The 224,151-nt window shown below is 42.5% G+C and overlaps 1 protein-coding gene across 5 annotated transcripts; it reads left to right on the top strand.

Moving 5' to 3' along the window:
• The first annotated feature begins 59,064 nt into the window (after positions 1–59,064).
• rbl1 (retinoblastoma-like 1 (p107)) lies at positions 59,065–199,770 on the top strand. 5 transcript variants are annotated; one of them, XR_009654522.1, is made up of 23 exons: positions 59,065–59,323; positions 83,514–83,647; positions 86,285–86,485; positions 100,556–100,620; positions 104,299–104,427; positions 107,705–107,850; positions 107,928–107,992; positions 119,876–120,062; positions 122,391–122,557; positions 132,365–132,477; positions 135,790–135,893; positions 136,194–136,331; positions 137,118–137,282; positions 146,659–146,794; positions 148,495–148,731; positions 170,287–170,456; positions 195,383–195,559; positions 195,831–195,902; positions 195,967–196,051; positions 196,176–196,327; positions 196,487–196,651; positions 197,150–197,271; positions 197,449–197,535. XR_009654522.1 is itself a non-coding variant. In XM_060919180.1 (22 exons), the coding sequence occupies exons 1-22, from the start codon at positions 59,168–59,170 to the stop codon at positions 197,617–197,619; spliced, it is 3,135 nt and encodes a 1,044-aa protein (XP_060775163.1). In that variant the 5' UTR covers positions 59,065–59,167; the 3' UTR covers positions 197,620–199,770. The 5 variants fall into 5 exon arrangements, 4 of the variants coding, with proteins under 4 accessions (XP_060775163.1, XP_060775165.1, XP_060775166.1 ...); XM_060919180.1 differs by lacking the exon at positions 197,150–197,271 and having other exon boundaries at positions 197,449–199,770; XM_060919181.1 differs by lacking the exon at positions 197,150–197,271 and having other exon boundaries at positions 59,276–59,358; positions 197,449–199,770.
• The last annotated feature ends 24,381 nt before the right edge of the window (positions 199,771–224,151 follow it).

Below are 224,151 nucleotides of genomic sequence, written 5' to 3'. Positions count from 1 at the left end.
TGTTTATTTGTAAACCACATGAAAATACCTGTAACTTGAACTGTCCCAACTCTCCCCATCTGGCCACTTTGAAAAATATCCTTAAATGTTTTTCCCCAGAAAACTACATGGTAGTGTAGTGGTTAGCATTGTTGCCTCACAGTAAGAAGATTCTGGGTTTGAGCCCAGTGGCTGACGGGGGCCTTTCTGTGGGGAGTTTGCATGTTCTCCCCGTGTCTGTGTGGGTTTCCTCTGGGTGCTCCGGTTTCCCCCACAGTTCAAGGACATTCGGTAAAGTTAACATGGGGTGGCCTTCGACTGAGGTGCCCTTGAGTGAAGCACCTAACCCCCAACTGCTCCCTGGGTGCTGTTAGCATGGCTGCCCACTGCTCTGGGAATGTGTGTGTGCTCATTGCTCATGTGTGTGTTTTCACTGCTTCAGATGGGTTAAATGCAGAGAGGAATTTCACAAGTGTATGTGTGATGAATAAAGTTCTCCTTCTTAATTTTTTTAAATATGTTTTATTGAGCTTATATAAACCACATACATTGAAATATACACTCAGTGCTCTTTTTTTTACATTACAAAACAAAATTGCAGAGTGTATATGGCACAGGATTCTTTATATAAAAATAATAAATAGGGCACACTGGTAATGTCAAACAAGACACAAAGGAAAAGGAGCCAAACAAACAACAGAAGGACAATGTATAAACATAAAATGGGTTGACCAGTGTCAAGGTCCTACCCCTCCCACCCCACTCTCCATCCTAAGAGACCATCTACTCTGTTAGTACCTTGCAAACAATTTTGCTTCGACATTGAGTAATGAGATAGGATGGTAGGGACTTACTTCCAGAGGATCCTTCCCTTTTTTTATAAATTACTGTAATCACAGCCTCAATAAAAGTAGTGGGTAAGCAACCACTGGTCTGAGCATATCCAAATGTTTTTAGTAAGTAAGGAGATATAATTTTGCAAAATGCTTTGTATAATTTCCCCGGCAGACCGTCTGGACCAGGTGTTTTATTATTCTTTAGTGAGGCAACAGTGCTCAGCACTTCTGTCATTGTAAGTTCTGAAATTAAAGTATCATAATCTTCTTTGTTTAGTCTAGGAAGGTCACATTTGTCCAGGAATGTATTAATAGTTGCTGATTCTGGAGAGGTTTTTGAGGTGTTATAGATCAGTATAAAATTCAAGCTTTTGTTTATCTTTATAATTTGTGAGTATTGTATTATTACTAGCTTTTACCATATGAATTGTTCTATCATTTTTAATTTTCCTAAGCTGCCTGGCTAATAATTTGTGGGGCTTTTCACCAAATTCAAATTACTTTTATCTGACAAAAAGGAATGCTTTACTTATTTTTGCTGACATAATCTTGTTGTATTCGTATTGCAATGTTGCTATTTTTCTATGTAAGACAATGGAGGGGGATTGTGCATTTTGCTTATCAAGTGATTTGATCTGGTCCTCTAATTATTTTAATTTTGACCTGTTTTCTTTCCTCCTTGAGGCTTCAAACAAAATTACACTACCTCTTATATTGGCTTTGAATGCCTCCCAAAGGATAAATGGGGCGGTCTCCGGGATCTCATCTCATCTCATTATCTCTAGCCGCTTTATCCTGTTCTACAGGGTCACAGGCAAGCTGGAGTCTATCCCAGCTGACTACGGGCGAAAGGCGGGGTACACCCTGGACAAGTCGCCAGATCATCACAGGGCTGACACATAGACACAGACAACCATTCACAATCACATTCACACCTACGGTCAATTTAGAGTCACCAGTTAACCTAACCTGCATGTCTTTGGACTGTGGGGGAAGCCGGAGCACCCGGAGGAAACCCACGCGGACACGGGGAGAACATGCAAACTCCACATAGAAAGGCCCTCGCCGGCCACGGGGCTCGAACCCGGACCTTCTTGCTGTGAGGCGACAGCGCTAACCACTACACCACCGTGCCGCCCGGTCTCCGGGATATCGTTGGTTTCATAGTATAAAGAGATCTGAGCTCTTAAGTATTCACAAAATTTCTTTTCAATTAATAATTGTGGATTCATTCTCCAAAAAGTAGGTGGTTTATCTATATGGTCTAAACACAAAGAAAAGGTTAGAGGACTGTGGATATTTAGTATGTACTGTAAAGGGAATGAGCCTGGCATCCACTAAAAAATAATCTATCTTGCTGTAAGAATTATGGACCGATGAAAAAAAGGAGTAGTCCCTACTTGAAGGGTTCATAATTCTCCATATGTCCAAAATGTTTGTATTTTTAATGAACGTGTTTAGAAATTTGGATGGGGCATTTCTTGGGAGCTTCTTTATGGAGGACCTGTCAAGATATGTGTCCAAGACAGTGCCTAAAGAAGTGTCCATCATCAAAGTCAAAGCACACATGAGACAAAACACAGAAGAAGGAAAAGGAAATGTGCTAGCACAGGGTTTCTCAAACTTCTTTGCTCTGGGGCCTAGTAATGTTAGGCCTTGGTGCTGCAAGGCCCTGCATAGGCCTACACCTCTGTGCGCCCCCCTGAAACCCACACACACACACACACACACACACGTCGTGTGCGCCTCCATAGATAGATAGATAGATACTGTAGATACATACATACATACATACCAGGGGCGATTTCTCAGAGACAACAAGGGAAGCCGAGCTTCCCCTAAAATTCTCTCCCCAAACTGCGGCATCTACGACGTTGAATTCTCATTAAAACAATAACTTGCATAACATAATATATGCCCAAGATTGTATTTACGTTCATTACTATCCTGTAACTTATTTGAGTGAAGTCTGACGAACTTGCAGTTCGCTACGAGAATCACCTTTACTGCCAGGCTGTAACCAGCGTTGCCAGATACTGCTGACGTTTTCCAGCCAAAATATGTTCAAAACCCTCCAAAATGCACTTAAAACTGCCCAATCTGGCAACACTGGCTGTAACCTTTCTTATTTCAATGGGCTCTATGGCTGGCAGCCGGGTATCCGTTGCAGTCTATGAGAGGGCTCTGAACAGCCAATTTCGGCTAGTTGTTATTGGTTAAAATCGACAAAATCGTCACTTCCAGGGAAGCCGGGCTTCTCTGGGACTAAACGAGACAGTGGGAGGGACAAGAAGCCGAGCTGATGAAGGATTATTGGAGGTAGTGTTTGAAAGACATGAGGAGGGCGGGCTCTGTACTTCGGCATCGGCGAGGAACACGGAAGTATGATCAGTGAGTCCCCAGCGGATGTCGAGAAAGTGTAGTCATGTGCCAAAGTGCTGTCCGACTTTCTTTTCATATAAACATTTCTTCTCATTGATGTCTCTGTACATTACTCTGTAAATAAATGTAAATATTACTCGTTGTGCTCCGTTAACTTTCATCCATTCTATCAGTTTGATCATTCGTGAATTCACTCGTTTATTTCATTTGTAGTTCAATCTGGTTGTAGGCTAGCTTGAGCCTTATTGGGATCTGCAGTGCTAGCTGCTAACAGAAATTGGTGAAGTCTCTGGAAAGCACAACCAGCTAGTATGACAGGGTCACAGACCATTTTCTGGAAAAGGAGCGGAGGGCAGAATTTGTGTATAAATAGTGTGCATCATATAATGTTCATGAATCTGAAGTGTGTATATTGTTCAGTAATGTTAAGAGAATGGTGGGCTCTGTGTTATAGGTTATACCTGGGTATAGAGTGCTTCGAGATCAGCGCGAACCCGGCGGTGGCCATATTGGAAGTCAGACGTCACTGTGTCAGTGCATTGTTGTTGCTCAGCGAAGCAAAATGCCGAATACGTGTGTCATTGTTGGCTGTAGTAGCCGGGGGAAAAGGGTGGCAAAAGCTTCCACAGACTCCCTAAAGTCGTGACTAACCAGGGAATTGCAGCACAGGAGAAAAGCGAGCGGAGGAGACGACAGTGGCTGGCTGCCATTAACCGATCAAATTTAGGACAACTTGACTGTATCCGGATTTGTTCTGATCACTTTGTGACAGGTAGGTTAAATTGTCTTGAATTTCATAGTTACTAAAATAAATGTGATACAAACTTATCCTTTCTATGTACTTTCAGCAATGATTAATGGATATATTTGTCACATAGAGAATAGAATAGAATAGAAAGCCTTTATTGTCATCACACAGAGTATAATGAAATTCAGAGCTGCTCCATAAAGTGCACACACACATAGAATAAAAAGAAAAGGTATATTCAAAATACAAAAACTACTATTGAACTACTAGTTACTATATACAGACACATTTGTATAGGTCCTGCATGGAGAATACACACAAGACAAAGCACAGTAGATAAAACCTTAAGGGCAAGTAAAGTGGCTGATAGTAGCAGCATCCAGTGGTGTGCAACCATGTGTAACATAATTACAGTTCAAGTATATTGGCATTGTAATAACAGTGTATACCTACACATATACACACACACACACACACACACACATACATATATATATATATATATATATATATATATATATATATATATATATATATATATATATATATATACACATACATACACACACACACATTAGGTAGCTTATGTCTACTGCAGTGCATTGTTGCATCAAATGGCATTTAAGATCTAGGCCTAGTAATGTTTATGTACACATGCTGTTAGTACAAGTTACATACTAGGCCTACATTTTATTCACTGACTAAAATAATTGATAATTATGCGGCAACAAGCTGGGGTCAGCTTTCCATTCCTTCTCACGAACAGTGTATGGATCTATATTCCCAATGAAACGTACCTTCTCAGCATAACGCTCCCGTGCCTGCTTATCCAAACTTTCACAGTAGTGCTCCATCACTTCAGATGTCTAAATTCTTAAAAAATCCAAGCTTCTAAGCCCTCTAACGCGGAAACAAATCAGTGAATGTGTACTCTATGAGCGCTCTGGAGCGAGTGACTTCCAAGATGGCCGCGCAGACCGCAGTGTTACTATTTTTAGCATCATCTCGGAGCACTCTATAATATTCAAGGTTCTGTGTGTTGCATAGTCTACCTGGTTATGAATTTCCAGACTGTGTTGCAGAAGATGTTCAAGGATGTGTTGCACAGCTGGGTGTTGTGTTAAAGACTCTGTGTTGCATATCAGGGTATGATGTTCAAGGCTCTTCGTTGAATAGCCAGTGATTTTTGGATGTTTGATATTTTTGATTAAGGATATGAGGCACTAGCCTGGCAAGCCAGACTATAACATGAAATGTACAAGCAAAAATACTTTCTGCCACTAGGTAGGGTTGTCTAGTTCACTATGCTAATGGGGCACACCTTTCTATGCTTTGATATCCGGCCTACAGTTTTTACGATGAATGCGTAAAATGGGCTTCCCCTGTTTTAAAAACCAGCAGCCGCCACTGATACATACATACATAGTTTTTTATTATTATTATTTATTTTATTTTTTTGTTAGTAGTACTTGTTACAAGTAGCAGGCTTATACCAGCATAACAATATTTTGGCTAAATAAGACCTAACAGGAGTGCATTGGCAGAATTGTAGAAAATTGCCAAATGACCAGTAACTGTCCAAAGATATGCCATTATAATTATAATAATAATTATTATTATTATTATTATTATTATTATTATTATTATTATTATTATTATTGCTTAGGCCTGAACTATTATTAAACAAGGGAAAGTAACAGAAGTAACAGAATTAACAGAAGAAGAAGGCTTTGAGATTATTGCCAAATTACATAAATATACTGATATGTAGGCCCAATAATTTGACTATTATTATTATTATTATTATTATTATTATTATTAACCTATTATTACCATTTGCATAAGAACCATTAAACCAAGATTTTTTTTTTACTTTTGTGTTTTATATATATTTTTTTAAACTACACCTTTGAACTTGAAGCACTGCCAAACAGTGCCTCAATAACATACACACACTTATAAAAAGGTCTACCAGAAACATGGGACCTCAAACCGAGAAACCTAAAGACCCACTGTAGCCCTAAAACTGACTGATTACACAGTCCCAGTATGTTTTTTACAACAATAAAAAGGGTACACAGTGTGTACTACACACTTTATCAGCACAAAATACTGTATGTCTGGTAAATGAACAAGGTCCACAGACCTACGTTGTGTGCAAACCCTCCTAAAAGCAAACCAGTTTCCCACTGACGGACCGACCGATGGGTCGACACGCGACTAAAAATTTCACCATCCCCCCGGTTTGATTTTACAACTCGACTACTGCGGATTGGCCTTAATGAAGTTCACTATTTTGACCACTTGATTTAAAACTTCATGAAGCTCTGTGGACAGGCGTTTAGAGGCAAGTACCTCTCGATGAATAACACAGTGCGTTGCCTGCACTGATGGTGAAACGGCTTTTACCCAAGCAACAACTCCATTGTGCCTGCCGGTCATAGCCGCTGCCCCATCTGTGCAGACACCGACACAGTGCCCCCATATCAACCCATGCCCAGAGATGTACCCATCAAGCATACGGAATATTTCTCCAGCGGTTGTGGTCCCTGGAAGCACCTTACAAAACAAAAAATCCTCATGAAACCGGCCCTCATGAGCATATCTGATGTAGACCAGAAGCAAAGCCAAGTTAGAGAGATCCGTGGTCTCATCCAATTGAATGGCAAACCAGTCAGATGACTTCGCCCTTTCTAAAATTTGCATTTTGATGTCTGCCACCATATTGTCAATTCAATGACAGACCGTGTCATTTGACAGAGGAATCTCTTTTACTTTGGCTGCAGCAACTGGACCCAACACCTCACTACAAGTAGTAACAATTGAAGGCATAATTAGCTTCTCCCCAGTTGTGAAGGGTGCCTGACATTTGGAAATGTGGTGTGAAATCATGTATGATGCCTTTGTTAGCTTTTCATTCTTGGTTAAATTACTTTTCAACACTTTAGTTTGGGTGGCCAATTCATCACGTTTTCTTCTGAAAAAATCCTCTGATTTATCCTTGAGATGCGAATGTTTAGTTTCCAAATGCCGGCGTAATTTGGATGGCTTCATAGCTTCGTTGCTTAGCATGGTTTGGCAGATAACACAGATTGGTTTCGGGGGACAACTATCATTTGAAATAATGCCGAATTGTATGTACGAAGGGTCATAATTGCGAGCTTTCCAAAGAAGGAGTCAAGAGTAGCTTGCTTTGAACATGCCATGATATTGCTCTCATAAAGCATGTGTGCGCGAATAACTGGACTTGGGACAGAATGAATGAATAAGTGCAAGTCTGCAACCTCGTGCAGGTGGGAACGCTTAACATTCTAGAATGGGGGGGCGGGACTTACGCTATGTGGCACACAGTGACAAAAGCACTGAGAGCAGAGCCAGCCAATCGCTCTTCTACATAATCTGATTGACGGTGACCAGTAGTTTGAAATTATAATACTGACTACTAGTGCAGAGGCAGGCTTGCAGACCGACGGTAATCTTCTCATGGACCGGTACCGGTCCACGGCCCATAGATTGAGAAACACCGCGCTAGTAGATGGGGCCACAAAATTAGCTGCCAAGGAAGGGGTGAACAAAGCAGCAGACAATCAAACTGAAACAGCAGTTCTGTTCAAGCACGTACTCTAACATCAAAGAGCTACAAAACAATCATAGCTGAGAAGAAAAAGGGACCTGGATGGAAAATGGGGCAAAGAGACATGACAGTGGATTTTGGAAACATTGAGACAAAGTTGTTGCTACTTTGTTGTATGCTCCTACTACCATGTCTGGCCACACAGATATACTCCTTGGGTCATATGAAGGTAGTAAAAATGGTCTACAGATTCAGGACAACATGGTGGAAACCAGCATTCGGAAAAGAAGCCAAAAATGTGGCCGGATGATGTGTTATCTGTCTAAATACCAATCCAGGGCGGAAAATGAAAACACCTATGATGATAACTCCAGCCCCTCCAGGCCCATTTTAACATTTACAGGTAGAATGTCACAATACAGCCCAGAACTTCCAAATCCTGACCTGCGCCTTTGCACTCCACTCCATGTTTTCCCTGTTCTCCCCATGCTGTGCTAGCACACCTGCTACACATGTGCTGTTAGTCACTCTAATATAAACACACTGAGGACAATTACACAACGTGGATAAATACTCACCACTAAGTTTTGTCAAGTTCACGTTCATGTTCACATTCACATTTGGTTTCCTGACTTGGTGTAACGCTTTCCCTGATGTGGGTGGAGTACAGAAGCATGGCAGGTGGGAGATAATGTTTACACACACACACGTTTATTTAAGCTTTTCAGCTTCACTTGCTCACTCCAGGACACACGCACACACACACAGTCGTGTTCTGGTCCCGAGGGCCCTCTTCTCTGCTCTCCCCCCCCTTTATATTCCATCATCACTGCAACAAACACACACACATTAATTGACAACAGGTGTAATGACTTGGCCACTCACCTTCCTCCATTCACAAACTGATGCTTGGCCACGCCCCCACCACCACATTTGGATTACGTTTTTTGGATTAAGATTTTTGGTTGCTGATTTTTGGGATTTTTTTTTTTTTTGACTGAGACTTTGACTCAGGACTCTGTTTTTTTCCGGCCCTGTTTTCTCCTGGGATTATTGTGACCTGATACTCCTTGGATTTCTCTAAGAGATTTTCAGACTGCTGCTGTGCCTGCTTCCTGCCTGTTCTCCTCATGAGCCTACTTATCAGGTATGCCTCTGTCCATTTCTAGTAGTTTCTCTTAGGGTCCAATCTGTATCTGTGGCCTCTAGATTGTGACAGAATTTATCCGCCACACCATGGACCCAGCAGACTACAATGCTCTCAAACCTGTGCTGGCTAAGCAGGGCTCTGTTCTCAGATCTCATCAGCGAGAGATCATAGCTGTTTGCCAGAGCATGTCCTCCATCACCAGTACCCGACAAAGACTCTCCTCACAGATGGAGAGCCTTCAGGCTTCAATTGCATGCCAACCAGCACCAGTTCCAACCAGTCAACCAGCCACTCCAGCCTAACACACCCCCGTAGCCTCAACTACCTGCTCCACACCCATATGATGGTGCACCCGGGACCTGCCGTTTGTTCCTCTCACAGTGTTCCTTAGCCATGGAACTTCAGGCATCTGCCTTCCCATCTGAGAGCTCCCATGTATCTTATGTCATCATGCTCTTAACAGGAAAGGCATGGGAGTAGGGAACAGCTGTTTGGGATGCCAGGGCGCCCTGCTGTTTGAGTTTCAGGGAGTTCACTGAGGAGATGCAGAAAGTTTTTGACCATTCCCCCAAGGGCAGGGAGGCAGCAAGACATCTGATGGGGCTAAAGCAAGGTGCTTGTTCAGTTCATGATTACGCCATTGAATTCCAGACTCTTGATGCAGCAGTTGACTGGAACGTGAGTGCCTTGTATGATGCCTTCTTTCATGGGCTAAATCATGCCATCTTGGATGAGCTTGCATCTCATGACCTTCCTAACAGCCTGGATGGCTTGGTAGACATGACCAGTCAGGTGGATGCTCGTCTTCTGCTGCACAATCGGAGAAGGGATCAGAGGTGGAACCAAAGCATCGAACCCAGGACCATCACCTCTTCATCAGAAGGTGCCACTCCCCAATGAGTCAGAGCCCATGCAATTAAGCAGGACCCGGGTAACTCCAGAGGAAAGAAGACACCATTGAGAAACTAGTTCCTGTTTTTACTGTGAATAGTCTGGACTTTTCATCTCCCACTGCCCGGTAAAAGGGCCTGCCCACCAGTAGATGCGGGGATACAGGTGGGCATCTCTACACACACTTCCCTTGCTGCTAAGTCAATATTGGCTGTTGAGATTTCATTCCAAAACAAGGTTCAGACTGTTCAAGCCCTCATTGATTCCGGTGCAGAGCTTTATCATGACTTCCTGGGCAGAAGAACTGGGCATCTCTTTGTGTCAGCTAGATTGCCTCCTTGTGACCAGAGCTCTGAATGGGGCTGAACTCAGACTGATGAGACAATAGATCTTTCCAATGTGGCCCCCGAATATCTGGACCTTCGTTTGGTGTTCAGTAAGGCTCACACCACCTCTCTTCCTCCATATCAGCCCTACGATTACACCATAGAGCTCTTACCTGGAACCACACCTTCCAGGGATTGTATCTATTCTCTTTCCCCCCTGGAGCGGGAGGCCATGGACAAATACATCTTAGAGTCTCTAGTGGCTGGCATTATTCGTCCAGCATCCTCTCCTGCTGGAGCAGGGTTCTTTTTTGTGGAGAAGAAAGACAAGTCCCTCAGGCCCTGCATTGACTTTTGGGGACTTAATGCTATCACTGTCAAGAACTGCTATCCCCTACCACTCATGTCCACTGCCTGTGAGCAACTTGAAGGGGCTCAGTTTTTGACTAAGTTGAACCTCCGCAATGCCTACCACCTTGGTGGGAATAAGAGAAGGAGACAGGTGGAAGATGCCATTTTACACTCCCACAGGCCACTATGAATATCTAGGTCTTCTGTTTGGGTTCACTAATGCCCTCTGTCTTTCAAGCCCTGATCAACGATATCTTACAGGATTTCATTAACCAGTTTGCCTTTGTTTATCTTGATGATATCCTCATATCCCCCCCCACACACACATTGGAGGTCCATCAGTTCCATGTCAGACAGGTCCTACAACAAATCCTAGAAAACCAAATCTTCACTAAAGCAGAGAAGTGTGAGTTCCACAAGGGCACTGTGTCTTTCTTGGACTTTGTGATTTCCCCTGGGGTGGTCCAAATGGACCCCGACAAGGTCAAGGCAGTCTCTGAGTGTCCTGTTCCCTCTTCCCTCAAGGAACTGCAGTGCTTTTTGGTGTTTTCCAACTTTTATCAGAGGTTTATCAAGAACTATAGCACCATCACTGCTCCCCTGACTGAACTCACATCTTCCAAGCACCCCTTCTTGTGGACCGACCATGCTGAGAGTGCCTTCTCTTCTCTTAAGAGCAGATTCACCACGGCACCAGTTCTCATCATCCCTGACCCTGTCATTCAATTCATCCTTGAAGTGGATGCCTCAGACATGTGCATTGGGGCTGTCCTGTCCCAGAGGTCAGCCATGGATAACAAGGTGCATCCCTGCACATTTTTTTCTCATCACATGACTCCAGCAGAATGCAACTATGGCATTGGTGATCGAGAACTATTAGCTATCAAGCTGGCCCTAGAAGAGTGGAGGCATTGGTTGGAGGGGACTGAGATTCCATTCATCATATGGACAGATCATAAGAACCTTGAGTACCTCAGGCCTGCTCAATGCCTCAATGCGCATCAAGCTAGGTGGTCATTGTTTTGCTCCCACTTCAACTTTGTGCTCTCCTTTAGACCAGGCTCTAAGAACATCAAGCCAGATGCTCTTTCCGGGCAGTTTTCTCTGGACTCTCAGCAAGGTACCGCCGAGCTCATCCTCCCTGCCCATTGTCTCATGGACGCTGCCTGGCTCAATAAAAAAACTGCTGTCCAAAATGTCCTGCCCAATGATCCAGGACCAGGTAATGGCCCACCCAACTGTCTTTATGTGCCTCCTTGTGTGCACTCCCAGGTACTTCAGTGGGGGCACAGCTCCCTCCTAGCCTGTCACCCTGGGGCAGCTTGGACCTTTGCCGTCCTCAGGCAACGCTTCTGGTGGCCCACCATGCGGCAAGACATTAGGACTTTTGTGGTGGCTTGTGATGTCTGCTCCAGAAACAAGACAAGCAACCAACTTGCTGCTGGATTACTAAGACCCTTACCAGTACCTTGCCATCCTTAGTCCCACATTGCAGTGGATTTTGTCACCGGCCTCCCCAGCTCCAAGGGTGATACTTGCATCATGATGATCATTGATTGCTTCTCTAAGGCTGCTCACTTCGTTCCCCTCCCTAAGCTGCCTTCAGCCAAAGAGACAGTAGAACTGTTTATCAACCATGTGCTCCAGATTCACAATCTGCCTACAGACATTGTGTCTGACAGAGGTCCCCAGTTCTCCACTCACTTCTGGAAGGAGTTTAGCAAGCTCAATGGGGCCACTCCCAGCCTCTCCCCAGGTTACCACCCTCAGACTAATGGACAGATGGAGCATACCAGTCAGAAGCTAGAGGTCACTCTACGATGCTTAACATCCAGTGATTCTTCCTCCTGGAGCCAGGCACTTCCTTGGATTAAATACTATGCCCACAACAGCCTTCCCTCATTGTCCACTAGACTGATGCCTTTCCAGAGTTGCCTTGGTTACAGCCCCCTCTTTTCCCCGATCAGGAGTAGGAGGTGTCTGTTCCTTCAGCCCAAGTCTTTATGCAATGCTGTCACAGAGTTTTGGTGTGTACCAGATGTCACCTGTTACGTGCCAATCACGTATACAAGAGGATGGCAGATCAACATCATGACATCACCACCTGAGACAAAGGGTCATGTTGTCCATGGCCAATCTCCCTCTCAGGGTTCCCTCACATAAGCTGGCCCCCAGGTTTGTTGGCCCCTTTCCTATTTCTAAGGTCATTAATCCCACCACTGTGAGATTGGCATTACCCAGGCCTATGCAGTACCTCCACCCATCCTTTCATGTCTCCCAACTGAGACCCCTGGTCTCCAGTACCTTCTTCCCCTCTTCCAAGGCTCCTCCCCTTCCTAGGACTGTCAATGGAGGGGAGGCCTACACAGTAAGGAAACTACTAAAGGTCCATCAACGAGGTCGGGGGTTACAGTATCTGGGTGACTGGGAGGGTTATGGCCCAGAGGAGAAGTGTTGGGTGCCTGTGCGTTTCATCCTCAACCCTGCACTCATCAGGGATTTCCACCACAAGAACCCAGGAGCTCTGCCTGGGTTGCCCAGAGGCGTCACTCTGTGCGTGGGGGGATACTGTCATGATCCAGCCTGGAACTTCCAAATCCTGGCCTGCACCTTTGCGCTCCACTCCACATTTTCTCCGTTCTCCCTGCGCTGTGCTAGCACACCTGCTACACATTTGCTGTTAGCCACTCTATATAAACACACTGAGGAGAATTACACAATGCGGATAAATACTCGTCGCTAAGTTTTGTCAAGTTCACGTTCACATTTGGTTTCCTGACTTGGATTATGTTTTTTGGATTAAGATTTTTGCCTGCCGATTTTTGGGATTTTTTTGACTGGGACTTTGACTCAGGACTCTGTTTTTTCAGCTCTGTTTTCTCCTGGGATTATTGTGACCTGTTACTCTGCCTTCGCTCTGTCTTCCTTGGATTCCTCTAAGAGATTTTCAGACTGTGCTGCTGCACCTGCTTCCTGCCTGTTCTCCTCACGAGCCTACTCATCAGGTATGCCTCTGTTCATTTCTAGCAGTTGCTCATTGAGTCCAATCTGTACCCGTAGCCTCAGGGTCATGACAAAGACTACATAACACTGCCAAATTCACATGGATATTCTGAAGTTCTAGTTATGCTGGACAACTTTTACAGGTGGGTGGAAGCATTCCCCACGAAGCGGGGTACAGCCACTCACACTGCAAAAGTGTTGGTCAAAGACACCATCCTTCACTGAGGCCTCCCTGAGACCATGGACTCAGACCAAGGAATGCACTTCATGGGTGCAGTCTGTAAAGAAGTATGTTGGATGCTAGGTGTGGAATGAAAGCTGCACTGCCCATATCATCCTCAATCATCAGGAATGATGAAGAGAATGAATTGAACTATCAAAGAGAGACTGTCCAAAATGCATCAGGAATGGCTCTCATGGCCAAAGGCACTCCCTGTAGTGCTATGCAGTATAAAAGCCACCCACAACAAAGGCACCAGGTTTAGCACCTATGAAATCATTACCAGCTGACCCATGTCTTCACCTGGATTGATTACGTACTGCCAGTGTTCATTTCACAATTGATTTGCATACTGCTGATGTTCATTTGACTAGTGATGCATTGCTAAAGAACTGTTCCCAACTTACAGACTCAGTTCAGACAGCAAAAAAGCAAGTGATAGACACTTGGACCTTGCCTGGACCCGGTGGACACAGCCTGATACCAGGACAGTGGGTTCTGATTTCCAAACCACAACACTTACAAACACCACTCAAGCCAAAGTTTGAAGGACCCTATCAGATTATCATTGTCACTGTGGAAGCAATGAAAATGAAAAGAAAACCACAGTGGATCCACTCCACACATTTGAAGCTGGTAGATGATCCAGACAATGACGGAAAGAAGTACCAAGACAAGTCATTGGGTGAAGTGTTAGTAACCTCTCCCCAGTTGGCCTATGTGACGAGTTAAAAAAAGATGCTACACTAATAATCTAATATGTTTAAAAATATTGCAGTTTCATTGTCATGATAAATGATTCATAAGAGGTTTAAAATGGGTTAAAAGCAGTAATAATTCATTAGATGGTAACACAAAGGTTAAAATACTAAAATGTCTTTCTAATCAGTTCATTGTTTATGCAGTTGTTCATTATTACAAGTTAAGATGTACTAAAATCAGTGATTGACAGTGGTCTTGATCCGTTTTTCTGAGATCGATTGCTCTGGTCTTCACCCGCATACCAGGGGATTCGCGGTATTTTCCTCATTGCAGTAAATATTGCTACTGAGGAAACACCACCACTCATCACTCTCATGATTATTTCTCCCCTTATTCAGGGTATAACATTTGGAGGCACCGCTGGGTTGTTTGGCTGGAGGACCGTCCCTGACCTGTAAGAGAAATCCTCTTGTCGATCATCCCCTCAAACTACCCAGCCATCAGAAAGGAGTGCAGCAAAGCAACGGAGGTGGGTTTCTGACACGCATTGGCGACTTGTATCCTGAAGTGTGCAAAGTGACCACTAGGGAGCAGCAAAAACCAATCAAGCCAGATAAACCCTCATTTCACTGTTTATGCTAACTCCCCTGATAAAATGGAATCTGAATTAGAGAAGCTGCAGCTGGAAATTAAAGGCACATTGTATAAACTGACTGTTGAGCAGCTGACTAAAGTATGTGATGGACTTCAGATCTCAGGAGCAGAAAAAGAGCATGTAATTGCTAAAACACGCAGTCAATTAATCTCTCACATCATAAAATATCTTGAACGAGATGAATTGAAAAACCTAGAAGATGAAGGTATGTCTGAACTCCTTTGTGCTCAGGACATTATAGATGAAGCATGAATCACCAAAGAACAGAATCCATGTGAAATCCTGAATCCAACAGAGGAACAAGAGATCCTCCAGAGGGAGGTAGAGGAACTGAGACTGTCATTGCAAGAAAAAGAGAGTGCAATGCATGACCTGATGAAAGCTAGCATGAAAGTCCCTCAGAGCTCAAGCACCCCAGTGCAGACCATGACTCCAGCATCAACAAGTGGCTCTCTGTGGTGCAAGGATTTTAAGATAGCAGGCCAAATTGGGGAGCCAGGCCAAAAAGATAGACTCACCTTTTCTAGCCTGGCTAGGCAGATTGAAAATGGGCTCAACAAAGGCTACTCGGAGGTAGAGATAACAGATGCAGTAATTCGTGCCATCACACCAAGTCTGCAGTTAAGGAGTTATCTTGAAGGAAAAGGAAATCTGACGTTGCCTGCTCTACGGAGAATCCTTAGATCTCATTACCAGGACAGAAGTGCCACAGAGTTATACAAACAGCTCACTTCTGTGGTCCAGAGTATTAAAGAGACACCCCAGAATTTCCTGATAAGGGCCATGGACCTTAGACAGAAAATTCTGTTTGCTTCTCAGGAAGTGGAATCAAGCCTCAAATATGACCCAGCTTTAGTTCAGAGTCTTTTCATGCATACTGTTCTGACTGGCCTGCAGAATGACAATATTAAAAGTGACCTACAGCCTTACCTCCTGCAAACAAATACATCTGATGAACTATTGCTGGAAAAGGTGAATGTGGCATATGCAAATGAAAAGGAGAGACAGGACAAAAAGAAACACTCAGCACCATTACGAGTAACTAATGTAAACACTGTCCAGTCAAGTGAACCCCCAGTTGACAAGAAAAACACCCACCACCAAAGCACAGTCACTCTTCCACCTGATCTCCTCTCAGAAATTAAAGAACTGCGTTCTGACATGGTGCTGCTGAAAGATCTCAGAGCTGAGGTTTCACACATCAGAGAGACTATCAAAAAGTCCACACCTGCACCCCCTCAGCCTTCCTCCTGTAATGCTGAACAAAATTATGTGCAGTTTTACCACCAGCAACCATCAGCAGCAGTGCAAAAGTACCGACCAGCACGAGGACCTGCGCATGTGGGAGAAACAGCACAGTTTCAACAAAGATTTGCACCACAGCAATACTACCCTGCACCACGTCCCCACCCCAGGTGTTCTGCTTGCACTCAGACAGGTGAGGAATACTGCCAGCACTGCTTTAGGTGCGGGAGTTGTGAGCATTTCTGTGCTGGGTGTAAAGCACAGAGACTGACAAAACCAGCCAGGGAGAACCCTTTAAACCAGTAGGGGTTGCTCCCACGGGACAAGGGGCAACCACTAGTCTAGATAGGTCCCATTATTGTGCTGGCTGTGAACAAGAGACTGAAAACAAGGAGCTAAAATGTTGCTCTATTTGCAAAACTACACTGTACTGTTCAAACGAATGCCAACAGACCCACTGGCCTGCACATAAAAGTCACTGTAAACCATACACATGTTCAGCTATTAAGGAACAGGAAAAGCAGCCAGATGAGGAGTCCAAGCACAAAATTAGTGATGCGGTTAAGACATCCACTGTCAGGAATCTGGTAGGGAAGAAATGTATGATCAGGTGTCTTTTGCACAAACAGAAATTTCAGGCACTTTGGGACACAGGCTCACAAATTTGTGCTATAGATGAGGTGTGGAAACAGAGCCACTTACCTGATGTCAAGTTAAGGGATGTAGCAGAGCTTCTTGACCCACTTGATCCCTTGAAAATTGAAGCAGCGAATGGAACAGAAATGCCGTGCACTGGTTGGCTGGAGGTCAGCTTTAAACTTGCTGCTAATGATGATGAGTTGTTCATACCCATGCTAGTACTAAAAGGCAATCAACAGCCTTGTCCCATCATTGGCTTTAATGTCATTGAGCACCTAATAGTGAACAGAGTACTGCACCGTTCAAAACACAAGGACAAAGAAAAACTCTTAAAAACAGTAATGATAACTTTCCCTCACCTCAGAAAGAATAAAGCAAAAGCCTTCATTAATGCAGTGAGTGCAGGGAAGCCATGTGAACACAATGTGAGAACAGTAAATGAGAGAGCCAGTGTGCCGAAATGCAGCTCCATCCAGATTGAGTGTCGAGTACAGGCTCCACCTTTCGAAGAGGATAAGACTCTGATTTTTGAGCCTCAGGAGAACCCACAGTGGCCTGAAGGACTTGAGCTTTGTGACACTCTAGTATCAGTGAAGGCAGGCAGTACCCCAAAAATTGTTGTCAGTGTGCAAAACCCAACCAGCTGTGACATCACCTTGCCAGGAAGAACTGTTATTGGAATGGTACAGTCTGTCAGAGCTGTGTATCCTGCAAACATCTTCAAGTCAGATTGCTCACCTACTGCATCAGTCCATAAAGTCCAGACCAAGAGTTCCAGTGAGGACACACCCGCTGATGGGCGATGGGATCCACCTGTTGACTTAACTCACCTGAACGAACATCAAAGAACAGTTGTCAGTCAGATGCTAAGAGAAGAATCACAGTCCTTCTCTAGATCTGAGGATGATATAGGCTGTGTGGAAAATCTGCAATTGAACATTTCACTGAAAGACAATGAGCCAGTGTCACAGACATATCTGTCTGTCCCAAAGCCCTTGTACCAAGAGATGAAGGAATACTTACAGGATCTGATAGCGCAGGGGTGGGTAGAGAAATCCACTTCGTCCTATTCTTCCCCAGTAGTCTGTGTGAGAAAAAAAGATGGCACTCTGCGCTTATGTATTGACTACAGGGGGCTCAACAGAAAAACTCACCCCGATCGCCACCCCATCCCCAGAGTACAGGACATTATGGACAGCCTGGGTGGGAACACTCTCTTTTCACTGCTGGATCAGGGTAAGGCATACCACCAGGGGTTCATGGGTAAGGACAGTAAACATCTCACAGCCTTTGTGAGCCCTTGGGGCCTATATGAATGGGTCAGAATCCCATTTGGACTCATGAATGCACCTGCAGCATTTCAGCGCTGCATGGAGGAGTGCTTGGAGGGATTAAGAGACAAAATATGTGTGCCTTACCTCGATGATGTCTTAGTGTTTAGTAGAACATTTGAGGATCATGTTAATGACGTGAGGAAGGTACTTCAGCGGCTGAGGGAGTATGGGATAAAAATAAAACCCAGAAAGTGTGACCTGTTCAAAGAGAAAGTACGGTACCTTGGCAGGATTGTGTGTGCAGAAGGCAGCAGGATAGATCCCGCTGATACTGCCGCAGTGACAGCTCTGAAAAACAAACAACCACGTACTGTCAGTGAGGTAAGAGCGGTGTTGGGACTGTTGAGTTACTACAGGCAATATATCAAGGACTTTTCGCGAATTGCCAGTCCTCTGTATGACCTGCTTAAAGCACCCCCAGAAAATGAAATCCTACAAAATAAAAGGAGAAAATGGCAAACAAAACAAAACAGCAGAGGAGTCCCATCCAGCACGCCTGTTGAGTGGACTGACATGCATCAGTCAGTACTAGAGCAGTTGATAGACTGTCTAACTCAGCCTCCTGTTCTAGGCTTCCCAGAATTCTCACAACCGTTTATTCTCCACACTGGCGCGTCAGGCCAGGGATTAGGTGCGGTATTGTACCAAAAGCAGAATGGAAAGCTCCGGGTGATTGCTTATGGCTCCCGTACCTTGACTGCAGCGGAGAAAAATTATCACCTGCATTCAGGCAAATTAGAGTTTTTAGCTCTAAAATGGGCAATCACAGAAAGGTTTTGTGATTATCTCTACTATGCGCCATCCTTCACAGTCTTTAGTGACAATAATCCGCTTACATATGTACTTTCCTCGGCCAAATTGAATGCAACTGGGTGTAGATGGGTATCAGAAGTGGCAGATTTTCATTTCACAATTAAATACCACCCTGGTAAGGAGAATGTTGATGCGGATAGTCTCTCGAGGATGCCTATAGATATGGAGACATTCATGAACAAGTGTTCAGAGGAAATATCATATGATGTGATTGGAGCAGCTTCAGTGGCGGTTGAAAATCAGGATGAATCCAGTGTGTCATGGTCCCTGGGTGTCTCAGCCAGATGTGCAATAGCAGCTACAGACACACCTGTCATCCCGCTGACAGCAGGACAAATCAAGCAGGATCAGAGGAGTGATTCGACTATTGGACCTGTAATTCAGTATAAATTATCAGAGGAAAAGCCATCAGTTGCAGAAATAAAACAGCGAACCTCACTGGTCACTCGTCTTCTCAGAGAATGGGACAAGTTAGAAATCAGCAAGGATGGAGTCTTGTACAGAAAAACAGCCAACAGGAAACAGCTGGTTCTACCAGAAAAACACAAAAACACAGTGCTGAGAGAACTCCATGATGACATGGGCCACCAAGGTGTGGACAGGACAATGTCACTCATACGGGAACGGTTTTACTGGCCCTACATGCAAAGAGAGGTGGAGGATTGTGTCATGAGAAGGTGTATGTGTCTTAAGCAGAAGAAGCCATGCCGTGAAACAAGGGCACCTCTAACGAATATTACCACCACTCAACTGTTTGAACTGGTCTCTGTTGATTTTCTCCACCTTGACAAGTGCAAGGGTGGTTATGAATATATTCTTGTCATCATTGACCATTTTACACGCTTTGCTCAGGCGTATGCAACAACTTCAAAATCTGGAAGAACAGCTGCAGATAAAATCTTTAACAACTATGCTTTAAAATTTGGCTTCCCAAAAAGAATACACCCTGATCAGGGTGGTGAATTTGAAAACCAGCTGTTTGAGCAACTGAAAAGCTACTGTGGAGTTGCTGGCTCGAGAACTACTCCCTACCACCCTCAAGGGAACGGACAGGTAGAGCGGTTTAATCGGACATTACTCCAAATGCTAAAAACACTCACAGAGAGGCAAAAGACCAACTGGAAAGACTCACTGAACAAATTGACCTATGCGTACAACTGTACTCATAGTGAGGTGACTGGCTTTTCTCCCTTTTACTTGCTGTATGGGCATTCGCCAAGATTGCCAGTTGACATGTTGTTTAACCTGACTGCACAACAGGGAGACAGTGATCATCACAGCTACATGGAAAAATGGAAACAGGGCATGGAAGAGGCTTACAAGATCACGAGAGAGAATGCACACAAAGTAGCCTTAAGGAGCAAAAGGTATTATGACAGTAAGGTGAAAAGCACAGTACTAGAACCTGGTGATCGTGTTTTAATCAGAAACCTGACGCCTCGTGGGGGCCCAGGCAAGCTGAGAAACTACTGGAAAGAAGGAGTTCACACAGTTGTCTGTCAAGTCAATAAAGACATCCCTGTTTATGAACTCAGACCAGAGAAGGGGAAAGGGAGATCAAGGATTTTACATCGCAATCTTCTTCTACCATGTGACCATTTGCCACTTGAAAGCTCAGTTCAGCCATGAGCACAGGCAAAGAAAAGAACTGCAGAGACAACTGAGGAAGCAGAACAGTCAGAGGAAGAGGAGGAGGATGATGAATATTATCCAGTGCCTCCTCAGCAGCCATCGCAGCCATGTCAAACTCAGGACATACATTCTGAGAGAACTGAGGTACCTGCTAAAAATGTACAATTGGAGAGAAATGTGTCACCAGAGTCAGAGGGAGAACAGGAAGTGGACAACCAACCTGAGCACTTTGATGACAGTCGTGTTGAGGACCTACTTGTGGAGGAAGATATCCCCTCATCCGCCCCAAGCGAGCACCACAGCACCTGTGAGCAGGAACCTCAGCGGCCCAGACGACAGCACAGGCGACCAAAGGTATTCACATATGATCAACTTGGTTCACCAGCTTGTTACAATCTGAGGACATTGCCCCATCACACAAACTTGAAGGGACCATGGACACATTATGTGCAGCCCCACTACTACCAGCAGCCCTATGGACTTGTGTGGCAGAAGCATACACATTACACTAAACTGAACTGAACTGAGCAAATGCACATACACTACACTCGAGAGAAAAGGACTGTTCAACACAGAATTTACATTCAAATGGACTATTGAGCATTTATAGGCTGTGATTACAGCTTAAAATATACATACAGTATACAGCACATGGTTGCAGCCAGTTATATCACTTAAATGGACCTTTGTCAAAGGAGAGTGTTGGTGCTTTGGACATGCTGCAATAGCAGAACTATGTCACCAGCCATAGACTGTGTAAACTGTATAAGCCAATGGACAATGTAAGTCATACAGAAACTGATGGACTATGGGTATTTACTCAAATGAAAGAATGTATGAAAAGAGTTCCAGCCTGTTCACTTGTAGAGTATAAGTAATAGTGATAGTATATGTTGCTTGATGGTATGTGATTTAACTCCTTATTTGCACTAAAGGTCAAATGTTAAGATGTTGGGGACAACATCTATCTTGTAGGGGAGTATGTGATGAGTTAAAAAAAGATGCTACACTGGGGCGTCGTGGCTCAGGTGGTTGGGGCGCCATGCCATGAATGCGGGCGACCCGGGTTCGATTCCGGCCCGAGGTCATTTCCCGATCCCTTCCCGTCTCTCTCCCGCTCATTTCCTGTCTCTACACTGTCCTATCCAATAAAGGTGCAAAAAGCCCAAAAAAATATCTTTAAAAAAAAAAAAAAAAGATGCTACACTAATAATCTAATATGTTTAAAAATATTGCAGTTTCATTGTCATGATAAATGATTCATAAGAGGTTTAAAATGGGTTAAAAGCAGTAATAATTCATTAGATGGTCACACAAAGGTTAAAATACTAAAATGTCTTTCTAATCAGTTCATTGTTTATGCAGTTGTTCATTATTACAAGTTAAGATGTACTAAAATCAGTGATCGACAGTGGTCTTGATCCGTTTTTCTGAGATCGATTGCTCTGGTCTTCACCCACATACCAGGGGATTCGCGGTATTTTCCTCATTGCAGTAAATATTGCTACTGAGGAAACACCACCACTCATCACTCTCGTGATTATTTCTCCCCTTATTCAGGGTATAACACCTACACATACTTGTTCTACATAGTGTAAAGTTGTAAACAAGCCAGAAGAAAGAAGATTCAAGATCTTCAAGAGCTTTTAAGCAATTCAGTTATACTGTTCTAACATTTAACCAACATTTAATTAATCAAAAGAAGTTATAGAAATTCTTTGAATCACCATGTTATAATCACCATATGACCATATAATTGTTGTTTTATAGTTTGAGTTTTATTCTCTAGTTAATAGTTGTTAACTGTGAACTTTTTGAGTTTGAACAGATTCGAGAAACGGAGCATACTAACATCACTGAGTGTGGTGAGTGTTTTGGAAGAATCAGTAATGGTAAGATAAATCACACAGTGTCACATCTCCCAACTGAGACTCCTGGTCTCCAGTCCCTTCTCCCGTCACATAATAATGATGCTCATAATTATCCTATTGTTCCTCACGTGTTGTAACCAAAGCCACTCTGAGGTGTATGATGAACACACTGAATTAGCCGTAGATAATAGCTTTCTAAGAGCTGCACATGGCTTTGCACAAGCCCTGAACAAGGGCCAATGCTGGATCTGTGGCCTTCTGGCTAGAAGTGCAGAGATTTACCCCAAATAGTTGTCCCTTTCTCTTTAAGAGAGCATGTGCCCATCCTACGGAGAAGAACATGCCCATATTTTCAGCTGGGTTTCATATTCCATCTCAACCTATTAACAGCTGATAGATAATCCATTCCACTGTCCTATGTGCCCAAAGGTCTGCTTTGTTTTCTAAATACAGGTAATGGCCTATAAGTGGGTCACAGTTATTCTTCTTACTATTTGGGTAATGGCATTGAAAATGTTTAAATTCTTACAGAGGGACACGCAGACACCTTTACATTAACTGCCTCTAAAGCTGCTATCATGTGGGAACAAGACCAACCACCACATAATGGTACTCTGTTTGTGGTAGACACGGTTATCACATGCTACCTGCTAATTGGACAGGATCATGTTATTCTGGTTATACAGTGCCAGCAGTGGTGAACCATTACTATTAGAGCTGGGACTTCAGCTCAGCCAAACTTAGCCAGACATGCCAAAAAAGCAACAGGACAAAGGATTTTGTAAAGGATTAGCGGCAGGATGTCAGTTAGCTCCACTGTGTAGTTGCCGGTGTTGATTTTAAAAGTAACTAAGTCAATTACATAGGGAAATGAATACTTAAGTCTGAGTGAAAAATACTGGGGCGAGTGTGTCTAACTGACTCTAACCAGTCGGTTACTCAATAATAACTCAAAGTCTCTGTGTGGCTAATAGATGATGCAGAGGAGGTAAAGAATTGATCTGTCAGCATTTATTCTGGAAAATGATGAATGACAGGGCTATGGAGACAGGGGAAAGAATTCTGGCATCTGTACAACATAATACACCAGTTAGCACCCAGTTAAATGGCTACTCAGATAAACACTTGACTTTTCACATGGAATTTTATGATGCTAATTTATGTATTTGATCTGATACAAACAGCGGCTGTGTGTCAAAAAATTCTTACATCAAAAAATAAATATCATATCTTGGGAAAAATAAAAATATATACTGTATTAATGAATATTGTCCATGCAGGATTCACGAAGCCAGCTTACCCCTTTCCAGACATCCCAAGCATGATAATGTCCACAGGTGTGTTACACTAATTAACGCCTCATCAGAAACAATAGTGGAACCATTAATGGAACCCAACAAATTAGCATATTTTACAATAGACGGATTTGGGGAAGTTCACAAAAAAAAAAACTTTATTCATATGAAATTATGACATTGCTACATGTGCATGGAAGAAGAGTCTGGAGACAGAAATCTTGGTTTCTCAGTCATTAGCCTGTGCTACTTACTCTCCAATGCACGGTTAAGCTTGCATTGACCTTCCAGAAGGCTTGGGGAGATAAATTTTTGGTCCCTCCCACTATACATCAAAATCTGAATGGTTAATTCATCTGTCACTTCCTACATAAAAACACACTGCCATGGCCTTCTGTCCCAGCAATGAAGTCCTAACCAATAAGTGAGCCAGCTCTAAACCTTTTTCTGCCTAGAGACAACAAACAAAACAATCTCTTTGGATAACTATTTTAATGTTTTCAGGACAGTGACCCTTTCATTTCTGAAGCAAATTTGATAGAAAATGAGGCCAAATTAAAATTAGAAGAGAATAATTATAATGAAGTTATGAAAGAAATTTAAAAAATGAAAGAAATTAAATATCACATTTGAAATGCTGATATGTTTGGGCCTTTTCTGAAGGCCTAGAAGGCCCTGACGGTTCCCTTCTGAGTGCCAGCTTTAAGACATACCCTAGACCCCAGAAATTCTAGAAATAGACGTGACCTGTTTGGTAACGCTGAAGTTGTAGCCAGTCCAACACAGCGCTTCTTTGCAGCCTAAATTCCACAGTATGGTGTAACTGTAGCCGTAGATGAAATTAGAGTCATTATACATACTATGGAATGCATTGGTAATGACACAGCTAAGGACTTCACTCAAATATTTTCAGAATTGGGAGCAGTCTGTAAAATGTCTCTTCAAAATTTTGTTAGCAGAAAAGGGGGAGACTTTTGCATTTATTGGCAAGGAATGTTGCACATTAATTCCATACACTTTGGTGAACATTTCCTCTTTAGTTACAGACATTCACAGTCCCTGAAGGAAGGTGATTGGACTTTGAATTCATGGCTGTCATCTTGGGGTAGCCCATGGTTTTCCATGATAGTTCAAACTGCCATGCTGATCATTCTTCTTCTGTTGTTCTTCATAGTCATCACTGTGACCTGCATCTCTGGCTGTCTTCAAACAACCAGAGTTCAGACAATCCAAACTGCATCAACAAATCACAGTCATACAGATCATTATTATGATTTGTAGGCCTCAACATTATTATACACGAGTTGTTACGTCCTGAGCCCCCTCCTGGCATTGGCTCACCAGTGCACAGGCAAGGCTGATGTCAGGCGGGATAATTAACATCATTCGTTATTACACCTGGGTGGCGTACCTGGAATATAAGGTGGAGCTTTGCTGTCCCTCAGGAGGCACCTACTGGCTGTGTGTGTGGACGCACAGTCATTTTATCTGCGCTCTCTCTTACTTTCTTCCCCCCTTCTTTCTTTCTTTCCCTCTACATTGACCACATAACTGGCATACACCTTCACTCATCCATACAGTCCATGCCATACTTGCACCACATATGTTTACCCTAGACATTTGGAAAGCTGGTAATTATAAATAAAAGTTGGGGGCGTCGTGGCTCAGGTGGATAAGGCGCCATACCATAAATCCGGGGACCTGGGTTCGATTCCAGCCTGAGGTCATTTCCCGATCCCTCCCCATCTCTCTCTCCTGCTCACTTCCTGTCTCTACACTGTCCTATCCAATAATAAAGGTGAAAAAAGCCCCCCAAAAAATCTTTTTAAAAAAATTATAAATAAAATTTACAATTCAATCCATAACCTTTTGTGTGGTCTCCCTTTTTATGCTGCGGTGAGTTTACGAGCCATGCCATAACATAAATTGGGGGCTTGTCCGGGAGTTTTATGTGCAGGTGGTGAGACAGGACCATAGACTGAACTACATTCAGGTGAGCCTCTCTTGTTGGTTGTGGTAGCGTTGTCACTGGTGATTAGGAAGAGTGCTTCAGCTGGGTTTATCCCTTCCGTCGGAGCACTGTTTGTTCTTTTGATTTGTTATTTTAGTTTTTTGTTTTTAGGGGTGTGGCAGTGGGGGCATGGTCAAGCATGGGTCTGTGACAGGAGGGCAGAGTCAGGGAAGGTAAGTGGCAGAATCACTACACCTGTCATTAATTAATGTGTTTGTGTGTCTTCCCAGTGACCGCGCCCTATTTAAGGAGAGAGAGCGAGAGAAGAGGGAGCTCTCTCCCGAACCAGACGGCTGATGTGTGTGCGTGTGTCTGAGTGTGTGAGAGTGTTTACAAAAGCTGAAAAGCTGAATAAAAGAGAGTTTTGTGAACTCAGTTCTGTCCTGCCGTCCTTCTGTGCTCCACCCACCTACACGAACTGTCACAGTGGTGCTGAAACCCGGGACATGAGCACAGAAGAGAACAGCCCCATGGAGTCCTCCCCCTTCGCGGACCTGATCCACGCCCTCACCACGGCCCAACAGAGCCAGCACCAGGCGCTGCTCGCCCTCCAAAAGGAGCAAGAACAACGGTTCGAGGCCCTGGTGCTGGCGCAACAGGAAGATCGTCGGGCGTTCCGGCACCTCCTCATGTCGGCGGGGTCTACCAACGCTTCCACCATGGGCACATCCCCCCCCACCCTAACAAAGATGGGCCCGCAGGATGACCCCGAGGCATTCATCACGCTCTTTGAGCAAGTCGCAGAGACCTCGGGGTGGCCAATGGATCAGCGCGCGGCGCGCCTCCTCCCCCTGCTAACAGGAGAGGCGCAGCTGGCCGCACTACAGCTCCCCGCCGACCGCCGGCTGGCCTACGCGGACCTTTGCCGGGCCGTCCTCCAGCGGGTGGGGTACACTCCCGAGCAGCAGCATCAGCGCTTCCGCGCTTTGCGCTTGGAGGAAGTCGGCCGGCCGTTCGCGTTTGGCCAGCAACTCCGGGACACCTGCTGGCAGTGGTTGAGGGCCGACAGCTGCGACGCCGAGGGACTCATCGACCAGGTGGTAATGGAACAGTTCATCACCTGTTTACCAGCAGGAACCGCAGAGTGGGTCCAGTGCCACCTCCTGGCGTCGCTGGATCAGGCAATCGAGCTGGCGGAGGACCATTTGGCGGCTGTCCCGATGGCAGGACAACAGACGACCTCTTCTCTTCTCTCCTCTCTCTCTCTCCCCTCCTCCTGTGTCTCCTCCTCGCCCCATTCCCCCACCGTGGAGGCGGGGGCCGGCACCACCCCAGCCGGCCTGCCGCACCCACGGTGCCCTTCTGTTTCTCCCTTCTGTGTCTGTCTCTCCCCCCCTCAGGTGAGTGAGCCCCAGAGCACTTGTGCAGAGAGGAAGCCCGGGCCGGTTTGCTGGCGCTGCGGGGAGCCGGGCCACCTCCAACAGCAGTGCTCGGTAATGGAGGTGGGCATGGTGGTTCGGATCCCCAACGCACCAGGAGCCACCCCCGATCGGGCCGGAACGTATCGCATACCGGTGAGTATCCAAGGGGATACATATCAGGCGTTGGTGGATTCTGGCTGTAATCAGACCTCAATCCACCAAAGCCTGGTGCAAGACGAGGCATTGGGGGGAGCACAATTGGTGAAGGTGTTGTGTGTGCATGGGGATGTTCACAACTACCCTTTAGTGTCAGTCCACATTCTTTTTCGAGGGGAAAAATTTATAGTGAAGGCGGCGGTTAATCCTCGCCTTACCCACTCGATAATTTTGGGGACTGATTGGCCGGGATTTCGGGATTTAATGACACACTTAGTGAAGAGTGGGTCCTGCCATTTAACAGGGGGAGGTCCCGGTGTCGCTTTGGCGGGAGCAGCTGTCACAGAGCCATCTATGTCATCTCCGCGTCAGAGTGAGGAGCCGCCGGCCCCTCCTCTCTCTGTTGGGGAATCCCTCGCGGATTTCCCATTAGAGCAATCACGAGACGAGACTCTGCGGCATGCGTTTGACCAAGTGAGAGTAATTGATGGTCAAACGCTTCAGCCTAACGCCACCCCGTCCTTCCCCTACTTCGCGATTATGAAGGATAGATTATACCGAGTGACGCAGGACACTCAAACTAAAGAGCGAGTCACGCAGCTTTTGATTCCGAAGAGCCGCCGGGAATTGGTATTCCAGGCGGCTCACTTTAATCCCATGGCTGGACACTTAGGGCAGGATAAAACATTAGCCCGAATAATGGCCCGATTCTATTGGCTGGGGATTCACGGCGATGTCCGTAGGTGGTGTATGGCGTGCCGCGAATGCCAGTTAGTAAATCCAGCGGCCATTCCAAAAGCGCCTTTGCGCCCTCTACCGTTAATCGAGACCCCATTTGAAAGAATTGGGATGGATTTCGTCAGGCCATTAGATCGGTCAACACGAGGGTACCGCTTTATATTAGTTCTAGTGGACTATGCAACGCGATACCCGGAAGCAGTGCCTCTTCGCAATATCTCAGCACGCAGTATTGTGGAGGCGCTCTTCCACGTTATCTCCCGAGTTGGAATCCCGAAAGAGATTCTGACTGACCAAGGCACCTCGTTTATGTCACGAACACTGAACGAACTGTATGGGTTATTGAGTATTAAGCCGATCCGCACCAGCGTGTATCACCCACAAATGGATGGTTTAGTAGAACGGTTTAATCACACCCTCAAAAACATAATTAAAAAATTTGTAAGTGCGGACGCGCGTAACTGGGATAAATGGCTCGAACCCTTGTTATTTGCAGTGTGAGAGGTCCCCCAAGCCTCCACGGGGTTCTCCCCATTTGAATTATTATATGGGCGTAAGCCGCGCGGCATTTTAGATGTGCTGCGAGAAAATTGGGAGGAGGGACCTTCACCAAACAAAAATGAAATTCAATACGTTATTGACCTGCGCGCAAAACTCCACACACTCACACACCTAACCCAGGAGAATTTGCGGCAGGCCCAAGAACGGCAAACCCGCCTGTACAACAAGGGTACGCGCCTTAGAGAGTTCGCACCGGGAGATAAAGTACTCGTACTGTTGCCCACATTGAGCTCTAAATTAGTCGCCAAGTGGCAAGGACCCTTTGAGGTCACACGGCGAGTCGGGGACGTCGACTATGAGGTGAGGCGAATGGACAGGGGTGGGGCGCTACAGATTTACCACCTCAACCTACTCAAACTCTGGAACGAGGAGGTCCCTGTGGCGTTGGTGTCGGTGGTTCCGGAGAAGGCAGAGCTGGGGCCGGAGGTTCAAAAAGGAACATTAGCATCATGTACCTCTCCGGTCCCCTGTGGACCGAGTTTTCGGATGTGTTCTCGCCCCTGCCCGGCCGCACTAACCTCATAGAGCACCACATTGAGATGCCCCCGGGGGTGATAGTGCGTAGCCGCCCTTACAGGTTACCCGAGCACAAGAAAAAGGTGGTTCAGGAAGAACTCGAGGCCATGCTCGAAATGGGCATCGTCGAGGAGTCCCACAGTGACTGGAGCAGCCCAGTGGTCTTGGTACCCAAGGCCGACGGGTCGGTCCGGTTCTGTGTAGACTATAGAAAAGTCAACGTGGTGTCTAAATTCGATGCGTACCCAAAGCCTCGTATTGATGAGTTGCTCGATCGGCTAGGCACGGCTCGTTTTTACTCGACACTGGATTTAACAAAGGGTTATTGGCAGATCCCCTTGACTCCATTATCCCGGGAAAAAATGGCCTTTTCCACACCGTTCAGCTTACACCAATTCGTCACGCTTCCTTTTGGGCTGTTTGGGGTGCCCGCTACATTTCAGCGGCTGATGGACAGGGTCCTCCGCCCCCACGCCACCTATGCGGCCGCCTACCTCGACGACATCATCATCTATAGTAACAACTGGCCGAGGCACCTCGAACATCTGAGGGCTGTCCTTAGGTCGCTGAGGCGAGCGGGTCTCACAGCCAACCTGAAGAAGTGTGCGATTGGGCAGGTGGAAGTACGGTATCTGGGCTTCCACTTGGGCAATGGGCAGGTGCGTCCTCAAATTAACAAGACAGCAGCAATTGCGGCCTGCCCGAGGCCCAAGACTAAAAAGGGGGCACCAGATCCGGTCCAGTGGACGGAGCAATGCCAGCGGGCTTTTTCTAAGGTAAAAGCTGCACTGTGTGGGGGGCCACTTTTACACTCCCCTGACTTTTCTCTCCCCTTTATGTTGCAGATGGATGCGTCGGACAGAGGGCTGGGGGCTGTTTTGTCCCAGGAGGTGGAGGGGTAGGATCACCCAGTCCTATGCATCAGTCGCAAGCTGTTGGTGCGTGAGGGGCGCTACAGCACCATCGAGAAAGATTGCCTGGCGATCAAGTGGGTGGTCCTCGCCCTCCGTTACTACCTGCTGGGACGCCCTTTCACCCTCTATTCGGACCACGCGCCCCTCCAGTGGCTCCACCGCATGAAGGATGCCAACGCGCGGATCACCCGTTGGTATCTGGCACTCCAACCCTTTAATTTCAAGGTGATCCACAGGCCTGGGGCACAGATGGTCGTGGCGGACTTCCTCTCCCATCAAGGGGGGGGGAGTCGGCTGCAGGCCAGACGGCCGCCCGGCCTGAGTCGGGTGGTGGGGGTATGTGGCAGCGGGGTCGTGGTCCAGCATCAGTCTGTGACAGGAGGGCGGAGTCAGGGAAGGTAAGTGGCAGAATCACTACACCTGTCGTTAATTAATGTGTTTGTGTGTCTTCCCAGTGACCGCGCCCTATTTAAGGAGAGAGAGCGAGAGAAGAGGGAGCTCTCTCCCGAACCAGATGGCTGATGTGTGTGCGTGTGTCTGAGTGTGTGAGAGTGTTTACAAAAGCTGAAAAGCTGAATAAAAGAGAGTTTTGTGAACTCAGTTCTGTCCTGCCGTCCTTCTGTGCTCCACCCACCTACACGAACTGTCACAAGGGGTAATCCTGGTCCTGAGTTTTGTACTCCTGTTGGGGGCATGCTTCATGCAAATTCTTGCAGCGAGTTAATGCGTTAACCAGTCGCCCCGAGGCCGGCAAGCCCTGGAAGTCTTGCTAGGTTAAGTTAGTTTGTGTGGAGTGTAGGACACCAGAGGACAACACAATAGGAAGATTCCTTGACAACCAATGGAGGGCTTTACTGGATGGAAGGGAAGTATTTTGGCTCGGTCTGACGTACGGATGGGTGAGTAGATCTGTTTGTGTGGTGTAGTGTCTAGTGTAGTATTGTGGCGCGTTCGCTGTTATAACCGTTTATTGTAATGTTTGTGTGGAATGTGCTGATCTATTTTTAGATCGAGTCGCATTCCGTGTTTATTTTTGTGTAGCCTATAGTAGTATTTTTGGCTGCACAAGCGAATGCATGGGCTGGTTAAATTCAGCCTAATTAGGTGTGGAGGCTTTAGTGTTCAAACTACTCTGTGAGTTTTGTTGTGAGAGTTTGAAGGTAACTCGTATTGAATAGGTAATGTATGCTTCAAGTAAGCTGTTTTTGTATGCTGTGTTTTGGGGAAGTATAGCATTTGGTGGCCTGTTTTTGGCTTCTTTGACTGCAGTTAATTAAGTTTGAAGCATAGTAAGTATAGAGTTTGTGCTTATTGTTGAGCTTTGTTATTGTGTGCCTCATTTGTTTTGTACTGGTTAGTAATTAATTGTAGTTAAGTGTTTCAACACCTATTGGGGGGATAGGTAGAGTTGAACTTGTTTAAACTGTTGCAATATACGTAGGTTGTGGTTTGTGTTTTGTGTTGTAGTGCTTAGTTGATAATATGGCAACTCCTGAAGATTTTATAGATAACCCGTCTGAGGAATGCTTGTGGAGACTGACAAAAGACCAACTAGGTAAGTTGGTGGAGCATTTCGGGTTGACCATTACAACACAAGAGAAAAAGATTAAGGAGAGGTTTTGCCTGGTTGTGAAAGATCAGCTAATTGAGAAGGGTGTTCTTGAGGCGGTGGACTCAGATGGGGAGGAGGCGAATGCTGTTTTTGAGGTTGTAGCTGCCACTCCTGAAAAAGAGTTGCAGCCGGATACTGTGAAAGCAGAGGGAAATATAAAGGAGGGTAAGGAGGATATGGATGTTTGTAAGTTGAATTATCGGCTGGAACTCAAATGTTTAGAGCATCGACAGCAGGTAGAAATTAAACGCTTAGAACAAGAACAAGAGCGTGAACGCCAACAACATGAATTGGCTATGAAAAAACTTGTGCTGGAAATGTTAAATAAACAAGGGTTGTCTTCCTTCCCCCAATCTCCCTCAGATATGTTGTTGTCCTCTGCATTTGATGTAAGTAATAACATCCGTTTAGTGCCACCATTCTCGGAGATGGATATAGAGTGTTATTTCTCTCATTTTGAGAGGGTGGCCACTACACTGCTTTGGCCTAAAGCAATGTGGCCTTTAATGCTGCAAAGTGTGCTTAGTGGAAAAGCTCAGGAAGTTTTTTCAGCTCTGAGTAGTGATCAGGTTAAAGAGTATGATATAGTAAAAAAAAACAATCTTGCGTGCATATGAGCTTGTTCCTGAGGCTTATCGTCAGAAGTTTAGAGACCTCCGGAAAAAAGACCAGCAGATATTCGTTGAGTTTGCCCGAGATAAGGAGTGTTTATTTGATTGCTGGTGCACCGCTCAGAAAGCAGGGACAAGGGAAGAATTGAAACAGTTAGTCCTGTTGGAAGACTTTATAAACTGTCTCCCTCAACCTGTTGCAGTGCACTTAAATGAACAAGAGGTAAAGACTTTAGATGCGGCTGCCGTTCTTGCCGATAAATATGTGTTGACACATAGACGTGTTCCTGATGGCCGGCGTGCGGCCTATCATAATTGAACAAGAGATTTTGTAAGGGGTAGACCGCCTCCTACCAGTGGAAATGGCTCACAGCAGCAGCCCCCCACCTCTAATTACTTTAATATTTTTCTTGGTAACAAGGGTGAGATAAGATGCTTCTATTGTAAGAAGGTTGGGCACAAGGTGTCAGAATGTAAGAAAAGTAAAGCAGTAAAATCGGTTGGGTTAATTTCTCCTGCTACCCACTGTCCATCTAGTTGGTCTGGTATGGGGGAGAGGACAACTACTGTAGCTGCTGATGGTAAGAGTAGCAATTATACCTCATTTATTACAGATGGTTTTGTGTCTTTGCCAGGGGAACAGCCGAGTGTGCCTGTTCGCATATTGCGGGATACGGGTGCTGCCCAGTCATTTTTGTTGGCTGGGGTCTTGCCACTGTCTAATGACACAGCTACTGGGACTTGTGTCTTAGTTAGAGGTATTGAAATGTCTCCCCTTAGTGTGCCTTTGCATCACATCCACCTAGCCTCTAATCTAATATCTGATCATGTGGTTGTAGGGGTGCGACCATCTCTTCCCGTGCCAGGAGTGTCTTTTATTTTAGGTAATGATCTAGCTGGGGGAAAGGTGTGGGGTGATGTTAACGTGGTGTCATCACCTATAGTAGTGTCTGAGCCAGAACTAAAACAGACATGTGATCCATGCTATCGGAAACATCCTGATGTTTTTCCTGTATGTGCTGTTACCCGTGCCATGGCTAGGCATGGAAATCCTGACACCTACAGTGGTGCTTGAAAGTTTGTGAACCCTTTAGAATTTTCTATATTTCTGCATAAATATGACCTAAAACATCATCAGATTTTCACACAAGTCCTAAAAGTAGATAAAGAGAACCCAGTTAAACAAATGAGACAAAAATATTATACTTGGTCATTTATTTATTGAGGAAAATGATCCGATATTACATATCTGTGAGTGGCAAAAGTATGTGAACCTCTAGGATTAGCAGTTAATTTGAAGGTGAAATTAGAGTCAGGTGTTTTCAATCAATGGGATGACAATCAGGTGTGAGTGGGCACCCTGTTTTATTTAAAGAACAGGGATCTATCAAAGTCTGATCTTCACAACACATGTTTGTGGAAGTGTATCATGGCACGAACAAAGGAGATTTCTGAGGACCTCAGAAAAAGCATTGTTGATGCTCATCAGGCTGGAAAAGGTTACAAAACCATCTCTAAAGAGTTTGGACTCCACCAATCCACAGTCAGACAGATTGTGTACAAATAGAGGAAATTCAAGTCCATTGTTACCCTCCCCAGGAGTGGTCGACCAACAAAGATCACTCCAAGAGTAAGGTGTGTAATAGTTGGCGAGGTCACAAAGGACCCCGGGGTAACTTCTAAGCAACTGAAGGCCTCTCTCACATTGACTAATGTTCATGTTCATGAATCCACCACCAGGAGAACACTGAACAACAATGGTGTGCATGACAGAGTTGCAAGGAGAAAGCCACTGCTCTCCAAAAAGAACATTGCTGCTCATCTGCAGTTTGCTAAAGAGCACGTGGACAAGCCAGAAGGCTATTGGAAAAATATTTTGTGGTCGGAGGAGACCAAAATAGAACTTTTGGTTTAAATGAGAAGCGTTATGTTTGGAGAAAGGAAAACACTGCATTCCAGCATAAGAACCTTATCCCATCTGTGAAACATGGTGGTGGTAATATCATGGTTTGGGCCTGTTTTGCTGCATCTGGGCCAGGACGGCTTGCCATCATTGATGGAACAATGAATTCTGAATTATACCAGCGAATTCTAAAGGAAAATGTCAGGACATCTGTCCGTGAACTGAATCTCAAGAGAAGGTGGGTCATGCAGCAAGACAACGACCCTAAGCACACAAGTCGTTCTACCAAAGAATGGTTAAAGAAGAATAAAGTTAATGTTCTGGAATGGCCAAGTCAAAGTCCTGACCTTAATCCCATGGAAATGTTGTGGAAGGACCTGAAGCAAGCAGTTCATATGAGGAAACCCACCAACATCTCAGAGTTGAAGCTGTTCTGGATGGAGGAATGGGCTAAAATTCCTCCAAGCCGGTGTGCAGGACTGATCAACAGTTACCGCAAACGTTTAGTTGCAGTTATTGCTGCACAAGGGGGTCACACCAGATACTGAAAGCAAAGGTTCACATACTTTTGCCACTCACAGATATGTAATATCGGATCATTTTCCTCAATAAATAAATGACCAAGTATAATATTTTTGTCTCATTTGTTTAACTGGGTTCTCTTTATCTACTTTTAGGACTTGTGTGAAAATCTGATGATGTTTTAGGTCATATTTATGCAGAAATATAGAAAATTCTAAAGGGTTCACAAACTTTCAAGCACCACTGTATGTAGCATTGGAAGACACATTTTTCAGTACACCTGAGAAGGTAGACTGTAGTCCCTCAAAGCCATCAGTAGAAGAATAGCTGACATGTGATGTTGAGTCTGACAGTCTCACAGAAGGTTCAAAGGTGGCAGTTGAGCCAAAAGTAAGTCCTTCTGATAATCTAGTGGGTGGTGGCAAACTTCTAGATACAGAAGTGGACTCTGACAAGGTCACTGGTTTTCTGTCTGATTTGTTTAAAGTTTCCCGAGAAGAACTGATTGTGTAGACGTTGGGTATTTAAGTATGACACATTTACTAACCCTGGGTTACAGGTGGTAGTCCCATGTAAATTTAGGAATGCTGTTTTGGAGTTATGTCATAATGGACTGGCGGGACATACTGGGGCTAGGAAAACGTATGACCGGGTGGTGCGCCGGTTCTTCTGGCCAGGGTTAAAGCGAGATGTGGCATCTTTTGTGAAATCTTGTCATGTATGTCAGTTAATAGGAAAACCTAACCAGAAGATTCCAGTAGCCCCGTTGCGACCTATACCAGCTGTGAGTAGTCCATTTGAGCATTTAATTGTTGATTGTGTGGGACCATTGCCTCGATCCAAATCTGGTTATTGTTACCTGTTAACTGTAATGTGTCAATCTACAAGATACCCTGCAGCATACCCTCTTAGGTCTATTACGACCAAGTCTGTTTTGAAGACCCTCACTACTTTTATGTCCACGTTTGGTATCCCCAAAGTTGTTCAAAGTGACCAAGGCTCGAACTTTATGTCCAAGCAGTTTGCCCGTGCTCTGCGACAGTTAAGATCGAAACATAACATCTCTAGTGCATACCATCCTCAAAGCCAGGGTGCTCTTGAGCGTTTCCATCAAACCTTGAAATCCCTTCTAAGGTCTTATTGTGTTGAGCTTGGAGCAGATTGGGAGGAGGGGTTACCCTGGTTGTTGTTGGCTATTCGTGAGGTGGTGCAAGAGAGCACAGGCTTTAGTCCTAATGAACTTGTTTTTGGGCATACAGTGAGGGGTCCGACAGCAGTTTTGGCAGATGAGTGGTGTGCTGCTGAACCACCGGTAAATGTGTTGGATTATGTGTCTGGCTTTAGGTATCGTCTGTTTGAGGCCAGGGCTGCTGCTAGGTGCCCCTTGGGGAAATCCCAGGCTAGGATGCAGTCCCTGTTTAATCGTAAAGCAGAGTACCATCAGTTTCAACCTGGTGACCAGGTTTTGGCATTGTTGCCTTTGTTGAGTAGTCCTTTCCAGGCTAAGTTTAGTGGTCCTTATGAAATTGCTAAATGCTTACCAGACCACAACTATTTGTTGAATGCTCCTGACCGGCGTAAGAAGGTGCAGGTTTGCCATATCAATTTGTTGACGCCATATTTTTCATCTAAACCACTTGGGTTGAAGGCTATTAAGCCTGTTGAAAATTCCAGTGATTGTGCTGTTGCTGTTTCTTCTGTGGTAGGTGAGAATGGTCTGGGTTTTGGTAGTGAGGATTCTGAGGAGGGAGTTGGTGCGCCACCGGTGGAAATTGTGGTGGGGCATCTTAGAAACTCTGAGGTTCTGGCAGATTTGCCATCATTTCTTTCTCATCTCTCTAGTAAGGAGAAAAATTACATTGTTGAGTTAATACAGTGTTTTCCCCCATTATTCTCAGACATACCAACTCATACTTCCCTTGTTGAACATGACATTGACATGGCAGGGGCGACGCCCATTAAACAGCATGCTTACCGAGTCAACCCAAGGAAGAGGGAGCTGTTACAGAAAGAAGTGAGTTACTTGTTGGCTAATAATCTTGCAGAACCTAGTTTCAGTGCCCAGAGCCGGCCCGTGGCATAGGCAATATAGGCAAATGCTAAGGGCGCTGCGTCCATCCAGGGGCGCAGAAACGGGGGGAGAAAAATCATGACTTCCACTATTCTGAAAATGAGTCAGCATTATAATGTCTTAGCCTAATTTAATTGTACAGCAAAGCATGTAGTCAGGGTGCGATTTGTCAAAAAAAGCGGGGTGTGGTGTGGTGGTGGTTGTTAATCATGAAACAATAAGCGCTCAAGTGCGCATCCGCGGCTATTCTCTGTTTTGGCCATGTAATAGCCTAAGTGTTGTTGGCTAAAGAGTGTTTTTGCATAACGTAGATAACTGACATAGATCTGTTGCTTGTTTTGAATATGGCTGCACTTGGAGCAGTCTGTCGGTGTCGTTGAGCAGTCTGGGCTGAAGTAAAGGTCTTTTATGCACCGAACATGTTTCGCAGCGAGATATTCCAATGGTGCCTGGCACGTTTTTTTTTTTAAATAAAACAAAGTTGCTTTGTTGATCTGTGTTCTCATTAAAATGACAGTTTAGCAGCTCATTCAAGCAACCATGTTGCGAAGAGCTTCCTGGAGGAAAATATAATAAACGCGTTGAAAACAAGAAACAATCTCAGTGCGTCAAGACTGCAGGGAAATGAAACAAGCACTCAGATGTGTTCTCTTTACCAGCGCCGGCAATTGCCTAGAGCGCAAAGTGTGCCCAGGGGCGCCAAGGGCGACCAAAACCCCACCAAAAAGGAGGGATGGAGTTATTGAATGGAGATGTTACCAAGTGCATCAGTGGTGTACAGTGTTTTCAACCACTGTGCTGCCAAACTCTAGTACTGCGGAACACTAGTGTGCCGTGAGAGATCACCAAGTGTACCGTGGAAAATTATAGAATGACTGTATATTGTAAATATTGGCAACAGCGTTTTAGTTTCAGTCAACATTTTCTATTGGTGATGTGCCTTGAGATTTTTTCATTGAAAAAAGTGCACCCTGGCTCATGAAAGGTTGAAAACCTTTTTTACAACACCTCTGATGTGGCTGGGGATGTAGAAATATGCGCTCCTTACCTCTGCTGTTACACTACTTGTGACAGTAGCTTCTGCTGAAAGAAGCTTTTCAAAATTAAAACTGCTGAAGACATACGTAAGGTCAACAATGAGTCAAGAACGTCTGAATGGGCTTGCTCTAATGAGCATCAACCAAGAGATCTCAAGAGAAATGTCATTTGATGATATTATCAAGGAATTTGCCATTAGGAAGACCAGACGAGTCCCATTGTAATGTTACTTCAATAACAAAGTACCCATAATAGCACTTTTGTTTGAAAATACAGCCCATTGATGTCCTAACAGGGTGCTTAAGTTTGCACAATTTAGAATTGTAGAATTTTTTATTCATTTAATTTGTTAATTCTTCAGATTCAGAATTTGTTAATTCTTTTAATAGCAAAAAAGAAACTAAAAATAATTTCTTGTTTATTGTCCATGCACTACACTTTGAACAGGGTGCGGAAGAGTTTTTGCCCATTATATGGAGATATGTATTGAATTTGTGTGGTCATTTTACTTTGTGACACTTTATGTGAATAATGATAACAATAATAACAATAATGAAAAAGATAAAAATGACATCTTGTTTATTGTCCATGCATCGTACATTGTTTAATAGTAATAGAATAGAGTGATTAGATTAAAGTGTTATTTAGATGTTATTAGAGGGGTTTTTTTTCTGGGGGGGGGCGCCAAAACTCAATCTTGCCTAGGGCAGCCAAAGACCTAGAGCCGGCCCTGTCAGTGCCTGGAGTTCTCCCTGTCTGTTGGTTGATAAGCCAGATGGCACATATCGTTTCTGTACCGATTACAGGAAGCTCAACTCTGTAACAAAACTTGATTGTTTCCCCCTTCCATGGTGTGATGATTGTGTAGATCATGTGGGTGCGGCAACATTTGTTAGTAAATTTGATTTGTTAAAAGGTTATTGGCAAGTCCCTTTAACACCTAGAGCAGGGGTGTCCAAACTGATCCATAAAGGGCCGTGTGGCTGCAGGTTTTCATTCCAGCCATGCAGCAGCACACCTGATTTGGCTTATTCAATTAACTGACACACCCACCCTTTAATCAAGGGTGGGTGTGGCTGCAAGTATTTGACTGTGTGAAGACAGTTCAGTTGATTGAATGAGCCAAGTCAGGTGTGGTGCTGCATGGCTGGAATGAAAACCTGCAGCCACAAGGCCCTTTATGGATCAGTTTGGACACCCCTGACCTAGAGCAAAAGAACTGTCTGCGTTTGTTACGCCTGACAATTTCTTGCAGTATCACGTTATGCCTTTTGGTGTTAGAAATGCACCTGCTACATTTCAAAAGCTGGTCAACCGTGTTTTAGCAGGGATGCAGGGTTGTGATGCCTATCTTGATGATCTGGTTATCCATAGTGCTACCTGGACTGAACAGCTGACCCAGATAAGAGAGTTGTTTACCCGGTTGTCTGCTGCTAGCTTAAGAATAAATCTCGCAAAGTGTGAGTTCGGTAAGGCAAGAGTGACATATTTGGGTAAGGTTGTCGGGGGCGGAGAGGTTAGGCCTGTTCAGGCAAAGATCGAATCCATATGTAACTTTCCTGTACCAGGTACCCGTCGGGAGCTGAGGAGATTTTTGGGAATGGCTGGTTATTGTAGGGCATTTTGCAAGAACTTTGCCTTTGTTGTGGCACCCTTAACTCGGCTCCTCAGTCCTAAGGCCCCCTACCTGTGGTCCAGTAACTGTCAGAAAGCCTTTGACAATGAGAAGTTCCTGTTAGCTACCTCACCTGTGTTGCAAGCCCCAAACTTTAACACATCTTTTTGTCTTGCAGTCGATGCCAGTGAGGGCGGCGCTGGTGCCGTCTTACTACAGACTGACTCAGAGGGCATAGAACATCCGGTGTGTTATTTTTCAAAGAAATTTAACTAACAACAACAAGCTTATTCTACTGTGGAACGAGAGGCCCTTGCGTTGATTCTTGCCATTCAACACTTTGAAGTATATTTAGGGTCTTCCTCTGTTCCAATTGTTGTTTACACAGACCACAATCCTTTGGTTTTTATTGACCATATGAGAAACCAGAATCAACGCATTATGCGTTGGAGTTTAATCCTGCAGCGCTATCCGCTCCATATTAAACACATCAGGGGTAAGGATAATATTATAGCGGATGCCCTGTCCAGGATTTAGTTTTTGTCTCTAGGGTATAGTGTTTTGTGTTTGTTTTTTCCCCTCTAGTCCTGTTGTCTTCTCCTTGGTACCGGGATGAAGGCGGATGGGAGTGTTTTAAGGAAACACAAGACTTTATTTTTGTTTTAGATTTGTCTGGAACAAATCTCTTAGGGATGGAGGTGTTACGTCCTGAGCCCCCTCCTGGCATCGGCTCGCCAGTGCACGGGCGAGGCTGATGTCAGGCGGGATAATTAACATCATTCGTTACACCTAGGTGGCGTACCTGGAATATAAGGTGGAGCTTTGCTCTCCCTCAGGAGGCACCTACTGGCTGTGTGTGTGGATGAACAGTCATTTTATCTGCACTCTCGCTTACTTTCTTCCCCCCTTCTTTCTTTCTTTCCCTCTACATTGACCACATAACTGACATACACCTTCACTTATCCATACAGTCCACGCCGTATTTGCACCACATATGTTTACCCTAGACCAGGGGTGTCAAACCTGATCCATAAAGGGCCGTGTGGCTGCAGGTTTTCATTCCAGCCATGCAGCAGCACCCTGATTTGGCTTATTCAATCAACTGACACACCCACCCTTTAATCAAGGGTGGGTGTGGCTGCAAGTATTTGACTGTGTGAAGACAGTTCAGTTGATTGAATGAGCCAAGTCAGGTGTGCTGCTGCATGGCTGGAATGAAAACCTGCAGCCACAAGGCCCTTTATGGATCAGGTTTGACACCCCTGCCCTAGACGTTTAGAAAGCTGGTAATTATAAATAAAAGTTTACAATTCAATCCGTAACCTTTTGTGTGGTCTCCCTTTTTATGCTGCGGCGAGTTTACGAGCCATGCCATAACAGAGTACAGCATTAATTCAAACTCACCATTCATCTCAGCAATTTTGGTTGCTTATTGGTTTCATGTTAATCCATTTATGTCATATTCATAATCCTATCATATGTCATATATTTGTATTTGTCTGCATTTATGCATGCTTATTATATAATTATTACATGTATCCCATTAATTAATTTATTCATTCATTCCTCTATATAAATTCTTATACGCATTCTTTAGTTTTTACTTAATCATGCTTTATATATACAGTGTTGGGAGTAACGCGTTACAAAAGTAACGAATTACTGTAATGCATTGCTTTTTGCAGTAACATGGTAATGAAAGACATTACAGAAAAAAATTTGGTAATATTTTACTCGGTACAAATGTCAGTAATGCGCGTTACAATGCATTTTTAACCTGGAATTAAGTGGTGGGTTTTTTTTCCTTCATACAAATTCACCAAAATCACTGCGAAATCAGCAGAGGTGAAACAGCTGCGCAAAATGTTTCACTTCCTTTTCCTTTAGGCTAGTCAGACAGAAGAGAGAGATGAGTGAACCTGCAGCTGATCTAACATCGGATAGCACATTCTCCAGATGGGCATATGCCCATTACTTTAAGTTTGTAAAAAATAAGGATGTGAAGAACATCGTAGTCAAATGCACTTTGTGTGCTAAACCTAAAGAACTGTCCACTTCCCGAAATAGCACCAGTAATTTAACTAAACATTTACAGAGGTGCCATAGTAACATGAAGTTAGCAAGGAAGCAAGAGGAGGATGAGAGTGGTGATAAAATCACAAAGCAGCCAAAATTAACATTCTCCCGCTCTGAGATGCTACTTCAGCCTCAAGAGGTTAGGAGACTTGTGGCGAAGTATGTTGCTGAAGATATGCTGACAGTTTGTTTACGTTTTTGTCCTGTATAACTGAGTTTTTTTTCTGGTCGGAAGTCAGACTAAAGTGATTGAGCTGCCGTTCCTTCGAGGGCTAATAGGCCTAAGCACTTCAATATCATTAAAAGCACTTTTGATTTTGTTATTTCTAATTCCGTTTTTCAAAATGTGACTGGGTAGCCTCATATAGCTAATAGTCATTGTCTAGCCGTGATTTAAAAGGCTTGTGTGTGTGTGTGTGTGTGGGGGGGGTGTTCAGGCCAGTTTTATTGTAGGCTACGATTTGCCATAATATGTTCATTTTTGTTAAATTTCTGAAATGATGGAGTCATATCCCTTAGAGCTAATCTGTTTTTTTTTATGAAGCATAAACTATGCTTAATGCTGTAAACTTGAAAACAATAAAGGCATAGAAATACTAATTTTGTATCCTGTCATATCTTTAGACATTACAATACAATACAGTTCAATTAATGTTAATATGAATAGGCCTGGGCGGCACGGTGGTGTAGTGGTTAGCACTGTCGCCTCACAGCAAGAAGGTCCAGGTTCGAGCCCCGTGGCCTGACGAGGGCCTTTCTGTGCGGAGTTTGCATGTTCTCCCCATGTCCGTGCGGGTTTCCTCCGGGTGCTCCGGTTTCCCCCACAGTCCAAAGACACACAGGTTAGGTTAACTGGTGACTCTAAATTGACCGTAGGTGTGAATGTGAGTGTGAATGGTTGTCTGTGTCTATGTGTCAGCCCTGTGATGACCTGGCAACTTGCCAGGGTGTACCCCACCTTTCGCCCGTAGTCAGCTGGGATAGGCTCCAGCTTGCCTGCGACCCTGTAGAACAGGATAAAGCAGCTAGAGATAATGAGATGAGATGAATAGGCCTAAAGTTACAGTATTTCTATCACAATTTGCCAGACTTTGACCTTTTGTCTGTTCTTGCGATGATTGTTCCTTGTATTGTGCCATAAGCCATCACTGTGGCTATTATATTCTACTGTTTTTAACCATAAGCCTAGCTCAGTCAGATACCACATCACCTTCCACTAGATGTGTGATGAGCTAATTGAGCGTCTTGAGCTACATTTAGATTGCCAAATCCATACTTCCAGTTATTTTGGTGAGAGTAACTTAAAAGTAATGCAATAGTAGTGTAATGCCTTACATTTTAAATACAGTAATATTGTAATGTAACGAATTACTTTAAAATGACAGTAACGGGGGGGTCACATGACCAACAACCGCGATGGACGCTGAAGACTAGAGCTCCTCACAAACCTCCACTTAATTGCTAAATTATCAAGTCTTTTTGTTATATCAGTGGGTGAAAGTGTTTTTAACTACCAACACAACCAGTAAAATGCAGTGATCAGCGAAAAAAGCGGCATCTTTATCCTCTAAGCTAGCAGCAGAGAAACAAAGATCAGCTAACACAACATGGAGCTAAACATGGAAGGCATCATTGCTCAAGTTCTGCAGCAACAACAGAGTATGCTCGAATCTGTTGTCCAAAACGCAGTGAAGGGAGCATTACAAGAAATTAATACCTCCCTGCAACACATCAGAACTGAACTCGAGAGACAGGGCTCCACCGTGCAGGATCTTAAGCAACAAGTGGATACCACGAGGAAAAATCAGGAGATCATCAAAACGGTCAAAGTCTATGTTAGCAACCAGAAAGAACTCGAGCAAAAGCTAGCTGAGCTGGAAGACCGGTCTCGTCGCAATAATATTCACATCACTGGGCTCCAGGAGGGTCGCGAGGCAAATGATCCCATCGGATTCCTGCAAAGACAGCTACCCGTGTGGATACCCACTCTACAGAACAGACCCGTCATCAAACTGGAGAGGGCACATCGAATTTATGCGAAAGGGAAAGGAAAAAGTTCGGGGTCTCGCACCATGATTTTCAAATGCCTGAGATATCAAGATCACCAAGCAATCCTCAATGGGGCAAGACAAAAACAGAAAACCGGGCCAATTAAGGACACTACAACAGCAACGCTTCGCTTTAAAGCAGACTACAGTGCGTACACCATGAAGAGATGCCAACAGTTTGTAGAGGCACAAAGTAAGCTGCATGCGAAAGGGATCTCAAACTTCCTCATCTATCCTGCTACATTAAAAGTGACCCACAGAGGAAAACAGCTATTATTCGACACGGCCAAAGAAGCTGATGACTTCTGTGAAGACTTGGGCGAGGAGGATAACAACGTAAGCGACACAGACACGCAGGAACAACTTCGCCCGGATCATCAACCGAGTAGTGTAAGTGGACACCCAGGGGAAGAATTGACCACATCAGAGTTGCTGCAACAAGAGTCGGGTTCAGAACCATCTCGACCAGGCTCACCGAGTGTGGAATGAGAACTGAACTTTTTTGGTGAAGTGACTCGAGAGGATTATGTAAGTACAGACGCAATAATAACGTTCCGAGCTGAATGGACATAATCGCAAGTAAATGGCGATCAATAGGCTATGTTCTGCCACCAGACTTTTTTCACTTCAGTTACTCCTCATAGAGGGTTTAACACTGTCACTATTATTAGTAGTAGGTCTGCTTTTGAAGTTTAAATAGCCGAGATTGTTACCTAACTGCTTGTTTAACATTTGGAAACCACAAGACCTGTGTTTTTTTTCCCCCGTTACATGGTGGAGGGAGGGGCAGGCTGGGATTAGCGCAAACTGCGTTTGATGTGGCCACGTATCTTATACTTGTGTGAGGGGTTTTGCGGTCTCGGGGGGAAAGGGGGATTTTGTATTTTATGTTTTTATCACACCTTGCTTATTTTTACAGTTATACAGTCTGGCAAGAGAATCCTTTTGGTAGAGAAGTCAGGTAGAGAACATTTCAATCTACAGCAACATTTGGAAAATGGCTGAACTTTCTGTTATGTCGGTTAATATTAGAGGTCTCAATGGCCCAATCAAAGGACACAAATTTTTGGATTTTCTAAAAAGAAAGCGCATAGACATAGCGCTTATACAAGAAACACATCTGTGCCAGAAAGATATGAATCGCCTACAAAATAAACATTACAAAGTGGCGGCTTCATCTAGTGACAATACTAAAACCAAGGGCTCCATTATACTGATATCACGGAAATGCGGTCTCACCATAGATAAGTGCAATAAAGACACGACTGGAAGAACATCCTATATCTGCACCACCATAGGGGATAGGAAAGTAGCTTTTGTGTCTGTGTATGCACCAGCCATGTTTGATGAAACTTTTTTTCCAAGGTTAACTAATGAATTGTTTGCACTCTCAGTTAGTGAATATTCTTTAATTGTTGGGGGAGATATGAATGCAGTGCTGGACTTAAAACAAGACAGATCAGGTGTTAACTACACAAAAGCTCAACAACAGGTGTCAGAGATGTTTAAAACAACATTGGAAAGTCTGCACTTAACAGACATTTGGAGACTCCATAGCCCAACTAGCAGAGACTACACGTTCTTCTCCACTCGCCACCTAACTCATTCCCGCATTGATTACATGCTGTGCTCTAGTGAACTGAGACCAATGTTTCCGTCTATAGTTATGGAACCAGCCATTTTATCTGATCACAATCCAATAATATCAACATTCCACTGTGAGACTTCAGGGGGAAAATCTAGAAGATGGCAATTTAACATGTCCCTTCTTCAGAATTCTGAATTTGACACAGAATTTAGAGCCAAAATGGCAGAATTTGTAGCAATTAATACAGATTCAACTACTGACCCAGCATATGTATGGCAAGCCACAAAGGGGTTTATTAGGGATTTTACATCCTCCTTTGCAGCTCATTTAAAGAAGAAAAGACAGGAGAGGATTAAAGAGTTGGAGGAACAGTGTCAATCATTGGAGCACAAACTCAAAAACAAATTCTCTAGAACAATGCATAATCTTCTTGTAACAAACCGAGCAGAATTAAATGATTTACTGAGAAGAAGAGCTGAGTTTTTAATGCATAGAGTGAGACAAAACTATTATTCCAATGGCTGTAAACCAAATAAACTACTTGCTCTTAAGCGAAAACAAAATGAGTCCAGAGCCACAATTAATAGCATATTCACAGAGAATGGCATTTCAACAAACTACCAGGATATTAACACCACCTTCAAGTCCTTCTATTCAGAATTGTACAGGTGCCCAACCAATCCCAACACAGCACAATGCCAAGAATTTCTTAAAAATTTGGAGCTACCTTCTCTAAGTCCAGATGAGGCAGAAGAACTGGGCCAACCAATCTCACTAGAGGAACTTAAAACTGCCTTGAAGGGTGTTAAAAAGGGCAAAACCCCAGGTTTAGATGGAATCCCATCAGAACTATTATTGCAGTACTTTGATATAATCGGACCTACAATTCTACAAGCTTTAACATCAGCTATGGAGAGAGGCACTTTTCTCCAGCAAACAAATACTGCACTCTGTCATACCCAAAAAAGGCAAAGATCCAAAACATTGTGCCAATTACAGACCTATAAGCCCACTGGGGACTGATATTAAGCTGTTTTCCAAGGTGTTGGCACTGCGCTTGGAACGTGTCATTGAAAAGTTAGTTCATCCCTACCAAACTGGCTTTATACCCAAACGCCATGCAGCAGACAATATACGCAGACTGGTACACATAATCCATGAAGCCAAAAACCTCACAACCCCTTCAGCAATTTTATCTCTAGACGCGGAGAAAGCATTCGACCGTTTGTCGTGGAACTATTTGTGGCAAGTATTGGAGAAACTTGGTCTGGGGTCAAAATTTATTGACATGGTGTGCACGTTATATGCAAACCCAGCGGCTATTGTTTCAACCAATGGTCTACACTCACTGCCTTTCCCTATCGAACGTGGCTCCCGACAGGGATGCCCACTCTCACCCCTCCAATTTGCACTTTCTCTGGAACCATTGGCCCAAGCTATAAGGCAAAACAAAATCTGCAATTATCCACTCAAATCATGTGACAACTCAATATCCTTATTTCCTGACGACATCCTACTGTATATATCCGACCTCGAAGACTCCATACCCAAAATTCTTCATATCTTTAGTACGTTTGGGTCAATCTCTGGTTACAAAATCAATTGGGAGAAATCTAATATGCTGAAACTAAACAATAAACCAGTTAGTAGGCCAGTTAGTTATCAAATACCAATTCAAAGCAAAATCACTTACCTGGGTGTCACTATACATACATCGATGAAGCAAATTGTCCAAGACAACTATGAGACTGTGTTAACCAATGTGCAGAGAGATCTGAAAAATTGGGCTGCACTACCAGCATCATTCAGATCCAGGGTAGCGGTGGTTAAAATGAATATTCTGCCCCGGATGAATTTTTTGAGTGCAATGATCCCTCTAGCACCACCGGTAAAATATTGGAAGAGACTTGACTCACTAATCAGACAATACATCTGGAACAATAAACAACCCAGACTAAAATTTCTAACTTTGCAACACACCACAAATAATGGAGGATTGGCACTTCCCAATTTTAAAATATATCATCAGGCCTTTCAGCTACGTGCTCTTAAAATTTGGATGGACCCCTTAGCTACTACCCCATGGAAAGATATAGAACAACAATTTATTCACCCTGTATGAATAGAGGACTTAGCCTTTGCAGGTGTCAGCCTGAGAAAATGTTCCTTAAGCCCTATCATCACAAACACAATATCCAATCTTAGACATGCAGAGGGACTTTTAGGCTATACAAATAAATGGCATAAGCATACCCCTTTATGGCACAATTCACACTTACTGTCTGGCAATAAACCCTTTACATGCAAACAATGGAGTGAGAGGGGTGTGTACACATTGAACCATATTTTCAATGAAAAAGGTTTATTGAGCTTTGAAGAACTTAAAACCAGCTTTGATATCCCTAAAACATCCTTTTACATGTACTTATGCCTACGATCAGCTCTGAAAAGTCAGAATATATCGTGGGGAACCACACTTGATACACATCCCATTTGGAAATGTTTTTTTGACTTCCCTGTGAGGAGAGTGGCGTCTATGGTTTATAAAAAATTGATGGAGGCAACTACAGGGAAACTTCCAATAATTCAAATATGGGAACGAGATTTGAATATTGCAAACGATATGGTTGACTGGGAAGCAGTGTGGGATAACATTTTTCATTGCTCTAAAAACCCAAATCACCAACATATCCACTTTAACATTTGTTATAGGACATACTGGACTCCTCAGAAAAGGTACATTACAAAGGCCATTCCAAATCCTTACTGCACTTTCTGTAAACCAGAGCAAACTGGGACCTTCCTACACATGGTTTGGGAATGTGAAGAAGTACAGGAATTTTGGCACAAAATAGCAGCAACTATTGGTGATTTAATAGAATGCCCAATCCCTGTTGACCCCATTGTATGGTTATTGAATGATGATTCTAAACTTCAACTGTTTGAAAAACAGAGAAAAATTTGGCTCGCTGGGTCAACAGCGGCCAAGAAAATGATAGTGCAGAGATGGTTGCCTTCACATTCACTGTCCATGCAGAAATGGATGGCTTATTTCTTGGACATTGTCCTACTTGAACTTTCTACAGCAAGGATAAACAAGGCAAAACAGAGAACTATTAACCTATGGAAAGATGCAGCTGAACAGATCTCTAATATGATGAACTCTATTGAAAAGGAACCAGATAATACTTCTGTAGAGGATGATTAGACAAGGTGTGGTTTACTTTTTTATTTTATTTTGGTTTAGGTTTATTTTATATGTGTGTGTGTTTTATTTTTTTTTCTCAGCAGACCGCGGGGTGGGGGGAGGGGGTTATGGACGTATGGGAGGGTGGTAGGGAGGGGGGAGGGGGGTGGGGAAACCTTGTTTTGTTCATATCCTGTTCTATATGTATGTGATTAAGGAGAAAGTTAATACAAAAAGACATCAATACTCTACCTGTCCTTGAGGATCTTGTAAATGCAAATGTACTACAAGCAAAGGTATGTGTTGAATGCCATAATTGATGTCAATAAAAAAATTGATCACAAAAAAAATGACAGTAACAAGTAATAAATAACGCAAGACAGTTTTGAAGTAACTTGCCCAACACTGTGTATATATAAAACCACCTATATACTCATTCTTTTGTTTTGTTTTGATTATTAGTTACTTAATTAATAAAAAAAGCGGGGAGTGAAGAATGGTTGAGGGCTTCTTAAAATTGTTATTGTTTCAGAATATGTGTAATCCTCTGTCTGATGGAGAAAAACGGTGTGTGTGTGTGTGTGTGTGTGTGTGTGTGTGTGTGTGTGTGTGTGTGTGTGTGTGTGAGAGAGATTCAGTCGTTTTGCTCTCGGACTGAGGCAGAGAGAGCATCTCAGTAGCAGCACTCACGTCTGAGCAGCCCTATTAAGGATCTGCTCTGCTCACCCCACAATGGGGAAGGGGCTAGAAAAGGTGCCCTAAAAATAGCCTGCCTCTCAAACCTGGCTGGAATACCGCACCCAGTGGGTTCACCTCATAGCGGTTGAAAACAAAAAACAATAAACATTGGAGCCTGGAATGTGAGGACTCTTATGGACAGGGCCCCTAACGATCACCCTGAAAGAAGATCTGCAATAATTGCTAGGGAACTGAAAAGGTTTAACATCGACATTGCTGCCCTGTCTGAAACCCGCCTGGCCGATGAGGGGCAACTGAAGGAGGAGAAAGGTGGATATACCTTCTTCTGGAAGGGAAAGCCAGCTGTTGAAGCCAGAATCCATGGAGTGGGATTTGCCATCAAGAACCGCCTCATCTCCCAACTCTCTGAATCTCCAGTAGGCATCACTGAACGTCTCATGACACTGCACCTGAGGCTCTCAAACAACCAGATGGCCACTGCTGTTTGTGCCTACGCACCAACCTTGGACTCACAGGATGAAGACAAGGAGGCCTTCTATGCATCCCTTGACCAGGTCCTATCGAACATCCTGAAGGAAGACAAGATCCTCCTACTCAGGGATTTCAATGCCAGGGTTGGCAAGGGTCACAAGCTCTGGAAAGGCACCCTAGGCAAAGAGAGTGTTGGAAATATCAACTCCAATGGAACCCTCCTACTGTCAAAGTATGCTGAACATGAGCTGGTCATAACAAACACCCTTTTCCGCCAGAGAAACAGGTTCAAAACCTCCTGGATGCACCCTCGATCAAAGTGCTGGCATCTCATTGACTATGTGATTGTCAGGGCTAGAGATTGCAAGGATGTTAACATCACCAGGGCCATGACCTGTGCAGATGATTGTTGGACAGACCATCGCCTAATCCACTCCACAATGAACATCCAGCTACATCAGAAAAGGAGGACCCAAAGGAAGCAAACATGTCCTAAATTCAACATCGACAGCTTGGGGGATACAGAAAGAGTGCAACAACTTCAGAAGACCCTACTTGAATGACTCCCTGAAGAATATCCTGAGGACATGGAAGAACACTGGAAGACCCTTAAGACCATCTTACTCGAGACCTGCATGGACACCCTTGGCTACAAGACCAGGAAACATCAAGACTGGTTTGACGACAATGACACCGAAATAGAACAGCTAATTGATGCCAAAAGGAAAGCCTTTTGTTCTTGGCAGAATGACATCAATTGTAAGGCTAAAAGACAGGCCCACTCCAAGGCAAAGGCACTTGTCCAGTGCAGGGTGCGAGAGTTAAAGAACCAATGGTGGACAGAGAAGGCCTTGGAGATCCAGAGGCTTGCTGACTCAGGTGACACCAGGGGCTTCTTCAATGCCACCAAAGCTGTGTATGGCCCAAGTTATCGAGGCCTCAATCCCCTCTGCTCCAAAGATGGGCAACCCCTGCTGAAGGACAAGGAAGGGATCAGCTCCAGATGGGAAGAACACTTCCGGGAGCTCCTGAACCGAAACACCACAGTTGACTCAGAAACCATCAACCAAATTCCTCAGCGGCCCATCATGGAGCATTTGGATGACTCTCCCACTGAAAGTGAGGTCTTGGGTGCCATCAGGAGATTGAGTAACAACAAGGCCTCTGGACCAGATGGGATTCCAGCAGAAATCCTCAAGCAAGGAGGGCCCAAACTCCTCAGTCACATCCACAGCCTCCTTTCTAAGATCTGGGAGGAGGAGAAAATCCCTGCCGAACTCAGGGATGCCCTGATTGTCACCATATTCAAGAAGGGAGATAAAGCGGACTGTGGCAACTACAGGGGCATCTCCCTCCTATCCACCACAGGCAAAGTACTGGCCCGTATTTTGGCCAACCAACTACTGCCACTGTCAGAAGTGATCCTCCCAGAGTCACAGTGTGGCTTCTGCCCTGCCAGAGGAACCTCCGACATGATTTTCACAGCTCGCCAGCTGCAGGAGAAATGTCGAGAGCAACACTTACCCCTGTACATGGCATTCATCGATCTTACAAAGGCCTTTGATTCCGTGAACAGACCTGCCCTCTGGTGTGTTCTATCCAAGATCGGATGCCCAGACAAGTATCTGAAGATCTTGCACCTACTACATGATGACATGACCACAACCGTAGTTGGAAATGGTGGCTGTGAAACAGCCCCTTTCAAAGTGCACACCGGTGTCAAGCAGGGCTGTATCATTGCACCAACCCTCTTCTCCATCTTCATCGCCACCATCCTCCACCTCACCAGCCAAAACGTACCTGAGGGTCTCAAGTTCATATACAGGACAGACAGTGGGCTCTTCAACATCAACAGGTTCAGGGCAAAAAGCAAGGTGCTCACATCCTCCATCATGGAGCTCCAATATGCTGACGATAATGCCCTAGTGGCTCTTTCTGAAGTGGACCTCCAGAGCATCATGGACGCCTTTGCCAGAGCCTACCAACTCCTGGGACTTGATATTAACATCAGGAAAACTCAGATACTGTGCCAACCAGCCCCTGACACACCCTCCAAGGCCCCAGCAATCCATGTGAACAACAACACCCTGGAAAATGTGGACCGATTCATGTATCTTGGCAGTCTTCTAGTCACAAGAGCTGACACTGATGCAGAAATCCACCACCACATAGGGTGTGCCAGTGCAGCTTTTGCTAGGCTGAGAGACAGGGTCTTTGACAACCGCGAAATCCTGACCAAAACCAAACTCCTGGTCTATCAAGCTGTCATTCTTCCCACCCTGCTCTATGGAGCTGATAGCTGGACTACCTACAGTAGACATCTGAAAGCCCTGGAGCAGTATCACCAGTGATGCCTACGCAAGATTCTCAGGATCAGCTGGGAAGATAGACGGACTAATATCAGTGTCTTAAAGGAAGCCAACATCGCCAGCATCACCTCAACTATCGCTAGGCACCAGCTACGATGGACAGGTCATGTAGTACGCATGCCCAATTACCGCCTTCCAAAACAGGTTCTGTATGGCCAACTAAAGGAAGGAAAGCATACCCAAGGAGGGCAGAAGAAGCAGTACAAAGACATGATCAAAGTACACCTCAGAAAGTGTCACTTCAATCTCAATAACTGGGAGGAGGTTGCCCTCAAAAGAGATGAGTGGAGAAGGATGGTCCATGAGGGTACAGCACACCTAGAAGAGGACCTCCACCATGCCGCAGAAACTAAAAGGCAACTGAGGAAGGAGAGAACCACCACCAAAACGGCTCCCCAAACCCAAACCACCACCTCCAGGACAACAATCTACATATGCTCCCACTGCAATAGAGACTGTGGATTGAGGATTGGCCTCAACCGCCACCTGATGACCCACAAGTGACCAGACCCACCGTCAGGAGGACAATCATACTCGTTACAAGTGATCGCCGATGATGATGATGATGATGGTGTGTGCGCACGTGCGTACAGTAACATCCTTATCTGTGTTATGGATTAAATGTTTTGAGAAAGACCTTTTTATTGTGAGAAACCAGACAGTGAGTGAAAGGGTTTTTTTTGTTTTGTTTTGTTTTGTTTTGTGTGTGTGTGTGTGTGTGTGTGTGTGTGTGTGTGTGTGTGTGTGTGTTTTGGGGGGGCATGCAGAGAGAGTGCATCTGTGGCAGAGAGAGTGCGTCTGTGGCAGAGAGAGTGTCTTGGACAATACTGGTGTACATATATTAAAGGTTTTTTTAACTCTTTATTTATTCAGTTCTCAATTAACATTTGCATGAACAAAATAAACACCAAATCCAAAAAGAAAAGTAAAAACAGAAGAAAACACAAAAACACATACACTTGACACTAGACACAACACACAGCTGAAATTGGGGGAAACAGAAAATTTACTTCACAATCTACCATGTGATAAATGTAAGGGTGTGCTTACATTTTTTATTATATTAAAGAAAGTGAAATGTTTGCTTGTTTAAATATGTTGAGAAAAGTCGACAGTTTCCATGCGATATACTTATTTTTTCACATGACTATTTATTTATGCATGTATTTATTTATGATAATTATGTCTGCATGGTGGTGCAGTGGTTAGCCTTGTTACCTCACAGCAAGAAGATTCTAGGTTAGATCCTTGTGGCCAACTAGGGTATTTTTGTGTGGAGTTTTTCAGACTCTCCCAATGCCTGCACCTCAGGGTGCTCCAGTTTCCTCCCACAGTCCATGTAGTAGACATGTAGATTAGGTTAACTGGCTACTTTAAAGTGCATATCACAGGTAAATTCAGGAGCAAGATCAATGTAATTCTCCTATTTTATATTAAACTTTGGTCAAATATCTGTAACATTCTGCATTCTCTGCAATTTTTTTACCTTGCGCAATACCAGAAAAATTCAGTTGAAATCAAGCCATTTGAGGGGAAATGGTCCGCCTCTGAAAAAACTTGGCATTTGAATTTCCTGGCAAACATTGATTTTCGTGACATCATCCGTGGGACGCCTCCCTCTGAATCCTACGTCAGCACTGGTTTGTTTATGAGAAAACAACCTGGTGGTTTTCTGCAAATTTCTTCAACGTTATCGCGTAATTATTAAAATGGTTAACAGATGTATCGTAGGAGGGTGTAGCAACACCAATCTTGATGGGATTAGTACTCATTGTTTTACAAAAGACCGGACAATGAGAGAGAAATGGGAGCGCTTGGTCTACACAGGCTGTGCACTGAAACCTTGCAAAGCTCTCGCAGCCTGCTGGCACTTCCGCAGGTAACGTCACGAATCTGGCTCCAGACTCCCTTGGGATTTTTCCAGACGGGTTTTGTTATTTTATTTTTTTCTGCTGTAGACAGATGGCCTTGTGCAAAATTACCTTTCTGGATGAGTGTGTAAAGGGACATACTTTCATATAAAAAAAAACACGAAATTGGTCCAGAATATGCACTTTAAACTTGCCTATAAATGTGAATGGTTGTTTGTCTCTGTGTTATCTCTGTGATACATTGGTGACATGCCCAGGGTGTACCCTGCCTCTTGCCCAAAGTCAGGTGGGATTGGCTCCTGCTTCCCCTTTGACCCTGGTGGATAAGTGGTATCGTTCTCAAAGAGGATAACTTGGTGGACAACTTGTCAAGGATATTCTTATTCAAACACAATCTGTTTCATCCACAAATGTTTGATATAATGACTATCTTGTGTTTGTAGAGAACTACATCAAAAAATTAACAAGTGGCATTAAATCGAACTATTCTAACCTTCCTACCCTCCGGAAAAGAACGAGAAAAATAAATCTGAATCTGAATGAATCTGAAATAAATCAGACTCTCTTGTGCTGCAATTTCAGTCCAACCTTTTGCATAAATATTTGAAGTTCACTATCGTAGAAGAGAATGGTGGTTGATTTTTCAAAGATGATGAATTTGGCAATAGTCGATACATACTTCGAGAAGAAAGAGCAGCACAGGGTGACGTTCAAGAGTGGAAGAAGATCTAAACAGGTGAACTACATACTCTGTAGAAGGGGTAACCTGAAGGTGTTTGGAGACTGTAAAGTGATGGCAGGGGAGAATGTCGCTAGACGACATCGAGTGGTTGTGTGCAGGATAAGCTTGAAAGTGAAAAAGAGGAAGCATGAAATAGTGGAGCTGAAGATTAAGTGGTGGAAACTAAAAGAGGTTGAACATCAGAAGGAGTTTAGGGAAGAAATGAGATGAGCTTTGAATAATAATGGAAGTCTGCCAGAAGATTGGGATACTACTGCTATACTAGTAAGCGAGGCAGCAAGGAAGGTGCTAGGGTGGTTATCAGGAAGGAGGAAGGAAAACAAAGAGATATGGTGGTGGAACAAAGAAGTGCAGAAAATTATAAAAGAGAAGAGGCTAGAAAAGAAGAATTGGGATGATCAGAGAGATGAGGAAAGCAGGCAGTTATATGGAGAGATGAGACAGAAGGCAAAAAGATCAGTAGCGAAGGTGAAAGCAGATGCATACCAGGAGTTGTACAAAAGACTGGAGACCAAAGGGATGTACAGCAGGTAAGAGTGATGAAAGGTGTAAATGGAAATGTGCTGACAAACAAAGAGAGTGTATTAAGAAGGTGGAAAGAGTACTTTGAGGATTTATTAAATGAGGAGAATCCAAGAGAGAAAAGGTCAGATTCGTTGGAGACAGCAAATCAGGAAGCAGAGTTGGCTAGTAAGGATGAGGTGAGGGCAGCTATGAAAAGAATGAAGACTGGGAAAGCAGTTGGACCAGATGGTATCCCGATTGAGGCTTGGAGATGTTTGGGTGAGATGGCTGTGGAGTTCCTTACGAGATTGTTTAATAAGATCCTGGAGAATGAGAAAATGCCAAATGAATGGAGAAAGAGTGTGCTAGTCCCAATATACAAGAATAAGGGAGATGTACAGAACTGCAGTAATTACAGAGGAATAAAATTGATGAGCCACACCATGAAGTTATGGGAAAGGGTATTGGAGGTGAGATTGAGAAGAGAGGTAGCAATCTATGAACAGCAATACGGGTTTATGCCAAGGAAGAGCACGTCGGATGCAATTTTTGCTCTAAGAATGTTAATGGAGAAGTACAGGAAAGGCCAGAAAAAGCTACATTTTGTGTTTGTAGACCTGGAGAAGACATACGATAGAGTGCCGAGAGATGAGTTATGGTATTGTATGAGAAAGTGTGGAGTGAATGAGAAGTATATTAGAGTGGTGCAAGACATGTATGAGAACAGTGAAACAGCAGTGAGGTATGCAGTTGAAACGACTGAATGGTTCAAGGTGAAGATGGGGCTTCATCAAGGATCTGCTTTGAGTCTTGTTTGCCATAGTGATGGATAGCTTGACGGACAAGGTGAGGCAAGAGTCACCATGGAACATGATGTTTGCAGATGATATTGTGATATGTGGTGAAAGTAGAAAGGAGGTTGAGTTGGGTTTGGAGAGATGGAGGTATGCATTGGAATGAAGAGGAATGAAGGTGAGCAGGAGCAAAACAGAATACATGTGCATCAATGAGAATGGAGATGAGAGTGTAGTGAAGATTTAAGGAGCAGACGTAAAGAAAGTTGGTGAATTCAAGTACCTGGGGTCAACTGTGCAGGAAAATGGGGGCTGCGATCGTGAGGTGAGAAAGAGAGTGCAGGCAGGGTGGAGCAGTTGGAGAAGGATTTCGGGAGTCATTTGTGATAGGAAAGTCCCAGCAAAAGTGAAAGGTAAGATGTATAAGACAGTAGTGAGACCAGCTGTGATGTACGGATTGGAGACCGTACCCTTAACGAAGAGACAGGAGGCAAAGTTGGAGGTGGCGGAGTTGAGGATGGTAAGATTTGCGATGGGAGTGACAAGGTTGGACAGGATAAGGAACGAACACATCAGAGGGACAGCACATGTGGAGTTCTTGTGAATTAAGCTAAGAGAGATAAGACTGGGGCGGCACGGTGGTGTAGTGGTTAGCGCTGTCGCCTCACAGCAAGAAGGTCCTGGGTTCGAGCCCCGGGGCCGGCGAGGGCCTTTCTGTGTGGAGTTTGCATGTTCTCCCCGTGTCCGCGTGGGTTTCCTCCGGGTGCTCCGGTTTCCCCCACAGTCCAAAGACATGCAGGTTAGGTTAACTGGTGACTCTAAATTGACCGTAGGTGTGAATGTGAGTGTGAATGGTTGTCTGTGTCTACGTGTCAGCCCTGTGATGACCTGGCGACTTGTCCAGGGTGTACCCCGCCTTTCGCCCGTAGTCAGCTGGGATAGGCTCCAGCTTGCCTGCGACCCTGTAGAAGGATAAAGCGGCTAGAGATAATGAGATGAGATGAGATGAGATGAGATGAGATGAGATAAGACTGAGATGGTATGGGCACATTCTGAGAAGAGATGCAGAGCATGTTGGAAGGAGAATGTTGAGGCTGGAGCTGCCAGACACACGAAAATGAGGAAGGCCAAAGAGGAGATACATGGATATGATGAGAGAGGACATGAAAGTGGCAGGTGTGGTAGAGAAGGATGCGTAAGACAGGGAGCAATGGAGACGAATGATCTGCTGTGGCGACCCCGAATCGGGAGCAGCCAAAAGAAGAAGAAGACTGTTGTAGAAGAGAACCAATAGCTACTCAGGCCTGTAACTGTAAACCGGCTGTTAAAGTAGCCCTAATCTGCATGTCTTAATAAACATAGACTCTGCGACTATTGAGCCTTCATAAGCAAACTGCACCACACGATATTTTTGTATATACTGTTTTTTAAAATTATTATATTTATACATGGGTGGCGCAGTGGTGTAGTGGTTAGCACTGTCGCCTCACAGCAAGAAGGTCGTGGGTTTGAGCCCAGCGGCCGACAAGGGACTTTCTGTGTGGAGTTTGCATGTTCTCCCTGTGTCCGTGTGGGTTTCCTCCTGGTGCTCCAGTTTCCGCCACAGCCCAAAGACATGCAGGTTAGGCTAATTGGTGGGTCTAAATTGACCGTGAGTGTGAATGGTTATCTGTTACCCCTTTTACACCAAATCAGTTCCAGGGCTGGTTCGGGGCCGGTGCTGGTTCACAACTCGTTCAACTTGCGAGCCAGCTGAGAACCAGTTTGCTTTAGCATAGCTCGGGGTGCTAACGGAAGCCATGTCATTACATCGCTGTATACGTCAGTTATGTCGCTGTATACATCAGTTACGTCGCTACATTTGCATAAACCTTGGCGCGAATATTGAAGCAAAAACACAGAAGAAGCAGCAACAACAACAACAACAACAATAATAATAATGGATGACTTCACGTTTGTACAGCTGCTGCTTCTCGTCGCTTAAAAATGGCGCTCTTTCGCGGTCTTGTTATTGTTGTTGGTCTTAACAACTCCGCCCCCACGCTGACGTAAGCAGTTCTTTCCTCTGGCCCAGCAGAGAGTTGGTGCTAGCCTGGAACCGGTTTTTCTGGCCCCAGTGCCAGTTCTTTGTCAGTGGAAACAGGAAACCCAGTTCCAAACTAAGCACTGGCCCCGAAACAGCCCTGGAACTGATTTGGTGGAAAAGGGGTAAGTATCTATGTGTTAGCCCTGTAATGACCTGGCGACTTGTCCAGGGTGTACCCCGCCTCTTGCCCATAGTCAGCTGGGATAGGCTCTAGCTTGCCTGCGACCCTGTAGGACAGGATAAGCAGCTAGAGATAATGGATGTATGGATATTTATACATGGGTGGCACAGTGGTGTAGTGGTTAGCACTTTTGCCTTACAGCAAGAAGGTCCTGGGTTTGAGCCCAGTGGCTGACGAGGGCCTTTCTGTGTGGAGTTTGCATGTTCTCCCCGTGTCCGCGTGGGTTTCCTCTGGGTGCTCCGGTTTACGCCACAGTCCAAAGACATGCAGGTTAGGCTAATTGGTGACTCTAAATTGACCGTGAGTGCGAATGGTTGCCTGTGTCTATGTGTCAGCCCTGTAATGACCTGGTGACTTGTCCAGGGTGTACCCCGCCTCTCGTCCATAGTCAGCTGGGATAGGCTCCAGCTTGCCTGAAACCCTGTAGGACAGGATAAGTGGCTACAGATAATGTATGTATGTATGTATGTATGTATGTATGTATGTATGTATATTTATACATGGGTGGCACAGTGGTGTAGTGGTTAGCACTATTGCCTTACAGCATGAAGGTCCTGGGTTCGAGCCCAGTGGCCAACGAGGGCCTTTCTGTGTGGAGTTTGCATGTTGTCCGCGTGGGTTTCTTCCGGGTGCTCCAGTTTCCCCCACAGTCCAAAGACATGTAGGTTAGGTTAACTGGTGACTCTAAATTGACCGTAGGTGTGAGTGTGAATGGTTGTCTGTGTCTATGTGTCAGCCCTGTGATGACCTGGCGACTTGTCCAGGGTGTACCCTGCCTTTTGCCCGTAGTCAGCTGGGATAGGCTCCAGCTTGCCTGCAACCCTGTAGAACAGGATAAAGCGGCTAGAGATAATGAGATGAGATGAGGGTTTTTTTTTGTAATTTTTAAATTTTTTTTTAAAAATATTTATATGTTTGACTGTACTTCTTTGCGTGCCTTTGAATTGCCCCTAGGGGACAAATAAAGTGTTTTGAATTTAATTGAATTTTTTTTATTGTCTTACGCGCAGAGCAAACAAAACACACGCTTTCGATAAAGCGGCCGCGTTTTTTCGCTTCACACGTCCAACGTCTCGAAGTGGGAAATTACGTCATTACAACTTGCAAATTCCCACTTCCAAGGCAAACGCGAACGCAACATAAATCCTGTGTTTTTATTGGCTGGAAGTAAACTGATTTCGCGCCGTTCGGAATCACCGGAAGTGAGGAACAGCAACTGGCGGACGGCGGGTTTGTGTTGTTTTTCTCGCGAATAAACATTTTTAACGGCTTCAGAATGCGGGGGGATGAGACCGACTCTGACAGATCAGATGAAGGCAGTTTGATTCAGAGAAGCTTTGAAACACTTTGTCAAGAATTAAATATGGATGAAGAGACGGCGACGGAGGCGATACAGAACTTTACTTCTATTTGGAATACATATACTCTGGAGGTGAGCCAAGTCTGATACACCAGCGCTTTTAATAGGTAATTAAGGAATAAGCAATTATGTTAGAGGTGATAATTAAGCAACCAGTATACTGTTTCACCGAGGAAAATAATAAACAATAACGAAGTTAACTGCGATCAGGTTGGTTTTATATTTTGGATATTCACTGCGTTCAAGAGTCTCTCTTCCATTTCTGAAGAAACATCAACACCCAAGTGACTCAACGTGTCTTTTCTTAATCTGGTAGGGACAGTGAAGGAAGTAGCATCTATATTAAAAACAAACAAACTTCCGGTAAAGTTCGCTGAAGCTAGTCTTGAGCAAACTTCCGTCACCAGCACGAGACTGTACAGTAACAGGGTCAGTAAGGGACCGTCTGAAAACTGCATGTGGTGGATCTGAGCAACTTGGTAAGTGTCTACCAAAATATTAGCTTTCAGGATATCTGATGCACTGCAGTATGAACCTGTGTCAGAAAATCTTTGTTCCACATACTAAGTATTTTCGTAGATCACATTTTGTTAGTCATTCGTTGTTGTTTGTATTAATTTCTAGTTTTTTTTAGTTTACCAATAAATGTCAACATTGACATTGCAGGGTTCGAAATTCATATATATATTTTTTTTCACCAGCCAGCCGGACAAGTAACTCGCCAAACAGAAAATCAGCTCTCCAAAATTTGTTCATGTACACTACCGTTCAAAAGTTTGGGGTCACTTTGAAATGTCCTTATTTTTGAAAGAAAAGCACTGTTCTTTTCAATGAAGATCACTTTAAACTAATCAGAAATACACTCTATACATTGCTAATGTGGTAAATGACTATTCTAGCTGCAAATGTCTGGTTTTTGGTGCAATATCTCCATAGGTGTATAGAGGTTTTCGACCCACGTGACCGTTGCCATGTCAACAAGTAGCCGGCGCCATTTTGACGGTCACAAATATGGCGACTACCGGTAGCGATACACTGTTGATCATGACGAAGTCTCATTGTCGAGTATTTTATCCGGCCTAGATGACGCGAGTAAGAAGCGATATCACCAGAAAATCAATGATGCTGGTGTACGTGATCCGTACACGTTACCAGGCTATCTTTTTCTGGCTTTGCAGCGCGGGTGATCTTCCTGACCTGCAGTCAGGCGTGTGGGAAATACCAGGGAAAAAACATAAAAGAAAAAGGAGCGAGATGCAGAAAACACCTTCACTATCCAGCGATGTAGGGCATTTACAGGGCGAGCAGAGGGAGAGGTATTTGCAAAAATTGAGGTTAGCAGGCTTAGAGAACGACGTTTACCTGCTTCCACCAGGATTGTTCACTGACGTACGGAAGTACACCAAGCCCTCGTCTTTACTTGACTTCGGCCCACATGATCTGTATACCTATGTCGTTAAAAACCAGGCTGGGTAACATGCCTACATCAGCGGGTCGTCCCTGGAGCCGGTGGTCGCCATCTTATTACAGCTAAGGTTTGTTCACATTTTAATTTACTTTCGGTCCTCAGGATAAACAAAATGTTATTAAATGTCATTGAAATAACTTCTTCTGGGCGTCGTGGCTCAGGTGGATAAGGCGCCATACCATAAATCCGGGGACCCGGGTTCGATACCGACCCGAGGTCATTTCCCAATCCCTCCCCGTCTCTCTCCTGCTCATTTCCTGTCTCTACACTGTCCTATCCAATAAAGGTGGAAAAAGCCCCCCCCCAAAATCTTTAAAAAAGAAGTAACTTCTTAGTCTGTTGAGACATGGCCCGTTATAAATTTGCTGTTACCAGGCAATGACCAAGAACTGTATTATTAGGGTCGGTGTAGTTGTAGCAGTGCACTAGCAGCTAGCTGTTAGCACTAGCTAATGTCAACAACAGTAGCTAGTATGTTACTGTAGCAATGTTTACGTTCAGTCATTTGGATGACTGTTAAAACCTTTTCAGTCTCAAGTTTTTCCTTTACTGTATTTGCTAGTTTACTGAGCTAGCGTGCTCGGGCAGGCTGGGGGCGAGCGCGCTAGCTCGGGCAGGCTGGGGGCGAGCGCGCTAGCTCGGGCAGGCTGGGGGCGAGCGCGCTAGCTCGGGCAGGCTGGGGGCGAGCGCGCTAGCTCGGGCAGGCTGGGGGCGAGCGCGCTAGCTCGGGCAGGCTGGGGGCGAGCGCGCTAGCTCGGGCAGGCTGGGGGCGAGCGCGCTAGCTCGGGCAGGCTGGGGGCGAGCGCGCTAGCTCGGGCAGGCTGGGGGCGCTAGCTCAGTAAACTAGTAAATACAGTAAAGGAAAAACTTGAGACTGAAAGGTTTTAACAGTCATCCAAATGACTGAATGTAAACATTGCTACAGTAACATACTAGCTACTGTTGTTGACATTAGCTAGCTTGACCTTCAAAATGGTGGACACCGGGGCGTCACGTGACCTGTGACGTCACGTCGAAATCCTCTATAGAGGCCCATTTCCAGCAACTATCACTCCAGTGTTCTAATGGTACAATGTGTTTGCTCATTGCCTCAGAAGGCTAATGGATGATTAGAAAACCCTTGTACAATCATGTTACCACAGCTGAAAACAGTTTAGCTCTTTAGAGAAGCTATAAAACTGACCTTCCTTTGAGCAGATTGAGTTTCTGGAGCATCACATTTGTGGGGTCGATTAAATGCTCAAAATGGCCAGAAAAATGTCTTGACTATATTTTCTATTCATTTTACAACTTATAGTGGTAAAATAAAAGTGTGACTTTTCATGGAAAACACAAAATTGTCTGGGTAACCCCAAACTTTTGAACTGTAGTGTAAGTATTTTCGTAGATCACATTTTGTTAGTCATTCGTTGTTGTTCTTGTTCGTATTAATTTCTAGTTTTTTTTAGTTTACCAATAAATGTCAACATTGACATTGCAGGGCTCAAAATTCATATATTTTTTTCACTAGCCAGCCGGACTAGTTACCTTCCAAAGTAACTCGCCAAACAGAAAATCACCTCTCCAAAATTTGTTCATGTATGAATTTTACTTCTGTCAAAAATAACACAAAAGAGAGTAGGGTTGTTTTACAATCAGGGTACGCAAGCTAAAAATCACATTGAACACTTATTATCTTCAATATCAAAAGGCTTGACTAAATAAACTTGGCTGTTTATTGTAGCCCTGTGATAGCGATATTTACCATGGAAATAAAAAATTTGGTGATAACGTTATTTTTGGTGATTGTATGGCAATATACGGTGCTGAGCGTAAATGAGTACACCCCCTTTGAAAAGTAACATTTTAAACAATATCTCAATGAACACAAACAATTTCCAAAATGTTGAAAAGACAAAGTTTAATATAACATCTGTTTAACTTATAACGGAAAAAAGTAAGGTTAATAATATAACTTAGATTACACATTTTTCAGTTTTACTCAAATTAGGGTGGTGCAAAAATGAGTACACCCCACAACAAAAACTACTACATCTAGTACTTTGTATGGCCTCCATGATTTTAAATGACAGCACCAAGTCTTCTAGGCATGGAATGAACAAGTTGGCGACATTTTGCAACATCAATCTTTTTCCATTCTTCAACAATGACCTCTTTTAGTGACTGGATGCTGGATGGAGAGTGATGCTCAACTTGTCTCTTCAGAATTCCCCATAGGTGTTCGATTGGGTTCAGATCAGGAGACATACTTGGCCACTGAATCACTTTCACCCTGTTCTTCAAAAATCCAACAGCGGCCTTAGATGTGTGTTTAGTCATGTTGGAAAAGTGCACGACGACCAAGGGCACAGAGTGATGGTAGCATCTTCTCTTTCAGTATAGAGCAATACGTCTGTGAATTCATGATGCCATCAATGAAATGCAGCTCCCTGAAACCAGCAGCACTCATGCAGCCCCACATAAGGACACTGCCACCACCATGTTTCACTGTAGGCACCATGCAGTTTTCTTTGTATTCCTCACCTTTGCGACGCCATACAGTTTTGAAGCCATCAGTTCCAAAAACATTTATCTTGGTCTCATCACTCCAGAGTATAGAGTCCCAGTAGTCTTCATCTTTGTCAGCATGGGCCCTGGCAAACTCTAGGCGGGCTTTTTTGTGCCTGGGCTTTAGGAGAGGCTTCTTTTGTGGATGGCATCCATGCATGCCATTCCTCTACAGCGTACGCCGTATTGTGTCACGGGAAATAGTCACCCCAGTTTGGCTTTCTACTTCTTTAGGTAACTGCAGTGAACTTGCATGCCGATTTTCTTCAACTCTTCTCATCAGAAGATGCTCCTGTCGAGGTGTTAACTTCTGTGGACAACCTGGACGTCTCTGTGAGATGGTTGCAGTTCCATCTTTCTTAAATTTTTGTACCACTTTTGCTACAGTATTCTGACTGATAAGTAAAGCTTTGCTGATCTTCTTGTAGCCTTCACCTTTGTGGTGTAAAGAAATTATTTTCTTTGGGGAATTCTGAAAAGACAAGTTGAGCATCGCTCTCCATCCAGCATCCAGTCACTAAAAGAGGTCATTGTTGAAGAATGGAAAAAGATCATGGAGGCCATACAAAGTACTAGATGTAGTAGTTTTTGTTGTGGGATGTACTCATTTTTGCACCACCCTAATTTGAGTAAAACTGAAAAAATGTGTAATCTAAGCTATATTATTAGCCTTACTTTCCCGTTATAAGTTAAACAGATGTTATATTAAACTTTGTCTTGTCAACATTTTGGAAATTGTTAGTGTTCATTGAGATATTGTTTAAAATGTTACTTTTCAAAGGGGGTGTACTCATTTATGCTGAGCACTGTATGTCATCTCATTATCTCTCGTCGCTTTATCCTGTTCTACAGGGTCGCAGGCAAGCTGGAGCCTATCCCAGCTGACTACGGGTGAAAGGCGGGGTACACCCTGGACAAGTCGCCAGGTCATCACAGGGCTGACACATAGACACAGACAACCATTCACACTCACATTCACACCTACGGTCAATTTAGAGTCACCAGTTAACCTAACCTGCATGTCTTTGGACTGTGGGGGGAAACCGGAGCACCCGGAGGAAACCCACGCGGACACGGGGAGAACATGCAAACTCCGCACAGAAAGGCCCTCGCCGGCCACGGGGCTTGAACACAGACCTTCTTGCTGTGAGGCGACAGCGCTAACCACTACACCACCGTGCTGCCGCAATATATGTCATATTTAGCAAAATTACTCGTGTCATGTAGAAAAAGTGCTTTTTTTTGACCACAGGTAGCTCCAAAAGGGATGCACTTAAATCATTCTTTATAGACCCCTTTCACTGATGTCACCCGGAACCGGAAGTAAACAGACCCTGCGCCATTTTGGAAGACCAACAAACTCGTGATTAGGGGGAAATAACGGCAGCGGTATGTGAACCCACGAGAATAAAGTGGAGTGGCAAACGACTTAAACAAACAAATCTGAGCTGTTTTATTTATGATTTATTGGCCCAACAGTAGACTTGAAAGAAACCTGTGTGAGACTTGGCAAAAAACTGTGGATATAATGGATAAGTCTGTGCATGATCTGCGGACACTTTGAGGTACGCAAACGCAATAAATTCAGATTTAAAACATGCTAAATTGGCCTCAAGTTGATAACTGTAATGAGGAGCAAGCCTCCCAGACTTCTACAATTTAATAATAATAATAATAATAATAATAATAATTTAGGATGGTTTGGGGCTTGCTCTCCCTCCTATTATATAAATAAAACAGTTGTTGTGTAGGCATATATCATAAATACATATGTATAATTTGGATAAATTAACCTAAATTATGGATACCTTAATAGTAACAAAAAGTATTAATTTTTCAACTGAAAAGATATATTATTAAAAGATAAATATCAACAAGATTACCTTGGTCATAACTATGTGTAGGTTATTCTTAACAACAGCTGTAATATCACGAACCAAGCCACTAACAACATAATTGTAAGCCTGTAGCCCTTTGTAGGCTTTCAAGTCATCAGCAGTATAGGCACTGGGTGTAAACAACAAATGGTTTACAATGTCTGGGTAGCAAACAGATGGCAGAATTGGTGTCCGGTCCTCCTTATGTATCTGACATGGAGAAATAATATAAATCGTGCTGCCTACCAGATTGCAGTCGTCTGTTTTATTGTATCAGTACTAGTATCACTTACTATACTCATCAGTCATAGATTAGTCCAGTACAACATGACCAGCTTGCTTTTTTTCCATTTGACTGTCGCAAGTTTTTTCAGGCTGGTACAGTCAAAAATTGAAAAAAGTTTTGGCCTACTAAACTAGTCATCGATTCTACTAGTGTATTAATTGGAGTCGACATGAAAACGTTAGGTAAAAACTTTAAACCAGTACAATCTCTTCTTCAAAGTTTCACCAAGTAGTTTTATTTATGCAATTTAAAGCTCATAATACTGTATAACTTTGGTCGAGTAAAAACACGGAGCAAAAACATGGCTGAATCCTGAATGACTCCTATTTGTTTAAATAGGGGACTACATAGGCGGCAGAATGCAGTTTCTTTTTCCCTGCCATGGAAGCACACTTGTATACTGAGGAGGAAAGCAATTTGCATTACAGCTGTGAGGCGGCCCGGCTCGGTTTTCCCTTTCGGGCGCTCTCGTTTTCTGTTAGAATTTGGTAAAGAAAAAAAAAAAATTATTTACCAGCTTACCGGGTCCATTAACATAAATCTGACAGCTGACAAGGTCAGGATATAAACGAACTTTTGCGTTAAACTGTGTGCTTGGATTCACATAATTTTTTCTGAGTCTTATCATATGGGTCAAACCCATCAATCACAGCCAGTTTCTCCACATACCGTGCCCTTTCTGCAGCTGATAATGTACTCACATAACCAGAATTATCATCCATCGTGTCACTTTACTCTCGCTCGTACTTTGTTTTATATTGTGAGTGCATGTACTTGGTCTTCCAATATGGCGCCTAACAAAATCTCGCGGCGCGGTGACGTCATGTGAAAGGGGTCTATACCATAAAACAAATATTTGGTTCCATATCATTGGAAACATGGTTAAGTTTTAATGTTGAATGCCAGTAAGTTTTCAGACTATTTTGATCAAATTAGTATGTAATTGTGTCAAAAAAATGTTCTCTCCGAGACAGCTAATTTTTCAATATAAAATAACATATCTAAAATGATTATTTTCATCCTAAAATGTGGTCAAGATATTGGAACATAAATATTAGAGACAACTAACACAAAGCTTACAGCCTTATATTTAAAAGCACTATGGAAGTCGTGGATTCTGAATTGTCAAAAAAAATGTCCTCTCCGAGAATCACTTCATTTGTTTCTCCCAGCCCTGCTTAAAGCTACAATCTTCTTTATCTTATAGCAGATTACACAAAACTACCATACACATAAAATTACCTGAAATCTAGAGATGCACCGATACCACATTTGTGAAAACCGATACGAGTATGAGTACTATCATTTCAGTACTTGCCGATACCGAGTACTACCGATACCGATACTGTTGATGTTATTAAAATATAATTTTTCAAAAATTGCAGCATTTGAATATTTAATAGGCCTACTTTATCTATTTCCCGTGAATGTTGTTTTCTAACTGGAGTGATCATGCACACGGGTTCACATTGACAATCTCCGCTGCTCCAGAAGCGCAGAGTAGCCTTGAGTCCACGTCACACAGCCAGACAGCGCCTCTTCACGGTAGCGCTTATCTTTTGCAACATTGTTACAATAATGTTGCAAAACCTAAGCGCTGCTGCGCTAGGCCTACTAGGCCTACATAACAATGTTGCAAAAGAAGCGCTACCGTGAAATGAAGAGGCGCTGTCTGCTGGCAGTGTAACGTGGACTACAAGGCTATCTGCGCTTCCGTGTGCAACCTCTCTCGATTGTCGCGCAACATTCACTCCCAGAAAACTACACTCATTGCAAATAGCCTACACAAAGAATTAAATATTTACCTGCTGCAATTTCTGAAAAAGGCTGCTATTTATTTGGATTAGATTACAATGTCCAACTTTCGAAGTCAAGAAAGACTTGCACTCTTGCAACATGTAAGACCGATTGTTGATGAAGGGAGGAGAGAGCAGTGAGTTACCACATGCAGCGTGATCATTTCACTCCGCTGGTCACTTACCCCCTCTATCATCGGCCTTCCGCAACATTGTGGTCTTGGTTGACTTAAGGGTTGTTCTGGTGGTGCGCTTAAACTACTCCAATTACATTTAGCAACAAGACAAGGGTGTGAAAGGGAGGAGCAGTGACCATCGCAACATCACAGAGAGCGCACAAGATAACAGTGGCGGCCGGCGACGATGTATTATTTAATTTCCATCGCCAGTAATGCAGACTAAAATATGCCCCCCCCCCCCCCCCCCCCCCATGTGCATGTGCGCACATCCTGCTGTGTGCTGCAGGAGAGTTGAATGCCTCGAGCACGCTCTTGTTCAGTCGCAGAACTTGTTAGGCAGATGCTGTTGCTGTCCATTCGCAACATCGCGTCCCGTGCTCATGGAGCTCCATACCTGTAGATGGGACGTCAATTTCCTTGGTCTTAGCGTTGCCCTCAACTGAAACAAGTTGGAAAACTCAATCAGCCATTTCTTAAAGCTCTTTCTCTCACTCTTCACTCTTAAACTCTCCCGGTTGGACTCGTACTTAAAAACTCTGCCGGTTGGATTCACCTATACAAAAATCCAATTTTCATTTGTTTGTTAGTGAGTAGCCTGTCCTACAAAACCCTTACCTAGGCGAATAGCCAACATTAAAAAAGGACAACGTTGGGGATCTTAGCGTAGGCCTATCTGCGTATGGCAGCGAAAGGGAGTGGAGTGTGGAGAGATGTTTAAAATGACAGTGTTGGGGAAAGATGTTGTGACGGCACTGTTTCATGACTACGCAAACACATCTTCGTCATGGAAAAATGGGTTGTTGTCGAACAATTTTTTTTTTGTCTTCTGACGAAATTAGCCTACGCTCAATGCTTGAGATTTACAGTTTTTTTCCTGGGAGAGGCTTTTTTTCCTCGAACGGACGCTGGCAAAAGGCGCTTCACGGAACACTATCGGCGCATGGTATAGCCTATCATATTATGCTCAAGCCTGAGCTCAACAATGCTTCAGTTTTTTTTTTCTCTCTCGAATGGAACAAAAAGCGCTGCGGGGAACATTGGTATCGGCGCATGGGATTGGCACTGGTATCGGTTCATGGTATCGGCAACTGTTTGACAAGTACGAGTATGAGTATATTAGTGGAGTATCGGGGCCGATGCCAATGCCAGTATCGGTGCATGCTTACTGAAATCTGTTCTTTAACTTGTCCTTCACTTAAAAACTGGTACAAGGACCAGTTTGAATCAATTTGAATTTTGGACCCCTGTGACAAACTTTGTACCCTGATTGTAAAACAACCCAGTAGTTACCATTGTTCATGACTAATATGCATTTATTTCAAGACCCGAGTATTTTGATACTGTTTTTTTGCACACTTTACAAACTGGCATTTGCTGTTCCACGTCCTCCTCGCGATATCCAAAAAAAATTGCCAGGTGACTGACCCCTTACTAGTTCTTTTAGGAACCAATTCATCCGCTTCCATTTCTAATTTGTTGCTGAAATTGACAGCTGTGCTCACTCTAGGACCCAAATTGTTTTAGCGAAAAGTGCTAAAGACTCAATTTTCTTTAGCAATTTGCAATTTCGCTTAGCAAGAAATGCTAAAAGAACAATTTTCTTTTTAGCAAAGTAATTTTTTTAGCAAGATATGTTATACTTCTAAATGTTTCTTGCACTGACATAATATTGAAAAATGAATTATTGTAGTTTGTTGGTGTTTCAGTAGTGTTTGCAAGCTTGTTTCCTGCCTTTGTCTTTCCATGTTCTTGATTTATGTTCATAGCATGCTTATTTATTCTTGAATCCTCTTATTTTGATCATTTCATCAACTGTATATATGTAATGAAATTGTGTTTTAATTTAACCCGCTTAATCTGGTTTACGGAGTCCATATTTTTCATTATAATTATATCTAACATCTGGTGTGATGTGCTTTGCATTCTTTGCCATCTATGCACCTTTTAGCCCTTAAGGCCAATTTATGCTGACAACCCAGTCCTCGCTGATGGTGTCTGTGTAGCCCCCCCCACCTTCACAGACGCTCTGCGCGCACCTCCCAAAAATTGTGACCACCGCAGAAGCCTCGCAGACAAGAGGGCTCTGATTGGTCCACTCTACATCTGCTGTACACGCACTTCCGCTTCCCTACTTCCCGGTTTGGTTTGTTTTCACGGCCGCCATTTTTAAAAACACGAGCGAAGATGAAGCAGCACGAAGAGCGGTTGATCGAGGAAGTGAGGAAGTACATACATCTATACGACTCCAGTTCTAGTCATTATAAGTAACCGGAGGATAAACACTCCACTAACCACACCCACCAACTACTCAGCGATTTCGTGACTTCGCGCCCCCTTGCGTTGTGGCAGTGAATAACATCGCGCACGCCTATTACTCCCCGCTCAATGATAAATTACAGCTGTCTGCGAAAAGCTGTCTGCGAAAAGCTATCTGCGAAAGCCTTGTCGCAAGAGCATGTAGAGGCCTTTAGTCACCCTCTGTAGTATGCTGACTGGTGTGTGTGTGTGTGTGTTTAGGGGGAGGGGGGTGTCTTTATGGGTAGGATGAAGGGAGCTCAGGGAGTTAAAATCAATGGTTGTTTCTTATAAATTAATCTCATAACCCAATTATGATATTCACCATTAATTTCTCAAATGAAACACTTGCAGTCAAAACTTTGAACCATGTGCGTCAAAACGCTCTGAAAACAAGGTACACTTGGTCGATATATCCTGGTTCATCTGTGAGTTCTTCCAAAGTTCTGTCAGGGTTGATATTATGTAGAAAATACGTCTTTAGAATGGTTATATCGTGTTTTTATCCCTAACTGAGAAAGCTAACAGAATATTCTAATATGCAGGGATGTGATTTTTCCGCGAATTCGCGGAATTCCGCTTTTTTCACCTCAAAACTTGAAGAAAATTTTTTTTCCGATTTTTCCCTCATCCACATTCGTATCCTATTCGTTCCAACTTTGTTTGAAAGATGGCAGCCTCGGATTTGCATCTTTACGCCTCGATCACTGAGGCTGCCATCTTTCAACTCTTTGTTTGAAGCGAGCTTACGTACAGCTATCTAACAAGCGCGTTCATTGGTTGTTACAGAGCGATGAGCCAATCACGTACCTCGTTTCATCTCAATGACGTAATTGCGTAATTACGTCAATGAGATGAAACGAGGTACGTGATTGGCTCATCGCTCTGTAACAACCAATGAACGCGCTTGTTAGATAGCTGTACGTAAGCTCGCTTCAAACAAAGAGTTGAAAGATGGCAGCCTCCGTGATCGAGCGTAAAGATGCAAATCGAGTTAAAGAAATTGACAGAATAGTGAAAAAAAAGTTCCGCTGGGAATGGTTGGAGAAAAACCGCGGCTCGCCTCGGGGCAAATTACGTCACAAGGCGCGGGGCTAGCGGGCCCTGCTCGCGCTGGTTCTTTGGTGTGTGTATGAGGGTGTGAGCGAGAGTGTGTGCGAGCGAGAGTGAGTGAGTGTGTGTGTGTGTGTGTGTGAGAGAGTGAGCAAGAGTGTGTGTGTGTGTGTCAGAGTTGCATGTTGACCATTTAAATTGGCTTGAATTTGTTAATCATGACAAGTTTTTTCTTGTGTGTTTGTTTGCCATTTTAGTACAATTTTTAAGTCAGAAAACCCCAGAACCCAGGAGCTTCGGGGGGCTTCCCCCCTTGTCCCCCCACCAGGCCGCTGCCCTGGACCAGCTGGGGGCCTGCGGCCCCCAGACCCCCGGCTAAAATTTTCAGATAATTTCACCAGCCCCAAATCACATCCCTGAATATGTTATTTCACTTTTTAGATAAGTTTTTGTCATACGTAAAGTGGGATAATTTATTTTAAACAAACCTCGCTATAATCTTGTTCACTAATGAGCGAGAATTGCCGACATTATCAGCGCAACTCAGAAATTGATCATTTTATGTAAGGTCCGATGCTATTGGAAGACGTAATTTGTGGTCAACCAATAAGAAGCTTCGAAACTCGGGGGTGTTGGTTATAAATCAAAACATCGAAGATGGACACGAAAGGCAGGGCCTGAATTTCATTTTTCAGAATGGGGGGGGAATTCCCCCCTCAGTGACTCAAATGGGGGGGGATTTACACAGTTTGTGGGGAACGCTACTTGTGGGCTTAAATAGCTTAGGTCTTACCTTCTGCCACTACTCAGATTGAAGATCTCTACAGTATGTAACCTTTTGTCACCATTTGAGGTATCCTTTTCAGTAGACACTTCATTTTGATATCTCCAAATTTGGATAGCATTGTCAGACAAAGGCCGGGTGGATAAATGCAAGTATTATTCCCACCAGCCGTCTAAGATATGGACTGTTCAGTTTTGGGTGGAGGGTAGAAAACCACCACAAAATGAAAGAGATCCTTTACAGCATGACATTGCTGACTGACTGTATTATGCCATCAAACACCAATAGCCTTTTTCTAGCAGTGCGAGTAAGGCTCTAGGAAGAGTTTGGAAGGTTGTGTGCCTTTTAGTGAAGCTAATTTTACAACCTCCTTAGTGTTGCTTTACACAGCTGCTTCTTCCTCATCTTCATGCACTATTCTTTAAGTGTCACTGCTTCGTTTAATTATAAAAAAAGAAAAAATCAGTCTGTTCTTAATAGCACTCAATGAATTTATTGACACAACAAGTCTAACTTAAAATCTAACTTAAACCAGTCTGCTGACTTTTCAGGATTCTCTTAAATTTGTCTCTTCTTTTAGTGGCCATCTCTTTAATCAGTGACCTTTGCGTTTTCCTTTTATAACATTTTTATATCATCTTTTTTTATCAACTTTTATATAATTTTTCTATTCTCATGTTTGATCTGATCATCCCTGTCCTTTGTTTAATGTCTACAATTAAAATAAGAAAACACTATCAAACTGTTCTTAACACCGAATGAATTTACAAACTTTGTTTCAGTCCACATATAGAACGTTAACATGACAACGGTCTTTGTTGACTTTTCAGGATTCTCTTATACCATATAGCCCTGTCTCCTGTGTCATATGCCATCTTTAATTTTAAAAAAAATTAAATTGTTCTCAACACTGAACAATTCATCTTTGCTGAGTACAGGATTCTTGTACATATGTAGTCTTTCCTACTCTTTCTCCTAGTGGTCATCCCTTTTGTCAGCATCAGTGTCCTTTGCTTTTCCTTGTAAATACTTTTTTCTTATAGCCATGCTCTGATCTAATCCCCTTCGCAACGTTGACGTTAACGTTAGCTGTCTCGTCCTGTGTATTCTCAACGGTATCACTCGCACTGCTATTACCACCATTGGATTCAGGAGTTTCCCTCTTAGCAGGGGAAACTTCTGCCACTGCACTTGTATGTTTTAGCCAGCGGTCCAGGTTTGTTTTATAGCTAAAGTCTGAGAGAGGAAGAGTGCACGCGCTGTATCTCTGTGTGTGTGTGAACTGTCTGTGTCTGCTGTGTTTTTTTTTTTTTCTTTTCTTTTCTGAGTGGGGAGAGGGGGGTCAGTCAGTAAAAGGAGGGTTCAATTCAAGTAACCTTGAGAACAGAAGGTAGTCGCGCATTCACACTGATCCATTATTAGATTGACGTTGTCAGGCAATGCAGTAATGTGTGCGGGAATCTCTCGCATTAGAATCGTTAAAGGTGCAGGAATTTAAAAAAATATGCGCAATCCCGCGCCCAAATTCAGGCCCTGAAAGGTACTGTTTATCTTGAGAAATCGCAATTGTTTGATGGATTTTGCTTAAACTTTAAATGACTTTCGCATAAAATGCGAATACAGATTTTCTTTTCACAAATTGGAATAAAACTTCACAATTTGCGGACGTGCGAGCGGCTAGCGTGAGCCCAGGACAGAGCTTACACGGTAGCCTATGCAGCACCAGCGATTGCATGAACTGAGTCAGCGCTGTAAACCAAAACTAGAAAATCTTCCCACAAGTTCCTTTCAGTACCGAGATGTCGCCCGGGATTGGTTGGCGAGTGTGTGACATATTATGGTTTTTGGTTTTTTTTACACTTAAGCAGCCTCTCGTGTTACTGCCTGAGGGACAGGGAGAAAACCACCGGAAAAGGTTTTAAACAAACGCGAGTCGGCAGATGACCATAAAATACTCGATAGTTATGATATAATAATTATATGTATCTCACACAGAATTTTCGGAGATACATCGAGTATATTCGATATATCGAACAGCCCTAGTCCGAATCTTCGCTTCATATATATTTTTTATTTTCAACTAGCCAGCCGGGCTGGCTAGTGACAGGAATTACCCGCCAAATGACAAATTAAGTCGCCTCGGACGACCGGACCACCGCGAATTTCGAGCCCTGCGTTGTAACTGCATGGAAACCCAGGTCAAACGTCGCATGTCATTCCTCAAACCAAAATATAAAATGTCTACCGATTTATTGTAATATGTGGTAGATATTTACAACAAACTGGGAAAAAGGGGGGGTCCCTTCCGGTTGATTAATTAACCAATAATAACTGTTGTAATTGAAACTCACCTTTGTAAAATAGTTTTTTTTATTTTTTATTTTATTTTTTTTATTGGTAAGTCTGAAAAGGTGTCGATAATTGTAGCCGCCGCTCTATAGAGGATGTGCAGTCACGTGACCCGTCCGTGTTTACTCTGCCATATTGGACGGCTTCAGGATTGTTTACCTTGCGCGAGCGTAATGGATCCAGGGAGTAATCCCCAAGAAAATTCGGAAAATACCCCATCTACATCGCGCGATAACTTGTCTAAGTTTGTTCAGCATCTTGAAGGTGACGTGAGGCAGCGTTACGTGGAAAAGTGTTCCAGGTTGGGGATTGCAGATCCGTACAATTTGCCGCAATCCTTGTTCAGGGAAATTCGGAGCTGCGGTGCCGGCGATTTGCCCGATCTGGCCTACCACGTCATTTACAATTTTCTTGTTAATCATGAATCGTGTTACACTGGCAAAGCCCTCAAAGCTTACAAGAGCCTGGAAGCTTATAAATATTTTGTTGCGGGATGGGTATCCCAACTATACCTCTGGAAGGTTCCGAAGAAGAATGTCTACTTGATAACCTCACGGGTAAGTGGCATTAAGACGTTTATCATAAACAGGACGTTTTATCGTAAGAATGTTCGAAATCTAAACTCGCTTGCAGATAATGACAGGGTTGTAAATATGTATGTTTTTGTCTGAAAAAAAAATCACAAATCACCGACTATGCAGTTATCATTCAATCCGAAAATCAACTTAACAGACGTACTAGGAGTATTGAATTAGAAGATTACACCTACCTGATATGAAGTGTTCACTACAAATTCGGCTGGTAGAACTGGGGTTCCAGTTTTCTCTTCGCACAGCGGACACCCATTTTGCGCGTCTCTCCTCGTCTGCGGGGAATCTATAAAATGACAGGCCCTCCTTTTGGCCCTGTCTATTGGTACAACCAAATGCTGAACAAGATATAACCATTCTCGAAAGATCTACTCCCACACACTTGATAATTAGAACGGGTTCGTCTAAGTTCTATGCGCGGCCATGCCGTCCAAGATGGCAGATAAACAAATATCACGTGACCTCGTGACGTCACGTGCACGCTCTATACAGTAACAGGGTCAGTAAGGGACTGTCTAAAAACCGTATATGTTGGATATGGGCAACTTGGTAAGTGTGTACCAAATTATTAGCCGGCTACTTTCAGGATATCTGATGTCTCGCAGTATTCAGATTCCTCATGGATTAAGTACAGTGGGATGTAACACATTGCAGTGGTAATATTGTAGAAGTCTTACCAAAAGTCTTACAGAAGAAGTAAAATTGAGCGGCGGCTACTATTATCGACACACTAACGATCTTTTGGCCATTGCAAAAGTAGAAAAGACTTTCAATACGTAAATTGTGCATTGAATAATTACTCAAACTTCCACTGGAAAAAGAGTTGATTCCCGATTACTTGGCGTATCAGATCACGGTGACTCCTTTGTCCACAGTTATCGACATCCAGATGATTATTTATTTTAAAAAAAATCTGTATGTGTTATTAAGTTAACAAAACATAGTTTTTATTTAAAATTAGTTTTACATAGACTCGTCTCATTATCTCCAGCCGCTTTATCCTGTTCTACAGGATCGCAGGCAAGCTGGAGCCTATCCCAGCTGACTACGGGCGAAAGGCGGGGTACACCCTGGACAAGTTGCCAGGTCATCACAGGGCTGACACATGCCCCTTTTCCACCAAATCAGTTCCAGGGCTGGTTCGGGGCCAGTGCTTAGTTTGGAACCGGGTTTTCTGTTTCCACTGACAAAGAACTGGCTCTGGGGCCAGAAAAAACGGTTCCAGGCTAGCACCAACTCTTTGCTGGGCCAGAGGAAAGAACCGCTTATGTCAGCGGGGGGGCGGAGTTGTTAAGACCAACAACAATAACAAGACCCCGAAAGATCGCCATTTTTAAGCGACGAGAAGCAGCAGCTGTACAAACGCGAAGTAATTTATTATTGTTGTTGCCGCTGCTGCTTCTTCTGTGCTGTTTTTGCTTTGATATTCGTGCCAAGGTTTATGCAAACGCAGTGCCATGACTTCCGTATACAGCGACGTAATGACGTGGCTCCGCTTAACCCCGCGAGCTATGGAAAAGCAAACTGGTTCTCAGCTGGCTCGCAAGTTGAACGAGTTGTGAACCAGCACCAGCCCTGGAACTGATTTGGTGGAAAAGGGGTATCATAGACACAGACAACCATTCACACCTATGGTCAATTTAGAGTCACCAGTTAACCTAACCTGCATGTCTTTGGACTGTGGGGGAAACCGGAGCACCCGGAGGAAACCCATGCGGACACGGGGAGAACATGCAAACTCCACACAGAAAGGCCCTCGCCAGCCGCTGGGTTCGAACCTGGAACCTTCTTGCTGTGAGGCGACAGCGCTAACCACTACACCACCGTGCTGCCCACACAAACTCAAACATTGTCAGCAATGACTATTTTTATACTATGTTTATAATAAGTCTATAAGAAATGTAGTAATTAACAATACAGCTCTTCTTACATAATGGAGTTAAAATTTTGAGTACGAGATTCCAAGTAACTTTGTAACAAAATGACTCAAAACTAGACATGGTCATATCATTTGGCATTCAGACTAAAATCTGCTGGACTAGAACTTAGAAAATAGAACAAAATAAAAACTCTATTAAAATATAAATCTACATACAATCTGTACATATAAATCTACAAAGCATATGACTATGATTCTCGTTCTTATTATGAATAAAAAAATGCACATAACAGCCATTGGTTGTCAGTTTGTCACTTAACATAATACCTTACTGTAGGGGTTCTCAACCTTTTGCAACCTGGGCCCCACCAAAGCTGGTTCATTGCAGTTGGGGGCCCCTCTTCTCGCCCCGCCCCCATCCCCCCCCCCAAACACACTCACCCGCAGTGACGCCACCCGACCTACAGCACCTTATATCGACAGATAGATAGATAGATAGATAGATAGATAGATAGATAGCTAGCTAGCTAGCTAGCTAGCTAGCCCTGGGCTAGATTATTATTATTATTATTATTAGTAGTAGTAGTAGTAGCAGTAGCAGCAGTAGTAGCATTATCCATAGTAGACTAGCAGTAAGAAAACAACAAAAACAACAAATTATTTGGGTAGAGCTGAAATGGGGAAAGCAAAAATACAGTGTGGGGTAGTAGTCTTTAAAAAGACTGTTTGGGTTTTGCGCTGTATCGATGGATTGATGATAGTAGACTAGCGAGAGTCGGCACGAGTTAACTCGGCAAGAAACCAGACTAGTGTGTGTGTGGCAAGCACTCACACGGTGGCCACGGTATGCAGACTCACTCACGTGACGTTGCGTCATGTTCGCGTCACGGGCTTAAAATAACCTACACACAAGATTTTATGATAGATTGATGATAGATTTTATAATAGTATTGATTTGTATGTAATAGTCCAATGTCCTGCATTTTTACATGGGTAAATGTGTTGCATCTGCTTAGCTACTATAGCCTGTTAGCCCCAGATTTTTTTTTTTCCTCCATACATGAAGCCTACTCGCGACCCCCCTGTTGTACCTCCGCGCCCCACCAGGGGGGCGCGCCCCCCTGGTTGAGAACCACTGCCTTACTGCAAAGTTTCAATGTAAACTGAGCTCTTAATTGACTGACTGGATCAATCAGATACCGTCAACCCTAAAACACTAGTTCAAATGCATCGTGCAATAAAAACAGCAGTGAATGCTGAGTGTGTTTGTCTTATTTAGTGTGCCGTGCAGGACAGGGAGGTGCCGGTCACCTTTTAACTGGGCTAGGCCCTTCTGTGGCCAAGTTCTGAATTTTTAAATCCCCTTGCGCGCGAGCGGCTGAAGCCAGGGCTCGTGCTAAAGCTTTCCACGATCCGCGCTTGCTCCTGACATCGGATCGGCCAAGCCTGGGGTCGTTTGAAAGGCTTCGGGGAGAGGGAGGTGCCTGTAAAGTTTGGCTGGGCTAGGAGTGGCAGAGTTATGAATTTTTAAAGTTGCACCTGCGGGGGTCCCTGTTTTACAGGCCGTGGTATGACATAATGTAATCGCCCAGTGTAACATTTGGAAAAAAATTAGAAGTAGATTAGATCCATATCTTTTCATGGGCCATCCGGTTTGATGCTTTTGAAATACAGACAGACACATTTGTGTTTATTATTATTATTATTATTATTATTATTTTTATTGGCCATCTGTCTGATGCTTTTTAAATACAGATGGATAAATACAAAAATTACTGATAAATGGCCACCATTCTTGCCTTATTTCCCATACTGTATCAATATAAAGCTTGTGAAATTTTCTTCAAGAAAAAGCCAATTTTAAAGTCAGGCCTCTATGTCCAGGGTAGCGTGGGACCACTGAATCAAAGGTAACCACCAAGATTCTCCTGAACAAGTTAAGAAGGCTAATGGTTAGGGGAGAGCAGGAGGACTGGGACAGTGTTTTTTTCCCATAAATTAATTTCAACCAGTTTTTAGATTGACCTAATCTAAAAATCAGGTTTTAGATTACATCAGAAGCTAGCTGTTGCTCCTTAGAGTAACCTACTTCCTTTGGAGCCATAATATTAAAAAAATCCTAAATGTATGAATTATACAAAATTTGCAATATCACAGCTTCTTTAGTGAGTTAACAAATATCTCATCTCATCTCATTATCTGTAGCCGCTTTATCCTGTTCTACAGGGTCGCAGGCAAGCTGGAGCCTATCCCAGCTGACTACGGGCGAAAGGCGGGGTACACCCTGGACAAGTCGCCAGGTCATCACAGGGCTGACACATAGACACAGACAACCATTCACACTCACATTCACACCAACGGTCAATTTAGAGTCCCCAGTTAACCTAACCTGCATGTCTTTGGGCTGTGGGGGAAACCGGAGCACCCGGAGGAAACCCACGCGGACACAGGGAGAACATGCAAACTCCACACAGAAAGGCCCTCGCTGGCCACGGGGCTCGAACCTGGACCTTCTTGCTGTGAGGCGACAGCGCTAACCACTACACCACCGTGCCACCCTGACTTGGAAGTTTATTTAGTTATTTTTTTGTGTGTGCGCAAAATATCTTCAAATTTTTTAATCCTAAGTGGCTGAAAATATAGGCTTCAACTACTTACCTATGTGCACCAATATAATCAATTTAAAAGCTGCAAAATTTGTTGGTTAAGAAATGAATGACCTCTGAAAATCCCACCAGAGCCAATTTTGCCTGTTTCTGAAAGAGACGAAAAAGTGCTTCATGCACTTTTAAAAGCCTTTGCATTATTTCTCTGAATTGCTTTTATGTATCTACACAAAACTTGCTGAAATGACTCAAGACCCCACAAAAGGGACTCCAATAAAAATTAACCTGTTTGACCAATTTGGGGGGATTTTGCTCATTTTTCTTCATATCTTTTGTGTAAAAACCTGATTGTTTTTTTCAAGTCAAGGTTTTTTTTTTTTTTAACCGGAGGTCTGGACATGTTGCCACTTCCTGTTCTGTGGTTGTATTTGATGGCAAAGTTGCCAAACAGGAAGTTATTAAATTTGGTACACTGGGTCTATTACCCTAATTCTAGCCAAAAAATTTCATAGCTGCCCATCAAGAACTCTAGGCACTCGAGGTACATAGAGGTACATTCGCACACGTAACTTTTGAATTGTATTGGGGAAATTAAAAAATCGAGTAGTGCTGCATTCCTTGAATCAAGCAGAGTTCAGTGCACTCACTGATGTTAATTTTGTCCCTAACCCTATCACATTGTTTTTTGATTTTCAAAACCATTCAGCCGTAACCAGTCGAATTGGCAGCAAGCCACCAATCAGGAAGTGAGCCCATGTCTCAGCACCACTGGACCAAATAGGAAGTTAGCTCTTTGCCAATCTATGGTCAGTTGACATGACGGTTCCATGGCAATTATGCTCTGCTTTTCTGATGAGCCTCCTCATTGCAACTTTATTTATTTACTTACTAACTAACTATACCTCAGCACTGATCTTGACTATGATTGGTATGTTCTTGTGAGGTTAATTAGCGGATAGAGGAAAGTCTGGTTCATAAAACAACTTGGGATGTTATGTCTGTTTTCAGTACAACTGACTTTTTTTTTTTTTTCGTATCATGATCACTTAGGGGTCATCCATAATTTTCATCATTATCATGAGTCTACAAAGAGTAGACTTTTCAGCAAACCCCCCCCGTGTACATTAGCGGACAAAAAAATGCTGATGGATCTACGTGGAATAGGAATTCAAAATAAAACCATGTCTTGTATTACTTTTTATTAAAATCGGATGACAGGACAATACAAAGATTCACAAGAGAAGAAAAGAAGACACAAGACGGGTCCAGAAGTTTTCATAGAAAGCAGGCGATTCATTTTTGAAAATTAGGGACTGTCTTTTTAAGGGGAGCTGTTGCCTTTTGGCTCCTCATGAACAATAGGAAATCCAGTTTTAGAGCTGGGGCTGGTCGTGCAGGACTTTCTGAAATGGAAGAAAAGAAGACTAACTGTATAAAATTCAACTGACTGCTGACGCAAGTACAAAATACCCATATGATATCCTACATACCGTTTTACAAGAGAAATAATCCCGAATTGTAAAAGTCGACAGCTCAGCTTGCTTTGAAACGTTCGTTTTTGATTCTTTCCAAGCAGCCTGTCCTGCCCTAACTGCCTCCTGCTGCTTCTCAGATGAATGCAGGAAACAATAAACGTTTAAAAACTGCTCGTACTCGTTTGAAGGAGTCTTGTGAATAGCGGTATTTCTGCTATTCACAAATTTGTAAATGCGGTCAAAATCTGGGTCAGCCATTGTTGTATTGAAGAAAGAAAGCGTGTAGAGCTAGCTGGCAACACCGATGTGGTGCGAAATTTTTAACATGGCGGCCGCCTATTCGCACATTGACGGATCATCGTTTTTTCATTTTTTTTTAAAAAGTGTACGCCTGGTCATTAACCCCCTCCCCCCTGCATACGGTTTGTACGCTCGTGATAATGATGAAAATTATGGATGACCCCTTATGTGAAGACAGATCATGTAGACATTTTAATCATTTCATAATCTAAGACAGGCCTATTCAAATAGCGGCCCGGGGGCGAAATTAGCCCGATTGAAATTTAATCCGGCCCGCGGCAGATTTTTAAAAAACAAAACAAACAAACAAAAAAAACATCTACGTATCTGCTGCGGCACACGGTTTTCTCTACCGCTCTGGCACAGACCAGAGTACAGGTCGTCTCCATGGTGACAAACACTCATTCTCGCGATGTGACACACTCCATGCAGCTACAGCAGTGGCAACATGGCACTGTCCAAGCAACATCGCAAAGTTGACAGAGAGAACCAGAAATTTCAAAGCGAATGGACTGAAAAGTACTTATTTACTTTGCCAACTACGGCAGACAATAGACCTGTGTGTTTATTGTGCAACGAATCCGTAGCTGTGGCCACAGAGTTCAACATGAAGAGACATTTTACAACAAAACATGCTTCATTTTCTGAGCAATACCGAGAGGGCTCCGAGGAGAGACGAAGGAGAATAGACAGACTGGTAACTTCTTTTGAACAACATCAGCGTGCAATTGGTGGCTTTTGCACAGAACAAGAGAGCTCACTGATAAATAAGGTAAACTAAATGAGGAAAAAACTATTCTTGTTAGTAGTTAGTTTCCGTCAAGAGTATGTTTACTGCACATATTGTTTTAATTAGCAGATTTGCACTTACTTACTGTACACTTGAAATGTTGATCTCGTTTTAAAATGTGTACTGTTTTAAAGGTATATTTCGGGGATATTTGAATGTTATCACCCCAAATAAAATTTGATACTTGAAACTGCAGTTGCAGTTTGCACTTATGGCAGCTTTATTTTGATTGTCTGAATTTGTTATATAAGCTATTACTTATGTTTACTGTTTTAAAGGAACAGTCCACCGTATTTCCATAATGAAATATGCTCTTATCTGAATTGAGACGAGCTGCTCCGTACCTATCCGAGCTTTGCGCGACCTCCCAGTCAGTCAGACGCAGTCAGACGCGCTGTCACTCCTGTTAGCAATGTAGCTAGGCTCAGTATGGCCAACGGTATTTTTTGGGGCTGTAGTTAGATGCGACCAAACTCTTCCGCGTTTTTCCTGTTTACATAGGTTTATATGACCAGTGATATGAAACAAGTTCAGTTACACATTGAAACGTAGCGATTTTCTATGCAATGGAAAGTCTGCACTATAATGACAGGCGTACTAACACCTTCTGCGCGCTTCGGCAGCGCATTGATACGGAGCTCAGATATCAATGCGCGCTTCGGCAGCGCATTGATATCTGAGCTCCGTATCAATGCGCTGCCGAAGCGCGCAGAAGGTGTTAGTACGTGTAGCGCCACCTGTGGCTTGGGTGCACAATGTACCTCACACAATAGCTCGATTTCCTTGTGTGCATGTAGGATTGGATTTCTCTGGCACCCCTGCTGGGACCCTTTGCTCGATTACCGACAGCAGCTCGATTTGGATGTGCATGTAAACGTACTGACTGACAAAGAACTGGCTCTGGGGCCAGAACAACCAGTTCCAGGCTAGCACCAGCTCTCTGCTGGGCCAGATCAAAGAACCGCTTACGTCAGCGGGGGGTCAGAGTTGTTAAGACCAACAACAATAACAAGACCGCGAAAGATCGCCATTTTTAAGCGACGAGAAGCAGCAGCTGTACAAACGCGAAGTCATCCATTATTATTGTTGCTGCTGCTTCTTCTGTGTTGCTTTTGCTTCGATATTCGCACCAAGGTTTATGCAAACGTAGCGACATAACTGACGTATACAGCGACGTAACTGACATGTACAGCGACGTAATGACGTGGCTCCCCTTAGCACCGTCAGCTATGGAAAAGCAAACTGGTTCTCAGCTGGCTCGCAAGTTGAACGAGTTGTGAACCAGCACCAGCACTGGCCCCGAACCAGCCCTGGAACTGATTTGGTGGAAAAGGGGTATGTCTAGAATTTGCATGTGTCTGTGTGGGTTTCCTCCGGGTGCTCCGGTTTCCCCCACAGTCCAAAGACATGCAGGTTAGGTTAACTGGTGACTCTAAATTGACCGTAGGTGTGAATGGTTGTCTGTGTCTATGTGTCAGCCCTGCGATGACCTGGCGACTTGTCCAGGGTGTACCCTGCCTCTTGCCCATAGTCAGCTGGGATAGGCTCCAGCTTGCCTGCGACCCTACACAGGATAAGCGGCTAGAGATAATGGATGGATGGATGGATAACAGAGCACGTGTATGACCCTGAACTAATAGTGTGTTGTGATTGGTCAATGTGCATTACCTTCATTGCAAGTTGGCAATACTCATTAGGACATACACTCTTTTTGTAGTAGAGCATATGCTTGAAAGGTTCTGGAATATTATGAGTATGGTGGATGTAAATTTGGGCGTGGTGCTGGTATTTGAAGGAATAGCGCATGTTCTGGAGGGCAGGGCGTGGTGCCCTGGTAAAATAAACTAGCTGGAACACTGAAATGGCAAATGACCAAAAAGGACAATGGGGATTAACAAAAGGTGCTGAGCTTAAAATTTCCTCACTTTTAAAACTTGAGTTTTAAATTGTCCTGAAATTGCTGAAAGTCTTGTCTTTTACACACTCAGGGTGAGGTGATGCACTGGTTGGCCTGCTCTCTGTATGCAGCTTGTAGAAAAACTTCGACTCCCACTGTTGGCAGTGGCATGGTGGAAGGCAATTGTGTCTCTCTCACCAGAATACTACGTTCCTCCAAACTAAGGTAAGGGGGGGGGTGTATATATTTTAAAAGATCACTGTTGGCAGATGTTAATGCCTGATCAGCATTCAGTACTTTTTCCATGATTATAGCAAGATTTTCATTCGTGATTTTTAAGCATAACTTTTAAGGCCTTTACACACTGTGGGTGTTTTTTGTTTTTTTTTCCTGATGTGATTTAATTTGCATATATATAAAATTTTATTTTTTAACTGTTTTTGTCTTGAGTACTTTGAAACAGAATGCAAATATTATGCAGCAGAAAGGTCTGTTTTTCTGAGCTTTCAAACCGCGAATAAAGGCATCAACCAATCACGGTGTGTGGAACACATGTCATTGGAGACAGCTGGCAAAACAACCTTGAATGTAGCAGTGAGCCTCTGCATCACTCCCTTCTAGCAGCTGTCCTCTCTCTAATAGGCCTGCTTGCACTCTGACTGCTGTCATTCAGGAATTTTCTTCTCCTGTCTCTCTCTCACTTGCTTGTTTTCTTGTTGGACTTCAGATAGGAATAAAACTCTATTATTTAACCCATGAACACACAATGCTATGAGCATTGCTTTCTTTCTTGTCAGCATCCTGTCTCTCAGCTTCAGTTCTTTAAAGTAGATATGCAGAACCTTTGTTTAAATACATTTCTGAGTGGATAGTACCTCCATCCTTGACTCTTGTATGCTGCATAAATGGGAATAATTTATATATATATATATATATATATATATATATATATATATATATATATATATATATATATATATATTTTTTTTTTTTTGAGAGTTAAAATCGACCGCAAAGTTGGTATTCGAGCTGCCCCGCTGAGTCAGCCAGCCCTGAGTGCGTGACATCACAGCAGGAACCGGTTTCAAGGCCGAGGCCTTTGACAGCTATAGACCGAAGTCATATAAATAAAAATTTATGGTGAAAGTAAGAAATATAATTACCGACCTGCTCAACTAAGACTGATTTGACTTTATTGATTGTGGGTTGACTCTCATTAAAACAGGATAGGTGTTATAACTTATGCAATGTACATGCATGCATTTTCACTGATAAAACATAAAAGGCTAATTAAATAATCGGATGAACTGAGACAATCACATTCTGAAGCAAATTAAACGATAAACACACAAGTTACATGTATTCATCTAAATGCAGGTAAACAACGTGTTTTTGTTGTTTTGTATCCAAATGAGTCCGAGCTTACCCGTCTGTTCTCGCTTCTTGAAGGCTGGTCTTGTGGCTGATTGTTTTGAAACAATCTGACTTTCAGTTGTTTGTTCAGTTCTCCGTTCATTCGCTTCTTCCACGTAAGGGCGAAGTGGCAGCAATATCCAGCGGAGAAATCAGACGGCTGGTCCACTCATTCTCCATTTTCTCCATACTGAATACTCCGCCATTACTGCTCGACTCGGGCAATTACTAAAACCCGGGACGAGACATCACCGGTTTTAGCAACAACCGCGGGGAGGTCACTGCCTGAGCAATATGTCACGTCCCGTTCCATCCCGGGTTTTAGCAACAACCCTCGGCTCACTCCGGGAGAACTGGTGCAACTGAACTTACTTTCCTTTAAAAATTAATAAATAAATAAAATAAATACTTGTAGTTTTATTTAATTGTTGGTACTGTACCCTCTTTCAATACGGGCTTATCGCCAATGCTGCTCAACAGATCAGAGGTCTCGTACGAGTCTTCAGTAAAATGTGCAGAGCAGAGGAGAGACCACTTCATAGGCACCCAATGTGCCCGTGAACTTCTTGCAAAACGCATCCAAATCTTTGCAGTTTGAACATTCTTGGGCCATGAATGCAACATAAATCCACCTTCTGTCATGTTGCTGCATCCACCAGCAACACATCTACGAGGCATGGCGATAAATTAGCTCAAAATGGAGGATGGGAGTTGCAGTCAGCTCTGTTTTAGTATAGCGGAAATAGCGATGAGTCCGAGAGACGTCACAGCAGGAAGTCACGGACGTCAAGGTCATTCACTCAGACCGCTACCTATACGAATCACTTTAATCATAAAAATTGCTGTATTAGATTTATTGTTAACGCTTAAAAATATTCCTGTGCCATTCTTGAGGTCTCAAGGCATTTATAAACGAAAGTGAGGCCATGGTTCTGCGTATCTGCTTTAACAAGATTATGAAATTCTCCCTGGTGTCTTGTACCCCAAACTTACTTTCTTGAGCATGTCTGTAATTGTCTTCATCACTGCTAGACGACTACCTCATTCACATAGGACACTACCATCTGTTGCGGTGTGAAACTAGCACGAAATGGAGCCGGACACATTTAAAAAAAAAAAATCACATTTGGACTTGGTGTGCATGCTTTGTGTGAAAATTTCTCTCACACATTTTTGTATTGCAATTTCATGTTGTATCCGGTGTGTAAAGGCCCTTAATCATGGCACAACAGAAATGGAGAGTAATTTTAAAAAGAAAAATGTCCGTTGTGTAAGTGATGCATGAAAAATTTTAGTAGGACAATTACTTTTTTCTTTGTGTCCATTTTTAATGTAACTATGTTAAACAATTCAATAGCATGGAATATTCTAGGAGTCTGCTTGTTAGGAGCCTCATGACTTAACATGCTTTTTGTCTTCACATGCGCTTTCATTTGTTTTGAATTTCAGCCTGATTCAGTTTTTCAGCAAGATGAAGAAATGGACAGATATGTCAAATCTCTCACAGGATTTCTATAACCGCCTAAGCTGTCTTGAGAGGAATTTTGAAGTGTCAACTGTAATCTTTCGGAAATTTGAGCCAATATTTTTGGACATGTTCCAGAATCTTCAAGGTGAACCACCAAGGCAGCCAAGAGGCAGGAAGCATAGGTGAATTTTCTTTTTTTTTGTTCTCATCTGACCGGAGTCTCACAGGCTGTGTTCCAATACAGTTTATCTTATGCCCTTCAGTTTTATTTGTGTAATGCTTTTATACAAAATGCACTTGACAGCCAAAAAACCTGAGTGCACACGTGAGAGTGGGTGGTGACAGATGAACAAAACGCTCTGTCTGTGAACCCACCAGAGCTGCTCCTTTCCCTAATTAAAAGCTGCGAAAAAAGGCTTGACTGAACAAATATTTTCAGCCTAGATTTACAAAGAGACCATGTCTGAGTTCTGAACACTAATTGGTAAGCTGTTCCATAACCGTGGGGCTTTGTAAGAAAAGGCTGTGCCCCATGCTGTAGCCTTCACTATTTGCACTCCAACAAATGGCCTACACCTTTTGATCCAAGTAGGCATGGTGGGTAATAAAAGACCAGAAATCTACTTGGGTACTGTGGCTTGAGACCATTCAGTGCTTTTAAGTCAATTGTAGTAATTTATAATCAATGTGAAATTTGATTGGGAGCCAATGTGGTGTGGATAAGTTAGGGGTGATGTGGTCGTATCTTCTGGTTCTAGTAAGAACGCTCGCTGCTGCTACATTCTGTACTAACTGGTGCTTGTTTATGCACCAACTAGAACATCCAGACAGTAAGGCATTACACTAATCCAACCTACATGGAGCAAAGCGTGAACTAGTTTTTCTGCATTGTGTAGTGACCCATTTCTTGGTAATATTTCTGAGTTGAAAGACTATTCTAATGATATGTATATGAGCAGGGGTGTATGGTAAAAACGTTTTTTTTATTTTTTTATTTTTTTATCCCCCCCGTCTGATGTCCGTCTGTCAGTTTGTCCCGGGAAGGGTGCTAACCTTCTGAAATTAACTCCTCTCACAATTTGTGGAGGAATTTCACTAAACTTGACGAGGCGTTGTTATATGTCTGTAGTACACATATTGTAATCTCATTCAATTCGGTCACATTTTACCAGAGTGACAGCCCTTGATTAACAAAATTATACTTTGATAATTTCATGTGAGTGCGTCTTCTTTCTGAAATCAACTCCTCTCGCAATTTGTGGAGGAACTTCACCAAACTTGGCAAAAGGCCTTGTTATATGACGGTAATACGCGTATTGCGATTTAATTTTTTGTGAAAATTTTACCAGAATTTTGACCCTTGATTAAATAACTTGTACTTTGACAATTTAATGAGGGGGTATGTTGTTCTGAAATCAACTCCTCTCACAGTTTGTGGAGGAATTTCACCAAACTTGGCAAAAGGCTTCATGTGATAGTTATACACACATTGAAGTTTTGTTTAATTTGGGCAAATTTTCCCAGAGTTATGCCCTTGATTATTAACAAACTTGTACTTTGGCAATTTCTTCAAGGTGTGCTTGCTTTCTGAAATCAACTTCCCTACGATTTTTATCTCCTGCTGGCTGAAAGGCCCGAAGGGGGATTATGTTGTCACGATGTCTGTCCGTCCGTCCGTCCGTCCCAGGAAGGGTACTCACCTTCTGAAATCAACTCCTCTCACAGGTTTTTGGGGGAATTTCACGAAACTTGACAGGATCCTTTGGTATATGTTGGGACTACGCATGTTGCAATTTTGTTCAGTTCAGTCACATTTTACCAGAGTTATGGCATACAGTGGTGCTTGAAAGTTTGTGAACCCTTTAGATTTTTCTATATTTCTGCATAAATATGACTTAAAACATTGTCAGATTTTCACACAAGTCCTAAAAGTAGATAAAGAGAACCCAGTTAAACAAATGAGACAAAAATATTATACTTGGTCATTTATTTATTGAGGAAAATGATCCAATATTACATATCTGTGAGTGGCAAAAGTATGTGAACCTCTAGGATTAGCAGTTAATTTGAAGGTGAAATTAGTCAGGTGTTTTCAATCAATGGGATGACAATCAGGTGTGAGTGGGCACCCTGTTTTATTTAAAGCACAGGGATCTATCAAAGTCTGATCTTCACAACACATGTTTGTGGAAGTGTATCATGGCATGAACAAAGGAGATTTCTGAGGACCTCAGAAAAAGCGTTGTTGATGCTCATCAGGCTGGAAAAGGTTACAAAACCATCTCTAAAGAGTTTGGACTCCACCAATCCACAGTCAGACAGATTGTGTACAAATGGAGGAAACTCAAGACCATTGTTTACCTCCCCAGGAGTGGTCGACCAACAAAGATCACTCCAAGAGCAAGGCGTGTAATAGTCGGCGAGGTCACAAAGGACCCCAGGGTAACTTCTAAACAACTGAAGGCCTCTCTCACATCGGCTAATATTCATGAGTCCACCATCAGGAGAACACTGAACAACAATGGTGTGCATGGCAGGGTTGCAAAGGGAAAGCCACTGCTCTCCAAAAAGAACATTGCTGCTCATCTGCAGTTTGCTAAAGCTCACATGGAAAAGCCAGAAGGCTATTGAAAAAATGTTTTGTGGACGGATGAGACTAAAATAGAACTTTTTGGTTTAAATGAGAAGCGTTATGTTTGGAGAAAGGAAAACACTGCATTCCAGCATAAGAACCTTATCCCATCTGTGAAACATGGTGGTGGTAGTATCATGGTTTGGGCATTTTTTGCTGCATCTGGGCCAGGACGGCTTGCCATCATTGATGGAACAATGAATTCTGAATTATACCAGCAAATTCTAAAGGAAAATGTCAGGACATCTGTCCATGAACTGAATCTCAAGAGAAGGTTGGTCATGTAGCAAGACAATGACCCTGAGGCTACGTTTACATTAGACCGTATCTGTCTCGTTTTCTTCGCGGATGCACTGTCCGTTTACATTAAACCACCTGGAAAAGCCGGGAAACGGGAATCCGCCAGCGTCCACATATTCAATCTAGATCGTATCTGGTCCGGTGCTGTGTAAACATTGAGATACGCGAATACGCTGTGCTGAGCTCTAGCTGGCGTCCTCATTGGACAATGTCACTGTGACATCCACCTTCCTGATTCGCTGGCGTTGGTCATGTGACGCGACTGCTGAAAAACGGCGCGGACTTCCGCCTTGTATCACCTTTCATTAAAGAGTATAAAAGTATGAAAATACTGCAAATACTGATGCAAATACTGCCCATTGTGTAGTTATGATTGTCTTTAGGCTTGCCATCCTTCCACTTGCAAGTAGTAAGTGATATGCGCTGGGATCACACACACAGCGGCTCAGTCCCGAATCATGGCTTGTGCACTTCACTCGCGCGCTGTGTGAGCTGCGCAGGGCCGGAGTGCGCACCCTCCAGAGGGCACTCGCTGTTCAGGGCGGAGTGATTTGGAGCGCAGGATGCCTGCGGAGCCGAGCGTATCCGTGTATTGGTGTTGCTGTGTGCACGGCTAACGGTTTTAGTGTAAACGCGAATCGTTTTAAGAACGTTAATCTGATGATCCGCTGATTCGACGTAATGTAAACGTAGCCTAAGCACACAAGTCGTTCTACTAAAGAATGGTTAAAGAAGAATAAAGTTAATGTTTTGGAATGGCCAAGTCAAAGTCTTGACCTTAATCCAGTCGAAATGTTGTGGAAGGACCTGAAGCGAGCAGTTCATGTGAGGAAACCCACCAACATCCCAGAGTTGAAGCTGTTCTGTATGGAGGAATGGGCTAAAATTCCTCCAAGCTGGTGTGCAGGACTGATCAACAGTTACTGGAAACGTTTAGTTGCAGTTATTGCTGCACAAGGGGGTCACACCAGATACTGAAAGCAAAGGTTCACATACTTTTGCCACTCACAGATGTGTAATATTTGGATCATTTTCCTCAATAAATAAATGACCAAGTATAATATTTTTGTCTCATTTGTTTAACTGGGTTCTCTTTATCTACTTTTAGGAGTTGTGTGAAAATCTGATGATGTTTTAGGTCATATTTATGCAGAAATGTAGAAAATTCTAAAGGGTTCACAAACTTTCAAGCACCACTGTAGTTGCCAGCGGGGGATATTGTGCTTTCAGAGCACCCTTGTTGTACATAGCACTGTTACAACAGAGGTTGATTGTTTTGTAGCACAGGCCACAAAATTGTAGCATGAGTATACAATGCTGTTACCATCTCTTAAAAACAACCACATTTAGTGCAGTTCATCACTTAAGCAGGTATGTGACATGAATGTTGTACAGAGGGCACACAAAATCCAAAGATTAACAATAAATTTTTCAGACATTTCAGATAATTTCCCCTTTCATTTCACCCTTAATTTCACTTGGCAGTGGTTTTTCTTGAGTTTCTTCCTCATGGGCTCGTTTAGGGTTTTGGTTGAACATTTGAAAACACCTTCATTTTCTTGTCATCTAGCTAGTTAGCTAGCTAGCAGTGTGGGGCAAGCTATTTGGAAAGAGTAGTGAGCTCAACTACCAGTCACTCTATATATTAAATGAAGCTTCACAACACTAAAGAAGAAATCCTGACTACAGTGCCTTGAAAAAGTATTCATACCCCTTGAACTTTTTCACATTTTTCCACCTTACAACCATGAACTTAAAAGTTTTTTATTGAGATTTGATGTGATAGACCAACACAGAGTAGCACATAATTGTGAAGTGAAACGAAAATGATAAATGGTCTTCAAAATTTTAAACAAATAAAAATCTGAAAAATGTGTTGTGCATTAGTATTCAGCCCCCCTGTGTCAGTTCTTTGAAGAGCCACCTTTTGCTGCAGTTACAGCTGCAAGTCTTTTGTGGTATGTCTCTACCAGCTTTGCACATCTAGACACTGAAATTTTTGCCCATTCTTCTTTGCAAAATAGCTCAAGCTCAGCCAGATTGGATGGAGAGCGTCTGTGAACAGCAATTTTCAAGTCTTGCCACAGATGCTCAATGGGATTTCGGTCTGGACTTTGACTGGGCCATTCTAACACATGAATATTCTTTGATCTAAACCATTCCATTGTAGCTCTGGCTGTATGTTTAGGGTCATTGTCTTGCTGGAAGGTGAATCTCCTTCCCAGTCTCAAGTCTTCTGCAGCCTCCAACAGGTTTTCTTCCAGGATTGCCCTGTATTTAGCTCCATCCATCTTCCCATCAACTCTGACCAGCTTCCCTGTCCCTGCTGAAGAAAAGCATCCCCATAGCATGATGCTGTCACCACCATGTTTCACAGTGGGAATGGTGTGTGCAGGGTGATGAGCAGTGTTAGTTTTCCGCCACACATAGCGCTTTGCATTTAGGCCAAAAAGTTCAACTTTGGTCTCATCTGACCAAAGCACCTTCTTCCACGTGTTTGCTGTGTCCCCTACATGGCTTCTGGCAAACTGCAAATGGGACTTCTTATGCCTGTCTTTCAACAATGGCTTTCTTCTTGCCACTCTTCCAAAAGGCCAGATTTGTGGAGTGTACGACTTATAGTTGTCCTATGCACAGATTCTCCCACCTGAGCTGTGGATTTCTGCAGCTCCTCCAGAGTGACCATGGGCCTCTTGGCTGCTTCTCTGACCAGTGCTCTCCTTGCTCGCTCTGTCAGTTTAGGTGGACGGCCATGTCTTGGTAGGTTTGCAGTTGTGCCATACTTTTTCCATTTTGAATGATGGATTGAACAGTGCTTCTTGAGATGTTCAGAGATTGGGATATTTTTTTATAACCTAACCCTGCTTTAGGGTGTATTCAGACCAGGATAGTTCGATAGTTCACTTGCTTTGGTCCGAACCAAGTGTTTTTTTTTTTTTTTTTTTTCCCCCCATTTTGGTGCGGTTCGCTTTCATACTGTACATTTTAGTAAGCGGACCAAAATCTGTCAACAAAGCCACGCGCCCTGAGGTCGTTCAGCTATTGGTCAGAGACGACACGCGCACAAAGCGTTAAGTTCAAAAGTAGTCACTGAGGATAGCGCTGATGAGCGCACATCATGTTGTGACAGTTCTGGCTCTTCACGCAATAGATGAATTTCTTTTTTGCGTCACTAGTACTGCCACTTTTTGAAAGAATGTCCCTGATTTTAATGTAGGTCTGACGGAGTTTCTTCACTTTTAGCCGACATTGTTCTGGGGAGCGCGTGAACTCCTTCTCCTTCATTTTCTCACTGAATACAGCAAACACCTCAGCATTTTTGTGTGTTCTCTCCAAAAGCTCAGATATGTGGACATCTGCCCATATATCCACAAGGGTGCGCGTTTCTTCCTTGGCCCACGTTTGCCCCCTACTCATTTTTTGTACTCTGTAGTCTAGCCTGAATGACTGAACGATTGTTGTAAGGTTCCCTTGACAACCGAAACAGTGTTTGCACTTTGCGGTGGAGTGTCAAGACTCTGTTTCCCATAATGCTCGACAAACGACGGAAGCTCCCGAGGTACAAAAAAGCAAAACTGTCGGATTAGGTCCGGTCTGCTTTCACACCTCCAAAAGGTCCGCACCAGGGTTCCTTTGGTCCGGACCGAGTCCGACCTTGCAGCTCGGTCTCGGTCCGCTTGTTTGGTCCGGACCAGAGTTCGGTGGTTTGTATTCAGACCAACCCAAAAGGTCCGGACCAAGGGAAATTTGGTTCGTTTGGTCCGGACCAAACAACGTAGGTGTGAATACGCCCTTAAACTTCTCCAGAACTTTATCCCTGACCTGTCTGGTGAGTTCTTTGGTCTTCATGATGCTGTTTGTTCTTCAGTGTTCTCTAACAAACCACTGAGGCCTTCACAGAACAAGTGTGTTTATGCTGAGAGTAAATTACACACAGTAGGACTCTATTAACTAATTAGATGACTTCTGAAGGCAATTGATTGCACTGGATTTGTATTTAGAGGTATCAGAGTACAGGGGGCTGAATACTAATGCACAACACATTTTTCAGATTTTTATTTGTTTAAAATTTTGAAGACCATTTTCGTTTCACTTCACAATTATGTGCTACTCTGTGTTGGTCTATCACATAAAATCTCAATAAAAAACATTTAAGTTCGTGGTTGTAAGGTGGAAAAATGTGAAAAAGTTCAAGGGGTATGAATACTTTTTCAAGGCACTGTACATGAACATGGCAAAAGTATTTTTACTATATCAGACACTACCTTTGACTTTTTTTTTTTTTTTAATTGAACCAACGTCATGCCAAGTTGGTGCTATATACAGTGGTGGTTGAAAGTTTGTGAACCCTTTAGAATTTTCTATATTCCCACGTAAATATGACCTAAAACATCAGATTTTCACACACATCCTAAAAGTAGATAAAGAGAACCCAGTTAAACAAATGAGACAAAACTATTATACTTGATCACTTATTTATTGAGGAAAATGATCCAATATTACATATCTGTGAGTGGCAAAAGTATGTGAACCTTTGCTTTCAGTTTCTGGTGTGACCCCCTTGTGCAGCAATAACTGCAACTAAACGTTTCCGGTAATTGTTGATCAGTCCTGCACACTGGCATGGAGGAATTTTAGCCCATTCCTCCATACAGAACAGCTTCAACTCTGGGATGTTGGTGGGTTTCCTCACATGAACTGCTCGCTTCAGGTCCTTCCACAACATTTCAATTGGATTAAGGTCAGGACTTTGACTTGGCCATTCCAAAACATTAACTTTATTCTTCTTTAACCATTCTTTGGTAGAACGACTTGTGCGCTTAGGGTCGTTGTCTTGCTGCATAACCCACCTTCTCTTGAGATTCAGTTCATGGACAGATGTCCTGACGTTTTCCTTTAGAATTCACTAGTATAATTCAGAATTCATTGTTCCATCAATGATGGCAAGCCGTCCTGGCCCAGATGCAGCAAAACAGGCCCAAACCATGACACGACCACCACCATGTTTCACTGATGGGATAAGGTTCTTATGCCGGAATACAGTGTTTTCCTTTCTCCAAACATAACGCTTCTCATTTCAACCAGAAAGTTCTATTTTGGTCTCATCCATCCACAAAACATATTTTTCCAATAGCCTTTTGGCTTGTCCATGTGATGTTTAGCAAACTGCAGACGAGCAGCAATGTTCTTTTTGGAGAGCAATGGCTTTCTCCTTTCAACCCTGCCATGCACACCATTGTTGTTCAGTGTTCCCCTGATGGTGGACTCATGAGCATTAACATGTGAGAGAGGCCTTCAGTTGCTTACAAGTTACCCTGGGGTCCTTTGTGACCTCGCTGACTATTACACACCTTGCTCTTGGAGTGATCGGTTAGTCGACCACTCCTGGGGAGGGTAACAATGGTCTTGAATTTCCTCCATTTGTACACAGTCTGTCTGACTATGGATTGGTGGAGTCCAAACTCTTTTTTTTTTTTTTTTAATTATTTATTTATTTATTTATTTATTTTTTTAGAGATGGTTTTGTAACCGTTTCCGGCCTGATGAGCATCAAAAACGCTTTTTCTGAGGTCCTCAGAAATCTCCTTTGTTCGTGCCATGATACACTTCCACAAACATGTGTTGTGAAGATCAGACTTTGATAGATCCCTGTGCTTTAAATAAAACAGGGTGCCCACTCACACCTGATTGTCATCCCATTGATTGAAAACACCTGACTCTAATTTCACCTTCAAATTAACTGCTTATCCTAGAGGTTCACATACTTTTGCCAGTCACAGATATGTAACATTGGATCATTTTCTTCAATAAATAAATGACCAAGTATAATATTTTTGTCTCATTTGTTTAACTGGGTTCTCTTTATCTACTTTTAGGACTTGTGTGAAAATCTGATTGTGTTTTTAGGCCATATTTATGCAGAAGTATAGAAAAATTCCAAAGGGTTCACAAATTTTCAAGCACCACTGTAGGTGATCAATATAGCTGTCAGTAAAACAGATATGCAGGTACAAAAAATATTCAATTCAATTTTTATTAAATAGACTGATGTTTACTCTCACTGCTCCAAAACCAATTTAGCAACAAAAACAGTGTGTACTTTATGACTTATAAAGATTTAAAAAAACTTTTTACTCCACAAAATTCTTGGACATACTCAAGATTTCAACTCTTTCAGGAGCCTTCATCAGGGATAGGAAGTGACGTCATTCCTTCGAGCATGCAGTGCGCATGCCTGATTAAAATATTGTTCTAAACTGCAGCAGTTGGGGGGGGTTAACACCGCCTGGCACCAGATGAACAAAAAAAGCCAAGTGGACCAAAATGATGTGCCATATTGGATTTTCCACGAATCTTTTATTTATTTATTTATTATTTTTTTTGTAAAATGCATCTCCTCCTAGATGGATTGTTAGATTTTCATGAAATTTGGTTCACAGCACAAAGTTAGTTGGCGTGTTAGAAAATGTGGCCACGGTTATCCAGTGAATTTTAGGGGTGCAGCTGCAATTAATTCCAGGAGTTACACCTCATTAATGCAATGTCCAATCGTCACAAAAATTGAGAATTTACATCTGTTGATCTTGAGTCTACAAAATTTGATGTGAATTTGTTAAGTGGTGCTATAGCAAATGGTCATAATTCCTTAAACCTCTTTACCCCATTAAGTTCAAATTTTGGATGCGGTGTGTTGGTCAAAAGTCCAAATGGTTACAAAAATAATAAATATATTAATAATAAGGCCCCTCCTAGAACTGCCACCTTATTGTGGTGGAGGGGTTTGTGTGCTTGAATGATCCTAGGAGCTATGTTGCTGGGGGCATTACGCCCCTGTTAGGGTTTCCCAAGGCAGACAGGTCCTAGGTGACAGGCCAGACCAAGAGCAGTTCACCAAACCCCCTTATGGAAATGAAAAAAATCAAGGACCGTGATGTCGCCCGGTATGGCGCAGCCGGGGCCCCACCTTGGAGTCAGGCCCGGGGTTGAGGCTCATATGCAAGTGCCTGGTGGCCGGGCCTTTGCCCTCGGGGCCGGGCCTTTGCCCACGGGGCCCAGCCGGGCTCAGCCCGAAGTGGTGACGTGGGCCAGACGACCTGTGGATTCACCACCCACAGAGGTAGCCGTAGGGGGCCGGTGCAGTGTGGATTGTGCGGCAGTCAAAGGCAGGGGCCTCGACGACCTGATCCCTGAACACAGCGGCTAGCTATTGGGACATGGAATGTCACTTCGCTGGGGGGAAAGAGCCTGAGCTTTTGCGGGAGGTTGAGACATACTGGCTAGAGATATTCAGGCTTATTTCCACACACAGCTTGGGCTCCGGAACCCAGCTCCTCGACAGGGGCTGGACTCTCCACTTCTCTGGAGTCGCCCACGGTGAGCGGCAGCAGGCTGGTGTGGGCTTACTTATAGCTCCCCAGCTCAGCCGCCATGTGTTGGAGTTTACCCCAGTGAACGAGAGGGTCGCCTCTCTGCGCCTTTGGGTCAGGGAGAGGGCTCTTGCTGTTGTTTGTGCCTACGGGCCAAATAGCAGTATAGACTATCCGGCCTTCTTGGAGTCCCTGGAAGAGGTATTGAGAGGTGATCAGACTGGGGACTCCATTGTTCTATTGGGGGACTTTAATGCTCACGTGGGCGATGACCGTGACACCTGGAGGGGCGTGATTGGGAGTAACGTCCTCCCCGATCTGAACCCGAGTGGTGCTTTGTTATTGGACTTCTGTGTTAGTCACGGTTTGTCCATAACGAACACCATGTTCGAGCATAGGGGTGTCCATAAGTGCACGTGGCACCAGGACACCTTAGGTCAGAGGTCGATGATTGACTTTATTTCATCTGATCTCCAGCCCTATGTCTTGGACACTCGGGTGAAGAGAGGGGCTGAGCTGTCAACTGATCACCACCTGGTGGTGTGTTGGATCCACTGGCGGAGGAGGAAGCCGGACAGACCTGGCAGGCCCAAACGTATGGTGAGGGTCTGCTGGGAACGTCTGGCCGAGCACTCTGTTGGGGAGGTCTTTAACTCCCACCTCCGGGAGAGCTTCTCCCAGCTTCTGAGGGAGGCGGGGGACATTGAGTCTGAGTGGACCATGTTCTCTGCCTCCATTGTCGACGCGGCTGTTCGGAGCTGTGGCCACAAGGTCTCCGGTGCCTGTTGTGGCGGCAATCCCCAAACCCGGTGGTGGACACCGGAAGTAAGGGATGCCGTCAAGCTGAAGAAGGAGTCCTATCAGGCCATATTGGCCTCTGGGACTCCTGAGGCAGCTGACGGGTATCGACAGGCCAGGCGTGCCGCAGCTCGGGCAGTTGCGGAGGCAGAAACTCGGAACTGGGAGGAGTTCGGTGAGGCCATGGAGGGCTATCAGTCGGCCTCGAGGAAATTCTGGCAAACTGTCCGGCGCCTCGGGGGGGGGAAGCAGTACTCTGCCAACACTGTTTACAGTGCGGGTGGGGAGCTGTTGACCTCGACTGGGGATATTGTCAGGCGGTGGAAGGAATACTTTGAGGATCTCCTCAATCCTACGGTCACGTCTTCCATTGAGGAAGCGGAGGCTGATGACTCGGAGGTGGACGCGTCCATTACACAAGCCGAAGTCACTGAGGTGGTTTGCAAGCTCCTCGGTGGCAAGACGCCGGGGGTGGATGAGATCCGCCCTGAGTATCTCAAGTCTCTGGATGTTGTGGGGCTGTCTTGGCTGACACGCCTCTGCAACATCGCGTGGCGGTTGGGGACAGTGCCTCTGGAGTGGCAGACCGGGGTGGTCCCTCTTTTTAAGAAAGGGGACCGGAGTGTGATCTAATTATAGGGGAATCACACTTCTCAGCCTCCCTGGGAAGGTTTACTCCAGGGTACTGGAGAGGAGAATTCAGCCAGTCGTCGAACCTTGGATCCAGGAGGAACAATACGGTTTTCGTCCTGGTCGTGGAACACTGGACCAGCTCTGTACCCTTCATAGGGTGCTTGAGGGTTCATGGGAGTTTGGCCAACCAGTTCACATGTGCTTTGTGGATCTGGAGAAGGCATTCGACCGTGTCCCTCGTGGTATCCTGTGGGGGGTGCTTCGGGAGTATGGGGTTTTGGGGCTCTTTGCTAAGGGCTGTCTGGTCCCTGTACGAATGGAGCAGGAGTCTGGTTCGCATTGCCGGCAGTAAGTCAGACCTGTTCTCAGTGCATGTTGGACTCCGGCAGGACTGCCCTTTGTCACCGGCTTGCTTCATAATTTTTATGGACAGAATTTCTAGGTGCAGCCAGGGGCCGGAGGGAATCCTGTTTGGGAACCACAGGATTTCATCTCTGCTTTTTGCAAATGTTGTTGTCCTGTTGGCTTCTTCAAACCAGGACCTTCAGCATGCACTGGGGCGGTTTGCAGTCAAGTGTGAAGCGGCGGAGATGAGAATCAGCAGCTCCAAGTCCAAGGCCATGGTTCTAGACCGGAAAAGGGTGGCTTGCCCTCTTCAGGTTGGTGGAGAAGTCCTGCCTCAAGTGGAGGAGTTTAAGTATCTCAGGATCTTGTTCATGAGTGAGGGAAGGATGGAGCGTGAGATCGACTGCCGGATCGGTGCAGCCTCCGCAGTGATGCAGACGCTTTACCGGTCCGTCGTGGTGAAGGAGCTGAGCCAAAAGGTGAAGCTCTTGATTTACTGGTCGATCTATGTTCTGACTCTCACCTGTGGTCATGAGCTTTGGGTAATGACTGAAAGAACAAGATCGCAGATACAAGCGGCCGAAATGAGTTTCCTTTGCAGGGTGGCTGGGTGCTCCCTTAGGGTGAGAAGCACAGTCACTTGGGAGGAGCTCGGAGTAGAGCCGCTGCTCCTCCATATCGAGAGGAATCAGCTGAGGTGGCTCGGGCATCTCTTTTGGATGCCTCCTGGACGCCTCCCTGGGGAGGTGTTCCAGGCATGTCCCCCCGGGAGGAGGCCCTGGGGAAGACCCAGGACACGCTGGAGGGACTATGTCTCTCGGCTGGCCTGGGAACGCCTCGGTGTTCTTCCTGAGGAGCTGGCCGAGGTGTCTGGGGAGAGGGAAGTTTGGGCTTCCATGCTCAGACTGTTGCCTCCGCGACCCGGCCCCGGATAAGCGGAAGAAAATGAGATGAGATAATAAGGGAAAGCATTTTTTCTGTCTTTAATTGCCGCCAACTGAGCAACGTAAACTACTTGCTCAACATTGGCTACACAACTTGGGAGCAAGTCACATTTTTGACACACACTTTTGGTAGAAATTCTGTTTGTGAGGACTATTTTGAGCCTGATTGCTTTGAAAAGAATCTACTTTTGGGCTACGCAGGTTCCATTAGACTCAAACTCAATGTTTTGTCAACAATATTCCAACACCATCCACAGAAAAGGGCTTCAGGCCCTGCAAGCTGATTTAACTAGAAGTGTGAGAAAGGTATAACATTTTTAGTTCACATGTAATATAAGTTAGAAAGACTGTTAAACCTAGGCCCAGGTTTTCAAAAAATGCCTTGCTTTATTAAAAAAAAAAAAAAAGTGTTGCTTTGCTGTCAAACTTTCAACGTCAAGTAAAAAATAAATAAATAAATATGCATGCATGCATGCATGAATTCATGCATGCATGCATGCATGAATTCATGCATGCATTGCCTTAAAGCGGAGCTCCGGATGAGTGTAAAATGCGTTGGTAAATAATCCCACCTTTTTATCTTTTTTAATTTATTTTTTTTTAAGCAAATTAAAAATAAGCACTAGATAAAACAACCCCATCCAGCTTATGTAAATAAAATACAGATTTCATTGTCTAGTGTTCAAGTGTTTGAGAGACACTGCCTTGCACTTATGATCAGGTACCCTACAGTCACAAAAGCCATCAAAAATCAGGTTGATGCATTTTCATATTCTCTTGCCAAACAAAATATAAAAAGCAAACTCCTTTATACTGACTGATAATATCCATACAAGATATGTTTGAGTGTACACTTGTTCATATTTGTAAGTGTTTACAGATTTTATTTTAGAAGAAAAACAAGGTCCCTGAGCGCTGCCATCTTAATCTTTCCCAGGTTCAAATATCATGCAAATATTGACGTTACTGTTGCAGATCCTTGGTACCATGGCATTATGTGGCTTGTCCAATAGAATCTGTCATTAGGAGGACATGGAGCAGATTTAATGTTCTCATCCTTTGTAGAACCAAAACTGATGCAAATTCCTTGTTGAAATAAGCCTATTTTAGTGAGCATGCTTTGTGGCACGTTCCTTGATCACACCATCACTTTTGTTTGTATTTATAAAGTAGTTATATTTTAATTCAAGGAAAAATAATTTCTATGTCTTTTCACGTTTGTCTTTCTTTTAGGCATCATCTCTGCCACACTACTGATGTTTTCAAGTTCTCCTGGACGCTGTTTGTGTACACTAAAGGTTAGCACTACCTTAAATTGACTCACCTGCTGAGAGTGACCGTGAGAGAGATTGAGGGTGTGGGTCTGTAAAGCTCCAGAACATTGCTCATTAGGCCAGCCTTTTCTTTGTTGGTGGTAACATGGTATGAAAAATTCTAGTAGGTAGGCAGCAAAAAATTTTTGCCCCTTCAAGATCACCAGGTATTTGCGGAGGAAATTTTTTCAGATGGGCCATATAAAAACCTATACATTACAAGCCTTGCAACAGTGTAATTCATTTTACAGCAAATAATTAATTTGACATGTAAATAATCTGATAATGCTTTCGAAAAATTTAATATCTGACAGAACAAGTTCATAACTTTAAGTATCAAAATGTTACTAACGTGATACACGTTAACGATACACGATAACGTGGTACACAACACCAAGTTCGATATTTGCACTCTATCATTTATACAGTGATACTTATTATTGTTGAAACAATATCTGAAGTGTTATTTGTAAAATAACAATGTCTTACTCTAGACTTTCAAACAATATTGTAAGATTTTATTTTATCTAATAGTGGCTGGTACAATTATTACAAACGCTAACTGAATCGGTGCATTCTAGTTGTAGCTATAGTCACCCTTGTAATAATAATTTCAATAAACGGTTAATGTTCAGTCCCCTCTTCATTTATTCTCTATTCAAAAGGCACAGCTGAGTTACACACTGATCAACCTGTGTAACGGACAGTAACAATTTTATCCAAAATAGTTTTTCCTGCCTTAGTTGATTTATTTCCATTTCACATGCATGCAGATGTTGTAAAGTTCAGTGTGTTTGTGGAGAAAACTCTCGAACTGTAGATTCATTACTACACTCTGGCTCCATGGTGATGTTTTGCACAGGCATGAGTTCCTCTGATAACAGAAACAAAGCTTCAGCGCTCTCTGCTCTTAATCTTTTCTGTTCTTTCAGGATGTATCACACAGGTCACTTTTTGTTGGTTTTTTTACTGAGTTTTGTCTGCGTTGTTTGAAACCAATCTGAGTTTTCCATGTCAAATAAGGAAACCTTCATCTGTAAGAAAATCAAACACTTTCATGAAGAAGCTAACTCGAATGCGAGCAGAAAAAAATAAAACGAGATTCTTAAGCAAATTTTTCCATCCTTACTTCGGGCTTTCTATTATTTTTTTTAAATACATCTTTAATACAGTCACGAATTTCTCTGGAGTTTTCAGGCTTGGCTCCTTTCGTCATATTCTCTTTAACCACTCATTTTTTTCGGTGTTCTTGAAGCTTCTCTAACATTTTTCTTGATAGCGGGGAGACGGTAATACCTTTTTTATCTTTTTCTCAGTGCAAAAATAAACCATATTGAAGACAGATTAAGCCTTGCTTACATGAAAGATGGTATCTGTCTGACCCCAGCTGTAATTATCACATGATGTGTGACATCATGCGCAAGGGTTTTGGCAACAGTCAATATGGGTACAGTGTATGATAGGGGCCATTCGGCAGGCTTAAAAGGTTTTTTACAAATGCTTCACCTGCAAATTTTTTTGACGTTTCTTTTTATACCCGGCTGGGTTACTGCCAACAAATAATTTTTTTTTTTTTAAGGCTGGCCTTACCATCCCTAAGTGAAAACTATCCATCCATCCATTATCTGTAGCTGCTTATCATGTTCTGCAGGGTTGCAGGCAAGCTGGAGCCTATCCCAGCTGACTATGGGCGAGAGGCGGGGTACACCCTGGACAAGTCGCCAGGTTATTGCAGGGCTGACACGTAGACACAGACAACCATTCACACCTACGGCCAATTTAGAGCCACCAATTAGCCTAACCTGCATGTCTTTGGACTGTGGGGGAAACTGGAGCACCCGGAGGAAACCCACGCGGACACGGGGAGAATATGCAAACTCCACACAGAAAGGCCCTCGTCGGCCGCTGGGCTCGAACCCAGGACCTTCTTTCTTTGAGGCAGCAGTGCTAACCACCTACAGCACCTTGCTGCCTAAGTGAAAACTAGCCTTGGGAAATATAATTTTCTTTTGTTTACATTAATTTTTCAGCAGCAACACAATCAACTGAATACTTTTGAAGGTATACTTTAATCATAAAACTTACTTGTACTTCAAAAAAGGCATTGATAAATGATAATCTGATGGATATTAGATTTTACCCCTCACATTTAATGCATTATATGGCTGTTGCAAATCCCTGATGTGTACAGAAGCACGGCAGGCGAGACCTGAAGTTCTTACAAACTTTTATTTCTAAAGAGAGAGATATAGCTTTTCAGCCTCACTCTCCCACACACACACATTAATTGACAGCAGGTGGAATGACTTAGCCATTTACCTTTCCCGACCCCGCCCTCCATTCACAGACTGCTGCTTGGCCACGCCCCCACTGCCACAATGGCCTAATGTTTGTAGACACCTTGCAATAACATTCATATGTGCATTTTGAACATCCCACTCCAGAGTTAGTTCCCGCTCTGCTGTTGTATTAATCTCCACTAATCTGGGAAGGCTTTCTCTTAGATTTTGGAGTATGGTTGTGGGGATTTGCACATTCAGCTACAAAAGCATTATTGGGGTCAGGAATTGATGGCTGTCAAAAAGGCCTGGGGTGCAGTTTGTATTCCAATCCATCTCCGAGGTGTTTGGTGGGGTTGAGGTCAGGGCTTTGTGCAGGCCACTCGAGATCTTCTGCTCCAACCTTTGGAAAACCACATCTTAATTGGGCTCCCTTTATAGTCTGGCTAACGCGACTTCAAAGCTCTACGAGCATTTGGTCTGGCAAAGATATTAAGCCCAACCGTTTCCCAAAGTGCGTGGTTGACCCGCCTCCCTGAAATGCCTCAGTTTGCTACTGGTCGAAGCCAGAAAAGGCTGTGATGAAGCTTAAACCAATCACATCACTCTTTCCTCTGACGTATGTGACGCGACGGAGCTAACTGGTAGATTAAACTCTTACCGAAGCCGGTCGGGAGCAAGGCGAAAACGTCCTTCCTTTCAATAAATACCTCCAGGGCTGCTCTTTGCTCCGTTTTCAATGAGAACTTGCTCCATGTTCTTAATGTTTCTAGTGAATGAAGCGCTTCCGGCATAGATTCTGTAAACAATCTATGGCTTCCGGTCGCAGTTCTACTACGTCACTGCCTTGAACACGCCTCTACCCAGGGCCGTTGGAGATGCTCAAAGTTGATTGGCTCCCGATTTTTCGGGAGCTTGGAAGAGCTGTAGATAGCTTGCCTGGCCAGACTAAGCTCGCAACAGGCCCTCGTGTTGCGTCACGCTTAGGATGGGCGGGCCCAGGCTACTCCCTTTATGCACAGGGACGCTGGAGCATATTTGTGCCCCTTGGTTCAAGTGAATGTAAACTGTAGTGCTACAGCATACAAAGACATCCTATACAGTTTTTTGCTTCCAACTTTATGGCAGGAGTTTGGGGAAGGTCCATACGAGTTTAATGGTCAGGTGTCTACAAATGTCTTTTTGCCATATAGTGTATCACACCTAGTCGTCACTGAGATACCAGCTGTCCGAATGTCCACAATGCCCATGCTGAAGTAGGAATTAAAACCTGTTTAGAACTCATTAAAATAATTTTAAGAAATCTGTTTAGAATTAATTTTTAATTGTTTTTAGAATTCCTGTTATAGTGTATTTAAGCCATTGTATTGATATCCTAATGCAGGCAATTTCCATATGATTGGAGATAATCTGGTCAACTCGTATCATCTCCTTTTGTGCTGTCTGGACCTGGTCTATGGTAATGCTCTACTCTGTGCCAACAAGAAAGTCCTCATCAATCCACATTTCAAAGGTGAGCCTGATGGAGACACAGTTGTATTTCACCAATTAAAAATCTGCCATACCAGTTGAAGCTGGGCTACCTGTCTTTACAATGCACTGTTTACTTAATGTGAACTGTGATCGACCGAAACCATGGCATATACAAACCCCATTTTCAGAAAAGTTAGGATATTTTCCAAAATGCAATTTAAAGACAAAAATCAGTGATTTGTTAATTCACATGAACCTTTATTTAACTGACAATAAGTATGAAGAAAATATTTTCAATAGTTTTACCCATCAGCTTAATTGTAGTTTGTAAATATAAACAAAGTTCAAATTTGATGCCTGCAACAACACTAAAAAAAGATTGGGACAGAGGCATTATTAACATCACCTTTCCTTTTAATAACGCTTTTTAATCGTAGGGAACTGAGTATACTAATTGTTGCAGTTTTGCAATTGGAATTTTTGTCCATTCTTGCTTGTTAAGGCTTCAGCTCTTCAACAGTCCGTGGTCGCCGTTGTCTGATTCTCCTCTTCATGCTGCATCATAGATTCTCAATAGGAGACAGTTCTAGACTGGCAGCAGGCCAGTCAATCACACACACTCTGTCTACGACTGGCAGGAGGCCAGTCAATCACATATACTCTGTCCACGCTGTTGAAGCCTGTCCGGAATGTGGTCTGGCATTGCCCTGCTGAAATGAGCATGGGCTTCCCCGGGAAGACGCGTCACCTTGATGGTAACGTGTCTCTCTAAAATCCTAGTATACGCCCCTGTGCCAGTGGTACCTTCACACATGCAACTTGCACATGCTGTGGACACTGATGCCCCCCCCCCCCCCCCATACCATCACAGCTGCTGGCTTTTGCAGCTTTCTGGAATAACAAACTTGATGGTCATGTTCACCTTTTGCATGGAGAACTCAGTGTCTGGTTTTCCCAAAAACAAGCTGAAATGTGGACTCATTTGACCACAACACACGTTTCCACTGTCTTTTGGTCCATCTGAGATGAGTTTGGGCCCAGAGAAATCGGTGGTGTTTCTGCACAGAATTTATGAATGGCTTCCTCTTTGTATAATGCAGTTTCAGGCTGCATTTCTGGATGCAGCGGTGGACTGTGCTAAGTGACAATGGTTTTCCGAAATACTTCGGAGCCCATGTGGCTATATTCTGTCAAATTAGTATGACAGTTTCTCTGACAGTGCCGCCTGAGGGCTCGAAGGTCATGTACATTCAGCAGTGGTTTCTGACCTTGCCCTTTATGCACTAACATGTCTCTGAATTCCCTTAATCTTTTCACAGTATTCTGTACTGTAGATTTTAGAAGACCCAAGTCCTCTGGAGTCTTGGGTTAAGAGATTTTCTTTTTGAACAAACAACTCTCTCATTAACTTTTGCACACAGGGGTGAGCTATGACCCATCTTTACTTGCAAAGACTGAGCCCTTGGTGCATGCTCCTTTTAAACCCAATCATGATACCCTCACCTGTTACCAATTTAACCTGCTTATTGTGCAATCTTCCAAAATGGTGTTACTTGAAATATCCTATCAACTCTTCAGTCTTATTTTGCCTTAGTCCCGACATTTTTTTTAATAAATAGATCAGCACCATGCCCACTTACCACCAGTGTCCCTCAAGGTTCAGTCCTTGGTCCGCTCCTCTTCTCCCTCTACACCCAGTCTCTTGGCCCAGTTATCTTTGCTCATGGTCTATCCTACCACTGCTATGCTGATGACACCCAACTGTTTCTCTCTTTACGTCCTTCTGACACACAGTTCTCCGCTTGCATTTCTGCTTGCCTGCGTGACATCCAGAGCTGGATGGACAACCTTCGCCTGAAGCTCACCCCAGACAAGACTACATTCCTGCTCCATCCTCTCCACCCCTGGACATTGTCATCTCCATGGAGAACACCTCTAGGTCTCCTTCACCCAGTGCAGAGAACCTAGGGGTCATGTTTAACGACAAATTCTCCTCCTCAGCGAACATCGCTGCAGTGACCCGGAGGTGTAGATTCCTCCTCTACAACATCCGAAGGATCTGCCCTTTTCTTACCACCTACTCTACTCAGCTCCTGGTCCAAGCACTGATCCTCTCCCGTTTGGACTACTGCAACTCCCTCTTCGCTTTCCTTCCAGCTTCTGCCATTACCCGTGCAGCTCATTCAGAATGCTGCAGTTCGCCTGGTCTACAACCTTCCTCATTCTTCCCATGTCACCCCTCTGCTTGCCAACCTGCACTGGCTACCTATCGCAGCTCACATCAAGTTTAAGACATTGGCGCTAGCTTACCAGGCTCTCAAGGGGTTAGGGCCAGTATACCTCCAAAGTCTGATCCACCCCTACACACCAGCCAGATTCCTTCTCTCCACTGCCGCTGGTTGCCTAGCCCCTCCTCCTCTCCGCTCCTGCCCAGCCCACTCAAGATTATTGTCTGTCTTGGTTCCCCGTTGGTGGAATGACCTTCCCATTGAGGTCAGAACTGCCGACGCCTATTTAGTTATACTTTTATATGGTTGGTTTGTTTCCTTGGCTGTTTGAGTGTTGGTATTTCAACAGCATATTACACTAGGTGTTACTTGTTCAGTTGGCAGTAGAACTTTCTTGTCTAGAAGTTCAACACTTCATGTACCTGACTTTTGCCCTCATTGTACATCGCTTTGGATAAGAGCGTCTGCTAAATGCCATGTAATGTATTTTGTAAATATAAACAAAGTTGGTCAGTAAAATTATTGAAAATCTTTGTACTTTTGTCAGTTAAATAAAGGTTCATGTGAATTAACAAATTGCAGATTTTTGTTTTAATTGCATTTTGGAAAATATCCCAACTTTTCTGGAACTGGGGTTTGTAGTTAACTTATTATGAGAAAAAAATTCTGCTTTTTGTTTCCCTTTCAAAAAATCAGGGCTTTTGGTTACCTTTCAGAAATGGTAGCATTGATGCTCAAGACTAGAAAAGTAACTTATTACATATACAAAAATAATTGTAGCACAAATAATTTGGGAATAGTTTTCCTGGGGTGCTATAAGAATTTCTCACCATCCAGCACCATCTGCAGAAATTCAGCTTTCAAGCTTGTTCATGAATTTGCCACACAGAAAGACTTAATTTTAGTGTTAATGCTAGTATTATTATATATTATTAAGGCAGAAAAGATTTTCTCCTAGACATAATTCAATGTTTGACCTGTTCCTTCTTCTTGAGGTCTCTTGCTTTGTATATTGCAGAAAGTTTGTGTTGATCGCAACATTGCATCTAACTCCCATCTAATGATACATATCTGTTTTTTTTTTTCCAGGTTTGCCAACAGATTGTGGAAGCTCAGGAGAAGCTCCGTGCATGCTTGAGCATTTGTGCGAACTGCACGATGGTCTAGTTGTTGAGGCGAAAGGAATAAAAGAGCACTACTTTAAACCTTACATCAGACGTCTATTTGAGAAAAAAGTGAGTGGAAACTTTAATGCATTGTTAAGTCAGAAAGTCTACAACATTTTGGTTATGATAAATCATGTTTTCATTAGATTCTTAAAGGAGACAAGGACACGCTTACTGGGTTACTGGACACTCCAAACTTCCAAGATAATAAGTAAGATTTTTTTTCCCCCTCTCCCTTTATAAAAGATAACACTTTACAATATGGGCATGTTAATTCTCATTACTCAGTTTTCCCATAGGATTTTGTGAGACGAGAGTGGGTGGATCTCACTCGGACTCTCTAGGGTTGTCTGGGGGCATGCTCGCCTGGAAGAAAAATTAGTATATTTTAAAGATCAATGTATCAGTCTGGTGCACGTTCTAAAATTAAGAGTTTCGAGACCTGTAGCACAAACACCATGTATATTTAATGTTACTCATGCAAAATTGTGTATGTGCTAAAATATTTAACAGAATAAGAAAACTTTGCAGTCTAATGTAGAAATATCACTATTTTATTAAATGTGAAAATAGTAATGGAATAAATGCGTTTACTTTTGGAAACGGTGCAAACTGCGTTTATTTTTGGGTTTTGTTTGACTTTAAATCAAACGGTGTTGCGTCTTCAAACTGCTTTGTGTCTGATGCAACCAGGTGACTGTCCTGTGTGTGCATGCGTTCAGTGGGGGAGGGGGGCTGATAGGGAGTGACCGATGCTTTGCTGAAGTCATGGTGCAAAACACTATGACAAGTGTAAAGATGTATTTGGTTCATTATGAAACTGTGGCAGGACAGATTAGACTATAGCAGCTGCCACAGTTTATGTAATTAATGGGAAACACTGTTACTTCATATGTATGTATGTTAAGCCTGGCGCACACGTGTGACTTCTCGTTGCAAGCGTATTGCGATTTTTGGACGCTAGTTTCCCTTCTCGGGTAGCTGCGTGTGCGCGCTATCTGCGACCAGTGGGTGATTTGGGGAGGGGGACGCAAGTCATATGGAAATCATGTGACTACTTTGTGGGCGGGGATTGGCTTAGCCTTTGGAGGCGATCACTTCGTTATCGCAAAGACATGCACATACGGCAATATCTTTGCAGCAAGTCAGCGACGGGTGATTTTTATTTTCTATTTATTTTTTTTGTCGCAGAATATCAAGCATGTTTGATACCTGTGATCTGTTGCAAGCCACAAAAAAATCGCCGTTAGAAATATCTTTACATGAAGCAATTTTTCGCTTGCATCAAAAAGTTGCACGACCAAGCGAGGGAAAATCACCTGTGTGCGCCGGGCTTTAAGCATGACTTAGTAATCATGTACTTTGTCTAATAATCAGTAAAAATGATGGCATGTTCATGTTAAGCAATTTTTATGCGACAATTGGAGCACTAAAAACTAAGAGTTGCTTCGCAAATAATTTGTAATGGTTATTTAGAAATTATGTTCAAGTTAAATGTAACTGTTATCACATACCTTATAAAATGTAACGGTGAGTAGTTACATATGTAGGTGGTTCTGTGAACCCCATATGATCATGAGGGGTGATGTGAAACACCTGGATGCTTCCTGCTGTGCATGCATGTCGAGACCGTCCAACAAAGTGACGTATGACACAATATTTGCAGTAAAGACCTCCTGTCTTTCAATTCCATTCTATTTATGTAGCGCTTGTAACAAAGATTGTCTCAAAGCAGTTTTACAGATATCTGGATGTAGATTTACATTTAGATCCCAAATGAGCAACCCATGAGCAAGTAAGAGACAACCTGAGGAAACCTTGAGGAAGAACCAGCCTCAAAAGGTTCATTCATAAGTCTTCCTCAACAGCTACACAATACAGTCCATTAGTATTTGGACAGTGAGACAATTGTCATGATTTTTGTCTCTCTACACCACCCCTATGGATTTGAAATGAAACAATCAAGATTTTTCGGCTCGAGCTTGAAGTGTAGACTTTCAGCTTTAATTCAAGGTGTTTAACAAGCATATTGCACTAACAGTTGAGGAATTGCAGCCATTTTTGCATAGCCCTTGTATTTTCACAGGCTCAAAAGTAATTGGACACGCTAACATATAACGATTATTTTTAATATTTGGATTGTAGTCAATGGTTGCCTGAAGTCTGGAACTCATGGACATTGCCAAATGCTGAGTTTCATCCCTTGAATCTTTGCTAGGCTTTTACTGCAACCGCCTTCAGCTGCTACTTGTTTGTGGGTCTGTTGGTTTTGTCTTCAGTAAGTGAAAAGCATGCTCAATTTGATTAAGGTCAGGTGACTGACTCTGCCATTTAAGAACATTCCATTTCTTTGCTTTAAGAAGCTCCTGGGGTGCTTTTGTGGTATGTTTTGGGTCATTATCCAGCTGTGCCATGAAGCATTGTCCTGTCTGTTTTGTAGCATTTGACTGAATCTGAGCAGAAAGTATCACTGTATACACTTCAGAATTCATCTTGCTAATTCTGTCAGCGGTTATGTCATCAATAACCTCTTGTGACCCACTTCCACTGGCAGCCCTATGTGCTACATAGTACAGTGAGGTGGATGGTAAAAGAGGCAACAGGGCTCAACATTAACCACTGCCCGATTGCCTGGGGCAAGTGAAACACGCGTTTAGGTGAGTGGGATGTCCCTGACATGCCCGACCAGGCAAGTTGGAATGAGCATATTTTACCAACTAGCACCACAAAAATTAGACTTCTTGATCTTTTATTTCAGTTCCTAAAAGCGTCCCTCGCTACGTATCCACCATTATGTCTTGGCTGTTTTCTTCGTCTCGGTTTCATTTACTGCTTTGCAAGTTATTTTATACACCCCCGCTGTTGTAGTATGGTACGCGTAATGTTTATAGACCCCTTGTCCATGACGTCACGCATCACGTGATAATTACAGCTGGGGTCAGACAGACACCGTTTTTCATGTAAGCAAGGCTTAATCTGTCTTCAGTATGGTTAATTTTTATGCCGTTTTTGCTTGTTCAAACAGAGAAATAGATAAAAGGCATTACTGTCTCCCCACTATCAAGAAAAATGTTAACAAATAGAAGCAAATGCTTCAAGAACAACGAGGAAATGAGTGGTTAAAGAATACGACGAGAAGAGCTCAGCCTGAAAACTCCAGAGCAATTCACGATTGTATTTAAAATGTATTTTACAAAAACAGAAAGTCGGATGTGAGGATGGAAGAGTTTGCTTAAGAATCTTGTTTTATTTATTTTTTTCTGCTTGCATTCAAGTCAGCTCCTTCATGAAAGTGTTTGATTTTCTTAAAGGTGAAGCCTCTTCCATATTCGACACAGAAAACCCACATTGGTTTCAAACAACTCGGGCATAAAAAACTCAACAAGGAGTGACCTGTGCGATAAATCCTGAAAGAACAGATTAAGAGCAGAGAGAGCTGGAGCTTTGTTTCTGTTATCAGAGGAACACAGTCCTGTGCAAAATATTTATAGTTTTTTTTTTTTTAATTTTGTTATCATCCACTTCTAGGTTTATTAAAAAAAAAAAAAAAACATGCTTTGTCCAGACAGACTGGCTGCGCTGATTTAGTTACAGATTGCCAGGTCTGTATAAAACACCCACAACCTACACACTAAACAGTTTTAAACTCAAACATTATCCTGTCTGTCATGACGCAGTGCGGGTGGTTTTTTTTTTTTTTTTTTTTTTTTAACCTAGAAGTGGATGCTATCACAAAAAATCGAGATATAAATATTCTCAAACACAGTACTGTTCAAAAGTCTTGGCACCATATAGTTATCTTCATGCAAACTTTGTTATAGATTTCTATTTTATCGAGTAATGAACCTACAGTCCGAGAGAGTTCTACACAAACACACTGAACTTAACAACAGCTGCATGCATGTGAAATGGAAATAAATCAACTAAGGCAGGAAAAACTATTTTGGATAAAATAGTTATTGTCCATTACAAGTAAAAAGTAACCAGTAACCAAACTTAATAATAAACTTAATCAATAACCAAACTTCAACTCAATGTGTGATCTTCATTTTATGTTGCAATTCACAACTATTCTATGGTTTTCCTAAAAAAAATGTAGTACTCGCAAAACGGGGGACAGGTGATAATATTGGGGGGAGTGGAAATTTACCCTCACTTGCCCCCCCAGGGCAAGTGGGTTTAAAAGTTAATGTTGAGCCCTGGGCAAATCCCCAAGGATCACTGTTGGTGAATTACAAGAAAAAGTAAAATCTTAGGGTTTCCAAGTCTCCAAAACCACCCTCAGATACCACTTCAGTGCCAATAGATTATTTGGAAGGTATACCAGAAAAAAAGCCTTTTTCTGTCAGGTAACCAGAAATGTAAGCACCTGAAGTTTGTGAAATGCTCCTACAACTGTCTGGAACTGTGTTCTATGGTCTGATGTCACAAAAATGGAGCTTTTTGACAATAAGCACAGCGGCACGGTGGTGTAGTGGTTAGCGCTGTCGCCTCACAGCAAGAAGGTCCAGGTTCGAGCCCCGTGGCCGGCGAGGGCCTTTCTGTGCGGAGTTTGCATGTTCTCCCCGTGTCCGTGTGGGTTTCCTCCGGGTGCTCCGGTTTCCCCCACAGTCCAAAGACATGCAGGTTAGGTTAACTGGTGACTCTAAATTGACCGTAGGTGTGAATGTGAGTGTGGATGGTTGTCTGTGTCTGTGTCAGCCCTGTGATGACCTGGCGACTTGTCCAGGGTGTACCCCGCCTTTCGCCCGTAGTCAGCTGCGATAGGCTCCAGCTTGCCTGCGACCCTGTAGAACAGGATAAAGCGGCTAGAGATAATGAGATGAGACAATAAGCACTGAAGGTGGGTTTGGCGTAAAAAGGAGGATGGCTATAATGAAAAGAACCCTATTCCCCCCCCCCCCCCCCCCCCCCCCCCCCCCAAAAAAAAATGCCCCGGTAAACTTGTGAAGGTACATGGCATCATGGACTCATGAAATACCAGGACATTTTAAATCTAAATCTGCCTGACTCTGCTAGGAAACTAAAACTCTGTCATCACTGGATTTTCCAGCAGGACAATGACCCGAAATGCATGTCCAAATTAACACAAGAATTATTAGCTGACAAAAGAATCAAGCTTCTGCCATGGCCATGACCTAAACCTGTGGGGTGAGCTGAAAAGGAGAGTGCACAAGAGTGGGCCTAGGACCCTGGATGATTTGGAGAGATTCTTTCAAGAGGAATGGTCCCAGATGCCCTGCTTTGTATTCTCCAACTTTATAAAATGTTGTAAGAGAAGACTCTGTGCTGTTTTACTGGCAGAGGGAGGTTGTAGAGAGTATTAAATGCAGGGGTGTTAATAATAGTGGCACATGTTTAATTGAAAATTATTTTTTGACAGATTTGTTTTTCTATGAAATAAATTTATTTCAATTAAAGGTTGGGTTTTTTCCCCCAGTGGGAGATGAAGCTGCTACTTCAAAACATGAATTTTTTTTTTTTTTTGTAATCCTTTGTACTGATTTTTACAAGGGCTGTCAATAATCGTGGAGGGCACTGTAAGTTCCTGCCTACAGCAGCTTACTTCCCTGGTTAAGGAAAATTATTAATAATTGCGCACTCCAGTGTCACCCAGATGAGCATGGGTTCCCTTTTGAGTCTGGTTCTTCAAGTTTTGTTTTGTTTTTTCTCCCCTTCATACTGTATAGTCTGAGTATTTCTTTGCCATTGTCTCCTCTGGCTTGTTCATTAGGGATAAGTTTATAAACTGAAAATTTAATATCAGGAATTTGCATATTTCTGTAAAGCTACTTTGTGACAATGTCTATTGTTAAAAGCGTTATACAAATAAATTGTGGCTGAAGACAGAATCTGCATTGTTTGATATCCCCCTCCACAGCCTCTCGGAACAGCACTCAGTCTGTGGTTTCAAAGCCGTCCTTGAGCATGCTAATGGCAGAGATGCCAATCACTACGATTCGTGCGTAGTCACTACGTTTTTGACAGTAGCACTACGAGGCTACGACCATCTATTCAGTTTTTATGGGATTCATACGATTTTAGCATGGATGCGGTTCGAAACGCGTGAATCTATAAGGGTTCACGATATTTTGCCAGTGTTCGGTACATTTGAGGCCAATTATTGCTTGATAATTCAATATTTTGACTGTATTTATGGTCAAAGTTTGCTTCGATGGGTGCCACCATCTTTGTTGACAAGCGTTCTGCGCATGCGCGAATTAATTATCGATGCCGCGATGGAATGTCGAGCAGCCCATGTCGCTAGGTATTGAGGGGCTGTCGGGGTGTTTTAACCTCACAAACATGCTACTAAAGAAACTGTTGGAACTGAAACAGTCATCTTCTGAAGTAAATAAATCAGAACTGAATAAGTAATCTGACTTGATATTGATGAGATTAAAAGTGAAGAAGTTGATAAAAATTAAAAGTAATCAAAGTGACTTGACATTAATCATGGGAATAAAAAGGAAATAGACATGTTCCAGTACAACTATTTGAGTATTGCTAATTGAGTGTTCCAGCATATTCTCTATAAACATTGATGGCATGTAATCTGCATTTGTTTAGTAAACTATTTGAGTATTTGCTAATTGAGTGTTCCAGTATGTTATCTATAAATATTGATGGTATGTAATCTGCATTTGTGTAGTAAAGTTAAGAAAATAATATTCACTGTTTGAAAGTTGATTGTATACAAATTACCAGAAAAGTCTTTACTTTGTGTGAATGTGGTGAGTTATGAGTATCACTCATGAGAAAAGCATGAATGATTGTGGTTTGGTTTTATTTTTCAGATAATTGAAAAAAAAAATCAACAATTTTCTCCCCCAAAAACCAACATGTCCCAGTTCATTTTAGTCACCTGTATTCACTCAGAATGGCCCTAAAAAAGCACCAATTCCAAAATTTTCTCCCAGCTGGATTGGACTCGCTACGCGCCCTGCGGGCGCTCCGCTCGTATGCATGTGTCACTACACATTGATTTCACAAAAGGTTGGCATCTCTGTAATGGGATCCTCATTCCAGTGACTGATTGTTTTGCAAACTGGAGCCTCCTGTTTTAGCTGTTTGTACTTTGGTAGGAGAATGGTAGGCATATCAGGTGAAAATTTAAAATTTAATCGAAATTGCTTGAAACTGGTCTCATTGAATTCAGAATTTGAATGCAGAACAACATGCTTGTTACCAAATTAAAATATGTTGATCCGTTCTTGAGATATTACAAATCAAAGATTGAAAAATGGCTTACATTTTAGAAACCTGACATGTAATAGGATAACATGGTCCAAAATGGGCCGAATTAACGAATGAGATCAAATGTTTTTTTCTTAATAACTTTATTTTTCAAGATATTTACATAGAAATTGGTAGCTCAACTCGAGTAAGTGTAAATATTTCTTCTATTTCTTATGAGCATATCGATTGATATGTGTGCGGTGTAGTGCATAATCTTTGTGTGCTTCTTGAGTAAGTAAAACATGCACCGGCACTTATTTGCTCTTCTTCGTTTTTTTTCTAGCACTCTAATGATTTTGGCATGATCTGATGTCAATTTCAACAAATCTAAGCAGTATTTTCAGTCATATGACTTTTTTTTTTTTTTTTTTTACTCAGCACAATTTCAGCTACAATAATATCTATGTAGTATGTATATCATGATGGTACTTAAAAACCCCAGATAAATAAAGCTGTTGTAAAAAGCAGTTTTAGAACTGTTGGAATGTGTGAAAAAACATTACCTTACTCATTGTGACGAACAGTTTTGATCACTTGACCTAATGGGATTAAGAGTTGGCAGTGGGAGGGGGACGCTTCTCATTGAATGGAATGGAATTTTTTACTCTTCTCTTTGAATACCCTTCCCACTGCCAACCCTTTATCCCAAAACAATAGAACACAATTTTTTTTGATGGCTAATTAATTGTCCAAATCAATGGAGCAGATTTACGTTTTTTGCTTGATACATTCCGAAGACCAAACAGAATCGCCTCGAGTGACCAAAATGGTTTGTCACAATTGGTAAGGTAATGTTTTTTCACACATTCTAATACAGTTCTAAAATTGCTGTTTACAAGCTCATTTTTTTTAAAGTACAATCATGTCATACATACTACATAGATGTTATTGTAGCTGAAATTGTGCTGAATACAAAAGTCATATGACTTTGAAATTACTGCTTAGATTTGTTGAAATTGACAACATTAGAGCATGCCAAAATCATAAGAGTGCCAGAAAATACCCTCAGACCCCAGAGGGTTAATTGATGAGACATTGTCTGTGATTAACAGGGGAAATCACAGGAGGGAGGAATTAATATCCAAGTCCTGTCAAAAGGGGAAAAGGTGAATAAAATCCAGATGATGAAAAGAGTGCTTGAAAACAAAGTAGTCCAGTATCGTTATTAATTACAGCGCAAATCACCACACAGAGTCGTGGTTTTCTTACAGGGGAGGCTGATGGTGGCACTGAGCAGATGAAGCTGGCTGTGCGGTTAGATCAAACAGAGCTCAAAACCAGATTAACATGCTGTTTGAAGAAGTCAAACAACCTGGGCAAAGTGTTTGTGCAGTAGGTCTGAGGTTAAAAAAATCCTCAAGGAACAGGTAAAACAAACAAATAAGCAGAGAAAAGTGGCAGCCGTAACACACTAGTGTACTCCCACATCCGGTCTCTGGGTTTGTACTTTGTGTGCTTGAGGTGGGATGTAAAGACAGGTTAGAATTGACTGAGGTGAACTCCTTGGAGGTAGAAGAGGTAAAAATTTTGGTCAAAAACCTTGGTCAAAATTTTGGGCTTGGACAACAGTAATTTGTTACAACAGTGTCAATGTCCCAGTGAATGTTGACCAAGAAACAAATTCCTCCACCTCTGTGTTGTTCCCCCAAATCTGATGTCCTGGTGAAGAACTTTTAAATCCCAGTGGTGTAAAAGCCAGGAACTGTCAACTACCGCCTGTTGATTTGTTTCATCTGGCCCACTTGAGCTTGCTAAAGAAAGAAAGACTGTTTTCTATATTGTAGAACAATACTGAAGACATCCAAACTATGGAAATAACATGTATAGAATTATGTGGTAAACAGAGTGTTCAAAAAAACCAATGTTTCATATGTTAGATTCTTCAAAGTAGCCACCGTTTACGTTGACAGCTTTGCACACTATTGGACTATTATACTTGTATCTTAACAAATTTCATGAGGTAGTCACCCGAAATGCTTTTCATTTGACAGGTGTGCTTTGTCAAAAATTAATTTGTGGAATTTCTTGCCTTTTTAATGCATTTGAGATCATCAAATGGTAAATAAATAATAAAAATACAGAAAATGGCCCTATTCAACAACTATAGTAATTCATATTACTGTATGTCAAGAACCACTCAACTAAGTAAAGAGAAATGATGGTTCATCATTACTTTAAGTCATTAAATATCTTTTAATTCATAAAAATAAATGAATGAATGAACCCTTTATTTTCACTGTTGCCAGTGAAATTGACCATCAACCTGTCCTTACAGAGGGGGAACGGGACAGGAAGACAGGGATAAAAGAAAAGGAAACACAATAATAACATGAGGAGAGATGAGGAAAAAAGAACCCCCCCCCCACTATGCTTCTGTCAGGAGTACAGTGTGGGAACATTTAAAAACCTCTGCACATAAGCACACAATAACACAAGTACACTTTAAAACACGGGACTTGAGGGGGGGGAAGGAGGGGGCAATTAGGAGTGGGGGGGAGGGGAGGAGGTAGAGGTAACCCAGCGCAAGCAGGCAGCCGTCCGCTCCTGCAGCCATGAAGGTGCTGGTCACGCGCCCGCTTGTCACACTGGGGGTGGAAATGGCGACTGCGGAAAGTTGAAGAAGGAATGCGAGGAATGCAAGAGTGTCTCCCAGCAGTGACCTTCAGGGGGAAATGTTGTCTCAGCAATGGCCGTAACCGAGGCCGGTGCTGTCTCAGGGAGCCGAATGTCGATAAGAGATAAATTGTTTGGTCTTTCCAGACGCAGTCTTTGCACGTCCACACCGCTTGTCCATTTCGTCCATTCTGTTCAAATTGGTCTCCGAAAACTTATTCCTTGCAAAGCCGAAAGCTTCTCCAAGATGACAACCATATTGTGGTTCAAGTTCTGAATATCCACAGTCTGAGTGCCGACAGCTTTGTCCACCGCTTAAATTATATCGGGCAGCTTTGTGGGGCTTTGAACAGCTGTCACCTTTGTCTGATTTCCTCGATATACCAGGGCAATGCCTAATCCAATCAGCAAAAGTCCTGTAATCATGGTTCCGAATAGGTAGATATCTTCAATGTCCTCCACAGAAAGAATCGCCAGGCACACGACTCGCCACCACTCCCACGCATCCATCGCGTAACCAGCTGCAAACGTTCTGGCAGGACAGGTGGGTTTCCCCGAACCCAGGCTTCTCGTCGAGAAAACTGTGTCAATTTCGTTAGGAGACCAATTTATCAAGTCCATGCTTTTTTTAGTTTAGAAAGTAATGCGGGGATAGTCTCTTCAAAAAGTACAGCAGACAAGACAAAGACGCACAAGCAGGGAAAAAAAAGGAGGGAGAGCGGAGAGAATGCGACCGCCTTCCGTGGAAGCACGGAGAGAAAAGGCCGTGCTGTATGTGGTACACTATTTCTCCACTAAAGCACCATTTAACTGTGGATGATAATTGATTACTTAATTAAGGAATGCTTAAAAATACACTGCCTGGCCAAAATAAGCTGCCATTTGGATTTAAATAAGCAAATACTTAAGAGCCTTTGATTGGATAATTATTGCCGTGATTTTAATATGTTTTAGTTGGCAACACTTCTTTTAACCGTAACTGATGCAGTGTGTCACTTCTTATTTTTTTAAACAGCCATGTCGGAAGATGTATCCCATGCTCATGGAAAAGATGATGTGCTTCAGAAGGTTCAATTTATTGACCTGCATCAAGCAAAGAAAATAGCTAAGGAGATTGATGAAATTACTGGAATTGGGTTAAGAACTGTCCAACGCATTAAAACTTGCAAGGATGGTGGTGAACCGTCAACTTCGCGAAAGAAATATGGTCCTAAAAACATCTTGACTGACCATGAACAAATCACTTAAACACTTGAAGTTGAATCATAAAAAATCAACAGAGAAACTCCTGGCTCTGTTTACTAGTGAAAGTAAGAGCAGTTCTACACACGTAGTGTGACAAGAACTTGCAGGATTGAAATTAAAGAACTGTATGGTCATAAGAAAATCACTTGATAGTGAGGCTAATCAGAAGACAAGGCTTCAGTTTGCTAGGGGACATAGAGATTGGTCTCTGGAGCAATGGAAAAAGGTCATATGGTCCAAGTCCAGATTTACCCTATTCCAGAGCGATGGTTGTGTCAGAAGAAGAAGGGAAGAGCATGAAGGGATGCACCCATCCTGCATAGTGGCCACTACACAAGCCTCTGGGAGGTAGTGTTATGATCTGGGGTTGCTTCAGTTGAGCAGATCTCGGCTCAGCAACGTTATTTGGCAGTAAAATGAAGTCAGCTGACGACCTGAATTTACTGAATGACGAGGTTTTCCCATCAATGGATTTTTTTTTCCTTTCCTGATGACATTGGCATAAAATTAGGGCTCAGATTGTGAAAGAGTGGTTCAGAAAGCATAAGGAGTCATTTTGACTGATGAATTGGCCACCACATAATCCAGACCTTAACCCCATTGAAAGTCTTCAGGATGTGAAGACTTCACGGACTGGCTCGACTCTTCCGTTGTCGAGACAAGATCTCGGTGAAAAATTAAAGCAACTCTGGATGGAAATAACTGTTGTGATGTTGCATAAGGCTGTTGAGGGGGGAAAAAAATGCCATGGCGAATGCTCGCCATAATCAAACTTAAAGGCGATCCAACAAAATATTAGTGTGCGCAAAGGTTTTTTTTGTTTGTTTGTTTGTTTTTCTTTCTCTTTGGTCTGGACAGTGTACATAATTTTACAACAGTGTCATTACCATTTGTAGTTATTGTAATATTTGCGTAAACCTTTACCTAGTACAGTATGAAATATTAATATATAAACATAATGAATAATGTGAACATGTATTCATGTGTGACTGTCTAGCAAAGCCATAAATCGTGAATATGAAGAATATGTCCTGACGGTGGGTGATTTTGATGAGCGAGTGTTTTTGGGCGCTGATGCAAACGAAGAGATTGGCACACCACACAAAATTACCCCAAAGCCACCATCCAGTCAATTGTCAGCCCGAATGCAGGTGGAGAACAACCTTCAGCAGCACTTTGAGAAGGTATGAAATGCACACAAAACACTGTCAAACCATAACCTAAAACTCTTTGCCTGTGGAAAAGACTTGATCAGATAATTATCTGGTGTCACATAGGCTTGTGAGATACTGATTTTTCCCTGCTCTTGATTTTCCATTTTAAAATATGATAAACCGTCCAGAACCACTAGCTTGGGGCGGGGCGTGGGGGCAGGAAAAACTAGCACTGTTTTAGTTTTTCACTGTTTCAGGATTCAGGAAAGTAGGGGAGGGCATATTATCAGCTGTGAAGTCAGGATCTGTGATCAAGAAAACTCAGCTGGATGATGAATTAAGTGATTCTGCACAAATTTCTAAGCTAGTAGTTAAAAAAAAAATCATGTACTTTGATAAAATCCTTTAGCAAATCTGTTGTCTAATATGCAGCAACACCTGTACTAGTGCACTTGGGTTAAATTGTTGAAGGTTGGCAGGTCTGAAATGATAATCAGCATAAATACCAGTGCATATAGTGGCAGTGTAATATAAAATGGTTACCGTAAATCCTCTAATATAGGCCGGGGCCTTTATTTCACTCAAGTGCATCTTGGTCCAGGCCATTATTGGAAGGAGGCCAGAATTAGAGGCAGGCCTCTATTTCTATTTGAGCAAAACAGACTACGAGTGGAATGAATAAAAACGAGATTTTGTGTCTATTTGAACCTATAAAATAGGTTCATTTATTAGCCTTCCATGAACACAGGCTGATATTTGAACAACATATGTGAACTACCGTAAATCCTCTAATATAGGCCGGGGACACACGACAATAAACAATAAACTCTTTATAGCCTCGATTAGAATCTAGTGAACTTGCTCAGCACTACCGCACGCACGACTCTGACACACACTGTAGCGCAACGTGGGGTACATAGACTCGTTGAAAAACTCCTCGGGTATTTTTCTGAGTGTACCAAAAATCAGAGTAGAAGGAGCCACCCACCCTCTGTCTGGTTTGAAGCGGTTCTGTAGGACATTGAGCTTTACAGAGTCCGGTGCACATTTTAAGGCATCTGGTTGAAGTTTACCTCTGTCTGATAAATCTGATGTCAGTGATAGCGGGCTGACTCGTGGCTCATTAGTAAAGCTATCTGATGGCTCATTTGTCAGCAAGGTGGAGCAACCATCTACTTCTGATCGTAAGGGACATGGGGAGATGTAGGTGTTCTTATATGAAATTCACTGGATGTATGGCTAGTTTCAAACTCCGAGGTAGATGAAGGCAATTCCCTCAAAGGAACTGAGCTAGCATCCAGCTGCAGCGTACTGCTGCTAGGTTGCGGAGGAGTGGAAGCTGCCGGTGCCGTGTTACTAGCTGATACTGGAGAGGACTGGCAAGCAGATGACACCCCTGGATCACTGCTTTTGGACTTTTTCGTAAAAGTCTGAAACAAGCTCGTTTGTTTCAGGGTTCGTTTACTCATTTTTGACTCGCTTCTCAATAAATTCTCGCACAAGCTCTGACTACTGACGATTGTCTGTCTCCGTTTCTCAAAACTGGAGAGAATCTCAGTGGTGCAAGAAAAGTATATCTGCATTGACCAATGAGCTTTCTTGGTCACGCACACCCCGCCCACTCCTGAAGCACACAAATGCGCCGGCACACACACGTGTCTCTCTCTCTCTCTCTCTCTCTCTCTCTCTCTCAAATTATGTTGCATTGCCAAAGCATTCAGGTAACAATTATAATAAAAAAAAAATATCTCTCTCCCCAAGGTACGCCTAGTGCGTACGGCCATACGCCTGGCGGCGCCACTGATCACAATTGTCTTTCAGATCGGAACGATTGTGTAAGGCCACTATGATCTCAGAAACATCGTTGGTTATAGCCCCGGCCTGTATTAGAGTCCGGCCATTATTTACCTCCTCCGACAGCGAGACCGGCCAATATTAGAGTCCCGGCCAGTAATGGAATACAGGCCAGTATTAGAGGATTTACTGTATATTGCAAAAGCCTAGTGTCACATAACTTGGTTGAACTAATCAGTTTATCAAAGCCTTGATGAGCAGAATTACATGAAATAGAGCTACAATGATTTCAATGTTTTTGACTTTGTTTATTTTTGTTTTAGAAAACACCAAAAACCTTTTTTGTATGCAATTATCCAGTCCAATAATTTTGTTAGAGGAATTTCTTTTAGTGCTATTTAAGAACTTCTCAAATTTTAATGTACAGTATTGTTGATTTAAGGAACGTCCAGTGCAATCTTTCTGCATTGTTTTTACAAAATGCATGTGTTGGGCATTGTAATCAAGCCAAAAGGTGAACTGTATGCAGGGTACGTTGACGGCTGTGTCATTTTCTCTGCACAGACGCGTTCGCTGGCCCCTTCCACTCCACTTACAGGGCGTAGGTACTTGAAGGACAAGGAGGTGCTGATTACACCCGTTTCTTCAGCTACTCAAAGTGTGAGTCGCCTGCAGAGCATGGTGTCTGGCCTCTGCAATGTCCCTACCAATGACCTGCTGCAGATCTTCAAGTAAGTGGCATTACATAAGAGCTTTGTAAACAGTGGCTCATTATAGTAGATTTAGCACTGGTTCCAATGTGGGAATTTGCTACTTCTGTTGTTCTGTCATCTATGAAGTTATCTGATAACAGGCCAATGATATGATGTGCTAAATTTTTGGTGTCCATATGGTTTAGTGTAATTTAAAAGGGTTAAACAAACTTGCACATTTTGCATCAGTTCTTTTTCTGAGGGCCTAGTAAAAAAAAATTTCTGGTTTTCATAAATTTTGAGGGAATATTTGGGTGGCAAAAATGTCAATGTGTTGTAACCATAAAAACTTTGTACCAAATAATTAAACTTATTTTAAAAAGGTGAAATTCTCAATAAAACACCAAGTAGTTTGGCATAAGCTTACATAAGAACTACTTAGTAGTGAATAAAAGTAATGGTTTTCGCACATTAAAAAAAAAAGAAATAAAAACAACACTATAAGTAAAAAATGGAACACCATTGTTCTGAATATTAGAATTACTTTGGGGAATCAAGTCAGTCAAGTCAACTTCATGAAGTGCCAAGGTAGTATAACCACCATTAAAGAAGCCATTTTGTTAATATTGTTCAAGGAGACTATGTGACATGAAATTACATCACAGAGAGGGACCCCCTGATGACTCCAACTGCTGCATGGCGATGTTAGTAATGCTCTTTAAACTATGAGATAATTTGACATTTTTAGGGTATAGTAAGGTATGTTTACCAAAGTAGTTCTTATGTAAGCTTATGCCAAACTATCAAAAGATATGGCCCCAGGAAAACATTGATCATCATAATTTAAAAAAATTAGTATTTGTTTTAACATAATTAAAAATTATTTGAAATCTTCACACCGAGGTCTTGTCCTTACATAGATGTCTGTGATAATGCCTGTCAAATTTAATTTTAAATTAAAATGTCAAATGATCTAACAAGTTATACCATTTGACTCCCACTACAAGCCAGTGGTAACATTTTACTTAACTCGGTATTCATAAAGCATTATTAACACACATTTATACATGTTTAAAAGTATTTATAAAGCATTATAGTGACTGAAGACTGTACAACTATTTATAAATGGCAGAGGTTGCAAAAGTACACACACTAAGTAGAAGTACAGATACTTGTAAGCATTCTCTTTGGATTTTGCAAGGAGGAACACGGAGATAACTGTGAAAGTTTAAAGGAACAGTCCACCGTATTTCCATAATGAAATATGCTCTTACCTGAATTGAGACGAGCTGCTCCGTACCTATCCGAGCTTTGCGCGACCTCCCAGTTAGTCAGACGCAGTCCGACGCGCTGTCACTCCTGTTAGCAATGTAGCTAGGCTCAGCATGGCCAACGGTATTTTTTGGGGCTGTAGTTAGATGTGACCAAACTCTTCCGCGTTTTTCCTGTTTACATAGGTTTATATGACCAGTGACATGAAACAAGTTCAGTTAAAAAAATTGAAACGTAGCGATTTTCTATGCTATGGAAAGTCCGCACTATAATGACAGGCGTACTAACACCTTCTGCGCGCTTCGGCAGCACATTGATAACGGAGCTCAGATATCAATGTGCTGCCGAAGCGCGCAGAAGGTGTTAGTACGCCTGTCATTATAGTGCGGACTTTCCATAGCATAGAAAATCGCTACGTTTCAATTTTTTTTAACTGAACTTGTTTCATGTCACTGGTCATATAAACCTATGTAAACAGGAAAAACGCGGAAGAGTTTGGTCACATCTAACTACAGCCCCAAAAAATACCGTTGGCCATGCTGAGCCTAGCTACATTGCTAACAGGAGTGACAGCGCGTCGGACTGCGTCTGACTAACTGGGAGGTCGCGCAAAGCTCGGATAGGTACGGAGCAGCTCGTCTCAATTCAGGTAAGAGCATATTTCATTATGGAAATACGGTGGACTGTTCCTTTAAGGCAGAGGTGTCCAAACTGATCCATAAAGGGCCGTGTGGCTGCAGGTTTTCATTCCAGCCATGCAGCAGCACACCTGATTTGGCTTATTCAATCAACTGACACACCCACCCTTTAATCAAGGGTGGGTGTGGCTGCAAGTATTTGACTGTGTGAAGACAGTTCAGTTGATTGAATGACCCAAGTCAGGTGTGCTGCTGCATGGCTGGAATGAAAACCTGCAGCCACACGGCCCTTTATGGATCAGTTTGGACACCCCTGCTTTAAGGTCTGCTTTGTTTCTTCACGTTCACTTTTCAGTGATTACTTAAGACACACAGAAACACCCTGCACGTCGGGGGAACTCGGCTTTCTCTCTCGTTACTGGCTATCTGAAAGACGCACAGAGACTCTTTAATAGACAGTCAGTAATTAGACACAGGTGTAACTTGTCACGTTACTTGCTAGTTCAACCTGACTACTTGCCGTTCGTAGCTGACGCTCAACCACACCGTCGCTGCTACATATCCCCACCTCCCGACTCAGACTGGGGAGCCGTCTGGCCTGCAGCTGACTCGGGGCGTGGGTATCAGGGGAATTGGCTCCGTCTCCGTGGGGCTGTGCTAGGAGAGGGGCAAGGAGAGGGAGGGGGAGAGAGAGAAGCTGCAGAAGCGCCTGCTCCCGGAAACGCCGTCAAGTAGTCCTCTGCCAGTCAAACCGCCTCCTCCAGCAATGCCATGCGGTAACACTGGATCCATGTTGAAGTCTCGCTTGGCATTTAGGTGATGAACTGCTCTAGTGTCACTCAGTCGATGATGGTCTTGATGTTGCACTCACCTACCAGCAGTCACCGTCGGCAGGCATCCCGGAGCTGTTGCGCGAACACAAATGGGCGACTGACTTTGCCGTATGACAGCAAGCGGAAGTGCTGGCGATGATCTGGGCTGCGGCCATTTGCATTTGCGCAACATCTCCGATGATTTGACTTTTTTTACTCAAGTAAAAGTACAAGTTCTGATGTAAAAGTAAAATGTAGCCCTTTAAAGGACCTTCCTACTGACTGTTTCTGTGCAAAGCTAACTGAACCTTACAAAATGTTAATATAATGTATTCAGGCTGTTGGCGTGTGCACATGCAAGGAGGCAAACCCATGATTTCTTAAATTAATTATTAAAAAATACCATCTATAAGGTGCTCCACTCGTAATATTTTAATTACCAAGTACTTTGTGACAAATAATCCACTTGCACGTGCAGTTGATAACAGCCCTTAGCTGCATATAATGGTAACTTATGCTTATCTTATTAGCTAGGGTCCTTACATGCTTGCTAATAACTTGTATGCTCTTCAGACTCTTCATATATACAGCTAAACTGTTTGGTTTTGAAATCAAACAATTTGGTACAGTTCAAATTTTAAAAGTTCAAAGAAAACCTGTTTGCCGAATTTGAACGCAGCTCATGTTTTGCTTCAGAGTGGCCAGATTGGGTTGGTGTAATCAGTGTTGTCTCTTCTGTGTTCTTGTCTCATCTATTTAGGTTGAAATTGGTCTTGCTGTTGAGAAGACGCACAATGATTCAGAATAAAAATAGAAAATTCCTTTCAATTGCATTAACACTAAAGTACCAAGTTCAGTTGCATTAACACTAAAGTACCAAGATAGATTTGAAAATGTAAGTAAGTAGAAAGTACAGATATGCGTGTTAAAATGTGTGGGGGGTGGCACGGTGGTACAGTGGTTAGCGCTGTCGCCTCACAGCAAGAAGGTCCGGGTTTGAGCCCCGTGGCTGATGAGGGCCTTTCTGTGCGGAGTTTGCATGTTCTCCCCGTGTCCGCGTGGGTTTCCTCCAGGTGCTCCGGTTTCCCCCACAGTCCAAATACATGCAGGTTAGGTTAACTGGTGACTCTAAATTGACCGTAGGTGTGAATGTGAGTGTGAATGGTTGTCTGTGTCTATGTGTCAGCCCTGTGATGACCTGGCGACTTGTCCAGGGTGTACCCCGCCTCTCGCCCGTAGTCAGCTGGGATAGGCTCCAGCTTGCCTACGACCCTGTAGAACAGGATAAAGTGGCTAGAGATAATGAGATGACATGAGAAAATGTAGGGGGTAAAAGTAAAAATTTGCCAGAAAAATACTCAAGTAAAAGTACAGACATCAAGTGATGAACTGTTTCAGGTATTATTTTTGTCCAATTATTCTTGCAAACAGGTCTTAGTGTGCAACAGTACGGGGGGTTGTTATCATATTTTGTGTTTCAAAATTCACCACACATTCTCTATTGGGGACAGAGGGGACAGGAATCCTCTTCTTCTGCAGCCATGCCTTTGTAATGTGTGAAGAATGTGGTCTTGCATTGTCTTGTTGAAATATCCCTGGAAAAGATGTTGTCTTGAAGGCAGCACAGGTTGTGCCAAAATCTGTGTCCTTTTTTTGAATGAATGCTGCCATTACAGAAGTGGAAGTTACCATTCCCAAGGGCATGGACACAACCCCATATCATGACGGAGCCTGGCTTTTGGACTTGTTGCTGGGAACAGTCTGGATGGTCCTTTTTCTTTTTGCTCTGCAGCACACTGCGTCCATTTTTTTCAAAAAGATCTGGAATGCTTATTTGTCTGACCACAATACACATTTTCACTGTGTGATGGTCCATCCCAGATGCCTCTGAGCCCAGAGAAGTCCACAGCACTTCTGGACACCGTCAACATCAGGCTTCCTTTTTGTACAGTAAAGTTTTAACTGGCTTTTTTGGACACTACTCTGTATTGTAGTACTTGATAAAGGTTTGCCAAAGTGTGAGCCCATGTGGTTATATCAATGATAGACGAATGATGGTTCTTGATGCAGTACCATCTGAGGGATCAACAATCATGGGTGTTAATCTTCAGCTTGCGCCCTTGCCCTGGACACACTGAAATTCCTCCAGATTCCTTGAATCATTTCATTATATTATGCAACGTAGAGGGTGAAATATCCAAATCCCTTTGTATCTTTTTTTGAGGAACATTCGTTTTTAAACGTCAATAATTTTCTCATGTATTTGTTAACAAACTGGTGATCCTTAGACCATCTTTGCTCCTCAAAGACTAGGCCTTTGCTGGATACTGATTTTGTACCAAATCATGATTACAATCACCTGTTGACATCACCCATTTCAAATCACATTATTATTTGGTTTACTGATTAGTAGCCCTAAACTGTGCCTGTCCCAACTTTCTTTTTGGAATGTTTTGCAGGCCTGAAATGTAGGAATGGGTGTATATTAAAAAAAGAAATGAAAGTGACCATACAAAACATGAAACATTGAGTTTATGTTCCCGGCAATGAAAAATGAGTCAAAGTTAATTTAGTAATCACTATTGCTACTACCACTAATTTTTTTTATTATTATTATTATGAAAATGATAGCTGGGACATTCCACCGAATGGGTGCCATTTGCTTGTTGTACCACTCCCAAATTAAACTTAATTTGTTATATCTTTTCAACACTCGGTGCGTTTACATGCACATAGAGAAAATCGAATTTCTGCCGTTGCTCGACTGAAATCGAAGTTCTAAATGCCATGGAAACACCTTAGCTAGGCTGAAATTGAACCGAACTTGATTTCTCGTAATCGAGCTGCACGACCTAGATTATGCGATTTTTAGCCGAGCTACTTAGTGCATGTAACCCTATCGAGCTACGTGGTCGAGCTACTTACTTCAGCACTGCCCCTTCCGGAAGTGACGAGTGACGAGACCACAAGCGGGAAACACGACAGCCTCGGTCGGCATGACACTTCACCTTAGCCGCCACTTTATTAGGAACACTTGTCTGGGCATGTACGCACCCATTTCCAATTAGTTGGTAAGTTATTAGCATGTTAGCAGGCTAACAGTTAATATGTTCACCATTACAGATCAACTTCAACTTAGTGGCCATTTTATTAGGAACACTTCTGTTTGTGCATACAAACACACTTCTTGTGAACACGGAACTGATAACTTTGTTTATACTTTTGAATAGCTCTTCTTCATGACGACAACCGGAAGTGTACCAACACGATGAGGCGTGTAGCGCCACCTGTGGCTCGGGTGCACAATGTACCTCACACAATAGCTCGATTTCCCTGTGTGCATGTAGGATTGGATTTCTCTGGCACCCCTGCTGGGACCCTTAGCTCGATTACCGACAGTAGCTCGATTTGGATGTGCATGTAAACGTACTGACTGATTATAATAACACGCATATTTAACTATTCAAAATGTGTATTGGTCAACCTCAGGCTACGTTACAAGGTTTGGAAGTCAAAGATGGCTGCATTTTTTTCAGTCCTGTTACCAAAACTCTGAAAGTAACAGGACTGAGTTTTTAGCCTAGGATTAGCTAATACATGGAATTAAGCCACATGGCATCATCACTAATAGCATGACCACACTTAGCACATTCTAGTGATTTACCAAAAATCTGTATTTTTAAAATAAACAAATCATCTAAGAAATAATTTAAGTAACAGGACAGTATGTTGACATTGATCTTATCAGTCAAAGTTAAAAAAAATCATCAAATATACAGAAAAGTAAATGAGAGAACTAACTTTTGGTCTTCCCATGGCCTTCAGAAGACACAACTGATGTAACTTCCTGTTGAGCATGTGATTTATGGAATGTTCAAAATTTGTCAGATGGGGTAATATGTTTGGGTGACAGGACTGAGTGAAAACCCAGGGACATGACTAAAATGTGTATTTTAACTAAGATATTGTGGATTTCTTATGAAAAAAATATATTTAAACCATGGGTAGGCTATGGAGTCACACAACAGTGCAAAAGAAATGCTGTTTCTGAAGGATTTTAATCATAATATTTCATAGTTAAGTATAAAGTTAGAGTGCGGGGACAGGTAACACATGCTATTGTTCAGTGTTTTAGGTAGTTTTTATTAATCCTTACAATTATATATCTTAAATCAGATCAATGTGCGTAATAAGGAAATGTATTTTAAAGTACATTTTTATGTGCATTTATACTTTATAATTTTCTAGGGACGGAAATGGCACCGATTCGGTGGAATGGTTCAGCTGAGAACTCGCAACACCTTGCTTGTCGACTGCACTTTTGATTAGACCTGATGGAACCTTCTGGATAGTTTTCTCCATCCATTAGAACCGTTTTCTGCATTGTTCCAACCACAGAGCAAGCTTTCTCCTCTTCACCAAAGAGGATTTTCCTTAATTCCTTGATGACATATAAATTCTATTTATTTGTTTCTTTGTTTGTTTATAATAATCATCACCATCATCACTTATTTATTTATTGATTTATTGATTGATTGATTGCATTTTTCATACCATCCCAACTTTTTCTGATTTGGGGTTGTATTTTTATGAAGGCGTGTATGGAGTCGTCCATGAGGAGCATTTCATGAATAAACCCCATTTAACATATGGTAGATGTCATTGATGCCCCCATCACTATGTCACCATGGGCGACTCCAGAGAAGTGGAGAGTCCAGCCCCTCTCGAGGAGCTGGGTTCCAGAGCCCAAGCTGTGCGTGGAGGTGAGCCCGACTATCTCTAGCCAGTACCTCTCAACCTCCCGCACAAGCTCAGGCTCTTTCCCCCCCAGCAAAGTGACATTCCATGTCCCAACAGCTAGCCGCTGTGTCCGGGGATCAGGTCGTCGAGGCCCCTCCCTTCGACTGCCACCCAATCCACACTGCACCAGCCCCCTACTGCTACCTCTGTGGGTGGTGAACCCACAGGAGGTTGGGCCCACGTCACCTCTTCGGGCTGAGCCCGGCCGGGCCCCATGGGCAAAGGCCCGGCCACCAAGCGCTCGCATGCGAGCCCCAACCCCGGGCTTGGCTCCAGGGTGGGGCCCCGGCTGCGCCATACCGGGCGACGTCACGGTCCTTGGTTGTTTCTCCATAAGGGTTTTGGTGAACTGCTCTTGGTCTGGCCTGTCACCTAGGACCTGTCTGCCTTGGGAAACCCTGACAGGGGCATAATGCCCCCGACAACATAGCTCCTAGGATCATTCAAGCACACAAACCCCTCCACCACAATAAGGTGGCAGTTCTAGGAGGGGTGTTTCCATAAGAATTGTTAGTTATTATATAACTTGTATATAATAACTTGTATATAATAACTTGCATATAATTTTGTGTGTGAGAGAATATTAGGGTTGTCAAAGTTAAATCAATAACGCGTGAACACAAATTCCTTTTAATGCCATCAAGTTTTTTGACGTGCGATTAATGCCTACGTGTTCTGTGCCCCTCCTCAACTCCTGGGAAATCAGGAAGTGGTGTAGCGTGAGCAAGCAATGTAGTGAGTAATTGGTTAACGCAAGTCGTGATAAAGTGCACTTATGTACGGAATCAACTTATATTGTTGCATTGTGACTGTTTACATAAAATGTGTGGGTTTTTTATTTTTATTTTTTTTTAATTTTTTATTTTTAAAAAATTATTTTTAAAATATGCTTTTGATTTTCCAGACAGGAGAAGAGATGATGTGTTAATGTCCAGGGTGGGTGGTTGTGTGTGTGTGGGTGTGCGCATGTGTCTGTCTAAGCGTGGAGGCTGCGCACCGGTGTGAGTTTGTTTTATTCTGAGAAATTTGTGAGTTATGTAAGTGTATAAATGCAATTTTTGCTCATGAATTGTACTGTATATTTCCCAGTGAGTTATTGCATTTTACTGGAAAACATCTTTATGAGCTGTGTGGTTTAACAAATCTGTTTTTGTTTGCTTGTTTGTTTGCTTGCTTGTTTGGGTTTTGTATTTTTGTTTTCTTTATTTAAAGATAGCCAACACTGTGGACTCTGGACAAAATCACTTAGTTTGTTTAGTTTACTTTATTGCATAGTTTGAGGCTGGACGTTAAGTACAGGATTAGAGGAAAAGAATTTGTTCACACTGAATTGTGCTAAAGCCTCAATTGTAAAGTTAAGGCTACTTTTTTTTTTTAATGCAATGGGGGAGTAAAATACCTGAAAAAATAGTTTTTACTATGTCCAGCCTTGTCCTTCCTGACCTGGCCACGTACATTTGCAAAAAGCAAGCATAGTTGTCAAACAAAACAAAAAGCTTGAAAAATATCCCTTTAAGGTACATTTAGAACAGATTTAAAAAAAATGTGTGATTAATTTGCAATTAATTGTGAGTTAACTATGGACAGTGATGCAATTAATTACGATTAAATATTTAAATCGATTGACAGCCCGTGTGTGTGCGAGAAATATGGACACACGTTTTACTGGGAAATATGACACTCATGCTTTTTGTACAAGCTACAGCTGGGACATGGAGATGTAAAACCATGACACAAATCTCTGTCACTTGTGAGGAAATCGATGAATTATTTTGATAAATTTGGGTGCTTTTTATTTGTGAATGTGTTTATCATAAGAACATCATGTTGACTTGAAGATATGAAGTTTATCTTCTCATGTTGGAAAGCTAATTTTTCATGTGAAATACATGACGGACCTGAGCGACACATTTTCTGGATGACGTCGCTCCCAGTTTTCCCGCTGACTGGACGCACGTTGTCAAAATGGCAAACCGGTTCAAAATTAAAATCCTTTTGATTAACTTGTTTTTGTTGATGTGTCCATATAATATAAAGAGCATTACACTGTGGCATGAACATATGAAGTTTATCTTCTTGTGTTGAAAATATTTTAACTCATGTGCTTCGCTCACTCATGAATATATTTGCCACTCAAAGATAAACTTCATATCTACTGGAAAAGATGTGGTGTGTGTCTGTTGTGGGTTTTTGTATTGTTTTTAATCTGTGATCTTTGTCAGAGCCCAAGGATGCTTTATAAGATGTTGCATGGTAAAACAGGTTATGAGGATGGTTGTTGTATTAGCATGATACATTGTTTTGTGCCCCTCTCCCTTCCTTAGGTCTTGTTCTCCTGACCCCACTGAAGCCATTTTAAATCGTGTGAAGCAGCTCGGAGAGACTTTTAAACAGGCCTACACCAAACACGCAGATGATCTTCCGGGAGCTCATATGGGTTAGAAACCTTCCACAACTTTACTATATTTGAAGTTCTGCTCCACGTTACGTAATGCTTATTTCTACAAGTTCTGATCACTACTATTATACTTTTACTATTTCCTCATAGAAAATTTCACTTTTCTACTGCACGTCTGCCAGGCCATGTCACTTGAATATAGAGTTCTATTTATCCCTTTGTAACTGCCAGGAATGGTGAAAATTGCATATCTTTGTCTGCACCCAAACACATGCCGAGTTGCCCCTTTATTCATAATATGCTGCAGAATGTAATATAGAATGTGCTGACCCAGACACATTGTGATGGTTCCAGGCAAAGATGGCTGCATAAAAGATGATTGTCAATAGTGCGTTATAGGTCACTTTGTGACTTTGTTGATAGTTCTTGCCTTCAAGAATGTATCCAGGTGATTTCGCATTGCCCTTGGTGGCTCATACTGGTGGATGTTGAGTTACAGTCATGGGGGGGAGAAGTGCAATTGTTTTTATTTATTTAGGCCTAAATAACAATTGTTCCCAACTTCTATAAACAAACGACTTCAGGTGGCCAAAAAAAACCAAAACAGATTTTAATGTGTCCTTTAATATGTCAAGAACTACATCTGGGAAGGGTTATAAGGCCATCTCCAATCAATTTGAAATTCACCATTCTACAGTGAGGACGATTGTCTACAAATGGAGAGCCTTCGAGACAGTTGCCAGTCTTCCCAGGAGTCAGCATCTCAGCAAATTCAATCCAAGGTCAAACTGATTAATGCTCAGAGATGTAAAGAAAAAAAAAACCAACAGCTACATCATGTGAAAAACAGGCCTCTGTAAGCACATTAAGTCAAGTCAACTTTATTGTCAAATATGCTAGACATGCTCGACATATAGCACAGATGAAATTACAGTCCTCTCTGACCCACAGTGCAAACAGGCAATGCAATAAATAAAAAATAGAATAATTGAAATAAACAATACAAACAGTATAACCACTCTAGATAAGAACTGGACATGGACTAAGCACTCATAAATAAAAAATAGAATAATTGAAATAAACACAAACAGTATAAACACTCGATAAGAACTAGACATAGACTAAACACTCAGATAAAAATAGAATAATTGAAATAAACAATACAAACAGTATAAACACTCTAGATAAGAACTAGACATAGACTAAACACTCAAATAAAAATAGAATAATTGAAATAAAAAAAACAGTATAAACACTAGATAAGAACTAGACAAAAACTAAACACTCTGTGTGTGTGTGTGTGTTATTTATATTTATATATATATATATATATATATATATATATATATATATATATATATATATATATATATAATAATGCAGGACTGACAGACAGCACAGAGGCACTAATCATGGCAGCACAAGAACAGGCCATAAGCACAAGAGCCATAGAGGCCAGGATCTACCAGAGTAGATCAGACCCAAGATGCAGACTGTGCAAAGAAGCCCCTGAAACAGTCCAGCACATAGTAGCAGGGTGTAAGATGCTAGCTGGATCAGCGTACATGGAGAGGCACAACCAAGTGGCTGGGATAGTATACAGGAACATCTGCAACCAGTATGGAATAGAAATACCCAAGTCCCAATGGGCCATACCACAGAAGGTGGCTGAGAACAACAGGGCCAAGATTCTGTGGGACGTCAGCTTCCAGACTGACAAACAGATCCTGGCTAACCAACCGGACATAGTGGTGGTGGACAAAGAGCAGAAGAGGGTGGTGGTGATAGATGTGGCGATCCCAGCTGACGCCAACATCAGGAAGAAGGAACATGAGAAACTTGAGAAGTATCAAGGGTTGAAAGAGCAGCTGGAACGGATGTGGAAGGTCAAGGGTTGCGTGGTCCCCGTGGTAGTGGGGGCACTTGGGGCAGTAACCCCCAAACTGGGAGAGTGGCTCCAGCAAATCCCAGGAACAACATCTGAAGCCTCAGTCCAGAAGAGCGCAGTCCTAGGAACATCGAAGATACTGCGCAGAACCCTCAAACTCCCAGGCCTCTGGTAGAGGACCCGAGCTTGAGGATGACATGGATACCACCCCCCCGCCGGGGGTGAGAAGGAGATATTTTTTTTTTTTTATATATATAGATAGATAGATAGATAGATAGACACACACACACACACACACACACACACACAAATAAATTGAAGCAAATAAACAGTCAAGGGCACTTGAGGTATAGCAGGTAAACATGAGATAAGCAGAATAAACAATAAACTAATAGCTGTTAAGGTGAGGTAGTGCGGAATAGTGCAAATGAGCAATATAAAGTGAAATGTGCAATCCTTGAGTTCAGTGTGTTAATGAACGTTGAGTACGTGTGTGTGTTGGGGGGGTGGGAACTGTGAGGGTGACATGTCCGATGCTGAAGGGGGGGGGGCAGGGGGCAGAGAGGGGAGGAGGGGCAGAACAGGGAGGGAGTTGAGCCTCCTGACCGCCTGGTGAAAGAAACTGTCCTTGAGCCTGCTGGTTTTGGCCCGGAGACTCCGCAATCTCCTCCCTGACGGCAGCAGGCTGAAGAGGCTGTGAGATGGGTGGGTGGGGTCACCTGCAATCCTGATGGCTTTGCGGGTGAGGCGGGAGTTATATATATCCATTAGAGAAGGGAGAGAGACACCAATGATCCCCTCAGCTGCTCTCATGATGCGCTGCAGAGTCTTGCAGCAGGACACGGTGCAGGTGCCGTACCACATGGTGGTGCAGGTGCCGTACCACATGGTGGTGCAGGTGCCGTACCACATGGTGGTGCAGGTGCCGTACCACATGGTGGTGCAGGTGCCGTACCACATGGTGGTGCAGGTGCCGTACCACATGGTGGTGCAGGTGGTCAGGATGTTCTCCATTAAATGTTTGTTCATGAAGGCACAAGGTTTTGACTTGTTTTGCAGCCACAGGACTGAAGCAATGTTTTAAAGAAGAATGGGTCAAACTTTCTTGAAGACTATAAGACACTAATAAACTCATAATAAAAACAATGATGTTTAAGTTATTGCTACTAAAGGCCATTCTACATGTTGCTGAATTATAGGATGCACTCCCCACCTAGTTTCTGAATGTTGGTTTACTTTTGGGGAGCAAAAAATAACTATATATTAAAATCTACTGAGCACAGTAGACAATTGTTATTTAGGCCCTGATAAATAAAAACTGAATTAGAATTGAAGAAACATACTTTCTTTTTCTCATGACTGTATGAAATGTACCACACCCTATCAGTAAACCAATGTGTATAATGTGTTTATGCATTTATTTGTTATTGTTTGTCATTGTTATTATCCCATCTTGGCTGCAGACTTTGCAGAAAACCATCTGAAGATAGCGGAAATATTGTATTTTAAGATTCTGGAGAATGTTATGGCTCAAGAGATTAAGAGACTCCAGGGTAAAGATATGACTGTAAGTATGTAAGGGAAGAATTAAACACTTTTGTTGTGGTGCATGTTTTATTTTAGTAGTTCTTAGTAGAGAAATAAGGCTTCAACACATTAAAAACATGCACATAACACATTATTACTGTGAGAATATGTTAACAATTGGATTGAAAGGTCCTGAAACTTCTAAATGCCTAAAATTATTATACCTTTTCATGACTCTTGACTATAGATGTTGCAGAAAAACGTAGCCTGAAGTAGCTGAAATACATATTGTTCCACTGACTAATATTGATAGATATACTTTTCTCCCCCCTCTCATTAGGGGCTGTTAGAACAGCATGTGTTCCACTGTTCTCTTTTGGCCTGCTGCCTGGAGGTTGTGCTGTTTGCTTACAATTCTCAACGAACCTTCCCTTGGATTTTAGAAACCTTTGAGCTTGGACCATTCCATTTTTATAAGGTCAGAATAAAAATACATATGATGTTAATGTTCTGGTTTGAAACAATTGTTCATTATAACTAGGTTTGCAGCGGTATCAGGTTTTTATGGTATGAAAACCGGCTCAGAAAATATCACCGTATAAGGTGGTATTATTATTATTATTATTATTATTATTATTATTATTATTGGTGGTGGTAGTAGTATCAGTTAAAGTGAGCCTTAAAGGAATGAAAACACATCACATTGAGTGTTTGACACCCCCCCCCCCCCCCCCCCCCTTTTTTTTTGGGGGGGGGGGGCAGTTTTGTGTTTAATCATGATAGTTTATGTTCATTAAAATAACTTGTCTTTGGACAGTGTTAAACATTTTGTAAATGAGGACTGCTTTGTTCAAAGATTTATTTCTTGTATCAGGAAAAAGCTTGGCCCAGTAGAGTTCGAGATTTTTCGACTTTCCTGCTCTGAGTAGTTTCAGAACCTCAAAGAGCTTAAAGGGCTCTCTGGGTTTTTACCATTTATTATTGTAATCTTATAATAATAAGCCTCTGGTTACGGGTATATCACTGAGAAAGAAATTCCTTAAAAATCCAGGTTGAATTGTTATTAACTAAAAAAAAAAAGGATTGCATAAATTTCTTAATTCAGTCTATGTAGAAGCCTGCAAGTCCATATGACAAATGTCTTACTACTGAAATCAGTCAATGTAGTTGAAATATCTTTCTACGAATGTGAAAACACTGGCATTATTGTGCCTCAGAGGATCGTAAAATAATGTTGAGTTGTTGTGTATGCATGTGTGAGCAGGTGATAGAAGTGTTCATCCGCTCTGAGGAGGGCCTCTCTAGAGACATGGTGAAGCATTTGAATGTTGTGGAGGAGCAGGTGCTGGAAAGCAGGGCTTGGACCAAAGACTCAGTACTGTGGGAGGCATTAGAGAATGCTAATTCTAAAGTCCCTACTGTAGCAGAGGTATGGATGCACACACCACTGCGCAAGGAACATAAATCTGCTTTGTAGGTGATGTTTTAATGTTCACAATGACAGCACTAGTTATTCTCAATTGGTTTGCTACATTGAGACAGTTACATGAAATACAGTTGTGGTCAAAAGTTTACATACAGTGACATGAATATCATCTTGGATATGAATGTTATGGCAATATTTGGGCTTCAGTAATTTCTTTGAACTGTTCTTTTTCTGTGGAAGAATGTACAGCATACATCTTTTAATTAAAAAAAAACTAGAATTTGGTGCACAAGTTTTAATTTTCTTTGAGTTTTCTGAAATCAACACAGGGTCAAAATTATACATACAGGGTCAAAAATTTACATACTCTCACTTAGATGATTAATTCAGAGGTGCTGAAACTTCCAAAATGTATCTTATCTTGTCAGGGCCGAGGTCTCTCAACTTCCTGTTAGTGATTATGATTGACTATGGCTGGTAGCTTCTCTGTGCCTTCATAAAAAAGGGTTTGTTTACAGCACTCATTGGATTGACCAACACACAGTAAAATGGGAATGTCTAAGGAGCTCAGTGCAGATCTGAGAAAGAGGGATTGCAGGTATACACAACTTTGGAATGTCTTTTGGAGCCATTTCTAAACAACTGCAAATTCCAAGATCAGTTCAAACAATTGTATCCAAGTTATTGTGAGGTGTAGCCACTTTGCCAAGCCACTTTGCTTCAAGAAAACCCAAACTGTCACACTCAGCTGAAAGGAAATTGGTTTGGATGGTCAGGAACAACCTGGGAACCACCGTGGCACAGCTCTGCCATGAACTGGAAGCTGATGGATCACTGTCTACCGTTCAGATCACCATGGACTAAGAGGCTGCCTTCCAAGAAATAACCCCCTGCTCCAAAATTGACACCTTCAAGCTTAACTAAAGTTTGAAGCTGACCACACGGACAAAGAAGCCTTCTGGAGGATAGCTGTATGGTCAGATGAGACAAAGATTGAGCTGTTTGGCCACAGTGATCACCATGTACAGAGGGACACTGTACCAGCTGGTGGTGGTGGGAGGATCATCATGTTCTGGGGCTGTTTTACTGCCAGTGGAACTGGTTCATTGCACAAAGTGGATGGAATAATGAAGAAGGAGGACTACCTCAGAATTCTTCAGCATAAACCATCAGAAACTTGAACACAACTTGGGAGTTACAACAGGGCAATGAACCCAAACGCATCAGAGCTGGTTGTGGAGGATAAAGCAGGCGAACATTAACCCTTTGGTGACTGACCCCTTGAAAATGGTTCCTCCAGGAACGATGACGTTTCAGTTGTCAAGACAACGGAAAAACTAAAATACAAAAACAGAAAGATACGTCACAATGCTCTTGTGCACAAAACAAAATGCTCTTGTATTTGTATTTTAGTTTTTCCGTTGTCTTGACAACTGAAACGTCATGGTTCCTGGAGGAACCATTTTCAAGGGGTCAGTCACCAAAGGGTTTTAAGCTTAAAACAAGTCCTGACTTCAACCCTATTGAAAATATATGGACCGTGTTTATAAGTTGAGTCCATACCAAGAAAAAAAAACAAATTTAATTGAACTCTACCAATTCTACCATAAAGAGTGGTGAAATATCCAACCAGAATTCTGCCAGAAGCTTGTTCATGGTAAACAAAAATGTTTGGTCAAGGTGAATCTTGCAAAGAGACATTTTACCCAAATATTAGGCGTGCTGTATGTGTATTTTAGACCCTGTATGTATAATTTTGACCCTGTGTTGATTTCAGAAACCCCAAAGAAAATTAAAACTTGTGCACCAAATTCTAGTTTTTTTTTAAATTAAAGATGTATGCTGTACATTCTGCCACAGAAAAAGAACAGTTCAAAGAAGTTACTGAAAGCCCAAATATTGCCATGACATTCATGTCACTGTATGTTAACTTCTGACTACAACTGTGTGTATAATACACACACACACACACACACACACACTATATTTTTATATATATAATATAATGTAAATAAAAAAATAATGCATGTGTTTTTTACTGGGAAATATGCCACTCGTATTTTTCATATGAACTATAATTATGACACATTTTTCAATGAATTGTTTTGATAAATTTGGGTACTGTCTCTGTTTGTGACTTGTCTATATAATAAAAAGAAAATTACGCATTGGCTTGAAGATGTGAAGTTTATCTTGTGTTGAAAAACTTGTATTTTTCAAACAAAATACATTGCGGATCTGAGTGACATATTTCCTGATATCTTTACTCCGATGACGTCACTCCCAGTGTTTTCCCACTGACTTGACGCACGTTGTCAAAATGGTGAACCAGTTCGAAATTAAAATTATTTTGATTAATTTGCATACATTTTGTGGCTGTGTCTACATAATATCAAGAAAATTACATAGTGGCCTGAAAATATTAAGTTTTATCTTCTTGTGTTGAAAAATTTCACTCATTCAGTTCACTCACTCATGAAATATACATTCACCACTTAAACTTCATACAGTGTCTTGCAAAAGTATTCATCCCCCTTTGTGTTTTGTCCTGTTTTGTTGCATTACAAGCTTTTATTTATTTTATTTAACCTTTATTTAACCAGGAAGTCCCATTGAGATTAAAAATCTCTTTTTCAAGGGAGACCTGGCCAAGATAGGCAACATTGAAAACTGTTACAGACATACAATATAAAAGAACATCAATAAATACATAGAGACAATATTACAACATTAAAATCGAAATTATACATTAAAAACACCGACATCTTAAAGAAGTCATCTCTAGATCCTTCAGTTTAGCTTTAAATTCGTTTAAAGTAACAAGACAATCTAATTTAAACACATTTTGCAGGTTGTTCCATGCCATAGGAGCTGAATAAGCAAAGGCCTTTTTCCCAAACTCAGTACGGACATTTGGGACTAAAAGCAGATAATGATCAAGGGAACGCAAGGAATATTGTCCCATAATCTTTGGCACCATGAAAACACACAAATAAGGTGGAAGCAAACCCAAAATGGCCTTGTGTATATAAAGGCGTACCAATGATGGAGCCTGCGAGTGGCCAAAGAAGGCCATCCCACCCGAGAGTAGAGGTCACAATGATGAGTCAAGCCTTTTGCATTTGTTATAAATCTCAAGGCAGCATGATACACTGAATCAATCTTATGGAGATACTGAGCAGATGTATTTCTGTACAACAGATCTCCATAATCTAAAACAGATAAAAAAGTAGCAGCAACAAGTCTCTTCTTAACCTCAAAAGAAAAACATAACTTATTGCGAAAATAAAAACCCAGTTTAAGTTTCAGCTTTTTCACTAGCTGGAGCACATGTGCCTTAAAAGTGAAAGACTCATCAATTAAAACCCCCAAATATTTATAAGAGCTGACCATTTCTATGCATCTTCCGTCCAGAGTAACCACAGCAGAGGTTTGTGGTCTGGTCTTTGAATTGCTGAAGATCATACATTTTGTCTTTTCAGCATTAAGAACAAGCTTCAACTGGATTAAAGTATTCTGAAAAGCATTAAATGCATTTTGCAGGTGTTCAGTGGCCAAAATAACAGTAGAGGCACAAGAATAAATTACCGTGTCGTCAGCATAAAAATGAAAATTTGCATTTGGCACATTTTGTCCTAGGTCATTTATATATAAAGTAAATAAAAGCGGACCTAAGACAGAACCCTGTGGAACACCTTTATAAATAGATACAAATTTTGAACAAAGATCATCATATTTAATACATTGAGATCTATCATTTAGGTAATCTGAGAACCATGCTACTGCTTGCTCTGAAAGTCCTAAATTAAGAAGTCTAATCTTTAAGACACTGTGGTCAACGGTGTCGAAAGCTTTAGATAAATCAACAAAAAGTGACGCACAGTGCTGTTTCCTATCAAGTGCAATCAAGATGTCATTTACTACCTTCAAGCCAGCAGTGATGGTGCTATGCTTCTTCCTAAAACCTGACTGATAAGTAGAAAGAACATCATTGTTGAAAAGAAACTCCTTTAGCTGATTACTAACCAGAGTTTCAAGTATCTTGGCCAAAACTGAAAGATTTGATATTGGCCTATAATTATTCAAACAGGCTGGATCACCTCCCTTCCATAAAGGCAGGACAAAAGCAGACTTCCACAATTTAGGAACAACCTTGGTTTCTATAGAAAGATTAAAAATATAAGTTAAAGGCCTCGAAATAAAATCTGATGCCAATCTCAAGAAATATGGCTCAATAAGATCAGGCCCTGGTGCTTTTCTAGGATCCACACCCTTCAAGGCTTTACAAACTTCCTGCACAGAAAAAGGTACAAAATTGAACACTTCCCCAGTATTCACTGTAACTGGAATTAAAATGGATTTTTGGGGAGTTAGCGCCATTTAATTCACACAACATGCCACTTTAAAGATGCAAATTGTTGTTTCTTGTGACACAAACAATAAATAAAATGAAAAAACAGAAATCTGGAGTGTGCATAGGTATTCACCCCCTTTCGTATGAAACCCCTAAATAAGAGCTGGTCCAACCAGTTAACTGCATGAGTCACATAATTATTTGATTAAGATCCACCTGTGTGCAAAGTGTCACATGATCTGTCACATGATGTCCATAAATCAACCTGTTCTGGAAGGACATTGACTCATAGTACATCAAGCAACATGAGAACCACGATGAACGCCAAACATTTCAGAGACAAAGTTGTGAATAAGTATAGATCAGGTTGGGTTATAAAAAATAGACCAAACTTTGAATATCCCACGGAGCACCATTAAATCCATTATAGCAAAATGGAAAGAATACAGTATGGCACCACTACAAACCTGACAAGAGAAGGACACCCACCAAAACTCACAGACTGGGCAAGGAGGGCATTAATCAGAGATGCAACAAAAACACCAACGATAACACTGAAGGAGCTGTGAAGATCCACAGCGGAGATGGGAGTATCTGTACATAGAACCACTTCAAGCCATACACTCCACAGAGTGGGGCGTTATGGAAGAGTGGCCAAAAAATAAGGAAACACTTTTGGAGTTTGCCCAACAGCAGGTGGCAGACTTCCCAAACACATGGAGTATTCTCTGGTCAAATGAGACTAAAATTGATCTTTTTGGTCATCATGGGAAATGCCATATGTGGCGCAAACCCATCACCCTGAGAAGCATCATTTCTACAGTGAAGCATGGTGGTGGCAGCATCATGCTGTGGGGATATTTTTCATCTGCAGGGACAAGAAAGCTGGTCAGGACTGAAGGAAAGATGGATGGCACTAAATACAGTGCAGTTCTAGAGGAAAACCTGTTAGTCAGCCAGAGGTTTGAGACTGGGACGAAGGTTCACATTTCAGCAGGACAATGATCCTAAACATACTGCTAAAGCCAGACCTGAAGTGATTTAAAGGGAAGCATTTAAATGTCTTGGAATGGCCTCGTCAAAGCCCAGACCTCAATCCAGTTGAGAATCTGTGGCAGAACTTGAAGATTGCTGTACACCAACGCAGCCCATCTATCTTGAAGGACTTGGAGCAGTTTTGCCTTGAGGAATGGGCAAAAATCCCAGTGGCTAGATGTACTAAGCTAATAGAGATGTACCCCAAGAGACTTGCAGCTGTAATTGCAGCAAAAGGTGGCTCTACAAAGTATTGACTTTGGGGGGGGATATCTATGCACACTCCAGATTTCTGTTTTTTCATCTTAATTATTGTTTGTGTCACAATAAAACAACAGTTTGCACCTTTTAAATTGGTAGGCATGTTGTGTAAATCAAATGGTGCTAACCCCCCAAAAATCTATTTTAATTCCAGCTTGTAATGCGACAAAACAAGACAAACACGAAGGGAGATGAATACTTTGCAAAGACACTGTATCTTTGCATGGCTGAGTAAGATCCTCACACACATACTTTTTGCTTTAATTATTTAGGATAATATCCATTTGTGTGTGTGCGCGCGCATGTGTCTGTCTATCTTTCTCTTTGTGTGTACAGTATGTGTCTACTTACAACCCCGATTCCAAAAAAGTTGGGACAAAGTACAAATTGTAAATAAAAACGGAATGCAATAATTTGCAAATCTCAAAAACTGATATTGTATTCACAATAGAATATAGACAACATATCAAATGTCGAAAGTGAGACATTTTGAAATTTCATGCCAAATATTGGCTCATTTGAAATTTCATGACAGCAACACATCTCAAAAAAGTTGGGACAGGGGCAGTAAGAGGCTGGAAAAGTTAAAGGTACAAAAAAGGAACAGCTGGAGGACCAAATTGCAACTCATTAGGTCAATTGGCAATAGGTCATTAACATGACTGGGTATAAAAAGAGCATCTTGGAGTGGCAGCAGCTCTCAGAAGTAAAGATGGGAAGAGGATCACCAATCCTCCTAATTCTGCGCCAACAAATAGTGGAGCAATATCAGAAAGGAGTTCGACAGTGTAAAATTGCAAAGAGTTTGAACATATCATCTACAGTGCATAATATCATCAAAAGATTCAGAGAATCTGGAAGAATCTCTGTGCGTAAGGGTCAAGGCTGGAAAACCATACTGGGTGCCCGTGATCTTCGGGCCCTTAGACAGCACTGCATCACATACAGGCATGCTTCTGTATTGGAAATCACAAAATGGGCTCAGGAATATTTCCAGAGAACATTATCTGTGAACACAATTCACCGTGCCATCCGCCATTGCCAGCTAAAACTCTATAGTTCAAAGAAGAAGCCATATCTAAACATGATCCAGAAGCGCAGACGTCTTCTCTGGGCCAAGGCTCATTTAAAATGGACTGTGGCAAAGTGGAAAACTGTTCTGTGGACAGATGAATCAAAATTTGAAGTTCTTTATGGAAATCAGGGACGTCGCGTCATTCGGACTAAAGAGGAGAAGGACGACCCAAGTTATCATCAGCGCTCAGTTCAGAAGCCTGCATCTCTGATGGTATGGGGTTGCATTAGTGCATGTGGCATGGGCAGCTTACACATCTGGAAAGACACAATCAGTGCTGAAAGGTATATCCAGGTTCTAGAGCAACATATGCTCCCATCCAGACGACGTCTCTTTCAGGGAAGACCTTGCATTTTCCAACATGACGATGCCAAACCACATACTGCATCAATTATAGCATCATGGATGTGTAGAAGAAGGGTCCGGGTACTGAACTGGCCAGCCTGCAGTCCAGATCTTTCACCCATAGAAAACATTTGGCGCATCATAAAACGGAAGATACAACAAAAAAGACCTAAGACAGTTGAGCAACTAGAATCTTACATTAGACAAGAATGGGTTAACATTCCTATCCCTAAACTTGAGCAACTTGTCTCCTCAGTCCCCAGACGTTTACAGACTGTTGTAAAGAGAAAAGGGGATGTCTCACAATGGTAAACATGGCCTTGTCCCAACTTTTTTGAGATGTGTTGTTGTCATGAAATTTAAAATCACCTAATTTTTCTCTTTAAATGATACATTTTCTCAGTTTAAACATTTGATATGTCGTCCATGTTCTATTCTGAATAAAATATGGAATTTTGAAAACTTCCACATCATTGCATTCCGTTTTTATTTACAATTTGTACTTTGTCCCAACTTTTTTGGAATCGGGGTTGTACATACATTTAGGTCCATATATATTTGGACACTGACACAAATTTTTTTTTTTTACCTGTTTACTGAAACATATTCAAGTTATAGAATAGAATGCATTTATTGTCACTATACACATGTACAATGAGATTAAAGCATCTCCAATAACAGTGCAAAACAGTGTGTTATACAACTAATATATAATATAGTTATATAATGGACATGGACATAAAGTCCAGACTTTCAGCTTTCATTTGAGGGTATCCACATTAAAATTGGATGAAGGGTTTAGGAGTTTCAGCTCCTTAACATGTGCCACCCTGCTTTTAAAGGGACCAAAAGTAATTGGACAATTGACTCAAAGGCTATTTCATGGGCAGGTGTGGGCAATTCCTTCATTATGTCATTCTCAATTAAGCAGATAAAAGGCCTGGAGTTGATTTGAGGTGTGGTGCTTGCATTTGGAAGATTTTGCTGTGAAGAAAACATGTGGTCAAAGGAGCTCTCCATGCAGGTGAAACAAGCCATCCTTAAGCTGCGAAAACAGAAAAAACCCATCCAAGAAATTGCTACAATATTAGGAGTGGCAAAATCTACAGTTTGGTACATTCTGAGAAAGAAAGAAAGCACTGGTGAACTCATCAATGCAAAAAGACCTGGATGCCCACAGAAGACAACAGTGGTGGATGATCGCAGAATAATTTCCATGGTGAAGAGAAACCCCTTCACAACAGCCAACCAAGTGAACAACACTCTCCAGGAGGTAGGCGTATCAATATCCAAATCTACCATAAAGAGAAGACTGTATGAAAGTAAATACAGAAGGTTCACTGCACGGTGCAAGCCACTCATAAGCCTCAAGAATAAAAAGGCTAGATTGAACTTTGCTAAACAACATCTAAAAAAGCCAGCACAGTTCTGGAAGAACGTTCTTTGGACAGATGAAACCAAGATCAACCTTGACCGGAATGATGGAAAGAAAAAAGTATGGCAAAGGCGTGGTACAGCTCATGATCCAAAGCATACCACATCATCTGTAAAACACGGTGGAGGCAGTGTGATGGCTTGGGCATGCATGGCTGCCAGTGGCACTGGGTCACTAGTGTTTATTGATGATGTGACACAGGACAGAAGCAGCCGGATGAATTCTGAGGTATTCAGAGACATACTGTGTGCTCAAATCCAGCCAAATGCAGCCAAACTGATTGGTCGGCGTTTCATAATACAGATGGACAATGACCCAAAACATAAAGCTAAAGCAACCCAGGAGTTTATTAAAGCAAAGAAGTGGAATATTCTTGAATGGCCAAGTCAGTCACCTGATCTCAACCCAATTGAGCATGCATTTCACTTGTTAAAGACTAAACTTCAGACAGAAAGGCCCACAAACAAATAGCAACTGAAAACCGCTGCAGTAAAGGCCTGGCAGAGCATTAAAAAGGAGGAAACACAGCGTCTGATGTCGTCCATGAGTTCAAGACTTCAGGCAGTCATTGCCAACAAAGGGTTTTCAACCAAGTATTAGAAATAAACATTTTATTTACAATTATTTAATTTGTCCAATTACTTTTGAGCCCCTGAAATAAAGGGATTGTGTTTAAAAAAATGCTTTAGTTCCTCACATTTTTATGCAATCATTTTGTTCAACCCACTGAATTAAAGCTGAAAGTCTGAACTTCAACTGCATCTGAATTGTTTTGTTCAAAATTCATTGTGGTAATGTAAAGAACCAAAATTAGAAAAATGTTGTCTCTGTCCAAATATTTATGGACCTAACTGTATGTGTGCATCTGTTGTAGGTAAATTTTCCTACTAGTCTTGATTCAGGCCGCAATATTGGGGGAACCACCCACCTTCCTCTGGTGGCTCTGTCACCAATCATGCACCCTCGTCTCCGAGAGGTCCGCACTGGCCTGGGCTCCAGTGCTCACAAAGGTATGGTACCAGGAAAAAGCATAGCATGGTAATAAGAGTGTAGCACTTCAGATAAAGTACATACATTTGAATAAATATTCCATTTTTAGATAGCTGTCCACAACATGATGGGTGTCTATACTGCATTTACAATTATACAAACACTTATTAATAACACTATACTAATACTGGGTAGGCAATTCGGAGTGTCCAGCCTTCTTGCAGCCCTTAAATGGGATGCTGGAAAGTGCTTCCTCTTGGGATCCTATTGTTCTACAGAGGGCCTTTAATGCTCATGTGGGCAACAACAGTGAAACCTAGAGCTGCCCAACCAGAGCAGTGTTTTGTTATTGGATTTCTATGCTAATTAGTTTGTCAATAACAAACAACATGTTAGAGCATAAGTGCAATTGTCCTCAGGACACCTTAGGTTGTAGGGCGATGATTAATGACGTGACTACAAAAATCAGATCTGCGATTGCATGTCTTGGATGCTTGGGTGAAGAAAGAAGCTGAGGTGTCGACTGATCACCAGCTGGTAGTTAGTTGGATCAGATGGCAGGGGAGGATGATGTCAGATATGCCTGGTACATCTAAACATATCGTGAGGGTAGGTTGGGAACATTTGGCAGAGGCTCCTGTCCAGATCAACTCGTGCCTTTGACAGAACTTTTGCTGCATTCTGAGGGAGGTCAGGAACATGGAGTCTGAATGGGCCATGTTCCACACCTCCATTACTGTGGCAGCTGTTCAGAGCTATGTCTGTAAGGTTGTTGGTGCCTCTTCCAGCAGCAACCCCAGAACTCAATGGACACCTGTGGTAAAGGGAACCATAGAGCTGAAGGAGTCCTATCAAGCTTGGTTAGCTTGTAGGATTCTGGAGGTAGCTGACAGATACCGACTGGCCAAGCAGAGTGTGGCTTTGGCAGTTATGGAAGCAAAACCTCTGGTGTAGGAGTTAGTTGAGGTCATGGAGCATGACTGGTTGGCCTTGAAGAGATTTTGGCAAACTGTCACACAACTCAGGAGAGAGTACTTTGCTCCTACTGTATACTGTGGGAATGGAGTGCTGTCTGACCTCATCTGAGTACATAAGCAGGAGAAGGAATACTTTGAGGATTTCCTGACTCCCACTGATATGCCTTCCATAGAGGAAGCAGAGTATGAGGACTCGGAGGGGGATTCTCCCATCATGAGGGCTGAGATCATGGTGGTGGTTAAAAAAAATTCAGTGGCAGGGCCCCAGAGGTGGATGTGATCCACCTTGAGTTCCTTAAGGCTCTGGATGTTGAGGGGGCTGGCTTGATTGACGTGCCTTTTCAACGTTGCGTGGAGGTTGGGGACACTGCAGACTAGGGTGGATTGGCAGACTGGGGTGGTGGACCCCTCCCCTTTAAGGAGGGGGACTGGATGGTGTGTTACAACATTAGGGGGATCACACTCCTTTGTGTCCCTGAGAAGGTCTATGCCTGGGTGTTTGAGAGTCCATCCATTAGTCAAACCTGGGATTCAGGAGGAACAGTGCAGGTTTCGTCTTGGTCATGGGTCAGTAATTTTTATTTATTTATTTGCTTGTATTTTTAACCTTTGTTACCTGGTTAGTTGAATTAAAAATCTCTTTGACAAGTGAGTCCTGTCCAAGAAGGCTGCACAATAGTTACCACAAACCACATGGAAATCATAAAAATGTAGCATTTATTAAAATTTTCTCTTTGTCTTAGATGCTCCTCCATCTCCCATCTCTCTTCATGACCGCTTCAGTTCTCCAGCGGCAGGCAGTGCCAAAAGGCGTTTGTTTGGTGATGGTCCTCAACATCAGTCTCCTGTAAAGCGAATATCTGTCACCCCTGTGAAAATCATACCCAGCACCTCTACAGATAACAGCCAGGACACAACCACAGCAACTATCCTCTCCATGGCAACTACTAATGGCCAGCAGCTCAACATCCCTTTGCCAGGTGTGTATATGTGTGTCTGTCTGTCTGTCTAACATGTATATATACACACATACACACTACCATTCAAAAGTTTGTGGTCACTTTGAAATTTCCTTATTTTTGAAAGAAAAGCACTGTTCTTTTCAATGAAGATCACTTTAAACTAATCAGAAATACACTCTATACATTGCTAATGTAGTAAATGACTATTCTAGCTGCAAATGTCTGGTTTTTGGTGCAATATCTACATAGGTGTATAGAGGCCCATTTCCAGCAACTATCACTCCAGTGTTCTAATGGTACAATGTGTTTGCTCATTGCCTCAGAAGGCTAATGGATGATTAGAAAACCCTTGTACAATCATGTTAGCACAGCTGAAAACAGTTGAGCTCTTTAGAGAAGCTATAAAACTGACCTTCCTTTGAGCAGATTGAGTTTCTGGAGCATCACATTTGTGGGGTCGATTAAATGCTCAAAATGGCCAGAAAAATGTCTTGACTATATTTTCTATTCATTTTACAACTTATGGTGGTAAATAAAAGTGTGACTTTTCATGGAAAACACAAAATTGTCTGGGTGACCCCAGACTTTTGAACGGTAGTGTGTGTGTGTGTGTGTGTGTGTGTGTGTGTGTGTGTGTGTGTGTGTGTGTGTGTGAAATAGAGAAGAACTTCTAGATAAATTAAGTATTTACATATACAAATATAAAAGAATAAGATATGGGGAAGAGATGGAGGGGGGAGAAGTGGGGTTAGGGTAAGTGTGTGTGGGGGGGGGAAGCAGGAAAGATATTGCACTTTATATTGCACATTGTCTGGTATTGCTTATTGTTAGGCTAGGCTACTGCTCCTTCCCGTCCTCTGTCCTCCTGTTACCCCTCCTCCCCCCCAGAGAGGAGTTGTACAGTCTGATGGCGTGAGAGACAAAGGAGTTTTTAAGTCTGTTCGTCTTGCACTTGGGAAGGAGCATTTTGTCACTGAACAGGCTCCTCTGGTTGCTGATGACTGTGTGCAGAGGGTGACTGGCATCGTCCATGATGTTCAATAGTTTGTCCATACAGTAGACCTCTTCTCTGCCACCGTCACCAGAGAGTCCAGCTTCATGCCGACCACAGAGACGGCCCGCCTGATCAGTTTGTCCAGCCTGGATGTGTCCTCCTTGGATGTGCTGCCCCCCCCAGCACACCACGGTGTAAAACAGGACACTGGCGACCACAGACTGATAGAACATCCACAGGAGTTTCCTGCAGATGTTAAAGGACTGCAGCCTCCTAAGGAAGTGTAGCCTGCTCTGTCCCTTCCTGTATAAGTGATTGGTGTTGCAAGTCCAGCTTGCTGTCCAGCCACAGCCCGAGGTACTTGTAGGAATCAACAGCCTCCACCTTGACTCCCTCGATCAGAACTGGTTGTGACCTTGGTCTGGACCTCCCAAAGTCAATGACCAGCTCCTTTGTCTTTGAGGTGTTGAGCTGCAGATGGTTCCTGTTACACCACACAGCAAAGTCCCTCACCAGGCTCCTATACTCCTCCTCTCTGTCGTCACTGATACACCCAACGATGGCCGTGTCATCGGCAAACTTCTGAATGTGACACAGCTCCGAGTTGTAGCAGAAGTCCGTGGTGTACAGGGTGAAGAGAAGAGGGGCCAGCACTGTGCCCTGGGGTGCTCCAGTGCTGCTAATTACAGTGTCAGACATGATGTCCTTCAGTCTGACGTACTGCGGCCTGTCAGTGAGGTAGCTGGAGATCCAGGTGACCAGGCAGGGGTCCACTTGCATCCTGTTCAGTTTGTCCTGAAGCAGTAGGTCAAACTGCTTTTTTTTTATATATATATATATATATATATATATATATATATATATATATATATATATATACAGTGCCTTGAAAAAGTATTCATACCCCTTGAAAAAGTTCGCATTTTTCCTTACAACCACAAACAAGTTTTTTTTTTTTTTGTTGTTGTTGTTTTTTATTGAGATTTTGTGATAGACCAACACAGAGTAGCACATAATTGTGAAGTGAAACGAAAATGATAAATGGTCTTCAAAATTTTAAACAAATAAAAATCTGAAAAATGTGATGTGCATTAGTATTCAGCCCCCTGTACTCTGATACCTATAAATACAATCCAGTGCAATCAATTGCCTTCAGAAGTCATCTAATTAGTTAATAGAGTCCTACTGTGTGTAATTTACTCTCAGCATAAATACACTTGTTCTGTGAAGGCCTCAGTGGTTTGTTAGAGAACACTGAAGAACAAACAGCATCATGAAGACCAAAGAACTCACCAGACAGGTCAGGGATAAAGTTCTGGAGAAGTTTAAAGCAGGGTTAGGTTATAAAAAAATATCCCAAGCTCTGAACATCTCAAGAAGCACTGTTCAATCCATCATTCAAAATGGAAAAAGTATGGCACAACTGCAAACCTACCAAGACATGGCCGTCCACCTAAACTGACAGAGTGAACAAGGAGAGCACTGGTCAGAGAAGCAGCCAAGAGGCCCATGATCACTCTGGAGGAGCTGCAGAAATCCACAGCTCAGGTGGGAGAATCTGTACACAGGACAACTATAAGTCGTACACTCCACAAATCTGGCCTTTTTGGAAGAGTGGCAAGAAGAAAGCCATTGTTGAAAGACAGGCATAAGAAGCCATGTAGGGGACACAGCAAACATGTGGAAGAAGGTGCTTTGGTCAGATGAGACCAAAGTTGAACTTTTTGGCCTAAATGCAAAGCACTATGTGTGGCGGAAAACTAACACTGCTCATCACCCTGCACACACTATCCCCACTGTGAAACATGGTGGTGGCAGCATCATGCTATGGGGATGCTTTTCTTCAGCAGGGACCAGGAAGCTGGTCAGAGTTGATGGGAAGATGGATGGAGCTAAATACAGGGCAATCCTGGAAGAAAACCTGTTGGAGGCTGCAGAAGACTTGAGACTGGGAAGGAGATTCACCTTCCAGCAAGACAGTGACCCTAAACATACAGCCAGAGCTACAATGGAATGGTTTAGATCAAAGAATATTCATGTGTTAGAATGGCCCAGTCAAAGTCCAGACCGAAATCCCATTGAGCATCTGTGGCAAGACTTGAAAATTGCTGTTCACAGACGCTCTCCATCCAATCTGGCTGAGCTTGAGCTATTTTGCAAAGAAGAATGGGCAAAAATTTCAGTGTCTAGATGTGCAAAGCTGGTAGAGACATACCACAAAAGACTTGCAGCTGTAATTGCAGCAAAAGGTGGCTCTACAAAGTATTGACGCAGGGGGACTGAATACTAATGCACATCACATTTTTCAGATTTTTGTTTAAAATTTTGAAGACCATTTATCATTTTTGTTTCACTTCACAATTATGTGCTACTCTGTGTTGGTCTATCACATAAAATCTCAATAAAAAACTTTTAAGTTTATGGTTGTAAGGTGGAAAAATGTGAACTTTTTCAAGGGGTATGAATACTTTTTCAAGGCACTGTGTGTGTGTGTGTGTGTGTGTGTGTGTGTGTGTGTGTGTGTGTGTGTGTGTGTACACACATGTTTGTGTGTTTTTTATATATATACGGGGGCTGCAAAAGTAGGTACACAGTAAGGATTATTTCAGTATTACCATCATTATAATCATGGTGCTAGGTTTCATTTAATACTAATGTTTTGTGCGAACGTTTTGTTTTTCATTACTGGATACCTACTTTTGCAGCCCTGTGGTGTGTGTGATATAGAAAATGAGGCCAGATTAAATTTTTTTATATCAAATTTGCTTCAGAAATTAAAGGATTACTGTCCTGAAAACATTAAAGGAGATATGCAGAACCATGGCCTCACTTTTTGTTTGTAAATGCCTTGAGACCTCAAGAATGGCATAGGTGTTTAAGTGTTAACAATAAATCTAATATAGTAATTTTTACGATTAAAATACCGTATTTTTCGGACTATAAGTCGCACTTTTTTTTCATGGTTTGGCTAGCCATGCGACTTGTACTCCGGTGCGACGTATATATGTTTGGTTTTTTTTTTCACCGCGGAATAACTGGAGCTGATGCTGAGTCTGACGACAGCCACGCAGAAGAAGAGGAAACGGCGCTTCGTCTGCCGCTGGAGTTGGCAGAGTTGTTCAGAAGCGACACCGAGGATGAGGAATTCAATGGATTTGCTGATTTGGAGTGAAATCGCCAGCTTGATAAACTTGATTGACCTGTGTTTTATTAATGATAGGGCTATAGTTATTTAAATAAGTTATGTAATGATTTTAGGCAGTGCTTAATTTGTGAAGTGGGAGGTCCCGGAACGCAGGAGGTGGGTGGGTCCGGCGACTCAAAAAAAAAAAAAAAAGGTGGGGGGTGGTTTACTATAACTTTACGCACACGCGCTTATTGTGTGTGTAAAAAAAAAATAATATCAGACATTATGATCTTAGAAAACGCTTTAGTGACGAACAGTTACAGACAGTAACATGTCGTGATATGTTATAAAATATTATTTTTATTAGGCTGTATATTAAATTATATATTAAATTTATCTTCTAAAATAACAGACTACTCATATCACAACCGGTTTATTTCACCATTGGAGATCAGATCACACAAGACATGAGTTAAATTACTCTTTTTAAGGATTTAAGTAGGGTATTTAAAAGCGGTTGTTTTTTTTTTTCACTAGACGGTTGTCTTTGGAGATGATATACCTATAGCCTACTTGACCTCTGATTTAATGAAATAAAATTCGACAAAAATGAAGAATGACTCTCCTCGATGATGACTACAGCTTTAATAACAAAGATGAAAGAGCCATGGGGCGATAATAAGCCCTACCGGTAAAAATAATCTAAAAGCAAACTGATTAATGCATCAGTAATAGGCTACTAATATTAGTTATAATAATAATAATATAGGCTATTAGTAATAACGATAGTGATAGTATTAAAGATAGTAGTAGATATTTAAAATAATCAGACTAGGCTACTTACAGGGCAAAGGGCGCGTTATCACTGCTCAGCTGTTTATTAAATAAACAATGCAGTCGCACAGTAACCACGCGCCGCTTATCAGATACAATCACAGATTCTATGGATAGAATAACCCTTCAAAAAAGTGCGACTTATAGTCCGGTGCGACGTATATATGTTTTTTTCGTCTTCATAATGCATTTTTTGGCTGATGCGACTTAAACTCCGGAGCGACGTATAGTCCGGAAAATACGGTAATTCATATAGGTAGGGATCTGAGCGAATGACCTTGACATCTGTGACCTTGACATCTGTGAGAAGGCTATCGGTCTCATCGCCATTTCCACTATACTAAAACACAGAGCTCACTGCAACTTCGGTCTTCCATTTTGAGTTAATTTACCGCCATGCCATATAAGATGTGTTGCTGGTGGGTGCAGCAACATGACAGAAGGTGGATTTATGTTGCATTCATGGCCCAAGAATGTTCAAACTGCAAAGATTTGCGCACGTTTTGCGAGAAGTTCACAGGCACATTTTACTGATGACTTGTATGAAACCTCTGATCTGTTGAGGAGTGTTGGCTATAAGCTCGTATTGAAAGAGGGTGCAGTACTAATAATTAAAGGAAAAGAAAACTACAAGAAAAGGAAAGTAAGTTCAGTTGCACCAGTTCTCCCGGAGTGTGAGCCGAGCAGTAATGGCACAGTACTCAGTATGGAGAAAATGGAGAATGAGTGGACCAGTCGTCAGATTTCTCTGCTGGATATGCTTGCCTCAGCAGCAATATCTCTCCTTTATGTGGAAGAAGCGAATGAACAAAGAACTGAAAGTCAGATTGTTTCAAAACAATCGGCCACAAGATCGGCCTTCAAGAAGTGAGAACACAGATGGGTAAGATGCAACTCTCATTTGGCTACATAACAGCAACACGTGTTGTTTACCTGCATTTAGATTAATACATGTAACTTTTGTGTGTTTAAGTTACCGGTATAAGATTTATTTAATTTGCTTCAGAATGTGATTGTCTCAGTTCATTTGATTATTTAATTAGCCTTTTACGTTTTATCAGTGAAAATGCATGCATGTACATGTATGTTGCATAAGTTATAACACCTATCCTGTTTTAATGAGAGTCACATGAGACTGTCGGTTCAATTCCATTCAGTTCTCTAGACGGCTTTGTTCTCTGGTTTATTTCGTAAGGTGGGGGCCTCCATGGCCAACGTGTTACTATCAGATCCACTTTCCGATGGTTCGAACTGATATGGTTCTACGTGTATAGCAGTAGCATGTACACACACTCCAATTTCAGGACTATCACAGTCACATGTATTACTATCTGAGGAATCTGAAGAATCTCCAATAAATCTGAACGAAGAGGCCATTGCAACGACTCTCGCCTGCCGAGTCTGGCTTTGGTCTATAGCTGTCAAAGGCCTCAGCCTTAAAACCGGTTACCGCTGTGACGTCACTCGCTCAGGGCTGGCTGGCTCAGCAGGGCAGCTTGAATGCCAACTTTGCGGTCGATTTTTAACTCTCAAAAATATATATATTTTTATTCCCATTTATGCAGCATACAAGAGTCAAGGATGGAGATACTATCCACTCAGAAATGTAAAGCTTCTGTGTATCTCCTTTAAAATAGTATTATCCATTTAGATTTTTTTTGTTTGTTGTCTCTATGCTGAGAAGAGTTTAGAGCTGGCTCACTCACTGGTTAGAATTTCATTGTCGGGACAGAAGGCCATGGCAGTGTATGTATATGTAGGAAGTGACAGATGAGTTAACCAATCAGATTTTGATTTGTAGTGGGAGGGACCAAAAATGTATCGCCTTAGGCCTTCTCGAAGGCCAATGCTAGCTTAACAACGAGTCTGTGCTGTCAGCGCAGCAGTAAAATAAGCTCATTATGTCTGCAGCTATGGCAAAGGGGATTGATGGTGGCTAGCGTTGCCTTTTTCAAGGCGGGTTTTTGCGGAGAAACAATTTATAACGCAAAACGGAAGACCAACTCCAGCACTGGAAAACTGCTGAAAGGCATTTCAAAATCGATAATTATCAATGTTCCCCCATGTACCGTAATTTAAAAAAAAAAAAAAAAAAAAAAAACAGGCTGTATTGCTGGAGTTGCCTGCTTTTTTTTTTTTTTTTTCTTTTCAATGGACAAGTCATTTGCCTGGGTTTATGCTGGATTTGTTTGCCTTACTAACCTAACAAAGTCAAAGCCCACCATCATAAAAATTCAGCTACACATCTGCAAGCTACGGTGAGCTTAAAAATTTTCAAGGACACTGGAGTAGCCCTCCAGCTGGACGAGCAGCGCCACAACCAGATTCTTTCCTGCAACAACAAAGTCAGGCAGAACAGGGAGATATTGAAGTGGTTCATTAACACAGTTGTGTTTCTGGGGAAGCAAGAGCTCGCATTCAGATGGCATGAGAGCAAGGACTCAAACAAAGGGAGCCACTTGGAAATGCTGGATTTTTTTGTCCAACTATGGCACTCCCCTCCACTTGTCATCTTGATACTGTTACTGTTTGTGGGCACATCAAACAAAATTCAGAACGACCTGATCGTCATTTACAGAAGTTATGACTGAGGCCATGAAGGATGAAGTTAGATAACATTAATGGCATTTAGCAGACGCTGTTATCCACATAGATGAAAGTCTTCTGGATTTACCCGGAAATCCGGATATTTGACAAAACTCTTGAAAATCTCCGGTTTTCCGAATGGAGAAATTTATTTTTCGGATTTTTCACGTTCCTAGATGCAGCATAATACTTTGCGTCGTCCTTGCATGGGCGCGGTCCTTAAATAGCCCAAACATAGTTCATTGATTAAAGACAGGTGTTCCTTGTTAACGGCACGCGTGCTGGAGCTCGTTAGGCGCGCGCCCAAGGCGCGCCTTCAAGTGCACGTGCTAAGGCGCGCAGGACTGACACCGTTCTGCGCAAGCACATCACAATCGCACTAGAAAGCATGTTCAAGCTGCCAGTGTAGCTGCAGTCTTTTTAGTTGCGAATTACGAGTATTTCCTCGTGTTAATAATTCACCATGTCAAAACAAGCAAAACTTTCCTCCTTCTTTCGACGTGAAGAGAGGTAAGCAATTTATTATATATTTTTTTTTTCCATCAAAGTTGCATTTTGTGGCTTCGAAGCTAAGTTTTAGTGCCGTTTCTAGAACACAACATCAAGAAAACGTGGAAGAAACAGCAATAATGGAAGAGCCGGTTTCTAAGCTACCTAAAACTAGCAATGGTAATTTATTTTTTGTTACATAATGTACTCAGGCTGCCAGTCAGTGTGTGACACACACACACACACACACACACACACACACACCCCTGAAAAATCCTAGCTACGCCCCTGATTTACATGAGAAATTTGGTATTTATTGGTGTGTTTAAATTTACAGACAATACGAACTAATGTAAACAATTGGCTTCAACTCGCATAAATATGAACTGGAAATTTTTAGTTCAATTTAGCTTATGCAAACGCACAACTCTACTAAAAGATTGATAAATAAGGCTCAATGTCCCCAACATTGAAACCTGAAAGCTTTAGAAAATCTAACAGACCTTTACTTTTTAACAGTACTGTTTTGGGATTTTGCTGAGTTTACCTTCAACTGTCTGATTTTTTTCAAAGTAATGAACTGTGTAGCCAGGAAAGTCACCGCGTTTTCTAAATGCACTCCTGAAAATTACTCATTAACTAGGAGAATTAAATTTGATATTTTTGACATGTTAATCATTAATGTACATGAAAGAAAAAGGCTTAAAAGTTATAACTTGTTTTAGTGAAAATAAGTACTAAAATGCACTAGAATGCAGGGTTTTGCGTGTTATTAAAATTTTTTCGGGGGACGTTGCCCCCGACCCCCCCTAATCTTAGTTTGACTTTCAAAAGTTCAGGATTTTTTTCTTTGCTCCACTTTCATCTCTATATCCAGAGTGACATACAACATGTCCAGAGCATCCTGGGGAACTGTTAGGGGTTAGGTGCCTTGCTCAAGGGCACTTCATTCCTGCTGAGCCAGGGAATTGAACTGGTGACCTTTTGGTCCCATAGCTGCTTCTCTAACCATTAGGCCATGGCTTCCCCATGAGTAAAACACCTTCTGTTATTGCAGTTATGTTGTGCATTTATGTTCATATGCCTGCAAATAGTATTAAGCTTTGTTTGTAGCCGACCACAGTGAATGGAAGGGGTATGATAGTTAGGGGTCTTCCAGCAGATGTAGCATTCATCACTAGTGTTAATGAATGCTCATAAAGCTGTCAAAACAGTGCTATCCAGAGCAAGTAGCACAGGTTAACCACCAAAAAGTGAAGATTTTAGTCTCCAGACTTTTCTTCCATGCACACTCGCCACAGTATTTTTCACTCATACTTAAGGATTCATTTCCCTATGTAATTTACTCAGTTACTTTTAAAATCAGCGTTGACAGAGACACACAATGGCGCTACCTGGCAGCCTGCTGCTAATCCCTTGCAAAATCCTTTGCCCTGTTGCTTTTTTTTTTTTTGGTGTGTCTGGATAAGTTTTGGTTGAACTGAAATTCCAGCTCTAATAGTAATGGTTTGCCACTGATGTGTGTGTATTGAGTAACATCCTCACTAGTGAGGCTATCGATAAATTGTTTTGATTAACTTGCATAGTCTTTGTTTGTGAATGTGTCTGTATAATAAGAAAATTACATGTTAGCTTGAAGATGTGAAGTTTATCTTCTCGTGTTGAAAAATTCGTATTTTTCCTATGAAATGCATCCTGGACCCGATTGATATGTTTTCCGATATCCTCACTCCGATGACGTCACTCCCAATGTTTTTCCTGTTGACTTGATGTGGTTTGTCAAAATGGTGAACCGGTTCAAAATTAAAATTCTCTTGATTAACTTGCATTTTTTTTGTCGACGTGTCTATATAATAAAAATATTACACAGTGGCATTAAGATATGAAGTTTATCTTCTCGTGTTGGGAAAAAAATTTCATTTGTTCGTCCCGCTCATTCATGAAATATATTCACCACTCGAACAAATTGTACTACTGTGTACTACCGTGTAATATTCTCTCTCATGTGTGTGCATGCATGTCGTCTTCTATCAGCTGCTCCCCTTAGGGATTGCCACAGCCGATCTGTCCAGCAGATTTGATTTGGCATAGGTTTTACACCGGATGCCCTTCCTGATGCAACCTTCCCCAGTCTACCTGGGAACTAAGTATGCACTGTCTTATACAACCCCAGTGGCTGGGTATTTTTACCTAATCTGTGTGTTTTTGAACTATGGGGGAATCCGGAGCACCCGGAGGAAACCCATGCAGACACGGGGAGAACATGTAAACTCCATACAGAAAGGCCCCTGTCAGCTGTGGGGTTCGAACCTGGAACCTACTTGTGAGGCAACAGTGCTAAGCACTACACCACCTGCCCATTTACATCTCATCTCATTATCTCTAGCCGCTTTATCCTGTTCTACAGGGTCGCAGGCAAGCTGGAGCCTATCCCAGCTGACTACGGGCGAGAGGCGGGGTACACCCTGGACAAGTCGCCAGGTCATCACAGGGCTGACACATAGACACAGACAACCATTCACACACTCATTCACACCTACGGTCAATTTAGAGTCACCAGTTAACCTAACCTGCATGTCTTTGGACTGTGGGGGAAACCGGAGCACCCGGAGGAAACCCACGCGGATACGGGGAGAACATGCAAACCCCGCACAGAAAGGCCCTCGACAGCCACGTGGCTCGAACCTGGACCTTCTTGCTGTGAGGCGACAGTGCTAACCACTACACCACCGTGCCGCCCGCCCATTTATATATAAAATTAAATAAAAATTTGTGTATATACACAGAGGATGTTACACAGTTGTGCAAAGGTATGAAGTTTATCTTTGAGTAGTGAATATATTTCACAAGTGAGCAGGATGAACGGGTGAAATATTTTTCAACACGAGAAGATAAACTTCATATCTCAGAGCTTGACATTAACTTTTTAATCCACTTGTCCAGTTGGACAAGCAGCAAGATTTTTCACTTGTCCTGATCATAACCTTTGTATTGCTATGTATTTACTAATTCAGTGAAAGGACAGTGATTAACAACCTTTCTCAAAAAGCAGGCATAGTTATGTTAATCATTAAAGCATAATGATTTATAATTTTTCAATAAAACTCAAACTTTAACTGTAACAATAAACAAATTATCCAATGCCCCATTATGGTGCATGTGTTATAACCCATTACCTGATCTGAGTTTTAAGCGTTAGACTCACCCAAATCCAAAGCTTCTGCAGGAAATAAAGTTACATTTTGATTAATCCAGTAAAAGTTGAAGTATAAATTAATTTAAAGAAATGAAACCAAAAGAAAACAAGTTGGACACGGTAAGGGTGATAGAATCACGTTGTGAATGAAAACAAACCGTAAGTGAGTTCAGCCCTGTCATAAAATTCCCACAAAATATTTTACGACATTTGTGATGGTTAATGTGTACCATATAAAGAAAAATGCAGTGAATGTCTGAATGAAATGAAGATTCCCCATATATTTTTATTTTATTGAGGTATTTGATTGCCATTTCTCTGATTTTGATGAATTCAAAGTCTAATAATCTATAATTAGATATTACAGTGTGGTTATTTTTACACACGCACCTGCTGTACTCGGCTTCCCCGGAATTTCGTGAACAGTAGCGTGGCTGGATCACTGAGGGGATTGAACTAGTTTTGTTGGAACTTTATTGATGTAACTGTGGAATAATTACTATTAATTTTTGTGATTTTCAACAACCCCTAAAAGATTTGGTCCTCAAAAGATATAAAGGCATAAGCTATCATTACTATATTATTTGGGGTGGCTATATGTAATACTTTGAGTAATTTTTCTCTAGTCTTTAAACCAGATTAGATTGGCTTGTATGCAGAAAACGTGACAAAATATGTAGACTACGTATACTATTTATGTAAATTGCTTAATTACTATTATTTACCTCATATTTTTTATATTTGATTTGCAAATTTAATGTGTATGTAATGCTTTAAAACAAATATGGATCATTAGTAACAACCAAGGCGGCACGGTGGTGTAGTGGTTAGTGCTGTCGCCTCACAGTAAGAAGGTTCGGGTTCAAGCCCCGTGGCCGGCGAGGGCCTTTCTGTGTGGAGTTTGCATGTTCTCCCCGTGTCCGCGTGGGTTTCCTCCGGGTGCTCCGGTTTCTCCCACAGTCCAAAGACATGCAGGTTAGGTTAACTGGTGACTCTAAATTGACCATAGGTGTGAAATGTGAGTTAGAGCCCTGCACTCCCGCGGGAGTCCCGCGGGACTCGCGGGACCCGCCGCAAAGCAGTGCGGCGCGGGACAAATTTTGAAAGCTCATTGCGGGCGCGGGCGGGACCGGAAGTGCACATATGTGCGCGCGGGCGGGAGCGGGAGTGCACATATGCGGCACGGGTGGGCGCGGTGATGAGCTGCAGTCCCGCTAACTAAAAACGTGCTTGAAATAAAATTTATAAATTATTAATTTATGTCTATCATATATAATTTGTGCTGGATATTTTATTTGGCATTAATAAAAACATTTTAAGATGCCTAAATTTGCAGAGAAAGTCAGTGTAGTAATTTCCCTGTGGGTGGGTGGAGCACAGAGGATGGCAGGACAGAGATCAGGTGTAAACAAGGCTTTTATTGCCACACTTTTCAGTCTCCGCCCTCCTGTCACAGACCGGCGCTTGACCACGCCCCCGCTGCCACATACCCCCACCGCCCGACTCAGGCCGACCACCTTGAAATTAAAGGGTTGGAGCGCCAGATACCAACGGGTGATCCGCGCGTTGGCATCTTTCATGCGGTGGAGCTACTGGAGGGGCGCGTGGTCCGAACAGAGGGTGAAAGGGCGCCCCAGCAGGTAGTACCGGAGGGCGAGGACCGCCCACTTGATGGCCAAACACTCTTTCTCTATGGTGCTTTAGCGCCCCTCACGCACCGACAGCTTCCTGCTGATATACAGGACAGGGCAGTCCTCCCCCTCCACCTGCTGGGACAAAACCGCCCCCAGCCCTCTGTCCGACGCATCGGTCTGCAACATAAAGGGGAGAGAAAAGTCAGGGAAGTGTAGAACTGGCCCCCCACATAATGCAGCCTTTACCTCTGAGAGAGCCCGCTGGCACTGCTCCGTCCACTGGACCGGATCTGGTGCCCCCTTTTTAGTGAGATCAGTCAGCGGGCTGGTGACGTCCGAATAATTAGGTATAAACCTACGATAATAGCCAGCCAGCCCCAGGAAATGTCTCACCCCCTTTTTGGTCTTGGGCCTCGGGCAGGCCGCAATTGCTGCCGTCTTATTAATTTGGGGACGCACCTGCCCGTTGCCCAAGTGGAAGCCCAGATACCGTACTTCCACCCGCCCAATCGCACACTTCTTTGGGTTGGCTGTGAGCCCCGCTCGCCTCAGCGACCTAAGGACGGCCCTCAGATGTTCGAGGTGCCGCTGCCAGTCATTACTATAGATGATGTCATCTAAATACGCTGCCGCATAAGTGGCGTGAGGGCGGAGGACTCTGTCCATCAGCCGCTGAAACGTCGCGGGCGCCCCAAACAGCCCAAACGGAAGGGTGACGAATTGGTGTAAACTAAACGGTGTGGAAAAGGCCGTTTTTTCTCGGGATAGTGGAGTCAAGGGGATCTGCCAATATCCCTTCGTCAAATCCAGCGTCGAATAAAAGCGAGCAGTGCCGAGTCGATCGAGCAACTCATCAATACGAGGCATTGGGTACACGTCGAATTTAGACACCGCGTTGACTTTTCTGTAGTCCACACAGAACCGGACCGACCCGTCGGCCTTGGGTACCAAGACCACCGGGCTGCTCCAGTCACTGTGGGACTCCTCGACGATGCCCATTTCGAGCATGGCCTGAAGTTCTTCCCGAACCACCTTTTTTTTGTGTTCGGGTAGCCTGTAAGGGCGGCTACGCACTATCACCCCCGGGGGCGTCTCTATGTGGTGCTCTATGAGGTTAGTGCGACCGGGCAGGGGCGAGAACACATCTGAAAACTCGGTCTGCAACTGGGCGACCTCCGTGAGTTGGGTCGGGGAGAGGTGGTCTCCACAGGGGACCGGAGAGGTATGTGATGCCAATGTCCCTTTTTGAACCTCCGGCCCCAGCTCCGCCTTCTCCGGAACGACCGACACCAACGCCACGGGGACCTCCTCGTTCCAGAGTTTAAGCAGATTGAGGTGGTAAATCTGTAGCGCCCCACCCCTGTCTGTTCGCCTCACCTCATAGTCGACGTCCCCGACTCGCCGTGTGACCTCAAAGGGTCCTTGCCACTTGGCGATCAATTTGGAGCTCGACGTGGGCAACAGTACGAGTACCTTATTTCCCGGTGTGAACTCTCTAAGGTGCGTACCCTTGTTGTACAGGCGGGCTTGCCGTTCCTGGGCCTGCCGCAGATTCTCCTGAGTTAGGTGGGTGAGCGTGTGGAGTTTTGCGCGCAGGTCCATAACGTACTGAATTTCGTTCTTACTTTGTGAAGGTCCCTCCTCCCAATTTTCCTGCAGCACGTCCAGGATGCCGCACGGCTTACACCCATATAATAATTCGAACGGGGAGAACCCCGTGGAGGCTTGGGGGACCTCTCGCACTAAGAACAGCAAGGGTTCGAGCCACTTATCCCAATTACGTGCGTCCTCACTTAGGAATTTCTTAATATTTTTGAGGGTGCGGTTGAATCGTTCCACTAAACCGTCCGTTTGTGGGTGATACACGCTGGTGCGGATCGGCTTAATCCCCAATAACCCATACAGTTCGCGCAGTGTTCGTGACATAAACGTAGTGCCTTGATCAGTCAGAATCTCTTTCGGGATTCCAACTCGGGAGATGACGCGGAAGAGTGCCTCTGCAATACTGCGTGCTGAGATATTGCGCAGAGGCACTGCTTCCGGGTATCGCGTTGCATAGTCCACCAGAACTAATATAAAGTGGTACCCTCGTGCTGACCAGTCTAATGGCCCGACGAGATCCATCCCAATTCTCTCACACGGGGTCTCGATTAACGGTAGAGGGCGCAAAGGCGCTTTTGGAATGGCCGCTGGGTTTACTAACTGGCATTCGCGGCATGCCGTACACCACCTACGGACATCGCCGCGAATCCCCGGCCAATAGAATCGGGCCATTATTCGGGCTAGTGTTTTATCCTGCCCCAAGTGTCCAGCCATGGGATTAAAGTGAGCCACCTGGAATACCAATTCCCGGCGGCTCTTCGGAATTAAAAGCTGCGTGACTCGCTCTTTAGTTTGAGTGTCCTGCGTCACTCGGTATAATCTATCCTTCATAATCGCGAAGTAGGGGAAGGTCGGGGTGGCGTTCGGCTGGAGTGTTTGACCATCGATTACTCTCACTTGGTCAAACGCATGCCGCAGAGTCTCGTCTCGCGACTGCTCTAATGGGAAATCCACGAGGGATTCCCCAATAGAGAGAGGAGGAGCCGGCGGCTCCTCACTCTGACGCGGAGATGACGTAGACGGCTCTGTGACAGCTGCTCCCGTCAAAGCGACACCAGGACCTCCCCCTGTCAACTGGCAGGACCCACTCTCTACTAGGCGTGTCATTAAACCCCGAAATCCCGGCCAATCAGTCCCCAAAATTAAAAAGTGGGTAAGGCGAGGATTAACCGCCGCCTTCACTATAAATTTTTCCCCTCTGAAAATAATGTGGACCGACACCAAAGGGTAGCAGTGAACATCCCCGTGCACACACAACACCTTCACCCCTTGTGCTCCCCCCAATGCCTCGTTTTGAACCAGGCTTTGGCGAATTGAGGTCTGATTACAACCAGAATCCACCAACGCCTGATATGTAGCCCCTTGGATACTCACCGGTATGCGATACGCTCCGGCCCGATCGAGGGCGGCCTCTGGCGCGTCGGGGATCCGAACCACTTCCATTGCTGTGCACTGCTGTTGAAGGTGGCCCGGCTCCCCGCAGCGCCAGCAAACCGGCCCGGGCTTTCCCTCTGCACCGGTGATCTGGGGCTCACTCACCTGAGGTGGGGGAGAGACAGACACAGAAGGGAGAAACGGGAGGGCACCACGGGTGCGGCGGGCCGGCTGGGGTGGTGCCGGCCCCCGCCTCCGCGGTGGGGGAATGGGGCGAGGACGGGACACAGGAGGAGGGGGAGAGAGAGAAGAGGAGAGAAGCGAAGATGCCATCTGCTGTCCTGCTGCCGGGACAGCCGCCAGATGATCCTCCACCAGCTCGACTGCCTGATCCAGCGACACCGGGCGGTGGCACTGGACCCACTCCGCAGTTCCGGCTGGTAAGCGGGCGCTGAACTGTTCCAGCACCACCTGGTCGACGATTCCCTCGGCGTCGCGATCGTTGGCCCTCAACCACCGCCAGCAGGCGTCCCGGAGCTGCTGGCTGAACGCGAACGGTCGGCTGACTTCCTCCAGTCGCAGCGCGCGGAAGCGCTGGCACTGTTGTTCCGGTGTGCGCTCCACGCGCTGGAGGACGGCCCGGCGGAGGTCCGCGTAGGCCAGCCGGCGGTCGGCGGGGAGCTGTAGCGCGGCCAGCTGTGCCTCTCCCGTTAGCAGGGGGAGGAGGCGCGCCGCACGCTGCTCCATCGGCCACCCCGAGGCTTCGGCGACCTGTTCAAACAACGTGATGAAGGCCTCGGGGTCGTCCTGCGGGCCCATCTTGGTGACAGTGAGGGGAGACGGGCCCGCGGCCGGAGCGCTGGTGGACCCCGCCGACGCGAGGAGATGCCGGAATGCCTCGCGATCTTCCTGCTGGGCCAGCACCAGGGCTTTGAAGCGCCGCTCTTGTTCCTTTCGGAGTGTGACGAGCGCCTGGTGCTGGCTTTGCTGAGCCGTGGCGAGGGCGTGGACCAGATCGGCGAACGGGGAGGATTCCATGGGGCTGCTGGTTTGGTGCTCCACTGTCCCAGGTTTCAGCACCACTGTAGTAATTTCCCTGTGGGTGGGTGGAGCACAGAGGACAGCAGGACAGAGATCAGGTGTAAACAAGGCTTTTATTGCCACACTTTTCAGTCTAACAATACATGTTGGACGCACAGAGACACACACACATCAGCGTCTCGTCCAGGGATGAGCTCCTTCCGCTCTCGCTCTCTCTCCTGATATAGGGCGCGGTCACTGGGAAGGCACACAAACACAGGTTAATTGCTTTCAGGTGTAGTGATTCTGCCACTTACCTTCCCTGACTCCGCCCTCCTGTCACAGACCGGCGCTTGACCACGCCCCCGCTGCCACAGTCAGATTGCCAGATTGAGTGAGAAACGGCATCTTAAACTTGCCATTGATCACTCTAATGACTCGCAGTTCACACCCAGCTAGCAAGAGAATCATGAGTGAATTGATTTACTTGTTGCGTTAGTCTACAACTTTAATCAGAGAAACAGATTACACAGTGACGGTAGGCTTGACTCAATGCTATCCCAGAAATCCTTCCTGTAATATGCAAATTTGGCTGTCCAATCAGAGGCGGCCAAATTTGCATATTACAGGAAGGATTTCTGGGATAGCATTGAGTCAAGCCTACCGTCACTGTGTAACATGTCTCTCTGATTAAAGTTGTAGACTAACGCAAGCAGTAAATCAATTCATTTCTTTTACTAGCTCTGCTTTGCAATAAAAAAAACAAAAAAAAAAACACACATTGGTACAAAACAAGCCCATTCACTTTTTTATGCTGATCAGAGAATTACAATGGTTTCTCATGTGATAAAAATGTGTGATTTGCGATTAAATATTTTAATCGTTTGACAGCACTAATTATTATTATTAGAGATACTACATGCTGAATTCAAAAACAAGGTAAACAATAACAAACGTGAGCTGTAGATATTTATGCTCAAATCCACTCAAAGTAGGGGGCGTGGCACCATCACGCTGTGTCAAGACAAGAACTTTACTGAGAAATAACGCGGACGTCTGCATCATGCGGGATTTGCGGGCGGGGGCGGGACAAAATGTGGCAGGCGGGAGCGGGACTGAAAATCATAATTCTTTGCAGGCGGGAGGGGGACTGCACAATGCGGGCGGGAGCGGGACTGAAAAATCCGACCCACGCAGACCTCTAATGTGAGTGTGAATGGTTGTCTGTGTCAGTCCTGTGATGACCTGGCGACTTGTCCAGGGTGTACCCTGCCTTTCGCCCGTAGTCAGCTGGGATAGGCTCCAGCTTGCCTTCGACCCTGTAGAATAGGATAAAGCGGCTAGAGATAATGAGATGAGATAGTAACAACCAAAATGAATGAATAAAGCAGGGGGGAAAATAATATTAATTGTTATTTTATTATCAAACACAAAACTATCGATAAATCGCAGCGTCTGGATCCCGGAAAAAGGCAGCCTTGCCCCAGGGCTTATCTCGTATGATGTCACACATGGAACCCCGATTATCTTGGGTCATTTCGGTTCATCTGACTCCGTGCTTGTTTACTTGCTGAAATTGGATATTGTTGTTGGAATCTTACAAAAATAACAATGTGAAAGTGCTGCATTGTGTTTGGATGTTCAAATCCATATACAACAGGACCTTCAGTTCACGAATTTCCGACAAATTACACTAATCTAAAGAGACAGTGGGTGAGGTTTGTGCAAATGAAGCAGGCAAATTTCGTGTCGCCTACTAATAATAAATCTGATTCATCAAGTGTTCACCACCACCACCAGAACGACCATATAGGAATTATTGGAACAAAAAGAAACCCATTTATTTAATAAATGACCTTTGATCTGATGTTTGGACAGTTCATCAATTCCCTATTAACTAACACACACACACACACACAGTGCACCAGACAAAGAATTATGAGCAACATTTACATGCTCACACCATCCAATCTCATCATATCTTATTGGGGGCATGGCACTCTGTCATGATACTCCTGGATACACTGAACTGATGGACTCTCGGTCCAGGAGAGATGTAAAGCCTGCCCACACAGAATACTGATTGGTTGACTGAACAAGACAGAGCAATCAGGACTTTTTTTTTTCTCTCGCTCTAGATCCTGGGATATTGTATCTAATTTGCAGGCGTCAGAGAGGCACTATCAATATGCAGGAGACTTCCGGGAGAGTTGGGAATAATTAAACTTGTCCTGTCGAACAAGCAAATGCGGATTTGACTTGTCCTGACCAAACATTTCGTTGTTCCAGACAGTCAGACTCGTGCTGATGTTGAGCCCTGTATTTTTGCGCAACTGTGTAATGTTCTTTTTATTATATGGATACATCCACAAACACCCACCCACCCACCTACCCACCCCTGCAATTTAATCAAAAGAATTTAAAGTTTGAGCTGGTTCACCATTTTGACAACTGGCATCACGTCAGTGTGAAAGCACTGGGAGTAATGTCAGTATCGGGAAATACATCACTCAGGTCCAGGATGTATTCGTATGAAAAATACAAGTGCCATCTTTCCCAGTAAAACACTCGTGTCTGTCCTTATCTCTCTCAATCTCTGTGTCTCTCTCGATCTCTATTTTTCTATCTATAAATATATAAATAATGTGTGTGTTTCTGCACAAATACAGTGCCAATCAAATTTTTGGCAGACTTACTTATAGGTTGTTCTGTATGACTATTTTCTACATTGTAGAACAAGACTGAAGTCATGAAAATGATGAGATAACATATGGAACATATCTGGAATTATGCAGTAAACAAGTGTTAAATATGCATCATATGTATGTTAGATTCTTCAAAGTAGTCACTGTTTACCTTGATGACAGCTTTGTACAGTATTAGCATTATCTTACCCAGGTTCATGAGGTAGTCACCTGGAATGCTTCTCAGTAAACAGGTGTGTTGTGGATAAAAAGGTGTGCCTTGGCAAAAGTTAATTAATGGAATTTCTTGCCATCTTAATCCATTTGAGATCATCAAATAGTAAATAAAAATACAGTAATCTATATCATATCAAGAAACACTCAACAAAGTAAAGAGAAACAGTCCATCATTACCAAGATGTGATGTCCATCCATTATCTGTAACCGCTTATCCTGTGCAGGGTTGCGGGGAAGCTGGAGCCCATCCCAGCTGACTATGGGCGAAAGGCAGGGTACACTCTGGACAAGTCGCCAGATCATCACAGGGCTGACATGTAGAGACAAGCAACCATTCACATTCACACCTACAGTCAATTTAGAGCCACCAATTAGCCTAACCTGCATGTCTTTGGACTGTGGGGGAAACTGGAGCACCCGGAGGAAACCCACACAGACACGGGGAGAACATGCAAACTCCACACAGAAAGGCCACTGGGCTTGAACCCAGAACCTTCTTGCTGTGAGGCAACAGTGCTAACCACTACACTACCATGCTGCAAGATATGAAGTGTTTTCAGTTAATAAAAATAAATGAAAACCAATGAATTAAAAGGTGTGTCCAGACTTTTGACTGGCTGTTTGTGTGTATCTATCAGTGTTGTAGTCGAGTCACTAAACCTTGAGTCCAAGTCCAGTCTTGAATCCTCAGTGTTCAAGTCCCAAGTTTTTAAAAAAAATTCAAGTTGAGTGTACTATTGATCCGAGTTGAGTCCAAGACTTCAACCGCACCATTTGACGGTGGCTGTTTAGCCCCATTAACATTAGTTTGTTCCTGAACATGATGTATGAACAGGTGCATTTGCTTTGTCAGGGAGTGTGAAGTATTCTGTCAGAGATGGTTGGGAGACGGCAAGTGCAGAAGGTATGTTTATTAATACAAGTGAAGACAGGTGAACAATCCAGAACAGCAGGCAAAATCGTAAAATGGTGAAAGACAATAGGTCGAGTGAGGCACAAACAGGCTTTCATAGACTAGGCACAATCAAACACGAGAAACAGGAAATCAGGGATCAGGAAAACAAACAAGGAAATAAGGCTCAATAATGTGTCAGCAACGCAGCTCAATACTTTGCAAAGTAAGTGCATTTTCACAGTTTTTATATCGGTGCGTTGTTTGCACCTTAATCCTGTGCAGGTGCGAGTTGTTTACGGTGCATGTGAGAGAGTCTGCTTGGCGCACGCACTGTCCAGAGTGCGCCTGAGAGTCTATCTGATACGCGTGCCAAGGCGTGCAGGCGTGACACTCTTATATGAAATTAGTATAAAATTAATGTAGATATAAATATCTTGTCAAATTATGGCATGTTACAAAAAATAAAGAAAAAAAGTCCTTGTCTCCATTTTCCGAGTCCTAATGCAGTTCATGCACTAGTCTGAGTCCGAGTCGAGTCACGAATCCTTAAAATTATAGCACAAGTTGGACTTGAGTACTACAAGCCTGGTGTGTATGTGTGACATGTATACAATATTTGCATGCTTATGTGTCAGTTGGGCCTGCCTATGTTGATTTATTCAATACAAAATTACACAATTTTAATTCTCCATTTCAACACTTTTCACCCAAGGACTGAATAATTAATACAAAATACAATGCAAAAACAAAATCTCCTGTAAAATTAATTGTTTTAGAGTTGATTGGACTTTATTAGATGTATTATATGTTAGTTTTAGAAGCCTTCCTCAATTGATTGAGATATAGATTAGCAAATCTACCATATGCAGTGACTGATTAGAGAGCATTCCTGTCTTTGTAGTGATGAAGAATGACAGGGGAAGCATCACGGTAATCCAGGTACAAGCGAACCAGCTGAGCCCCCTCACCTCTCAGGTGCTGCTCACCTCCCCAATCAAAGCCTCTGAGGTACATGCACTGCCAGCCAACCGACCACGCCGTGCAGGATCCCTTGCACTTTTTTTCCGCAAGGTGAGATGGTGTACAACACAGACATCAGCTATTTGTTTCTTTTCTCTGTTGTGATCAATCCCGATGTTTCTTTTCAGTTATCTCTCCAATAACCATATAACAATTCTGTCGTGCATAGTTACTATATATGAATGTTGTCTCTAGGACATTTACACAAATACATTATAATAGAAAACAGACAGAAACCCAGTCCAATATAATGTCTCTCATAGGGGTCGACCGATAATCGGCCTGGCCGATATTCTGCATTTTTAGGGTTATCGGTATCGGCCATAATTTCCACCGATATGCCGATAACATGCCTTTTTGCAGCCATTTCATTCCTAACGCGACGGTCACTGCACGTCCTTTCCTGCACTCGCCTCTCTGAGTTCAAGAACACGGTCCCGCCCACCACAACATCTGATTTGTTTGGCACAAGAGATATAGCCAATCAACACGCGTAGCTAAACGCTGTGAACTGTTTCAAGGCGGCCGTACGGGCACTCGGGCAGAAGCGGCACAAGGGATACAGCCAATCAACATGCGTAGCTAAACGCTGTGAACTGTTTCAAGGTGGCCGTACGGGCACTCGGGCAGAAGCGGCACAAGGGATACAGCCAATCAACACGCGTAGCTAAACGCTGTGAACTGTTTCAAGGCGGCCGTATGGGCACTCGGGCAGAAGCAGATCCCACTTCAAGGTAAGGACACACTGCTTTTGCCGCAATAAGTCACAAACACACAAGTTGCAAATGCACAACATCATTATATGTTTACATTCTTCATCTACTAGTTAAAATTGTCCATTTGCATCTGTGTAGCCAGGCAAACTTAGCTTACGGAAGGAAGCACTTGAATTAGCCTACAACCAACTAGTCTCGCTGAAACTACATGTAATGTTGTCCATAGTAAGCAGTCCCCAGCATAACGTAGGCTGCAGTCATTTTTAAATCCCCGTCTGGAAACGTTGTGAATGTGTCAGTAGTTCTACTCGAACAGTAGAATGACAGCCATACAGAGAGATGGTCAAGGGAAGATGAAATAAAACGTAGTGTTTGTGCTCTGTAGGCTAGCGCAAGCCTACTGGCTATTTGTTATGGTGATGGGTAAACTTCATGACGTGACTCGTGCTCAAAAAGCGCATTGCACTTGTATATGTTAGGTAACTTTATAAAGCGCTATTTGAACATTTAAACAAGCCAGGTGTGATATGGTGCTAGTAGGCTATGTAATACTGTAGGGAGTTTGTCAGGACGCTTGTTGTGGGCTCAGTAATGAATTGTGTCGTGGATGTACACTTGCTTGGATAAACGCTATATGAACGAAATACATCAATTAAACTCTTGACTTAAATGTTCTTATGCTACTTCACATTGCGCTGTAATGTACTCTACTAGTATTTATAATTCTTGCGCAAGTGATTCTCCTCGCTAGCGCTTCTGATTTGGAAAGCGATATACTCTTAAAGGAGCAGAGCCGCGGCAATTTATACAAAAAACAGAAACCACCTCAGTGGACAACATGCAGAGCAACTGTGCTTCCTTCACTACAATATAATCCTCCTAAATTGGGAATATTAGACTTGGGCATTAAAAGCATTAGAATGTAGATGGTTACTTGTCAAGTTGTTACATAATAGGGAGTGATAGCCTACTTTGTTTGATTTTACTTTTTTAAAAATGCTGCAGGCAGCTCCCTACACTTGATTTGTTATTTAAAAACTACTTGAAGTTGGTAAGTCTTACTTAGTTCTTAGTGTAAAAGAATCCAGAGTATATTTTCATTTATTTTCCACTGAAAATGGTGAGCTGTAATATAGTAGGGAGTGATTTATTTTTTTATTGGTGAATATTATTATTTTATTTCTCATTTTATTCTAACTAATGTTTGACTTTATTGTACAAATGCTGCTGGCATCTCCCTGCACAAAATTTCATGTTCAATTTTACAATTAAACATACATTTCATGGATATGAAGGTCCGGGTCAGTGTGTGCTATGTTTAATTTAATGTGAATTATAATGTTTACATTTATCGGTTGCACATATTGGTTATCGGCATCCCAATTCCATAATTATCGGTATCGGCCCTGAAAAAAACATATCGGTCGATCCCTAGTCTCTCTCTCTCTCACACACACACACACACACAAGTATCACCCAGATGGCTGCCGGCTCAGTCCTGTGTTTTTGTCTGCATGTGAGTTTTGAAATTTATTTTGCTTTGTTTTTTACATTGTTTATCTGGTCAAGAGTTGTGATCCCTTTACTTTTTTTTTCTTTAACCTCCTAGGGCCTAGCGGCCACATACGTGGACAGCACTTTTTAGAAATTCAGAACAAGAATCCACATATGTGGACATACTTTTTCTCAAAAAGTACATCTTATCAAAGATGATGCTTAGTTTTTATTCTAATCAGGTTCTAATAAGCCCAAATAGCAAAAAGAAATAAAAAATGCATGTAAAAAAAACAGCTTGGGTCTTAGGAGGTTAAAGATATGCACTTCTGATTCTTTTTTTCTAAATTCTTCCAAAAACCTAAAAGGGAGTTAATTTTATTATCGTTGTTGAAACTTCTCAAATTATCAATCCTCAAGCTATTGCCTTGACTTCTTTACCTACTACAGCTTGACCTCTTCAGCTAAAGCTAGCTGCTGTTTGGGCCTCTTCAACCTTTTACAGCCTGGCCTTCTATACTAGTTATAACCTGGACCTTTTAGCCTGCCACATTCTGGCTTTTAGCCAGTGTAACCTGGACCTCTTCAACCTGTTGTAGGCTGCCTCGTCATCTAGCTCCAGCCTGGCTTCCTCTGCTACCTCCAGCCTGGTCCTCTTCAGTCTGCTACAGTTTAGTTCCCTGTGTTAGTTACAGCTTCAGCTTTCTCCGCTAGTTGCAGCCAAGGCCACCTTAGCCTGTTCTCTCAGCTTGCTTCAACCTGGGCCTTTTCAGCTAGCTACAACATGGGCCACTTCTATCACCATTATTGCTCTGCCTTCTGTGGCCTGTCTGCTGGTTAGTCGTTAATCCAAGTCAGGTACTCCTTTCTCCACCTAGCTCTCATACACCTGCATACCAGAAGCATTTTTTTACTCTACTATATTGGATATGTCTGGCTTACTAAAACTCCCCTCATCTTTCTTGCTTTTAAACTTCTTTATTCTTTGTTATATATCAGCACATACAAGCTGCTTTCTCAGTGGAAATACAATAGAATCTATCATCAGTTCTCATGGTGGTGGTATCAGGGACAATTTTTCCTTTTGGCTTACTAAGACTTTTGGACTTCCTACTTGGTGTGTAACAAATTTTTTTCCTTTACACCCTTACACGTTATTGCAGCAGCTACATGAGTTCCTCTTTTTAGTTTTGGCTACACTCCCTGTGAATGATAAACAAATGCAATGTTTTAGCATTATTTTTGGATGCGTGTTAATCCTTCTTTTATTGCTCATCTCTGGCAATGTTCACCCAGTCTGTTATTTAATGATTTTCATAAATGCAAATCATTGGGTTTTTTTCCAGGTCAGTATTTGTACTCAAAACTGGATGATTTAAAATCTTGGGCGCACACTGCTAATCCTGTTGTTCTGGTGGTCTCTGAATTGTATCTCATATCTTGAAAGGTGTATACCAGGTTACAATGTTTTTGTTTCTTTTTTGTCAGGATAGATCCACCAAGGGAGGTGGTGTGGTCTTTGTAAAAGACCATTTGCATTGTTCTGTAATTCTATTGAGTTCAGTCCCCAAGCAATTTGAATTTTTATTTTTAAAACTTAAAATATCAAAAAATCTTGACTTTCTATTGCTGTATCTTATAGACCACTTTCTGCCCCAGCATGCACACTAATAGCTCTTAGTGAAATTCTCTGACATTTCACTGAGGGTATGAAGAATAAAAAAAAATTGACTGATATTTGTAGACTTTAAGATGGCGTTCAATTCTGTCCATCATGGAAAGCTAATGCAGTTACTCAGGGTCTGTGGTATTCCTGCAAAGATTGTTCAGGCTATTAGTAACATAGCATCACCTCAGCAAAAGTCCAGTTGCTGGGCAATGAGACAGATTCCTTCTCAATCCTGGCAGGTGTCTTACAAGGTGATACCCTGGCTCCCTATCTGTTTATCGTCACCTTGGACTACACCCTTTGAAAGGCAATCTCTGGGAAGGAAGATGCATACGGCCTTACTATATGGCCCAGTTAAAGTGACTGACTTTGACTTCGCAGATGACATCACCCTCATCTCAGATGAGGTACTCCAAGCACAGGAACTGCTTTGCAGTCTTGAGCTCGAGTGTAATATGGTGGGCCTAAGGCTGAATGCGGCGAAAACCAAGGTGATGGCCTACAACATAGATGGTGACTTTGCAATATCTACCCTTGAGGGTTTGGCTCTCGATTGTTGTTTTTAAATATCTTGAGTCATACACAAGTTCATCTGAAAAGGACATCAGAGTCAGAAAGGCCTAAGCCTGGTGAGTTCACCATAACCTGAAGCAGATGTGGAAATATCCTCCATGTCCGATGAGCTGAAACATTGCCTGTTTGTTGTTGCAGTCAAATCAGTCTTACTGTATGGGTGTGAAGCTTGGACCCTAACCACAGAACAGGAAGCCAGACTGGATGAATGCTATATCAGAATGCTGTGAATAGTCATGAATGTAACATGGAGAGACTTCATTAGAAATTAAATTATCTATGGAAACCTTCCAAAGTTCTCCTCTAAAATAAGGACCTGAAGATTTAAACTAGCTGGCCACCGCGTAAGACATGAAGAGCTCCCAGCAAAGTCATTGGTACTCTGGGAGCCAAAGCATGGTCAGGCCTCGTGAGGGGGACAGTTCCTGACATACACTGATCAGCTTAAGCGGGACACCAGTCTTGAATCCACAGTAGAATTATGCTCTGATATGGTGGATAACAGCGCGTGGCATGCTTTTGTTGTTGCCCAAGGGGACGTGCTATGATGATGACGAATTTCTGGCCCCTCAACTCCCCTGTGTTTGTCTTGCTGGGGAACTAAATTGGGATATGATCAACCCCTCAGATTTAGGCCGAGATCAATTTGATGCTATAAACCTCTTTCAAATTGTATCTGAGCCAACCAGATACAATTTCAAATCGCTCTCTTCTGCTACATTGATTGATTGACAGTCCTCAAAAAAAATCTCCCAGCCTTACTTGCCCAATGGGCAAGCAGCACCCAAAACATACTTGACTGAAAAACAATTCCACTTGCCCAGAGCTTTATTTTATTTTGGCGAGGGCAGAATGCAGTGGATTTTTTTTTTTTTAAATACAACCCCGATTCCAAAAAAGTAGATGACATATCAAATGTTTAAACTGAGAAAATGTATCATTTAAAGAGAAAAATTAGGTGATTTTAAATTTCATGACAACAACACATCTCAAAAAAGTTGGGACAAGGCCATGTTTACCACTGTGAGACATCCCCTTTTCTCTTTACAACAGTCTGTAAACGTCTGGGGACTGAGGAGACAAGTTGCTCAAGTTTAGGGATAGGAATGTTAACCCATTCTTGTCTAATGTAGGATTCTAGTTGCTCAACTGTCTTAGGTCTTTTTTGTCGTATCTTCCATTTTATTATGCGCCAAATGTTTTCTATGGGTGAAAGATCTGGACTGCAGGCTGGCCAGTTCAGTACCCGGACCCTTCTTCTACGCAGCCATGATGCTGTAATTGATGCAGTATGTGGTTTGGCATTGTCATGTTGGAAAATGCAAGGTCTTCCCTGAAAGAGACATCGTCTGGATGGGAGCATAATTGCTCTAGAACCTGGATATACCTTTCAGCATTGATGGTGTCTTTCCAGATGTGTAAGCTGCCCATGCCACATGCACTAATGCAACCCCATACCATCAGAGATGCAGGCTTCTGAACTGAGCGCTGATGAAAACTTGGGTCGTCCTTCTCCTCTTTAGTCCGAATGACACGGCGTCCCTGATTTCCATAAAGAACTTCAAATTTTGATTCGTCTGACCACAGAACAGTTTTCCACTTTGCCACAGTCCATTTTAAATGAGCCTTGGCCCAGAGAAGACGTCCATTTTGTTTAGATACGGCTTCTTCTTTGAACTATAGAGTTTTAGCTGGCAACGGCGGATGGCACGGTGAATTGTGTTCACAGATAATGTTCTCTGAAAATACTCCTGAGCCCATTTTGTGATTTCCAATACAGAAGCATGCCTGTATGTGATGCAGTGCTGTCTAAGGGCCCGAAGATCACGGGCACCCAGTATGGTTTTCCGGCCTTGACCCTTACGCACAGAGATTCTTCCAGATTCTCTGAATCTTTTGATGATATGCACTGTAGATGATGATATGTTCAAACTCTTTGCAATTTTACACTGTTGAACTCCTTTCTGATATTGCTCCACTATTTGTCGGCGCAGAATTAGGGGGATTGGTGATCCTCTTCCCATCTTTACTTCTGAGAGCTGCTGCCACTCCAAGATGCTCTTTTTATACCCAGTCATGTTAATGACCTATTGCCAATTGACCTAATGAGTTGCAATTTGGTCCTCCAGCTGTTCCTTTTTTGCACCTTTAACTTTTCCAGCCTCTTATTGTCCCTGTCCCAACTTTTTTGAGATGTGTTGCTGTCATGAAATTTCAAATGAGCCAATATTTGGCATGAAATTTCAAAATGTCTCACTGTCAACATTTGATATGTTGTCTATGTTCTATTATGAATATAATATCAGTTTTTGAGATTTGTAAATTATTGCATTCCGTTTTTATTTACAATTTGTACTTTGTCCCAACTTTTTTGGAATCTGGGTTGTAGGTGAAGCAGCATAAATCCACAAAACCATAACACCAATATATACAGACACATTCAGAAAGAAAGAAGTTATAGTAGCAGAGGAATGAATAATTTAGGGTATACGGTGGTGCTTGAAAGTTTGTGAACCCTTTAGAATTTTCTATATTTCTGCATAAATATCATCAGATTTCTGCATAAAACATCCTCAGATTTTCACACAAGTCCTAAAAGTAGATAAAGAGAACCCAGTTCAACAAATGAGACAAAAATATTATTCTTGGTCATTTATTTATTGAGGAAAATGATCCAATATTACATATCTGTGAGTGGCAAAAGTATGTGAACCTTTGCTTTCAGTATCTGGTGTGACCCCCTTGTGCAGCAATAACTGCAACTAAATGTTTCCGGTAACTGTTGATTAGTCCTGCACACTGGCTTGGAGGAATTTTAGCCCATTCCTCCATACAGAACAGCTTCAACTCTGGGATGTTGGTGTGTTTCCTCACATGAACTGCTCACTTCAGGTCCTTCCACAACATTTCGATTGGATTAAGGTCAGGACTGACTTGGCCATTCCAAAACATTAACTTTTATTCTTCTTTAACCATTCTTTGGTAGAACAACTTGTGTGCTTAAGGTCGTTGTCTTGCTGCATGACCCACCTTCTCTTGAGATTCAGTTCATAGACAGATGTCCTGACATTTTCCTTTAGAATTCACTGGTATAATTCAGAATTTATTGTTCCATCAATGATGGCAAGCCGTCCTGGCCCAGATGCAGCAAAACAGGCCCAAACCATGATACTACCACCACCATGTTTCACAGATGGGATATGGTTCTTATGCTGGAATACAATGTTTTCCTTTCTTCAAACATAATGCTTCTAATTTAAACCAGAAAGTTCTATTTTGGTCTCATCCGTCCACAAAACATTTTTCCAATAGCCTTCTGGCTTGTGCGCATGATCCTTAGCAAACTGCAGACAAGCAGCAATGTTCTTTTTGGAGAGCAGTGGCTTTCTCCTTGCAACCCTGCCATACACACCAATGTTGTTCAGTGTTCTCCTGATGGTGGACTCATGAACATTAACATTAGCCAATGTGAGCGAGGCCTTCAGTTGCTTAGAAGTTACGCTGGGGTCCTTTGTGACTTCACCGACTATTACATGCCTTGCTCTTGGATTGATCTTTGTTGGTCGACCACTCCTGGGGAGGTTAACAGTGGTCTTGAATTTCCTCCATTTGTACACAATCTGTCTGACTGTGGATTGGTGGAGTCTAAACTTTTTAGAGATGGTTTTGTAACCTTTTCCAGCCTGATGAGCATCAACAATGCTTTTTCTGAGGTCCTCAGAAATCTCCTTCGTTTGTGCCATGATACACTTCCACAAACATGTGTTGTGAAGATCAGACTTTGATAGATCCCTGTTCTTTAAATAAAACAGGGTGCCCACTTACACCTGATTGTCATCCCATTGATTGAAAACACCTGACTCTAATTTCACCTTTAAATTAACTGCTAATCCTAGAGGTTCACATACTTTTGCCACTCACAAATATGTAATATTGGATCATTTTCCTCAATAAATAAATGACCAAGTATAATATTTTTGTCTCATTTGTTTAACTGTGTTCTCTTTATCTACTTTTAGGACTTGTGTGAAATTCTGATGTTGTTTTAGGTCATATTTATGCAGAAAAATAGAAAATTCTAAAGGGTTCACAAACTTTCAAGCACCACTGTATTAAGCTATGGAGAGTTTTGAGTGAGTATTATAATAATGCTGGAGCTTTGTTTCTGTTATCAAAGGAACACAGTCCTGTGCAAAATGTCATCGTGAAACCAGAGTGTAGAAATTAACCTACAGTTCATGAGTTCTACACACACACACACACACACACACACACACACACACTGAACTTTACAACAGCTGGCAGCTGCACACATGTAAAATTTAAATAAATCGACTAAGGCAGGAAAAACTATTATGGATAAAATTGTTATTTTCTGTTACACACTGATCAGCCTGTGTGACTTGGCTGTGCCTTTGAATCGAGAATTAATGAAAAAGGAACTGAACATTAACCGTTCCTTGTAATAATAATTTCAGTAGTGATTATAGTTACTATATGACTATAGCTACAACTGAAACGTACTGATTCTGTTAGTGTTTGTAATTATTGTACCATCTGCTATTAGATAAAATTAAAATAAAATCTTAAAATATTGTTTGAAAGTCTAGAACAAGATATTTTACAAATAACACTTCAGATATTGTTTTAACAATAATAAGCATCACTGTATAAATGACAGAGTGCAGATAGCTGTGTAACTACCTGTCCTTGGGGTTGATGAGACGTGGAGGGGGCAGGGATACCATCTAGCCCACAGTTTAGGTCAGAGCCCTTTGAGAGTAAATGCTTTGGCTTTCACAACATTCTGTTCCCAGAAGCTGATGTTGGGGGGGAAAAGTCTTTACACAAAGAAGGTTTTCTTGCTTCTGTAGTTTTTTTAAACTGTTCTTCCGTGTCGGGACTCTTTGGGAAAAGGAATGTACAGTAGATTCCAACATGTAGCTAATGCTAACGCTAGGCCACAAATCTGCACCGTCACTCCAGTCATCTCATCTCATTATCTCTAGCCGCTTTATCCTGTTCTACAGGGTCGCAGGCAAGCTGGAGCCTATCCCAGCTGACTACGGGCGAAAGGTGGGGTACACCCTGGACAAGTCGCCAGGTCATCACAGGGCTGACACACAGACAACCATTCACACTCACATTCACACCTACGGTCAATTTAGAGTCACCAGTTAACCTAACCTGCATGTCTTTGGACTGTGGGGGAAACCGGAGCACCCAGAGGAAACCCACGCGGACACGGGGAGAACATGCAAACTCCGCACAGAAAGGCCCTCGTCGGCCACGGGGCTCGAACCCGGACCTTCTTGCTGTGAGGCGACAGCGCTAACCACTACACCACCGTGCCGCCCCCACTCCAGTCATTTCAAGGAATTTTGTATGGATCAGAACTGCTAATAAACTCTAATTTCCATGTATATCTATCCTTCGCTTCTTTCTGACTAAGATTGTCCAAGTAATCCGGTAGTTGAGCTTTTTTTTTTTTTTATGCCTCCGCCACCTTAAGGTGCAGGAGGCATTATTTAGCTGTAGTTTTCTTTGGACAACAGCAACAGACGCTGGACATTTCCACTTGGCTTCAGCATGTGAACAGCCAATCAGTAGATCCCGTATGTGTTTACGATTTTTATGTCACGATTTACAACCAATGTCAATTTACACCCTTTGTCAACTGTCCATCAATCACAGGCTCCCGTGCCACAATGGTGGTATGTTGATAAATATTTAGAAAATAAAAATGAAATCATTACAAAATATATGAAACCATCAAAAACAATTTAAAAAAATGTTATATACTGGTTAGAGGTAAGGAACATTATTCAGTGATATTGCGTATTATTAACTCCAATCATGATATAAAAGTTCCCAGTTTGACACCTGCCTGCTTCAACCGTGCTGCTGGCACACGATGTCCTTGACCCTCATCGCCCTTAGCCAATTGGTATAATTACGTCATTACGTGGACCCCTCTGAGCCAAGCTTTTCCAGTACACTTGAACACACACATACTTCGACAAATTATAACCAAAAACAAGGAAATTTGAATGATTTCCTCAAAATATTTTTGTACTTTTATATATTATCATGTTGATGAATAAAACTTAATGCATTTCCTGTGAAATGAGACGAGCTACTTTAGACTGGTTCCCTGCTCTCTTAGCGCCTGTGTTTCTTAGCTTGCCAGCAATAACTTTGTCGTCCGATCGAACGATTACTATTAATGTTTTACTCGTCCTTGCACAGACTTTAGTCATTTCGAACGATTGGACATGAGGTTTTTCGAGCATTGATCGATATTATTCTCATTAATACTCCTTCAAACTATCAATCTGGAGTTTTCAGTCAGGACTTGAGTGACCACTGTGCCATGGCTTGTGTTCGCTCAGGCCTCTCTGTTAAACATCCACCAGAAAATTGTGACCAAGAGCTCACTGAAACTTTTTGAGGACGAGGCTTTCTTCCATGATGTTGCTGATATGAACTGGGAAAGAGTCAGCCTTCCTCTGTGGATAATGCCTGGTCTTATTTTGAGAACACTTTTAGCTTTACCATTGATGAACATGCCCCACTGAAAAGAAATTCTGGGCCAAGAACTTCTCCAGTCCCTGGTTTACTCACAACTTGGCCATTTTGATGCAACTAAAAATGTTTTATGGTGGAGAACTAGATCTTCTCAGTCTTCTGCTGCCTGGCTGGCTTTCAGACAATGTAGAAGCAAAACCACACAGGTGGATAGGACAAGAAAGCTAAAATCAGTTATTTTAAAGAAAAAAAATTTAGCCTGTGTTTCCGACACCAAGAAGGTCTGAAAAAACAGTCAAGCAAATGGAAGGCAATTTTGCTCTTTCCCATCTGCCCACCTCCATGAAATTTGGTGGTGATGTTCTGATATGGCCATGCTTTTCAGTCACCACTTTGTCAGGTATGAGGTAGGGGGGTGTATGTGCAGAAGTGATATATTTATTAACAGCGAAAGAGATTATATACAAACGTGAAACACACACGGGCAAACAGTCCAAATCGGCAGGCTAAACCCAAAACATTAATCAGGCAAAGGGTTGGGTGAGGCGCAAACAGAATATCAAAGGCAGAGTGAAGAACGAGGAACAGGCACAGGAAACAGGAAATCAGAAACAGGAAACAAGGCTCGATAATGCATACTGACGTAGCGTAATACTTTGCACCGATAGTGCGTCTGAACAGTCCTTTATATAGGTGCACATATAGCTCCTTAATTATGTTCAGGTGCGCGTCATTAACGGTGTGCATGCTAGAGTCCGGTCGATGCATGTGCAGTCCGGGACGCACCTTCAGGTGCACACGCCACAGCACGCAGGACTGACAGAAACATCCCCCCCCCCCCCCCCCCCCAAAAAAAAAAGAGCAAAAATCCATCTTACTTGGCTCCAGTGGGGTCTCGGGTTCAGGCTCAGGACAAAACTTGGACTCCTGACTTGCACTGGTTTCAGGCTCTGGAGATGGCTTGGGCTTGAGCTCTGAAGCTGACACGGGTTCTGGACTGGACTCGGGCTCGAGTTCTGTACTGGACTTGGGTTCGAGCTGTGGAGATGATTCAAACTCTGGATTGGACACGGGCTTTGGAAATGACTTTGGCTGTGTGCAGGAAGCAGGCTCTGGCCTTGGCTCAGATCCAGGACTTACAGTGGACTTGAGCTCTGGGGATGACTTGGGCTTTAGGCTGGACTCTGGCTGCAGTTCAGGAGATGACTCAGGCTTGAGCTCTGGCTCAAACTCAGGGCTGGTAGTGTGCTCAAGCTCTGGAGATGACTCGAGCTCTGGACTGGACTCTGACTCAAGCTCTGGACTGGACTCTGGCTCAAGCTCAGCAGATGACTCAGGCTTGAGTTCTGGAACTGACTTGGGCTCAAGGCAGGAAGCAAGCTTCGACTCGGGCTCCAGGCTGTATTCGGGCTCAGTAGAGGACTCTAGCTCTGGACTTGACTTGGACTCGGAACTGGACTCAGGCATGGGCTCAAGCTCTGTCAGCGTGTTGCTTCAGTCCTGGTTAGGACCTGGCAGCGGGACAATTTTTTCATAGCCGGGCGGCGGTGGGACGATGACATCTTCATAGCCAGCTGAGGCAGATGTTGCTCCATCATCCTCTACACAAGTTCTGGAACAGGCTCAGGTTCTGACACTGGCCTTGACTCTGGCATAGGCACTGGAGCTGGCGCAGGCTACGACTCTGGTGTTGGCTCTGATGCTGTAGCTGACACGGGCACTGGCTCTGGAGCTGACTCTGGTGCTGGCACTAGTTCTGGAGTAGACACTGGCACTGACTCTGGCACTGGTTCTGGAACTGGCACTGGCTCTGATGCTGGCACTGGAACAGATGCTGGCGTTGACTCTGGCTCTGATGCTGGAGCTGGCACCGGCTCTGACGCTGGCTCTGGTTCAGGCATGGGTTCTGATGCAGGCTCTGGTTCAGGCATTGATTCAGGTGCTGGTTCTGGCACTGGAACAGGCGTTGGCTCTGGCACTAGAACGGGTGTTGGCTCTGATACAGGCTGAACTGGTTCTGGTTCAGATGTTGGCTCTGGAACTGACTGTAGAACAAGCTGTGGGATTGGTTCTGGACTGACAGCCTTTAGGAGGCACTCTAGAGCAACGGCCTCCTCTGCTACTGCTGCATCTGCCTCAGGCGTGATGGCCCCCTCCCAAAATTTTTATGGGAGTTCTTCTCTGAGGATTCATAAATAAACCAGAGTATTACCTGAAGATCCTGTGAGCTCTGAAATCATGGGTGCTCTAATCTCATGAGGCACTCGGCCCATTGGTGTGCTCATCCAGTCAGCCAGGAAATCATGGATGTAACCCAGATGGGTTCTGGTGGCTTGGGTTCCTCAAGGTCCACATAAAAGATGCCTCACTGGATGCTGAATCCACATGGATGATACTCTCCATTGTAGGATGTAGGAGTGTAAACACCAGTATGCTGCCGGAAAAATGAGGCTAGAGGCTGAAATACAAAATTCCAGAAGTGGCATGGCATGGTGTACTGGAACCCTTCGGCTACATCCATTGCTTGGCAAAGTATTCTGTCGGGTACGAGGTAGGCGGATGTATGTGCAGAAGTGATATATTTATTAACATTGAAGGAGGTTATATACAAACGTGAAACACACATACAGGCGACAGTCCAGATCAGCAGGCTAAATCCAAAACGTTAATCAGACAAATGGTCGGGCGAGGTGCAAACAGAATATCAAAGGCAGAGCGAAAAACAAGAATGAGGAACAGGCACAGGAATTAGGAAACAGGAACTCAGAAACGGGAAACAAGGCTCGGCAATGCGTACTGACATAGCGTAATACTTCACACCGATAGTGCGTCTGAACGTTCCTTATATAGGTGCACATATAGCTCCTTAATTATGTTCAGGTGCACGTCGTTAACAGCGTGCATGCTAGAGTTCGCTCAACGCGCGCAGCCTGGGGCACACTTTCAGGTGCACGCGTCAGAGTGCGCAGGACCAACACACTTCATGAAGTTTTCTCATATTTTTGATGCAGCTGTTGTTAATACTAACGTATCTTACACCCCTACTTCATCATCCAATGTTAGTTTCTCCCTGCAATCCATTATGGTTTCGGAAGTCCTGAGTGAACTAGTGGAACACGTCACTTCCTCTGTCGGGAAATTTCGGAAAGGCAGTGAGGTGAGGAAAGGACTCTCCAAACATTTTACCGAATTGGATGGCTTTATTGGTGAATTATGCCACCAAAAAAGAACTTTACAGCCAAGGAAGGTGAGGACATTAAAAAGTCACTCAACTTTCTGGCAGAAGAGGTTTCTGTTATTAAACAGCAACAGAAAACCATCATGGAGCTGGTGACGGAAGTGAAGTCGCTCAGGCTGCAGAACGCCGACAAGGACCGGCGTCTCGCCCACCTGGAGAGCAGAGTTGCTGAATTAGAACAGTACACCAGGATGAACGACGTCATCATCACTGGGATTCAGATTAAATCCCGGTCATATGCAAAAACAGTGACAAAGGAGGGAGAATCTGATGAACTGGGCAGCAACTCCGTGGAGCAACAAGTGTCGGCATTCCTACACTCAAAGGGAATCGATATCGATTGCAACAACGTCGAGGCCTGCCACATTCTACCCAGGAGAGACAAGGAGAAAACCGCCATCATGAGATTCATCAGCTGGAAACATAAAGCTACATTGCTGAAACAAGGAAGGAAACTGAAAGGGACAAACGTCTACATCACCGAGCACCTGACAAAACACAATGCTGACATCGCCAGAAAAGCACAACATCTGAAGAAAGAAAACAAAATTCAATCTACATGGATCACCAACTGCAAAGTATTCATCAAGGTGAATGGTACGCCGGAGGAGGCGAGAGTTCTGGTCATATGGAACATCGAGGACTTGGACAAATATCAGTGATGCTATCGGGACTGTACGGTAATCAATACCAACGTGACACTACACCAAACTCAACCATGACACACACCGAAATAACTCTCTCATCCATTACCTGGAACACTACTCGGCTCATGCAAATGCTTGTTGATTTATGAAAACCTGGAACTGAAACCACATGAATTCACTGACCATAAACTATTGGATACAGAAAATGACACAGACTCAGACAATAACTTTTTTTTCAACCATTAAGGACAATTGCCACTATTACACAGAGGAACAGTACAATCAGTCCACTAAGGCTGTGGGAAAATTATCAATAATACACTTCAACAACAGAAGCATGTCCGCTAACTTCAAACACATCAAGAAATACTTAAGTCAGTTTACTCATCCATTCAGCATAATTGCCATATCGGAGACCTGGATTGACCTGGAGAAAGGAGTGGATTTCAAACTGGCTGGATATGAATTTAATTATACAAACAGGAAAAATAAAGGTGGAGGAGGAGTGGTGGTGTATGTGAATTGTAATTTGAATTACAAGTTAATAGATGGCATGACAACGGTGATTGATTAACTTATTAGAATGTTTAACAATCGAAATTAATATTGAAAAAAGTAGAAATGTATTAATTAGCTGTATATATAGATCGCCAGAAACTAGTATAGAGGTGTTTAAGGACTGGGTAGAAAAGACATTTACAGTAGATAATAGTTTTCATTTGTGGTGATACTAATATTGATCTGTTGAACCCTAATAAGCACAGTATGACTGAGGAATTTATTAATACCATGTACAGTACGAGTCTCCACCCAAAAATTACCAGACCCACCAGAATTACTGACCATAGTGCTACCTTAATAGATAATATATTTACCAATGATATAGATCAGGGGTCGGCAACCTATGGCACGCGTGCCACTGCTGGCACGCGGCGGCATAATCACTGGCACGCACAACACTGGACCAGTATCAGCAAAAAAAAAATCTGAGTGACAGCACGATCTTCCAACCGCATTCGCTCCACAGCGCTCTCCACCCAGCTCCCGCCCACTTTCCCAGAGACCCATGTGTAAAATTAGCCTAGCGTGCATCAAAATCAAAGTTACCTGATAGCGTTACAAGTGCAGAGATGACAGAGCCTCCGGCTAAAAAAACTAAAGCTAGGGCATTTCAGCCCTCCTGGACGGAAGAATATGGTTTTGTTTTCGTCAAAGATCGTGCTGTATGTACCTTGTGCTGTGAAAACGTTGTGTGCCGAACTTCCAGTGTTAAGCGGCATTTCGAGACAAAACATGAGAAGACATATAAAGACCCTGCCGATAGAGCCGAATCAATCAAACGTGCCGTGGCCAGGTATGGGAAACAATCTAGCTCTCTCAAAGTGTTTGCGAACAGTCAAGGCCATGTCACAGAAGCCAGTTATAATCTGGCTAATTGCATCGCTAAACACGGAAAGCCATTCACTGATGGGGAATATATATAAAGGAGGCTTTTCTCAGTTGTGCAGAGACTCTTTTTGACAACTTGCCCAACAAAGACAATCAAAACCTGGATAAAGGACATGCCCACGTCAGCTCGAACTGTTCAGCGACGCATCGATGAAATGGCAGACGATCTCAGATCTCAACAAACAGAGGGACTGAAAGATGCTAAGGTTTTTAGCCTAGCTCTTGACGAGTGTGGACGTGAATGACATCCCGCGATTGGCTGTCATGGCAAGATACTGTGATACAACCGTGAGAGAGGAACTCTGCTGTTTGCAGCCTACGCCGGACACAACTAGAGGCGAGGACGTAGTCATGGTGATTATGCAACATTTTGAGGAGAAAGGAGTTGATATGACGAAGGTGTTTGCTGTAACTACAGACGGCGCTCCCTCCATGGTTGGGAAGCAGAAGGGAGCCTTCAAACTAATTGAAGAAAAAGTCGGCCACCCCGTCATGAAGCTCCACTGCATAATTCACCAGGAAAACCTGTGTGCAAAAATGTCCAATTCAGATCTCAATGATGTCATGGCTACGGTGGCAAAGGTGATTAACTTCCTCGTCAAACGATCTGCACTGACACACCGACAGTTTCAATCCCTGCTCAAGGAAATGGACAGTGTATACACAGATCTCCCTCTCCACTCGGCAGTGAGATGGCTGAGCTGCGGAAAAGTTCTGGAGCGCTTTATCAGCTGCATCGATGCAATCAAGGTGTTTCTGGCTGAGAAGGGGCAACATTATCCGCAACTGGAGGACGAGAAGTGGATGGTGAAACTTGGGTTTCTTGCGGACATCACCGGGCACCTCAACGAGCTCAATCTCAGACTGCAAGGTGCAGGACAAACTGTTTTGGACATGTTTGAAACATGGACTGCTTTTGTCGCCAAGCTTGCAGTATTCTCAGGTGACATTGCGTCCTCCACCTTCCGCTACTTCCGACACTTGAGGGAGTTGTCCTCACAATGCAACATCAGCACTGCTGAAATAGCCGAATACATGCGTGAGCTGGAGGCGGAGTTCACGACCCGCTTTGTGGATTTTAAACGGTACGTTCCGATGTTCTCCTTCTTGATCAGGCCTGACAGCTTTGATGGACATGACCTGGACACAGCTCTGATCAACTGGATGGATGTACAGGACGTGGAGATGCAGCTGATAGAGCTGAAGAGCTCATCACTGTGGGTGACGAAGTTTGCAGAGCTCCGAAAGCAGTTGGAGTCCACCCCTGTGCAACAGCACGGAGCCTGCATCCTCACATGCTGGACATCTGCACCAGAGAAGTTCAGCTGTCTCAAGAACATTGCATTGACCCTCTTGTCAGTGTTCAGCTCAACATAGCTGTGTGAGCAGGTATTTTCGCACATGAAAAGCGTGCTCAGCCCCACCCGCAGCCGTTTGACGACGGACCATTCTGAGGCATGTTTACAATTAAAAGTGACAAACTACGAACCCCAGATAAAAAAGCTCAGCCAAGAAAAGCAAGGACAGGGATCACACTGACTGGTAGGCAAGATATATTAATTGAGGCATAGCCTATGATTCATTTTAGCCTCAGCCCACACTGATTAGTTAAATACGTTGCTGTTTGCTTATATAAAATGTTGTGGCAGTTTCGTTTGTGATGCATTTTTATGCGTCACTGGCCTTTAAAATGATTTATGAGAGGTTTCTTTAATTGTTGATTCATAAGATGTTTGTGTTTATAAGAAGAAGAATTTTATAAGAAGATTAATACAGTAAAATTCTATGTATAATGACACACACACACACACACACGGGTGCATGAGGGTCCTCCTCAGCATCACAGAGGAGAAAACAGACAGAGAAGTTGAAACATTCAGAGAAAAAAAAAATACAAAATACAAATCCAACTATCAGTTCTATTTTGGGTTATACAATCATCTGGTTATCATAGTCTTTGGTAGATCTCATCTCATTATCTCTAGCCGCTTTATCCTTCTACAGGGTCGCAGGCAAGCTGGAGCCTATCCCAGCTGACTACGGGCGAAAGGCGGGGTACACCCTGGACAAGTCGCCAGGTCATCACAGGGCTGACACACAGACACAGACAACCATTCACACTCACATTCACACCTACGGTCAATTTAGAGTCACCAGTTAACCTAACCTGCATGTCTTTGGACTGTGGGGGAAACCGGAGCACCCGGAGGAAACCCACGCGGACACGGGGAGAACATGCAAACTCCACACAGAAAGGCCCTCGCTGGCCCCGGGGCTCGAACCCAGGACCTTCTTGCTGTGAGGCAACAGCGCTAACCACTACACCACCGTGCCGCCCCTCTTTGGTAGATGATTTTTTTTTTTTTTTTTTTGCTGTTAACTTTTTTTTTTTTACCTTGATTTTGGAGCAGATTATAGGCCTACAAGCAAAATGTGAAATTGTGTCTGAGCACAACAATCTATTTATCTGTAAGGAATACTCATATGCATGCCTATGTATAATAAAATTCCAAATTTGTTGGAAATTTTCCTGTTGTTTGTGTCATTTTACCATTATTGTTGATAGTGGCACACTCATTGACTAGAAAATTTTAAATTGGCACTCGATGTCTCAAAGGTTGCCGACCCCTGATATAGATAATAACATTATAAGTGGAATATTAATCAATGATATTAGTGATCATCTACCAGTTTTTACAATTTATGACTGTAATCATAAGAGAAATGTGACAGACCATAAATTTAAGTATAGAAGAGTTAGGACTGAGGAGGCCATGTTTGCATTAAATAATGATTTATTAATACAAGACTGGGAATCAGTTTATATAGAGAATAGCATTGATAGAGCATATGATAAGTTTTTAAGTACAGGTAGTCGTCGACTTACGACCTATGCAACTTGCGACCGATTGACTTTACGACCGTCTGGTTATGACTGGCAAGTGTTTCCCAGCTGAGCGTACGACAGTTTCTGCCCCAGCTCCCGGCAGCGCTCAGCATCCAGCCAGTGTTGCCAGATACTGCTGACGGTTTCCAGAAAACCCACCAAAATGCACTTAAAACCGCCCAATCTGGCAACACTGCATCCAGCCTCTTCTATTATGTGTGCAGTGTTTCGCTGGACAAACAACGAGCGAGCTACAGCGCACGTACGGCTTCACCAGATCTTTTGCTATAACGTGCGGAGCTGGTAATCAAAGTAACTTTCACTTTTCTGTTCTGTTACACTGTTCTGTGTCCAATGTCCAAAATGAAAAGTTAGTTTTCAACTGTTCGGCTAAAAAAAAATGTAATTAAAACGATTGTGTTCTTGAAATGTGTTTGCAATTTATTTATAATCAAAAACTGCTACAGGTGGATGAAAGAGTGATAGTGTGATAAAAAGTACTATACTAGTACTACTGAGTGATCAGAAGTCCTAGTGAATGCTTGATAAGTAGACAATAATAAATAATTAGGTGTATTTTTCAGCACGCGCACTATGGCTCAAAATAATAATACCGACAAGAAATAAAAGTTACTTTCACCCCTGAGTATGCCGTGTTTGACTTAAACCAAATAATGAGCCACGGTAATGAAATAAGAAAATGTTGATAAAATAAGACTTTAAGATGATTACAATATCATTACACATCACAATATACTTACGTTCATTTAACATAGGCCAACTTACAACCAGATCGGTTTACGACCAGTCAGTCGTAACCAAACGCAGTCGTAAGTCGACGACTACCTGTATATTCAAATTATTATATGATAAAAATTGCCCACTGAAGCAATATAGTACAAAACAAAACTATAATGACCAACCTTGGATTACTAAGGGATTACAAGAATTTATTAAATTAAGAACCAAAGAGGCAGAAAATAAATATAAAAAATATAAAAACAAGTTAACAAGTATCATAAGGAGATGTAGGAAGGATTATTATGGTAAATTAATATATAACAAAAATAATATTAAAGGAATATGGAATATATTAAATAGTATTATTAAAGATGGTTCTGGACAAATACATTACCCTAAATACTTTAATGACAAAGGTATTGAAAATTATAACATGGATGTAGTTGCTAATAGTTTTAATAATTTTTTTTGTTAATGTTGGACCAAGATTAGCTCAAAATATCTCTGATCCGGTAACAAATGATGACTGTATAGATAATATTATAAAGAGGAATTATTGTTCTATGTTTCTTACACCAGTAGATGAGAAGGAAATTATTGATATAGTTAATAAACGTAGTAATAAAATATCCACAGATTGTAATGATATTGATATGAAACTAGTGAAAACTATTATTGGGTGGGGGATTTCTAAACTATTAACATACATCTGTAACTTGTCATTTCAAACTGGTACATTTCCAAGCAATATGAAAATAGCAAAAGTAATTCCATTGTATAAATCTGGGGACAAACACAACTTCACAAATTACAGACCTGTTTCTTTACTTCCTCAATTCTCCAAAATTCTTGAAAAACTATTCAATGACAGATTAGATAAATTCATTGAAAAATACAAACTACTCAGTGATGGTCAATATGGATTTAGAGCAAATAGATCAACAGAGATGGCACTAATGGAATCAATTGAAGAAATCAGTAACTCTATAGATGATAAATATGTCGCTGGGATATTTATTGATCTTCAAAAAGCTTTTGATACTATTAATCATGATATATTAATTAATAAGATGGAACAATATGGGATAAGGGGAGTTGTATTAAATTGGATAAAAAGTTATTTGAGCAACAGGACACAATTTGTGAAGTTGGTGAGACTGTCTCAACTCGTTTGAATATTGATTGTGGTGTCCCTCAGGGGTCAGTATTGGGTCCTAAACTGTTTATTCTTGATCTAAATGATATGTGCAATGTATCAAAGAGATTTAAGATGGTATTATTTGCAGATGACACAAATATGTTTTGTTCTGGAGCAAATTTACATGAGTTAAAAAACAATCTCTTCAGAATTGTGCAGGTTAAAAAGTTGGTTTGATCGAAATAAATTATCATTAAATCTGTCTAAAACAAAAATCATGTTATTTAATAATTATAAAATAAATAGGGCAGTAAATGTACAGGTAGATGGTGTTGATATTGAAAGAGTTTCTAATAATACATTTCTTGGGGTAATAATAGATGATAGAATTAATTGGAAATCACATATAAAATACATACTAATGAAACTATTAAGAAGCATATCTGTGTTGAGTAAAGCTAAGCACGTCCTGGACTATAATTCATTCCTCATTCTTAACTGTTCCCTGGTTTTACCGTACTTAAATTACTGCTCAGTGGTGTGGGGAAATACGTATAAATGCTCACTTCATGCAATAACTATACTTCAAAAAAGAGCTATAAGAATAATTCATAGTGCTGGTTACCGAGATCATACTAATTCACTATTCTTAAATTCAAAATGTTTAAAATTCAGGGATATTATAGAATATAAAACTGCCTTAGTAATGTACAAAGGAATTATAAAGTACCAAGGAATATCCAAACAATGTTCTTGGATAGAGAGGGGGCTATAATTTTAGGGGGAAATTGAAATTTAAAATTCGCAGTGCTAGGGCAACATTAAAAATGTTCAGTATTTCTATTTGTGGAGTAAAACTATGGAACAGTTTGAATGTGGAGCTCATGAAATGTACAACTATAAACCAGTTCAAAAAAAAGGTATCAGGAACAGATCTTTATGAGGTATAGGGAGGAGGAATTACAATAACATGCTATTGATAATATAAGTGTATATATGTGGGTATGGGTACATATGGATATATTACATAAAAAGTGAGTATTTATATGCATAATTGTATATAATATATAAGCATAATATGCATAATTAGGATATGGTGTCTGTGAACGTATGGATGTGTATAGTTATAGGTATGTGTATATGTATGTACTGTATATATGTATTGTATGTGTGTGTATATATGATTTGATTTGGTCGATATTATACCATGTTGGTATGTTGGTATGGTTTTTTGTTGATTTTGCTTTCTTTTGTATATATAGTTTATTATGGTGGAAAGTGACGTTTGATTAACGGTGGTATATAGAGGGTTAGGATTTGATAAGTTATTTACTTCTTCCTAATCCTTTCCGAACATCATTGTTATTGCCTTGTGGCTACACTATTCTGTTTGTTTATGATGATGTTTTGATGATTGCATTTTTTATTTTTTTTTTTTGTTGTTTTTTTTGTTTGTTTTTATATCTTTACTGTTCGGAATAAAGCAATCAATCAAAAAAAACTTAAGTTAGATTCAAACAAGTCAGCTGGATCTGATGAGCTTTGACCATGTGTTTTTAAAATTTGCTGCTCATATTATAGCTGCCCCATTACAGATCTGATTAACCTGTCAATTAAACAGTCTGTATTTCCCTTTGACAGGAAATCTGTCATGATCCTCCCTCTCTTCAAAGGAGGTTTTGGCATTGACATGAATTGTTATAGACCAATTTCCATTTTGCCCTGTTTGGCCAAAGTTTTAGAGAGGCTGGTTCATAAACCACTAAATTGCTTCTTAGACTCTAATCATATTCTGCCTGACCTGCAGTCTGGGTTTAGGACTGGCCAAGGATGTACTACTGCTACAGTGAAGGCACTTGTTCACAACATCGTTACTGCCATGGACAACAAACAGGTCTGAGTAGCTGCTTTTCAAGACCTAGCTAAGGCTTTTGACTCAGTCAACCATAATATTCACTTCCAAAGACTTACCAGAATTGGCCTGTCCAGTGGATGCTGTAACTGGTTTGCTAGTCATCTTGCCAATCGTGGCTAGCAGGTGAAGACTGAAAATGTTTGTGTCAGAACCACTTACCATATATAAAGGGGTGCCTCAAGGGTTCATCTTGGGCCCTACCTTGTTCTTCATCTGTGTTAACAATGTGCCCAAGGCCTTTGGTGACTCTTAGATACTGGCGATACAATTATATATTCAGCTAACCCTTTTGTCCACTCTGCTGCATCCATGCAACAAAGCCTCACCTTCATTCAGTAGTCTTTTCACAGCCTCCATCTGTGTCTCAATTAAAAAACAAACCAAAAAAACAAAATGTATGTTGTTTGACCAGGAAAACCCACAACATCCTCAAACACCCCACCCCAAGCCCTCAAGGTCTTCTGTGCAGATGGCTTGGCACTGGAGTTTGGCAGCTCTTATAAATACCTTGCCTTCTGGTTGGATTCTTCTCTCTCATTTAGCATGCACATCGATAACCTTCAGTCAAAAGTTAAAACTAGACTTTGCTTCTTGTACTGGAATGAGGCTTTCTTCATGTATTCTGTCAAATACATTCTTGTGAAAAAATACTATTGTCACCCTGATTGATTACAGTGATGCAACTTATCAAATTACATCAAAGAGCATCTCAGTAAACTCGACACATTACATCATTTAGCAGTCTGCTTTGCCACAGGTGCACCCTTCGTCACTCACCATTGCAATCTCTATAAAATGATGGGTTGGTATTCCCTCAGTATCGGGTGGCTTCAACACTGGTTGTGACTCCTTGACAAAACAGTCTTCGGAAAGACACCATGCTAGCTCAATCTCTTACATATTTCTGATAGTAAATATGGCTTAAGATCCAGTGATTTTATTATTACTATTCCAAAGGTTTGTACTGTTTATGGCTGTAATTCCTTATATTTTGTTGCTACAAATGAGTGGAATTCACTGCAAACACACTCAGACTCACGGGTCTTAAATCACATAGTGGTTTTTAAACAAAAACTGTAACAAATCAGTTGATTGTTGTACTCACTAATTACTTTTTTCTTCTGTTGTGTCATTGTTGTATTGTATGGTATTTGTACTGTATGTGTCCTTTGTGTGGACTGTTTTATTCTCTGACTGACGCCTTGTGGCCAGTTCATTGTAAATGAGAACTGGTTCTCAATTGATTTTACCTGGTTAAATTAAAAGAAAACTAGATAGAACTCGACGCCAACTTCGTCGATGGGGATGCCTCCGCTTGGTAGACTACACGCCTTATTAAGTTGTGATTTGGGGATGGACATTTGACCACAGTAATCTTGACCTGGTGAAATTACTTGTATTAGCCTTGGAGAAATTGTGTTCACAAGGTTTTTGGCCAGACATTTGACCTCACGGTGACCTTGACCTTAGACCTTTTGATCTCAAAATCTAATCAGTTTATCTTTGTCCCCAAATGCACAAATGGTGAAAGTTTGGTGAAATTCCTTTCATTTGCCTTGGAGATATTGTGGTCACAAGGTTTTCGGACTGCCATTTGACCTCACAGTGACCTTGACCTTAGACCTTTTGATCTCAAAATCTAATCAGTTCATGTTTGTCCCAAAGCGCACAAATGGTGAAAGTTTGGTGAAATTCCTTTCATTAGCTTTTGAGATATCGCGTTCACAAGGTTTCAGGACGGACGGACAGACGGACAACCCGAAAACATAATGCCTTCTGCACCTTAAGGTGGCGGAGGCATAAATATTTTAAAGTCAAATAAAAATATTGCTTGCATATGATGCGAATTGGTCCTGTTATTGGACTTTAAATATTTGTAAAATGACCTAGAATAAGAGTTGATGACCTATAATCTAGTGTTTAAATAAAAGTTTGGGTTTTTTTTTATTATTAATTTATTAATTTTTTTTCTTTCTGTAAAGGTGTATCATTTAGCAAGTGTACGTCTCCGAGATCTATGTCTAAAGCTGGACATCTCTACTGAGTTAAGGAGCAAAATCTGGACATGCTTTGAGCAGTCTTTGGTCCACTGCACAGACATGATGAAGGATAGACATCTGGATCAGCTCTTGCTCTGTGCAGTCTACATCATATCCAAGGCAAGTAGTAGAATCGCTTGAATTGAATGAATGCATTGCCTAATTCTGTCGTAAACAGTCATGCTTTGGAACACAAAATGTGTTCCAAAATCACTCCATACTTTATGGGACACCAAGTCCCATAATCACTCTATAATAGTAAATGTTTTATTTTAAAAATTTATAGTATTCATCAGAGCATGTGCCTAGCAGTAACACCTGTGGATCAGCTGTTTTGACAAGATGCTGAATTTCTTAGGAACAGATGATGCTTTCACGATCCCTTTCATAGGTCTCAAAAGAAGAGCACACTTTTCAAGACATAATGAAATGCTATCGGAGTCAGCCTCAAGCAAGCAGCCATGTAAGTAACACATATATTTTCAAAAGCGCATAACTGGTAGGCTAATAACTGTGTGTTTGTCTAGATATACCGCAGTGTGCTGCTGAGGAAAAGTGTCCAAGAACAGCAAACTGATGACAAAATGGAGGTTGATCCACCAACAGATCAAAGTACTGATGCCCATCTGCTTTCAATAAAACCTTAAAATTTAATTTTTATTTTTCATATGGATGCTTAAATGTTTTGTGTAATAACTGAGCCTGCATTTATTGTATTGCTTCCATCTGGATTCAGCCATTGGCAGGACAGATCAAGGTGCCAAAGCTAAGGCTGACAGCGAATCAGGCGAGGACAGGGGTGGCCTCATCCAATTCTACAATTCTGTTTATGTTCTGAAAATGAAATCTTTTGCACTCAGATATGCTCATCCAGCAGCTGATAATAGAGTATGTATACTTTTTTTAAATTTATTTTTTTATTTTTTTTACATGATTTTATATGGCATAGAAATTGTATTATTTACTTTCAGAGACTGGCAGAAGTAGTCAAAGTAATAAAAGGTAACTTTTTTTTTTTTACTCCTTACTTCTCTCACACACCCACAGGTGGAGGCTCCCCCATTGTCTCCATTCCCCTCACTGCGAGCTCAGCCTCTCTCCCCACGGCGAATATCTCAGAAACACTCCATCTATCTTTCTCCTCACAAAAATGGTTCCTGCCTCAAACCTAGCTCTGCCTACACATACAAGTTTACTGGCAGCCCATCTAAGGTTAGACATTTCTCACTGAGTTATTGTTTTATGTTAATATGTATGAATATGTATACACTGTGTGTACACAAATGAGTAATGTCATGTACAGTGCATTATTATAGTTAAAAATTTACTGGATGCTGGTTACAAGTCAGCTGTAGCTATTAGTTGTTAGCTACTACTAGTAGTTGGCTACTAATACCCACTACTAGTTGGTATTTATTCCATTTTTGAGGGGTTAATTACCCATTTACTGGGTCAGTAATGTTTTCAAAACTGAAGTCAGAACTATAAATACAATTAGCTATTAGCTGTAAATAAGCTTATAAAATTCAAGTAAATTACATAAACTCTGCATGCATCTGCTCTGTGTTGAACAGTGGAGATGGTTATTGAATTCTTGCATAGCCAAGTTGCCCTGGCAAACAACAGCTTTCAATTTCTTAATTTAAGCACCTGTTCATGTTTCCTCCCATTCCATGTGTGGAATACTAGCATAGCTTTATCTGTTGACAGCCGCACACAAGGTGAGCCAAGATGCATCAGAAATAGGTGTTCTGTTGCCCCTGCTCTGAAGTCAGATAACATGGACTATTAAGGACTGCAGAAAACAGATATTAGAAGATGCAACACAACTGGTGATTCCTGATACTATAAGCATCTGAAGCCTAACCTCTTGGCCTTAACGATGACATACCCCTTTTGTGCAAGTTAACATGGTTCCCTGAGGTCTTAATGAAATATATGGGACATGCTTTGATCAAAATGCCACAAGGATAAAACACCACAGTCTCTTCCTGATTTTCTTTCTTCAGGAGCTGAGTGACATCAACCGAATGATCCGTCAGGGAACTGTGAGCAAAAAGAGAGCTTTTACCATGGAGGGGGATGAGACAGGGTCTCCCACGAAACGTTTGAGCCAGGAGAGTGAGGACGTGCTGCTCAAACGCCTGCAGGATGTTGTTACTGAGCGAGCCAATCATTGACTGATCATGCACATGATTCATGTTTCACCTGTTAGTAACATTCAAAGATAAATTACAATGCAGCATGGCCTTTATAACCAAAGAGTAATTCTCAGAGCTGGTCAGGGTGCTGAGCCAGCTAATCATGTTACAGTATTATAGAAACCTAAATTGTGGGCTTTGTTAGAATTTCAGGCTCCTTGTGAAAATTAGGGAAGTACTTGGACATCAATTTCAATCATTCTCAAATGGCAGGAACACATTGGCAACACACATTGGTTAACCAGAGACTGTACATTACTTTATGTTGCCACTATGCTATCTAAAGCGTCACTCGCAGCACTCGGGGGGGTGGTATACGTTAGGGTATATAAACTGGGCTTAATTGATTATTTTACTGAGCACTTCATTAGTGTGTTCAAGCATTGTACTTTGTGCTGCAAACACATGTAGCACTGTATTGTGTTGTGTAGTATCTACATATCAGTGAGGGTTTTTTTTTTTTTTTTTTTTTTTTTTTAAATCCAAGTCATGTTATTTCACTCAGGTGGAGAAATTTGTGTTCTTATATTCATCACTAATAGTGTTTTTATATGTAATATCAATCTAACCTAAGCCTTGGATGCTTTGGCTTGAACAAAGTTAGGGTTTACATGGTCTCTGTGGTCGCTGTGATTGCTCATTTTATTCTTATTTTTATTCATTTTTAGTGGTTTGTTTCCACTGTAATGGAGCAAGTAAATATTTTAAAAACCTGAACTTTTTGGAATATTCTCAGGAACGGTGTTTCATTTTTGGACTGAATAATTGTAGGGTGAGGGTCAAATCTTATCCTTCTGAGGATGTTGTTGGTAAAACAAATAGTGTGGGTGTTGGGATGATATTTCTGTTTAGAATAGTGATTTTGAATGCCTTGTAAACACACAGCCAATAAATTATTGGTTAAAAGGCTTATTGTAATTGCTTGAAAACCAAAAATCTCTAGACTATGCAAATTTGCATATCTCTCTGCTTCTGATTGTACACACAAGTTCAAAATTACTTGGCATGTCTGGTAAGAATAATTCATGTACACTCACTGAGGACTTTATTAGGAACACTATACTCTAGGTAGGGCCTCTCTTTGCTCTGAAAACAGCTTCAGTTCTTCATGGCCTGTATTCCACAAGATATTGAAACCATTGTTTTGAGACTCTGGTCCAGGTTGACATGATTGCAGATGCACTTTCATGCTGTGAATCTCCTGTTCTACCACATCCTAAAGGTGTTCTTTTGGATTCAGTGACTGGGAAGGCCACTGAAGAACACTGAACTCATAAAACTATGATTTTTGTTTTGTGATATAGTACATCATCATGCTGGAAGTAGCCTTTAGAAGATGGTAAATTGTGGCCATGAAAGGAAGCATATGGCATTCAAGCGATGATTGGCATTAACAGGACTAAAAAAAAAAAAAACATTCCCCACACCACTGCACTATGCCTATAAATCTGGAGTGTTGACACAAGGCAGGTTGGGTCCATGAATTCATGCTGTTGGTGCCAAATTCTGACTCTACCCCTCTGTATGTCTCAGCAGAAACCATCGAACCAGGCTATGTTTTTCCAGTCTTTAACTGTCCAGTTTTTGTGAACCTGTGCCCACTGCAACCTCAGCTTTCTGTTCTTGGCTGACAGAAGTGGAACTTCTGTCTTGGTCTTCTGCTGTTGTAGCCCATCTCCCTCAAGGTTCAATGTGTTGTGTGTTCTGAGATGCTTTTCTGCTCACTACAATTGTAGAGTGGTTATCAGTCAAGGTTTCTGTAATTTCACTGTGACAGCTTTAATGTGTTTGACCTTCTTGTGAGCATGAAGGAGTAGAGTCAATCTGTGTGTATGACTACCATAATGCCTTGTATTTCAGTTGTAAATAATGTTACTGTCCATCCGCAGATGTTGGTCCCATGGAAATACTTTGCATAGCATTATAGCATTCTAACCTGATGGATGGATAGCTCCATCCATCCACCCATCCCAAGCTGGAAAATACTGGTCAAATATTTCTGCTTCAGGAACGCTGAGCTGAAATGAGATGTGCACCAAATGAGCTGTGTTCTGTTCTACTTGCAAACAGAACTTCTGAGCATACATAAAGCCTGTTCTCCAAACTAAAATAAATCCAAACTGAGTTTGAGTGTCAGTATGTTCATTATGACCAACTTTGATGAAATCAAACATTTCTTACCTTAATGTTTTATATGATTTTTCCAGTAGAGAATGTGGTCCAGTACCATTTTCCACTTTCAGCGCACCTGATTCCTCCTGGCATCTAGCTATGCTACTTGATACATATATTTAGACATTAAGTGTAAAATGTCTCATCTCATTATCTCTAGCGGCTTTATCCTGTTCTACAGGGTCGCAGGCAAGCTGGAGCCTATCCCAGCCTATCCCAGCTCACTTCTGTCAGCCAAAGGCAGGGTACACCCTGGACAAGTCGCCAGGTCATCACAGGGCTGACACATAGACACAGACAACCATTCACACCTACGGTCAATTTAGAGTCACCAGTTAACCTAACCTGTATGTCTTTGGACTGTGGGGGAAACCCACGCAGACACGGGGAGAACTTGCAAGCTCCGCACAGAAAGGCCCTCGCCAGCCACAGTGCTCGAACCCGGACCTTCTTGCTGTGAGGCAACAGCGCTAACCACTACACCACCATGCTGCCAAAGTTTATTACAGTGGATTTATAACATTTTGGAACCAAACACTTCATGTGTGTACGTGTTATATATATATATATATATATATATATATATATATATATATATATATATATATAGTATTTTGTGTGTGTGTACTAGTGCATCTCAAAAAATTAGAATATTGTGAAAAAGTTCAATATTTTCCATCAGTTAAGAAAGTGAAAATGTTATATATTATATACTCATTACACATAAACTGTTTCAAGCATTTTTCTATTTTAATTTTAATCAGTATGGCATACAGTACAAAAACATTTAAAAAAATCTCAAAATATTAGAATATTTCATTTTGAGTTTGAGTAAAACAGTATGAACACAGTGTATCTCTCGGTCTAGTTCAGTACACACAATCACAATCATGGGGAAGACCGCTGACTTGACTGTTGTCCAGATGATCACTGATCCCCTCCACAAGGAGGGTAAGCCACAAAAGGTCATTGCTGAAAAGGGTGGCTGGAAAAGGTGCACACGCAACAGGGATGGCCGCAGTCTTGAGAGGATTGTCAAGAAAAGTTGATTCAAGAACTTGGGAGAGCTTCACAAGGAGTGGACTGAGGCTGGTGTCAGTGTATCAAGTCCCATCACGAACAGACATCTTCAAGAAAGGGGATACAACTTTCGCATTCTTAATATCAAGCTACTCCTGAGCCAGAGACAATGTCAGAAGTGTCTTATCTGGGCTAAGGAGAGAAAGAAATGGACTGTTGCTCAGTGGTCCAAAGTCCTCTTTTCAGATGAAAGTACATTTTGCATTTAATTTGGAAATCACGGTTCTAGAGTCTGGAGGAAGAGTGGAGAGGCACAGAATCCAAGGTGTTTGAAGCCCAGTGTGAAGTTTCCACAGTCTGTGATGATTTGGGGTGCCATGTCATCTGCTGGTGTTGGTCCACTGTATTTTATCAAGTCCAAAGTCAACACAGCCATCTACCAGGAGATTTTAGAGCACTTCATGCTTCCATCTGCTGACGAGCTTTTTGGAGATGCTGATTTCCTTTTCCAGCAGGACTTAGCACCTACCCACAGTGCCAAAACTACTACCAAATGGTTTGCTGACCATGATATTACTGTGTTTGATTGGCCAGCCAACTTGCCTGACCTGAACCCCATAGAGAATCTATGGGGTATTGTCAAGAGGAAGATGAGAAACACCCGACCCAAAAATACAGATACGCTGAAGGCCACGATCAAAGCAACCTGGGCTTCAATAACACCTCAGCAGTGCCACAGACTGATCACCTCCATGCCACACCGCATTGCTACAGTAATTCATGGTAAAGGAGCCCCAACCAAGTATTGAGTGTATAAATGAATATACTTTTCAGAAGTTGGACATTTCTGTATTGTAAATCCTTTTTTTGATTGATCTTAGGGAATATTCTAATAATTTGAGATACTGGATTTCTGATTTTCATGAGCTATAAGCCATAATCATCAAAATTAAAACAAAAAAGGCTTTAAATATTTCACTTTACATGTAATGAATATAGAATATATGAAAGTTTACCTTTCTGAATTAAATTATGAAAAAAAGGAACTTTTTCATGGTATTCTAATTTTTTGAGATGCACTAGTATATTGTGTGTGTGAATGATATAAAACACACACGTGTATATTATATATATACATATATGTGTGTGTGAGAGAGAGGATATTACACGGTGGCATGAAGATATGAAGTTTATCTTCGGGTGGTGAATATATTTCACAAGTGAGTATGGTGAACAAGTGAAATATTTTTCAACATAAGTTAAAGTTCATATCTTGCACTGCTGTGTAATATTCTTTTTATTATATAGACACATCCACAAAAAATACGCAAGTTAATCAAAAGAATTAGAATTTTGAGCCAGTTCGCCATTTTGACAACACGTGTCAAGTTGGCAGGAAAACACTGGGAGTGAGGATATTGGAAAACAAGTTACTCAGCTCTGGGATGTATTTTGTATGAAAGCTGAGTTTTTCAAAACGAGAAGATACACTTCATTTACAAGCCAACATGTGATTTTCTTTATATTATATAGACACATTCACAAACAAAAAGTACACAAGTTTATCAAAACAATTCATCGATATCCTTACGAGTGACACATTGGAAAATGTTACTCCATGTCCTGGATGAAAAATACAAGTGGTGTACATCCCAGTAAAACACTTGTGTGTTTTGCACACATACAGTGACTTGCAAAAGTATTCATCTCCCTTGGTGTTTGTCCTGTTTTGTCACATTACAAGCTGGAATTAAAATGGATTTTTGGGGGGTTAACACCATTTGATTTACACAACATGCCTACCACTTTACAGGTGCACATTGTTTTTGTTTTTTTTATTGTGACACAAACAATAATTAAGATGAAAAAACAGAAATCTGGAGTGTGCATAAGTCGTCCCCCCCGCCCCCCCCCCCCCCCAAAAAAAAAGGCAATATTTGTAGAGCCACCTTTTGCTACAATTACAGCTGCAAGTCCCTTGAGGTATGTCTCTGTTAGCTTAGCACATCTAGTCAGTGGGATTTTTGCCCATTCCTCAAGGCAAAACTGCTCCAACTCCTTCGAGTTACATGGGTTGCATTGGTGTACAGCAATCTTCAAGTTATGCTACAGATTCTCAACTGGATTGAGGTCTGGGTTTTGACTAGGCCATTCCAAGACATTTCAATGTTTCCCTTTAAACCACTCCAGTGTAGCTCTAGCAGTATGTTTAGGATCATTGTCCTGCTAGACCGTGAACCTTTGTCCCAGTCTCAAACCTCTGGCTGACTCAAACAGGCTTTCCTCCAGAATTGCCCTGTATTTAGTCCCATCTATCTTTCCTTCAGTCCTGACTAGCTTTCCTGTCTCTGCAGATGAAAAACATACCCAAAGCATGATGCTGCCACCATCATGCTTCACTGTAGGAATGGTGTTCTCAGGGTGTTGGCATTACCACACATGGCAAGGAAATACTTCTGTTTTGAACATGGTTCATTTTTGTGTTGTTTTTGGTTATTCCAATTGTTTAAATAGGGAAATGGATAAAAGGTATTACCATCACCCCTCTATCAAGAAAAATGTTAACAAAGAAGCAAATGGTTCAAGAACAGCAATGAAATGAGTGGTTAAAAAGAATACAACAAGAGGATCTAAGCCTGAAAACTACAGAGAAATTCATGAATACCCGTGTTTATAGTGATCATTTTATTTCAGGTAAGAATGTGTATTTTAAAAAAAAATAGAAAGTCGGAAGCGAGGGTGGAAGAGTTTGCATAAGAATCTTGTTTTATTTCTGTTCGCATTTGAGTTCTCTTCTTCATGAAAGTGTTTGATTTTCTTACAGGTGAACCAACTGCCTTATTCGACACAAAAAAAACCCAGATTGGACACCAAACAAACTTGGACATTACAATAAAAAAAAAACAAGAAGTGGCATGCACGATATATCCTGAAAGAACAGAAAAGATTAAAAGCAGAGAGCGCTGAAGCCTTGCTTCTGTTATCAAAGGAACTCCTTCCTGTGCAAAATGTCAACATGGAGGTTGTGTAGTAACGAACCTACAGTTCGAGAGTGTTCTGCACAAACAGATTTTTCACATGCATGCAACTGTTATAATGGAAGTAAATTGACTAAGGCAGGAAAAAATATTTTGAATAAACAATTTTGGATACAATTGTTAGTGTCAGTTGCACACTTCTCAACCCTGTGTCACTCAGTTGTACCTTTTGAATAGAGAATAAATGAAGAGGGAACTGAACATTCACCATTTATTGAAATTATTATTGCAAGGGTGATTATAGTTATATGATTGTAGTTACAATTGGAATGTGCTAATTTCTTTTAGTGTTTGTAATTATTGTACGCCAAAATGGAAGGTACCACAAACGCGCTTTATATCACATGACTTTATCTAACAGGTCTTTAACAAGGTGTTAGTGGACCATTTTATACCCGTTTGTAATCTTTTTACAATTCATTTCACTATTAAGTAAAATTGAAATAAAATCTAATATTAATTGTTTGAAAGTCTAGAGCAAGATTTTTGTCTTTGTGTTTTGTATAGTTTATATATATATATATATATATATATATATATATATATATATATATATATATATATATATATATATTTTAATGTTTTGTCTGCTGGTTGTGGCATAGCTCTGGACCCAGTTTTGGGCTTCTGTTTCCTTCAGGCCTTGGTCCGCTGTGGGTGATACCTGTGCTCCTCGCTATGGACTGCAGTGAGCTCGTTGCTCTTTTAACATTAGGATTGTCCAGCGCTCTATGCGGCGGTGCTTCTATGCTTGGTGCAGTGTTCCGAGCGATGTTGCCCGGTGGCATCGCGGTGTCTGTGCAGGTGGTTTGGGACGTACCAGCGCTCTGTCTGGCGGTGCTTCTTTGCAGACTTTATGGATCCATGGTGCGGTGTTGTGGTGGCTGTGCAGGCGCTGTGGGATTTATCTTCGTGCGCCTTTTGGTGGGACTGTGGGTAGCTATGCCATTGGAATTGCATCCTGATCCTTTTTTGGTGGACTCCCCCTGCCAAAAAATTATAAAGCAACCTTGGGTGTTAGAAAGGTGCTATATAAATTGAATTATTAAGATATTTTGTTATTTTTCAAATAACACTTCAGATATTGTTTTAACAATAATAAGTATCAATGTATAAATGATATACAGTGCAAATAGCTATCTTGAAATAAAATCTAATATTAATTGTTTCAAAGTTTTTTTGACAAGATTTTTGTCTTTGTGTTTTGTCCTTGGGTTGTTGAGATATGGAGGGGTGGGAATACTATCTAGCCAACAATTCAGGTAGTAGTCCTTTGAGAGTAAATGCTTTGGCAACACTCCATCCTCAAAAGCTGATGTCGGGAAAAATTCTTTACACAAAGAATGTTTTCTTTCTTTTGTGTTCTTCCATTTAGGGACTCTCCAAGAAAAACAAGGTATATTCCAACATCTATGTTGGTAACACTAGGCCACAAATCTACACAGTCATTCCAATTGTTTCAAGGAATTTTGTACGAATCATAACCACTAATAAACTCTAATTTCCACGTGTATCTAGCCTTTGCTTCTTTCTGACTAAGATTATCCAAGTAATCCAGTAGTAGAGCTTTTTTAGCTGTAGTTTTCTTCAGACAACAGACCTCAGTCATCTTCAATACTGCTCATCTTCAGTTTGTGAACAGTATGTAAACAAAGTTTGCTTGTCCCCAGGATAAAGGTAGCGACAGTTACTAACGTAAATGTGATGTCAGTGCAAGAGGTCTATATGTGTGGCCTGAGGCCTTCTCTTACTAGTTCATCCCAGGGGGCCATCTTTCTGATGTATTTATGGGTGTTCCTTGTTTCATCCTGGATCATGGTTCTAACACTCACTAATCCTTGCCCTCCCTGTTTCTGTAGCATGTAGAGTCTAAGATTACCGGACTTCAGGTGGAACCCTCCATGCATTCTGACGAGTTTTCATTTCTTAACATCAGCTGCATCTGTCTCCTGTTGTGGCCAGCTTACTATTCCATCTAGGCATCTGATGACTGGTAGGGCATACATGTTGATGGCTTGGATTTTATTCCTACCATTAAGCTGGCTTCTCAGAACCTGTCTTACCCTCTGGAAGTATTTGGTTGCGGCTGACCTTCTTGCCTCCTTATCATGGCACCCAGTGGCCTGTGGGATACTCAAATACTTGTAGCTGTCCTGTATGTCTGCTATCCTGCCTTCTGGTAATTCCACCCCATCAGTTCTGATCACCTTCATGCTTGTTGTCACCATGCGGCCACATTTATCCAGTCCAAATGACATCCCAATGTCCTCGCTGTAGAGTCTGGTGAGGTAGACCAGTGAATCAATATCTCATTCACTCCTCATGTACAGCTTGATGTCATCCATGTATAGGACATGACTGATGGTTACTCTTGAATCTGTATCCATATCTACACTTTTTGTAATGATCTGGCTGAGGGGGGTTCAGGCCTATACAGAACAGCAGCGGGGACAGTGCATCACCTTGGAATATGCTTCACTTGATAGTGACTCGTGTGATGGCCTTAGAGTTGGACTCCAGTGTTTTCCACAGCTGCATTGATAAAGGTTATCAGTGCACTGTTAGCCTTGTATAGTGCCAAGTACTCCAGCATCCATGTGTGGGGCATTGAGTCATAGGTTTTCTTATAGTCAATCTAGGTGGTGCTCAGGTTGGTCTGTCTCATCTTAGATGATTGCGCTATCAACCAGTAGCTGGTGCTTTGACCCTCTGATGTGGTTTCCAAGGCCAATGTGGACTTGTGCCCACTCAACTTAGCTGCTATGATGCCTGAGAGTAGTGTCCATGTTGTGGGCAGTCATGTTATTGGCCAGTAGTTTGAAGGTGTTGTACCCTTATTGGGATCCTTCATGACCAGGATTGTCCTGCCCTGTGTTTGCCAGTTGGGGTGGGTCAGTCATTTGTGCTGACAGCTGATCAGAAGAAGCTGCTTCAACCAGAAAGTGTGGATCATGTGTCTTCATGCTTGAGACTCGTTGTTGGATATCTGCCTTTGTGATTGTAACTGGCTCTTGTTCTGGGAGGTTGCTGTGGTCTGCTCTTAGGTTCACCAGCCACTTGGCATTGGTGTTGTGTGATGCCTCTTTCTCCTTTATGGCCTTCCAGTATTTTTCGGCTCTGGGTCAGTCTGTCCTTGTGCTGTTACTGTATCTTAAATTGTGGGAGAAAAAGGGCTCCAAATTTCAAGGAATAATAAAAACTAGAGATGCATTTCCGTGAGAAAATGTAAATGTGTTTGCAACCACAGCAACAGTCAGCTGGTGGATACTGTAACCTGTGCAATTAGCAGCAGTCGGCCATTGTGCAACAGTACAGTAAATCAAGCTACCGGTACCTACGTGGAGCAGTCATAGGAATTAAATCAGTGCACAGGCATGTTGTGACATAACTATGTTAAACTATAAAAGAACATTATCATCACAACATTACCATACTGATTGTGTGACTATCATTGCAGCATCTTCTCAGCATTAGGTAAGTGCATCTCCATCGTTGACACCAGTATGGTACACATCTTGATGCATTGCAAATGATCGGATACATTAAAGATTCTTATGAAGAAACTACTAGTGTGATATGATACGCTTCACCACTTTTGCGATGCAGTGTGATTTGACTGAACACAATACAAGTCAAAGCAATACTGTATGATGTGATGCAAAAAATATATGATGATATGTAATTCAATATGGTAGCTCTTCCTCCTCTATGTACCTTGAGGAAGGTCCGGCTCAAGAAGAGACTTTTATTTTGAAATCCTGTTGGTGCTATGCCTAGACAGCCACAGGGACAGGCCTCCAACTTGAGTGAAACTTTGCTGAGATACTTGTTGAGAATTGGTCACTGCTAGCAGTGGAGATGACAGGGCACATATATAAATTGTTGGCCAAAATGTATTGGTCACTAAACATGTAAACACTAGACAACGATTCGGTTTGATTCACGGTATTGAACATTTTATGTACGTATAAGGCAAAATTGCCCTCGCCCAGCTAATAAGATATTACATATGATACCCTCGGACAAGGGTCTTTATGGCAACACTTCAATGAACTTGCATCAAAAAATACTGAACCATGAAACATTCCTCTAAATATCAGGCTACTTAAATGTCAACAAAATATTTCCTTCCTTTCCAAAGTTACCTTTCTCCAATTAAATATGATTTTTGAGGATTTGTCTGTATTCAGCTGCAGAGGTTTCATTAAAAGCTATGCCAATTAATTCACCGATACAAATCTTGTCCATGCTTTGATGTGTTTTTGTTTACCAGTGAGAGTCCAAATGTCACTTCACTGTACTTGATTACAGCTGCAAAACTTTACACATGTAAAAAATATTTCTACAACTGAAAAATGTTTGTACACGTGAACATTTTCACAAACTCAATCTTTTTTGATATATAGTACTGTGCAAAAGTCTTAGGCAGATGTAAAGTAATGCTGTAGACCAAAAATGGCTTAAAAATAATGAAATGTTTCAACCTTAAAAAAATACTATAAACAGCAGTAAGCCATAAAAAAAAAAGTCTCAGGAGCAATTGGTGCAGTTTTATAAGGAAGAGAGCTGCAGGTTTTACTGAGCATCTTGCAGAACCAGCCACAACTCTTATGGACACTTTGACCATCACACTTGCATCTTAATTTTGCAGCAAAACCCTTCATTATGCCTTCATTATGTTTTCTTTTTTAGCCTGAAAAGTGGTCTCTTATGTAATATGCTGCTCAGATACAAACATTTTTTCCCCCTGTAACATTTAATTTTGTGCTGGAAAATGAACGTTTGGAACTCTAAAATGTGTTTGTACTGATCTGTTAATGTAGAAGTCATAAAATAGAAATCTAGAATAAAGTTTGTAAGAAAATAATAGCGTGCCTAAGACTTTTGCACAGTACTGTGTATAAATTTTTTTTGCATTAATTTAATTCCATAGCTGTTTTCAACCTAACACTCAAACTCACTCCTAAACAGAGGTGAGCAAAAGTGTTGTTACTTTTATAATAATAATAATAATAATAATAATAATAATAACTCAAATAGAAATAAAGTACTCATCAAAATAACAATGTCAGGTACAACGTAGGTGGATGTAAGTGCAGAAGTATAGTTTAATGATTAAGTGCAGTTTATTTATAGTGATCAAATACACATAGCCAAACAATCCAAAACGGCAGGCAAAATCTGAAACATGAAATGAGCAAAGGGTCAGGTGAGGCACAAACAGGATATCGGAGGCAAAGCATAAAATGAGGAACGAGAAACAGACACAAGAATCACGAAACAGGAAATCAAGAACATGGGTAGAAAGGCTCAGTAATGCGTACTGGTGTATCGCAATACTTCGCAATGATCATGCATCAGCACAGTCCTTAAATAGGTGCACACACAGTTCCTTAATTGAGTTCAGGTGCACATCGTTAATGGTGTGCATGCTGGAGTCCACTCAGCATGTGCGCAGCCCGAGGCGCGCCTTCAGGTGCATGCACCACAGCACACAGGACTGACAGAATCCCCTCCCAAAGAGCTCCCTCTGGGAGTGAAAATCCATCATTCTTGACTCCGGTGGGGGTTCGGGCTCAGGACAAGACTTGGACTCCTGACTAGGAGTGGGCTTGAGCTCGGGACTTGACTTGGGCTCTGGGTTGGAATCATGCTCAGACTCATGACTAGACTTGGGTCCTAGACTTGGTTCGGATCCAGGACTGAAGGTGGACTCAAGCTCCGGGCTGGATTCGGGCTCTGGTGATGACTTGAGCCTTGGGCTGGACTCTGGCTCCAGCTCAGGAGATGACTCAGGCTTAAACTCTGTATCTGGCTTGGACTCAGGGCTGGGCTCGAACTCTGGAGACAACTTGAGCTCTGGGCTGGACTCTAGCTTCAGCTCAGGAGATGACTCAGGCTTGAACTCTGGATCTGGCTTGGACACAGGGCTGGAAGGGTGCTCGAGCTCAGGGCTGGACTCAAACTTGGGAGATGGGCTGAGCTCTGGCCTGGACTCTGGTTTGAGTTTGAGTTCTGGAACTGGCGTGGGCTCAAGGCAGGAAGCGAGCTTCGACTCGGCCTCTAGGCTGTATTCAGGCTCAGTAGAGGACTTGAGCTCTGGACTTGACTTGGACTGTAGACTTGATTCTAGTTCAACCTCAAGATGAGACTTGGACTCAGGACTTGGCTCTGATTTGAACTCTGGACGTGGCTTGGACTCAGGACTTGGCTCTAGTTCAAACTGAGGACTTGGCTTGGACTTGGAACTGGACTCAGGCATGGGCTCGAACTCTGTCAGCATGTTGCTTCGGTCCTGGTTAGGACCTGGCAGTGGGATGACAACAAAGTCTTCATAGCTAGGCGGCGGCGGGACGACGACGCAGACGTCTTCATAGCTGGGCGAAGCAGTGGCCGCTCCGTTGTCCTTTAACACAGGTTCTGGAACAGGCTCAGGTTCTGGCACTGGCCTTGAGTCTGGCATCGGCACTGAAGCTGGCACAGGTGCTGACTCTGGCTTAGGTTCTGATGCTCTAGCTGACCCAGGCACTGGAGTAGGCACTGATGCAGGCTCTGACACTGGCTCTGATGCTGGCATAGGTTCTGGAGTAGACACTGGCACAGGCTCTGATGCTGGCTCTGGCACTAGAGCTGACTCAGACACTGGTGTTGGCACTGGTTCTGGAGTAGACACTGGTGCTGACTCTGGTTCTAGAGCAGACACTGGCACTGAGACTGACTCCGACACTGGAGCAGGCCTTGGTACTGACTCCAACTCTGGCACTGGTTCTGGAGCAGACCTTGGCGCTGACTCTGACTCTGGCACTGGTTCTGGAGCAGGCCTTGGCTCTGACTCTGGTTCTGGAGCTGGCGCTGACTCTGAACTGTCAGAGTCTTAGAACTGTCGCTCACAGAGTTGGCGCATGCACATTCTGTGCCACACACTTCCTGGTTTCCGAGTTGTTTGCGATGGGTCTTTTTTTTTCTGCAAGTTAATCACTAATCTTTTTTTATTTTTTCTACAAATAATTTTCCAATATCCTCTTCATTTTTTATTGTACAGTACTTTCCACTTTCGCTTTCCTTTTTCCGTTTTTTTCTTTCTTTTTTTTTGGAAGAATGCCAAGACCGGAAGCTTTCTTTTTTCTCCTCCTGTGTAAAGACCACAAGCAGAGGCCATCCACATCGGATCTGCTTTAATATCAACAGATCTTCGATTAAGGTACGTGAATCTTTTCATCATGGCACACCTTCAGCTTGTTCAGTGTGCTGAGTGCAGGATGTTTAGTCATTCTTTCTCCGTCGCTAGTGACAGCTTTATTTGTGAAAAGTGCAGATTAGTTAGCTCTCTGAAGGAGAAGATTGCAGTTTTAGAAGTGCATATCCAGGCTTTAGAGAAGGCCAGTGAGAATGAGAACAGTGTAGTTTCTGTAGGGGAAAGTCTGGATGCCCTAGGTGGAGTTAGTAATCCCCCAACTCCGGCATTAGAGCCCTTACAGTGGGGTGAATAGGTGACGACTCGGTGGCATAAGTGTGGAGCCAAAGTTACCGCTGAGGCTCGCCCACGGGAGCACTGCTCCTCTCTGCTTCATGTGTCAAACAGGTTTTCTCTCCTTAGTGATGCACCCACTGAGAAACCTGAAAGAGCTCTGGTTATAGGGGACTCTATCATACAGCACGTGAAATTAGCTAGGCCTTTAGGGGCACCAGCAGCTTTAGTCAGGTGTATACCGGGAGCCAGGGTGCCGGACATAGCAGGTAATCTTAGGGTCCTAGGCAAGCACAGGTTCTCGAAGATAGTTATCCATGCAGGAGCCAATGATATACGCCTTCGTCAGTCTGAGGTTACTAAGAGTAACTTTGTCGAGGTGTTTAAATTAGTGAAGGTGATGTCTGATGCTGTAGTATGCTCTGGCCCCATCCCAATGCAGTGTGGCAATGTAGCTTACAGCAGGTTATGGTCACTGAACTGCTGGTTGTCCAGGTGATGCTCTGAAAACAGTGTGGGCTTTACAGACAATTGGGCTAATTTTGAGGGCACTGCTGGCCTGTTAAGGTGGGATGGTATCCATCCCACTTGGGAAGGTACTGCCCTCATTTCTTGCAGCATAGTTCATAGTCTCAGAACAGGTCGAGTTAACTTCTAACAATCCAGAGCCAAAGCCAGAGAGCAGACAAACAGGCTAAACTGACTGTCTGCTAGCTGCACAGAGTCGTCACTCAGGGTCCACTACATCAAGACTGTGTCTGTTCCCCAAGCTAAACAAAAAAGTAGAAATACTATGAGTTTATTCCAGTAACCTAATCAGTATAAAATTAGGTCATACTAACTGTACAGCTGCTGCCAGCACCTTTGATCTAAAGGTGGGGCTATTAAATATTAGATCTCTTACATCTAAAGTGCTAATGGTTAATGAACTTATTACTGATCAGGAGTTTAATGTACAGTGGTGCTTGAAAATTTCTGAACCCTTTAGAATGTTCTAAATTTCTGCATAAATATGACCTAAACATCATCATATTTTTACACAAGTCCTAAAAGTAGATAAAGAGAACCCAGTTAAACAAATGAGACAAAAATATGATACTTGGTCATTTATTTATTGAGGAAAATGATCCAATATTACATATCTGTGAGTGGCAAAAGTATGTGAACCTCTAGGACTAGCAGTTAATTTGAAGGTGAAAGTAGAGTCAGGTGTTTTCAATCAATGGGATGACAATCAGGTGTGAGTGGGCACCCTGTTTTATTTAAAGAACAGGGATCTATCAAAGTCTGATCTTCACAACACATGTTTGTGGAAGTGTATCATGGCATGAACAAAGGAGATTTCTGAGGACCTCAGAAAAAGCATTGTTGAAGATCATCAGGCTGGAAAAGGTTACAAAACCATCTCTAAAGGGTTTGGACTCCACCAATCCACAGTCAGACAGATTGTGTACAAATGGAGGAAATTCAAGACCACTGTTACCCTCCCCAGGAGTGGTCGACCAACAAAGATCACTCCAAGAGCAAGGCGTGTAATAGTCGGCGAGGTCACAAAGGACCCCAGGGTAACTTCTAAGCAACTGAAGGCCTCTCTCACATTGGCTAATGTTCATGTTCATGAGTCCACCATCAGGAGAACACTGAACAACAATGGTGTGCATGGCAGGGTTGCAAGGAGAAAGCCACTGCTCTCCAAAAAGAACATTGCTGCTCGTCTGCAGTTTGCTAAAGATCACATGGACAAGCCAGAAGACTATTGGAAAAATGTTCTGTGGACGGACGAGACCAAAATAGAACTTTTTGGTTTAAATGAGAAGTGTTATGTTTAGAGAAATGAAAACACTGTATTCAAGCATAAGAACCTTATCCCATCTGTGAAACATGGTGGTGGTAGTATCATGGTTTGGGCCTGTTTTGCTGCTTCTGGGCCAGGACAGCTTGCCATCATTGATGGGACAATGAATTCTGAATTATACCAGCGAAATCTAAAGGAAAATATCAGGACATCTGTACATGAACTGAATCTCAAGAGAAGGTCGGTCATGCAGCAAGACAACAACCCTAAACACACAAGTCGTTCTACCAAAGAATGGTTAAAGAAGAATAAAGTGAATGTTTTGGAATGGCCAAGTCAAAGTCCTGAACTTAATCCAATCAAAATGCTGTGGAAGGACCTGAAGCGAGCAGGTCATGTGAAGAAACCCACCAACATCCCAGAGTTGAAGCTGTTCTGTATGGAGGAACGGGCTAAAATTCCTCCAAGCCGGTGTGCAGGACTGATCAACAGTTACCGCAAACGTTTAGTTGCAGTTATTGTTGCACAAGGTGGTCACACCAGATACTGAAAGCAAAGGTTCACATACTTTTGCCACTCACAGATATGTAATATTGGAGCATTTTCCTCAATAAATAAATGACCAAGTATCATATTTTTGTCTCATTTGTTTAACTGGGTTCTCTTGATCTACTTTTAGGACTTGTGTGAAAATCTGATGATGTTTTAGGTCATATTTATGCAGAAATATAGAAAATTCTAAAGGGTTCACAAACTTTCAAGCACCACTGTACTTTGTTTAACTGAAACATGGATTAAGCTAAATGAATATACAGTATAGCATTAAATGAAGCTAGTCCTCCTGGATACAGTTATATACACCAGCCTCATCTAACTGGCAGAGGAAGAGGCATCGCAGTTATTTATAATGATTATCTAGGTGTAACACACAAACCTGGTTATAAATTTAATACATTTGAAGTTCTTCATACTAATATAATGTATGTAGCCTTGAAAAATAAGTCTACCCAGTTCATTCCATTACTTATTATTTACAGGCCCCCGGGGCCATATTCTGAGTTTCTTTCTGAATTTGCAGATTTTATCTCAGACCTGGTTATTTCCTTAGACAAAGCTTTAGTTGTTGGAGATTTTAATATTCACTGCGATAACCCAGAAGACCCTTTGAAAACAGCGTTTGTGTCCATTTTAGATTCAGTAGGGGTTAATCAGAATGTCATAGGACCGACCCATAATGGTGGTCACACCCTCGATCTAATACTAACATTCGGGTTAAACGTAGAAAATATAGTCATACTTCCACAGTCTGAAGTTATCTCAGATCATTATCTCATCTCATTCAAAATATGTCTGAGTAATAATATATGTACCTCACTATGCTACTGTATTAAACGTACATTCATGTCAACTACTGTATAGAGCTTTATAAATGATCTCCCAGAGTTATCAACTTTGATTGGGTCACTGTCAGCCCCCACAGAACTTGATCAGGCAACTGAATGCTTAGAGTCAACATTCTTTTATACTTTAGATGATGTAGCTCCTCTTAAAAGGAAAATGATCAGAGAGAAAAAATTAGCACCCTGGTATAATGATGACACTTGCACTTTAAAACAAACCACTTGAAAATTGGAACGTAAATGGCGTCAAACAAAATTGGTAGCGTTCAAATTAGTTTGGAAGGAGAGCTTCCTGAAGTATAGAAAAGCTCTTAGTGCTGTTAGATCAACATATCTCTCCTCCCTAATAGAAGATAACAAAAATAATCCTAGATTGCTATTTAATACTGTAGCAAAATTAACCAGGAATAAGTCCACTATAGACACATGCACACCTGCAGTATGTAGTAGCAACGACTTCATGAATTTTTTTAATGACAAAATTGAAAATATCCGAAAAAAATTCTAACTACTAATTTAAGGTCAGACAATGTGACTCTGTAATTAATAATATAACTATCAGATCAGCAATTAGAATGTTTTACTCCCCTTAGAGAAACTGAATTACTTTCATTAATCTCCGCATCAAAAGCCTCAACTTGTGTACTAGATTCCTTACCTCCACATCTATTCAAACAGATAATACCTGAAGTAATTGAACCGCTTCTAAAAATAATAAATTTTTCTCTTAGGATTGGCTATGTACTCAAATCCTTTAAACTAGCAGTTATCAAACCCCTGATTAAAAACCTGGCTTTGATCCCTCTCAGCTGTCCAATTATCGGCCTATATCAAACCTCCCCTTTATCTCCAAGATCCTTGAATAAGCTGTGGCACAGCAGTTTTGCTTATATTTACATAGAAATAACATCCATGAAATGTATCAGTCAGGATTTAGACCTCATCATAGCACAGAGACAGCTCTGGTTAAAGTAGTAAACGACCTACTGTTGGCATCTGATCAGGGCTGTATCTCGCTGCTTGTGTTGCTTGACCTTAGTGCAGCATTTGATACCATTGATCATTCCATTCTTCTGGATAGACTAGAAAATGTTGTGGGAGTTAAGGGAATGGCCCTCTCCTGGCTCAGGTCTTATTTAACTGATCGCTGTCAGTATGTTGATGTGGTGATTTTTCTAGACATACTGAGGTCAAGTTTGATGTTCCACAAGGTTCTGTCTTGGGTCCACTGCTTTTTTTCTTTATATACACTGAGTGCAGAATTATTAGGCAAGTGAGTATTTTGACCACAACATCCTTTTAATGCATGTTGTCCCACTCCAAGCTGTTTAGGCTTGAAAGCCTACTACCAATTAAGTATATCAGGTGCTGTGCATCTGTGTAATGAGAGGGGGTGTGGTCTAATGACATCAACACCCTATATCAGGTGTGCATAATTATTAGGCAACCTCTTTTCCTCTGGCAAAATGGGTCAGAAGAGAGATCTGACAGACTTTGAAAAGTATAAAACTGTGAGATGTCTTGCAGACGGATGCAGCACTCTTGAAATTGCGAAGATGTTGAAACGTGATCACCGAACAATCAAGCGTTTCATTGCAAATAGTCAACAGGGTCGAAAGAAGCGTGTGGGGAAAAAAAGGCGCAAAATAACTGCACATGATCTGCGGAAAATCAAGCGTGAAGCTAACAAGCAGCCATTAGCATCCAGTTCTGCCATATTCCAGAGTTGCAACATTCCTGGAGTGTCAAAGAGTACAAGGTGTGCAATACTGAGGGACATGGCCAAGGTAAGGAAGGCTGAAAAACGACCACCACTGAGTAAGGCACACAAGATAAAACGTCAAGACTGGGCCAAGAAATATCTTAAGACTGATTTTTCTAAGGTGCTGTGGTCTGATGAGATGAGAGTGACTCTTGATGGGCCAGATGGATGGGCCTGTGGCTGGATCAGTAATGGGCACAGAGCTCCACTCCGACTCGGACGCCAGCAAGGTGGAGGTGGAGTACTGCTATGGGCTGGTATCATCAAAGACGAGCTTGTTGGACCTTTTCGGGTTGAGGATGGACTCAAACTCAACTCCCAGACCTACTGCCAGTTCCTGGAAGAAACCTTCAAGCAGTGGTATAGGAAAAAGTCAGCATCTTTCAAGAAGAACATGATTTTCATGCAGGATAACGCTCCATCTCATGCGTCCAAATACTCCACTGCGTGGCTAGCCAGTAAAGGTCTGAAAGGTGAAAAAAATAATGACATGGCCCCCTTGTTCACCTGACCTAAACCCCATAGAGAACCTGTGGTCCATTATAAAACATGAGGTCTACAAAGAGGGAAAACAGTACACCTCTCTGAACAGCGTCTGGGAGGCCGTGGTTGCTGCTGCACACAATGTTGGTCGTGAACAGATAAAGAAATTGACAGACTCTATGGATGGAAGGCTTTTGAGCGTCCTCATGAAGAAGGGTGGCTATATTGGTCACTGATTTTGTTTTTGTTTTGTGTTTGAATGTCAGATATGTTTATTTGCAAATCTGGAGTTGTCATATCAGTGTACAGTGCCATGAGAAAGTTTGGGCACCCTTGACAAATCCCAGTATTTTTCATTCATATATAATTGGGTGTTTGATTCTACAACTTAGTCTTGACATATGAAATAAATAAAAGACACAGACATATTTCAGCATTGAAGAGAAGTTTATTGGGCTAACAGAAAAAGTGCAATATGCAGCAAAACAAAAATAGGCCCGTGCATAAATTTGGGCACCCTAACAGAAACATTCCATCAATATTTAGTGGAGCCTCCTTTTGCAAAAATTACAGCCTCTAGACGCTTTCTATAGCCACCAATGAGTGTATGGATCTTGGACGAAGGCATCTTGGCCCACTCCTCCTTGCAAAACATCTCTAATTCCTTGAGGTTTGAAGGTCTACGAGCATGGACAGCTTGCTTCAATTCATCCCACAGATTTTCAATGATATTCAAATCTGGGGACTGGGATGGCCATTCCAAGACATTGTACTTGTTCCTCTGCATGTATGCCCGAGTGGATTTTGAGCAATGTTTCGGGTCATTGTCTTGTTGAAACATCCATCCCCGGCGCAACTTCAACTTTGTTACAGACTCTAGCACATTATCCTCAAGAATCTGCTGGTATTGAGTGGAATCCATGCGACCGTCAACTTTAACAAGGTTCCCAGTACCAGTACTCGCCACACAGCCCCACAGCATGATGGAACCTCCACCAAATTTCACTGTGGGTAGCAGATGTTTCTCTTGGAATTCTGTGTTCTTTTTACGCCATGTGTATTGCCTCTTGTTGTGACCAAATAACTTGATTTTTGTTTCGTCAGTCCACAAGATCTTATTCCAAAAGGATACTGGCTTGTCCAAATGTGCTTTTGCATAGTTCAAGCGACTCAATTTGTGGCGACTGCGAAGAAAGGGCTTCTTCCTCATCACTCTCCCGTACAGTCTTTCCTCATGCAAATTGCGCTGTATTGTTGCCCTATGCACAGTGACCCCATCTGCAGCTAGATCCCTTTGCAAGTCTCTGGTGGTGGTCTGTGGGTTGTTTTTAACAATTCTCAGCATCCTTCGTCTTTGCCTCCCTGAAATTTTTCTTGGCCTACCACTTCTGGCCTTGACAAGGACTGTGCCTGTGGCTTTCCATTTTCTTACAATGTTCCTCACGGTAGACACTGACAGCTGAAATCTTTTGGAAAGTTTTTTGTAGCCTTCCCCTAGTCCATACTGCTCTATAATCTTCGTTTTGAGGTCATGAGAAAGTTGTTTTGAGGCCCCCATCTTGCAGCTCTTCAGAGGACAGTCAAAGAGAAAGAGAACTGGCATTTGGCCACCTTAAATAGCCTTTGTCATGATTGGATGCACCTGCCTATTAAGTTCAAGGCTTAATGAGCTCACTTAACCAACTTGATGTTTTCAATTACTCTGTGATGATTAGTTACAGGTTTTCAAAGCAACAAAATGTCAAGGGTTCCCATACTTTTGCACAGCCTATTTTTCACATTTGATTTAATTTCATACAAAGGAATACACCAATAATTAAAATCAGTGTCTGCAAAACAACCCAGCACTTGGCTCTGATGGGCAAAGGAAGGACATGCCACTAGGGTGTTTTTCTGTGGAGACAGAGTCAATTATTGTACAACCTCAGACGGGGTGCCCAAACTTTCTCATGGCACTGTACCTGGTGAAAATAAATAAGTGAAATGGCTACACATTGGGTTTTTATTAAGTTGCCTAATAATTCTGCACAGTGAAAGTTACCTGAACACATACATATTCTCCAAAAATGGCCAAAACTAAAAACACCCCACTCTAACTTCCATACATATTCAGCTTTGATATTTATGAGTCTTTTTGTTTGATTGAGAACATAGTTGTTGTTCAATAATAAAACTAATCCTCAAAAATACAACTTGCCTAATAATTCTGCACTCCGTGTATGTTACCTCTGAGTGATATTATTCATAAACATTGTATAAGTTTCCACTGTTATGCTGATGACACACAGTAGTTGTATGTTTCTGCAAAACCAGATGAGAGACACCAGCTTAATAGAATTGAGGAAAGTGTAAAGGACATTAGACACTGGATGCTTATTAACTTCCTTCTGCTTAACTCTGACAAGACTGAAGTACTAAGACCACATGCAGCTAGAAGCAAGTTTTCTGATTACATAGTAACTCTGGATGGCCTTTCAGTTTCTTCACGTGCAGCAGTAAAAGACCTCGGGGTGATTATTGACCCCAGTCTTTCATTCGAAACTCACATCGATAACATTACCCGGATAGCTTTCTTTCACCTCAGAAATATTGCTAAGATAAGAAATTTAATGTCACTACATGATGCAGAAAAACTAGTTCATGCTTTTATTACCTCCAGGTTGGATTTTTGTAATGCCTTACTGTCTGGATGTTCCAATAAGTGCATAAACAAGCTCCAGTTAGTTCGAAATACAGCAGCAAGAGTCCTTACTAGAACTAGAAAATATGACCACATCACCCCTGTCTTATCCACACTGCATTGGCTCCCAATCAAATTTTGTATTGATAATAAAATACTACTATTGACCTTTAAAGCACTGAATGGTCTCGCACCACAGTACCTGAGCAAACTTCTGGTCCTTTATGACCCACCACACCTACTTAGATCAAAAGGTGCATGCTATCTGCTGGTACCTCATATAATGAAGGCTACATCAGGGGGCAGAGCCTTTTCTTACAAAACCCCACAGTTATGGAACAGCCTTCTAAGTAGTGTTAGGAAATCAGACACAGTCTCAGCGTTTAAGTCTAGGCTGAAAACATATCTGTTTAGTCAAGCCTTTTGTTAAAGGTGTTTATGAGGTAAAAGAGTAGATCTGGAGGGTCCTCAGACATAGAGTGTTTTTTTTAAAGATTTTTTTTTTGGGCTTTTTTCACCTTTATTGGATAGGACAGTGTAGAGACAGGAAACGAACAGGAGAGAGAGAGACAGGGAGGGATCGGGAAATGACCTCGGGCTGGAATCGAACCCAGATCCCCGGATTTATGGTATGGCGCCTTATCCACCTGAGCCACGATGCCCCTGACATAGACTGTTTTGGCAAACTGGGATGTATGGATGCTGTCAGTCCCCCACTCGCTTGCTCACTCGAGTTTGTTGACGGTGTAGTGGCTAACTGATTTATGTCCCAGGGCTCCCTCATGCCTGTGTTACCTTCTGTCTCTCCCCTTTTAGTTATGCTGTCATACCGGTAGTTAGTTTTGCCAGAGTCCCTGCTTGTACTCAGCGCAAAATGTATATTGTTCCTACTTATTCAGGTGACATTGGGCATACCTAACAACCTGTGTTTTCTCCCCCCCCCCCAATCTGTCCCTCTGAGTTACATGTCAATCCTGAGATCAAGATGCTGACCTCTTCTGCTCCTCGGACATGTCTGAGCCATCCTGATGCCCTGTGTCTGGTTGGAGTCTCATCACATCAATCCTGTGGAGGTCGGCCCCATATGGACAGTTGAAAGTCACACTTGGAAGACACTGTGGACTCTTACATAATGCTTTTATGGCTGAGGACTACAGTTGACTTGCTAACTTTAGGACGGCAGTTGTCATGAACAGTTTTGCACTCAAGTTTCCATCAATGAAGAGTTATAACATCAACGAAACTGACTTCATGTTAAAACTGTTAATGTTATAGTCATGTTTTCTGTTGTTGCCCAAATGAGGATGGGTTCCCTTTTGAGTCTGGTTCCTCTCGAGGTTTCTTCCTCATGTCGTCTGAGGGAGTTTTTCCTTGCCACAGGCTTGCTCATTGGGGATAGATTAGGGATAAAATTAGCTCATGTTTTAAGTCATTCAAATTCTGTAAAACTGCTTTGTGACAATGTTTATTGTTAAAAGCGCTATACAAATAAACTTGACTCTGACTCTGACTCCGACTCCGGCACTGATTCTGGAGCAGGCATTGGCGCTGACTCTGACTTCAACTCTGGCACTGGTTCTGGAGCAGGCACTGGCACTGGAACAGATGCTGGCTCTGATGCAGGCTGTGGAACTGGTTCTGGACTGACAACCTTTAAGAGGGGCTCTAGAGCAATGGCCTCCTCTGCTGCTGCTGTGTCAGCCTCAGGTGTGATAGCCCCCTCCCAAAAATTTTTATGGGAGTTCTTCTTGAAGGACTCATAAATAAATCTGAAACTCCTGTGAGCTCTGGAGGCATGGGTGCTCAAATCTCATGAGGCACTCGGCCCATTGGCGTGCTTGTCCAGTCAGCCAGGAAATCATGAATGTAACCCAGATGGGTTCTGGAGGCTTGGGTTCCTCAAGGTCCGTGTAAAAGATGCCACACTGGATGCTGAATCCACACGGGTGATGCTCTCCATCGTAAGGTGTAGGAGTATAAACACCAGTACGCTGGCAGAAAAACGAGGCTAGAGGCTGAGATACAAAATTCCAGAAGTTGCATGGCATGGAGTACTGGAAACCTTCCGCTACATCCATTGTATGGTGAAATATTCTGTCAGGTATGAGGTAGGCCGATGTAAGTGCAGAAGTATAGTTTAATGATTAAATGCAGTTTATTTACAGTGATGAAATATACACAGATAAACAATCCAAAACGGCAAGCAAAATCTGAAACGTGAAACAAGCAAAGGGTCGGACGAGGAGCAAACAGGATATTAGAGGCAAAGCAAGAAACGAGAAACAGGAAATCAAGAACACGGGTAGAAAGGCTTGGTAATGCATACTGGCGTATCGTAATACTTTGTGATGATCATGCATCAGCACAGTCCTTAAATAGGTGCACACACAGTTCCTTAAAGGAGATACGCAGAACCTTTTATTTTTAAATACATTTCCGAGTGGATAGTATCTCCATCCTTGACTCTTGTACGTTGCATAAATGGGAATAAAAAATATATAGTTTTGACAGTTAAAATCAACCGCAAAGTTGGCATTCAAGCTGCCCCGTTGAGCCAGCCAGCCCTGAGTGCATGACGTCACAGCAGGAACCGGTTTTAAGGCCAAGGCCTTTGACAGACCGAAGTCATATAAATAAAAATTTATGGTGAAAGTAAGAAATACCATTACTGACTTGCTCAACTAAGACTGATTTGACTTCACTGATTGTGGGTTGACTCTCACTAAAACAGGATAGGTGTTATAGCGGCCCGCGTGAGCAGAGCTCCATCTCTTCTCATTATCTCTAGCTGCTTTATCCTGTTCTACAGGGTCGCAGGCAAGCTGGAGCCTATCCCAGCTGACTATGGGCGAAAGGCAGGGTACAGCCTGGACAAGTCGCCAGGTCATCACAGGGCTGACATATAGACACAGACAACCATTCACACCTACGGTCAATTTAGAGTCACCAGTTAACCTAACCTGCATGTCTTTGGACTGTGGGGGAAACCGGAGCACCTGGAGGAAACCCACACAGACATGGGGAGAACATGCAAACTCTGCACAGAAAGGCCCTCGCCGGCCACGGGGCTCAAACCTGGACCTTCTTGCTGTGAGGCGCACGCTAACCACTACACGACCGTGCTGCCTGCGGAGCTCCATACTTAAGAAAATATGGTAACCCATCGAGTTGATTTTTCATGGACACACAGGGATCCCAGCTGTGTACGTCCGTCCATCTGTGCCCCTTGCGATTCTGATTGGCTGTTTGATTTTGGCGGGAACTAGAAGCACGAGCACGCCTACATAACTTATTTTTGTCTACAGATAATTTCATATTTATCGGTTTTTTCCACCGAGAACAACAGCGCAATAAAATAATCATTTTTACAAACTTTAATACAAACTTTAAAAAGATGTCAGAACAAGTTAACCAAGGAGAGAAAGATGAAGTCAAAACCGGGAAGAGAAAGAGTTTTGACAGAGGAAGAAAAGGAAAGAAGACGTGAAAGAGCGAGAGAAAGGCGAAGAAATCTTTCACAAGAATAGCGACAAGCTGAAAGAGAAAGAAAATGTGTAAAAAAAATTAATTAATAGAAATTATGAGTTGTAGGAATTCAATTCTAAATAGTGATGTTGATTTTGAAATCACTGCAAAATCCTTCGGGATCTGACAGGTTGACCTGAATCCAGTCAGTGTTTTCATGAATCGTGTATCTTTTGTTTTCAAAACATTTTGCTATAAATCTCTAAAGCACACTGTAGTTTATAGTAATAAAAAGAATAATATACATGTGAGTTTGGAGAAATTTATCTTCTCGTGATAAAATTGAAACACATCAAAGTACATCATCTGTTGCATGGTTGTTTTCATTTGACTGGAAGCTCCGCTATTAGGTAGTACCTAATTTTATATTAATTACCAGTCATACATACCGCCTAGTGGCCAGTGTTAGTAATTAGCAGTCATAGACATCGCCTAGTGGCCAGTGTTAGCCGGTAAAGAAATAAAACAAAAGGGGCTGGTTATGATATAAGAAAATTCTACAACCCAGAAACAGACGGGAGCTCCGCAATCTATATATTAACTTATGCAACATACATGTACATGCATGCATTTTCACTGATAAAACGTAAAAGGCTAATTAAATAATCAGATGAACTAAAACAATCACATTCTAAAGCAAATTAAATAATCTTATACCAGTAACTTAAATACACAATACAAGTTACATGTATTAATCTAAATGCAGGTAAACGACGAGTGTTGTTGTTTTGTATCCAAATGAGAGTCACAGTTTACCTGTCTGTGTTCTCGCTTCTTGAAAGCTGACCTTGTGGTCGATTGTTTTGAAACAATCTGACTAAGTTGTTCGTTCAGTTCTCCATTCATTCGCTTCTTCCAAGTAAGGGTGAGATATTGCTGCTGAGGCAAGCATATCCAGTGGTGAAATCAGACAGCTGGTCCACTCATTCTCCATTTTCTCCATACTGAGTACTCCACCATTACTGCTTGGCTCAGGCAATTGCTAAAACCCGGAACGGGACATCACCGGTTTTAGCAACAACTGCGGGGAGGTCACTGCCCAAGCGATAATATGTCCCGTCCCGTCCTGTTCCATCCTGGGTTTTAGCAACAACCCTCGGCTCACACTCTGGGAGAACTGTTGCAACTGAACTTACTTTCCTTTTCTTGTAGTTTTCATTTCCTTTAA

Source organism: Neoarius graeffei, chromosome 4, assembly GCF_027579695.1.
Source record: "Neoarius graeffei isolate fNeoGra1 chromosome 4, fNeoGra1.pri, whole genome shotgun sequence".
In the NCBI taxonomy this organism is placed as follows: Eukaryota; Metazoa; Chordata; class Actinopteri; order Siluriformes; family Ariidae; genus Neoarius; species Neoarius graeffei.
Note: the sequence above shows the minus strand (reverse complement) of the source record. Positions and strands in the feature narration are given on the sequence as shown.

Bases quoted from the DNA above. Each gene is read 5' to 3' on its own strand.
- rbl1 (XM_060919180.1), top strand. From the start codon at position 59,168: ATGCGGGGGGATGAGACCGACTCTGACAGATCAGATGAAGGCAGTTTG. The intron at 107,993-119,875 runs GTAAGATTTTTT...GTGACTGTCTAG, and splicing joins CCAAACTTCCAAGATAATAA to CAAAGCCATAAATCGTGAAT. The intron at 132,478-135,789 runs GTTAGAAACCTT...TCTTGGCTGCAG, and splicing joins TCTTCCGGGAGCTCATATGG to ACTTTGCAGAAAACCATCTG.